Raw genomic sequence first — 288,358 nt, 5'->3', positions numbered from 1 at the left:
CTTGCCTGCAGTGTTTGCAAACGGTCCAGGTTCCTTAACAAGCTAATTCCCGTTTACCCTCGGGGAATTCTTGCTGAAGCCCTGGACTACATTATAACTGCTCCTGCCACAAGCCATTTCTAAAGACAATCTTTCCCTTCATAATACTGTGGGGAAATAAAATGTCCCTGGATTTCTCTGTGCTCTGATCAAAAGTTGTAGAGCATATCACAATAATTAAAATTTTCATCTTTCTCTGATCTCAAAGAATAATAAGTATTTTCTCTCCCAGCAGAGTCTGAAAATGTCTATCTTGGAGTAGGAAAGTCATTTTAAGAGCAAACTAAGAGCCATCCAGCTCACTGTAGCGTCTGCTGCCCTGAGTTGCTATACCCTGAGTTCTGCCTTCTTGCTTTAGATGAGCTTCAGTAGCCCACTTAGGAAGCCATTAAAGGGCCTGGAGAGATGACCTGGGGTTAAGAGCACTGGCTGCTCTTGCAGAGGCAAGGACCAGGGTTCAGTTCCCAGCACCCACATGGTGCCTCACAAGTACCTGTAATTCCAGTTCCAGGGACTGAGCATCCTCTTCTGGTCTCTACGGTCACTGTACACATATCAGGTACTTACATTCATGTAAGCATATACATAAAACAAAGCGAGATGGCTCAGTGGATAAAACTGCTTGCTATACAAGGCCTACACTGACCTAGAACCCTTGGTGGGAGGGCAGAACTGACTCCAAAAGAAGTCTTCTGCCCTTCATACCATGGCTGTGCATTAACACATCTGCTATACAAAACACATACGCACACACTCAAGAGCACACACGCACACCACCGACAATAAATTAAAATTTTTGTTAATTAAGAAATATTTCTACTTCACAAATATGTCTGCCAGATATACTAGGCCAGAAAGCTGAAGACGATGCTCCAACATTATAGAGAGTTTTGGGTGACTGTCTAGGCAGCAAACTGTCTCTGTCATTTTTTTATTTTAGAAGCTTCTAACTTGTTCTTCTTGATTACTCAGATAATTAATTTTATTCCTTCTCAAGTCTCTGATGGGATTGAAGACCAGATAGTTTAGTTTTACAATTAAGCTTAGTTGTTTAGGGGCTAAGATGTTTTTAGGTCTAGTAGAAGTTTTTAGGTTGATAGAGATGAGACATTAGATAATGATTTACATTCAGAGTTGTAGACTCACCAAGAAAGGAAAGATGTTTTCTCCAAGGTTGCCAAATACAAATAGGCAAAACACTATGAATGTAACATTTATATAATTTCTAATTGTTTCGAGGTCCTTCTTGCTGTATGTAGTTTATTGTATATATGTGTAATAATATAAATGTATATAAAAAGGTAAGAAAATAATTTTAAAAATTAAAAAAAGAGAAATACTGAAAATATTCTCCATTTAGGTTCCAAGGCTGCAGATATCATTTATGTAAAAAAAAAATTTAATTTACTTTTATTTTATGTGCATTAGTGTGAAGGTATCAGAGCCTCTGGAACTGGAGGACAATTGTAAGCTGCCATGTGGGTGCTGGGAACTGAACCTGGGTCCTCTGGAAGAGCAGACAGTGCTCTTAACCATTGGGCCATCTCTCCAGCCCCATAAAATTTATTCTTTAAATGTATAACTCATTTCAATCCTTTACAATTTCTAGAGTTACTTAAAGAATATATATATATATCTCCAGAGATAAAGAATGTACTATGAATTGGGCGTGGCCTTTAATCTCAGCACTTGGGAGGCAGAGGCAGGAGGATCTCTGTGAGTTGGAGGCCAGCCTGGTCTACAAAGAGAGTCCAGGACAGCCAGGGCTACACATTAAAGCCCTGTCTCTAAAAGCAAAGCAAACAAAACACAAAAGAATGCACTATAGACGGCATAGTTTAATGAACGGAGGTGGCTGTGGAATGCTGAGATCCTGCTCTGCCAGTGTACCAACAGGTCCCTTCTGTTCTCAGACTTTAGTTTCTGTTTGTAAAATGAAGCCGTGACTGTGACTAACTCCCGAGAGGTTGTCCCAAGTACGTAACAGGGAAGCATGCGGTGAGCCTGTGCAGAGCTGGAGCAAGGGGTATGTACACCCCTTCCTAGCTCCTACCTTAGGACCAGCAAGCACAGTGATGCTCTTTAAAACTCAACAGGCCCTGCTCTCATAAGTGACAATTGTTATCAGAGTTCAAGGAGTAACTATCCAGGCAAAAGCAAAGGCATGTGTGCCTCCTCCCTTCAGTTATCAGACTCTTGAGACAATGGACCCCAAGGAATTGGAATTTCCCAGGAATCCTGGTGCCAGCAGCAAGAGATACTAATCAGAGAGATTCCACACAATGCTAACTTCTTGCAAGACAGGAGCCAGCGATGGACAGGGTTACACCATGACTCAGCTGTTTAGTTATGCACACCTCTTGCCCTCTATTTAAACCTAAGCCTGGTGTCTAGACCCTGAAGACGGGCTTGGAACCAGTGGGTCACTGGGCCGTTTCATTTGTTCCTCATCCCAGTGGCCACACTGAATAAACCCCTTTTCTGCTTTTCACTGTTATTTGTTGCTTTAATTGGCCCATTGAGGGCAAGTGAACTGAGTATAGCTTGTCAGTGCTCCGGGACACAGATTCTGACCCCAATAACTCTAGTAACAAGAACAAACACTCTCAAATATGACGCCTTAACACCTACAGCCTAAGAACAGCCTGAAGGTCTCTCTCGAGTCTTCAAACACCTGGGTGGTTTGTTGAAAATATAAATTTCCAGGAGCCTCCCTTTACACATCTTATTTTAAAGTAAGATTCTAGGGTCTTTAGTTTTGAACAGAACCTCTAGTTGATTGTGTTATGCAGACAAGTTGGTAGCACTGCAGGAAGACTCTATGATCCGTGCAGGATCTTAGGGATCCCAATCTTACTGCCAGAGACACTGGGCAGACCTAGTTTGGGAACCTTGTAAGGTGTCAGGCCTAGCAATTTTGTTTTCTGGTGCTAGGGATTGAGTTCCATGCTTGGAAGTGATCTGAATGCACTCCACCACCACGCCACGTCACCAGTCACTTCAGAGATTAAGCTAACGTTTTTTTGTACTTTATCAAGGCCACACATGGATGGTGAACCTGTCGGCAACATTTTAACTTTGTCAGTTTCAAAGCACACCACTAGATGGCGCACTTGCCCTGAGGAAGCAGTGATGGTGCCGGGGTCCAATCTTCCACTTCACCCATGTTTTATCCAAAAGCAAAATACTAACATTTTAAAGAAGTATCTGAAAAAAAAAAAAAAAAGTTAAATAACAGCATTAAAAAGGCATGTGAGGGCTGGAGAGATGGCTCAGAGGTTAGAAGCACTGACTGTTTTTCCAAAGGTCATGAGTTCAAATCCCAGCAACCACATGTTGGCTCACAACCATCTATAATGAGATCTGTATACACAATAAATAAATCTTTTTTAAAAAGGCATGTGATGTAGAGCAAGAGCATGACATCTGTGTAATAAAGGTTAAGAATGAATTCTGCCTTTTAACTAGACTTATGAATCGAGCCAACTCTTTCCACTCATTTTTGAGCTCTTAAAACAACAACAAAGCAAAACAAGACTGGTTATCATTGTTCGCTCACAGACTTGTCAGCATCAAATTTGTTAATATATTTGAAAGTAGTAGAGATGGAACCTATGTCTTAGATCCTAGACGAGCAGTCCACCATTGAGCGGTATTCCCAGCCCCCTTTTAACTTTGTAAGGCCGGGGCTTACCAATCGATGCCCAAGATGACCTTGAACTTGTGGTTCTCCACCTCAGTCTCCTGAGTAGCTGAGATCACAGGCCTGGGCTGCTGGGTAACAAGTACTCTTGATGCAGGTGAACCTGCGTTCTGACATTCTGAAGAGGCGTGGGGATCACCAGAGTGGGACGGATTACAAGTGTGTTATGTGCTTAATAATGAAGCAGTATACAGTTCTTCTTTGTATGTCTATGTGGTTTGCATGTGTGATCTCATGTATGCATGTATATGTGTTGGGCGGGGGTGCATGTACATCTGTACATGGAGGCCGGAGGGTGACATCTTTCTCAGTTGCTCTCCACCTCACTGGCTAAGGCAGGGTTGCTCCAGCAGACTCTGAGCTTGCTGTGAGAGTCCACTTGATCCAGCTACAAAAAGAGTCCAGGACAGCCAAAGCTGCACAGAGAAACCCTGTCTCAAAAAATAAAACAAACAAATGACAAAAAAAGAGTGCATACTGTTTTTCAGAGGACTTGAGTTTAATTCATAGTTCCCCTGTCAGGTGGCCCACAGGGCCTATAACCCCAGCTCCAGGGTATCTAACACCTTTTGGCATCTGTGGGCACCTTTACATATGAACAGAGACATACATGTATACATGTAAATAAAAATAAATCTTAAAAGTAAGTGGGGCTGGATGTGGTAGCACATGCCTTTAAACCAGCATTTGGGAGGCAGAGGCAAGTGGATCTCTGCTTTTGAGGCCAGCCTAGTCTACTAAGGGAGTTACAGGTCAACCAGGGATCCACAGTAAGACCCTGCCTCAAAAACAACAGCGGCAAATCGAATATGAGATCAATGTGCAAAAACTAATAATGTTCCTTAATAATTTCCATAATCAATTAGAAAAGGAGTTAAAGAACTGTATTTCTAATAATAGATAGAACTCATCTAGGAATATGTTTTAAAAGGTAAATGCATTTAAATTTTTTTATTTGTATTTTATGTACATTGTTATTTTGCCTGCATGTGTGTCTGTGTGAGGGTGTTGGATCCCCTGGAACAGGAGTTAGATAACTGTGAGCTGCCCTGTGGATGCTGGGAATTAAACCCAGGTCCTCTAGAAGGGCAGCCAATGCTCTTAACTGCTGAGCTGTCTCTCCAGCCTGATAAATACCTTCTTTTAAAGCAGAAAAGTTATAAGCCCTTGTGAAAAACCTTAGGGGGACCCAAATAACAGCAAAATTATTACCACAACCAAAGAGAAAAAGGCATGAGGGAAAATGTAAGGCAAATGACAAGGGATTAATACCAAAAAGTATATAAAAAACTACACATATACGGCAGCAGCAACAGATAACCTCAAGAATGCATAAAGTCATTAAGGAAACACAAAAGTATACTCAAAAATGAAATGTATATTTAACTCATATAAGAGTGAAATCGGGGGCTGGAGAGATGGCTCAGAGGTTAGGAGCACTTACTGCTCTTCCAGAGGTCTTGAGTTCAATTCCCCGCAACCATATGGTGCTCACAACCATCTATAGTGAGATCTGGTGCCATCTTCTGGCCTGCAGGCGTACATGCAGGCAGAGCACTGTATATATAGTAAGTAAGTCTTAAAAAACAAACAACAACAAAACCCAAAAGAGTGAAATAGGAGGGTAAAATAGGTATGTTCTTAGCATGGACAGTATGTGTAGCATCTCAGTGTGGAAGGGGTGTGTGTGTGTGTGTGTGTGTGTTTATTTTCAATAAACAAATGATGAGCTTTTTTAAAAAGTTGCTTTGTCTTTTAGTGAAGCCTAAAACTATGCCTAGAAAAGCTCAGTACTTGTTGAGTGAATGAATGAATGAATGGTGCTCCAGCAGGCCCTTCATGCAGCTCCTCTGTGAGCAGGTGGAATGCAAGCATTCTTGCTTCCCTTTACACATTGACTTTTTTCTTGTCTGTTACATGTTCCTCCAGGGCTCATTTATACTTTATTTCTTTTATATTCCTAGTTAGTGTTGCTGGCCCAGAATAGGTATTCAGTTTCAGTGCTGAAGTAATTATCATTAGCAAATATTGCTTTGGATCGGGAGTTGCTTGAGACAGGGTTTCTCCATTTAGCCTTGGCTATCCTGGGATTAACTCTGTAGACCAGGCTGGCCTTGAACTCACAAAGCTAGGCCCACCTCTGCCTCCTAAGTACTAGATTACAGCTTGAGACTTCTGCCTTTTAATTATTATCAGTTATTCACCATAAATCTCAGCAAGCATGTTTAAAGAGCATGTTTATATGAATGCAGAATAAAGTTCCACTGTCATTTCTACAGGGAGAGACAGTGTGTGGTCAGTGTATGGTAGGAATAGCTGTTCTGTGTCTGCCTAACACCAGCCGCCTCCCTTTTATGAGGCAGGTGAGCAGTTTATGCTCTGGAGGAGTCATCATTGTTTTATTATCTTTGGAATCAGTTTACCAACCTACTTTTCTTTCTTTCTTTCTTTCTTTCTTTTTTTTTTTTTTTTTTTTTTTTTTTTTTTTTTTTTGCAAAAACAAACAACTCCTGCAAAATGGCTAGAATCTTGTCTTGATTGCTTTGTTTTTCCTGAATCATTAAGACAAACTGTTTCTATCTTAGGCTTAGGTAGGAGATGAGTCTAGAGAGGGAGGTCAGCGCCTTGGGGCTAGGCTTTGGTGGAGCGGAGTCATCTCTGAAACCTGGACAGTCTGGACAGTGAAAAGGGAAGTTCTTCGTTATCATGCCAGGATAACAGGAAAAATCCAGGATTGTTCCAGGCAAGCCAGGTCATACGGTCACCTTATGTGAGATGAAGAAGAGCAGGTGACATGGCTATATTCAAAGAACGGAAGGATGGGATGAATTCCAGGCAAGAGGCTTAGATGGCTGGGTAACCTTGCCTGGGAGGGGATTAGAGGGACAGTGTAAAGCTAGAGTGGATGCAGACTCAGAGTCCTGGCTGTTGTCACGTGTGGGCAGCTGGGGCTGGTGAGGAGGAGAAAATATGCAGAGCAAGAGATCTGAGAAAGGGAGATGGGGAAGGAATAAGTGGAAAGATAATGACTGAAAAGGATGGGTGAAAATCTCTCCCCAGAAAATCATTAAGCATTGTTGAAGTTGAAGCTGTCAAGCAGTGGCCTTCCCAGTCAGTGTGTTGCTGTTTACTTGACTTAACATTTTTAAAAAAGATTTATTTCGTTATTACATATGCATGTATGCCTGCACACCAAAAGAGGGCACCAGACCTCATTATAGATGGCTATGAGCCTCCATGTGGTTGCTGGGAATTGAACTCAGGACCTCTGGAAGAGCAGTCAGTGCTCTTAATCACTGAGCTATCTCTCTGGCCCCTGCCTTAACATTTTTAAAGGGTCAAGAATACCACTCCTGAGCTGGGCGAGGTGGTGTACACTTGTAGTCCCAGTACCTGGGAGGCAGAGGCAGGCAGATTCCTTGAGTTCCAGGACAGCCAGGGCTATTGCACAGAGAAACTTTGTCTGGAAAAACCAAACCAAAAACAAATAAACAAAAGCCAGGCATGGTGGCACACACCTTTAATCCCTACATTTGGGGAGGCAGAGGCAGGTGGATTGCTGTGAGTTTGAGGCCAGGCTGGTCTACAAAGCGAGTCCAGGACAGCCAAGGTTACATAGAGAAGCCCTGTCTTGAAATAAAAACAAAATCAAACAAACACACCCACAAAAACCAAGCAAGCAAACACAGAAAAACTCCACTCCTGATTGCAGCTTTCTCAGCCACTTACATAGACCTTAGGAGATAGGTTATAGGTTCTTGCCTACCCCTCTGTGGATGGCCAGCTATGACTATGGTGGTGGTGTTGATTTAGAACATAAAAAGGCCAGAAAAGTGGGAGGACTTATTTTCTCTAATATTGAAATGTAAAAGCTTCTAGAAGACAATGCAGGAAAATGTTACCTAGGCCTCAGGACTGAAAAAGATTCTTGAAGAACACACAGAAAGCACAGCTGTATACTCGGTACATTGTAGGGAAGGAATTAAAGTTAGGAACTGTCCTTCAGAAGATGGAAGATGCAAAATGCAGGTGACATACTGTAAACAATAGAAAGAAAACTGCAAATAGTAAGAAAAAGATGGGCTTTTGTTTTGTTGCGTATTGACAACATTGAACCATCCCACCGAGTTGTTCAAGCTGCAATGAACATGAAAAGATACCGCATCATGGGGGCTGGAGAGATGGCTCAGCAGTTAAGAGCACCATCTGCTCTTCCACAGGTCCTGAGTTCAATTCCCAGCAACCACATGGTGGGTCATAACCATCTATCATGAGATCTGGTTCCCTCTTCTGGTGTGCAGGTGTACATGCAGGCAGAGTACTGTATATGTAATAAATAAATAAATCTTAAAAAAAAAAAAAATAGAAGATACCACATCAGTTACCAGGGAAGTGAAAAATTAAAACCACTGTGAGACCGAGTGCTTCACCATGTGCCCGTGAGGGGGAGTGCAACCAGCACTGCTGCTCTCAGAACCCTTGACAGTGCAGACCAACACGCGTGTGCCCCATCTAGTAAAGCCACCCCCAGGTTTCTATCTCTGCCTGAGAAAAGAGCAGCAGTATCCATCGCAGCGTTGTCTGCGTGCAGAGCTGGAGCGGGATGAATGTCCGTCCCCAGGGGGACTGAGACGTTGTGAATAGCCATATGGAATCATACCTGTAGCAGCAAATAAACGCCCTCAAACTGTCCTGCCTGCAGCATGGGTGAAAGCAGATGAAGGACACACGAGTCCATTCTTATAAAACTCGAGATAGAGGGGCTTCGTAATACCGAAGAGCAATGTTTACCCCACTGTGTGGAAGGGCGATCTCTTTGCAGCATCTGTCACCCACATTGTCTGGCTACATCTGTCACCCCATGGATGCTCCAGGTGATTGGCCAAGCTCCTCCCTTCCTCCCTCACAGTACTCTGTGTCCCTTCCAAAGCTGAGATCTGCATCATCTTGTCTGGTAGGGGGAGGACTGGCCTTGGGTCAGGGTCTATGAGTAGCTGCTACAACCTCCAAATAAATTCTTAGTGTTAGTGTTTGCCTTTGGGATAGAGCGGTGGGTAAAAGATTAGGAGGGGTAATACAGTGGGGCTGCTCTTCACTGACCTTGGGCACAGGACTTGTGTATGGCACATTTCAAAATGATGTCTTCCCAAGGGAGTGTGTGTAAAATGCTTTGCACAATGCCCTATCTATTCATTGCAGATGTTCAGTTGGTGGCAGTAGCTTTTTGCTATGGTTTTCTTCTCAGTGGCCAGACTGCATTGCCCTCTACCTTGTGGTGCTGCAGTGTTTGTGCCTTCCACAGTGATTAGAATGGTCTGCATTTGTGCCATCCATTTGCAAGCGTACCTGCTTTCTGGGCCTACTGAGCCTTTGGATTACCAGTATGTTTTTTCTGGGGCTGGAGACTGGACCCAGGGCCTTATTGGCGCTAAGCATTGCTTTGCTGAAGAGCTCTACTTTTTGCTCCAGTTATTTCTAAATTTTGCTTAATTATAATTATAATTAAATTTAAATGGTCACACAGGACTGAACAGCTATAGCAGTGAACAATGTAGAGCTAGGTTTTTGTTTTTTGTTTTTTTTTTTTATGGGAAATTAAGATTGTTTTTGAATAGTCAAAAGGAGAGGTCAGAGTGTCGAGAGCAGTGTCTTTATATATTCTGTAGGACCCCAGGTAGTGGCAAGCCCTGCCTGGAGCAGGAGACTGCCCAACTAGGTTCCAAAGCCTTCAAGGAAGTGCAGTGGACCCCAAAGGAATGCCTTCTCCCATATTAGAGTAGGAATGCCTTCTCCCATATTAGAGTAGGAATCCTTTCTTCCATATTGGATTAGGAATGCCTTCTCCCATATTAGATTACCAGAGGTTCTTGGGGCAGGGCTTTCTGAAGTGCAGCTGAGGCACAAAGGCTGTTAAGGAGGACCAGGTAACAGCTGTACATGCTACTGGAGTTCTGTCTCAAGAGTACTGAGGTGGCCACAGGATGCAGTGAGAGGGAGGAGGCACGGATGCAAGGAAGGAGAAAGGGTTAAGAGCTGGACAGATTTTACAGAGCTGCTCTCAGGGAGGGGAGGGGAGTTAGAGGGAGATGGTGAGCGGAAGAAATGTTGAGACTGAGAACATATAGAGTCTCTCTCTGAGGGAGGTGGGAGGGGCAGGAGTGATGACAGTAGGAAGGTTAGCTGAGCCAAATTTGAACAGTCTTGAATGGCATTAAGAAGTAATGTTGAAGCCAGGCACAGTGGCACACGCCTGTAATCCCAGCACTCGGAGGCGGAGGCAGAGGCAGGCGGGTCTCTGAGTTCAAGGCCAGCCTGGTCTACAAAGCAAGTCCAGCTCAGCCAAGGCTACACAGAGAAACCCTGTCTCGAAAAAACCAAAACATAAAAAATTTTAAAAAAGAAGTAATGTTGACTTTATTAGTTTATGGAAGCTAAAGAAGGTTTTTAAAATCTGTGTCTCCTAGAGTTTGCATCTTAACTTCTGGCAGTAAGAAAGACTGGCTTAGAAGGTGTCCACACTGAAGGCAGATTTCGTTAGTGAGCAAGGAATTGGTGGGAGCTTCCATTCTACCAGTGGCTGTGGAGATGGTGAACGTAGGAAACCAGCTCCAGGCTGGAGACAGCTCTGTGCAAGTGCCTGCCTAGCAGGTGTGAGGCCCTCGCCTCTCTCCCTGGCTCCAAAGGAGAAAAAAGCAAAAGTGATAGTTCCACATTTGGAGCACAGTTGGGCCTCGTGAGGTCTGTCTTGGGTGATTAGATGACGGGCAAACTTGGAGTAAGAAACCCAAAAGAAAGACCGAGCAGGCATTTGGAGGTGGTTGAGACACCTCAGCTTGGTTGAGTTACAGTCTACCTGCTGGGCCTGGGGATGTTGCTCAGTGGGTGGGTGCTTGTCTAGCATGTGTGAAGCCCTGGACTAGATCCCCTGCATCGCATAAAACTGGCAATGATGATCCATATCATTGATCCCAGCACTCGGGAGGCGGAGGCAGGAAGATCAGGAGTTCAGGGTCATCCTTAGCTACGTAGAATTAGAGGCCAACTTGGGCTGTATGAGACCCTGTATTAAAAAAAGAAAATTCGCTTTTCTGGTGGTGACAACCTCCCTACGAGAACATGCCTCTCACAAAGGCTCTCCATCATCCCTCTGCAGAAGAGGAAACAAAAGAGCCAGCTCCTGGTGCAGAGCCCCAACTCCTACTCTGTGCACAAGAAGTGCACAGGATGATTTAAATCATCATGGTCTTTAGTTATGCACAAGCGGTAGTCTTCGTGTGTTGGCTGCTCCACTGTTCTGTCAGCCTACAGATGGAAAAGCAAGGCTGACAGAAGGATGCTCCTTCAGGAGGAAGCAGCACTGATAGTGCTGAGTCAAGAACCATCCCAGTAAATACATTTTGGATATATATATATCCATATCCAAAAAGAAAAAGAAAAAGAAAAAAAAATTACACACACTGCAGCATACTGATTTAGTGTATGTGTGTAATGTTTTTGGTAAATTAATAAGATTGCTCAACCACCACAGTGGTATGGTCAATTTCTGAGAAGAAATGCAGTGCCAGCCAGGTATGCACCTGTAATTCCAGTGGAAGAAATTACTTTGAGCCCAGGAGTTTGAGGTCTTCTGGGCAAGACAGCAGCACCTTGTCTCCAAAACAGCCTCCCCCGCCCCTACTTACTATAGCTTTCAGTCCCTGTTCACTCTACCCTCAGGAGACTGCTAAACTTCTTTCCATCTGTGTGTTTGTCCATGTGGCTATTTCCTTAGTGACAAGCTTCTTGGATACTGTTTCCAAGGTTCATCCAGGTAGCGAGCACTGTTGGTAGTGTGCTGCGCTCTTCTCTTTATCTGCGCTTCTGGAACAGAAGGGCCTTAAAGGCAAGGATCGTGGTTACATGCACCTGAGCTACACCCAGCACACATTCTTGTCCATGGGTATTGAGTTTTTAGACCGAGGGAATGTTTGCCCAGATAACCACAAAGTGAAGTTAACCGAAACGTACGCTCCGGCATATGATGTCGGGGTCCGTGCTCATCATGCTGGGCCAGGAGGTTCCATGCCAGTGGCATCCAGTCCTGGTCCTGCTGTGAGCTCCTTGTTGGGTTTAGACTAAGTCTCTAGACCTTTCCTTATTTGAGAATGGGAACAAATTAATTTTTTAAAAAGATTTACTTATTTATTATGTATACAATGTTTTGCCTGCATATACACCTGCAGGCCAGAAGAAGGCACCAGATTTCATTACAGATGGTTGTGAGCCACCATGTGCTTCCTGGGAATTGAACTCAGGACCTTTGGAAGAACAGGCAGTGCTCTCAACTGCTGAGCCATCTCTCCAGCCCAAGGGAACAAAATTCTTCATCCAACCTAAAACCAAGCCAGGTGTATAGAACTTAGATCAAGGTGAGATTTGTCTGTATGGTCTCTTGGAAGAAATGAATACATCTTGGTTCTTTTACTTAATATTTTTAGGAGAAGAGTAGTCCCCCTACATAACACCTTTTTCATGTGATAATGTTTTTGGTTTTTTTCTCCAGTCTTTTAACTTTGCATCTCAAGGCATCTTATTAATGGGCTGTGTGAGAGTAATGTGCTCCCATGGTGTGGTGTGTGAATAGGATCCACATAACTGTGTATAAAAATGTCAAACGTGCCAGACACAGTGGTACACGCCTGTAATTCAGGCACTGCAAAGGCAAGCCGATCTCTGTGACTTCGAAGCCAGCCTAGTCTACAGAGGGAGTCCAAGATAGCCAGGGCTGCACAGAGAAGCCAAACCAAACCAAGCCAGGCGCGGTAGCCCACGCCTTAAATCCCAGCACTTGGGAGGCAGAGGCAGGCGGATCATTGTGAGTTCAAGGCCAGCCTGGTCTACAAAGTGAGTCCGTACTTGGCTGTACTAGCCAAGACTACACAGAGAAACCCTGTCTTGAAAAACAAAAAAAAAAAAAAAAAAAAAAAAAAAAAAAAAAGGAAAAAAGAAAAGCTAAAACAAACAAACAACCAAACGTCACAAGTTCCCAAACAGCCCCAGTGTAGCTCCTTGCCCTCCTGCTGCGCGCTGAGTCGTGTTTTCCATCAGAACCCAAGCACTTCATACACTTGAGTGCCTTGTGGGAACCGTCCGGGTTCCCAAAACCTCACAGCAGTTCAGTGGGAGGAGGCAGACATAGTTGCAAACAGTAACAGTGTGAAAACTGCGGCGCCCACAAAAGCACAAGTGGTTATGGGAGCATCTGGTTGTTGGACAGTGTTTTGGAGCGGTGTCAGCTGGTGTTTCTGCACTAACAAGCGCAGTACAGAAGCAGCCCAGCGCAGAGCACCTGCTGTCTTGGAGCCACACAACAACCTGGGGCGGTGTAGGTTACTGATTCCCGTTTTAGAGAGCAGTTTAAAGCTCGAAGGGCTCAGAAGGGCTGGGTGCCCGGCTGGCTGTTAAACAGATTCCAGATTCAGCTTGTGTGTTTGTCCCCTCCCACTGCATCCGTGTCCCCTTCGCAAAGCATGGAAAGTCTTGGAGCCAGGGACTGCTGAGATGCCCTGTCAGCCCTTCTCCTCCAGTTCTTCCTCCCTAACAAAACAAGGTTCTCGGGTTTCTCCTGTCTGTCTCGCCGGCTTCCAGTGTCCTCAGCGCATCATCCATCGGGCACTCCAGGGCTGTAGCAGTGGTGACTATTGCTGATGTCATTGTTTGCCTTACTGGGGTTTTGCTCTTTGTTTCACAGGGAGCTGTGATTGGTATAGACGACGAGGACGACAGCACCTTCACAATAACTGTTGATCAGAAAACCTTCCACTTCCAGGGTGAGCTGCACCGAGAGAGTCTCTCTCTTCATAGTCCCACCTGCTTTCTCCTTTCTCTCGTGGCTTGTTTGCTGAGTGACTTGAATGGCTTTGCAGCCGATCCTGCATGAACGAGTGCAGAGGAACCTTCTGGATGAAGTGGTGCCGCAGGTTAGGCAGGGATTTGTGTCTGCCGCGGATGCACATTAATTTGAAGCGACTGTGGATCTGGCCGCAATTGGAGATTAAAAATTTAAAGGCTAAGGATCAGTGAAAAGCAGGCGTAATGGGCTGCTGCTGCTGGCTTGTGCTTACAGAAGGTTGCTCATGTTCTTTCTCGAGGAGTGTGGCTCTGCTTCTGCATGAAGAGTCTGGAGACTGACTGTGAAGGCTGCAGTGTTTGTCCGTGTGAAGCTCAAAATGTAAATTCAACTGAAGCCAGAGGCAACCTTTGCCTGAAAGGTTTTGCTCTGCTTCAAGAACTCCAAGTTTGCATTCATTCCATCTGCCTTTCTGTGTCTTGTCTGCCAGCCATCCTTCCTCTGCTGTTATCCTTTCTGTAGTTAATAACTCCAATGCCATCTGTCACTGCTATGTTTCGGCATTGCATGCTATGGCTCACCGGTAGAAAGGGTAAGGCACTGTATGATCCTTCGCGTTTCATCTCGCTTTGAATGCTTTAAACTGGCAAATAAAAGCCGACGGTAGTGATCTGGTCCTAATGACCTGTCTGTTAGAGTGCCTATTAGTGCTGGTCCTGGTGTTTTCGTTGTTTTTCCTTATCCAGAGTAACCTCTGTTTTATGTTTAAATCAACCCAGGAAACTTAGAAATGAGACTGTTTGGAAGTGTTAGCACTTTGTCTGAACCTGTGAGTGCGAGCGCCGTTACACTTGCCAGGTATTTCAAGGTGAATGAATACCAAGTAGTTACAGCTTAAATGTTTTGGTTATGAAGTCTGCTGGTGGCCATATATGTCATGCAGAGGCGTTTAGGTCACTGTCGTCCTAAACTAGGACAGTATATCGCAGCTGTTTTTCTTCATTGTCTTGTTTAAGAGACTAATGTGTAGCAATGGAAGATGCCACCTATGAACGCTAAAGACAGGCCAGTGTGTTCAACAGCGGCATTTCTACTGTGTCGTCATGCTCATCCGTAAGATGTAACTGTGCTTGCGAGCATTGTTTGTTTAGAACTGCTTAAGTAATCGTGCTGCCCTGGAAATTTCCACTCCATAAAACCTTTTCATCATATTATAAAACGGCCCTGATTTAGGTTAAATATGCACTGCTGCTTGCAAGCCAGAGCAGGGAGCTGGGACTCTTCACCCGAATGAAGTTGAATCCTTCATTGCAGTTAGGAGGAGCTGCTGGGTGCAGGGCTGCAGCGCAGTGTGGTGCCGTGCCTGGGCTGGCCCCTCTAGGCTCGGGAAGCTTTGTTTGCTTGGTGGAAGGACAGACTTAGGCCTCTGAGCAAAGGCAGCTCTACCTTACCTTAAATTACTTATGTCAGACTGATCTCTTTAGCGGTTTGTGTTTATGGGGCTTGCTGATTAAAAACAAGACATTATTTAAATGATAAAGATAAATAAAAATTTAAAAAATGAACTCTACGTTTCTAGAACGTAAGGCAGTTTGCTTTCTACTGTAGCATTTGTGGGGTGTTATGCAGCACAGGATTATACAAAGCGCTTAGACTGTGCATTTATTTCAGCAAATAGAAAAATTACTTCAGACTTAGAAGAAGATCTGAAAATTTGATACAAAATGTTTTCAATGTCTGATAGAGCTTACACTTTATGGTATTCTTTTTTATCTTAAATTGCTGATGAGAATTGAAAGCAAATCTAGGTTGATATATATTGTCCTATCATGTTTGAGCGTTACCTTTCTCCTGTCTGAGATAGAATCCTTGGTCTACACAGTAAGTTTCAGGCCTGCATGAGCTACAGAGTGAGATCCTATTGCCAAAATAAGTGAATGAATGAATGAATTGCATGGCCATGAAAGGCCATTAGGACGTTTTGATCAGAGAGTGACATGATAAGATCCATATTTTATGGGGTTTCTCTGGCCACTGTGTTGAGAACAATGTGCAGAGGACACAGACCCGGGAGGCTATTGTAGTCGAGAGAGAGCAGTAGCCTCCACACTGCACCAGTGGGGAGGGAGGTGGCAAAAAGTGGTCGGATTGTGTGCATGCTTAGTCAACTTCAGTGGAGTACAATTACATGAGATCACATGTGTGCATGCAGGGCTGCTGACGTGATGGCTCAGCACGTAAAGGCTCTTGCTGCAACAGCGTGATGTCTTCGGGCCCTGGGACCCAGGTAAAGGTCGGAGGAGAGAACCAACTCCATAAAGATGTCCTCTCGTCTCCTTACAAGTGCTGTGGCAAACATGAACTCCTCCATCATATGTGCATGCATATTTCATATACACTGAAACACAAAATAATATAATAATAATAATAATAATAGCAACAACCACAAAACAAAAAATTTAAAGGACATTCAGATAAAACCATTTAAAAATATTTCTCTTATAATTCAGTAGGTTTTGGTCAGTTAGTTTATTTACGTATAGCTGCTACCACAGTCAATTTATAGAACATTTCCACCAGTCCAAAAGATTGCTTCCCCTTGAGGTGCGCCCTCCTAAGCCCTGGGCCATGCGACCATCTGCTCTCTGTAGTGGAGGTGAACATGGCCGTCAGGGAGCACCACACAAAAGGGCTTATTTTATCATGCGTATTCTTGTCTCTCTTCCTTTAGCTCAGAACAGTGTTTCAAAGTCCATCCTTATCGTTGCATAGCGTAGTTACTTTCTACTGCTTCGGCACAATCTGTTCAATGATGCTGTATTTGTTTTGAAGGTAGAGTCGTAGCCTATGACAGAAAGCCAAGTTCAGGTTGACACTGGAGAGCTCTGATTGGAATAGGAAGAGTGGAGTTGCCATTAACTGAAGTGGATGCTTCCAGGAAGAAGCAGGTTGGAGGAAAGGAGAACTCAGTGGGGATGCTGACTGTGTAGTTTGGCTATGGAATGCAGAGGAAATTATCAGGATAGGAAAATAAATATGGGGATTCATTGGCACAGAGACAGTTTTTATGGCCTCCAGCATTTGGGAATAAGAGTAGAAAGAAGAATGTCCAAACGCTGAGCTGGGGACAGAAGCAGGTGGAGCTGGAGACAGTGCTTCCGCGAGGGAGATGAGGGAGGCGAGTGCTTTCAAATTCTCCTGAGCAGGTAGCAGGAGCAGAAGAAGGGATCCGGCCATGGGAGTTTGGGGAGATTTTAATTATGTTTGGAGACAAAAAGAAACAGCAATGGTGTGTTTCTGTGTTGACAGCAGTAATTCCATGAAGAGCTGATAGTGCTAGAAATAGGGGTGGGTGTGGGGGGGGGGGGTTGGATCAGCGGTTTGGAGAGTCAAGAGCAGATGGGACCTGAGCCAGTGGGCCCTATGGCACAGCTTGCAGACATTGCTTTTTGGCCAGAGGATGGACAGCTTATCTTTGGCGAAACAGCTGTAGGTGGTGATGGACCCTGAACAGATCAAAGCCATGATGATGGGGAAAGCAAAGAGGAATAGACTAGACATTTGTAGGGTAAATCAGTGGGAGCTGGCGACTAAGGGGAGGAGAATTTAGTAGTAATGATGTTCTTGGCTTGGTTTGTGTTGTCACATCAGGAACCGCCTTGAACAGGCGTCTTGAGGAATTTAGTTTGGAGACACAGAGATTATGGGACCTGCACCTGAGCTTAGGTGCGAGTGAAGAGCATTATTAGCACACTGCTGCTTAGTAGAAGTAGAGGTTAGAGTCTGAATGACAAGCAGGGTTAAAGCCAGCCAGACTAGGAGTTTGGGCTACACATGTCTGACGGCCAGAGTTAAACTGCTGGAGCCTACATGATGGAGGGCAAGAGCAGACTCCCAAAACTTGCCTTCTGACCTCTGCATGTGTGCTGTGGCACATGTATGCACACACACACACACTGTACACATACAACATGAAATAAAATGTAAGGATAATAATAATAAAGACTAGCAGTGTGGAGCCAGGAAGCTACTGTACTTGTTCCAGTTGGTTAAGGCTTGCTTAAAACATTGGCAGATTTTCCACTTCTTTTGTTTCTTTGTTTCCTTTTTTTTCTTTTCTTTTTTTTTTTGTGTGTGTGTGTGTGTGTGTGTGTGTTTGTTTTTTTGAGGCAGGGTTTCTCTGTGTAGCCTTGCTGAACTCACTTTGTAGACCAGGCTGGCCTCGAACACACAGTGATCCGCCAGCCTCTGCCTCCCGAGTGCTGGGATTGAAGGTGTGTACCACCATGCCTGGCTCCACTTCTTTCCAAGAGGAGTCAGCTTTAGTTTTTTTACTCAATGGGAAATGAGTATGTGAAATTTCCAAATCTTTAAACATTTTTTTCTAAATGTTGGCCAAATAATATAACTTTGTGAGTTAAATAAAGCTTTTGGATTGTCAATCTTTGGTTAGAACCATGGCAGAGGCTGGAGTGCCAGGAGGCAGAGAAGATAGGATGGAGATATGTGTGTGTGCATGCGTGCGTGAGTGCATGTGTGGCAGGTTCTTCACTGAACTTGGCGCTCACACATTGGCTAGTCTGGTGGCCTGGTCTGCGAGCCCAGAGGGACTGCCTACCTCAGCTTCCGTAGTGTTGGGGTTACAGGAACCCATGACTTTTCCTCTGAGTGTTGTAGAGCTGAACTCAGGTCTCCCTGCTTGTGCAGCAAATGCTAACCTTACTGTGGCATCGTCACAGCCAGAAACTAATCATTTGAAATTGTTGTTATAGATCAGAAGCCGTCTCACATCAGCATTAAATGTGGCTCAGGCTGATGGAAGACAAGATGCTCTGGCCCTCACCTTAATGACTGGGAAAAGTCCAGTTGTTTGAGTTTTACTTTGAAATAAAGTTATACCTTTTTTTTTCTTTCTGTCTTTATTTTGAAACAAGGCTGGCTTCAGAATGAGGCTGAGATGACCTTGAAAGACAATCTTTCTTCCTGTGCTTCCCAGGTGCTGGGGTTTCAAGGGTGAGCTACCATCCCTGGCTTTTGAAGTTGTAGCTTTGATGATGTAATATTTGTAATGATTTAATAACATTATAGATATTGAGATAAATACTAAACATTTGTTGAATGTTCATTTTATATGAAGCACTATTCAGAATTCTACCTTTATTAAATCATGCAGCTCACTAGCTGGGCATGGTGGCACACACCTTTTTAGTCTTAGCACTCAGGGAGGCAGAGGCAGACAGATCTCTGAGTTCGAGGCTAGCCTGGTCTACAAAGCAAGTCCAGGAGAGCCAAAGCTACACAGAGAAGCCCAGTCTTGAAAACAAACAAACAAAAAATCCTGCAGTTCATAACTTTACAAAGTAAATGCTAGAGCCATTTATATTTTATACGTAAGGAAACTAGGGGCCACCCACAGCTAACAATAAAGCAGAATTGAAAACTGAACACAATAATTAATACCTATCGTTTGAGACAAGGTTCTTATAAATTCATGGCTGGCCTAGAACTTGATCTGTGGCCAGAGGGGGTGACCTTGAACTTCTGACTCTCCTGCCCCTACATCCCGAGTGCTGGGACGGCAGGTGTGCATCACCTTGTCTGCTGTATGAGCTGCTGAGGATCAAACCTAGGGCTTCATGGATACTAGGCTGTCTACCAACTGAGCGAAGGCCCCAGCCTTGGGGCTGTAAGTCACCTAGATATAGTGAACTACCATTTTATCAAGAAAGAATCCATGTAAAATAGGAGGGCCTTTAACCAGCAATGCAGTTTAATGCAATTATAAAATGCCCTCAATGGCTCCCATGTTCCATTACTTAGAAGCAACAGTAGCCTTGTGGTGGTAAGGCAGCTCTCAGATTGCTGCGAAGAGATAGGAACCAGACACTGCCCCACAGACTCCGGACATTACTTATGTAATTGTTAAACCCACAGTTGCTGATAGCTTTGGTCCTAGTTTTAGAGTTGGAGAAACTGAGTTTTAGGAAGCCCAAGTGGTAGGGCCTGGACTTGTGCTCAGATTCCATCTAGGTCAGTGGTTCTTAAAGTTGTAGATGGAGCCAGGTATGGTGGTGCACGCCTTTAATCCCAGCACTTGAGAGGCAGAGGCAAGCGGATTGCTGTGAGTTCGGGGCCAGCCTGGTCTACAAAGTTAGTTCAGGACAGCCAAGGCTACACAGAGAAACCCTGTCTCAAAAAAACCAAACCAAAAAAAAAAAAAAGTTGTAGACGGAGCTTCAGCACCACTGGGGAGTGTTCTAGGGATGCATCGCTTGCCCTTAAGAGCCAGCAGCTCTGGAATGGGTCCTCTCCATTGATTATAATGCACTTGAAAGCTTGAGATCCAGAGTCTGTTTACTCTTGCTGCAACCTAGAATCACCGTCCATGTACAGAGAGTGAAATGTGGAGTGTCAAGTGACTTGGCCTTAATGCTTACAGTCTAATTTATATTTGGAGAGGTCTCTTGGCTTCAACAAACTTGATATGTAAAAAACAAAACAAAACAAAAACAAAAACAAAAAACCTCATTTTTTAAAAGATGAAAACTATGTATCTGTGCATGGTGGCAGGAGGATCATTAAGTTTGAAGCCAGCCTAGGTTACATAGTGAGGCCCTGTCTCAAAAAGTTGTGTGTGTGTGTGGGACGGAGTTTTACTGAGGACATCTATGGAATAGTCCAAATTTTAAACAGTATAAATTTATCTGGACATATTTTAGAGTGATACAAGTTTTCTGAGATAAAATACAACACTTGGTTTTTTGTTTTTGTTTTTGTTTTTTTGAGACAGCGTTTCTCTGTGTAACAGATCTGGCTATGCTTTGTAGACCAGGCTGGTCTCAAACTCTCAAAGATGCACCTGCCTCTGCCTCCTGAGTGCTGGGATTAAAGGCATGCAACACTCCGCCTGATCTTGGTTTTTGTTTTTATTTTTCAGGACAGGGTTTCTCTTTGTAGCCATGACTGCTCTAGACTCACTTTGTAGACTAGGCTGATCTTAAATTCACAGAGATTCCCCCAGCCTGCCTCCTGAGTACCAGGATTAAGGGCATGCCACCACCACCTGGTGAAATACAACCTTTTTACGCATAGAAAATAAGCTTAAGTTAGAGCTCTGTGAGTTTCAGTGGAAGAAGTTGTCTCTGGTCTGATGACCACTGTTTCCAACTCAGTCCATAAAAGCTTGATTATTTACTAAAATGCAGAATTATTATACAACCTAGTAGTCAATACTGAAACAGAAAGTACTTAATTTAAAAAGTCCTATGGGATTCGCTTAGCACACACCTTGCAGGTCAGATGCTTAGAATAGGCAGTAAGTCACTAGACTATAGGTCTGTCCTCTGCCTGAGGGCAGGCACCTCAGCATTATCACCAGTGAGCAGATGCCACTGTTTTCTGATTTTTATGTGGTCACCTTCCCAAAACAGTAAATCAGCTGTAATTAATTCTGGAATTAGCTGTTATCATTTCAGTGGTGTTCGGGGTGTTTGGAAGGGGCGGGCAGGGCTGGATTCGTGTGTTGGGAGTTTGTTGTGCTACTGTGGGAGGGTTAGAGCTCACTAGTGTACCTGTGTTCTTGATCCTCCCTAAATATTTGAAATTATAATCTTCCCAAGTTTAATTATGGACCCTGGTGAGTGTGTAGCTAGTTACGCCTCTCTAATTTGTTTTTATTTTTGTTAGTAATTTACATTTTATTCCACAATTCATTTTTCTTAATTGCTAATGTAAAATTTCAATGTGACAGTCTAGGGGGAATATTGTAAAGATGATGCTAATTACCACTCCAGTCCTACTTCCTGAAGGGGAGAAAGATGTCACTTCGTTGGCCCTTCAGTCCTGCGTATATGTCAGAAAAAGTGGCTAGTAGAAACTTCTGTAGCCGTGACCAGATACCTGGGGGAAATAACTTATAGGAAGAATTCTTACTTCAGCTCATGATTTCAAAGACATTAGTGCATCATGCTGTGGAGGGGGGGGCAGAGCAATGAGTGATCCAGAGTTTGTTTGCATTACAGCTTTCGTTTGTTCTGGGAGCCCAGGCAACTGAAGGGCAGCAGTGTTAGGAAAGCCCCACCCAGCATGGCGGCTGCCTGGTGAACTCTTGGAAGCTGCATTTCTAGAGCGCCTTGTAGTGGTCATCAGCCTTCTGTGCCAAGCAACTGTTCTTACTTATATAACCTTGAGAGGAGACCTTGTGAATCACAAGAAGCAATCGTTTTAGTGTGGGGCACATTGCTTGGTGTAAAGAGTGAGTAAAGATACATATTGAAAGGAATTTTTCTACTTTCTACAAGTACTTAGACAATTGTAGAACATTTTAGTGTTCAGTTTACTTCATCCAGTGTTGTTTTGGTTTGGTTTTGGTTTTTCAAGACAGGGTTTCTCTGTGTAGCTCTGGCTGTCCTGGAACCACTCTATAGACCAGGCTGGCCTCAGAGATCTGCCTGCCTCTGACACCCCAGCTCTGGGGTTAAAGGTGTGCATCACCACCTGGCTCATCCACTCATTTTTACAATTAGTTTGTTTTTGTGAAGTCAAGTACATGAGTATGCATTCTAACAGAAGGATTTCAAATCTTCGTTCCAGCAACAATCTCCTGGTTGCACAGTTTCTGTACTTTTCTTTCTTTTTTCTTTTTATTCTTTTTTTTTTTTTCGAGACAGGGCTGTCTTGGAACTCTGTAGACCAGGCTGGCCTCGAACTCACAGAGATCCCCTGCCTGGCTTATAGATCCTTTTTTTCTTTTTTATTCAACCGAGGCTCATTTCTGTATATTATAATCACCTTCTCTACGAAAAAACAAAACCACCACCAACAACAAAAACCTCCAATCATCTTCTACAAAGGAAAACCCCACACATCTCATCCCTGCTGCCGCCCCCCCTCCCCCCCCCACGTGCAGGTGCTCAGTTCAATGCCCTTTTACACGATAAAACACCCCCAACTAGCCAGTGGCCTAAAGAGGTCCTCACTGCAGCCAGCGGCCAGGCAAGACAGAGCTTTTTTATAGTTTATTTACATTTGAGCTTTTGTCTTAAGGTCGTCTTCCTTTAATATTAAGAAAATGGGGGCTGATGTAGCGCAGTTGGCAGAGTGCTTGCCTAACATGCAGAAAGCCATGGGGTCGATCCCCAGCGATGCCTGAGCCAGGTATGTGGTGACACTCTAGTCCCACCACGAGGAAGTGGCAGAGGATCTGAAATTCAGGATCATCCTTAGCAGCAGGCTTGGGGCCAGCATGGGATACGCAGGAACCCGCCACACACACACACACAGCAAGGACAGAAACTAAGCAGTTCACGTGATACACAGATGTTGCGTGTGGAGAGTATTAGTAAGGCTGTCATGGTCATGAAAAGGAATGCTTATTCCTTGCATGAGTAAAAGCTCTTAAAAGGGCTGAAAAGAAACCTTGGCAGAACTTGGCAGTCCAAAATTTAAAAGCAATCCAGGCATTATCAAAAGTACCAAAGTTTTAACTCATTTAATATGAAAAGTACAAGCCAGGCGGTGGTGGCGCACGTCTTTAGTCTCAGCACTTGGGAGGCAGACACAGGTGGATATCTGTGAGTTCAAGGCCAGCCTGGTCTACAAAGCTAGTCCAGGGCAGTCAAGGCTACACAGAGAAACCCTGTCTTAAAAACAAAAAACAAAACAAAACAAAACAAAACAAACAAACAAAAAAAGACTTATGGAAAGGAGCAGCCACTGAGGGCCAGCTTAGTATTCTGCTGGGCCCCAGAGTCCTTGCAGGGACCATACCCACACTAATGTGGTAGATAGTTTTGTCCTTACTTTACAGAGAAGACCTTGAGGCTTGTATGAATTTTTTAGTCATGGTCACACATGTAGGAAGTAACAGGGCCTACATTTATATTTACAGCTCCCATTTTACAGTGCCGCCCATTCCCAACTTGCTCCCTTGTGACTCTTGGTCGCTCTGACTTTCTTTTTATCATGTGTAGTGCCTTTGTATCTGCATCACTGCTGCTGCCGCTTTGTAAACAAGAGCTCCCTACTACTGCAGTGTGAGCAGTGTTTCCAGGCAGCAGGTGGGCTTTGCTGTCAGGGTTCTCCTGTGCTTAGTGCATGTCTAAGCTTGCCACTGTGCCTAGGCCCACTGAGGCAAGGTAACCTGGGACACTGGTCAGAAGAGATGGTAGTGAATCAGGTCACAGGGCATGTGCAGGTCTCTCCCCAGATGTTAGGGAGGCTTGGCCTGGCCACAGGAGGCGTGGGGGTGCTCCTTGAATCCAGTTAACTAGCAGGGTCAGGCGTGGTTGACCTTTCAGCTCTGTTCATACTGCACAGTTCTCCTCTTACGCCAACAGGGGGAGCAGTTCAAAGTTTTTGAGGGAAACAACCCAAGGCGCATATTGTCTCTTAGTTATTTGTTCTAACCAGAACCCGGTTTTCCTAAGAAACAAAAGTGGAGCATGAGATGTTTGTATTGGTTTAAACATAGTGATTTGGCATAAACACAAAGGCTGTGTTGTAATGAGTGTGCATCAGCGACATCTTGCTGTTTGGATTGGTTTCTGCAGGACAGGGCTGAAGCTGCCGGCTGGGGCAGGGTTATAACTACAGTCTGGATCTAGTGTATCCTTTCTGAAGGAAAGGCAAAGATATTGTGTTAACAGCTCAGCACTAAATATAGAAGAGAGAGGAAGTGGCTTGGAGCCCTTTGTCCTGAGCAGAATTCCTTGGAGAAACTGGAGCCAGAGTGAAACCTTCAGAAGGAATATTGTACATGACAGTGCAGAAAAGCCTTCCCACCGCTCTACTCCAAAGGAACATGTGCACACTTCCCTTTCTGTGTGCAAGAAGCTTCTCTACCACAGTATGTAAAGGATATATCTATTGTCTCTAAGCACTTTATTATTTAAAGTGGCATACATCCATTATAATTTCTTTTTCTTTCTTTTCTTAGGAGGATGGGAGGAGCTTTTCAAGACAGGATTTCTCTGTCCTAGATTCACTTTGTAGACCAGGTTGGCCTCAAACTCATAGAGATCTGCCTGCCTCTGCCTCCCAAGTGCTGGGGTTACAGGCGTGTGCCACCACCATCCGGTTTTAATTATAATTTCTTGATAGGATTCTGTTACTTTGTTAGGCCTCGTCTAGTTGACTTGGTTTACTTCAAAAGCAAACAAAAGACCTAGTAGCTAATTCTTTTTTCATGTGTTACTTGCTTTGTTTTAGTCTATCTACCAAATTTTATTTACTTATTGGCTTATTTATTTAATTGGCATGCCTCCCTCTGTAGCCTGGCTGACCTGAACTCTCTTTAGATCAAACTGACCTTGAACTTAGAGGCAGACCAAGTGCTGAGTACAGAGGCACAAGCCACCACACCCAGCTCCTTCCTGTATTTTTTATTAAATAGGCATTGAGGCATTGATTTCCCCCTTCCTTTTCTTTGAGTTATTAATCCCAGTAAGATGATTGTGTAACACTTTTCTTTCTTTCTGACATTCTGTGTGTCTCTGTGAGCTGAGACTTGGTTTAGACGCTAAAGCTGACCTTCCTTTGCCCCATTCTCCCTTTCCTTCCCCAGAGTGCATTAAAGATAAATCCTCATTTTTCATCAAACCTACCCCCCCCCCCGGGTTATTTTCTTTTCTTTTTTAGTTTATTTTTTCCTGCATATTTTGCCTGCATATAATACCTGCACACCAGAATTGGGCACCAGATCTCATTGTAGATGGCTGTGAGTTGCTGGAAATTGAACTCAGGACCTTTGGAAGAACAGCCAGTGCTTCCCCCCCACCCCCATCAATCGACTTTTAATGTCCCTGCACCAGAAATGAAAGATGAACAAAACTAGACACTTCCAACTCAACTCAGCCAGTGCTCTTTACCTCTGAGCCATCTCTCCAGTCCCTGGGATTTTTTTTTTTTTTTTCTAATAACATGTGTTGAGAACTTCTTATTCATAAATTCAGTAAAACTTTATTTTCTTAAAAATAAGACAAGCAATATGCCTTTGGCATACTTGGTACTGTTATGTTTCCCAAGCTGGCCTTGAACTCACAGAAATCCTCATGCTTCATCTTCCAGCGTGCTGGGATTGCAGGTGTGCACCAAGCTTAACCTTCTGGGCTGGAGAGATGGCTCAGCAGGTAAAGCATACAAGAATGAGACCCCACTTTAGTTCAATTTCTAGAACCCAGGGGGAAAGCTGGGTGTCGAGGTCTGGGTCAGTGAGAGACCTTGTCTGAAAGAGTAAGGTAGAGAGTGATTGAGGAAGATGCCTGACTTCTCATACACACACGCACGCACGCACTCACGCACGCACGCACGCACGCACACGGACACACAGACACACTTTACGCAGAAAACAAACCACTTCTGAGGGTAAGGCTTATCAGGTTTCAGGATTGTTTACTTCAGAGGCTTTTCAAACCCTAAATAAAAATTTTGGAGCCATCTTGTTTTTCATCTTGTACATTCTTTGTTTTTGTTTTTGTTTTTGTTTCATTTTGTTTTTCGAGACAGGGTTTCTCTGTGTAGCCTTGGCTGTCCTGGGCTCACTCTGTAGACCAGGCTGTCCTGGAACTCAGCGATTTGCCTGCCTCTGTCTCCCGAGTGTTTAGATTAAAGGCGTGCACCACCAGGCCCAGCTCTCATCTTGTATTTTCTTTTGTTGTGTTTTGTTTGTTTATGGTCTTGCTGGGCTGGCCTGGGACTGGCGGTCCTGATTCCTGAGTGCCATCACTGTGTGCAAGCACCACAGCACTTGGGGCTTGCCAGCTCTAGTCTCTGGGTTGTGGAACAGCCTCTCCATTTCCCAGCTGAGTCTGAAGCCTTCTCTTCCTCCACATCTGCATCTCCTTGTATTTGTTGCATCCTTTTGCCCGTTGGTGCTCCTTTTCTGTCTCCTAAGTCTGTAATTTGGCTCAAGTCTTTATCCTTATGGTCACACTTAATGCTGCCCCACTAACTCCCTTTCTGGTTTTCATGCTGTCAAAATGTTTCCCTGATTATGCGTGTGAACTCTCGTAAAACCACAGCCTTCCTAAATTTTCCTACATTCCCATGTCTTAGTCTTGCTTTTCTAAAGTTAAGGAATAATGACTTTTAGTCATTCACTAAAACCCGAAAACCTGACGTTGATGCAGTATAGAAAGCCGCGAAGGAGCTAACGGTGTCAGCATGTATTTGCATATTAATCTATCAAGGATTTTCATTGAGTAGGAATAATTTGACTGACAAGTATGTGATTGAATGAATGAAAAGGAATGCATGTGGTTTCCGTTGTCTTCGGCTGAATGAACACACAGTTGTCTAACACAATGCCAACTCTGTCTCAGAGATTCACAATATTGCTTTAGATAGTCAAAACAGAAGTTGTGGAGGAGAAACACATTTGTAAATATTTGCATGCATTTTGACAGCTTAGAGATTTCAGCTATAACTATTAATAAATCTTTGAAGGAGCCAATTATGGAAGATTTAATAAAATACCAAGCAAAAATAATTTCTTAGGAACTATAACTTGCTTGGTGTAATTGAACCCATCCCAGCACTCAGGAGACAGAGACAGGCGCATCTCTGTGAGTTTGAGGGCAGCTTGAGCTACATCGTGAGTTCCAGGACAGCCAGAGCCACACAGTGAGACCTTGCCTCAGTAAATAAATAGATAAACAAATGAGTGGATGGATGGATGGATGGATGGATAGATGAAAAGACCAGAAGCTCTAACTTAACTTTAGATAACAAACAGAAAATGGAGCACTGTACCCAATAATAAGACTAGTGATCCTTCAGTTCTCGCTCAGCAAATATTGTGTTGCACAATCGTTTCCCTGATGAGATTCGAGGCATACAGAAAGGAGTTTCCATACCCTGAGGCGAAGTCTGAGGAGTAGTCTTTGATATCTCACCAATACTCAAGTGATAGTTTCTAAGCATGGGATGCATTTGGAGTCTGCTGTATTACTGAAACTGATGTATGTGGATACTTATACTAAAATCCATGCATTTGGCATGTAGAATGCCTCCTTTACCCATCAAAACATCATGTAAGATCACACACTGATCGTTAGGGGAACTACTTTACCTAACTCTGCAATTTCTACACCGATGTTGACACCTTTCATTGTATGACATGGAAAATTCACATTTGTTGAAAACCCAAACTCAGTAGGAAAGGCTTTAGAATTTTAGGACTTGGTCAGGGTGGTGGAGGAAAAGGAACATACATTTCCCAAAGTTCCATTGTTAATTTGAAAGCTCTAATTCTTTAATTGGCAACAAACTATAAAATGTCCCTGGAATACAGACTGTCATTTTGAGGATAGCACCTGCCACCTCAAGTGTGAATAAGATAGGTTTTCAGTTTGGGTTTTGTTTGTTTGTTTGTTTGTTTGTTGGGACAGGGTCTCCCTGTGTAGCCCAGGTTGGTGTGGAACTCACTAGGTAGCCCAGGCTGGCTTTGAACTTGTGTTCATCTTCCTGCCTCTCAGCCTCTCAAGTCCATTACCCACACGCACCATTGTGCCTGGCTATCAGGTTTTTTGTTTTTGTTTTTTAAATAAAAATGATGCCCTGTGAGTGTTAGGCAGTTCACCACTCAGACCCTTACTTGGGTTCTTTTCCTTGCGGTGACTGTTGGCTTTGAAACGCACACCAGTGTTTTGTGCACACCTCCCATTTGTCCTTAGAGCTGTTTAATAAATGGGCACTGATGAATTAATTCCCCTCCTGCCTTGACTCCTGCACAAGTGGTTTCCTCACTGCTGTGCTTGCGACATCAGGAGAGCAACACAGTTAAAACTCCTGAAGCTTCAGTGAAAAGTGCTTTTGCCCTGAGAGCCCTTGAACTACTTGGATCTCCACTGTGCTTGTTTCTCTTATTTTTCCAGATTTCACTCTGGGCCTGTGAGATGCGAAATAGGTGGATATGATTCAGAGTTACTTAACATCTGCCCTCCTCAGGTCACTCTAAACGGTGGAGTTGGGCCTTGAACCCAGTCCCATGCTGGAGTTTTGGGCTCACTCTCTCCTGTGAGTTTGAAAAGGAGGCTCTCCTCCCTCGTGGCAGGCTTTGTCTAGCAAAAAGAGGACGATGGGAATTTACTTAACGGTCGTGGTTTCCTGCTTTCCCTGGTGCTGTTGTTGAAAATCACTGAACTTCGGTTTCTGGTCTTATGTTACTGTTTAGACAGAGATTTAATATGTAGTCCCTAGGCCGCATAATAGTTCTCCCTCCCTTCCTTCCTTCCCTCCTTCCCATCCTCCCTCCCCTTCCTTCCTTTCTTGAGACAGGGTTTCTCTGTGTAGCCTTGACTCTGTAGACCCAGCTGGCCTCAGATTTACAGAGTCCACCCACCTCTGCATCCCAAGTACTGGGATGAAAGACATTCGCTACCACACCCAGCTGAAGTTGAATTTTAATCCCCCTCCTTCAGCCTTCCGAGTGCTGGAGTTATAGGTATGTTCTAGCATGTACCAGCATGTACTACTAGTATGTTCAAGGTAAAGTTCCTGGAATTTTTTTTATGCTGGAAAATAAATGTAATGCTTATTTCATGTCGTTGCTGTGTGGATTTGATTAATGTTTTTAGAACTCCTTACATCATATATTAAGGCTTGGCAGATTTAGCTTTTGTTATTTACATTAACAGGGCTCAGGTACTTCAACTGAGGGAGCAAAAGCTGAGACTTAGGGTGCACAAGGACAGTAAGATGTAACCAGGGTTATTGCTTCATGGAAGAGCATCCTGGGAAGGGAGACTGATGTGTAGACTTGACCCCTAGTTATTTGTGGGCAAGAGCTATAAACTGCTGTGCAGACAGCTTAGAGCAATGGCTGGCATGTGGCACTTGGATTTATATAGTACCTGAGTAGAGGAATATTGACTCTAAGGAAGGAGAAAGCACATCCCCTTATCATGGGCAGCATATGTGGAAGAAATGGCATTTCAGCGTAGCCTAGGAGGAGGACTAGAATTCTAATAAGCGCAGGTAACAGAGGCTTGAGTGGATGGCTTGAAGACCTCAGCACCCTAATGGGCAACAATGTATTTGCTACTTTTCTCATCATTGTCAAAAATATCTCTGAGATCAGCAGCTTAACCTGGAGATAAAATCCACTGTGGCAGGGAAGGCACTTGGCTGGAACGTCTGGGCATCCTGGGGCGGGGCTGGATGCAGAGAACAGGGAGGGTTGTAACCTTCAAATCTTCCCCTGGTGGCCTTCCTCTGCCACCTAGGCCCTACATCCTGAAGAGTCCACAGTCTTCCAAAATGGTGCTACAGCTGGGGATGGAAGGTTGAAACATATGAGATTGGGGGACAGTTCAGCCTATAATCAAGCCAAGTGATTGTATTTTCCAGGAAATGCTAAGCTACTGGAGATTATGGGTTGTTTTATGCTTGCTTATGTCCCAAACATTGCACTTATGCATTTGGGGACTCAGACATTTGGGTAGTGCCCGAGCAGTTAATCTTGTAAACATGGTTTTTGGGTAATTTTTGATTTCGCAATAATTGTCAGAAAGAGTCCTTCCTGTAAAGGTTAGTTCTTCTATTTACTTCAGTTGCAAAGCAGGCAGATTCCCACTTCTTTCTCAAACAGGCAGTTGTCTGTTCATAGTAGTCATGTGTCTTAAAGGAGAAGAAAACACATTATGGGAACAGATGCCTAAGCAGAGGAGCGGAATGGTAATGGATGGGGGTTTCACGTTTTGTATTCAGATCTGCTTTCTGGGTTTGATTTGTATACTTTTGGAAGTGCTGTCTTTTCAGTGATTTGGGGTTCTTTTTAAAAATATGTTTAGTTTAGGAACTATGATAATAACTGTGATAAAGAAGCTAAGATCTGGAGCTAGAGAGATGGCTCGGTGGTTGAGAGTTCTTGCTGCTCTTGCAGAGAACCCAGGGTTCAGTTCCCAGCACCCAAATTGTGACTCACAACTGTCTTAGTCTCTACTTCTAGGAGTCCAACAACCTTTCTGGCTTCCTTAGGCACCAGGCACAGATGTGATGCACAAACATACACAAACAGAACACCCATACACATTAAAAAATGCCCTTTTAAAAGAAAGCTCTTGGGGCTGGAGAGATGGCTCAGTGGTTAAGAGCACCACCTGCTCTTCCAGAGGTCCTGAGTTCAATTCCCAGAAACCACATCATGGCTCACAGCCATCTATAATGTGATCTGATGCCCTCTTCTGCAGATAAAGCACTTGTATCAATAAATAAAATAAATAAATCTTAAAAAAAAAATAAGAAAGAAAGCTCCCCCTCTCCCTCTCTGAGATAGCGCTTCTAATAGCCTTGTCTGTCCTGGACTGGATTTGTAGATCAGGCTGACCTGGAACTCAGAGATCTGCCTCCCTCTGCCTTCCCGAGTGCTGGGATTTACAGGCGTGCACCACCACCACACCCAGCTAAAAGAAAGCTTCCAAACTCTTGAAAATCCAGATAATAGTGGACAAATACTGTCTTTCCTCTGCGTTAGATAAACTAGGCTTTACTGGGAATTAGAATTTACAAACTGTTCTTAATGTGTGTGTGTGTGTTTTTTTTTTTTTTCTGGCTGTTTGTTTAATTAGTAATCATATCTTTTCTTTAGGCCATGTATCTAACAGTACTATCTTGATATTTTAGCCTGCTTCACAGACTGGTGTGACTCTGTTGTGCAGCTCTTGTAAACTTCACAACCACCCGTGAGGTCTAGGTAGTGTCATCCTCACAGGCGACACTATCATCCCCTTCACAGATGAGACACTTACAGGCCCAGAGGGCGTAACATGTGAAGGTCCAGGCGAGTAAGGGCAAAGCTGGGAATCAAACCGGAGTTTGGACCCAGGAGGCAGCCCTCTTGGCCTTTACCCCATAGATCATAAGGGATAATGATAAGCAGTGGTTTTGTGGGGAATTGAAATGGCTTATAGTAACCTTGGCCAAACAGTTGACTTAACAGTCTATGAATTCTATTTATTTTTTGTGTGTGGACACACTAGATCTCCACATGTGTAGACGGAGGACAACTTGTAGGAGGAGTCAGTTCTCTCCTTCCGTTGTGTGGGTGTTGAACATTCAACCCAGGTCTTCACACATAGCTGCAAGCACCTCTACCACCCTTTGAATTCCATTAAGTTCAAATCAATATTCACGTAGCAGGGAAGGGGAAGAGAGGGGTGTGTGTGTCCCTGTGCTGTGGAGACTAGAAGGCAACTGTTGGATGGCCCCCTCGGCCATTCGCCTTGTTATTTTTTGAGAAGAGATTTCTCTCTGAACAGGGAGGTCCTGGAATCCCCCTGTCTCCGTTTTCCAGGGCTGGGATCACTTACTGGTTGGGTGCTAGGATGCCAACTCAGGTCCTCAGGTCTGTGTGGCGAGCAGTTCACCCACTGAGGCCATCTCCGCAGCCTTGCTCCCTGCCATCACTTTCCTTCAAAAGTGAAATAGAGACAGACAGTATGCTGGGCTTTGTGCTACACACCTTTAATCTCAGTACTTGGGGGAGGCAGGAAGGGGGCAGGTGGAGTCCCACCAGTTCCAAGCCAGCCTGGTCTATAAAGTGAATTCAGGCCAGCCAGAGCTATAGAGTCCTGAGGGAGAGAGAGAAAAGAGGGAGGAGGGGGAGGGTAAGAGGGGGTGGGAGATTGAATATCAATAATATATTGTAAAACCAAGTATTGTTTTGTGAATCTAATGTTCTGGTTTTATATGTACATATGTATTCATACACTTGCATATGCTAACCAGGCCATGTTATAAATATGTCCTTCAATGTGAACCGGAGACGAAAATTGGAACTTACAGGCTTCGTCATGTATGAAGAGGAGTGGTGGATGCTAGAGAAGAGCATTCTGAGATGAACTGAATGTCTAAAAACATCTTCACAGCTGAGTGCAGTGGCGCACGCCTTTAATCCCAGCACTTGGGAGGCAGAGGCAAGTGGATCACTGTAAGTTTGAGGCCAGCCTGGTCTACAAAGCAAGTCTAGGACAGCCAAGGCTACACTGGGAAATCCTGTCTTAAAAAACTAAAAAACAAAAACAAAAACAACAAAATCTTTGCTTTTAACTCTTATTCAATCTGTAAAATTCACCTCTCATCTTATTTTAAGAGCCATTCTTGAGTTCACTCCTTTATACACAACACACACACACACACACACACACACACCCCTCATTCCTTGGGGTGGGTTTATGCCATTTTTTTTGTTTGTTTGTTTGTTTGTTTTGCCTTTTCAAGACAGGATTTCTCTGTGTAGCCATGGCTGTCCTGGATTCACTTTGTAAACAGGCTGACCTTGAACTTAGTGATCCACCCGCCTCTGCCTCCAGAGTGTGGGGATTACAGATGTGCGACACTGTGCCCAGCTATGCCATTTTTCTTAACAATTAGGGCCTTTGTGTCCCCCTTAGGAGCCTTTTTTTTTTTAAATATCAAAATTACAAAGATACTCTCTTTCATTTCAAATTTAGTTTTTTCTTTCAAATTAGGAACTAAGGAGAGTATTTGGATTTGATTTGTGTACAGTACAATGTAGGGTCAGGTTTGATTTTTCTTCATAATTATTCTAGTGCCATTTACTAAAGAGTTGTTCCTTACTGCACACTAGTGCACACGTGTCTCAAATCAAGTATCTGCATATACAACAGAACCTATTTCTGGTCTCTAATCTGTCTCAATTTATTCTTCCTCCAATAGCCAAGGATAGCCTTGACCTTGAATCCTCTTGACCCCTACCTCCTGTATACTGGAATTGCTGGGCTCAGGGCCTCTTTGGAAAACGGTCAACTGAACTACACTCCTACCTCATATTTTCTCCTTTCTTTTTCTTTTTGAAACTCGAGGATGGTTTTATTGGAGCTTGAGGGCAAAATACCACAGGGCAGGCAAGCAAGCAAGCAGATCTCTGTGGCCTCCTGGAGGGAGCGGAATAAGATGAGGGCAAGTGAGAGGTGCGGGAAGTCAGTAGGCTCAGCTGTGAAGTCTGTGAGCGGTTGTGGGGAGGAACAGCTCTTCAGGGAGGGTGAGCATGCCCAGGCTACAGCCAAGCTTAGGAAGCGGCAGGCTTAGCAGGGAGGCTTGGTAAGTAACTGCCCTTCTTCTCTCACCACCACTTCTTACGACTTCACATTTGGCACAGACTCTCTCCAACAAGGCTTCTCTCTCTTCACAAAGGTCTGTGTTATTCTATATACTCTCCATTTCTAGAAAATTTTTAGAACCAGCAAATATCAAAAAATGCCTTTTGAATTTTAATTAGTATTTTCTTTAATCTAGAAATGGAATTAAGATTGGATATTAAGAATGGAATTTCTTCATGAATGTTGTTTCCATTTACTTAGGTTATTATCATAATATTTGCTTTAACTTTTAAAAATTATATTTAAGAATCTCAGCCTTGGGCTGGTGAGAAGTTTCAGTGGGTAAAGCCACTTGCCACCAAGTCTGATGGCCGTGACCTGAGTTTGATCCTGGGACCTCCATGGTAGGCAGAGAAGAGCCACTCCTGCAAGTTGTCCTGCAAGTGGAGAATTTCCCTCATATGTGCAATGCAGTCAGTAGCATTAAAAATGTAAGGGTGGGCTGGGGAGATGGCTCAGAGGTTAAGAGCACTCGTTGCTCTTCCAAGGGTCCTGAGTTCAATTCCCAGCACCTACATGATCGCTCACAACCATCTATAATGTGATCTGGTGTCCTCTTCTGGTGTGCAGGGGTACATACAGGCAGAACACTATACATGATAAATAAATGAGTCTTTAAAAAAATAAGGAAATTGGCATTGATATAGTAATATTATCTGAGTCACTGACTTTCAAGTTTCTTTCACCAGTTGACCCAGTGTTGTCCTTTATACGAAGAGAAGTTAACATCACATGGTTTATATGCGCACGCACGTGCACACACACACATACACGTGTATGCACCTTAATCATGCACAGCATTAGGCTTCATTATGGCATTTTCATTAGAATGTGTTTTTGTTGACTCTCCCCTCTTCTCCCTCATCCTACTGGTGCACCCCCTCCCCCATGTGTGAGTGCAGTCAGGAGTGTGCCACGCATGCAGGTTGCAGTCATCAGCCAGCTTGCAGCAGTCAGGAGTGTGCCACGCATGCAGGTTGCAGTCATCAGCCAGCTTGCAGCAGTCAGGAGTGTGCCACGCATGCAGGTTGCAGTCATCAGCCAGCTTGCAGCAGTCAGGAGTGTGCCACGCATGCAGGTTGCAGTCATCAGCCAGCTTGCAGCAGTCAGGAGTGTGCCACGCATGCAGGTTGCAGTCATCAGCCAGCTTGCAGCAGTCAGGAGTGTGCCACGCATGCAGGTTGCAGTCATCAGCCAGCTTGCAGCAGTCAGGAGTGTGCCACGCATGCAGGTTGCAGTCATCAGCCAGCTTGCAGCAGTCAGGAGTGTGCCACGGCATGCAGGTTGCAGTCATCAGCCAGCTTGCAGCAGTCAGGAGTGTGCCACGCATGCAGGTTGCAGTCATCAGCCAGCTTGCAGCAGTCAGGAGTGTGCCACGCATGCAGGTTGCAGTCATCAGCCAGCTTGCAGCAGTCAGGAGTGTGCCACGCATGCAGGTTGCAGTCATCAGCCAGCTTGCAGCAGTCAGGAGTGTGCCACGCATGCAGGTTGCAGTCATCAGCCAGCTTGCAGCAGTCAGGAGTGTGCCACGCATGCAGGTTGCAGTCATCAGCCAGCTTGCAGCAGTCAGGAGTGTGCCACGCATGCAGGTTGCAGTCATCAGCCAGCTTGCAGCAGTCAGGAGTGTGCCACGCATGCAGGTTGCAGTCATCAGCCAGCTTGCAGCAGTCAGGAGTGTGCCACGCATGCAGGTTGCAGTCATCAGCCAGCTTGCAGCAGTCAGGAGTGTGCCACGCATGCAGGTTGCAGTCATCAGCCAGCTTGCAGCAGTCAGGAGTGTGCCACGCATGCAGGTTGCAGTCATCAGCCAGCTTGCAGCAGTCAGGAGTGTGCCACGGCATGCAGGTTGCAGTCATCAGCCAGCTTGTAGAAGTCGGTTCTCTCTTATCACAGGCTCCAGGGATGAAACCAGGTCACCAGGCTGGCATGACAAGCGCTTTTCTTCATGAGGCGTTCATGGCCACTTAATTTTAAGCAAAAGTGTCAAAAACATACACTGGAAGAATGACAGCCTGTTCAATAAATGGTGACAAAAGGGGAAATCCACGGTAGAAGAATGAAACTAGGTCCACATCTCCCAAACTAGACACACACACACACACACACAAACTTCAGTGTGAATCAGAGACCTTAATTTTAAAACTTGGCTGGACATCTGGACATCTCTCTAAAGAAATCATTCCTTGTCTTTTTTTATTTTTTATTTTTTTTTTAATGTATCCCTTACATAGTCCCCTGAGTTTACGCAGCCACTTTACTCTGGAGTGTTGAAAATGCCTTCAGTATGTGCTCATGCATTTGGTTCTATAATGAATAAACCTGCCTAGGATTCTGAGGGCTTCTGAATTCTGTGCCATTCAATTTTTGAAAAATTTCACCCAGGTAGTGTCACCAGGTGCAACTTGAACTTGCCAGCCGAGACCCCTGGGGTGTCCTTTAAGAACCTCTATTCAAGAGAAGTCAAGATCTTGATTCAAGTCAGCGTGAGGCAAGGCTGGGGTTTATTATAAACAGGCAGCATGCTTCTGTGGGGTGGGGGGAGGGGGGAGGGCGGGTACCACACACATTTAAGAGGAAGTACAGACTTCTTGAGAGAGGTGAACTGAAGTTTCGTAGCAGCAGCTGTACACATGACATCTGAGGGTTCTGTACTGTAGCTGTTTAAAAGATTGAACTCTTTTGGTGTATTTTTATTTATGGTAAATGAAAGTGTGTAATGTGATTTTTGAGGTGTATTGTAGGGGCCTACAGATAAGGCATGGTGATTATATAAAAGGATAGGTCAGGATAGGTCAGGAATTCTTGCGACATATGGGTCATAGGTGATAAGACATCCTGAGTGTCAGCATGATTCATAGTCGTGGTAAGATTTCTTCAGAAAAACTCGTACCCAGTGTGCTTACTAAGAGGTCATGACGTTTGTTTTGACTGTAAACATGTTTCATAATCTTGTTCATGAGATTTTTCTTAGCAAAGGGGATATCAGGTCCTTTGCAGGTACTGTCAAGACTCTTGACACCCAGCCAGCTAGGAATGCACTCAAGAGCCAGGGGAGTGACGGGCTCACTTCCTGTCTCATGTCTCTGGTTTTATTCTTGTTTTTCTCTTTCCTCAGTGAGGTTTCACATCTCTTCTCTGTCTCCCTTGATATTCCAGTCACAGCATATTACATTTTCTTACCTTTTTTTTTTCTTTTTTAACTCTTTTATCTGTACTTTAAAGGTAGGGTGTGTGTGTGTGTGTGTGTGTGTGTGTGTGTGTGTGTGTGTGTGTGTGTGTGTGTGTGTGTGTGTTTTACACTTGTGTGCTTATAGGTGCCCACAGAGGCCAGAAGAGGGTGTCAGATATTCTTGGAGTTGCAGGTGGTTGTGAGTTGCCCAGTATGGGTACTGCGAGCAGAACTTGGGTGCTCTGGAAGAGCAGCAAGCCCTGTTAACTTCTGACTGATCGCTCCAGCTCACTGACTGCCTACTGCTGCTGCTGCTGCTGTTGTTTCTTATAATCTCTTCCAGGTCTCTAGTTGTCTTGGTAATTGTACTTAATCTGCTGTTAAACTCACCCATTGAGTTCTCAATTTTTATTATTATAGATATTTAAAATATTGTAATTTGAGAATTCATGTTTGGTTATTTGAAAGATAAAATGAGGAGTCAAGTAGATGGCTCAGCATGACCTGAGTTTAACTCTCTCATCACAGGAAAAGATAGAGAGGGCTGACTCTGCAAAATTGTCCTCTGACCTCCATCCATGCAGGTGCCCACACATCACGTACAGTAACAATTAAGATTTAAAAATACCACTTGGTTACTTATAAAGTAATCTGGAGTCTCTATTGGCCTTGCTGTTCAGTTGTATGTGGCTTTATCTGCAGAAGCTCCTCCATATATGTGAATTTGATAGTATTTGATTGTGTACTGGACTATATTTGAAAATTTGTTTGTAGAAATAAATATCAGTGCTGGGCGGTGCTGGTACACACCCTTAATCCCAGCACTCAGGACGCAGAGGCAGGCGGATCTCTAAGTTCAAAGCCAGCCTCAACTACAGAGGGAGTTACAGGATGTCTAGGGCTACACAGAGAAACCCTGTCTCAGGCAGGAAGGGAAAGAGGAGAGAAAGAGAGAAAGAGGAAGAGGGCGGGAGGGAGGGAGGGAGGGAGGGAGGAAAAAAATCAGCAACTAAGATGAGGTTGTCATCCTGTAGAGTCGATTTTTTACCAGTCATTAATAATATGGAGCTCTTTAGTCTATTTCAGGTATCAAGATCTTCCAGGACTACACAGATGACCAAGCAGTTTTTTAAAAATAAAATCATTCATATTACATCTCAATTGCTATCCCATCCCATGCATCCTCCCGTTCCTCCCTCCCTCCTGCTTTCACCCCATTCCCCTCCCCTATGACTGTGCCTGAGGGGACCCCCTCCTCCTGAATATGATGCTAAGGTATCAAGTTTCCAAGCAGTTGTTTTAATTCTGCTTTATCCTTAGTTCCATAGTGAAGCCATCTTGGGAGCCCAATCAAGATGTGGCCTAGTTTACCAGAGTCCCTTTCGCTAGGGCAGTGGTCCTCAATCTCCCTAATGATGAGACCCTTTAATGCAGTTCCTAATGTTGTGGTAACCCCCCAACTATAAAATTACTTTTGTTCCTACTTTAAAACTGTAATTTTGCTACTGTTATCAATTGTAATGTAAATGTCGGTGTTTTCAAATGGTCTTAGGTGACCCCTGTGAAAGAGTCACTCAACCCCTAAAAGTGTCACAATCCACAGGTCGAGAACCACTGTGCTAGTGGACCCTGGTCTTCAGCTTTGCTCTTTCAAAGACTTTTAGGTTCAGTCTCAAAATTGACCAGAAAAGAGAGTCCCCAGACAGCCTCGGCACACACACTGACAGATCTTAAGCGCATCACGTAGGACACAATTCTTCCTTAAGAACTTAGAGTGCTGCCAGGCAAAGAGCATTTCTTTTTCTTTTTGGGGGGCTGGGGGGAGGGAGGGGGTTTCAAGACAGGGTCTCTCTGTGTAGCCTTGGCTGTCCTCCACTCTCTCTGTAGACCTGGCTGGCCTTGAACTCACAGAGATCCGCCTGCCTCTGCCTCTCGAGTGCTGGAATTAAAGGCGTGCGCCACCACCGCTCAGCACAAAGAGCATTTCTAACTACCAGGATCCTTTTTCTTTTTCTTTTTAAAGTCTATCTAAGTTAAATTTATTTTTTAAGCTGATACATAAAAACATGTGGGCAAATGTTATGCCTTGATGCATATATACACTATCTTATTTTAAAGATTTATTTATTTAACACCTGCATGCCAGAAGAGGGTACCAGATCTCATTATAGATGGTTGTGAGCCATCATGTGGTTGCTGGGAATTGAACTCAGGACCTCTGCAAGAGCAGCCAGTGCTCTTAACCTCTGAGCCATCTCTCCAGCCCTACATTGTGTTATTTTAAATCAGGCTAAACATACCTATTTCTGCAAACATAAATCAATAATTTATGGCTTAAAAACTTTTTTTGGAAATCCTTTGTTTTAACTATTGATATTGACAGTCACCCAACAGTAGGATATCTTGTGAGAGCTGCTTGCTTCTGGCTAACGTACCTTAGTATCTACCAATCAATCTCCCCTTTGCATCCCTCCCTTCCCGCCCTCTACTCCCCTCCCCATAGCCTGCATCCTGCTGTCAACTGCTGTGAGCTCCACTGTGTCAGGATAATGTGAGATTCTTATGGTGCCTGTGTGTCTGTGCTGCATTATTTCACTTATTCCATCTGTGTTGCCACAGGTAACAGCTTTGTTCATGACTGAATGGCACGCCACTGTGTGTATATGTGCCTCATTAAAACCTGCTAATAACGCAGTTAAAAATAATAATCAGTCCAGCGTTTTTGGTTGCTGTCTGTGGTGGTCTGAGGCACAAGTAACCTTTTATTAGTCCTTTTGTAGTTTGTAGTTTATAACTGGATCTGTGTGAGAAATCAGCTGTGTCCTTAAGATGAGCTTGGAGAGGAAGTGACACAGTGACCTCTAATCTTTTGTTCTAGCTCGAGATGCCGATGAACGAGAGAAGTGGATCCACGCCTTAGAAGAGACCATTCTTCGCCACACTCTCCAGCTTCAGGTAAGAGGCTTTCCATGGTGTTTGGGTAGTTTTGTGTGGTTTTCTTTTTGGAGGAAAGAGTTTTTTGGTTTTTTACTTTTTTGAATAACTGATGTAATACTATGAGGACTTTTAATTTGAGTTGATTATTCTTGCCTTTTAGTGTTTCATAGTAAAGTTATAGGCTTTTATTTTTTTGTTTTCTGTAGGGCAAAATACTGATTTTTTTTTTTTATAAAATCAAGAATGAAGACTGTGTAAGGGTAGTTTTGAATGTGAAATGCTATGTTAAAATGCGCCAGATTAATTTTTAAATATTTTGTATCAACTGATAAAAAACCAAATTATAAAGTTAGACATTATAATTGACAAGTGCTGACAAGCTTACCTCATCTTCTTGTTAATAGAGTCTGGTTGTTACCATGTGCACCTGATTAGGAAGGAAGTGGAAGCAAACTAAGCACAAGCCAAGAAAACAAAAGTGGAGCTCGGTGTGAAGTCTGTACTTACTGTTAGTGGGCCTCAGAGCCCTCTCTTTCTGGATCTGCTTATTCTGAGGAGGGCTTGTTTTTCAGGAGGACTCTTTCCTCTGAGCTACTGAGAGTGGCTGCAGCAGTTTTCAGCCTCATACTATAAAAAGTCTAGATCTACAGTTAATAAGATTAACAGGTGCAGTGGCTGAGTGGTGACAGCCACTCAGGAGGCTGCGCCAGGAGGGTCACTGAGAGTTTAAGGCCGGCCTGGGCTAAAGTCTAAGATCCTGACTTTTCAAAAACAAAAACAAACAAAAAAAAGAGCCGGGGCTGGAGAGATGGCTCAGAGGTTAAGAGCACTGGCTGCTCTTGCAGAGGTCTTGAGTTCAATTCCCAGCAACCACATGGTGGGTTACAACCATCTATAATGTGATCTGATGCCCTCTTCTGGCCTGCAGGTGTACATGCAGGCAGAGTACTGTATACACAATAATAAATAAATAAATCTTAAAAAAAAAAAAAAAGAAGAGCTGGGCGTGGTGGCGCACACCTTTAATCCCAGCACAGGCAGGTGGATCTCTGTGAGTTTAAGGCCAGCCTAGTCTACAAAGTGAGTTCCAGGGCAGCCAGGGCTACATGCAGATACACTCTGTCTCAAAAAAACAACAAACAAACAAACAAAAACCAGGATTAATAGAACGCTTTTTCACTTTAGTTGCAGTCATGTGTCTGACCCTAGTCAACCAGAATTTCTTAGTCCTGTTCCAGCCTGCAGCTGAGATGTATTGGAGAAACACATTGCTAATAGGGCAGAAGGTGTTTCCACCCCACCCAGCCCTGCACTAGCAGCTTCAGAACAGCAAACAGAACAGGGAGAGTAACAGAGCGTGGAGAAAAGGTGTGCCTATGCCTAGCCTCTAAGGAGCTTACATTTGTGGCAGATGGAGGATTTTGTTTTATTTTTAGTCTCGAATGGTAGAAAAACTGGCACCTGGTAACCCCCTTTCTCTTTCTTTGTCTTACGGCAGAAATTGCCTTGGTTTGGTAAGGTCATCTCAGGTCTTACGACACACTGCACTCCCGCCCTTCAAAAACAGGCTTAGAAAAGCAGCGTTCAGGGATGGGAACAACGAATATGAAGTTGAAGGGTCGTAGACTACTCTGAGTACCCTTTTAAAAAGCAGTGTCACCATTGCTATCAGTTTCTTTTTAGTTTAGGTAGTTCCATAAATTATATAGCATATTTTGGACAGATTTGAGGTCCATTTAGAAGGTAGTTGTTTTACATTTAATTGCATTGAATGAGACAGAAGAGATTTCTCTCTTGACTGGCTTAACTGACACTCGAGTCTCTGGTGTCCTCAGCCTGCCCTTAGATGCCTCTGCTGTGGACCCATGGAAACCCCTCGAGTGCTCTTACTCGCTTCTTCTCCTCGACACATGTGAAAGCTTTCTGGCCTTTACATTCTTCTGAATGATGTTCTCTCTCTCAAATGGCATTTGCCTTTTTCCACAGCTTAGTTCCAAGCTGACCTTTTGGCAGAGCATACAAATACAGGCCCTCACCCTCTGAGCTGGCGACCTTCCTGTGCATCCCCATGGCCATCGCACAGTTCACAAGTATTTCTGATTGGCTGGTGGTGGCAGCATCTTGCTGTGTAGCCCATGGTGGCCTGGAACTCAAGGTCCTCCTGCCTCTATTTTCTGGGTCCTGTGCCTTATTTATTTATTTATTTTTCTTCTCTACTTAGAACATAGTAAGTTCCAGTCCAGCCAGGATTACATAGAGAGACTCTGTCTTAAAAACACCAATAGACTCCCTCTGCTCAGCAAAATAACTGCTCTCCATGTAGGAAGGTTTTTCTCTTTTAACAGTTCTTGAGACTTAACTTTTTTTCCCTCTGTTTTACATATTTCATAGGACAAGTACTTCTCCCCTTTTCAAGAATCAGTAACCTTGATTTCTTTGAGACTGGGGCCTCCTCCCTTTACTCTGTAGCTGCCTCTGTCATTTTCATAGATTCAGCTAAGCTCTCTGTAGGTGACTCTTGCCTCCTGTCGTCATAAAGCCGTAGGGATTGGCCTCCCTAGAGTTCCCTCAGCATGGCTGAGACTGAACCTCCATCCCGTTCTTTCTCAAGCCCTCTTGCCTCTCATGATGCTGGCCTTGTTCTCTGAGGGATGGGATGTGAAAGCTGCCGTCAGGCCCTTAGTCTTCTGTGACTGGCCAGAGCTGGGCTCTTCTCACAGAGACACACGTGCATCGCTCCCTTCTCTGGGTGTCAGCGCAGTCACGCTCACGTTAGGGTTCCACTGTATCTTGCACTGTCCCAACCACTATGCCTTAATTTACTTCCCTTTTCATCCTTTAAATGAACAACCATCATTGATGATTCTGAGACATTAATAAGTGAGGAAAAAAAACCACTTTAGAGCAGCGGTTGGGGGTTGAATGGCCCTTTCATAGGGGTCACTTAAGACCATCACAAAATACAGATTTACATTCATAACAGTAGCAAAAGTACAGGTATGAAGTAGGAATGAAATAATTTTATGGTTGGGGGTCACAGCAACCTGAGGAACTGTATTAAAGAGTCGTAGCCTTAGGAAGGTTTTAAACCATTCTCTAGTGGGTTGCATAGACTTGTAGGATAAAGTCAAACTTTTGTTTTATTTTTGGGTTTTCGAGACAGAGTTCTTCTGTTTAGCTGTGGCTGTCCTGGACTTGCTTTGTAGAACAGGCTGGCCTATAACTCACAGTGATCCATTTGCCTTTGCTTCCCGAGTGCTGGGATTAAAGGCGTGCACCACCACACCTGGCTAAGTCAAACCTGCTGCTGCTCCTCCTCCTCCTCCTCCTCCCTTTCTTCCTCCTCTTCCCTCCCTCCTCCTTCTTCTCCTTCTTCTTCTTTTTTTGTGGTATTTTGAGACAAGATCTCTCTGTGTATCCTTAACTGTCCTGGAGTCTATTTGCAGACCAGGCTGGCCTCGAACTCACAGAGATCTGTTTGCCTCTGCCTCCCAAGTGCTGGGATTAAAGGCGTGCACCACCATGCCTGGCTAAGTCAAACTTCTTACTAGATGATTTGAGGTTCCTTAATTTGACTTTAGTTTACCTTTCTATTTTCTGTCCTATTTGCATCTGACTCTCCATATGTCTTTATAGTTGCATGCTTTGTTTTGCACTGGTCTTCAGTCACCATCCCCCACATATCCCCACCCTCCTATCCGCCCCCCCCCCCCATGTGCTTTAGTCATCCGAAGCCCAGCCCAGCATGGCCTTCAGTTCTCTTGCTGTCATTACAGTAAAATGGAATCTCTTCCTAAGTTTCTTGCAGCCCTAGAACACTGCTGTGTAATCCTAACAGTGAAGTTTGAACATGTATTTTTCCTAGGAGCAATGTGCGCTTCACGATCATCTCCTCTCTTGCTCATATGTCTGCCTCTTAAGATTACGAAGCTCATGAGATTAGAGAGAAAGCCCTTTTGCTGATAATGTGCTCATGGCACGTATGCAGAAGGCCACCACTGGACAGGCTTTCATGTGTGGTTTGAGGGGTGCTATGGACCTAGGAGGACCATGGCTTGGGTCTGGCTCTGCCATTTTACTAGCTATAGAATCTTTGGTGACACTTAATTGCTTTTCAACCTCACTTTTTCTTTCTTTCATTCTTTCTTTTCTTCCTTCTTTATTTCTTTTCTATCTTTCTTCCTTCTTTTCCTTCCTTCCTTCCTTTCTTTTTTGAGTGGGATTTGAGACAAGGTTTATTCCCTATTTAGACTGGGCTAGCCTCGAACTTGCAGAGGTCCCGGTGCCTCTGCCTCCTGAGTTGCTGGAATTAAAGGTGTGCGCCACCACACCAGGCTTTGCCTTTAGCTTCTTCATCTTTAAAATAGCTATAAAGCCCCAGCCAAGCAGCCATGTCATGGTAATTCAGTGTCTCTAACCTGTGGTGTCTGTACACAGAAGAATGGTATTCAACAAGTAGTATTCCCTTCCATGTTCGATTCCAGCTGTCATTTCACCTGAAGCTCTCCTCATCTTTCTTCTCCTCGTTCTTTCCCCGTGTTGCCCCTGCTTCTTTGTGGGTCCCAGCAAATTGTAGCGTTGTCCTGAGATGGGAAGTACAGCTGAAAATCTGACTGTTCAGATCTGTGGAGCTGAGCGTTAACCTGGAGGCTCTTCTCTCTTGCTTCCTTTCCTTTCTCCCAGCCTCTCCCCTCTTCCTCTATTTCTTTTTCAGAAATCCTTCTTATTGGTCTTTATTAAATTTGTTCTCTGACATTTCCACACACACGATACCCCTGCGGTCACCTCTCTCCCTCTAAGGTTCTCTGGCCACAGTCAGGTCTTCATGTTTTGTTTTGTGACTCGATGTCCCGTTTTAATGTCTTCATAGCCCGCTAAGTTAGGGAGCTCCCTGTAAAGAGCCAGAGAGCCACTCAGCCTCCTAAGCCCCTCTTCTTAGCCCATGAGCAGCTTACCTGGCTGCTGCACAAGAATAAAAAGCAATTTTACAAACTTGAGGAAGCTTTGGGCTCTAATATTAGAGAAAATTCTGCAGGCCTCAAAGGGTAGTATACAAATTTTATATTGTAATCTTATTTAATATGGGCAAGTATGAAGCAAAGTGTAAATGTCTCAGATTTAAACTTTTATAAGAAAAACATTCAAAAAGAACTTCCAAATTAAGTGCAAATATAACACAAAGCAACAGAATCTGAGCTAAAGATTCATTTCAGCTGAGTTCAGTAGCAAAAGCCTATACTTGCGGCATTCAGGAAGCTAAGGCAGGAGGAGGTGCTGCAAGTTGAAGGCCAGTCTGGACAGGAGTTCGAGGACAGCCAGAGCCACAGAGCGAAACCCTGTCTCAGAAAGAAAAAATAAAAATAAATTTAAAAATAAAGCAATTAATATAACTTGCTGTGCTACTTACAATGTAGAAGGCAGGCATGCTAGGCACTGCATGCTAGCCCACCTGGGCTGGCTACTTCCAGGGAGAAAGCTGTTAACTGTTAAGCATAGATTCTTTGTCAATCTGACCACACATGCACTTCAGCGTAGAGAATGATGACTTAGTTATCTCAATCACTTTTCTCTGTTCTGACTGCTGGGAAAGCTTCACTTATGTAACACATGGCATGAGGCCATGTGACCTTCACGTGGCTATGTCATGACATGGTCAAGTACAAGTGCTGGCCTCATTATAAACACAAAGGTAGGCAGCAGCATATCTTGGAAGCCTTGATTTTAATGTTGCTACTAAGCTGATTTAATAGAAGATCCTGGGGCTGGGAAGATGGCTCAGTGCGTCAGAGCCCTTGCTGTGCAAGCATGTGGGCCTGGGTTTGAATCCCCAGCACTCACATAAAGAAAATGCTGGACATGGCTCTGTATGTACACCTGGAGCTCCAGTGCTGGAGGGGTGCTGAGACAGGCAGGCTACTGGGATGTGCTGTCCCACTACCAGCCTAGTTTAGTCCAGTGCATCTTGAGAGACTTACGGTCAATCTGCCACAATGTAGAATCACCTGGGGAGGGACTCAATGAGGGACGGTCTCCTAGTAGCCTGGGCATGTTCTGGAAGGACTGTCTTTATTAAGTTAATTGATGTGAGAAAACTTAGCTCACTGTGAACAGCAAGATTCCCTAGGTGCGGGGCTGGAGAAATGGCTCAGCGGTTAAGAGCGCTGTTTGCTCTTCCAGAGGTCCTGAGTTCAATTCCCAGAAACCACGTGGTGGCCCATAGCCATCTATAATGTGATCTGATGCCCTCTTCCAGCCTGCAGGTGTACATGCAGGCAGAGCACTGTATAAATAATGATAAATAAATATTTAAAAAAGAAAAAGAAAAAAAGATTCCCTAGGTGCAGGGAGTCCTGAACCGTATAAGAATGGACAAAAACCAAGCTGAGCACAAACAAGGAAGCCAGTGAGCAGGCTTGTGTTTAGTTCTCTCCGCTCTTGACTGTGGACGTGGTATGACCTGCTGCTTGAAGGTCCTGCTTTGACTCCCCATAATAATAGACTTCAACCTAGAAACGGAAGCCAAAATAAACCCCATTTCCCCTAAGTTGCTTTTTCTCAGAGCGTTTTATCACAGTAAAAGAAATGAAATTAGAGCACTTCAGTTGCTTTGTGTTGATCTCAAACTCCTAGAAAGAAAAGAAAGAATAGCTTTTATAAGAACTAGGCTGAGTGAATAAGGAAGGCTTGTAGCTTGTACCCAGAAGCATCATTTAACCTCTGACTAAAGTATCAGCATACAGAGTGAGATGCTGTGGCAGTTACTGTCAAGACTGGAAAGCAATGGAGTCCACGTGAAGCCTTTTTAAAGATGAGGTACCAACTAGCCAGCATTACACAGCTGCTAAGCTTGTTATAGATAAAAACAGACTCAGTGTTGAGGGTGTGTGTGTGTGTGTGTGTGTGTGTGTGTGTGTGTTGTAGGTCAGAACACAACTTGTGGGCGTCAGTTCTCTCCTTCTACTATGTGGGTTTTGGGGATCAAACTCAGGTTGTCAGGCTTGGTATCAAAGAGCTTTACCCATTGGCCGATCTCACTAGCTTCATGTGGCCTCCCAGGCTGACTTTACACTTGATATTTAGCTGAGGATGACCTTGAACTCCTGAGTCTCCTGCCTATACCCACCAAGTACAGGTTACAGGTGTTGCTGCCATGCCCAGCCAATGCAGGACTATTCTGAGGACTCTTCTGGAGTGTTGAATTACTACACCAAGTACTTTTTGGGTACACAGTCCAAAGATCTGTTTACTACAACTGTGTCATTTCACTTGGCCTTGTTAGACTTTTCTAGTGTTACATAGAAAAACGGGCATGTTTTACTTTTCCTCCTCAAGCCCTCTCCCCTTGATTCCCCAAAGGAATGCCTGTAGTTTAAATGTGGCACCTCTTCCATAGGTAACAGAGTGGACAAGAAGCCACTTCCTTGGGCCTCCTCTGACTTCCCCGTGAGCTCTCGGCAGGGCCACTGCTCTTTCTAAGGAAAATTTTTGTCTCCTAAATTAGAACTTAGGATTATCTAGGATTTTTCTGATGAATTCTCTTCTTCTCCTTCTTCTTTCTTCTTTTTTTTCAAGACAGGGTTTCTCTGTGTAGCCTTGGCTGTCCTGGATTCACTTTGTAGACAAGGCTGGCCTCGAACTCACAACTATCCACCTGCCTCTGCCTCCCAAGTGCTGGGATTAAAGGCGTGTGCCACCACGCCCAGCTCTGATGAATTCTCTTGATCAAGTTATAGCGTGTCTATTCTGAACTCTGGGAAGCAACTAAGAACAGATGGTCCATTTTTACAGATAGCTAAAGGTTATTCCTTTTACCAGAAATAGGTGTGTGTGTGTGTGTGTGTGTGTGTGTGTGTGTGTGTGTGTGTGTGTGTGTTCGAAGCAGAGTTTCTCTGTGTATCCTTGGCTGTCCTGGACTCCTTTTGTAGACCAGGCTGGCCTCAAACTCACAGAGACCCACCTGTCTCTGCCTCCAAGTGCTAGAATTACAAGTGTGCACCACCATGCTTGGCCAAGCTGAATATTTCTTACTAAATTTAGTAATGTAAGTTTTTTTTTTTTTAAAGGAAGTCTAGAAGATCTTTCAGAGTAAAGTGAAGTGACCAATGCAGAGAGCCTTACCTATGACAATGAGGGCAGTAGTATACATCAAATGTAATATTAAAAATTATGGCACTACAGACTCATAGAGGAAAGACTGCTCTCTTGTCCTCTGTCTTCCCTGCTGTGTCCCCTAGACTGGCTCTTTTCAACTCTGCTCCCCACAGTGTATTGAGGTTGTTTCAGCACGGTACCTGGCATCTCATAGGCATGGTGGGCCTGTGGCGAGGCTGCTAATTCTAATTCTGAACACACTGCTTGACAGTGTGTTAACTGCAGTTTCCCTTGGTGAAACATGGCAGCTTTGATCGTAAGATAGCTATTGCGTCTCCCATATGTCAAGTGATATATGTGCTCCATCTGGCCTATGTAGGAACTGACTGGCTTACTTCAGCTTTGAAATTTCTGAATACTTAGGCAAAAATGTTGAGGCTGCATAGACAGCTTCTGAAAGTTGAGCTGTTTTTTATCTGCTTTATTCGTTTGGCTTCTGTTGTAAGGTCAGTGCCTAGAGAACAGTTGGTTTGGCTTGAAACACAACAAAGCACCATATATTTTAGAGCAGTTTTAGATTCGGAGCAAAAGTCCCCAGAATCAGAAGGTTCAGTGATTTCCTGTTTATTATATCCTTGTCCCACACATATGGCTTCCCCTCTTATCAGCATTTCTAGTGACACATTGTTGATTACCTAACACATAGTTTTTGTTGTGTTGAGGTTATTTTTTGAGGCAAGGTCATTTGACCTCAAACTCACTATTTAGCCAATGATGATCTAGCCTCTAACTCCTAAATGCTGTGGTTGCAGGCATGTCCTACCACCCGTAGCTGAAAAAAAAAAAAAAAAAAAAAAAAAAAAGAAGAAGAAGAAGAAGAAAGAAAAAAGTTGAAGATTATTATTTATGTTGCTTATGAATTTGGACAAATTTCTGTCATACAACTTTATAGTATCATACACAGTAGTTTTCCTACCTTAAAACTGTTCTGGAAGCCAGAGAAATGACTCAGCAGTTAGGAGCACTGGGTACTCTTTCCAGAGGATCCAGGTCTGATTCCCAGCACCCATAGAGCAGCTTATAACTCTCAGTAGCTCCAGTTCCAGGGAATCCAATGTGCCCTCTTCTGGCCTTGGTGAGTACCAGGCTTGCGTGTGACATACACACACTTGCAGATAAAAATCTCAGTCACAGACTTTTTTTTTTTTACAGTCTCCAGAGTTTTGCCTTTTCCCAAAATGTTATATGTAGCATTTAGAATTGTACAGTCCTTTGGGATAGGCTTCTTTATTTAGGAAAATGTACTTTGGTTTCCTCTTGATCATTACATGTGTGCTGGTTAGACTTTTTGAGAGTAACTTGACCCAAGCTACAGTCACTTGGAAAAGGGAATCTTGAGAGAATGCCTTCACCAGCTTGCTGGTAGGCAGCTCTGTGGGGGCATTCTCTGGACCGCCAGTTGATTTGCGGGGTGGGGCCGGTGGCAGCCTACTGTAGATGGTACTGCACTTGAACAGTTATGTAATCATAGTTTGTCTGTAGGTCTCTGCTTCAAGTTTCTTCCTTGAGTTCCCTGGCCTCCCTTGATAATGGACTATAACTTGTCAACTCAACTAAAATTAACCCTTTCCATTCTGGGCTGCTTTTCGGTCAGTGTTTTATCACAGCAGCAGAGAAGTAAATTATGATAGCATGACTTGATAATTTTATCTTTGATTTATTACTGAGGATTAAATCCAGGGCATCATGGGCAAGCACACACCACTGAGCTACATTCCCAGCAAGGACACACCTGCAGTCCTTCCCAAACAGTTCATACTAGAAACCAAGCATTCATGTACATGAACTATTTTTTCTTTCCTGACACAGGGTTTCTCTGTGTAGCTTTGGCTGTCCTGGAAATCTCTTTGTAGGCCAGGATGGCCTCTAACTCACAGAGATCCACCTTCCTCTGCCTCCAGAGTGCGGGGATCATAGGCGTGCACCATTGTGCCCAGCTGAGGGCCATTCTCATCCAAACCACAATAGTCACATTTTATCACATATGAATTAAGACTCAAAACAGTTGGTAGGCGGATGGTGGCACATGCCTTTAATCCCAGCACTTGGGAGAGGCAGGCAGATCTGTATAAATTTGAGGCCAGGCTGGTCTACAGAGCAAGTTCCTGGAAACCAAAGGCTATACTGAGAAACACGGTCTTGAAAAGTCAAACAAAACAACCTCAAAACAGTTAGTAAATAACACAACAATGCAAAATTATAGCTGTGGTAAATTCCACAAAAAATTTTATGGGCTAATGATGACCAAAAATAGGAAGAATTTACATTATCTGTGTAGAAATGATGATAAGTAAATTAACAGTCAAAAGCTGTCAAGGACCTGGCCGTGGTGGCGCACGCCTTTAATCCAGCACTCGGGAGGCAGAGGCAGGCGGATCGCTGTGAGTTCGAGGCCAGCCTGGTCTACAAAGCAGTCTAGGACAGCCAACGCTACACAGAGAAACCCTGTCTCAAGAAACAAAACAAACAACAAAACAACACACACATTTAGGAGATCAGAATTATAGAACTTGGCTGATAGATTTGAGTATGGACTAGGGGAGGCCCCTAAGAACTGTTAAATGTTTGGTTTGCATTTTAGAATGGATGATAATGGTTTCATTTATGGAGATAGCTATCATGGGAGAATTCCATGCTTATAAAAGGGGAAGCAGAATGAACTTTGTGTTGGACATTTCAAAACAATTTACCTCAACTAAAAATATCATAAACAGTGAGTACAGCAGTGTAGTTTGATTATAGGGAATATTTCTTGAACTCTATGCGCCATAAAATTACAGCGAATAATTCGATGCTTTGAAGAGTCTTAAGAAGAAGGTTCCAGATACCAAGGAGAAAAAGAACAGAAAAGGAGATTCTCTCCAGATCGGTAAGGCAATCCTTGGGGCCTGTGGTTTTCTACATTTTGGGCCTCTGCCCAGGTCCTCCAACTCTGGACTTCACAGTTACTCCATTTGGAGTCTTGATGTCCTTCACAAGCCTCCTGCACTCCTCACCGTGCTGTCAAAACAGCAAGCCCACAGACGCTGCAACCGACAAGTCAAACAAGACACCCAAGCTCTTGTTTACTGCTAGGCTGTAGTTGTTTCTTCCTCTCCCGCCTTCCTCGAGCGTCAGAAACAACTTTCTGGAGGCAAAATAAGTTACCAAGATGGAACTTTTGAGCTTAGGAGCTGCCAAAATACAGTGAGGGTGAACTAGAAGGTACTGGCGCAGGTGAGGCGAGTTCCCCGGCTGGGGCGGACTTAGGAGTCCTGCGCTGCCTCGGCTCCCTCCTTCGGCCTTGACGCCTTAAACGGGGCTAACCGCCAATCGCCAGCCGCTCGCCTCGCATGCAGGTGACCTGTGGCCAATCGCCAGGGGCCTCTTTGCCAGGGCCAGCCAATCGGGGCGGCGCCTGGGCCGCGGCGCAGGGGGCGGCGGGGGAGGGCGTTCTCCCGCAGCTCCTGGGCTAGGGTGCCGGCCGCGGAGGGGCATCCGGGGCGGTCCCCCTCCTCTGCCTCTGAGACTGCGGCCGGCCACAGCGAATGGCTCTCCTGCTGGCCGCTTGCGAAGTGAGTAGACCCCTCGGGTCCCGGGCGGGGGCCGCCTCCCCTCAGCCCACGCCCCCAAGCTCCCCTCGCAGGGCACCGCTGTCCTGCTTTGGGGGTTTCTGTGGAACCCCGTTCTCCTGTGGAAGGCTGACTCACAATGACTTCAACACAGTTGAGCTCTGTACCTGAACGCTCAACTCTGACCTGTTAGTAGACTTCACTTGCAGGCCAAGTAGAATTTGGGATGTTTGGGCTTGGGCTTGGCTTCGTATTTGTGTGTTATTTATGGATGCTGCTGCTGGTGGGTGGGGAAGGAGTTGGTTTTGTTTTTAAGTAGCTGCTGCAAATATTTTGAAAACTTCAGTATGGTTTTATGAGGTTCACGGAACAACTGTAGGAAAGGTTTTAAGGCTGTCAGCCTTAGCTCAGTTGTGGAAAGTTGCCTGTGATTAATGTAGCAGGAAGGCCAGCAGAGGCCTTCCTGCTGTACTTAATTTTTGTTTTTTTGTTTTTTTAAATCATGAAAGATTGGAAGTTAGGCTGAACAAGAACATTTTTGAAGACTTGTTAGCGCGAGACTAAATTGTTTTACTTTTAGCTGTATTCAAGAAATAGAAAGCCAAGTAACTATTTCCATGTTTCTCAGTGGGAAAGCTGAGTTAGTTGCAGTTTAAAGGCCTTCGCAGAGACTTTAAAACGGGAACTCTTGGTGAAATTACTCACAAGTCATCTCTCAGAACACTACGTGTGTTGGAACAAGCACTAGGGCCCTGGAGTTACTAGTGCTAACATTTCTTGTCCTTTACTCTTACTCGGGGGATTTTTTAAAAACGTTTTTTTTTTTTTTTTTTTTTGGTGCATCTCTACAAGAGATTTTTAAATAAAAGCCAGATTGTTTTATGTGTTCCAGGGCAGACATACATCATTAAAAATGGAATTTAAGTTTTAATAGTTTAAACAAGAAACGTTTTTTCTTTAAGTAGGGTATTCCCTGAGGGCCCTGAGTTTGCCTTGAAGAGGGATGGCACCGTACCAAGACAGTAAAATAAGAGGCTGAAAAATATATTGAGCACAGCCGTGTTGAAGATCAGCAGGAAGTTTAGTTCCGTGCAGATTTGTTTGCTGTGATCTCACCATGCTCTGGTCATTAGAAGGTCAGTTGTGTGGTTTGCACTTTTTGAAACAGGGTGTTGGTGCTTGAGCTCTTGATCGTCATGCAGGCTTTACACACCCATGTTTCGCAGTGATGATGGTAAGGTAAACCACCGTCATGCGTTTATACTAAAGTATGCTAGGATGGCCTCTGGGATGTGTCAAGTTCTGCCACAAACTGCTGTACTCTGGAAAAGTATCTGGTGTTTGCAGTAATTCTTACACTACAAGGAACAGTTTTTATGGTTACTGTAATGATTTTTTTTTTTTTTTTTTTTTAGTGTTTTTCAATAAAGATGTAAACAGTTACTGCTGTTCTTGATGCTGGCCCTCCTATTTAAATAATTTAGCTGAGTCTACCACTCGGCCACTTAAAGCTGTCTCCCTCTCTACCTTACTCCCCATGCCTAAAGCTGTGCTGGCTTTAGTGACACCTCTAGGATTTGACACCTTTTCTTGAATGATGGTGCTTTGAGTCCTTTACCATCTCTCAGCTGGACTTTTGGGAAATATGACCAAAGTGCGTGAAAGGCAAGCCCCACCCATCCTCTTCACTCAAAACCAGATCGACTGAGTTGCCGCCTTGCTTCTGTGTTGCGTGCCTTTCCAAGACCAGTTGCTGCCATGCCTTTAGGGCCCCTCAGGGTGGGTGCTAGCTCATCTCACGGCTGTCTAGAACCAGTTGTAGGTGCTTCCCTCAGGCATTTCCTGTGCACGGCTCCTCCTAGAACATGCCCAGCCTCTCAGAGTTCTTTCCCCTTTGCTTAGACTGCCATCTGCATTTCAGGTGGTTAAGCCTTGGGTTGGCCCCTAGTGCATGGCCCCTGTTACCTGCCCCTCACTGCCTAAAGGAAGAAGGTGAGTTACTTTGTGTGCCATTAGAGAATTCGTTCATCTCTCTCATGGCTTTTGCTAAATTGTAGATTTTTTGTTCACTCGCCTGATTCTTGTTAGGTTGTAATTTGCTAGAAAAAAATTTTGTACTCATCTTCATATCTACAGAGCCTTTGTCACTAATGGAATGTCTAGCCATGTAGGCTGATCTCTTTCATGTTTCCTTACTCATAAGGATCACAGTTCGTAAACCCTATGAGCAAGACAGGTTAGCAAGAGAAATTCATAAACAGATTTATCCGGTCAGAGTTTTGCGTGACAGAGGGTCCTCACAATGAACACCCAAAGGCCCAGGAAAAACTGGCTTGTTGCTGTAGGTTGGGTGAAGAATGAGCAGCTGGGGAGCGTGTGATTGGATAAAGAGCCGTGATGTAATGCAGGGGACGGAAAGAGAGACCAGTCTGGAGTCGTGTCGGTCAGTGTTGATCAGGACTCCTTCCAAAATGGAAGAGTGTGACTCACTGTCAAGCAAGCCTCTCAGAGGTTTTTGTTGTGTTGTGTTTTGTTTTGAAGTTTTTGTCTTTTTGAGACACTCTTGCCATGTAGTCCAGGCTTTCTTGAATTCATGATTTTTTGTCTTTGCCTCCCAAATGCTGGGATTATAGGCACATGCCATTATACCCTGTCCTGATCAGAAGATTTCTTTAATGCCAAAAAAAGCTGGAAGCAGCATTTTGTGTTTCATGGGAGAGAAGGGTTCTGGCTCGTAAGGCTAGCTGTGGGTAAAGGAATTCCAGTTTCTCTAGCTGCTTTGGAAGAAAAGGGGAACATGAGAAATTTAGAGACTATTTCTGAGGCCCTCCAGTTTCCTTCAGTTCAAGAGTTCATAGCTGGGGATTGACTTTCTGAGCCCCAGGAGAACATTGTAGGTGTTTAGCAGATGGGTAAGTTGTATAAACTGACAACGTGACCGCTCCATGGTATGCTTATGGGGAAGATTTTTATTGTAGATATGAAGGATAGAACAGCCAGAGGCGTCTGGAAGAGTCCAGAGCAGAGAGAGAAAGTAGTAGACTGAACATGGTAGACTGAGAAGGGCAGGGCGGTCAAGCGGGAGAGGGAGGAAGACAGAGAGGGACAGCAGAGTGCATGACGGACATAGCAGGACTATAGGAAGAATAAGGGAGAGGGGCTTCTGAGCTGAAGGAAGTTTGGGGGGAGAGGTGTGTGTGAAAAGAGCTAGGGTGCTAGGTTAGCATGGACTCTGATATGTGGAACAGTTACTTGTGATACTGAGAGAGCCTGAAACCAGCAGGTACTTCGGTATGCTAATAGGCACCACAGATAACATTTGTCCCTCCCGTCAGTGATAAGAGAAATGTCTCCTTTGGTATTAGCTTCACAAATTCCTGAGCAATGTTGGCTTTTGGCTGACTGCCAGAATTTGGGCACAGGAGGTTTCTTTTGGACCTGACATAAATGATCAAAATATGACCGATTATAATAACATACAGGCCTTTTGTTTGGTCGTACTGGATCTAGATTTCTCTCCCCTGTGAACTAAAATATCTCGTAGGTCACTAAGCCGACTGGCTTCTTACAAGTGACACAGGGAATTGGAGAGACTGTTTGGAAACAGTGCTGTGATGGTGGGCGGATTTTAGGTTCCTCTCACCCCCGCATACCTACAAGACTTGTGATATAGTTGAAATAATGCTGATAGCAAACCAGCACAGGTTGGTTTGGGTATCATGGCGAGAAGCATGTTACTCGCTAGAGCAGTCAAGGGAATTTAGGAAGGTAGGAAAGTTCAGTTTCTTAAGATTGGGTGCCATAGTCAGGTGGTGGTGATGCACACCTGTGATCCCAGCAGAGGCAGGTGGATCTGTGAGTTCGAGGCCAGTCTGGTCTACAGAGAGAGTTCCAGGACAGCCAAGGCTACACAGAGAAACCCTGTCTTGGAAGAATAAAACACAAAAACCAACCAAAAAACAAACAACAAAAAAATGGGTGCCAGGCTTAGTGGCTTGCACCTTAAATCCCAAGACTCAGGAGGCAGAGGCAGGTGAATCTCTGAGTTTGAAGCCAAGCCTGGTTTACTGAGTGAATTCCAGGATAGCCAGGGCTACTTAAAGAAATCCTGTCTCTCAAGAAACAAACAAACAAACAAAAATTGGTAATGTTTGATTATATAAATGTCCTTTGGAAATTCTAATATGCACCTTGCCATAACAGAAAGTCAGCACATGTTTTGTTTTGGTTTTTTTGTCATGAATGAATAGTAACTGTTGTTTTGGTGGTGGTGGTGGGGGGGGGGGAGTATGAATGAATGGACGAATGAAGTTTTATCATGACTGAATAGTAATTGTGGTGGTGGTGACAGTGGTGTGTGTGTGTGTGTGTGTGTGTGTGTGTGAGAGAGAGAGAGAAAGAGAGAAAGAGGAGAGAGAAAATGAATGAATGAATGAATGAATGAATGAATGAACAAATGAACAAACAAATGACAGTCCTGACATTGAAGTTCTTTTATTTCTGGAGACACTTTTTTTTTTTTTTTTTTTTTTTTTTTGAGACAGGGTTTCTCTGTGTATCCTGGACTCACTTTGTAGACCAGGTTGGCCTCGAACTCACAGAGATCCACCTGCCTCTGCCTCCCGAGTGCTGGGATTAAAGGCGTGTGCCACCACACCTGGCCTTATTTCTGGAGACACTTTAAAGAACTTGGCTTTATTATATTGACTACAGCTTATTTTGTTTTTCTGAAATATGCATCTTCAACTGAGCTGCTGTTTCTTTCCATTCTTGGCATTCTAGAGCTTGTTTTAGGCTTTGGTGGCATTAGTCTGTATAAGTTTAGAGGTTACAGGGGATGAACAGTAGTTCACTTGAGTCTTAGCATTCTTTATCATATCGAAGACCTTGTGTCTTTGGAATCTACAGTTTCCTGTTTTTATTTAAATGAGATCAGCTGTAGGCCCTCTCAGTGTAATGTCGTGTTTACTGTCTGAATGAGCAGTCATTAACCTGGAGGCGTTTATTTCAGGGGATCCTAGAATAGGAAGGAAGGAAGCCTAAAATCTAATTTATCTCCACCTCTCACTCAATCCTTTATAAGTAGTGGAAGAAGAGTCTCCCAGAAATGGAATGATTTTTTTCAGAGTCTGGAATTTGCTATTTGTTTAGCCCTCGGATGTCCCACAGTGCCCTTGGTGCATGTCCACTCAGTGCTCACCTTGCCTCTCAAGCTGTAGGGCTTTTCCTGATTCAGCTGCTAGTTTTGGTTTCCTTTAAGTCAGCATCTAGATCTGAAAAAACACTCTTCAGGAGACCAGTCTTCCTTGTCCTTTAGTCTGGGTCTGTACCCTGTGCGCCTCCTTTCAGAAGCATTCTCTCTTGTCTCTGTGTGCCTCCGGAGACCTTATGCCTGCTCTGCAGCCTCATTATTCTTGGGCTTTTGTTTGGCTTTAGCCTGTGGAAGGCAGTACCAGAAGGCCGAAGACAGAGAGCAAGGGAACGTTAGAGTATTACTTACTGCTCCTGCCTGCTGCTCTCTGCCTTGTAGCCAATTGTCCTACAGTCCTTGCTCTTCCTTCAGTCTCCAAGGAATAAAGCTTTCCTTGCTGTTCTAATTCCTGGAGTTTCACAGAATCTTTTGTTGTCTTGCTTAGCCCTGAATGATGGTCTTGAAAGAAAACATCAAACACTGCATCTCACAAGCCAGAACCCATTGCTCTAACACAGAGGCTGGATTCTAAAGGCTACCTCTTAAAGTCTCTCTTACCCTCTTTTCCTTCGAGTCTTCTGGTGCCTTTCCCATCACACTTCTCTACCCATTTAAGATACTGTAGCCCAGGAGCTCTCAACCTTCCTTATGCTTCCTTTCCTCCCGTTAATACAGTCCCTTGTGCTGTGGTGACGCCCAACCATAGCATTACCTTCCTTGATACTTGATAGTTGTAGCTTTGCTACTGTTGTGAATCCTAGTGTAAACACCTGATATGTGACCCTGTGAAGGGGTCTTTTGGCTCACTTGCGTCTCACAGGTTGAAAACCACTGCTCTAGATCAACGTTGATTTCTTCAAATAGATAGAAACTCTTAGATCAGGATCTGTATCTGCTTCGCCTTGGCATCCCCAGGGTGTCCAGTGCAGAGTTAGTCACAGGAGATAGCCAATGAATAAATAATTACTGTGACATAGTATTGTAAAGCCCAGAGCAGTACATGTAAACATGTGTTCATGACAAGACTTGGCATGAGAAAATGAAATTTAGAGGGGGCAAGACAGTTGACACTGGCTGATCTTCTGTGTTACACTGACATTTCTATCCTTTATTGTAATAGCTTTTTCTCTTGTCACTTCTTTTTGTATTAAAAATTCTCGTCAGCAGGCTGGGCGGTGGTGGTGGCGCACGCCTATAAACCCAGCACTTAGGAGGCAGAAGCAGATGGGTCTCTGTGAGTTTGAGGCCAGCCTGGGCTATGAAGAGATATGCAGAACAGTCAAGGCTATACAGAGAAACCCTGTCTTGAGAAACAAAAAACAAAAACAAATAATTCTCATTAATGTCAGATCTCATCTCAGCATCCATGTAGTCTTTAATAACTGAGTAAGGCACCATTTCAAGGACCGCTGACGTAGAGCTTGCAGGTACTTCTTAATGTTTAAGTGCTCTGCAGGACTCAGTCTTCATCTTTTTTTCCTCCTTCAACATTTGCCACAAACCAAGCACTAGCTTATGACCACAGTAAAGAAAAAATTAATTCAGATCGTCTTGGTAGACTTCCAACCATTTAAATCGAATACTTTCATGTGTACTTTGAGCAACTTTTGCAGAACCGAGCCTTTGTTTCCTCCTACCAGCCAGAGAAATCAGTTATCTAAGGGCAGCTTTGGCAAAGGCAGTTTTAAGGGATATGGCGAGACTGTGAAAGCTATAGCTTTTAAAGGTGTTTTGGTTTTGTTTGGTGTGAGGTACAAACCTTTACTGTGCAGGTCGTCTGGCATGTTAATTTGTCAGTTTGCTGTCTGCTGTATAGAGTTCAGTGTGTGTGATCATTTAGAAAGCCTCGCCAAGTCACAAGTTGTCAGGAAAATGCTTGGCGCTTATGGACTGACATGGCTAATAGCAATTTCTCCTGCTTACACACAGAGCTTACATGCAGGAAATTTACCTAAAATAGCTGCATTTGGTAGATCTTTAAGAAGAGATGGAATAAAAATGATGCCCATCTGCGGCTGGCGAAGGGAAGGATGCTTGTTCCCCTGCTTCATGGTTCAGATAATTTAACCTGATTGAAAACCGAGAAATGGCTCAGAGCGTAACATCCTGCCATGCAGGTCTGATGACTTGCGTGCTGTCGCTGGCACCCACATAGTTGTCCTCTGACTTCCACATACATTCTATGGCATACTCCTACCCCAAGAATAATAAATAAAATAAATAAAACCTGCAAAGTTAATAAAGATGATGATGATGATGATAATAATAATAATAATAATAATAATACCAGCTAACTCAGTTGTCTGTAAAGAAAAATGTTTGCAGTCACCTCATATGATATATTTTCTCCTCCTCCTCTTCCTCTTTCTCCTCCTCCCCCTCCTCCTCCTCCTCCTCCCTCCTCCTCATTTGTTTTTCGAGACAGGGTTTCTCTATGTAGCCCTGGCTATCCTGGACTCACTTTGTAGACCAGGTTGGCCTCAAACTCACAGCGATCCACCTGCCCCTGCCTCCCCAGTGCTGAGATTAAAGGGTGCACCATTATCACCCTGCTTATTTTGTTCTTTACGAGTTTGCTTCTTAGATGTTGAGTCATGAGCATGTTGGCAGGAAGGGCATGGAAACCCCTCAGTGTTTTGCTTTGTTTTTCATTAAGGGGTTCATTTTTTCCAGTATGATGGCAGTGGCTATTTTCAGGGCTCTTTTGCTGCCTGGTGCTTTACTTTTAAATTATGTTGCAAATTTGTCTATGATTCATTTTGCTTGGAATGGTGTATGAGTGCCTAGTTTTGTTTTGTTTTGTTATATTTTAGGATTTCATAGATAATCTTTTTTTTTTTTCCCCCTTCTGAGACAGACTTTCGCTGTATAGCCTTGGGTGTCCTAGACTCAATTTGTAGACCAGGCTGACCTCGAATTCACAGCGATCTGCCTGCCTCTGCCTCCCAGAGTGTTGGAATTACAGTTAAGTACCACTGTCCCTGGCTAGGATTTTATAGATATTATTAAAAGAATACTGGTGACTTTGCATATAAAACTTTTTGGAAAATATGTATAACTTGTGATTTCTGAATATTTTTACGTGAAATTTTGATCTTTTATAAAAGAAATGATTAGAAAAATTAATTATTTGAAGCAAAACCTGTGAGAATGTCTCTTGATTTCCCTCAGTCCTACCCTAAAAGTAACATAAATTCATGGCTTTCCCCTTGTGTTTGATTTCAGAGGCAGGGAGGGGAGAGAGGAGAGACAAAGGGAGGGAGGGAGAGAGAAGAGAAAGGAGAGAAACTTTTTAAAACACAGTTTACAGCCGGGTGGTGATGGTACACACCTTTATTTCCAGCACTTGGGAGGCAGGGGCAGGCAGTGATTTGAGGCCAGCCTGGTCTACAGAGCAAGTTCCACAACAGCCAGGGTTACCCAGTTGAGACCTTGTGTCCAAAACGAAACAAAAACAGCTTTCAATGTGAAACTAAAATGACTTCTAAAATGTCCAGTTTCAGTACCATTCATGTCTGAGATAAGCATCAGTTAATGTTAACTATTTTATGAAGGCCTGGAAACTCATGTTTACATAATTTTAAAAAATTTTTTAAAGGTAAATTGGTACATCTTCTGAGGCAACTTTACACATCTTTGATAAGTTACATAATAGTGAAAATGCTAGTTCCAAAAGCGCAATGAAGAGAAGCATATGGACTACCCCAGCACACCTCCGAGAGCCGCCTGCCTCTGCCTCGCAAGTGCTGCGATTCTAGGCCTGAGCCTACAATTATTTCACAATGTTATAATGATGAAATGAGAAAGAATAAATGTATAACAAACTTTTTAGTGCTCTGAAAAAATTTCAATATGTCTAATTCGTGGTGAGTCTATAGTATTAGTATTGTTCACTCAGAATTATGAGAAAAAGACTTTTTAGGGTATTCATGGGATAACCAGAAGTTTTTGGTAACAAACTAACAGCTACTATGATGATAAAAGAAACTAATTTGAATCAGCCATACGAAGCCATGGAAAAATGCCTTCCAGAAACTAAGGTAGAGTAAGCAGTTCAGCTCTATGCACAGTGTTATAGGCATTTAAAAATTGATAATCTTGACTCCAAAGGAGTGAATAGTTGAGTATTATGTCTTTAGGGTTGAAAATACATAAAGATGCTTATCTTGAGGACTCCTCAGTAGCTCCAAGGCTTGTTTGTACCTGAAGTGAATGGTCCATGGGTGCTGTAAGTGTTTAAGGATATTCACTGAGCCAAGGATGTCATTAGTACTCTTCACGTGGGATCGTGGGCACATGAAAATTACTAAGTTCTTTCTTTGGTATACTTTTAGCTATTAAATGAACTTTTAATTCATCTGATAGGAAGACAAAATGGTGTCATTTCTCTAAGAGCTTAATATGCTAAGTTAATTTTCTAAGAAGCAGAAGAGCCAGTAATTTTGGCATCCCGTTTTGTTTTTAACTGTCACTTGCTCACATCCTTATTTTCCTCTGTATAGTTACAGGTTCTCTCTTAGTCCTTTGCTTGATTATTGATGTCAGACTTGCAACATGGTAACTTTCTACTCTCTCTCTCCTTACCTTTATGGAAGATCAGTACCACACTTGCTTTTTTCCAGTCTTCTGGTATCTCTCCAGTTCTTGAATTTTCAAAAATAATTGTAAGTGGTTGAATCGTAAGTATGCCCTCTGCTTCTTTGATTGGGTGAGAGGTCATCTCAAACATGTCGTTAACATAGACTTAGCAGGTGCTCTTATTTTAATTTAAATGGCATTTATATAAAATGTCATTAACTTTAGGGTATTTGTTTTGCTAATTAAAATGGCCTATGTTTGTCCATATTCTTACTTAGTTTTCATTAAGTGGATTTTTCTTTGTTAAAATTTTAAGCTGTTTTCCCCTTTTGTAGTCCTACTGCTAATGACTTACTCTTTATTATTTTAAACTTTCTATAACACTTGTATGAACAATTTATTTCAAATATATTTTTCTTTTTAAACAAATTGTTTTTGAGGCAGGAGCTAGTGTATCTCAAGCTAGCTTCAGACTTGGGCCTTCTGCCTTCACCTACCAGATGCTGGGATTCTAGGCATGTGCCCCCACACGTGGCTTCCCTTTCTATTTTTGGGGCCTGGGGGAGAAAATATTTTTAATTACATGCTATTTTGGCCTATTTAGGAAAAATTCTAATTTAGCAACTCAGTCCTTCAAGTTTTCATTAAGAAATTAGACTGAATGAACGTTTCTCATTTTTCAAGTTCTTTCATGCAACTACTGTCTTCCTGTTTGGTGTTATTCTTGGCTCCTCAAGTTATCCATAAGTATAAGTTTGTTTTTCCTTTTCCTTTTGTTTAGGGAAGGGCAGTGTTGATTTTATTTATTTTGACTTTTTTTTTTTTTTTTTTTTTCTGAGACATGGTTTCTCTGTGTAGCCCTGGTTGTCCTGGAGCCAGCTTTGTAAAGTGAATTCCTGTACAAACTAACCAGTAGTAGAACTGAGGTGCATCAGTGTTGTAAGCCAGAGAGCCAGCACTGCAATATGGTCACTTCAGTTACTGCTGAAGGACATGAGCAAGAGAAGAAAGGAAAGCAGGAGCAGAGAAATCCAGAAGGAGCATGGGCCGCTGCAGGTGACATTCCTGCAGTTGGTGCCACTGGTGTTCATCGAGCGCTGAGACAGCCCTGGGCGCTGCTGATGACTGGACGGCACAGCTCCTGTCTGCTGTGTCTCACTGCACTCAGGGTTAGATAGGGCGAGTGCAGAGTCCTGCAAATGCACCTGCTCGACTACAGACTGCTCTAGAAGTGTGAAGCCACAGTTTTTAAGGGTCTTCCCTGCTTGTAGTTCTCTCCAAAGGAAGGCAGGCCATCCTCAGCCTGGGAACGGTATATGTTCTTAGTTCCAGGGCAATGATGGTTGGCTGGGGAAAGGCCCCTGATGCAGAACCTGATGATCCAATTTAAGTTCCCAGAATCCACGTGAAGGAGGAACAGAACGGACTCCTGCAGGCTGTGTGTGTGTGTGTGTGGTGTGTGTGTGTGTGTGTGTGGTGTGTGTACACACACGTGTATGAGTTTATGTGCATGCAGTGCCTGTGGAGGCCAGAAGAGGGCACTAGACCAAAAGGAACTGGAGTTACATGAAGTTATAAGCCACTGTGTGGGCACTGGGAACTGAACTCAGGTCTTTGGGTCAGAGCAGCAAGTACTCTGATCCACTAAGCCATCTCTAAAGCCCCCCCCCCTTTTTTTTTTTAAGAAAATTTAACAGTTCTTTTTCTAAAAAATAAAATAGTCTCTTGTTGTTCATGACCTACTCGGGGAATGACAAGATGAATCAGACATATCATATCTAATGTCTATGAGTGGTAATACAGAGTTGGTGACTGATAGTGAAACTGGTGGTAATTTTAGTGTATTCTTACTCAGTTTAAGAACAGTGTCATTACTACTACCTGCCCGTCCATGCTACTGATAAATTTGTACACATTACTTCATTGGTTGTAGATGAGTTGACTGTAGCATTCCTTTGAAAGCACACCTACAGTTTTTGGGTTGCTGTTGTAGGGAAACTTGGCCAGTCTGTGACTTCAGGCTGATGGCCACTGTTACCAGCCTCCCCATAAGCATTCCATCTTTGATGTGAGGTTATGCAGTTGGGGTTTATTCTACTGGTGAAGGGAAGTCAGGAGAGTATCCAGGGGGGCTGAGAGGAGAGCCCAATCGGACTCAGATCTGAGAGACAGTAGAGGGTTATTTCTGAAGAATCAATGACATAGGGTTCCAACCTGAAGTTTAAACAATGTGTTTCTCTTCTGTAGCATGTTACTGATTTGTCTAAAGGCTCTATTAATTGACTTGTTGACAGTAATAGCTCTAAATGAATTGAGAAGAAGAAATTTTTTAAAGATCACTTTTCTTCTCTTGTAGATGATTCTCCTATTTAGTCTTGATTGTGTCCTTGCTCCTTATAACTATTTAGTAAGAATAGTGTGTTTAACTGATGTCAACTGGGTCTTGACAGTTAAAATCATTGCTAATTATGCTGCTATATTCTTGAAATGAAACAAAACAGAAACCAAGTCAAGCACCCTCCTCAATTTCCCCTGGTATTGTAGCAGTAGAAGGGACCGCTGCTTCTGTGAAGCATGCGTATGAACGCCACTCTGCTCATCAAACATTTCAGGTATAAGTTCCCTGGATAGCTTCAAAAAGGCAAGTGTTCAGCCAGGGGGTTGGTGGTCCAGCATATGTAATCCCAGCACTTCAGAGGCAGGTGCAAGCAGATCTCTATGAGTTCAAAGCCAGTCTGGTCTACATAGCTAGTTCTGGGATTGCCTGGGCTACATAGTGAGATCTTGTCTCAAAACAAACAAAAACACACACAAAAAAATGTGTTTAACCATAATTTTATTATTATCTGTATTGTGAGCACATTTATTATAGTTTTTCTTAAATGTTGTTTTCACATAAATCTCTTACTAGGAAGGGATTTTTTTTACATGCATGTAAAAGAGCAAATAAGGCAAGATTTATCTGCCTCAAATTTGAAAAAGAAAATAATTAAAATACAAATTGGTTTTTTTCATGGTTATAACAGGCTATAAGTTTTAATGTTTTTAACATTTGGTGTCAGAATTTTTATTTTACTTTGAGAAGAGCAGCAGTAAATAGGAGTAATGGGGTTGCCTCTTCAGTAGATGGAATAGCAGGAGGAGGTAAGGAGACAGGATCTGAGCTGCACTAGAAACTAGGAACTAGTTTGCCAGCCCAGGCTTGTCGTCATCTGCGTGCAGTGTTGAATTGGGTTGTGTCATGCTTTAACAGTAAGAAGTGTTGTGTGACATGCCCATTGTGATGTTGCTGTGATATCAAGGAAGCTCCGTGTGTGTCAGCTCAGTAGATGGAGAATATGAAAATAAGCCGTGTGTGTTGGCCAAAGACAGAGGCGGCAAGGCACAGCTGAGCTTGTCAAGCTGTACCCTCTGTCACCCCTTAGTGCAGTCTTGTGGTTGGGTGAGAAGTCTGAAGGTGGCAGTTCTCAGGACAGCTGGGTGTGCAGGTGGACCCCACAGCGGGGAGTGTGCTTTTCTCCAAGCGCTTCATCTTTTACAACGAAGACTTGTTCTTTTAGTAGAGATGATTGAAAACTCAATATTTGTTTTGAAGTCAAACAAGAGGGTTTTGGTGTTTTGGGGAACTTGAGGTGTAGGTGTGCAAAAAGTAGGGTATACCATTGCTGGACTTCTAAACTGAGACAGAAACGGGGCCTGTAAATAAATAAACATTCACACCCTGTCCTGGGTGTAGTGTTCATGCCAAGGATGAAAGTGAGTAGGAAACTTAATGAGGTGAGAAGGAACTTGATGCTGCCGCACTTAGAAAGGCCTGTGAGGATGGTTAGTTAACCCAGGCTAGTTGTGAGTTCATAATTCTCCTCCTGTCTCAGCCTCCCTGGTGCTAGGACTGTTGATATGTGCCACCATGCTCAGCTCCCTTTTAAAAGATTTTTTTCTTTTAAATAAGGAAAAAAGAGGTTGGAAAACTTGTGAACTGATGGAGTGGGTGAAGACTGTAAGGCTGATGGAGCCCGAGTTAGCTCGCGCCTGAAGGCAGTTGTTGGCAAGCCTGAGTTCACTCCCCAGGACCTGCCTGGTGGAAGGGGAGAACTGACTCGCACAACTACCCCCTGCCCTCCACATGCCCTGGGCCCCACCCCTACCATAAACAAATATAATTAAAGAACATGAAATTAAGATTCTGGGCACAGGAAGGATTGGAGGAACATAGGAAATGTCTAGGATCTCTGTTTCTTAGCTAAATAACTAAGGCTTTGCTGGAGCCAGTTGTTAGGGGTTTGGGGAAATAGTTTTGAGGCCTTTTCTTGGAAAGTTCAGTTAAAGAAACCTGCTTGTGTACATAGACTCTGTTTTGAAAGTTGAAATTAATCATTTGTGAAGGATGAAAGAGGTTTATGTAATAGCAAGTGTTGCTTGCACTGGGAGACTGTTCGCTTTCTTTTTCTCTAGGGTTTGGATTCAGGATTTGTTCCTAGTGTCCAAGACTTCGATAAGAAACTTACAGAGGCCGACGCTTACCTGCAGATCTTGATTGAGCAATTAAAGGTATGCCATGCCGTTCTGACGTAAAGTGGTAAATGCTGCTACACTGGACTAGAAGTAATTACTTGATGGAAACTTACACCCCTCATGTGCTTTTCAGCAGCTTCAAAGCTGACTCCCTAAAAGATCTTTTTATCTAATTGCATTGATAACATTTATGTTCTCTACTTTTTGATTATGAGGAAAAAGCTAAATAGGATATTGTAGGAGCTTGGATTTCCACTCCCTTTCATTTTGGGGAGATGACTGTATTTCCCTTTGAATTAAAATGATAGGTCATATAATGAAAAGGAAATCTCCATTAACATAGACGACAAAGCAGAAACCCATTGAGTTGAAATAGGTATTTAAGTTAGTAGCCGTCTTGTGTGGCTAGTGTCTATAATCCCAGCCCACAGGAGGATACAGGAGGATTACCTTTTGGAGGATGTGTAGTATACTACAGAGTTTCCAGCCAGCCTAGACTACAGATTAGGTAGACCCTACTTTCAAAACAGAAAATAAAAGGTCTTATAGAGGCTCTGGGGACAATGCTCAGTGCTTGATGTGCGAACATGAGGATCCGAGCTGGTTTCCCAGCACATGTCAAAGCTGGGCACAGCAGTACATGTCTGTAATCACAGCATGGATGACAGCATGAGCTTTCTGGGCACCGTCAGGTCAAGTGGGCGAGCTCCAGATTCAATGAAGCCCTGTCCCCAGAAATCAGCTAGAGAACGATAAAAGAAGACACCAGTGTTCTCTGGCTACGCATAGAATGTGCGTACACACAAACATGTGCACACACACTACACACATTTTTTAAAAAGTTCAAAAAGTCATGGCTTTGGAGGTAGATGGCTCTGTCAGTAAAAGTACTTGCTAAGAAAGCAAGAGGCCCTAGTTCAAATCCTAGCACCTACATAAAAAGCCAAGCACTGCCACCCGTGCTTATAGCCACCCCACTGCAGGATGGAGACCGGCAGGCCCTGGGAGCCTACTGGCCAGCCTTCCATAACGGGTTCAGTGAGAGTTCCTGTCTCAGAGCAAAGTGGAGAGTGCCAGAAGACGACACTGGACATCCTCCTCCGACCTCCACATGTTCATACATGTGCACATGAGTTGCAAACACAGATAACAACCACTTTTTTGGACTGTAATTTTACTATAGCATTTGACCGTAGCAGTTCATAGTCATTCACACAGAAGAATGTGTTTGATACAAAGCCTTGATAAATTTTGTGTGTGTTAAAAATGCATACGTTGGCCACCAAGGTTTATTTTCTGTTTAGTGAGTATACACAGTGGATTAAAATATCTTGATACTAAAATTGTCTTTTTCATATCCTGTAGCTTTTTGACGACAAGCTTCAAAATTGTAAAGATGATGAACAGAGAAAGGTAACTTCTACAGCCATAATTTTACTTACTTTTTACATATGTTTAATATTTAGACGTTTTCTTGAAAAGTAATAGAAGTACATCAATATTTTATTATAAAAATGTTCTTGAAGCCAGGGGAACTAAAACTGAGGCTTGCTTAGAATCCCAGCACTGGGAAGACATGAGATCAGGAGTTCATGACCAGTTTGCAGGACCTAGCAAGAGTCTATGTAAGATGAAACAAAAATGGATGAGGCGTGGTGGCACATGTCTTTAATCCCAGCATGTGAAGCTTTGTGAGTTTGAGGCCAGCTAGGACTACATAGTGAGACCCCCATCTCAAAACAGCAACCACAAAAAAACCAAACCACCAAAAACAGTATTACTGGTCTACTATTTACTATTGTAATGTGCCCTCAAGTGGTGTTTTCTGGCAACTTTTCAGTTACAATGTAATATTAAATAAAAGGATAATATGCAGATTTTAATATAATTCTGTTTTTAAATGTGTGAGACCTCTGGGAGGAAGTTTTTCTATATATATAGTGTGTTAAAGGTAGAAAGTTTTTAAATTTCCAAGGCTCATGCCAGTAATCTCAGGACTCAAGAGGCAGAATTAGGGTAATCTCTGTGAGTTCCAGGGCAGCCTGGTCTACATTGTTTGTTCCACCCAGAGCTACACAGGGAAACCCTGTCCCAAAAAACAAAAAGAAAGTTATTAAGTGTGCATGTGGTCACTTCAGCTGCAGAGGCCTGCTGGGGATGAGCAGGTGCAGGGAGAGCCCAGTGGCCTTCTGCTTGGTTTCCCTTGGGTAGTTGTGGGTATTTATAGGTGCCATGTCTTCTCTTTTCTTGCCTAATTCCTGGTGTAGCTTTTTTTTTTTTTTTTTTTTAACTTTTTTACTTTCCTGCTGACAGTAGTTTGTTCTGCTGCACTTAATATTAATTCATGTTCTAACTCACCTTCCATTAACTTTTATTTTTGGAATTTAGTTCTAGATCATTAAAACACATTAGGGAAGGTTTTTTGTTTGTTTGTTTTTAATCATGAAATATGTAATAAACATAAAATCTGTTTTCAAGAAAGGTGTAAAAATGTTTTATACTTTATTACAAGTCTTGAATCTTAGGAGTGCTTGTCCATAAACTGTTTGGAATTTTAAATTTAAATATTGGATTTAGATTTTAAAATACAGCAAAAAAGTATTTCCTTCCCAACTTGATTAAACTGCCTTAGAATAGTTTAAGTAAAATAATTTTTATATTGCCTGATTTCCTAAAAAAAAAAGCAGTACCTCTGTGGTTCTTACTGTTTATTTAAAACTTATTTTTACAGAAAGTTGAAACTCTCAAAGATACAACAAATGTAAGTTATGTATTAAACTTTGACTTCAGATTAGAAGCTGCTTTTAAATGTCTCTTTAAACCTGCTGCTCTATTTAGAACAACCAATGTCTTAAATTTTAATGAAGGTATTTAAGAATTGTGTCATGGCCAAGGTTTTAGTCTCCCTGTGGTGGAAATTGACCCCACATACGATATTGTTTCTGGTTACTTCTATAGTATCTTGGGATAAAAGTGTCTTCTGTGCATAGGTATAGGGTGTGTTAATCAGGATAAAACATACCGGTAGTTGAGCAACGGGGAGGTGGAGGCAGAAGGATTAGGAGGTAAAGGCCAGCTTCAGCCACAGAGCGAGTGTCAAGCCAGCCAGTCTCAAGCTGGGGCATTTTTGAGATCCTGTCTCGACAACAGCAACAACGGCACAGGTTCACTGTCCCATATCGGAGATACTTGGCACTAGAAGTATCTCTAATAGATCATTTACACATTCATAATATAAGCTACATGGAGGCAGTGGCTGTGGTGGCGCACACCTTTATTCCCAGGATTTAGGGAAACAGAGGCAGGTGGATCACTGGGTTCCAGGCCAGCCTGGTCTACAAAGCGAATCTAGGACAGCCAAGGCTACACACAGAAATCTTGTCTCAAAAAATGAAAAAAAAAGAAAGAGAAAAGAAAAGAAACATGGAGGAGGGCACTGAATTTTGAATGCAAAATCCATAATCTATTTATGCTTCTTAGATGTCTTGCCATGCCTGCGTTTTGATCCCCTGACATGTGAAATCAGGACTTTGAGGGTTAGGGACACTCAACCTCTACATGCTCTCTGCAGTAAAATACAATATGAGTTTCCTAATGCACTGCCCGTTGGTGCTATCTAATAGACTACTAATGGTATGTGGGTCTTGGCAAAAGTGTTTTTAAATAGGCAAAATAATACTTCAGAACTGAGTGGTCTGACCAGACCCCTTACTGTCTTTCCTGATCTTACCGTAGGAATTGGCTGCTGTTAGTCTAAAGGGTTGAAGACTTGTCAGACTCATGTACCTTTCTCTATTTGTGAGAAAGATAGTAGATGGTGTTTGCTATAAATCATAGTGTAGTGTTCCTTAACAAATCATAGAATTGCCAATAAATAACTTTTTGTCACACTGCCAGCAACAGAACTTACCAGATACACAGCAGAGAATATTTGATGTGTAGCCTTCATTGCTTGTATATTTGAACTGATTTTTTAAATTATTTTAAGCTCTAATATATGACTATTGTATTTGCAGTAAGATCCTAAAATCAGTGTTTTGTCTTTATAGAGCATGGTAGAATCAATTAAACATTGCATTGTGTTGCTACAGATTGCTAAAGTAAGTAAATTTTACTTTTTATTACCTTGCAAAGCTTATAATTTTAAAAAGCTGTTGGAATTTTCTTTAGTAGGCACCAAACTCAGTTCTGAAACATTACCTTTCAACAGTAAACTGAACTGTGGGACTCCTTTTATTGAAGAGCAGCTCCGTTCGCATGTTCTCACACACATTTGTCTGTGTTCTGGTAGTACTCTCCTCCAGTAGTGGCCAGGCATGCAGGGAACATGTTTAAAGAACTCACCCTTTCCTTTCAACCATGGCTGCAGCCTGGAATGGGAGGCTATCTTTTGTTAAATCTTTTACACTTTTTCTTAGAAATCAGGAATTAAATAGTAGAGGTATGTTTTTGGAATCTGTGTTTGACATGGGGTTTTTGTTTGTTTGTTTTTGAGGAGGAGAGGGTACTGAGCAACATAGGTGAACCATTCATTATTGTTATCCATGGGACAGAATGGGTAGTGAGTTACCACGGGTTCAAGTCCTAAGTGTATCTACTTTACGGAGGCTTTTGGTACTCAGACACATGCCTGGAATCATCAGAAAGAGAAATACATTTGAGAGTAAGCACTTGGTAAAAAGCCTTTTGCTCACCATTATACTTGGCATCCGCGCACCTGTCTTGGCTAGTAGGTAGAAGCAGACAGGCTTTAGGACAGTTGGCGGTCTGTTTTACTCCTGTGTTCTTGTTTGCCCAGTTATAGAGTCTCTTTTTAAACCTCACATTGTTAGTGACACAGCTTAGGACATGCTTGGAGGCATGAAACTTAGGCTAAGTTTTTTATTTGACTTTTCTTGGATCTAAATGTACATGATTGCATGGACAGCCCCAGGTATTGAGGGAGGGGTTACACACTCACCAGAAATCACACCTAGTGTGTAATGGAGGAGACACAGTTAGACTGCTGGGCCAGGTGGGTGGTCTCTAACGGCCATGCAGATAGCTGGGCTGTCTGTAGCCTTCTCTTGGCTCAGTGCCTCACTTCTGAGCTCCTCTTCAAGGAACGTGTTTCAAGTTTGTTACGTGCACATGCTTGTTGTGTGGGTAGCATCAGGCCAGCCTGAAGGATCTGGTTCTTCTTGCATTCAGCCTTCAGCCTCAGCACCTTTACCTGCTGAACCATCCTGCTGTCCCTCATCAAGAATATTTTTGACATCTGTCTTTGAACTGTATTACAGTTCAAATTATTCAATTTCTTTTTTGTTTTGTTTGTTTGTTTTGTTTTGTTTTTCAGACAGAGTCTCTCTGTGTAACCCTGGCTGTCCTGGACTCGCTTTGTAGACCAGGCTGGCCTCGAACTCACAGCGATCCTCCTGCCTCTGCCTCCCAAGTGCTGGGATTAAAGGCGTGCGCCAACCACACGCCCAGCTTCAATTTCTGCAAGTTAATGTTTTAGTCTGATTGGCAGGTGTGCTTTTCAGGATATTTCAGAATGAGTAGTGGTATTCTGAAGTTACTTAAAGTTTGGCTCTTTCTCAGTTCCAGAAGGAAGTTTTATGTTAAGGCTTTTTATTTTTTGTACAAGTAGAACTTCCAAACCTGTTGCCACCCCATATGAACTCTGCAGCCTTTAAGCTTAATTTCAGTGTAAATCCCACCAGTTGTCCTCTCACATCTCCTGCTTTCCTTTCTCACTTGGAGAGCACTGCTTGGCATTTGAGCCATCACTTTCTTTCATCCCCTGCCTCTGCCTGATCACACCCTGATATCAGGAGCCTGGTCTGCCTTTGTTCTTCAGAGGAGGCAGCTTTCTTCTCAGTTTCAGGGAACTTTGCTTCTGTTGGGAGGCTCATCTCACAGATGTCCCCCAGGCTAGTCTCTTACTTCACATCATTGAGATTTCTGCCACACTGTGTAAAATAATTTCTGCACCATTCTACTTTCTCTTTCTTCATAACCTTGCGTCACTGGCTAACACGTGATGTACTGTACTTACTCACATTTATTGTCTGTGTCAGAGTCTCCTTGGACTCACTTGGCACTTGCCTTTATCGACTCAGACTTTCATTAACAGAATACCACAGAAACTGGAAGGCTTCACCAAAGTGTATTTTCTTACAGTTTTGGATGTTCAAGAATATGGCTCTATCCTTTTCAGTTTCTGGTGAGAGATCCCTTCTCAGCTTGGAGGCACTCGCCCTCTGTCTTTGTCCTCTCATAGCCTGTGGGTGTGTGTACAGAGGAAAAGACTCTCTAGCACCCACGATCATAAAGACTTTGCTCATGTGGGGTTTGTGTTTTGTTTGTCTCTTACATTTTTTTGTCAGTGTTGCACTTTGATTTTTATTACAGTAGGAGTAAAGAGTCCAAATTCATTATTTTTTACCTGAATTTTCTGTCATCACAGCCTCATTTTTTGAATTTTAAAAAACCTGGATTATATATTAGATTTATGTGGGTATATGGTTAAGACATTGCCTCTTCAGAGCAGTGCAGTCTTTAATCTTTTTAAAAGTATGAGTGGTTTAAAAATACTGGAGTTTATAATTCTAGTAAAAAGTTCCCCCAATTTTGGGCTGGAGAGATGGCTCAGAGGCTAAGAGCACTGAATGCTCTTCCTGAAAACCCTAGTTCAGTTCCCTGCAACCACATGACAGCTCACAACTGTTTATAACTCCAGTTCTAGGGGTCTGACACCCTCACAGAGACATACATGCAGGCAAAACACCATTGCACATAAACATAAATAAGTAGGAATCGTTAAAAGTTTAAAAAAATGTTCCCCCAAATCATGAGGTGCCCATGCTTGTTTCTTGACCATGCTTTTGTGTTTAAGTGGCTTCCTTGATAGTTTGCTTTAGCTAATCCTGATCGGCATCTCCAGGACAATAGACCAGATAGCTGTAGCTGATTGTGGGTGATAAAGCATTTAAGACGCTGCAAACAAATGAGCTCTGACTTAGAATATCCCATAAAATAGCAAATATGAGCCGGCTATGGTGGCACAGGTCTTTAATCCTAGCACTTGGGAGGCAGAGGCAGAGGCAGGGGGATATCTGTGAGTTCGAGAACAGCCAAGGCTACACAGAGAAACTCTATCCCAAAACACATGCACGCACGCACGCACGCGCGTGCGCGCGCACACACACACACACACAGATAGCCTATATGAAAAAAACATTTTGAGAGAAAATTGTCAAATGTATTTTACTGGTTTATTTTATCGTATAAAAACTAGAAGTGCTAGGTGGTAGATTTATTTTGTTTGTTTGTTTGTTTTTGTTTTGTTTTGAGTTAGGGTCACATGCAGTCCCAGCTATTCTCAAACTCAGTGAGCTGAGGGTGAATTTTGTGACTCGTGCTCTACTTTGCCAGTGTTGGGGCTACAAGAAATATGCAGACACACCCAGTTTGTGCAGTGCTGGGAACCAAACCAGGGTTTCCTATTTCAAACTCATAGAGATCTGTGTTCCCAACCTCTAGTTGTTATAGATGAACATTTATCAGTGATGTCAGAAATCTGTAACAAACCACCTTAAAACTGTGTCTTAAAACAGCTCATGGCTTGTTCCTTACTCACTCACCCGTTCCTGTGTTGGCTTCACTGGGGGCTAGAGGACCTGCTCTTCTTTATTTAAAGATTTATATGTCCCGCCCCCGTGTGTGTGTGTGTGTGTGTGTGTGTGTGTGTGTGTGTGTGTGTGTGTGTGTACACCATATGCATGCAAGAGCCCACTGAGGTCAGAAGAGAGCATCAGATTCCCCCAAAACTAGAGTTTAGTGGGTTCTTGGAACTAAAGCTGGGTCCTGTGGAAGAGCGGCAGCAAGTGCTCTTAAGTTGAGCCAGCTCTTCAGCCCTGAATGACCTGCTTTAAAGATGGCTCACTCACTCACTTACATAGCTGTGAAGTTGTTGGGCAGTAGAGTTCAGTTCCTGTCTGCATTGTTGCCTTTGTGGCTGCGTCGGCTTCCTCATTGTCTTGTAGGCTGCAAGAGAACAAGGCAGGTTACTTATATGGAAGTCACATATAACTTAGTGGGTATAGTCACAAAGACCCACATTTGTTCAGCAGTGGAGAGGATATGATATTTGCCTAACAACAGGCCCACTTTGGCACATTTGGCCTTCTAGATTTCATATTCTTAAGGTCTTAGGGGAAAAATCAGTGTAATGTTTAGAAACGAGAAGAGGAAAACTAAATGTCAAAAGTTTATAATCTGAGCAGAAACTTGATTTTTCCTTCTGTATTCTAAATGATTTATATTTTTAATTTTCTGCATCAGCATTACTGAGACTTTAGAATGTCAACTGTGTAGTTAACTCAGTTGTTGACATAAAGAAGAAAATATCAATTTAAATTGTGTAGATATTAAATGCAGTTACTTTCAGGGATATGTAACGAATGTGTATCCTAGGCCAAGAGTTACTAGAGCACAGCTGGTTGGCTGGACCAAAGACACAGCATTTGGTCACAGAGTTACAGCAGCAAAGCCAGCAAAGAAAAGGCACAGAAGCAGCTGGCAGCACACCAGACACATTTTAAAGAGTGTTCTCCAGTGAGATCCTGTAGGGTGTGCTCGGCTCCTCTAGGGACACGTCATCACCACACGTGAGGGACTCAGTGCCCTGTGTTTTCCTAGAGGCTTGTCAGTAGACATTTCCTACCATTCGAGACTATGAGTGAGACCACACTGTTTACACAAGCAGCTTAGTAAGCCACCCTTTCCTGTTTGGTGCTTTGAGCCCTCTTCAGACCTGAGTTCTGAGTTAACAGTGAGCTGCTTGTTTCTGATATCTGTCTCGGGTCTGCTGCAGTAGGATTTTTCTGCACATGCACTTAAAGAAAAATGATGTCAGAACTTCAAATTCTTCCTGACTGACACTTTGATGTATAGATTTCTGAAAGTCCATATTAATGGGTAAATATTTGGGATATAATTTGACCATTGTGTTTAAAACAAAACAAACAAAAAACCCTAAGATAGGCTTCTACTGAGTCTTGAAATTTGCAGGGAGGACTGTTTAAAATGCTAACATTTTATTTACATGTAACATCTGATAACACTAGAGGATGACTGTGACTGTGCATGCTGCTGTGGAGTTATTCGTGTTCTCTCTCACACTGCTGTGCACCTGGTTTATCTTTATGCCGTTGTATTGGAATGTTTCCCAAGTGTCTAGTGGAAAAAGCAAAGACTGTAGCTGCTATTCTAGTCCACCAGAGTCTCTCTGATGTCTTCCTTTGGTACTGCGTGTCCTAGTTACAGTTTCTACTGCTGTGACAGACACCATGACCAAAGGCACCTTGGAAAGGAAAGGGTTTGTTTTGTCTTACAACTCTCTGGTTACACTCCAACACTGAAAAATGTCAGGGAGGGAGCCTGGAGGCAGAACTGAAGTAAAGCCACGGAATACCGCTGTGCACTGACTGGCCTGCTCTCCATGGCCTGCTCAGCCCGCCTACTTATTACCACCCAGGACCAGCAGGTGGCACCCCCACCGAGGACTACTTCTCTCAGCCCTCATCAATCATTAACCAGGAAAGTGCTTGACAGGCTTGTCCCCAGGCAGTCTGATGAAGACAGTTTCTCAGTTGAAGCTCCTCTTCCCAGATATGTCTAGGTTTGTGTCAAGTTGACCAAAACCGTCTAGGACACTGCATTTTTACTGTATAAATGAGACAAGACTTGCATTAGTTCCCTTGAATTTAAAAACTTGGTTTTATGTCTAACTTTTCTCCCTTAAATGCTTTCCTGTATTTTCTCATTCTATCTTCATAAAAATGCTAAAATAGAAATAGCTACAATTTCCCATGTGTAAACATGCAGAAACCTAAGAAACATAGTTTTCTGAGGTTGTAGTATTCTAAAAGTACATGAATCATACTGCATAATCTTTGTTTTGGTCTTTTTGTTGTTGTCTTTTTGTTTTTCAAGACAGGGTTTCTCTGTGTAGCCTTGGCTGTCCTGGACTGGCTTTGTAGACCAGGGTGGCCTCGAACTCACAGCGATCCACCTGCCTCTGCCTCTCGAGTGCTGGGATTAAAGGTGTGCGCCACCACCACCTGGCTATACTACATAATCTTACCTTTGAGCCTTTTTAGAGGTTTTTTGCCTCCTCAGAATTTTCTCAGGTTTTTGATAACTTTCTAGCCATCCCAGAAGATACTAACTCCTTCTGTTCACACCTGTGTTGGGCAGAGTCTGTTAGACAAGTGGGAAGAGTAAGGGTCCACATGACAGAGTCCCTAAGTTCTTTTACATGCAGTTATAAGGAAGGATTTTGTGTCACCAACTTCCCACCACTTTATTCACACTGTGAGGCACAAGCTTAGAGAGGCATGGCAAAATGAGTGAATTCTGCAGTGAGACAGCCTGTATTGGGAGCTCACCTCTATCTCAGTATCAGTCCAGTGGTGACAGTGATACTGCCTGTAGGGACGTGGACATAATTCACTTAGTAAAGTGTCTGCCTAGCATGCACAGAATCCTGGCTTCCATCCTCAGGCCCTTGTCAACCAGGTTTGGTCACCTAAGCCTGTAATTGGAGGCAGGAAGATCAAGAATTCAGGATCATCCAGCCTAGGGCAGACATGAGACCAAACAAATAGGCCAAAACCCTAAACCTGTTACAGGGTTATTGATGGAATTACTGTACATGAAATACCTGCCAGGTAGCAATAGCGGTTACGTCATCATTCTGTAGCTGTAGCTGTTAACAAAACAGCTGAAGCAAAAGTCTAGAAACATATTGGTGTAATTCTGGTCATAACCAGGTATGTGAAATCATTCCTGTCTTTGATTTTTCAGATAATATTTCACACACTGTCATGCCTGTAAAGTCAGCAGAAGTTTAGGACTTGTGAGGAGTTGGCATAACTTACTCTAAAGCTGAAACTTAGAAATTTTGGGGGTCTTCATCTTTGTATCAGAACATCTGCTTTAACTACTGCTGTGAGTGTGAGTGAGCTTTGGTAGGGCACGTCACTGAGCTCTGGCCACTGCCTCCACAGACAGTTGTCGTGTTCCTGCTCTTCCGTCCTGCTGGTTGGCTTGCCAGTAAGAGACTCGTGTCTGGTTAAGAATGAGTACCACATGAAATGGAAGTCTGTCTGCTTACCTAGTAAAAGACGCTTTCTTATCAGGAGAAGTATACACGGCATTGCCTAATGTGAGAATGAAGTTAATATCTTTGACATTTTTCCTTAAGGACCAGAATAATGTGGAGCAGCACGCAGATGGAATGATAGTAAGTCTAATGCGGCCTGTGTCCCTTTGCTCTTGCAGAGCTTATAACCATCGTGTCAGGAGAGGCCTCCGTTTCTGTTCACTTTTCAACGCAAACTCCTCTCTTCACTTACTCACTGCTTTTTGTTTTTAACTCTTGCAATTTTCCTTGAGCTCCTATAGTTGGGCATCTTTCAACAATCATTTGGAGGGGAAATGGCAATCTTACAATTGTTCTAAGTATTGGTTCTGTGAATGAATCACTTTGCATGTGTCAACAGGACGGGTTAATTAGCTTTCATGCGGCATCACCCACTCAGCTACATGTCCTGTCCAACATTTTCTCAGATGACAGCAGAGGGAGGGAGGGCTGTGCAGTACTGAGACACACCGCCATCTGGTAAAGGATGTTTATACTTATCTGTTTCTCTTCTGGTTCCTTTTAGATTTTGTATTTGTTTTATTTGTCATCAGTGCTGTGTTGCATAGTGTAGAGCAAGTAACATGGATTCTTTGACATAGCTGTTCTTTCTTTCTCAGTGTTCTTTACTCGTCTGTTACTCTTGACATTTCCTTTGTAAATAATACAAACTCATAGCTGGTAAGAAAAGATTTTAATGACTTGAGTTGAAAGCTGCAGAGATGGTTCAGTTGATAAAAGCCTGCAATGAAAGCCTGCGGACCAGAGTTTGGATCCACTGTACCCACAGAAAAGCCAGACATGGTGGCATGCATCTATAGCCATAGCACTGGGGGCAGGGGAGGGACCTGTGGATCCTGTCTCAAAATATAAGGTACAGAGTGAAAAAGGAAGGCAACCAATGTTGACCTCTGACCTCTGTGGGCGAACACACAGACACAAACACACACACACACACACACACACACACACACACACACACACAATAAGTTAAGACCTGCAGTTTTGTAGTTTGAGTGGTTTCTCAAAGCTGTAGCTGAAGCTCAGTTGAGAGCTGTTGCTAAGTGTGCACAGAACCCTGGCTTTGATTCCCCAGCACCACATCAACTGGCTGTAATAGTGACACCTGTAATTCTTGAACTCAGGAAGTGGAGGCAGGAGCATCAGGAGTTTAAGGTCATCCCTAGCTATATAGGGAGTCTGAGGCCAGCTTGGGCTACAGGAGACCTTATCTCAAGAGAGAAGCACAGTTGTTCTTAAAACAGCTCACAACTGTCTATACCTTCTGCTCTAGGGATCTGACTCCCTCACATTTGCCACCAAAACACCATTGTACATAAAATAAAAATAAATAAGAAATTTAAACCTTTTTTTAAAAATCAGGAGTGTTTTTTAAAGGAATATATATGAATTACATCTATTGGGCTTTTTAAAAATAATTTTTTAGATTTATTTATTGTATTTATTGTATATGAGTGCTTTACAGAAGAGGGCAGCAGACCTCATTATAGATGGTTGTGAGCCACCATGTGGTTGCTGGGAATTGAACTCAGGACCTCTTGAAGAGCAGGTAGCACTCTTAAGCACTGAGCCATCTCTCCAGCCCCTCTATTGGGCTTTTTATTTCTCTATTCAAAGTATAAGCCTTGGTGATCTGATATGCTACAAGTGCGTGGCATAAGTGATGCAATGTAATGCCTCTCTTCCTGAGGTAGCCCTGTGGGGGGGCGGGCAGGAGAATGTGTTCATGGGTTCTGAGGAACATGCCTATGCAAAACACAAATTTCAGTTATTTTTTAGAAAGCACACCACACCTGTTTGATCCTTTGCAATTTAAGAACATTGGGGGGGTTCATACATAGAAAATTTAAACTTGTAAGAAATGGTTTTGAATAATTTGCTCTGAAACTGTAGGGTTTTGTTTTGTTTGTGTTTTGTTTTTGCATAAATGTTTTATAAGATGGGAGTTGGATAGGGGTGAGAGCTAGAATGCCAGGGCGTGTGTATAGTCCTGCCTCTCACCGTCTGAGAGCCTAGGCAAGTCTGAGGGTTAGCATTTATAAGAAACCTCAGCTGGTGAGGTGCCACACGCCTGTGATCCCAGCACTCGGGAGGCAGAGGCAGGCGGATCTCTGTGAGTTTGAGGCCAGCCTGGTCTACAAAGTGAGTCCAGGACAGCCAAGGCTACCCAGAGAAACTCTGTTAGAGAAGTCCGAGGGACTAGTTTATTCTCAGAGCAGGGTCAAGGCTAGCTTCCCTGGTTCATAGGACTTATCCCAGATTCGAAGATAGAATCATAAAGTAACAGTCAGAAACCCATTAGGGCAGTGGCTCTCAGCCTTTCGAATGCTGTGGCCTTTAGTACTTTCCTCATGTTGTGGCAACCCATCCATAAAACTATTCCGTTGCTACTTTATAACTGTAATTTTGCTGCTGTTTTAAATCGTAATGTAAGTATTTTTGGAGATAGAAATTTACCAAGGGGGTTGCAACCCACAGATTGAAAACTGCTGTGTTAGAGGCTGGAAAATCCAGGCTCTTGTTCCATTTTATTCACTGGGGGAAACTGAGGCCCAGAGAGGATGAGAGGCTTAAGGAGTTTCTGTTTCAATGCATTCCTTACCTGACTTTACTAAATGCTTGATCATTAAGAGCTATTTTCATGTTGTCATCTGTCACTACCCTCTGGTTTTCCAGTTAATATCTGGTAACTAGAATAGAATTCGCATGCTCAAATTATTTAATTTAAGAAAATCAGATTGAATTGCTTTTTAGAATTGAGAAGGGTTTTGATAGTCTGAAATATAATTTAGACATTAAATGACAATACTGGGCAGAAAATCCCTTTACTGCTGTCTCAGTTCATGTTACTATTTTCAAGGGTTTATGGGTACATGTGAGGAACACTTAGTAGCAAAGCTCTTGTTTAAACAAACCATGCATAGTAGCAAACCTCTATATTCACAGCACGAAGGAAGCTGAGGCCAGCCTGGTCTACATGCTGAGTTCCAGGCCAGCCTAGGGTATGAAGCAACACTCTGTCTCAAAATCAGTCATTTTAATTAGTTACATTAAATTCTTCCAGATGACCTTCCTCTTTATTTTTTTTTACACTTTTTTTTATTAATTCATTCATTTTACATCTCAGTAATTATCCCATCCCTTGTATCCTCCCGTTCCTCCCTCCCACTTTCCCCCTATTCCTCTCCCCTATGACTGTGACTGAGGGGGACCTCCTCCCCCTGAATATGCTCATAGGATATCAAGTCTCTTCTTGGTAGCCTGCTATCCTTCCTCTGAGTACCACCAGGTCTCCCCATCCAGGGGACGTGGTCAAATATGGGGCACCAGAGTTCGTGTGAAAGTCAGTCCCCACTCTCCACTCAACTGTGGAGAATGTCCTGTCCATTGGCTAGATCTGGGTCAGGGTTCTATGTTTACTGCACGTATTGTCTTTGGCTGGTGCCATAGTTTGAGCAGGACCCCTGGGCCCAGATCCGCCTGTCATAATGTTCTTCTTGTAGGTTTCTAGGACCCTGGCTCTTTCTGTTTCCTCATTCTCCCATGCTTCACTCGCCTAAAGTCCTCTTTAAAAGACAAAGTGAGTAAGCTATGGAGTTTTGGTTTAAATTGCACCCTGCTATCAGAATACTTTTTTTGTTTTGGAATCAGAGAAATCTAGATTTTTGTCCTTACCCTAACATTGTCACTACATGTTTGAAACACCTACCCCCGAAAAGTCCTCAAGGAAGACTTCGTCACATGCCGGTACACGGCAGCACATGGTGAAGTGTATATCAGATGCCGTAATCAGCCATTATGTGTGGTGCACCCTGCTGGGGAAGGAGATGGGGTCGCAGCGGTGCAGACTGATGCTCTAGTGACTGGTGAGGCAGCGTTAGTAACAGCCGCAGTGCTGTGCAGAGGTAAGCGTTGGCAGCACTGAGCCGAGCTGAGGTTGTTGTTTGGCTTTCTTGCCTCGCAGGTTTTTCCATTGAGCTTTTTTCTGTGACCGTGATTCACTCCTATTTCTTCCTTTCTGTGCTTTACTGGGAGAGACTTACTCCTCTGTATAAAAAGATAATTTTCTACTTTGCGTTTTGACCAACTTACCTACACTATCCTGTGGATTTTGCTTTTAGAAATGTGGCATTTTACTTGTTTGGGTGGGTCAGCATGAATGAAGAGGACATTTAATTAAAAATAACTCTGCTGTGTTTCTTATCTCAGAGCACTATTAACCCTGTAGATGCAATATACCAGCCTAGCCCCTTGGAACCCGTGATCAGCACAATGCCCTCCCAGACTGCCTTACCTCCAGGTACAGTATTTGGAACCATGTGTCATGGTGCAGTAGATATGAAACATTTAACATGGTAATTATAGTAATCCTAGATTTTCTGTATATTTTGAAAATAATAGCAGTCACAAAATAATATAGCCAAAAATGAACTGGAAAAAGAAGATAGTATCTTGGGTAGTGGTATCTTTGAAGTAGTTGGAAGGAGTTTTGGTTTTCAGAGGGGTGGTGGACAACAGCAGTGCGGGTGCAGATTTGCTGGAAGGACTGAATTCTGTGACTTAGAACTCATAGCCACCAAGAAAACTCCTGACCCAGTTGAGTATAACCCAGGAGTATGTAAACGTGGCATGTTCTTTATAATTCTCAACAATGTATTTTACACCATGGTGGACATTAATGAGAAGGGGATGTATGTGGCGCACATGATGCCTACTAGTTGAGAGGACAATAATCAATATTGCTTCAAGACTAACAAAAGCCAGACGTGATGGCTTACACCTGTGACCTCACCACGTAGGAGGTAAGAGGATCCCCAAGAGTTGAGGCTAGCCTGAGCTGAGGGAGCTTTTTTGTAAAAACCCCATTTGTTGTGCCATACAGTTCTGTGCTCTCACAGTGACATAGTAAAGGCAGAGATTAAGCTGTGTAAAGGGAAGGCCCTCAGACAGACAGTATGAGAAGCCTCTTCAGAGAATGAACTTGCTCTCACTTAGCACTAGTGAGAAGGAGCGGACTCAGTTTCTGACCTTGCATAGTTGGAGTTTTAGAAGCATTGCTGGTTTCACAGGGCAGCTGTGCTTAGCCACCCTGGCTGGCTGGGCTGCTGCTGAAAGTGTCAGGGGCTCTGAGAGCCTAGGCGGTCATAAGGAGAAATAGCATGAATTTGACTTACTGTAGAAAAATTCAGGTCTAGGAGTTTTGTATTCTAAACAGTTGCAGTTTTTGAGTATATGTTGGACTGTTTTTCTAACTTATTTCACATATTCAATCTAGAACCTGCTCAGTTGTGTAAGGCAGAGCAGCGCCCATCTTCCTTACCTGTTGGACCTGTACTAGCTGCCTTGGGACATCATCAGACTCCAACACCAAATAGTACAGGTACAGATTCATGGAACCTTTGCTTCTTGTAACTTTCCACTAACACATGACATTTGTGTTTGGCTCCTGATGGGGAAGAGGAGGAAGAAATGTAATAGCTACTGACACTAGCAATAGCTTAGTTTTAAATTATAGTTCCTACTTGAAGTGGCTAGCTTTGTAATTGAACCAAGAACAGTAGTAATTATTTACTTTTTATTTATTTATTTATTTATTTTGTCATTTTTTGGTTTTTAGAGACAGGGTTTCTCTGTATAGCTATGGCTGTCCTAGACTTGCCTTGTAGCCCAGGCTGGCCTCGAACTCAAAGTGATCCGCCTGCCTCTGCCTCCCAAGTGCTGGGATTAAAGGTGTGTGCTGCCACGTCCGGCCTTATTTAATTTTTTAAATATAGGCCTTTGCTGTACTCTCTACTCATGATTGGATCTTTAAAGAAAAACAAAAAAACTACTCCCTTTAGACTTGGACACTTTCTCACTCGGAAGGAGTCCAGCAGTGTAGGAGTACACAGCCTAGAGCCTGTGTGTGCCTCCAGTGTGCAGTTTCACTCTCACTCTGTTCTGGCCTCAGTGAAGTTGTGTGTCTGTGCCTGGCTCTTACAGCAGAGGTGACGCAGCGCTCCCCAAGCTTATGTAGTTAGGTCAGCAGCGCTCTTGCTTAGCCGCCTGTGTGGTTGTTAGGGTTTGCCCAGACGATTAGGTGACGCCAGTATTTCTTAGTAGGGTGATGAGTCAGTGATTCACTATGACATGTACTTTTTAGGAAACATCAGTCACATTTTTGTTAATTTTGTAGGATTAAATATGTCATTTTAATTTATATTTTATTTGTAATCATCTTTATCCTTTCTCTGATGTATAGGGATACAACCATGATAGATACTAGATTTTTTTCTTGTTTCAAAGTTAATTATATTTGTATTGTATTACCTATAGAACCAGACTCAAAGAAATGCAGTTACAACTGTAGACTCTCTTAAATAAGGTTTAAACACTATAGGTCCTGGTAAGCAGGTGGGCTCTGGATGTCTCTTAACATTCCTTGGTAGAACTTTCTCTTTTTAACAGTGAAAAATTATCATGTGACTTTAGCCCATATTAAATTTTGGGGCAGTGAGCGATGCTGTACTTGGGTCTCATGTTTAACAGCATGAATGCCTTCTAAATTTTGAAAGAAAAAATATGTCAAGAGTAGTTCCTTTACTTGGGAAATGCTAATAAGCGATTTCAGTTATGAGTTAACTTTTTTGGCTTTGGTATTTCGTGATCTATGTTGTATCTTAACTTAGAAAGAGAACCTGTAGCTATGTGTGCTATTATGTAGCATTGGGAGGCCGGAGCAGGAGGATTGCTGCAAATTTGAGGCCAGCTGGATGGATCCATATAATGAGTTGCAGGCCAGCCAGAGCTGTCATAGCAGGAGGTTCTGTGTCACAAAACCAAAAGGGGGAAGATAACCTGTGAGATTTGCTTGGTTTTGTTTAATATGATGTGAATATGTTCAAATTATAAAGTGGTCAAATTCCTCCACTTGGAAATATATAAAACTAGTTAGTAAATGAAAATTTTAATATAAATTATTTTCAGATGGTGAGTGTTACCTTCTGAGAGTTATTTCTGAAGAGAATAAAGTATCTTAACGTCTTAGAGATGAATTTAAGGACGTTAAAATTTTGGTTAGCATGTGATTTTGGTCTTGGTCTCCATCTTTTCTTTCTTCTCTGGCATAAAGAAAAATACTTCTTCAATGATGAGCGGTGTTGAAATCTTAATACTCGGCTCACAATCCCTTCAAATTCATTGTCTTATGTTTTCCACTATGTGGTCATAAACACAATCTTCCTGTTAATTGTTGTGATTCATGGTCTGTTTCTCCTGTTCCAACAAGAGTTTCTTTGGTCCCTTATTTTTGTTATTGGAAAACAAAGAATTTAGTTATTTGGTAAGGCAACTTACCTTGGGATTTCTACAAGCCATTGTGTCTAGCAAAGAGATCTTTGTGAACATGGTCGATAGGATAGCTAGTTGGTTTGTTTTACTAACTAAACCAAGAGGCAAGAACAGGCTGAAAGGCAAGGGCTAGATCTTCATCCGCCTCTGTCACCACTGTCTTTGTTTTCCTTGTTAGCTTAGCCCTGGCTGGCTCATAGCTAGCTATGTAGACTGGCCGTGAGTTCAGAGACATGTAGCCTCATGCCTGGGTTCCCTTGGCTTTTGGTTGCCAGCAATAGCAGTAACTGAACTTCAGTCTCCACCAGGCATCTGAACTAGATTAGTCACAAGTAACCTGACAGCCCCGGTCAGCCAGTAAACTAGTCTCAATGTTGCTGCTGCTGCTTTGTTCTCGCTCTGTTACTGAACAGCGTACCTAAAAGTCATTTCAGAGATTTGATGGTAGTCTTTCTGTTAGTTCTGCCTTCTTCAGTTAGCCTCCATCATTAGAAAGGTGTTCTTGTAGTCTTTCTTTTCCGCATGCTTCCCTCAGTAGCTCTGCTTTATCTCTGCTCTGAGCCACAGGCCCCTGACGTAGGTTAAGACAGAAGGACCTGGGTGGTATGTACCCAGGGCTTTATGGAGCAGTATCTAACAGTCACACGAGCTTGCGTTTCCAGTGGAGTTAGTGTCTGAGTCAGTGGCATACAGAGCCACTGCTCCCATTGGTTCTGTTGTGTGGTGCCAAACACCAGCACGTGTACAGTCAAAAGAACACCCTTTCTGATGCAGAACACAAGTTAATCTTGAATTACAGAGTGAAGGTATAGACATTTTCCATTTGTTTAAAAGGCTATATCCAGTCTGGGGTGTTACTGCTCAGTGGGAGAACATTTTTCTAGTACGTGTGAACCCCTAGAGTAAGTCTTCAGTACCATAAGATGAATAAAGATAAAAGGCTGTGTCCACTTCCTTTATCACAATCTGCCTTCTTATTTTCATTGTATAATTTAACTGTTGATTTAAAAAGATAATGTGAGAAATTTATCAATAGCAAACTCAGTCTTGACATTAGAAAGGCGTGTTGTGGGCCTGTCTCCCTCATGGCCATCGTTTTCCCTAACTGAGAACTTTTGACTCCTAGGCAGTGGGAATTCACCACCTAGCAGCAGTCTCACTCCTCCCAGCCATGTCAACTTGTCTCCAAATACAGTCCCAGAGTTCTCTTACTCTAGCAGTGAAGACGAGTTCTATGATGCTGATGAATTCCATCAAAGTGGCTCATCCCCAAAGCGCTTAATAGAGTAAGTATGTGAGTGATGTCTCTATTTAAATGACTCCTGGATTTTAAGTGATGTGGTCTTGAGACTGCTATTAGTGACAGACTTGCCTTAGAAAGGCTTTCTGAGCAAGGCCAGTTCTGTGACAGTTTTGACTTGTACTCCTGACTTAGTAATACAGATTGAATAAATAGCATCCGCTATGGTAATATGCCAGTAATGTTGGGTGGGCTCTGTATTTTTCTGTGGCAACACTGCCATTAGGAAAAGGATCCAGTGAGAAGTCACTGTTACATGTGTTTGTATTAGAATGGGGATATTTAACAACTATACACAGGAATTTTACAGGGTGGAGGAATGATAGAAAATAGCTTAGTTTGTTGGGGGAAATAGACATATGTATATAAAATCCATGGTCCATGGTGTGGTGTCCTAGTCTATTTGGATGATTATAAACTTGAAGCTTAGAAATAATAGGATTTTGTTTCCCACAGTTTAGTCCAAAACCTAGGTGCTCGCAGATGTGTTTGTGGTGGGAGGCTTGCTTTCTGGCTGTAGTGTTCTCATGTGGTAGAAAGCAAAGCAGCTCTGGGGTCTGGCCTCCAGTCTGTGTGCGCGAGTTAGTACCCCTGACCCGATTGCCACTCAGAGGCTGCACCTTGTCATACTGCCACATTGGCAATTCAAGTCTCAACGTAAGAGTTTAGGAACAGGGCTGGAGCAATAGCTCAAGGGATGCGAGTACTGCTCTTCCAGAGGACCCAGGTTCAATTGCTAGTACTCACGTGGCAGCTTGCATCCGCCTATAACTCAGTTCCAGGGCATGCAGTGCCCTCTTCTGCTCAGTAGGACCATGCATTTATGTGGGACACATTAAGCTCACACAACCACATGTACATACACAAATGTCCACACCATAGCATGCATTGTGTTTATGCATAGGAAGCCATGGGGCAGTTTGAGGTCTTGAGCTAAGGAAGGTTCCCAGAGAAGACAGAAAATGCGATTCTAAGGGGCAGGAGAAGAGGAAGGAATGGACAAATTGAACCCCCTTAGAAAGGTGTGTGGAGCTGGGTTGGCTTCTCCTCAGAGGGAGAACCTGCTTCTGGCAAATTGACAAGCCGCCCTGGGAGCACTCAGCAGCGCTGCCTCTCTTCAGTTGGTGTTAGAAAGCCCTGGGGCCGGGAGCCTGCGCTCACCATTGCCCAGAGTGTCTTAAGTCTGTGTGATGGAATATGCAGTGTTAAGTGATGGACTCTGCAAGTCAGACCACGACATGGGCAAACCAGTTACTACGTTAGGAAAGCTGTGAAGGCGTCAACAAACAGGAATCACCATCGGTTTGAATCTCGTTGCACAGGTTTCTCTGTTTTGGGGGGGATATTTAAAATATTATAGGGAATCTGAAACAACCACCTGAGGATGTACCTCATCACCCCCATGCAGTGAAGTCTAGAAATATAGAAGGAACATGAGCTCAGCCACACCAGCAAAGACCGGAGCCTGCAGCCGAAGATAGGCAGTCAGCTTTAACTGAAGAAAGAACAGCGTAAACATTTCAAAAGATGGTGACAAACTGGTAAAAATACTTGTGCTTCATATGGACAAAAGTCTAAGTTTCTGCAACACACAATGATCATCTAGAGACCAAGACTTTACATAAGAGGAAAAAAACAGGCAAATATCCATATTTGGATATGGATAAATAAATATCCATATTTAACATGCAAAGTAGGTGGTCACCTCAATAATTATCCACCGAGAGTCCATTGAGGTACTGTTTTTTAACTATAGACAGACACACACCAGCCCTGCTGGTGAGGAGTGACCCTGCTCATTCTGTGGAGAAGGCGTGAAACAGAGTGCATACAGGGTGGGGGTTGCCTCTGTCAGGATTACAGGTGCCTGACAGTTCCACTCGTGGGCATGGTCCCATAGCTAATCTATACCTGTGACGTGTGTGCACACGGCTGCGGAATGCAGTACAGTTTGTGACACTTGAAACAACCTGACTTTAGGAGGCCGCTGAGGAATGACAACATGACTAGAACACCACCAGCCATGCCTGCTCAGCAGGATTCTCTGCAGCCTGTTCATTCTACCAAGTGCTAACACAGCCTTTACTCCCAGCACTGAGGAAGCAGATGCAGGCGGATGTCTGAACTCCAGGCCAGCCTGGTCTACGCAGCAAGCTCCAGGCTATCCAGGGCTACCTAATGACAACCCTTCTTAGTGGGGGGGGGGGGGAACAATGACAGAACCTCCACACTGAACCTAAGCGACACATAAGTGCAGAAGCTGTGTTTAGTTTATTACCATCTCTAGAAAGAGGGAAAAAACACATTTTTCTGGTTTATACTTAAAAACTGGAAGAAAAATATAAGAAACTAATAATTACCTAGTTGGGGAAATAGGTTTTTAAAACAAATAGCATGTTGTGACTGTTCACAGGTCAGTTCTTGTTTTGGTTGGGGTTCGTTGTTACCATCTGGTGCTGGAAAGTGGCCCCCGGGCTTTGTGGGTGGGACACATTTTCTTGACTTCTGAGTGTGTTGTTACTGTCCCAGGACACAAGTACAATACGGCAAAGGCAAAAGCTGCAGCCGAGACCAAAGTTTTCCCAGTGGCGGGGTCAGGGTAGGGAAGGCCAGGAATTGAAAGTGACAGTTGCCTTCAGATGTTTGTTTTCAGTTTAAGAAGCAGTAGTGAGAAACCCTGCTTTGTGCGTGGTGTCCTGTGTGCTCATCATGTGTTTATGGATCGAGACAGTTGCACCAACGATTGTATCTGCCCTGAGCACAGCCATTTCAAAGTCCTGTTTGTCCCTTTGTCCTTTCTCCCACAAATCTTCTCATCCACGAGCAACCACTGATTTATTTATTCTGTTTTTTCGTGACAGGGTCTCTCTGTGTAGCCTTGGCTGTCCTGGACTCACTTTGTAGACCAGGCTGGCCTTGAACTCATAGCAATCCACCTGCCTCTGCCTCCCAAGTGCTGGGATTAAATGTGTATGCCACCACTGCCCTGCTAAGGGTTTGGTTGGTTGGTGGGTTGGGTTGGGTTGGTTTGGGTTTGACTGATCTCTTTTCTGTCACTGGATACTTTTTTTTTTTTTTAAGAATGTTGTGTGGCTGAAGTGTAATTCAGTGGTTAAGTGAACTAGGGAGCATTAAGCCCAGCTGTGGGGCGGGGCAGGCAGCAGTAACAACAAAAAGGACTAAAAGACTGCTGTGTTAGTGGGGAGCTTTGGCTTCCCTTTACTTAACGTTTTCCTTTGCCGTTCCCTCATGTTATCCCTGTGCTATTATGTCACTAGCTCATTCCTTTTATTGCTGGGCGTTTTTCTTTTGTAGGGCTGTCTACTGCTCTGGTTTGTTCATTTACTGACAGGCTCTCAAGCTGTTGTTAGATTTTAGTTGTTACAAATAAAACTGTTACATCTTTTGTGCCCCCACCTCCGCCCCCACCCCAAGGCATAGAGGGCAGAGTGCTTGATTTATTTGTAAGTAGTTTGGTGTGACTGAAGTATAAGGCATGCTGTTTTATTTGTTAAACTTGTAGGAATTTTGAACATCTTACCATGAATGTTGGCAGTTGGTGGCCAAGTGTGCACTTCAGGATAGGTTATGTAGTGTGGAGGGCGTGCTGGACTGAAGGTAGAAAGAGAAGACAGAAGCTGGTGGTTGATTAGGAAGCTCAGGTGACCTGTGCTGTGCTGGGTCCTGGGGGTGGAGGCATCTCTGTGAATATTTAAATGAGATAAGCATGCGTAACTGTGCATAATGTGGCTGTGCTCATAGAAAACACTATTTGCTTTCGATTTGCCTCTGTTTGTTGTTTTGCTGGACATTTTTTCCCTGCTCTCTTGGAAGTTGGTGGAAATGATGTAGTTTGGTTTTGTTTTGTGTGGCAAGGTAAATTTAGGACTGATTATATGTGAATTACAAGCTGTATATCAGCCAGGCCTTAGGCATTGAAAGTAAGTTTGTTTGTTCTTTCTTTTTTTTTTTCTTTACTTCCTTCCTTTCTTACTTTCTCCCTTTCTTTTTCTTTCCTTCTTGGTTTTTCAAGACAAGGTTTCTCTGTGTAGCTCTGGCTGTGCTGAAACTCTTTGTAGACCAGGGCCTGGCCTGGAACTCACAAAGCTCTACCTGCCTCTGCCTCCCAAGCGCTGGGGTTAAAGGCATGCACTGCCACAACCAGCTGAAAGCACATTCTTTCAATAAAAAATGTAGTGCCAGGCAGTGGTGGCACACACTTTTAATCCTAGCACTCAGGAGGCAGAGGCAGGCGGATCTCTGTGAATCCAAGCCCAGCCTGGTCTACATTGTGAGTTCCAACACAGCTAGAACTACACAGAGAAACCCTGCCCCCAAAAGAAAAAGGAAAAAAAAAAAAAAACACCAATTGTGTGTGGGACTCTGAGTTGTTGCTGCTGCTGTTGTTTTTTTAAGTATGCACATTTTAAAGAATGCACTGGCATTCATCTGTAATAATGACTCACAGGAGAACAACTGTTAGCTTGTGAAGTTCATCGTAGTAAGGGGAATTCAGCTTTTAAATTTGAGGAAAAGTAAATGATATGTGGTCTGGATGAACACCTGGAGTGTAAGCCGGGGAAGCAAGGGGCAAAGGCCAGATGAGCAGAAAGGGTTGGGTTTCCATGTTGGGTCCTCTTCTTTCTCTCTTTCTCCTGCTCTTTGTCTCTTCTGATGCTTACTTCCCTCTTACCGTTACATTTTCATATGCTTACTCTTTACACTTCCTCCTCCTCCAGTTCATGACACCTTCATTTCCATTACCTATATATTATATGTAGTTAAACATATGTGTGTACATATGAATAAATATGTAAATACAACCTGCTGTGTCTATTTGGTGTTGCTTGTGTATGTTTAAGGCTGATAATGGTATTGGATAAGCAGGTAGGGGGCGCTCTCTGGAGAAGGTTTGAATCCCCCTCTCTCAGTAACTGTTAATCATTGTGTCTCTTCATCTAGGGGTGGCCCTGTGAGATTTCCTCCATCCACGTTGGCATGTCAGCTAGTGTTTACTACTGTTAATTCTGTTAGGTAGCCATACTGTTGCGGTATTACAGGTGTATCTTCCCTGTTACACATAGAAGACACAATTTTGCAGCACATATCTGGACCTCTGGCTCTTCAAGTCTTTCCATCCCTTCCCCCGATGTGGGCACTCTGCAGTTTGGTAGTTGTGGCTTTCTGTCATGTTCACTGTCTGCTACAAACTGAAGATTTTATGATGTGAGGTGGGAGCTACACTTACCTGTACTCACAAGGGTATGTATTCCGAATGCTCTTAGAGAGTGTAGTGGCTTGGGAGAGTAGTGGCCGTAGGGTCTCCTCTAGGTTCCATGGCAGACATGTAGCAGACATGAATTCCTGTTGAATGGGTGTTATGTCCGATCAGACAGCACTTGGTTTCCACCAGGCTTTATACCTGGGTGGGACTATAGATTGCTTTTCTCCATTGTCAGCTTGCATATCACTTCTGGTATTATGAAAGCTAGTCCTCAGAGGAAGCTTCTGGGTCAGACCCAGCTCAGTACCTCCAAGTCCTGTGTCCAAAGTGTTTTCCAGCACTAGGGACTCTGTCACACCCTGGAGGGTAATAGCAGCCTGGGATGATTTGCTTGGGCTCTCCTGACAACTCAGAGGGCTGCTCAGGCCTCTTCCTGGAGTTTTTGTTAGTCCAGGCTCAGGGAGGCGGTACCACCCCTGGTGCCTGTCATAACTTCAGTTTACTATACACATACACGTACCGCATTATATGTAATTTGAGGTAAGTATAAAACACTGTGATTGCCTATGGCCTTTCCAAAATCTCCCCTCCCTCTCCCTCTGTGCTGCCTTCCTTCCCCCTAACTAGTTAAAGCTCCTCCCCACTGCTTTCCCGGTTCTACCTTTACAGCATGAGATGCTGGTGTTGTGGCTGTGCTCGTCCTCTGGCCAGCCTGGAGTCTTCCCTCCAGTGTTCTTTGCAGGGTTGGCTGAAGGGCATGGGTTCTTTCATCCTGCTTAGATTATGGGAAATTTTCCCTTTTCCTTTAACTGGCAGATAGTTTTGCTGGATACCATAGTCTAGGTTGTTGTACGTTGCTCCAACTTCTGGCTTTTCAAATTTCCATTGGAAAGTCAGCTGTTATTGTGGTGGGCTTTCCCTTTTTTGTGATTGGGGGGAGGGGAGGCCAGTTGTGCAATCTGTGCTATCAAAAGCTATGTCTGGGAGTGTGGGAATAGTGTGGGTGGGAAAAGGGTCATAAACTATTGAGGAATCAGTAACAGTTTTCCAAAAGAAAATTTGAGAATTAAAAAAAAGTTTAGCATAATGTTCATTTTTGCCTAGAGATAGAGAAGTCGATCACTCAACAGAAACAAACAGTAAAAATGTGTGTGTGGGTCTTATGTACAATTTTTTTTTCTGAGACAGGGTTTCTCTGTGTAGCCCTGGCTGTCCTGGAATACACTCTGTGGACCAGCCTGGCCTCACACTCAGAGATCCGCCTGCCTCTGTCTTCCAAGTGCTGGGATTAAAGGCGTGCACCAACACCTCTCAGCTATGTACAACTTTTTAAACTATAGTAATGATATATCTTAACTGCTGCATACATAACATTACAGGTCTGGCAAATAACAATTTAGAAAAAGAAATCCAAAGTAAAAGCTTGATTTTCTTTCTTAAAGGTTCAACCGTTGTTTTATATTTAAACAGAATTTAATGAATCTCTTAAACACTAGTGTTTTCTTTTTAATTTGTTACTACATTTTTCTGTGGGAGTCAATGTGTCTATACCACAGTCACTTGTGAAAGACAGAGGACAACTTGCAGGAGTCATTTTTCTCTTTTCACTGTGCATGTTCTAGCATTGAGCTCAGGTTGTCAGGCTTGGTGGCAAATGTCTGAACCACTCTGCCCACCCAGCATTAGCTATCACTCTAGACTTAACAGGACTGAAGGGTTTTTTCCAATCAGTGGATTCACCTGTCCATTTGCTAAAGTCTTCTCACGTGAATTTAGTGACACAGGATGGGTCCCTGATGACACACTTTTTTTTTTACAAGATTATTTATTTAGTGTACAGTGTTCTGTCTGCATGTACACCTGCAGACCAGAAGAAGGCAGCAAGTTTCATTGTAGCCTGTGCTCTTAACCTCTGAACCATCTCTCCAGCCCCGCCTGTTGACACGCTTAACTCCATCATAGCATGTCTACAAAACCATCTGCACAATTTTGGCCTCTCTCACTCTTCCCTCTTTCTGGTTCCCTTCTCTCTCTTCTCTGTCTCCTGCCTCCTAATACACAGTGCATGAACCTACCATTTGAAATGACCCAAATGTGAACCCTGTGTCCTGTCTGGTGTCTCAGGCTCCTCTCCTCTCTTGGTCTTACACTCTCCTTGGGTATCCTCGAGTCTCAAACGCATGAAGAATATAGATATTTTGGGCCAACTTAGGTTCTTTGGGTTTTTGTTTGTTTGTTTTGATTCTTTCACTTGTTTTCTGTTTGTTTGTAATGAGGCTTTACATACTCTCAAACTGGGTATGTTGGCTAGCATTGCATATTGTCTCATGACCTGGCCCTGTTATGTTCATGTTCTCTGTTACTACCATCTGAGCTTTAAGTTGTGACACCTGTCACTGACTACTACCTGAAGTTTTCTAACTTAGGTCAAGTTCTCATTCTTATGTGTGTTTCTCTGTGTATCTCTGATGGAAGAGCATTCAGAGGCTGCACATAGACTGTGTAACTGGCCAGTGTGGTTCCAAGTCTGTACATCAGATGAGAGTTTACATCGGAAAGAACTTGTGCCAAGTGTGCATGCAAATAACCCCCTCCGCTTTGCCACATGTTTTGCCATATGGGACATCAGGCCTTCATTGATCTCTTGTGCATCTCTGTGTTCTCAGATTGATCATGCTTCTGGGCAGGTTGTTCTAAATAATCCATAATTATACTGATTTCCTTATGATCTTGGTTATACAAGCTAACTGTGCATGATCCTGTCCTTTGCTCTGAGTGAGGTGAGCTGTGGCATGGCTGGGAATTTATCCCATGCTTTTGTTTGTTTCCATCTTGAGACTGTTTGACGTGCTAAAGCTAGGCTGCTGCAGCCATTGGTAAAGAGAAAAGGCACAACATACACTACGGGCCTTGGAATTTTATGAAAATAAAATTGATGTTTTATAGGGGTTGAGGTTTAAAGATTGATTTGGTATAAAGTGTAAAGTTGAGTTGGCCTAAAAGATTGATTTCGTTTTGATGATCTGTCGAAGAACCACATGTTTTGACAAGAATTCTCATGCTGTTCTGTCATGTAAAATTAGTTACCTGCATCTTTCACTCATCCCATTGCTTCTTAAAACTAGTGCGGTACATTTCCTAGCCCCTTATGATGTATACTAATACTAAATTAGCAAAGAGGCAGTGAGTGTTTACCTAAGGAGTTTTACAAAATAGATCAAAACAAGGTAACCGAGGCAGCTATACTTAAAGCAGGATCATGCGTACTGTAAATTTTTAATACATTAGTGTAAGCAGATCCCAAAGGATTTTTAGGGTGGGGAAAGCGTTCTGTACATAGCATTCTTCATTTGTCCAACATACTTCCTAGAAGGTATATAATAATGGGGTGAGGCCTGAGCTGTGTGCTCAGGGCGGCCCTATAGAGCCAGCAGTTGGAGCCACGGCACTGCTGTAGTGCCAGCTAGTGGTGGGAGGCAGTGTGCCGTGCGGGGCCAGCAGTGCTGAGCACTCTGCATTTGCTGCTTATTTCTGCTGTGAAATAGTTTGTTACTTTTTGTAAAGATCAAAAAAAGACAGTAGAGTAAATTGTTTAACTAGAGTATATAATGTACAATGTTCACTAAGACTTGTAAAATGACTAGTTATTCTATAGCATTTTTAAGTGTCTATATTATGACTAATTTGGTTTATGTTTTTATATTTTATATAATTTCTTGCCTTTATGATTATATTTTTTGAGACAAGGTCTTACTCTCATTTGCTGGCCTGGCTGGCCTGGAATTCTCAATGTAGACTCCCCTGGACATGAACTTACAGGGAATGCCTGCCTCTGTCTCCCAAGTATTAGTATTAAAGGCGTGTGCCACCACTCATGGCTAGCTACTTAATTTCTATATGATTTCCTAGGTAAATTTTGGTAATTTTTAGGGGAGGCTCTCTTTACATTTCTTAAACCTGCTCATGAAGTCAGTTGCCATAAATTTATTTGGAAAGATAATATACTTTAAAGTGTTCACTTTTTAAATGCTGAGGAAAAGCATTACTCCTGTGTGGTCTTTGCTCAAGGATCTCAGAAAATAAAGACAAGGAACCTGAGACTTAGGATGGATTATGTTGCCAATTTTGCAGAGTCGCACTCTGTAACTCAGATCTCTAACTCAAAGTTATTCTCCTACCTCAGCATCCCAAATGCTGGAGGTCATAGGCGTGATCCACAGCCCCAGCTTGACTGTTGCCATATTTTGAGGAACTTGCCAGTCACTGGCACATCTCCATGTGCACAAAAATGTGAGAAAGTGAACTCAAGTTTCACATTTAGACACAGAGGCAGAAATCTCACTGACTTGGCCACTGCCTTCAGCCAGGCTTAGTTGAACACACCCTGTGCACAGAACACAGACCTCAGTGTGGAATCGGGGTAGCTGCTTGTAGGAGGGAGCCTGGCCGTTTCTGCCATCTGTCTGTGGATTGACTTAAAGTGACTGTGGCTCAACATCTGCATGCCATGTTGCTTTCTTTAGCTCAAAGGCTGACCCATTTCACTGTTGTTGTTTTGTTTTTGTTTTTAATTCAGTTCTTCTGGATCTGCCTCAGTCTTGACACACAGCAGCTCTGGAAATAGCCTAAAACGCCCAGACACCACAGAATCACTGAATTCCTCCATGTCCAATGGCACAAGCGATGCTGGTGAGGGGCCTCTGAGAACTTCGTTCCTTAGAAATGTTCGCAGTACTGTCAGGTCCCCACCAGCCGTTCTAAAGCCAGCCTAAGGTGTCCTGTTCTGTTGTAGATCTTTTTGACTCTCATGACGACAGAGATGATGATGGGGAGGCGGGGTCGATGGAGGAGCACAAGAGCGTTATCATGCACCTCTTATCACAAGTGAGGCTCGGAATGGACCTCACAAAGGTAGGAACCACATCTGCAGCCTTGACTGGGTGGGTGAGTGCTCACAAAATGAGCACAGTGATCCAGTGTGTGTTTTGTCTCCTGTTTAATGTGATCGTAGATGAGTAGATGAGTTGTCAGAGGTGACAGTTGGGTGGGTTATACAGATTAAGAATTGAGATTGACCTGCAGCAAATGAGAACTCCTTGCAGCCTCACCATGTTCAGATTCATGCTCTGTAGCATGAGTCGGCCTCTTTAAAATGAAAACACTGGAGTCTGATAGAGTCCATCCTCCTTTAGGCTAGCGCCTGTCACACTCTGGTTTGTGTTTCCATCCACTGTGTCTATGGGAGGAGGTTGCAGTCCCTACCACCATCCTCATGTTTTGCATACAGTCTCAGTGGCCTCTGCGGAGCAATTTGAGTTGTTTCTTCGCTCTGCCGCCTTCCTGGTTCCCCAAGCAAAGCATAATTCCCTCAACTGTGCCCCAAAGTGGTGTGTGTCCAACTCAGGGACAGCAGAGGCTTGCCCTCTCAGTTCCACTTCTGCTGGGCAGGGCAGTGGGCATTCTGAACCGGGACGGCGTGGGAGGTGGCTTTGTAAAGAATACTGGGCCCTGTGGTGGGTATGGCAGGATGGGGGAGTGCCGTTCAGCAGTGCAGAAATGTTTTTCATGGAATTTGGTCTTCAGGAGTCAACTGTGTGTTTTACAGGTAGTTCTTCCAACATTTATTCTTGAGAGAAGATCGCTTTTAGAAATGTATGCAGACTTTTTCGCACATCCGGACCTGTTTGTGAGGTAACTGACTGAGCACAGTAGTTTACGCTAAGTGTTACTGCTCGGTAGCCTTGCGCCCGGCTAGCATAGCGGGCACTCTCCCTGTCCTCTCAGGCCTTAGGGTAGAAGGTGAGTCTTATGAGGGTGTGCTGCTTAGCTTATGTGGTAGAGGGTTACTACCAGGCACTTTCAAAGTATATTTAAAAGTCTCATAAGCAGGCAGCTGGAATTTAAAAGGCGAAGACTATAAAGTTACTTGGAATTTAGTTCTGCTTACCAGACCTCTCTAAAGCACCTGTCATAAGGTGCTTTGTTACAGCTTGAAGAAAGAGCCCAGTCACACCCGAGTCATAAACTGCAGCATCAAGCCCGCAGGCTGCTGCATGCACAGGGAAAGAAGTCACGTCAGGGTGCGATTGACAGTGGCAGACTTTCTCAGCAGGAAATATTCTAGACCATGCTCTCTGACTGCATCCCTTGTTCTGAGGGGTTGAGGCCTCCTGGAGCCAGGTTTAAGAGAACCATGTAACCAGTTCTCAAAGTGCAGCCATTTAAAAACTCTATGGTAGTGTTAAACTTAATTCATAACTGACAGATGAGGTCCATTGGTAATGTTGTCAGGGGCATCAGGTACTTATGACAGTGGCTTTTATTTAGGAAATTTAAAGTTTGTTTTCCTCAGAGGAACTACGGTAGAATTTTAAGACTACAGGAATAAATCAGATAAAACAGAATACTAGAAATGCACGATTAACTCCCCCCCCCCAAAAAAAAGAGTTAATAATGAAGGAGAAAGGGGCCAGGTAGGAGACAATCCCAGTTAACCTATCGGTATCAGCAAACGTCTATGTAGGTAGCACACATGCTCTGCCAGAGAAGACAGCAGTTGTTGAACTAGATAAAAATGGCAGAATGTATTCTTGTGCTATTTGAAAGGGGAAGGCTTTAAGGATAGTAATACTGCTTGCTTCAAAGTAAAAGGCTAGGATTGAAGATGTTGCAAGTATAAGGCCCTGGCTTCGATCTCTAGTATTGCAAACAATAAAAATTAAAATGATAGTATGGCCCTCCAAGGGGGGGGGTGCTCCGAGAGCACACACAAGCCAGGGCATGCTCACACTTGCCTCAGCCTGAGTGCTGTGGGGCCAGAGAAGGGAGTTACTAGGGCTCCCTGCCTATGTCCAGTCCACTAGAGACACTTTCTCCAGTGAGCCAGAGAATAATAGACAAGGACATCTGACACCCTCCTCTGGCCTGTGAGACAGCTCCTGGGATCACATACCTGCACACTTGTCTGTCTGCACCAAATAAACACCCCAAAAAAGAAAACACAAATTTACCATCTGTCTCAGTGTGGGTGTGGTGGCAGGCAGCGGGAAGGCATGGTGCTGGAGAAGGAGCTAAGAGCTGTACATCTCAGTCTGCAGGCAGAGAGAGGCCTGGTGTGGATGTTTGAAAGTTCCAAACCCACCCCTTGTGACCCGCCTCCTCCAGCAAGGCCGCACCTCCTAACCCTTCTGAACAGTTCCCGACTAGGGCCAAGCATGCGAACACATGAGCCTGTGGGGCCATTCTCCTTCACACCACCACAGCATCTGACACTGAACAGAGCAAAGTTGCTGTAGCTAATTTAGTGTCAAAGGAGCAAAGAAGATGAGTGTCCTATAGTCCCAGCATTTGGAACACAGAGACAGGAGCATTGCTCTAAGTTAGAGAGTAGCTAGCATACAAAGTAACCACCAGGCCCACTTGGGCTAAAGAGTGAGACCCTGTCTCAAAGCAAGCAGATGGGTAAGAAATATAACCAGAGACAAATAGAGACAGTTTGTAATGATAAAAGAATGAACTTCTCAAGAAAAAAATAGACACTCACGCACGCATACACACACGCACACACACATACACACAGCCTGGAGTATAGGCCAGGAGTCAGGTAGCCCCCTAGCATGTGTGAAACCCTCACATGATGATCAGCACCAACCCCAATACCAGACTAACCACAGGGAGAAGAAAGTTAGCCAGCCTCTCCAGAAACGACTGGAAAGTCAGCCTAAGCAGTCGGCAAGGGCTGGAGAGATGTTCTGGGACTGAGAGTCCTGGCTGCTCTTCAAGAGGCCCCAGGTTAGGTTCCCAGAACCCAGACATGTGTGGCTCAGTCATCTGTAGCTGCAGTCCCGGGGGTCCCTCCTCTGGCCTCCACAGGCACCAGGCACGCATGGAGTACACAGACATGCATGCAGTGAGTACACCAGTACACATAAAACATAATACACTTTTAAAAAGAAATTTGGTAAGCCCATAGAATATCTGAACAAATTAAAAATAATTATAACCACATAATGTTTCTTGAACATAAAAGAATTAAACCAGCTTGGTGTGGTGGCACAAGTTACCTGTAATCCCAGGACTCAGAACTAGGCAGGAAAATGAACTCAGATTCAAAGCCAGAATGACCACAGACTGCAGCCCTCTCTCAAAACCAAGCCATGATTAAGTCAGCGGCTGCTAACCTGGGATATAGGAAGTCTCTGTGGCAGTGAGGCGGCACACTTGCATGAAGTTCTGGGACAAGCAAAACAAAGATGTGGGCCTGGAAACCAGCAAGAATACTTGCCTTGGGAGGGCACGGAGCTGCAGAGGGAGCATGAGGGAGATGAACACTCTGTGTTCTGACTGGGTGATGATTAACTAAGTGGATAGAAACATTTGCTAGAGTCTTCTAACTAAACACTAAAGTGAACCCATTAGTTAGACATGTTTGCCTTGGTGTCAAACTGGAATTGGTATCCACTGTATGGTCCAGTGGCTCAAGGTAGAGCATGCTGGACATGCTACACCAGCATGCAACCTGCCCAAAAGCGGACCATCACATTTGTCCTTGTCTCTTCCAGCATTAGTGATCAGAAGGACCCCAGGGACCGAATGGTTCAGGTCGTGAAATGGTACCTCTCGGCCTTCCATGCAGGAAGGAGAGGATCAGTGGCCAAAAAGCCGTACAATCCTATCTTGGGTGAGATCTTTCAGTGTCACTGGACGTTGCCGAATGATACAGAAGAGAACCCAGTGAGTTTCTGGGGGGGTGGGGGCAGAAGGAGGAGAGGAGAGTGTGTCTGTGGATGTGAATGAGTCTGTGCCGTAAGCACGTGTGGTCAAGAGGACGGCTTTTAGCAGGCAGTTCTGTGTGGGGAGAGGAGAGTGGACTCAGGTCCTTAGACTTGGCAGCAGACACCTTTACCAACTGAACCTTCTGGGTGGCCCAGTTATTTCACACTGTGTAAAATAATTTAAAAGATTCACTATCAGGATGAGATAGCGGTGAAGGCAGTGATCTCAGATGCTCACTGGGCAAAGAATAGTTTCTTTGCATTTTCTATAAGCAATGGAAGGGTGAAAGAGTAATAGCTTGTCTTGGGGATGGGCATTAAGTCAGGTCATGAGGGCCTTGTCACCATAATGGTAAATTTGTGCTGTATTGGGATCTCAGTTTTGTTTTGAGAAAAGATCATTATAATGGTATATGAAAACTAAATTTGGAAACAGAATGCTTTTTTAAAAAAGTTGGAACTAGAATGCTTTAGAACAAATGGCTGGTTCCAGCTACATTTGTGAGGTGGAATTGTCAGTGGAGCTCTGGAAGAGGAGACAGTCAAGAGCTGTGTCCCTGTTCCCACTCAATACCTGTGACTGGAGCTTCCGGAGTGAAGTTTGAGAATGGCACGTGCTAGAGAGGCCAGACGGTGGGGGACGTGTTAGGGCCCAGACGGTGGAGGGACATGTTAGGACCCAGATGGTGGGGGACATGTTAGGGCCCAGACGGTGGGGGACATGTTAGGACCCCTGGTGCTTTGGATAAAACTGTGTGAGGAGCTCTGGAACTGAGCCTGGCGCCTCATGCTTGTGTGTTGTTTACTCACTGGTTATAGGTGGCATGGCAGATGTGGAGGTCAAAGGCAACTGGATGGGTTCTCTCCATTTTCACATGAATATTAGAGCTTGAACTCAGGTCTCTGATGGCAAGTGTCTTTACCTGTTGAGCCATTTCGCTGGCCTGGGCTCTATTTAGAATTGTTTTGCAAACACAGACCCACAGCAAAGAATGTAGACTATGTAGCTTCTAGGAAAGAAAAAGGAAAAGTCCTCACTCTGCAGTGCCTGACTCATAATAATCTCATGGGAATATGTGGCTGCCTGTATCTATTTCCAAGGACACATTAATGTGCAGTCCTAACTGAAGACAGAGGCAGGCGGTGTTCAGTGTGTACAAGGACGGCTGGCCAGGCCTGGCTTTATAGCCTGTCTCACGTGAGGCAGGTAAAGCCCTCAAGAGTTTCAGTGCAGCTAAGTGCTGTGGTGGAAGTGTGTGTGTCCAGAGGGACCAGGGTTGCTGCTTATTAGATTCTGCATTGTCATGTTTTACCTCAAAAGTTTTTAAATTGATGTTACGATTACTTCCAGGAGCTGGTTTCAGAAGGGCCGCTTCCCTGGGCTTCTAAGAGCAGTGTGACATTTGTGGCTGAGCAAGTGTCCCATCATCCGCCCAGTAAGTTACAGGGGTTGGTTTGTTTTGTTTTGTTTCCTACAACCTTCAGTCTCACACTGTTCTAAAGCCTGTCATCCAGTGCTGGACAGCCAGGTCAGATGACCTGTCACTTGAGTGCTGTTCTTCTTCTGTTACCTGAACTGGACACTAGTTCCAAAGACTCAGCGTCACTGATTGATTGTGGACAAGATGCGGGGCTTTGAGGACTAATGTTTAGTACTCCTGAAGTCACCTTACCCATGGCAACTTGGAGACCAGTATTTTATAGTTTTTGCAGTGTATTCCAGACATGGTGGAGAGAATACTTCAACATCTTTGTCCAGTGTGGTATTAAGAGTGGAATACTGAGCCGGGCAGTGGTGGCTCACACCTTTAACCTCAGGAGGCAGAGGCGGGTGGATCACTCTGTGAGTTTGAGGCTAGCCTTGTCTACAAAGGGCCAGAACAGCCAGAACTATATAATAAGAGACCCTGTTTCAAGAAACAAAAAGAGTGGCAATATTGGAGGGGCCCAGACTAGGGGGAGGGGAGCATGCGCACCCTTAGCAAGCAGTGCAGATGGCCCTTTACATTCTAAACTGCTGGAGTGGCCATGGCCTCCTGCACACTTGCTTTGAGAAAAGGAGGCATACATTCCTAGCATGGCATGAGGCTCTTCTCTGTGAGCAGGGTCGTCTGCAGAGCCAGTCAGTTTGAAACAGTGACTACGACTATATTATGAAAAAACACTTTCTTTTTCAGTTTCAGCCTTTTATGCTGAGTGTTTTAACAAGAAGATGCAATTCAATGCTCATATCTGGACTAAATCAAAATTCCTTGGGATGTCAGTTGGGGTGCACAACATAGGTCAGGGTAAGTGTGTGATAGTGGGGATTCTAACATGTACGAGAACTGGACATTCAAGGAAAAATGTCCCCTTAAAGTCGGGCTGGGTGCCATAACTTACATGTAAACGTGAATTTGGAGGAACAGGGACGGGGCCCCTCCCATCACCCAGATGTCAGGCCTGTGGCTGCCGCCCTAGCAGAGGCTGTTTTTCTCTCCGCAGGCTGTGTCTCATGTCTGGAATACGATGAGCACTACATTCTCACATTCCCCAATGGCTACGGGAGGCAAGTAGACTGTTTCCTCCATCAGCTGCAACCCTACTGGCTGTAAGCCGCACCCCTCCTCTCTCTCCTAACCGCCAGTTTTACCTGAGACCCTTTGATTTTGCAGGTCTATCCTGACAGTGCCTTGGGTGGAATTAGGAGGAGAATGCAGTATTAGCTGCTCCAAAACGGGTTACAGTGCAAATATCATCTTCCACACTAAACCTTTCTATGGTGGCAAGAAGCACAGAATTACTGCAGAGATTTTGTAGGTATTTTGTTTTTCTGCCTCAGTGTTCCACTTTTCTGAAGTACTTTTCTCTCTTGAACTTCTGTTAGGCACTAACCATCAGCTGACTTTGTAAGCAGGTCTCCATCTTAGGTGTCAGTCTCTTCCTAAAATCTCATGTCAGAAGGAGTTGGAGGTGGTGGGTGGGACCTCCTGCTGAGAACTCCCCCCCCCAGCCCCCAACCCCCCTACTCCATGGGCTCCATCCTCTTGTCAGATTGGACCATGAGCTCATCCTGAAAGTATGGCGTCTACAAGCCTTCACAAAGCCCTTCATTTTTCTGTTCCTTTGCTAGAAAAAAAACAGTAAACATCACACATAGGTATCTGGCAAGATTTCCTTCATCAGGACCTGGGAGGAAGCTGTATGTATGAGTAACAGGAGTTTATGGACTCAGAAATTGGAAGTCTGTCCTGTTTCGCCCTAAGGCTTTTTCTCTCCCTGAAAACGTGTCCTTGTGGAGTCATGCTTGACTACACGGTTAATCAGTTTTCCGAGAATAAAAGAATCAGCTGCCAAACCATAAAAAATAAATTATAAATAAATAAAACCCAAAACCACAAGCAGGATGGGACACCAAACAGAAAAGTTTACTTTTGCTTTTCAGAAAAAAATGGGCACAGTTCACACTGTCATCCTGCTGCCCAGTGACAGTGGACAAAAGGACGACATATTTAGGATTGTCCTAACTGGTCCTGAGCTTTGATGTAGCTTATAGGAAACAGATGGATCTTCCTATATGGCATTTGTGTTCAGTCCATTGCTGTATACCATAGATTCTCTGGAGAACACTGTGCTGAGTAAGGAATGATGGGAAAATCCGTGTTTCACTGTGAAATGGGTTTGACCTTCTGGATCTGCTCAGCTGCTTTGACCCCACAGTTGCTTTCCCATCTTCTACTGACCTCTTGTTTGAGTAGAACAGTTTTCAACTTGAAACTAATTGAAATTGTTTCTTTTCTGTTTAGTTCTCCAAATGACAAGAAATCTTTCTGCTCAATAGAAGGGGAATGGAATGGTATCATGTATGCAAAATACGCAACAGGGGTAAGAACTGTGTTTTGCATTGGTCTAAGCTGCATTGTATATAGCCGCCCTTGGTGCTTGCTCGCTTCATCTGGAACTTTAACCAAGAGCAGCCAGCACCTCTTCAGGGTGAGCCTTGCCTCCCTCCCCACACACTTTACTACAGCATAGGCAACAGAATGGCCTTTTCTTTTTTCTGTTCTCAAAACACTTGAGAATAATTTGTTTGAAGCAATGTTTGGCAGTCACCTTGTAAGCATTTGGTCCATTGTCAAAAGGTTTGTAAGATGAAATGTGTCTTAGTTAGGGTCACTATCACTGTGCTGAAACACCATGACCAGGAAGGAGCAAATTAGGGATGGAAGGGTTTATTTCACTCACAGTTACACATAACAGTTTGTCCTAGAAAATCAGGGCTGGAACCTGGAGGCAGGTGCTGCTGCAGAGCCCATGGAGAAGTGCTGCTCAGCCTGCTTTCATAGAGAACTCAGGACCACCAGCCCAGGATGGCACCACCCACAATGGCTGCACCCACTACGCCCTCCCCCACCCTCTACAGATAGATCTTATGGGGGCATTTTCTCAACAGGGACTCCCTCTTCTCAGATGACTCGAGCCTGTGCTAAGTAGACATAAAGTTAATAGCACAGGGGCTGGAGAGATGGCTCGGCAGTTAAGAGCACTGGCTGTTCTTCCAAAGGACCCAAGTTTGATTCCCAGCTCTTAACTCCAGTCCTCACACAAACATACATGCAGGCAAACCACCCACACACACACAAGTGGGCGCACAGCTATGCTGAATCTGTTGAATTGAGCTCAATTCAAAACAATTATTTTAGACTTGGGCTGCATATAAAATCATTGTGCTAAGATCTATGGGATTTATGTGTTAAAGTCTCCTGAGAAGCTGACTCTGTAATAAAACTGAATAATAAAGCATCATTCTACCTCTTGCTGTCTAGGAAAATACTGTCTTTGTAGACACTAAGAAGTTGCCTATAATTAAGAAAAAAGTGAGGAAGTTGGAAGATCAGAATGAGTATGAGTCCCGCAGGTAAGGAACCTCAACTAGGGCCGCTGCCGGGGCCTCCTGCCCGCCAGGCCCTGCTGCAGGCAGCCCTGGGAGACAGAGCACTGAACATGCCAGCCGAGCTCCAGGGCACGGGTCCTTTGTCAGCGCCGCATTTGAGAGCTTTGTGACCACAGATACGTTTACTGACCTCTCTCTGCCTCTTTCCCTGCAGTTGAAATAGCAGTCAGTGTTGAGAAGGAGCCACTTCTTATGTCCTTAAGTCCCTGCAGTTGGCCTCTTGACTCTTTTGAGATCACATAGTTTTTCTGGAATGAAAATTATCCTATTCCCCCATCTAACCCTTTCAATTGATAATTAAATTTATTTGGCTTGAGTATCTTTGACTCCCCAGAGTTGTAGAGAACCAGAGGGTGAGGCAGAAGCAGTCTTAGCTGCTAGTGCTGTAGCTCATCCGCCATCCTCTCGGGTGTCAGCCTACCTATCCCCTGCTCCCTTTGTTGACAGTTAGCAGTGTCCTTTCCATGTCCTTCACTGCTCTAGTACCCTGACAGCAGCTCCAGGAGGTCTAGTTCACACTGTGGCAGTCAGAAGCCTTTGGGTGGGTGTAGGCTTGCATCCTCCAGCTCACAGGCTCCTTCCATCTCTTTAGCCTTTGGAAGGATGTCACTTTCAACTTAAAAATCAGAGACATTGATGCAGCAACCGAAGCAAAGCACAGACTTGAAGAAAGACAAAGAGCAGAAGCCCGAGAAAGGAAGGAGAAAGAAATTCAGTGGGAGACGAGGGTAAGTCCTGCTCCTGTTGCTCTGTAGCTTGAGCAGTAACTCCTTCCTGTCAACGATCGCTGCAGAGGTGAACCTCAAGAGTCCCTGGTCCTGCCTGACACTCATTGCACAGCTGGGAATGGACAGAGCACGGGATAAAGATGCGCACTGCCTAACCAGTCCTCTCTTCCTTTTGCAGCTGTTCCACGAAGATGGAGAATGCTGGGTTTATGATGAGCCGTTACTGAAGCGTCTTGGTGCTGTGAAGCATTAGGCTGGCAGCTCAGTCTACCCCTGGTGACCAGGGCAGTAGGCGTCATTAAGCAACAATCGGACTTCCTCCAGGAGAGCCTGTCACTTCCTTCTCATCGCAGTGGTTCCTATCTCAGGGATACTGGACTTGACGACACAGATGAACAATTAAAGTGGAAAACGCTTCCCTTTTCTCCTCTGTGGCAGTTACAATTTTGACTTCACTCCTGAGAAAAACTTCAGGTTTTGAAACAAGATGTCTCTTCCTTACCCAAATCCCATGCTTTGAAAAGCATTTGTAGACAGACCCAGGTCTCAGCTTCTTCTCCAGTTCTGCTGTTGAAGCATAAACCCTTGTCTCCTAGTTCATTTTCTCTTGAGTTCTAGATATACATATATACACACACACACACACCTCTGACAGTTTTTCACTAGTACACCCACCTGTAAATACTGTATCCTCGAGTTGTTTTAGAAAATTAGCGCAGTGTGTGAAAATCAAATGTTAAGGAAATTTCATGGTTTCACCTATAACCTTTATTTTAGAATTGATCTATTATTAGATTGTATCTAAACCTGAATTAGTATAATTATATGCAGTGCTTCTTAAGGCTTCATAAAATAATTTTCCAACCTTTTTAAAAATGTTTCTTTCATTGTTTTATGACTTAACCTGGAAACCACCAGCCTGGCAGCCTCTGACTGAAGAGAGGCTTCTCCCCAGCTCTAGCGCACACAGCTCACCCTGTAATGCCTCACCGCCTACAGGGCTGGAGGACTACCCTTTTTCCCACCCCAACCCCCAAAAAAGCCACAGCAGATGGCTTGATCGGAAGGGAAATACAGAACTATGTTTATTTAAAAATACATTAAAAAACAAAAACAGGGCAGTTTGGTGCTATAACAAATTAGTTACATATAGGCACACAAGAACTGAGTTCTCCTCAGAGGACACAGGGCAGGACCACCACCCCCCCCCCCCACGCTGCTGACGTAAGTGTCTGTGGGGGGGGAGGGGGGGTCACACTTGGATACTATTTCATTGCAATCCAGTATAGTAAGCCTGGGTTATACTGTTAGTCTTGTAGAGGAGAGATAAAAGTAAATCAAATCATAGGTTGCCATCGCAAAAATCCAGTGGAAGCCCGAAGGCAGTAGTGTAACTCCATAAAATGCACACACGTCTTTAAATACACGCTGCTTCAGGCCAATGAGACTGCAGTTTATTTGACTATTTTATGGTAGGGGAAGAGGCTGAGTGTTGATGTGAAGGCCCTGATGTCAGTAATGGGGATGGTGGAGTCTGCCAGGAGAGGAGAGGGTGGCAGGTAGGTTAGCTGCATCCCTTCACGGGAATCTGAATCCTCACCAGAAGGGGCGCCATCCTCTTCCAGTTCGTACTTCCCATAGCCAACAACCTAAAAGACACCAAAGGCGCAGGTGAGGCCTGTGCCAGCCGATGACACCAAGGCTTCAGATGGCTGGCGGCACTCACATGAACGCTGAGCATTTTACTTCCAGCTCCTCTATGAGCCTTGAACCAACTGACCAGTTCTGACTTTGAGAAAGACTTCAGTGCTTCAATCTTGCAGGGAAGAGAAAAGAGGCGTAAGAACATCATAGATGCTGAGGGGCACGGGAGGGGAGTAGACTGCTGCTGCCTGCGTTTGGCTTACTTGGCTTGTCTCAGCCTGCCCCTACCCTTCCACAGGACAAAGGTCCTCAGCCACCGGCCTTTGTTCCTCTAGCAACTGTCTACATTTGCACCACAGCTGGACCCGGAAACCCAGTCTAGCGTGACATCTCACAGGGCACTGCATACTCCAGCAGCTGTTGCCTCATAGAATGGGATGTGTGGTGCACATCAGCCGCCTGGGCAAGAGGATGAAAGTGCTTTTGTGATGGTCTCATTGATTTCAAATTTCAGCCAGAAGTTGCCAAAAGACCTAGAGGACTCCATAAAAACATGAGCAGTCTGTTTAGTAGAGCCCCATAAAATATCAGTAATAAGCCTCAAAGTGGAGCTGCTCTGGCCAAAACTGGTCCATGTAGAAAGGTAAAGGTTAGCAACGTATATAGCTACCATGGTGACTCTAAAAACTTTCAACCCAGTTCACATGGCCTAGGTCTCCTCCACATAATACTGTTGGACGTGAGACGCAACACACAGTCAAGGGCCTTCCCCAGTCCTTCAGGCTGTCTTGATCTGAAAAATAATTACCTCGTGGGCAAGGCGGTCAAAGAGATACTGCTGTGTCACCACTTCGTTCCAGTTCCTGTCCACCTCCTCCCCAAGGTGGGTGTCCTCACACTCTTTCAACTTGATCAGAGCTGTGACCTGTCAGAAACATGCTTAGCCATGACATCACATCCATTCAGAAAAAATGGGCTGTGACAGACATGTTGGTGTGTGTGCTTGTGTGCATGCATGTATCTGTGTATACTGCGGGGGTCTTAGAGGGACATTTGGTAAAATATATTGGGCTGTGATAGCAGATGTGGTATTCCGAAGGCTTACAAAGACTAAGCATTGGTCACCTGAGTATTAAACGCATCTTCAGTGAGGTTCTCAATCTTCTCCTCGAAGCTGGAAAGAAATTCTTCTATCTTCTTGTCAACAACTTCAGAGCTGAAACAGTTTGGGTAGAAGCCAAAGGAATTCAGGCTCACTAAGGCATAAAGGCTGCAGGCTTTCTATCCTAAGCTAGGAGAGCAAAGAACATGAAGTCCTGTCCCTCTAACCTTCAGCCTCATTTCCTAGCACCCACACTGTGGCACCATGACAGCCAGCTAGATGTGCCACACCTTAAATCATCGAGGCCTTACACCTCAGGCTCACAGTGTTTGTGTGGCTTTTTTTTTTTTTAATGTGTATGTTTTGCTCACGTGTGTGTTGGGTATCCAGAGGTCAGAAGAAAGCAATGTGTTTCTTGGAGTTAAGACACAGTTGTGAGCCACGGTGTGGGTGATGGAAATCTAACCCTAGTCCTCTATAAGAACAAATATGCCTAACTGCTGAGCCATCTGCTTGTTTGGAGGTTTAAGACAGTCATGAAGCCTGGGCTGGCCTTGACTGCCTCCCAAGTACTGGGATTACAAGAGGATGCTATTATGCCTGCCTTTATATGGTGCTGGAACTCCAGCCCAGGGCTTTGTGCATCCAGTGGAGAGCTACATCATCAGTCCAGCATTGTTTTTCTCTAGTCTCCCTGCAATCAAACATTGGCAAGCCCTGCCCTGTGACCTGTAAGATCTAAGCCACACCCTATGGAACCAGCAAAGCCTCATTAGTCCTAGATAGTTGTCCATTAGCCATCCCACCCCTTCCAGCCTAACAAAACAAACCATGTTTGGCCACAGTTGTACAAGAGTCAGGGAAGCACCTGTAGTACCCTCCCCCCCCCCCCCCCCCCCGCTCCTGCCCGCTACCCCACCCCTACTGTCTATAACGGTGTTCATTCACTCTTACTTGTATTTGGTTGCCTGAGTCCCAACAGTTACAGAGAATCCTAGAATCCCAGATGTATTCCTACAAGTCGGGTAGACATGGTACCTAAAGCCAGACAAAGAAGTTAGAGCTGTTCATGTGGTGACCTGGCTCCTGTCCAGAGAGGCCCTGAGCATGGGGGTGATGGGCTCTTGCCCATTTGGAAGTCCCAAAAGGAACATAAGCATATGTGCAGCTGCTCTGCTGTAGGCTCAAGTCAAGTGTCGCTGAACTGGGTACAGGCTAACTTCTGGCTTGTCCAGGTGCCTGAGCAAACTGAAAACATGATCACAGCCCAACACATTGCAGAAGGGCTGATGTGTAGGTACTAGACTGTAAGGTATGGGAGGGCCAAGGCAGACTGGCAAGCTTGCCTGCAAGGGGAGCCCTAGGCCATCAGTGCCCTTGCCAGCACTTACCCAAGGGTCTGCTTGGTTCGAAGGAAGTCAAAGCAGGGCTCTTCCATATGCATCTATAATTCAACATACTTTGTATCAGCCCAACTCCCAGAAGAGAAACCTCAATTTCTTACCTGAAAGTGTTCTCTAAGTTTCTAAAATCCAGCCTCCCTACAAGCTTTTCTCCTAAATGGTCCAGGCCCCTGACTGTTCATGCTGGATAAGAATAAGTTACCACCTGATCTTCCTCCGATGACAAGCTTCTGACTCCCACAGGCACACAGCCCTCAGACATAATGGCAAGCCTCCCGACAGACCAGGAGGAACTCTTGAGCCCCACCCTCCATGCACTTACCACAAGCAGCTCCATAAGAGTGTACTCTCTTAGAGTCCTGGTACCTGACTGAAGGGAAAACATGATCAGACAAGCAATGGCTTATGGGGTTCAGTGATCTTGGCCACTATTGTCTTAGGTTTCCTGCCCTAGCTCCTTTTTAGATTTATTATTTATACAGTATTTTGCCTGCATGTACACCTGTAAGCCAGAAGAGGGCACCAGATCTCATTATAGATGGTTGTGAACCACCATGTAGTTGCTGGGAATTGAACTCAGGACCTCTGGAAGAGCAGCCAGCGCTCTTAACCTCCGAGCCACAGCTCCAGCCCCACAATCCTGTTTATTATCTACCTTCCCACCAGCCTGAGACCCTGAGAGCAGCAGTCCTGCTAGAACACCTGTTGTGGACTAGTTGGCACTAGGGTGCACTTGCAGGTAGACACGGGTGAACCAACAATGCCTAGCCTGACAGCTTCTGCCTGCAAGGCGCAGGATATACTGTAAGACCAAACACCTGTAGCTCGAGGCCCTAAGGAAGACAGTAGGAAATGTTTAGTGGTTGTGGAGCAGCTGAATTGGTTTCTTGAACACTTAGGCACAAACCAAGTACTATGAAAGTACCCAAGAACCCTGGAGAATAACAAACTAACTGAGAATAAAAGCGGGGATGGAGGCCAAACAAGGGTGTTGCTGGTGCATGTTGGAGCAGGTCTCCTGCAGGCTCCTCTGACATCCCTTGTCTCTCCTACTTCACCAGAGAAAGAAGACAGCCTATTTGTCCCAACAGCTCTGATTGACAAGCACCAAGACTTCCTGTTCCCTTTTGAGAGGGCTACAACATAACCAGTCAACTCTGTTCTGTGGAGGGGAACAGTTTCCTAGAGGAAGCAGTTTTTATGAGACCACCATGGCATCCTTTCATGAGTTTGTTTCTGAGAACCAGGACGGGGACAGGAATGACTGGGGAGTCGGCTCAGCCAGCCAAGCGCTCACCTTACAAGCACAAGAAGAACCTGAGTTCAATCCCCAGAACCCACATTTAAGAAAAGCTAGAATTCCCAGCACACAAATGGTAGCTCACAACCATCTGTAACTACAGTTCCAAGGGTCCAACACCCTTTCCCTGCCTCTGCAAGTACCAGGCATATATGTGGTACACAGATATACATGCAGGCAAAACACTCATAAAATAAAAAATAAACTTTTAAAAAATCCTGATATGATGGCATATACTTGTAAATCATAGAGTAACTGACCACGAGCCCTGCCTACTTGGTACTACACTCCAAGCCAGTGAGGGACCTTGTCTCAATATTTTTAAAAAAGAGGAGGTAGGGGAATGGATGGTACTTGAGGAGTGACAGACAAGGTTGGCCTCTGACTTCTACATGCACCTGAATATACATACATATACATACAATAAAGGGGGGGGGTGACGCAGGCCCAGGATCAGCAACACAATAAAATGTCAAAAGGCAGTAAACAAGGCCATGTTACTCAAAGACCAAAGCACAGACTGGACAGGACAGGTTCAGAGAAGATGTTCACAAGTTAGGAGTGGGATTAGCCAAACACTAAAGCACGCTCTGAGCTGACTGAGGGCTGCTGAAAAGCACGTATTTACAGGCCTCCTCCTCCTCCTCCTCTCTATTGTGGAAAGCATACACACAAAAAGGCGATCTGAGTCCCAGAGGATAAGGAAGTCGGCCTTGGATTTACCATCCCAAAAAACAGGTGGTGGGTTTTTTCTTATGTAAGAGTCCTTGTTTGTTCTATGCTGACTGCAGAGCTGGGTTTATTTTCACTTTTTTCCAAGCTGTCCTTTAATACATATCCTCTTGCTGCTTGGGTTCTGTTAGGTAAAATCCCCACCACGCTTTGGTATGTAGGTCAACTCACCTGGTAGTACACAGTGACCTCAGAGTTAGCATCACCTTTATTCAAAGCTCTGACTTTGCATAAATGGTGGCCACCTGGCAGCTCCACCACCTGGAACTGCACAGGCAATTCCCGCTCCAGAGGCATGAAGTTCAGCTTGCTGCAAAACAGTCAGCACACATGGGTGAGAGGCAGGCCTACGTCCTCCCCAGTCCCAGACTGAAGAACTCGGGCTTCACCTCCCTTCTGCCCTGCTCTGTTCACACCAGGCTCAAGAAAAGCAAGCAAGCACAGGGAAGGCCTGACTTAAGCTGAGCAACAGCTACAGCTTACTGCTGCTTTCTGGGAAGGGGCATAGAGAACTCAAACCAATACTTACTCAACAACGTACTTCAGGAAATCCACAGACTCCTAAAAGAGAAGTAAATACCTACCTTAGAACTTGGTAATTCCCATTTTTTAATTCCCTGCAGCACTCTGGACAGCATTAGGAAAGCAGAGTCTGTCACCTAAATGCTGGACACGCATCAGGCCAGCTATGTTTACCAACACTAAACGACTCAGGCTGCCCCTCTGCTAACGTGCTTCCATTTCAGCAGTTCCCTGGCTCACATTAGTTTATCTAGCGAGGCCATGCGTATGGCCAGGGCTATATTTTGGAAGCCTAGCCATGTTTTGGAACTAGCCAGCTGACACAGCCTGGGCTAACTGACTACATGCCTTCTGTTCCACCTACAAGATGCTGACTGACGGCAAGCTCAACTCTGGAGTAATTTCGCCTGTGGCTACTTCTTAACACCGCATGTTCAGTCCACAGCCCAGCTGGCCCTCCCCTATGTGCGACTCAAGCAGCTAGTGAGACTCAGGAAGGTCTTTCTGTCAGAGAACAGAAACCAAGACTGATTTGGAGTTTGGAGCTCTAGTCTCCCCAGAAAGAAAGGGGCAAATGGAAGCCAGAGTTTAGGAGTGGCCATTTTTATAGGCCACTCCAGCACAGGCTCCTCCTCTCTCCATGCCTTACCAGCCAGCCAGGGAGTTTGGGCATCTCCTTCCTACTTGACTCCTAAGCACTTCTTTTCGTTTACTTCATAATTTTCAAGCATTGCCATTTTCATATAGCATAGCTTATCCCATAACCAGTTTTAAAGTATACACTCCCACTTGTAAGACTTACTTTCCTAACACCGCCACCTTGTGCCATCAAAATTATGTACCATTAGACAACCTCCTCCTCCCCCCTCCCCACCCCACTGGCCGCTGGAAACCATTTCACTTCTTAGCTTGGTCAAGCCTGGCGTGCAGGTTCCGGCTGTGCATGGGTGTGTACACACTTTATCTCTCCTTTCTCAATCTCTGCATTGATTTCCACATATGATCTTCAGCAAATTTAACCAAAACCAAATTAATAACAAACCCCTTTGATTCGAGCATAAACAGTCTTCTTCCTAGGAATGGCGCTGCCCAGCGTAAGGGGTCAGAAACTCCCGCCAGAGTTTGGCAGTGCCTTGAGGGGAGAATAAAGTAATTCCAAGCCCAAAGCACAGGGACAGGCGCCTACTGTGAGAGTGCCTCACTCACCATGCTGGTGACATTCCCTTGCACCAGGCCCTCCACGAAGAGCTGGGATTTAAAGTCCTTGACAAAGTTCAGCAGAGAATCAAGGGAAAAGCCGTCCATCAAAGCTCGGTACTTGTCAATCATAGACCAGCGGGAATATTCCAGGATTAAAAGTCGCACATCTCTACAAGGGACATTTTTTTTAAATGTTGCAAGAAATGTATCTTACAAAAAATTTTAGGTCAAGATTCTATTGAAGTGTTTTCAAAGACAGGCGAATCCCAGCAAGAGTTGGGAAAAATGCCTTAACAGCAAAAGCGGCAATTAAAACTGCATATAATTTTAGAGCCGAGTGTGGCAGTGCACACCTTTAATCCTAGCACTTGGGAGGCAGAGGCAGGTGGATCATTGTGAGTTGGAGGCCAGCCTGGTCTACAAAGCGAGTCCAGGACAGCCAAGGCTACACAGAGAAACCCTGTCTCGAAAAACAAAAACAACGCAAAAAACCAACAACAAAAACTGCATACAGTTTTAAAGGGACTTGCTGACAGGTACAATGCACCTTCCTGTCCCAGTTATAGAGTGAAATATTTCACATGAGTAAAATTTAATTTTAACATTTTTAAAAATTATTAATCAATTTTTACAAAATTTAACAAAATTTAAATTATCCCTATTTTTGTTAGAACTTTCACTAATTTGTATTACTAGAAATTAATACTACAGCATCTACGATTGTAATGACTTACAGTCTGAGTAATGACCCAGTTTATATTATCGGACTAACTTCACTGTCCATCTCCAATCTGCCTCCCTAACAGCTACTGGATTCCTCAAGTTCCTAGTATCTATCATTTAATTTGTCACTTATAAAACAGAAGCAAGGCCTGTCTTATGCTGTTACAGACACCCAAGCAATGAAGTCCTGCGGGGTTAAAGCCATGCAGGCAAAGGGCTCTGTCTACTCGCTGGGGCCTTTTCTGCCCTTGGCACAGGGTTCTCTGCCCTCTGATGAAGAGTGCCACAGAGAGCCTCTCTCCAGGTCACACAGAGATGCCCATGCAGCTTGTGATCAGCCCAGGGGGCTCGAGTCACAGGTGTGTAAGCTTCTGCTCCCTTCTATACTCTGCAACCTCAGTTAAATTCTCAGCAGTGAAGGTTGAAAGGTGAACAATTTAATTCAGCAACTCATTCGCCTCCTCCTAGCAAATCAACCATTTTAAGGTACTCAAAAGATAAGCACATCTCATGTACACCTACTTGGCCAGAGTCTCGGGCTTAATGAGGATGTTGAAGTAGGTCTTCTTCAGCTGCTCAGTTATCATTGTAAAGACAGCAGGTGTGGAACTGAACTCAGCCAGGTAGTCAATAATAAGCTGAAAGAGCAGCTAAAAGGAAAAAGCAATTTAAGCAGCAAAACATGGAACTACATTAAAGTTCAGGGAGGAACTGCTTTTCAGGGGCCAAGGAGGGGCCAGGCACTGCAGGGGACCTAAGGGAAGGGCTCATAGCTCAATCCCCAGTGGCCAAGGCCATAACACTCTTCAAAGTTAAAGCAATGTATCTTCAGTTTACATCATTTTCCTTCTAAACTACCTTTAAAATGTGCCTTTAACTGGAAGGGTATTTTATTTGCACATACATTTTGGAAGCAGTAATAATTGTTTAATATTGAACTGTCTTATCCAAGCCAGGCACAGCGGCGCACGCCTTTAATCCCGCAATTGGGAGAAAGAGGAAGGCAGATCTCTGAGTTCAAGGCTGGTCTGTCTACATAGTGAATTCTCGGACAGCCAGAGCTACATAGACCCTGTGTCAAAAAAAAAAAAAAACAAAAACAAAAACAAAAACAAAAAAGCTATCTTGTCCAGAAATGTGAAGTTTTTCTATTTTCTTTAGATAGAAATTAACCTATTTCATATTGCTAGGTATTTTACTGTTTTTCCCAACATGTAACTCAAATACTTGTTTCCAGTCATTTCTAAAGGGTAACAGGAAGGACCGTCAAATCAACCAGTATAGCTGTGTCGCTGACGGCCCAACACCGACCACATCTGCTGTTCAGGGACTTAGCCAAGGTGCATTATTTATTCTATTATGTTACGTCTTCATGTTTTAGAAAGCTTTATCTACACTCTGTAAATAAAATCAGTTTTCTATAAATATAGTATATATAATTTTTAAGTATTAAGGTGAGGTAAGCCTCAAAAAAATGAAGAGCATAAATATTCTTTCATATTTTTCGAGACAGGGCTTCCTCTGTGTAGCCTTGGCTGTACTGGACTCACTTTGTAGACCAGGCTGGCCTCGAACTCACAGTGATCTGACTGTCTCTGCTAGGATTAAGGCGTGTACCACTGCACCCAGCTGAACATCCCTTTTCTAAGGTTTGTATTTGTTTGTTTTTTCTTTTTTGGTTTTTCAATAAGGTTTGTATTTTTAAACAGCTTTCTAAACTTATTTCCCAAAATCCTGGGATTTACTCTGTTTGCATTTTAAAGCTGCACGTGAAGGTGCTTCCTTCAGGCGGGCAGTGGCCGAGGAAGAGTCACACGCTTCAGAGTTACTCTGCCAGCACAAAGTTGGGTTCTGCTGGGTTCTTTCCTGTGGTCCTGTGGACTCTTCTTACATGAACCCAGTTCCAAAAACTTAATGTCCTTCCTTAAATTTGTTATAGCTCTTTTGTGAGAATTTACCTCAAACCAAAGTGTTAGTAAGGGTTTCAGAGAAACAGAGAGCAAACAGAAGTGGGGTCATACGTAAAGCACAGGCTGTTTGTTTTCTGTGCATGGCCAGTAATATAAATTAATATACATATAATTCTTGGGGCTGGAGAGATGGCTCAGTCAGTAAAGTTCTACCCTAGCATCCATGTCAAAATAAGCCAGGCACCATGGCACCCAGAGAAAGGAAAATCCCTACAGTTGAGAATCCTAAGTCCCAGATTCAGGGATAGGCCTGTTCTAGGCTGCTTCTCTATTGCTGTGATAAAACACATCACAGTCCTGCACTTAGTGAAGTCAAGGTAGGAACCTTATGTAAGTTCAATGTCAGAACAGCAATCATACACAAGGAGAACCTGCGATACCGCCCATCACGCCGCCTCTCCCTCAGAGGACTTACACGGAGGCCTCTGCGTAGTGCTGTGGAGCAACAAAGATAAATACTGGATTTCAAACTGGGAAGACTAGCGTCGCATACTTACAGGTAGTTTGTGGTTGAATCCTTTCACTCGGATAATTAAACCATGTTCTCCAGCTACCAGTTTGTACTCCAGCTGTGCCACATCAGCTTCATAAGCTGGCTCAGCAAGGTTATGAGTAAGAATATTGACGAAGATTTCAAAGAGGACAACACTGGAAAGTACAAAATGTACATAGCATCATTAATTGGCAGGAAAGACGAGAATAAGAAGATTTGTTTCCGTCAGAGTAAGAAACTTCACCTTTCTTAGTAAGGTGTTAATTCTCTACCCCAGAATATAAAACCCCGAGGTCTGAAGGAAGCCTAGCTTACTCGGGACTCAACGTCAGAGGTCTATCACAGGACCCCCTCAGGAGCTTTCCACAAACAACATGCAAACACAGTGAAGGAATGAACCAGCATCAGAAACAACCAGCCCCAACCAGCCAGCAGCCCTGGCTATCCATTCAGACTTAGGCTTTTAGCCTCATAAATTTAAAATATAAGGAAACAGAGAAGAGTAATACATGTCGGGGGTGGATAGTGATGAGGCAAAGAAAAAGAAAAATAGTAACCCTGTCTGTGCCTTCCCTCTAACTCACTTTTGAGCCCTCTGATCTTCCACAGTGAGTTACCTATATAAATACACAAATAATTTATAAAGAACAAGGTATAATTAAAAGTCTGGAAGTTGGGGTTGGAGAAAGAGCTCAGTAGTTAAAAGCACACACACTGTTGCTTAGGGACTACAGTTCAATTCCCAGCACCCACAATAGGCAGTCCATAATACTTATAATTCCAGCTCAAAAGGATACAACGCCCTCTTCTGGACTGTTCCAGAACCAGCACCCACATGTACCACCACTACCTCCACCACCCTGCCCCAGACGCATACAAATACATGTAACTTTAAATCTTAAGGGGGGCTGGAGAGATGGCTCAGAGGTTAAGAGCATTGACTGCTCTTCCAGAGGTCCTGAGTTCAATTCCCAGCAACCACATGGTGGCTCACAACCATCTATTAAGAGATCTGGTGCCCTCTTCTGGCCTGCAGGCACACATACAGGCAGAACACTGTGTACATAATAAATAAATAAATCTTTAAAAAATAAATAAGTAAATAAATCTTAAAAGCCTGCAAATCATTAAGTACTAGATAACAGAAACTCAGCCAGTCTTCTCTGCAGACAAGGAGCCAGCCTACAACGCTCCAGTCCTAGTTCACAGTGAGACTTTCCCAACCCAGTAACTATGATAAGCTTATAAGTTATCCTAACTTGTTTAGAGCACAGAAAAATAAATAAATCAATAAACAGATAGCATAGCTCAAATACTGAAATAGAAAATAACCAGCTGTTCCGACTGAAATAAAACTGTTTTCCAGTAATAATTAAAAAAAAAAAAAAAAAAAAAAAAAAAAAAAGTCAATGTGTGCTGGCCCTGAGGAAATACTTGCCAGCAGAGTTGGCCTCTGTGGTGCTGATCTCTTCTTAATCACAGCTGATTCATCCTTCAGCTCCAGGTGACCAGACACCACAAATTCTTAATTTAAAATATCACACAAAAGGCCCAATAGAGTCTTCATCGTCTGCACCACTCTCAGCATTATCCCTCCAAGGTCCCAGAACAGCCCGCCAAACTGTGAACACTCAGTGTCTTCTCTAGCCCAAAACAGTCTTCCCCAAACAGTCTCTCACAGCAATACTCCACTCTTTGCACCAACTTCCTAGTTAGGGTCATCACTGCTGTGATAAGCACCAGAACCAAAAGCAACTTGGGAAGAAAAGGGTTTCTTCAGCTTACAAGTGCACATTACAGTCCATCATCAAAGGAAGTCAGGACAGGAACTCAAACAGGGCAGGAACCTGGAGGCAGGAGCTGATGCAGAGGCCTTTGAGGGGTGAACTGCTCAGCCTGCTTTCCTACAGCCCAGGGGGTGGCCCCACTGACACCAACTGTCAATAAGACAATGTGCCACAGGCTTTCCCACAGGTCAGTCTGGTGGGGGCATTTTCTTAATTGAGGCTCCCTCATTTGAAAAGCCTGGCTTGTGGCAACCTGACATAAAACAAGCCAGTACAATCAATAATTTAAAATTTTTTGAAAACAAATACTTACTTTGCTGCAGATTTCTGTATCAAAGGTGAGATCAGATGGAAACGTACATAGGCTGGAAGAACAAGACCATGAATAAATAAAAGGCCAGAGGCCGCAAATATTCTTAACAACCCACTCTTTTCTTTCAATGTGACTTTTAAGTTAAAAATAAACTACTAATCCTTACAGCCTTGTCACATGTCTAGTCTCTTTTATCCCTGCATACTTTATTTTTACTCTTAAAGCTTTTAAAGGTGTTTTGTTTTGTTTTGTTTTGTTTTGACCATTCCAAATTGAGTATCATGGAAGGCACACTTTAACCTACAGGAATATCAGACACATACAGAAAGGTCTATGAATAACCACATTTAGCCAGGCATAGTGACGCACGCCTATAATCCCAGCACTCAGGAAGCAGAGGCAGGCAGCTCAAGGTCAGCCTGGACTACAAAGTGAGTCCAGAACAGCCGGGAATACAAGAGAAATCCTGTCTCAAGAAAAAAAAAAAAACAAAAAACAAAAAACAAACAAAGCCCAAAACCAAAAACAACCCCACCATATTTATCGATAACTTCAAACAGGCAAAAATATTTACAGAAGTATACATGTTAGTATACATGTTAATTAATCAAACAACTCAATATTCACAAAAAGAATAAGAGCCTTTTTCTAAAGAAGCTGGATAAATGTCAATAACTATTTCTAAATTCTTATAATACGTTCAAGAAAAACTCTGATGATACAGCCTCAAGTTCCAAAGCCTGGGAGACTGAGGCAGGGGGATTGCCATTTGGAGGCCAACCTGGATTAGAGTGAGGTTTTACAGAAAGGGTGAAAGGAGACTATGTCAAGGCTCAGTACACTGACTAAATGGCCGCCTCAGACTATGATGCCAAGAGCAGCACGGCTTGGCTATGCCCTAAAAGACAAGGTGTTTAAAAGGCCTGTTTAGCCCACACTGTATATGCTTAATGATAAAAGCAAAAGGCAGAGATGAGCAATTGGGAAAGATTTCACTTTACAATTCTGGGTTAGGCTTTCTCTTGTATCTAGGAATGTTTTCCTCATATCTTATTCTGTTTTAAAAATAATGTTTAAATAGCACAATCAATCTTTTAAGATGGTCAAATACCTGGTTCTAATTTAATTTTTCTGAAAGGAAAAATACATAAAAAGTTTCTTTCTAGAACTGATATTTTTAAATTATGTATGTATGTGTGCAGTGTGTGTGTGAGAAAGAGACTGCACTCATGCACTAATGCATGCCACACTGTGTGTGGTGGGGGGGGGGGAGGTCAGAGGATAGTTCTTACAAGTTGGTTCTCTCCTTACACTATACAGATCCTGGGAATGAAAAGCCAGGGCATCAGGCTTGGTATCAAGCGCCTTCAGCTTTAGCCATCTCGCCTGAGAGCAGTGTCTACATAACTCCTATAAGCACAGGAGCACACTGCTGATCTGTAAGAGTAAAAAGGGGCTTCAAAGGGAAAGGAGGTAGGCAACACTCACACAGAGGGCATTACGTTAAGAGAAAGACTTTCCCTCCTTCATTCCTTTAGAGGGGCCGGATCTTACCTTTGGGGATTTTGAATTTGTTGTCTTTCTTATACCACAGGCAACCTTGTGGAGTATTTACAATTTTAGCAGGGTATTCCGTTTCAGGGCAATCAAAAGCCTTCAGTGTAAAGTCCGTGGCTAACAACAAGAACAAAAGAGTAATCATTTTTCAAATATTAGGATACAATGTTCACTTGGCCTCCCAATAGTAGATTATTATCTCTGTGTATTTAGCTTCATTCCCTCTCCTAGTAACTGTTACTAGGAGAGGACGGCCTTTGGGTCAGGGCACTTGTATAACTCAATTTATGAATGAATATATACTTCAACAGGAATGTCTTTTGCCAAGCTTAAGGACTTTGAAAAGTTAGCAAAGAGTTCTACTCAAATATAGACTAATTTGTTATTTCAAATGTATGGCTAGCTGTTTAATTAACATGCATGTAAGAGATAGTTACTTTAAGGCTGGAGAGATGGCTTAGTGATTAAGAGCACTGACTGCCCTTCCAGAGGACGCAGGTTCAAGTCTCAGCAACCACATGATAGCTCACAACTATCTGTAACTCAAGTTCCAGTGGGATCTGACTCTTTCACAGAGACATACACACAGGCCAAACACCAAATGTACATAAAAATAAGGAATAAATTATAGATTCATGAACCTTTAAAAAAAGGAGATAGTAAATTTTTTAAAAAGAGAGAATAAAAGATGAGGCCAAAGAGATGGTTCTAAGTCACCATGTGGGAGCTGGGAACTGAATCCTGGTCTTCTAGGAGAGCAGCCATTATTCTTAGCCCCACCAGTAATTTTTAATAAATATATTACATGCATCCTTTATGTGTACAGACATACACAGTGATTGCTATTTTACTGACCTATGTACTTGTTTTCAGCTGGAAGATGAAGATCTGGATTTAAGTCAAAATTACTCTTCCACAGTTCAGCCCAAGAGTTTTCAACATCTGTGGAGGGGAAAAACAGACAGAGCCAACAAATACTGCCATGTTCAGAATTCTCTTAACAAGCACTCCACACTCCTTTCTCCTCAGGCATAGCCATGCCACCTAAAATTCACTAGTCAAAGCAGGACCCAGCAGCGCTGCCATCATCTGAGACAGGGTGAGCAATGCAGACCCCAGGTCCTACCAAGGCCCTCTCTGGCATCTTTCCTCCTGTACCTCCCCCTCTTCACTTTTAGAGACAAGCACTCATTACGGATGCAGCCCACGTGCTTTCTCAGTTGAGTTCCTAGGTTTTCCTGCCTTGGTTTCTGGGTGCTGGGATTATAAGCATGTGTCACCACATCTGGCTAGAGCCTATTTTGTATCTCCAGGTGACACACATGCTCAGTGAAGTATGACAAGTGCTTTTTCCCTTTTTCTCCACCCCACCTCTCTTTTCTTTAAAAAAAAAAAAAAAAAAATAGTTTGGTATTCTGGACATTGAAGAGAACAGGTGCTAGGCAATTTCTAAAGAAGCATTTCTCAGCCAGGCGGTGGTGGCGCACACCCTTAATCCCAGCACTCAGGAGACAGAGGCAGGAGGATCTCTGTGAGTTCGAGGCCAGCCTGGTCTACAGAGTGACTCCAGGACAGCCAGGGATACACACAGAGAAACCCTGGTTTAGAAGAAGGAGGAGGGAGGAGGAGGAGGAGGAGGGAAGAGGAGGAGGAGGAGAAGCTGCCGCTGCAGCATTTCTCTCTAAAACAAGGGTAGCAGTGCACAGAAGCACAGGCAAATCAGCCAGGCCTACCCCGCAAGACTTTGCCTCAAAAACAGTAAATAAATAATATCAGTGAATAACAAGTTAAAAATCTGATCACCAAATAACCAATTAAGGAGGACATTTTCAGTAATTTGTAAATATAAAGAGAGCAGTAAAGAACAAAATATAAGTAAGTTTCATTTCAAATAAAAATTCTTCAAAACTTATACATTTTTCCAGGCATGCTTTAATACCAGCACTCAGGCAGCAAAGGCAGACAGAGATCTGTGAATTTGAGGCCAGTGGCCTGGTTATTTTTTGTCAACTTGACACGAACCTAGACAAACCAAGGAAGAGGTCATCGTAACTGAGAATATCCTCCATCCAGACTGCTAAAGGGAGGCCTGTAGGTATTTCAGGATTGACAAGGGAGGGTGGTGCGCCCCTGGAAGCTAGTCTTGGGTGCTGTAAGAAGGCAGACTAAGAAAGCCATGGAGAAAAGGCAATAAGCAGCCTACTCTCTGGTTTGTTTCAGTTGGGGCCTCAGGTTCCCAGGTTCCTTAAATACCTGCTCTGACCTCCCTTAATGATGGAGTGTGACTTGAGAGTTTAAGAAGAAATAAACCTTCTTCCTAAGTTGCTTTTGGTAATGATGTTTTATCACAACAGAAACCCTAACTATGGTGCAAGGAGTGCAGTATCACTGTGACAAAACAGGCCATGTTTGTTGGAGGATTGTGGAACTTGGGGCTAGAAAAGCCATTGTCCAGAACTTAGTGAGCTATTATAGGAAGTTTTTTTTTTTTTTTTAAATGCTAAGAACAGTGCAGACACAAGAACCTCATTATGATAGCCATCCCAAGCCTGGTATGGAGTGCATACCTATAACTGCAGCACTCTGAGGCAGAGGCAAGTAGATCTCTGTGAGTTTGAGGTCATCCTGGTCTACACACATAGTGAGTTCCAGGACAGTTAAGGCTATGCAGAAAGACTCTGTCTCAAAAAGGGGGCGGGGTAGCAATCCTGGTCTACATAGGAGTTTAAGGTCAACCAGGGCTACACAGTGAGACCCTGTCTAAAAATTTAATAAAATTTGCATATATACATATATATGCACACACATACACGTGTGCAAGCAAACACACTTTTTGTCATCAAATTGCCGGGTGTGGTGGCGCATGCCTTTAATCCCAGCACTCAGGAGGCAGAGGCAGGCAGATTTGAGTTCAAGGCCAGCCTGGTCTACAAAGCAAGTCCAGGATAGCCAAGGCTAACACAGAGAAACCGTCTCTCAAAAAACAAAACAAAACAAACAAACAAAAAGAACCATCAAATTATTAAAGGATAAAAACTTCCAGGTGATGGGGCTGGAAAGATGACTTAGCAGTTAAGAGTACTTGCTGCTCGTGCACACACACAGCAGCTCACAACTGCCTCTAACTCCAATTCCACAGACTCTGACACCTTCTGGCTTCTGCAGGTATCCACCCATATGTGGTTATACATAAAATCATACATGCACACATGCACACACATAAATATCTTTTAAAATTCTCCAAATGAGTCAGATGTTCGTAAATGAAGGAGAATCAGCACAGTATCTTACCTTCTATGCTATACTGAGTCCCAAACCACTTCTCCTTGAGGTCACATTTTCCCTCATTAGCACCAGACAGAAGAACAAGATTTGCCTTTTGAGGAACTAGCTGGTTAAGGGCTTCAGCAATGACCTAACAAAGGGAATGGGGAGACATGAGAGAGAGGAAGAGAAAAAAACACAGTAACAATTTAAGTAAATACACTCCTGCTTTTAAAAAGCAACAACAACAGGGCTGGAGAGATGGCTCAGTGGTTAAGAGCACTACCTGCTCTTCCAAAGGACCTGGGTTCAATTCCCAGCACCCACATGGCAGCTCACAACTGTCTGTAACTCCAAGATCTGACATCCTCACACCAATGAACATAAATTAAAATTAAATACTTTTTTTAAAAAAGCAACAACAACAATCAAAACAAAAGAAAAAACCAGTTGCACTGCTACTATGGTGTTCTCATGATCAGTGAACTGTTTCTAGTTCATGAATCTCCTAATTTATAAACTCTGTAAGTTTATACTATTTCAAAATTTTTCATTTTTATTCTATTGAGGTATAACTGACAAACATCAAATGTGTGGCCTCGGGGTGCTCACCGGGAACCTCACACTCTAACAGGACCAGCAATACGTAAGCAGGGGTCATTTACTACACTATCCCTAGGTGACACAAAGCAGTGTTTTTCATACGCTGTAACTTGGGCTAGTTCTTTACTGTTCAGTCTTTTCTTGTTCAGTAAAGATGGCTTGTACCATTTCGGACTTCTACCCATAGGTCCTAGGAACACCCTACACTGCATCCCTAACTGATAGACTCGTGTGTCTCTGTCCCTGTCTGCCTGTCTCTCTCCCTTCCCTCTCCCCCTGCCCCCCACCTCTCTTCAGGGTTTCTCTGTGTAGCCCTGGCTGTCCTGGAACTCACTCTGTAGACCAGCCTGATATTGAACTCACAGAGATCCACCTTCCTTGCCTGCAAGTGCTAGGAATAAATGTACGTGCCACCACCACCTGGCCTACAGCAGTTTTGAATTGGAGTGCTCCTTACTTCTGGCTTGTACTCAAACAGAAGTTGATCTCCGGTGAGAAAGTCCTGGAGGGGGTACAACTGCATGTTCTCACACATGTTCTCCACATACTCGACTGGATCTGTCTGAAAAGAACAACAGTCGTTTCACAGCGGAGCTGCCATGCTGTCCTTAGTCTGTCCCAGCACACATACTCAAGACCGAAGCAGCTGAACAGCTCCAGCAGGATGCAGTGTCACAGAAGAAGGTGCTCAGGATACCAAGAGAGCAAGCCCATGCTGTGGAGGCAGGGAGCTTCCCCTGCAAAGGGCCACCTTGAGCCTAAGACCAACCTACTCTGCTCCATTCACGCCAGCCTCTTCACTAGAGCAGTCCCACACTGAACTAGTGCCCAGCATGAATGCTATGTCGATAAAAATGGGGACCCACCACTAAAAACTACTTGTAAGATGAGTTGAATTGCAGTGTGTCACTAGATCAGAGTAGAAGACAAGTAGAAAGCAGAAAAGCAGGTATCACCAGTATGGGGCAAGAGCTGGAGAAATGGCCAACAACAGGTGCTGGCCCCGCAGGACACAGGCAGTAACAGTGCTCTTCAGGGTAGAAGGGTAACTACATATACTTCAAAATAGCGGGGGGGGGGGGGGGGGGGGGGGGGGGGGGGATCTGAGTATTCCCCAAATGTACACACATGTTTTTGTGACAGATGTGACTTTGTCTACAGAGCCAATTACTCTGATCTGAGCATTATACATTATATACATGTATTAAAATATCACACTGTACTAAAAAAAATGGACATTTATTATGATATATAAACATTTCCAGCCAGACGCAGTGGAGCATGGCTGCAATCCCAGCACTCAGGAGGCAGAAACAGGCAGAAAGCTCTGAGTTCTGAGGCCAGCCTGGTCTACAAAGTGAGTCCAGGCCAACCAAAGCTACACAAAGAAAACCTGTCTCGAAAAAACAAGAAACCATGTTATCTCAATTTAAAAGTCAAAGAATGACACATTCTCTGATTTATAAAATAGAAATAATTTACAAGGCTCACATGTTTCAATACTTTAGTTCCCATTGGAATTATGTGCGAAGGATTAGGAGGGTGGCCTGTTGGAAGAGGTGTGTTACTGAAGGTTGGCCTTAAACTCTCAAAAGCCTCCCACCACCCCCAGTGCAGTCTCTGCCTCCTGTACACTAGGGCTTGGTGGCACGTGCTCACCAGGTAAAAGCACATGCCACCAAGCCTAGTGACGCAATTTTAATGCCCACAAACTCACAAAATGTCCTCTGACTTCCATAAGTGTTGCATAGCATACAACAAACACACACACACACCCCTTCTCTAAATCCTTTGCCTTCAATATATACAGCATTTTCACTTATATGTCCTTATAGATATACAAGACCATTAACTTTTTTATAAAACCCCAAAGATTTTGTATGTATGCATGAGTGTACACGGGGGCGCGGCTCTCCCAAGTGTTTGCCAAAGGTCAAGGTTGAGCATCCTCTTCTATTCCTTTTTTTGAGGTAGAACTTACTACCAGGCCGGTCTCAAACTCAAAGAATCACCTGCTTCTGCCTCCCACGTGCAGGAATTAAAGGTGTGTGCGCCATACTCAGCTCGCCTCTCATTCCCTAGATTATAAACAAACCTTATGTGTTTGGCAAACTCAATTCAAATTTATCTTATCCATGAAGACCTTCAATTGAGGAAAAACTCCTCTCCCTTAAATTTCAAAAGCTCAAGTGTTCTTAATATTCTACATGGTAATTACTATTGATTACCATGTAGAATATCTTCACAATACTTGAATTCCCAAACTATCAAATTCCATGGCAAGCCTTCCCTCAAATGTTTATCAAAGGAGATAAACAAAGGAAGTGATTACATAGAAAAATGGTCACACATTATAAACTCTATCATGGGCCTACTCTTGTCCTGTAGCAATGTAAATGCTAAAAACAAAGTGTCAATGCCATCTTGAGATGCACGTGACAGTGGCACAACTAAAATTCCAGTGACACTTCCACAAAGTGCAACAACAGTCACACCAGTTCCCACTTGTTCACAGATAACATGCAAAGAGAATTAGGCTTCTAATACCTGTTCTTGGTAATGAAATTCATTGTCCTCAATTTTCTGAATCTCTTCAAAAACTCTGTGAAGAGAACATGGTGATTAGAAAACATGGTAAAATTTCTCACTGCAATAGATCACAAGAAAAAAGGCATTAACATACAAAAGACTAGAGACTCAGTGAGCAACATTATAGCCTACACTGAGATGTAGAGGGATCAGAATACAGAGCCAAGCAAGGAAACACTAAGAAATGACAGAACACTATTTTGTAAAACTAAAGCATGTCTTCTGGCAGTCTGAAGTCAGAATTGTACTAGGATCAGTTCTTAGTTTCATCCTAAGAAATATTTATTACCTTTTCTCTGGACCTAGCTTCTGCAGCATTTTTAAATACTGAAAGACAGTATGAGCAACCTAGAAGCAGAACATTGCATTAGTTTTTTGCACAAAGTATTATCTAAAGAAAAGAAAAATAACTCCATTTAGTTACTTACCTCATAAAAATGCTCATATCCCTCATCAGTCAATGTAATAGAAATGCTGAACACAGAGTAAGTAGAATTTTGCTCAAAACCTGTCTCACCATTTCCACCAAACAATGCAAGAGCCCAGCACCTATAGTTGGGAAAATTGATCAGTGAGCCTTTAAACTAACAAAGTTAACAACACTTCTATGTAAAATTTGTGAGCCTGAGCTTTTGATGTAAACATACACTTTTAAGTGTTAATGGAGTTTGGTTTGTTTGAGACCAGGGTTCACAACATAGCTCTTTTACAGGGTTGTGACACACACATCCCATCTGTAAGGTTTTGGGGGTTTTCTGTTTGTTTTTTTGAGACAGGGTTTCTCTATGTAACCTTGGCTATTCTGGACTCTCTTAGTAAACCAGGCTGTCTTTGAACTCACAAAGATCCACCTGCTTCTGCTTCCTCAAGTGCTGGGATTAAAGGCATGCACTACCACGCCTGGCAACAATAAGTTTTAAAGTTCAAATTTTAGGAGTACAAGGAATTATAGTACACTTAGAAGTCACCAGAACCAAACAATAATCACCATCTGTCTAATGGGAAGACTAACAGATATCATAATATTGTAAAACAGCTGTATTATGCCAATGTAATTATTAATGAAAAATAAAATAAAAACACACAGACTAACTGCATTACATAATTACTAGGTGAAATTTTACTTATCACCTTTGATCTTATCTCCTAGAAGTCTTAAAACATAACATATAACCCAACTGCAATGTCAAATGAGTTGGAGACGACAGATGCTACATGCTTTACCCAGTAAAGAAAGCAGAAATGAGAGTAGATCGTTCCGAAAATAACACCAAAAATTTAAATCAGAGGGCATACACCAAAATAAAGAGCTTGCAAGCCCAATAGAGTTCAGTAAGAACAGTCATTCATATCTCAAAACACATTGCCCATATTGTGAAAGGTTCAGATATCTACTCAATGTCGCTATCCTTTTATACTCAAATTAGTACACAGAGAGAGAGAGAGAAAGAGAGAGAGAGAAAGAGAAAGAAAGAAAGAAAGAAAGAAAGAAAGAAAGAAATTTTTATTGTTTGGTTAGAAATGAAGCAGTTGGGGGCTGGAGAGATGGCTCAGTGGTTAAGAGAGCCGCCTGCTCTTCTAAAGATCCTGAGTTCAATTCCCAGCAACCACATGGTGGCTCACAACCATCTATAATGTGATACGGCGCCCTCTTCTGGCTTGCAGGAGAACATGCAAGCAGAGCATTGTATACATAATAATAAATAAATAAATCTCTAAAAAAAAAAAAAGAAAAGAAATGAAGCAGTTGATTAAATGCATTAGGGCACTCTACTAACATACCTGCCTGCACTTTTATTTATTTATTTATTTATTTATTTATTTATTTTGGGTTTTTTTGCATGTACTTAACTCCACATATTCAGTATGATTTTTCTACAGATCATCTTTTGGGTTGGAAACCCTAAAGAACCAAAGCATTTAAATAATTGACTTATTCAAATTCCTTTATTAAAATTAACCTTTTTATAATTATGGAAACAACTGTTAATTTCATGTATAATTTTAATTTTGTAATTGTTTCCAACATAAGCTAAAAAGACAGCTTATAAGAAACCTCAAAACTATGGTCTTTAAGAAGACCTGGTTAGGTACTATTATTATTAGAATTAGCATTTTAATTCTAGACCCCATGGCAACTAAAGCAAAGGAATACACGGTAAAACCTACTGTTTATTACTTAGACATTGTTACAGAAAATGCTTAATAATTGAATACTTGCTTTTTTCTAAGGTAAGAAAGAATGCTGCCTTTGCCTTCATGTCCAACCAGCCAGGAAATATAATGAAGTGGTTTCACCCTTAAAAAGAAAAAAGGAAAAAAAAATTTAAAGGTGAGACGTCAAAAGAAGGTTTAAATATACAAGGTTTGAGTATCTAAGCTTACTCTTATAAATTCAGTAAACATGAAATTGTAATCAGTTAACAGCCACAACATAAAAACAGAAAATGGGAAGACACTCCATATAAAGTCATTAAAGAGCAGAATGTAAGGCTGCTGCTTTTTGTAGGAAAGGTTTTTTTTTAGGTTTTCTGCATATGCGTGCGTGCGTGTGTGTAGATGTGTGCACTTGCATGTAAGTGCATAGGTACAAAGGCACGTGTGTACATGTATAGGCCAGAGAAAAGTCTCCAGGGTCAGCTTATGATCTCTATCCTGTGAAGCGGCCTCTCAGGGGCCTGGGGTTCACCAGTTAGACTAGGCTGGTGGCCAGTGAACTCCACAGGTCCTCCTGTCCTCCGCTCCTTCTACCATAACACAGGTTATCATTTTAGAACACAATATGTGAGTCAGTGTCCAGAATCAGGTTTTTACAACAGCTTTCATTACTTTATCAAGGTCTAGGATAAAAAGGTGTTGTCCTAAAATTGCGAAATATAGAGTCTAGTTTCAGTTTCCTTTGGGATCTTGAGCCAAAGATACAATTCATTGTATTTTTCTTTTCCTCTTCATCAATCTGTAGCTCACAGAACCTCATGTAACACAGTCAGTCATTAACCAGATAACAGTCAACATAAAAATATGTTGCTGAAATTCTTTCAGCATTAGTTTCTACTACAATTTTAAAGTATGTTCCCCAAGATTATTCTCTCTCTCTCTCTCTCTCTCACACACACACACACACACACACACACACACACTCTCTCTCTATCTCTCTCTCTCTCTCTCTCTCTCTACCAAAAAGAGTATAAATTCACTTAAGTAGTAGTCTTATAACAATGAACAGAGACTTTCGGTACTGGCTACCACATGCACCAAAATTTAGTTAAGTTCTTGAAGATCAAAATAATATTTCAATTCTGCTAAGCAATTCTTAAAACCTCCACAGTATAGATTCAAATGTGAATTGAATTACATAAACACTAGACCGGCACAGAGTTGTTCAGAGCTGATTGAACACCTGCATCTGAACTAAACTAATGCCACTGCACTGGGTAACACTGAAGGGAAAACACTTTGCTTCTCTGTGAAAAACATCTCTTTGGCAAAGTGAATGTACTGAAAATTCACATATATGGGGCATAAGAATGACTGATAATGAAATGTTAAATAAAGCATCAGACCTTATAAAAAATATCTGGATGGCAACAAATATACAAAACCCTACAACTTGTTACTTTGTTACTTTTTATAATTTTCAATTTTTCATCAAATATTAGTGATTAAGAGGATAAAAAAGTCTTTGTTAATGGCATGTATTGAGATCTAATTCCTATAAGAGATATTTTATATTTGGTTCTTTTTTTAGTTTTTAGAAGATTTATCTATTTTTAAATTAAGTGTATGGGTATTTTGCTTGCATGTATGCCTGCATACCATATGCATGCAGCGTTTGGAGGCCAGAGGAGAGCATCATATCCTCTGGAGCTTGAGTGATTAAACAGTTGTGAGCTGCCCCAAGAGTACTGAGAATCAAACTCAGGTCCTCTGGAATGCAGGAGGTGCTCTTAACCACTAAGCAACTTCTCCAGCCCCAATATATTTAATATTTTAATGCCTGAAAGGATATAAAATCAGCTACTAATATTTGACACATCTTTGAGGACAAAGACAGAAGAACATCTGAATTTTAGATAATGCCCTTTAATATTAGTTTAATAATGTTAACATTTCTTCTTTTTTTTCTTTTTCTTTTCTTTTCTTTTCTTTTCTTTTTTTTTTTTTTTTGGTTTTTCGAGACAGGGTTTCTCTGTGCAGCCTTGGCTGTCCTGGATTAGCTTTGTGGACCAAGCTGGCCTCGAATCCACAGCGACCTGCCTGCCTCTGCCTCCCAAGTGCAGGGATTAAAGGCGTGCGTCACCACGCCCAGCTTTCAAATAGTCTAACATGTAACAAAACACATTTCTTACTGAGTTCAAGCAATGCACACTGCTTCCTTTCCTTCTACTCGGTTTGCTCTCACAGCTTTGCTTTGTTGGTAGCAGTATTAAAAAAAAAGAGAGAGAGAGAGAGAGAGATGCGCTGGTGACACAGTTCCATAGTTAAGACCCATACTGTTCTTGCATAGGACTGGACTTCTGTTCCCAGCACCCATGTTGAAAAGCTTATTACCACCAATAACTCCAGCTCCAGAGGATCCAACACCCTCTTCTGGGCTTCACATGCAGATGCACACATGCACATAATTTTAAAATGCATGTAAGGGTCAGTCAGCACTCAGAGGCAGAGGCAGGTGAATCTGTGAATTCAAGGCCAGCATGGTCTATATATTGAGAAACAGGTCAGCCAGGGCAATATAGAGAAACCATGTCTCAAAAAAAAAAAAAAAAAAGTATTTTTAATAGGCTAAATTTATACCAATTCATTTCCATTTATTTATTATAAAGTGTTTGTAGAACTGACTGCTCCTTATCTAAAAACAAAGCACTGCTTGGCCCAAGCTGTGCTACTTATACATAGAAAAACTGGTATTTTTATCCTACTTTATATAATCCCCTAACTCATACAAGTTAATCTTTAGAACTTAAAGCTATTTAACTTTCACTTTTGACAAATAAATAAAAAATACATACCATGGACAAATAAATCATAAATTAGTATTTTATTCTATAGCTACTAAAAAATAATTAGAAACATTAATACCAATGTCTAATTTCAAAGATTCAGGTTAAGTAACTCATTATAAGAAAAATCTAGGGGAAGCCGGGCAGTGGTTGGCCTTTAATCCCAGCACTCGGGAGGCAGAGGCAAGCGGATCTCTGAGACTTCAAGGCCATCCTGGTCTACAAAGCGAGTTCAGGAGAGCCAAGGCTACAGAGAAACCCTGTCTTGAAAGACCCTCCCCCCAAAAAAAACCCAACCCTGGAAATCTCTCTAGTACTAAGACTAAAGGAGTGCATCACCACGCCCAGCTTTGACACCCGAGCTTTAAATACAGAAACCCCAAACTTACACCACCCAGCCTTCTCTAAAACTATGACCCTGACTTCCGTATTTAAGGAAGCAAATCTCCCTTGAACCTTACCTGTAGTGTTGCTGTTGAGGAGGAAGTGCCCATGTGATAGTCAGAGCATGAATTTTTCTGATCGGAACAACTAAAGAAAAATGTCAGAAGAACTGTTGTAAGTATTTTTCCATAACATTTTCTGTCATAAGAATATATTATGTTGTTCAATATATTTCACCCTCCAGTAATCATAAAAAGGTTAAAGTGCAGCTGTTAATTCAAGTTGCCAATTTTCTAATCTGAATAATTCAGTTTAAAGCAAGAATAAAAAGGAACAAGGAGAATGTGGAATGTAACGAGGGAGGAGCCCCTTCTCCCAAGAAGCATACAGTCTACAGGAGTTAGGAAGGCCATGGCAAAGGCCGCTCTTCCACTTTCCCGGTGGCAGTGCGTGCAGGATGCTAAAGTGTGTGTACTGGCTAAAGCAGTTCTGGAGCTTTTGAGTCTATGAATAGAAAAGCTGATGCTAGAAACAAGAGAAAAAAATAGTCTCTTGAGTCGTCTGGCTTAGCAGGATGAAGCCTGCAACAGAAAGTGTGTGCTAACACAGCCACTACCCGAGGAAGGGAGGAGAGGCTGACACTGGGGTAGAGGAGAAGCAGAGAACACTGAAGGCAACCGGGAGACAGAAACAAAGAGAAGGGGAATGGGAAAAAAAAAAAATACCATGATTAAAAGAACAGAGAAAAAGAGACGACTCAACAATGTCTCTGTAACAATCACTATAAATTACAATGGGATCATGTAACAACTCATTGGGCAATTACTATAGACACCAAATTTTAAGATCAGTATATATTAAGTATGTATTATACAATCTTTAATATTTTTTATATTAATTTATCTATAAAGTAGCAGGAACTCTCTTCTAGTAAGAGTTAAAAGCCCCAGACACTGTTAAATTAAGGACCTCTTAATTTAACAAATACCATTCTGTATAATGAAACTTTAAAAAGTAACTATCAATGTATTTTCTCTCTTCTACCTTTACTTTGTTTTTGTTTTTTTTTTTTTTTGTTTTAGATTTTTGTTTTGTTTTGTTTTGTTTGTTTGTTTTTCGAGACAGGGTTTCTCTGTGTTGCCTTGGCTGTCCTGGACTCATTTTGTAGACCAGGCTGGCCTCAAACTCACAGAGATCCGCCTGCCTCTGCCTCCCGAGTGCTGGGATTAAAGGCGTGCGCCACCATGCCTGGCTCTACCTTTACTTTCTTAAGGGAAAAGTGAAAAGGGGGTGGGAGGAGACAAGAACAAAGGGAATATGGGAAAAACGGGGAAGCAGGAAACAGACCCAGCAGCAGCAGGGTACTACAGCTAGTCAGTAGCCTGCTATCTGCTCCAATTGGATCTCCATGGTCATGATTTCTGTTGTGTTTTGCATTTTCAAGAAAATTGACAGTTTTAAATTTTAGGAAATATGCTAAAGTTATTCTAGCAATTTTAAGCCTTAGGTTCACAAACCTCTGTAAAGCTTGTTAAATGCTGGTGTGTCAAAGGGATCCGTTAAATGGCCGAAGTTTGGTTTAGGTAACCCACTGAAATAAAACAAACACGTTAAAATGTAATTAGGAAAAGCCTGTGTGAGCAGTATCCTTAGGGATGCCTCACTGACTGACAGACGCTTATGAGCAATCCTCTCTGCACAGTGCTGGTCAAGAGCATCCTTGGCAGGAGCTCTGTTTCCTTCACTTCTGCATTGGAGGGACCCTGCCATATATATATATATATATGTGTGTATGTATGCATGGCTTTTTCCATGCCCATTTACTTCCAGCTCTCCTCCTATAAGATGTACTTTCAGTTAGTAAAGCTGTACTAGAAATAATATTTTTTAAAAATATTTATTTATTTACTATGTATAAAGTGCTCTGCCTGCATGTACACCTGCACGCCAGAAGGGGACACGAGATCTCATTATAGATGGTTGTGAGGCACCATGTGGGTGCTGGGAATTGAACTCAGGAACTCTGGAAGAGCAGTCAGTGCTCTTAACTTCCGAGCCATTTCTCCAGCCCGAAATAATATTTTTTTTAATGTAACAACTATATATGGAGTGGTAAGGTATAAATCACCATCATCTACAAGAAGACTTTATAATAGGGAACAATACTCTACATTCCAAACACTGACAAAAGAAAACAAAAATGAAAGAAAAAAATACCTTTGGGACTCATACAAAAAGATACACTCTTTAACTGTGGAGACACATAACTTACATAAAGTGACTGACTTACTTGTTCGGTATCTGCGAGAAGATCTCCGTCACCCACTTTTCCAAAGTGTCCAGTGTTTCTGGAAGGAGGATAGGAGGGAGAGGTGCAGGAGAACAAGGACACACAGCACTGTTAGTCAGAGCAGGAAACTACAGACACACTGCTGACTGTCTCTTATACACATCTGAATTAGGTTAATACTGACTGGTATTAGCCAGTCGTGAGTAACTGGAGGGATATCAACAGACAAGAACAGCGCACGACACCCACAGTCTTGTTAAACTATAATTGCTCACTGACAAAGTTAGAAAGGGCACACAAGTTCAAAAACACAAAAGAAGCTTTTGTTTATCACTAGGAAAGTGTGAAGGAACAAGAGACATGAATATGTCAATTGTCTTCCTGCACTCATCCTAAAACACATCTTTTAGGAAAGTTTTCGTGTTCCCCAGACTAACCTTTCTTTCTCTGGCACCTACAACTGTTTCCAGACCCCACCTGCATGTACACTTTGATACTGCTGTATTTGCTGAGACTTTACCCACAGCTCTTCTTAGGTTTTAGGTGTATGCCTCTTGGCTAATCTTCATCGTCAGCTTGGGGGTTTAGAATCAAAGGAGACACACCTCTGGATGTGTGCAAGGGCGTTCTCTGAGCTCTTTAATTTAAGAAGACCTACTCTGGATGTAGGCGGCACCATTCTGTGAACTAGAGGTCCATAAATAACAAAGTGAAAAAGAAGGAAGGCAGCTGGGCACCAGCCTCTGCCGAATCTCCTGGTCTGCAAGGGACTTGAGGACCAGTGACATGCGCCATTACAATGAATTCCACCCTCGCCATGAGCCTAAAAACTTTCTTTACATTGCTTTTGTCAATATTTTGTCACAGCAATGAAAAAAGAAACAAAAACTATATATGATTTCTAACTTTGATTCCTTTCCTAAATTGCATAAGTTGTCTTTTGAAATTTCTATTAGGGCTGGAGAGATGGCTCAGAGGTTAAGAGCAATGACAGGAGCCAGGCTCACAACCATCTACAATGAGATCTGGTGCCCCCTTTTGGCCTGCAGGTGTACATGCAGGCAGAGTACTGTATACATAATAAATCTTAAAATTTTCTAGTTAAACACAAGACGAAAAAGAAATCTTTTCCGATGTATGTAAGTATCTCATCACGGGACAGTATGTGTTAGTTTTAACCAGATACGTCAGTTTTAGTAACTCTCAATAAATGAGCCCATGGTTTTGCTCAGTGCCAGAGCCTGTGATATCAGTACTTCAAAGAAACTCAAAAAAGTTAAAAATACACACACACACACACACAATATATAACATATACACAAATTAGACTAGTTAAGTTTTGAATTTAACCTAAATGACTTCACTTAGAGATATTTGAATATTTTGTTAGATTTGTGTGTGTGTGCTCATGTATACCAAGCGCTGTGCAGTGAGGAGGTCAGAAGACAACATGTAGGAATTGGTTCTTTCATTCCACCATATTGGTCCCAAGGATTAAACTCAAAATCAGGCTTGGCAGCAAGTACCTTAATCTGTTAAACCATTTTGCTGGCTCTATATAAATACTTGATTTTGATTGTGATTGTGAGTGTGTGTGTGTGTGTGATTGTGTGTGTGTGTGTGTGTGTGTGTACAGAAGTAGAGACCCAAGGTTGACTGACATTCACTGTCTTCCTCAATTGTTCACCACCTTTTTTTCCCAATTCTTCTCTCATTTATTACATCGTAAACACCTTTTTTAAAAAAGTTACGCCTGCCTACCTTTAAAAAACTATTTTTAATAACATTTTTTATTTGGTATGTGTGAAGGTCTATCTATCACATGTAGGCTTTGCAGACTGATTCACACTTGGTGTTTTTACCCCATGAGCCATCTCACTAGCCCCTCAACCTTACTATGTTCAACATGGCCTCGTTGAACCTGGAGCTTCACCCTAGCCAGCAAGCCCCAGGGGTTCCCATCTCTGTCTCTGCAGTGAGGAGTGACAGGTGGGTGCTAGGGAATCCAAGCTCAGGTCCTCATGCCTATGAAACAGCTCTTCAGCAACCAAGCCATCCATCTCCCCAGCCCCAGAAATCTGACTTTTAAATAGTGTAATAAGTGAGAAATCCTCAAAAATCAATTGAAATAGATTATATGTGATTTTCATAAGAATTCTATTCTTTATTTTTTAAATTTACAATAAAACTTGGGAAGCTAAAGTAAGTAAATCTGTGAGTTTAAAGCAAGCCTGGTCTACACAGTGAGTTCAAGAACAACCAGGGCTACACAGAGATAGCCTGTCTCAAAAACAAACACAAAACCTGTAATAGGTATTAATCAGCACGTCAAACAGGGAAAAAAAAAAAAAAATCACAAAGAAACAAAACACCTGGTTGAATAAAAATTCATATGCATGAAATAATTTGCAACAATTTAAAATTAATCTCTAAATTAATTTTATATAATACTAAAAATAATGTTTGTTACATAATATAAAAGTAATATAGAATAATATTTATAGATTAATTTTTCAAAAATAAAAATGTTTCCTATGTAATTAGCTTTAATCTCAATTTTGAAGAAGTCTGGGCAAAATTTTATAAAAAGAGTCATATTTGGTTGACAGGATCAGTTATTCAAGAGAAGAAATGTGCAAACTATAAGAAATGTCAAAAGGAATGGTTTAGCAAGTGATTTTAAGAAACCTTAAAAAGGTTAAAGCCCCAAGAAAACAGAAGAACACTACTGAAGTTTCTTAAAAATGAGACATGGATCACTGAGGACAATCATAAGAGGAAAGGAGCAGAAGCGCCCTGCAGTCCTGCACATTTAAAACCCTTCTGTCACTGCTATGGGCTGCTCTTAATCATCTTACGGCACCTTATGTAAGAAAGAACAAACAACTTGCCCTGTAAGCTTATAATCAACATGGATTAAATATAAAGCCACAAATACTAATCAGCTGAAAAGAAAACACAACAGCTGAGCTAGGTGTGGTGGCACATGCCTGACGTCCCAGGAGGTCCAGTCTACATGTGACCCACATGACCTATGAGTACATCAGTATACTCACAGTATACTCACTTAAGATTAGTCTATGAACAGACCTATGTCTTCAAGAAATAATTTGTATGAGATGATCTTATATTTCTGTGAACTTTGCCATTGCTTTGTAGCACTGAGTGTTTGTGTGTTGTGTGTACTAGTGTGTGGGTATTGGTGGAGGCCAGAGGTAAGATGCCCTGAAGCTGTACTTACACGTGGTTGTTAGGTACCCATCACGGATGTTGAGAATCAGAGTCTAGCCCACGCCAAGCACAAGCACTCTTTGCCAAGCCATCTCTCTAGATCCAATTTTTTGTTTGTTTTCTGAGACAGGGTTTCTCTGTGTAGCCTTGGCTGTCCTGGACTTGCTCTGTAGACCAGGCTGGCCTTGAACTCACAGAGATCCACCTTCCTCTGCCTCTCCAGCATGCTATAGGCAACACACTGGTGCTTGGCTTTTCACATAGGAACTCAGATCCTCTTGCTTACAATGACAAGCAATGTGCCTACTGAACCATCTTTCTAAACCCTGATAAAAAACTATCCCCAAAATTCACTACTAACAGCCAGCTCTTGACAAAAGCTGCATCAATAACATAAACCTCCTATTAATACATATTTTAGATTTCACATGTATTATATACAGTGAAAACTATTCAATACCATGAGACCTTTTAAAAAAAAGAAAAAAGAAAAGAAAATGTTAAAACCCTATAATACAGTTTACTAGACCAGAACCTGTTCATATGGACATGATCAGCAGTGCTTTATGCAAATGTCACAACAATGGAGAAAAAGAAACTATTCCAAGAGTAATTTGCTACCACTAATTTCATGTAGTTATACTTTAACACAGCATTTTAACATCTGTTTACAATTCTCTTTGCTGGAAATGATGCAATGTGCTTGTCCAAATGTAGACTAATTTTATCTTTTTATAGATCTGTGTACATTTTATGATAGTAAATTAAACTATCTACGTGTATTTTATATATTCATGATATCTAACTTTTTCTTTAAAAAATTCTTTTTTGATATTTCTAGGTTATGTGTTTCACCTACAAGTTTTTCGAAAATGCTGCAAACCTTCAAAAATAAACCGCCTGTGAGCAGACTGCTAATTAAGGGCCAGAGACGCTTCAGAGTACTGCAAGAACACAACACATAACATACCTTTGGACTGAACAACTAAGGTCATGTAATGAGCAGAGTAGTAACGCATCCAGAATTCTCTCAGTCTGGCATGTGTGTCAATGTTATTCTTCTTTGGTTCATGCTTGAGTGTCTCAGCATTTCCTGTATAAAGATGAAAAAGATTGAAAATTATAGGACTAAATAAATGTACTTTATTAAGGTGGGAGCAGTGGTGCACACCTATAATCCCAGCCCTTGAAAAGGCAGAGGCAGGTGGATCTCTGTGAATGTGAAGCCAGCCTGGTCTACAAAGTGAGTCCAGGTCAGCCAAGGCTACACAGAGAAACCCTGTCTCAAAAAAAAAACCAAACAAATAAATACATAAATAAATAGTGCTTTATTAAAGGTCTTCTATACCAACAATGAATTTTCTACAAGGTTATAAAATCTATGATATTACCCAAGTGACCCAAGAATTCTGAGCTGGCACGTAATAATAGCACAAGCCAAGAGACAATTCTGAAACAGATACATAAGGAATTAATCAATGGTTAGAAAAACAGAAACTGCCTAAATTTCCTTGCTGGATAGTCTAGTATTGATTTAAGTTTTCCCCTCTAAATTATTTTACTAATATCCTATTTAATTCTTGAAGATTTTTTTAAACCATAAGTTTACACAACAGATACAGAAAGTATAATAAAACAGCCTTTGATTAGACCAGCTCATCCTGTCTCCATGCTGACAGGACAAATAGTTACAACTGACTTCTACCAACAACAAAAGGCCATCATGAAAACAGATACTAATTCAACAGCTTACCGGTTAAACAAAATTAGGCCACAGCTCAAAAACTATTAGAGAAACCATTGTGAGTGTCTGTTGATAAACAGAAACTCAGGCTGGGGTGCAGACTTTACAATCAGATAATCAGACCCTCAAACCCCCCCATCAAATACTTACTACTTACGCCAATTACACAGCTTCCCAAGCATGTTATCTTTAAATGGCACTTACCCCTCAACACTGTGACAAGGAACAAACACTGTGATGCATACAGAGCCAGCGCAGTGCTGGCACCTAGACAGCACACACAGGACGTCCGACTCTATTCTAGCAACACCCAGTATTAGAGAACCAAGCACAAGCATGCTCACACCTTATTATTTGAAGAATTTTCTAGCTGTACTCTCAGAAGATAAAGAGCACTTAGCTATTTTTAGCTAAGTCACAGCTTCATTAATTCTTCTTTCGTTTTGGGTGTTTTGGGTAGGTGGGGTTTGGTTTGGTTTCATCTTGTTGTTGTGCTTGCTTATTTATGACAGAGTCTCCTATAACTCAGGCTGGCCTGCAGGCCGAAGATGACAACGAACTTCTGATCCTCTTGTCTCTACTTCCGTGGTAAAGGAATAACAAGAAAGCACCTATCACACCCAATTTCATGCAGGTCTGGGGATCAAATCCAGAGCCTTGTCCTTTCAAGGCAAGCACTCTACCAACATTTCTAATCCTCTTTATCAGTTTGTTTTATTGTTTTCTTTACTTAATAATAGATAAATTAAAGTATCATACCCCAAAAGAATTTCCCCATAGGATGTCCAGGTCTAGCGAGGCTTCCAAACAGCATTTCTTTTCTGTTTGCATCAGAAGGTCTTGCAAGCTGATATTCTGTCAGTTTTAAAAATAAATATTTTCAGTAAGATGAAACTTCATTTTCTTTTTACAAATTTTTTACTAAATATTTTTACATATACATTTATATTATTACACAGATATACAATAAATACCTATAGCAAGTAGAACCACAAAACAATCAGGAATTATATAAATGTTACGTTCATAGTGTTTCGACTTTTTTCATTTGGCAGTCTTGAAGAAAACATCTTTCCTATCTTGGAGAGTTTAAAATTTGAATGTGAATCAATATCTATCATATCTCATCATTATCAACTTAAAACATCTATCTAGACCTAAAAACATCTTAACCCCTAAAAAACTAAGCTTAATTGTAAGACTAAACTATGGTATTTAACCCCATTAGAGACTTGAGAAGGAATTAATTAATTACTTGAGTATACAGGGAGTGCAGGTTATTGTCTGAAAATTTAAGCTTACAGAACTGAAATCAAGGCAGTAATAAAATTGACTTTAAAAACGTTATAAAACTGAAGTTGGTAAGTCAACTACCTAAACTTGATCCTATCACTTAATCAATCATTCTGAGTAAATTGATCACCTTTCTAGAGTTTTTCTCTTATTTTCAAACGAGGCAATGTAGTTAAGGATCTGAATGTTTCAGCTGCAGAGTGTTAGGTCTGATAACTCCCTGAGGGGAAGCACTAGTAAAGTGCCATGTCAGTCTTTGGACCTGAGGCCTTGGTTCATATATTTTATTTAAATATCATCCAAAGCAAGTATGTTAATAATTAAGTATGATAGTTAAGAATAATTACTTTGAAATCACAAGTATCTTTGCTAATGCTATAGTTTCAAGGCTTTTTGGTTTTGTTTTTGCTTTTGTTTTTCGAGACAGAGTTTCTCTGTGTAGGTTTAACTGTCCTGGACTCGTTTTGCAGACCAGGCTGGCCTCGAACTCACAGTGATCTGCCTGCCTCTGCCTCCTGAGTGCTAGGATTAAAGGCGCACACCACCACCCGGCTAGTTTCAATGCTTTTATCTCCCTAAAATTCATATGCTAAAACCTGATCTCCAACGTGACAGCTTTCAAAAATAATGACTGACCCAGGCACGGTGGCGCATGCCTTTAATCCTGATACTTGGGAGGCAGAGGCAGGTGGATCTCTATAAGTTTGAGGGCAGCCTGGTCTACAGAGGGAGTTCCAGGACAGCCAGGGATACACAGAGATACCCTGTCTTGAAAAAACAAAACAACAACAAATACATTTCTGTTAGTAAAGAAAGGCTTACGAAGCTATTTGAGCTGTGCTTAAAGAACAAATGAGAACTTTCTGAGTAAAGGAAGTATAAATGGGAATGGTGAGAACATTCTAAGGGAGGAAAGAGAATATAGCACCTCTGATGAACAGTCAGGTCAGTATGATTGAACAAAATTGAGAACTAAAAGGAAGACAAGAGTGGTCTTGTCTATACATGAGTATAGCTCCTGACTATACAGTCATAAGTGACTACAGATCTCTGGGGGAACCACTGGCTCCTGGGCTGAGTAACCAAGCCCTCTACAAGTAGCGTGAACAGGGACAATAACGCAAAGAAGTACTTAACAGATGCTAATTATTAGTTGCCAGGGGTAAAAGCACTGCAGACATTGGGCAGGGATTGGGGGATATGACACTATAGATTTGCATTTTAAGAAATCCATTCTTTATGCCAGTGTATAGAGCTGATTGATGAGAACCAGAATAAAGCCAGAAAAAATTGTTAAGAGGTACAACTGTTACAGTCGGTAAAAAACTAGAAAAAACAGAAACATTAGCAAAAGTCAGTATTCAGGACTATACTTCAGTTATAAATCATAAAAATGAGACACTAAAAATATAATATATTCCTTCTTTGAAGACAATAATTTTTTTCTTAAAAGTCTCTGTGAAACTATGCAGGAGTGGCTATAACATAAGAAAAACTATTTTTAAAAAACTGTGCATCTAGGCCGGGCGTGGTGCGCACGCCTTTAATCCCAGCACTCGGGAGGCAGAGGCAGGCGGATCGCTGTGAGTTCGAGGCCAGCCTGGTCTACAAAGTGAGTCCAGGACAGCCAAGGCTACACAGAGAAACCCTTAAAAAAAAAAACCTTAGACCAAAAACCCTTTAAAAATAAATAAATAAAACTATACATCTTGGCTGAGGTGTTTATATGCACATGCCTTCAGCACTAACAGGGACGGGTTCTGAGGGAAGTCCGTTTCTTGATCTTTGACATGTGTGAATATGTTAGGTGACACAGTAACAGGAACTTAGCAGATATGATAAAATCAGGAACCCTGAAAATGAGTGGGTATGCTGGATTACTTGAATGGACTCTATTACAGTGAGAGGCCGGAAGGATCAGAAAAAGACTGTCAGAAGCAGAGATGAGAAAGGAAAGAGTCAACACTGCTGACTTCAGCAGGGGTAGAAAAGGAAGAACAGATTCTCCCTTTAAGTCCAAAAAACCAGCATGCAGCCCTGAGGAGACATTTAGATTCTGGGACTCCTCAACAGGATAACTTGGGTTTTTTTTTTTAAGATTTATTTATTTATTTACTTATTTATTTATTATGTATCCCTTGCTCTGCCTGCTTGTACCCCTGAAGGCCAGAAGAGGGCATCAGATCGCATTGTAGATGGCTATGAGCCACCATGTGGTTGCTGGGAATTGAACTCAGGACCTCTGGAAGAACAGTCAGTGCTCTTAACCTCTGAGCCACCTCGCCAGCCCCCCAGGATAACTTGTTTTACTTTAAGCCACCAGGCTCCTGGTAATTTGTCCAACAGCAACAAGTAGTTAACACCCTAGACATGCTAGTGGCTCGCTGATAAAAAGTACAGTGTAACTATCTGAGCACTCAGAACACACCAGTTGATAAGTAAGTGGGGTTTGGACTTTCCCTTTATCCCAACCACTGAGATGCATAATGTAAATAAGTATATGTGCTTAAGTGAAAGTAAGAATTATCATTAAAATGGCTAGGCTTTTTTTTTTTAAACATGGTTTCATACTGTAGCCAAGCGCCTGCCCTGGAATTTAAGTCCAGCTTCTCCAGCACAGGGATTACAGGAATAATACCACCATAGCCAGCTTAAAAATAGCTGACGTTCAAGAATAATTTCTCCTACAATTTTCTTTTAGCAACAAATAAATTCCATTAAATGTCTCCTACTTGATTTTTAGCATTGCAAATAAATTCTCAAGTTTAAGAGAAACTGTCAGAGAGTAAAATGAAGATCACTTCCTGCCAGGGATTTGATTTATTCATCCACAAACATATCACAGTTATTTTTATATAAAATTCAAGCCACAAAGAATACATAGATATGGCTAACAGGTAACAAAGGACAAACTATAAATATGCATGCTTGAAACGGAGCCTCAGAGAAAGTGTGTCGTCTTCACACACAAAGTAACTGGACTTTTGACGCTCTAAGATCTAATATTTGCTTTAGGAACCCTGAATCCTTTTGGATTATGGCAGCTTAATCCTGAATGAAATATTTACCAACTGCAGGATTAAATATGATGCATCTACTTCAATATTTCCCTTTGAAATATACAAATAAAAGGACAGTTTGAAAAGAATGAAAAATGCTAAGCGTTTGAAGAAAAGAAACAAATTGTTAAAAGCATCTTTACCACTGTCGACCGCTTCAACTTCCCGGTCGATCGCGTCTCTGATCATTAGTGGGTGAATGAAGAACTGGGCCCATCTGAAAAGTAAGACAGGTCTTTCTAGGATTGTTCAGTTCATCAAACAATGTCTACTTTCATTAACTAGTTTTACTCAGTTAGAGGATTACCTCAAAATCTACAAGATCAGAATAACAACCCATGTTTCAATAGTTTAAAGTCCACAAACCACTTTGTTTCTTTGTGAAATAAAACACTCATTCAGAAAAAGTACTTAAAATATAAATACACACATTAAAGCATTTTCAAAAGTTTCCTATTATATATCCTGCCCTTTCTTTGAAGTGTTAAGGATCAAAACTCAACCTCCTATGTGGTAGGAAAGCACTCTGCTACTGAGCTACATCTCCATCTTAGAAGATGAAATATTGCTATGTCGCCCAGGCTGGCCCCGTTACTCATGACCCTTCTGCCTTAGCTGAAATTACAGACATCCAATGCCCCCAACTCTCTCCAATATACAATCTTTATACATGAAACTAAACAAAACTCACTCTATTCATTTAATGGTGTTATGAGTGATACTTTAAGCTACCAAATAAAAAATAGAATTTGAATTTTATTTAGATTTTATTTTATGTATATCAAGGTTTTGCCTACATGGCATGTATGTGCACCATGGTGCGTGCCTGGTTACCACATGGGTCAGAAAAAAGGGTTGGATCCCCTGGAACATGAGTTACAGATGGCTGTAAGCAACTGTGTGGGTGCTGGGAATCAAACCCAGGTCCTCTGCAAGAGCAATAAGACCTTAAAATCAGAATTTTAAAGGCTATTGATATCTAACTTCACCACAAAACTCTACTGGTATTTGTTTATTATGTGTGTATGTGTATGTATGTGAGAGAGATGGAGGAGGAGAGGGAGGGAGGGAAGGAGAGAGGGAAGGAGGGAGGGGAGAGAGAGAGTGTGAGAGAGAGAATATGAATGAATATGCAGATGCACATGTGGAAATCAGAGGACAACTTTTAAAAATCTACCCTGTCAGGGCAGGTCTCTCTGGTTCTCTAGTTGTTTCTGAGGTGCTGCACACACCAGGCCACCGATGGCTACCTCCCATCTCTCCTTATGAGTGCTAGGATTACAGATGTCCACAAACACATCTTATTTTTTTTTTTTTTAAATCGTGGTTCTAAGGACTGAACTGAGGTAATCAATCAGGCTTGAGTAGCAGACATTTTCATCCACTGAGCTATCTCCATGGCCCTGGTTTTCCTAATATTATATACTTACATGAACTATTATACAGCAAATTATATATGTAAATGCCATTTTTATATATGTATAATAATATAATCAAAATTGGTTTTGTTTAAGCATTTAAAACTATTTGCTTGTTGATACAGAGTCTCACACTACAGCCCAGTCTGGCCTCGTACTTTGGTAATCCTCCTGCCTCAGCCTACCAAGTACTAGGATTACAGGTGTAAGTCATCACACCAGGCTCTATTTTGGGTGTTTTGGTCACTGTGTTGCCCAATCTGACCTTGAACTTCTGAATTCAAGTGCCTCTTCTGCTTCAGCCTTCTGAGTAGCTGTGATTACACAGATGTGTGCCTGCACTCTTCTTCTCTAACTGTTCTTTTCCCAGTAAAAATAAAACTATTCAAAGACTAACTTGCTGAAATCTTTTGCTGTAACTCTGATCTGCTTTTACATATTAAAATATTCACATTCTTCCAAATATTTAGTATACCTTGAATAAAACAGGAAATATTTTTACCTACTTCTAAAAAACAAAGTTATATGCAAAATAGTTCAGATAAAACATAGGCAACACACAAAGCAACCAACAGGCACAATGACTCTGGCATTAAGTAAGCATTTCCGTCCTCCAGTCAGCTGCCCACTCCCCAATCTCATTGCACTAACCCTGCACATGTGTGCCTCCCATGAATCAGGTGTTGGATTAAATGGTGACCACCTGACACACAAGAAAAATAAACACAAAAGACAAATAAAAATAAAGGACACCAGAGAACCCCTGTCTCTAAAAACCAAAATAAATAAATAAATAAATGTTTTTAAAAAATAAGTAAATAAAGGAGACTGTTTAACACGTGGGATTAATCTTTTTAAATTTCTCAAGAACTACTTATTTTTGCCACCAAAGGGAACAAATACCATCAATTCCATTGAGAATGTATGTTTTAAGCAAAATTATTTTGTTCCTGAACATACAGAGTGTGTAATTGTTCATGTGTTGTTCAGTGTCAAGGAACTTTAATCTACCAAAGTAGCTGCTCTAGCAAAGGATCACATCTAAAGACCTAAGTCTATGTGATCTGGCTGGAATACAGACATGCCCTTAGTACACACCTTTAATGCCAAATAATAAAATATTAGTGTATAGAAGAAAGCAGCCATGTTTGAAAGTGATGTCTAACTGAGGGGCAGACAAAGCGAGGGATCAGAGAGAGATCTGGCAGAATGAGTCAGAGGTAGGACAGCCCAACTCTCATGAGAGCAGCACAGGAAAAGCGGCTTACAAGCAGCGCAGGGAGAGAGGGTAGCAGCAGGAGTACAAGCAGTGTGTGTGGCAGTTTTACTGGGACAGTTTTACAGAAACAGGTTGCAGAGAAAACAAACAGAGGGTGAGATGGAGCCAGAAGATGAGAACATACTGCTGGAGTCAGAGGCCAAGCAGAGCAATTCAGTCAGAAGAAAAGAGAGAGAAGCCAGATTGAATCGGTCAGCTTGGAGAGGAGTTTGGGCCAGAACAGCTGAGTTGAACCAGCCAGCAAGAGTTCAGAAGAGCTAGAATGGGTGAGTTTACTCAGCAGTAAGACTTGGAGGATGAAACATTCTAGGCCTAGCTCAGCAGATGAAGACTGGAATCTGACTCCTTCGGATTATACAGAGGCTAGAAGCTTCCGGGCCTAGAGATAATTAGGACAGAGAAATGCTCTGGGCTCAGCCCAAGCTGTATACTCGCACAGCTTGAGTAAGGCTCTCAACTCATCCCTTCCTCTGAGGAAATAAAAACATTTACAGTTCAACTTAATGCTACGATAGTCCATTCATATGGCAAATGTGACTAGTTTATTTTCGTTTTGACATGAAATGAATTTATGCATCTATTCCACTGCTATTTGGCAAATACCGGGGCTTTAGAACTGAAGTATTGCCAACACCATTACCGTAAGTTAGTTTTTATACTGTGTATTGAGTCATATGCAAATGTTTCTCTAGGTATTTAACCAGGAAAGAACTACAAAGGAATAGCACACCCATGCCATTACCAAATAATATCCAATTTTATTTTCTTTTCTTTTTTGGTTTTTCAAAACAGGGTCTCTCTGTGTTAGCTTTGGCTGTCCTGGACTCGCTTAGACCAGGCTATCCTCGGACACACAGAGATCCACCTGCCTCTGCCTCCCGAGTGCTGGGATTAAAGGCTTAAAGGATTGCACCACCACGCCCGGCTCCAATTTTCCTAAAGTGGTGGTACCAGCATACACTTGCCCAGGGTTCTGATCCCACCATTGCTCTACAGCTTTACTTTCCTTTAATATTATCAGAGTTTAAATTTTTTCTGTAATTTTTATGATAGTTAAATCTTCTAATAGTTTCCATTTACCGCCCTACCCCCACCCCCTGGTTTATAAGACAACTGGGTGTATAAGAAGACCCCAACTTTTCCAGTTAAAATATAGTTTGGAATATCCTCTCCGTATAAGACTACCCCTCTTCCAATGCATATCCCGTACAGCAGACATGTGTCTATTTGCAGACAGGGCACAGAGAGCCAGGAGCTTTATTAAAAGCCAGCAGACAGCCAGTGCCAGCCTACACTGTCCCTTAAGGTGCACTCCACACTCAATGCAAAGAGGTGCAGCCCTTCAAGTCGAATGGGCGGGCTCTGGTGGAGAGCCAATCCGTGTGCACATTCTCCTCCTCCAGGTACAGGAAGATGTGTGCAGCTTGCTCCTCCCTGCTTCATACCCCCCCACCCCGCACAGAACAGGGAATCGGCTACGGCAGCCCCCACTATATGTGCCAGACATATGAAGTAAAGGGAAGCAAGCTGCACGTAAGTACCTGGCTTATAAGACATGCATTTTTCAGGATTAAAAAGTCATCTTATACACCGGAAAATACGGTACCTTTCCCTGATTCCTAATAGGGGTGAATATTTTATATAGTTATATCAGGAATTAACTTTTTAAATATTTATTCAAATTCTTTGATTACATTGTATTTTTAATTCTAACAGTACATCTAATAATATTTATGTTTTATATATTATCAATTTAAATTATATTAGATACTTATATACAAAAGTCTAATAAGTTAAAAACCAGTTAACTATTCAAAATGTAAGTCCTTAGTTATTCATTGCAAAAATACTCTTCCATATATTTTGTTTACTTTGTGGGTTTGTTTTGTTTTTTTTTTAAACAGAGAACGGTGTGGGACCAAACCTGAGCCTAGTTATCATTGAGCCAGGTCCTCAGCTCCCCAGTGTCTTTTCAGGAATACCACTTTCTTTATGATGTTTGATTGGTTGGTTTGTTTTTTTATCTTATTTGACAAAGCTTACCTAAATTGTGCCTTTAAATACTAGCTGTTTTGTTCACTTTTTAGTCTATAATTTATCCAGAACATTCTTTGTGTGATTTTTTGAGTTAAGCAGTCAATTTTATTCCTATTTTATTCCTATATTTGAGTTCATGGAAACTCAATTGTCTTGGCATTATTTTTTTTTTCTTGGCATTATTTTAATAAAAATTTATTTTGCCACTTCCTTATAGTGTCTTTGCATAATTGTCCACATTTATCAATTCTGTGATTTATTATTCTATTTGTCTTTTTGCCAACACTACATGTCCTAACTATTGTCTCATAATTTTTGTTCTCACATTTAAGTCTGAGGCCCAATTAGAATTAAATTTGGTATATAGTTGAATAAAAAACTTTGGTTTATTCTTTTGCATTTGGATATCTGGCAGAGTGCTAAAAATCTTTTTTCTCCTACTAAGCTTCCTGGCACTGTACTACTGACAGCAAGTGTGGTGGTTTATTTCTAGAGTCCCAGTTCTAGTCCACTGAGCAGTGTCTATTCTTATGCCAGAAACACATTACTGGGATTTCTGCATCTCTCAGTCTTGGAGAAAAGAGAATCCAACTTGGACTTAAATATAACTTAGGCTACTTTTGCTTTTCCCATATGAATTATGAGAGCTCACTGGCTTCTTTAAAGGGGAAGCTAGAAGTATGAAGCAACTGGGATGAATCTATAAATTAGTTTGGAAACTGTTGTCACTCTTAAAGTCTCCTGGGAGGTCTGGAGAGATGGTTCAGGGGTTAAGAGCACTGGCTGCTCTTCTAAAGGACCTGGGTTCAATTCCCAGCACCCACATGGCAGCTTAAAACTCCAGTTTCAAGGGATCTGACACCCTTATACCAATGTACATAAAATGAAAAAATAATTTTTTTAAAAAAACCTAACTTGAAGAAGAAGAAGAAGGAGAAGGACAAGGAGGAGGAGAAGGAGGAGGAGAAGAAGTCGTCTCCTAGGCTCCCATTCCTAGCAATACTAAGTCAGGCTCATGGCGTAGCTTCTCATCCACTCTCTATTTACTTATTACATTATTTATTTTTTTGAATTTCCACTATTACAAGTCTTTTACTTCTCTTTAAGTTTATTCTGAAGTATTTTGTTCTTTTAGATGCCATTATTAAAGAAGCTATCTTAATTTCACTATTGGACTTTTCATTGCTAGTACAGGAAAAAATAAGGAAGCTGGAAAGGTTGCTGAGTGGTTAAGAGAATTTATTCTTCTACCAGAGGACCAGAGTTTGGATCCCAAAACCCATACCAGGTGGCTCACAAACACCACAAACACCAGTAACTCTGATGAGTAACACACCTGAGATTCCTTTTGATGTATGTTGGCATCCATCCACACTCTTGTGCATGCATGCATGCATGCATGTGCACGCGTGCACACACTAAATCTTTAAAAAAATAATGAGGAGGAGCTGGGAAGATAGCTCAAACAATAAGGTGCTTGTCACATAAGAATAAAGACTGGAGTTTATTCCCAGCACCACGTTAAAGCCTAGCATGGAACATACAACTGTAATTTCAGCACTAGGAAAGCAGAGACAGGAGGATCCCTGCAGCTTGCTGGCCAAACAAACACGTGAGCTCCAGGTTCCTGAGAGTTCAAATAAAATGAATGGAGCCAGGTGTGGTGGCACACGCCTCTAATCCCAGCACTCGGGAGGCAAGGGCAGGAGAATATCTGTGAGTTTAAAGGCCAGCCTAGTGTATATAGTGAGTTCCAGAACAGCCATGCACATATACTAAGACCTTATCTCGATAAGGAAGGAAGGAAGAACATTTAATAATTTGTTCTTTTTTTCTCCAACTATTCTGACAGTTCTAGAAAACTAGACTACTTCTTGACAATACAGTAGTGCGTGTCCGATGTGCTCATGTGTACAATGTTATTAAATAATAGTTACCTATCGAGGGCTTCCTTGAAATACTTTCTCTGGACATCAAACTGAAAGACTGTTCGTTCACAATCAGTTGAGGCGTTATCACTACCTCCATGTTTCTTGAGGAAGGCATCAAATCCATTCTCGTCTGGATATTTCAAACTACCCATGAATACCACTAAATGAAAAGAATAAAAAGTCACACAAAACAAAGAAATAGACAACATTATTATCAAAGATGAGGTTTTCTACGCATAAAAGATAAAGCAACACATTAAACAACTACTGTGTCTGACTAGCACTTGGTACACTGATACTGCACAACATTCTGCAATGCTCATGTTATTTCTATTCCAAGGAAACCCAAACATTTCATTTTTAAAAACAAATAATTTGTTTATAAAAAGGGTAAAAGTTAAACATAAGCTCATGTGCAGATTAATCACTACCATAAAAAGTTTGTCAGGTAGGAAGTTTATTTTCAAATAACTTAGAAACTAAAGACATTAAAAAAAAAAAAAAAGATTAATGCAGAAAAGCAAGTATGTGTGTAAACATCTGTAGCTATCTAATGTCCACATAGTTTTATTGAGGCATACTCATAGCTAAACTTATGGTTCCTTTCTGGGGTGTATTTATCATGTCTTTTTATTACTGTCTCCTACTCTGTTCACTGCACTGCACCACAGCAATGATGGCTCAGTGGTTAAAGCACTTGCTGAACAAATATGAGAACTGGGGTTCAGACCCCTAGAACCCATGTAATGTGCCAGGTGGATATGGCAGCCCACCTATAATTCATTACAGAAGGTAGAGATAAGAGGCTCCCCAGAGCAAGCTGGACAGGGGGACTAGCCATATTGGCCAGCTCTGGGCTTGACTGAAACCCTACCTCAATGAATAAAGAACAGAGTGAGGAAGATACCATTTTCATTCAAATCCTTAAAGTCAGTATACTTAGATGAAAAGTCTTTCCCTAGGATTATTCCTAAGTAAGCATTTTCCTCTTAGCTTTTTCCTTGTTTAAACGTGCTTCAGTTAACCAATATTAGTCTTTGAAATCAACTAACACAAATTTAATGAGAAAAAGGAAACCACACCCGGGAATGATAGTTTACAATATCTTACTGTGCTCCAAAAAGTGTGCCAGCCCAGGCAGGTCATCTGGATCAGCAAAGCTCCCAACTCCAACACACAGAGCCGCTGCAGACTGGGGTAAGTAGAACACATACAAATAGTGAGTCAATCCTAAATCAATACCAGTACTTCAAGGATTCATTTGGAGAAGTTTTCCAACAGAAAGAAACAGAATTCTTTCCCTGGGAATCAGGAGGAGCAGCAAAGTGAAACTCACCAGAACTGTGTCAGTTTCACCCTGCTGCTCCTCCACTTGCCATCCTGCCAAATGCTCAACAGGTGCAGACCTAAGGGAAAAAGCAGAAACAGACAGAGACAACGGGAGAGGCCGGCCACCAATTTCATGCTGCTGACTCAGGGCTCTGAACCAAGTGTTCCCTGAGTTACTAGATTTAGGAAGTTTGCAGAACAAGCATATCTAAGTACAATAAAGAGCTCTAGGCAATTTTAAATGTTTATGTTCAGTAACTCAGTTACAAAACATGGGCTTCTCAGTATGCTACTCAGAAAGTTTTATTACTAATATGGGGTAGAGGGTGGGTAAAATAACAATTTAGGAAAATATCTAGTAAAACAGTAAGTAAAATGGTTAAAAGAGAAAACTTTTGTTATTAAAAAGCTAAAAAAAAGGATTTAAGAGGCTTTTTGGTTCTTCCATTTGCTTTGAACACACACATAGAGATCATGTTATTTATCAATGTGCATTTGCCAAATTCCTTGGAAAACTTGTTTTGAACAAAATAAATGGCCAAAATGTACACAAAGCTCAGTTTAAAATGACAGACTATCGTCATTAGTTAAAGTTTGGTTTGTTTTGTTTTAGGTAGAAGAAAGTCAATTTGAAAATAGGGAAGTAACGTTAACTTTCCAGCTTTGTGTCAATATTCAGAACTACTCCATTTAGTGAAGCACTGTTCAATAAGGCTATCCCTATAAAAGAGCATGGCCCTGGCCTGTCAGCCAGCCCTGTGTTCTGAGAAGAACCAAACAGCCTCACTTGATACTTCAAGTCCCAAGTTTGAAGACTTTAGCACATAAGCTCACTTAAAACAGAAGAATATCCACTTCTTCAAACCACAGTCTAACCTGTTCTGTGATGTTTAATAGATGCCTAACCTGCTTTCAGCTCCAACTACCCCATAAAGATTTCTTGTATCGACCAGCAGGGTTGAAGACATTTTTGAATAAGTTGACTTAAACCACAGTCTATCAGTCAGCTTTGACCACAGCAAAAACAGGTTCTGCGATTGCTAGAAAAGAAATTCATACTTGAGAATTTTCTACCCAAGAAATTTATACTTGAGATTTGAGTTATAAAACTCAAATTATGAACAAATCATAATTCAAATATATCATATTTAAATTTCAATTTTGTTAGTTTATTAACTTTTCAGATCAAGAAAAACTTCTTTTCAAAGGACAGAAACAGGGATAATTTTTTTTAAATGTTTCAGGAAAGTAATTAGTTTCTAATTAGATAAGGTTCTCCTAAAGCTAACAGATTTTTTTCTTCCCATTTCATTTATTAATAAGAATTATTTACCTTAAAAATGAAGCTCATGTTTCTCAAATAAAAATTTAAATTCTAAAATGGCTTCAGAATCAGGGCAATTCTGAAGCCACCTCTCACCTAAATTAACTTGTTCTTTTCCCTTCCAGATGCTTCCACACCCACTAAGTAGAAACCATTTCCCACTGTTAGAATCATGGAATCTCTTCTTCTAGGAGGGTACCCACTGCTTCATAGCCAAAACGATTTGATCCCTTCAAACCTAATTATTTCATCAAAAGAAGTCTATAGCACAGGAAAAGCTATTGCAGTTTTTAACATACAGAAAGACAGATACAGAAACTTAAGAGGTAAGAATCTAAAATTTAGTAATTCTGTCATTTTTGGAGCTAAGCTAGAGCTCAAAAAATTATGCGAACTTGAAAGTGGGTGTGAAAAAAAGAGAGCCAGTCAGCATTAGGTCACCCAAGAAGTCAGGGACAGACCTAGAGCTAGAACTCAGGCTCCTCTTATGGCTGCTATAGCTTCTCCATTCCACAAGTGTTCTATTAAAAACCAAAAATAAGCCAATTAATTCCACATTTGCCTATTAAAAAAAACTTTAGAATGGTCTACCACGTGGCATACATACAAATGTTATTCAGTGTTTTGAGTTTCACCTCTAAAGTGCTCCAAGCTAACACAACCTGGCCCTACTATGTGACACACAAAAAGCTTCTTAAAAACATAACTCAATCTACCAAAAAATGTTGGCAAAATTTTGGTACAATCTTTTTTCTGGGGGGGCAGGGGTGTTGAGACAGGGTTTCTCTGTGTAGTCTTGACTGTCCTAGACTTACTTTATAGACCAGGCTGGCCTCAAACTCATAGCGATTCCCCAGCCTCTGCCTCTGCCTCCCAAGTGCTGGGATTAAAGGCGTGTGCCACCATGCCCGCCTTAACAATCTTTCTTAAAAGAGAGAGAGAAAAAAAAAAAAATAGGATCTGGGAGTGGAGGTGCATGCCTTTAATCCTAGCACTTTGGAGGCAGAGGTGGATGGTTCTCTGAGAGTTCAAGGCCAGCCTGGTCTACTTAGCAAATATCAGGCCAGCCAGGGCCACAGAGTAACATTGCCTCAAAAAAAAAAAACTTTTAAAAAAGAGGAAGAGGAGGAGAAAGGAGGAGGGAGGAGGAGGAGGGAGGAGGAGAAGAAAGGAGAAGGGGGAGGGAGAAGGAGGAGGAGAAGGGGGGATTCTCAAAGAATTCGTTTAAGAGAACTGTTGAGCTCAAAAGCAGTGGGGAATGTCTATAGTCCCAGGGCCTGGCAGTACCACTTGAATCTAAGAGTGAGACTACCCTGAACTACCAAGTGAGATTCACATCTCTAAGGAGGGGGGGGTGGGGTGTGCAGGAATGATACAGCATGTCTGTGATTATAACACTCTAAGATTCTAGCTCTCAGGAGGCTGAAGCAGATAGAGCATTCAAGGCTAACCTAAGCTAAACAAGAACTAGTCTCAAACACCACCACTACCAACAATCATTACTACTTATAACTTACACCTTCAAATCTTTGAGTGCTAACCACTTTTTTAAAAACTAGGAACTGAGTTTTGATGATGATGGTGATGTGTGTAAGCATGGTATGTGTTGAGTACACGTGTACATATGGAGGTCAGAGGACTTCCACAGGTTGCTTCCCTCCTCTGCCCTGTGAGTTCTAAACATCAAACTCAGGTCATTGAACTTGCATAACAATTACCTCTACCCACTGAGCTATTTTGTCAGTCTCACAGGCTAACAACTTTTTAGGTATTCTTTTAAGATCTAAACTAATAGCCTAGCTATAAATCCTGTATATAAGACTATACCATGCTGATGTACTGATATTCAACTATAAGCTGAGCGTGGCAGTGCATGCTTATAATCCCAGCACTTGGGAAGTAAGAGTCTAGAACAGTGCTTCTCAACCTGTGGGTCACAACCTTTTTGGCAAACCTCTATCTCCAAAAATTTACATTACAATTCATCACAGTAGCAAAATAAGTTATAAAGTAGCAACAAAAATATTTTTATGGCTGAGGTTACCACAACATGAGAGACTGTATTAAAAGCTCACAGCATTAGGAAGGTTGGGAAACACCGGTCTAGAGGATCAGGAGTTCTAAGTCATCCCATCTACACTAAGTTCAAGGGCAGCCTGGGCTACATCACACCCTATCTCAAAAAATAAAACAAGGAAGAAATTAACTTAATAATAATATCTGCAAAATGTTACCTACCCTCTGATCTAGGAATTCCCTCCTGCAAAATGGAAGCATTCTTCAAAAGATGTTGAGGAAAATCTCCCTATCAAGACCCATATAACAATTCACTGATGATTAAAGTAAGGCCAACTCTCTCACTTAAACTTTCCTGATGTACTACTTATTCCAACTGTCCAAATTCAATTACCCTCAAAGGAATTACCCACATGGTAACTTAGGACATTAGGGCCAGGTGAAGGTGTTGCACTAGCCTTGTTCTTCTTTCTCCAGTCTTTGCAAGGATTATACACTCCTTATTCCTCTTCAACTAAGAATTGTACAGATTCTCACCTCCTGGCATTTTTTAAAGCATATAATGTACATAACATATATAAATTCAATTATTGCCATTTTTTTTTACCTCTGATGAGTAATTTTTACATTTTTGTTTTAACTTCTACAGTAAGCATTTATTATTTTTATAACCAGAGCAAACTGTTTTCAAAATGTAATCTTTATATAGAATAGAACTTTGCTTTAAAGAAGTTTGATAGTGCATACTTTCTTTTTGCTACTAAAAAATAAGGCACAAGTTCAGTCATTATCCCAGGGAATTCCCAAGTGAGGAAGAGGATATAGACATGACTCCTACCTGTTTCTCAGTGGCTTTCTTCCTGGCTTCTACCCTCTCTTCCAGTTCTTCCAGTTCATTTTCCTCATTATCAAGATCATCATCATCATGGTCATCATCATCAAATTCATCTTCATCATCCAAACCTTCTTCTTCATCATCCTCTATCTCAGCTCCAGAGTCTTCATCATCGTCGTCGTCGTCGTCATCACCATCATCATCGTCCTCTTCCTCCTCTTCCTCTTCTTCCTCCTCCTCTTCATCTGTTGCATTTCCTGTTTTGCCCTCCATATTACTTAGATCTGAAATCAAAAGTGCCTGCAAGCCATTCTGTAATTTGATGTATCTGGGGGAGGGGGGAAACAAAACATTTTGATTCAACTATTCAGTAAGAACCACCCCTATTACATGTAATACATATACTGAATACCCACACTTGCCCCAAGTTTCAGTTACTCATCAACCATGATCCAAATAGACTAATTAGTACATTTTTAAAATTGTGTACCACTCTGTCCAGTCAGAGCATGAATAAAGATTTCATAAAAATAATGATTTTTTTGTCCTGATATATGAATATGCTTATATACTTACACACACACACACACACACACACACACACACACACACAATCTTAGCCATTTAATAGCTGTCAATCAGGTTTTTGTTCTTCTTTTTGCTTTAGTTTAGTTTGATTTGGATTTTTGAAACCAGGATTTATCTACATAGCACTGGCTGTCCTGGAACTCATTTTGTAGGCTAGGCTGGCCTTGAACTCACATATGAGATCTGCCTCCTCTGCTTCTGAGTGCCAAGATTAAAGGCGTATACCACCACACACAGTAATAACTGTCAGTTTTGGGGGAGGGGTTGTTTTGGTTTTGTTTTTGTTTTTCGAGATAGGGGTTCTCTGTGTAGCCTTGGCTGTCCTGCATTCGCTTTGTAGACCAGGCTAGCCTTGAACTCACAGTGATCCACCTGCCTCTGCCTCCCAAGTGCTGGGATTAAAGGTGTGCGCCACCACTGCCCAGCTAATAGCTGTTAGTTTTAGCAGATAGACATTAATGGTATCCCAGTGCTTGTGTTCAAAAGTAACCTTTAATTACTTAATAGTGGCCTCCAACGCTCAAGGAAGGTAATGTTAGTATCTGGCACACCAAAGAGAAGCTGTAAGTGTCTCTTTTAAGGGGCAAAAATAGCCAAGTGGTAGTGGTTCATGCTTTTAATCCCAGCACTCAGGAGGCAAAGGCAGGAATATCTTTAAGTTTGAGGCCAGTCTGGTCTACAGAATGACTTCCAGGGCAGCCAAGGTTACACAGAGAAACCCTGTCTCAAAAAAACCCAGAAGGGCTGGAGAGATGGCTCAGTGGTTAAGAGCACTAACTGCTCTTTTAGAGGACCAGGGTTCAATTCCCAGTGCCCATGTGGCAGTTCACAACTGTCTGTAACTCCAGTTTCAGGGAATCTGGAACCCTCACCCACAGACATACATGCATGCAAAAAATCAAAGCACATAAAATAAAAACAAACAAACCTTAAAAGAAAAAGAGAGAGAAGTATGCTGAAGTAGCCCAAAAAACCTACAGTAAGAGCAAATCTTCTAGCCATGATATTATGACCTCAAACTGTAAAAGCTACTCTTATTTACTAGGAGTAAAGATAGAAGAGGCATTAGATGTGTGTATATACATATGGCATAAATAGGCTTGGTGCTATTCATGGTTCTAAGCATGCAGTGAGGGTCTTAGACGGAATCCTCCACAAATCAGGATACATTATCACAATTGTAATCAATCAAATTGGTCCACTTGGGGAAGAAACTCTGAAAGCAAAGTTAGTTTTAGCTGGAAAGAAATGAAGAAACACATTTTATTGTCTTGTTTATGTTCTTTGAATTCTTAATCATAAATATATTTAGATATTAAAAATACAGGTTTTTAGGGCTGGAGATGGCATTCAGAGTAGCACTATAGGCATTTGCTTAGTAAAAATAAAACCCAGGCATAACGGTTCATGCCTGCTAGCCTAGTACTGGGAAGACTGAGGCAGAAGGATGTTGAGTTCCTGAGACTCAGAACAGCCTTGACTACACAGCATAGAAAGCACCTGTCTCAATCAACAAATAATCACTTTTTAAAAATTTAGAAGCATATGACCAACCACCTCTTCCAGTCCTCTGCTCTCCACAGCATGTGCATCCACACAGATAGAAGAGGAAAAATATAGATCTGTCTCTCTACCATATCAAAGTCATATTTAAACAATAAAATTATTGTTTAATTTTATGAAAACCTGATCAGATTAGTGAAGAAAATAATTGACAAGAACCACAGACGTACATACACAATAGTGTGTTAATCCCCATCCCCACCAGCAAAAAAAAAAAAAAAGTCTAAATTTCAGATCAATAAATAAAAAGTACAGAAAGGCTCAGGATAAGCTCCAATTATTAATTTTGGTGGCTGAATGAGAATGACCCATCTCCCAATAGGCTCATAGGTTTAAATACTTGGTCACTAAAGAGTGGTACTATTTGAGAGGATGGGGAGGTGTAGCCTTGTGGAAGAAGTATATCACTGCAGATGGGCTTGGAAGTTTTCAGAAGCCAGAGCCAGCCCAATGGCTCTCTCTCTCCTTGCTACCTGTGGGTCTGGATGTAGAACTTTCAGCTACCTCTGTAGCTAGCATCGCAACTATCTGTGTGCTGCCATGCTCCTCACTATGACTATAATGGACTAAACCTCCAAAAACGAAAGCAAGACCCAATCAACTGTTTTCTTTTTTAAAAGTTGCTGTGGTCTTGCTGTCTCATCACAGCAATAGAACACTGACTCAGAAGTTAATCAACCTAGAAAAAATTCAAAGTCTACTGACAACAGAAAAATAAATTGTGATTGCGTCACATAGTAGCTGTCCTCCCTACGATAAAACAGGAAAACTTATTTAGCAACAAGCTACGAAAGCAATTAATCTTCAGGACATAGTAAGGAAAAGGAGCAAGTCACAAAAGACAACATACCACATGAATATTACTCAAATAAAGCCAAAAAGCAAGCAAAATAAATAAACATTGTTTATGCTTTATATGTGATGAAACTTAAAAAGATAGATAGATAGATAGATAGATAGTTAAAGGTTTGCCAAGCAAAGCAATGGAATAATATACTAAACATTTTAAAATAGTTTGGGGAAAGAAAGGCAATATACAAGAAAAACAGAAACCAAAGAGGAGGAGGAGGAAGAGGAGGAAGAGAAGATCCTAGTTCTTGAGCTCAGAGGAAAAGATCTGATGAGAAGATTCCATGCCAAAGATAGCCATCTGTGCTGCAAAGTACCACTTTAAAAACTGTGCCTCCTGACCACTCTATAGCATACCAGCCAATCTCTATTCTCTTTAATCCTACTTTAAATGTGTAACATTTGTCACTACTTTTAAAAACATTTTTTGTCTGTCTCATTAGAATGTTACAAAGTTTTTTTTTTCTCCCATATATGTCATCATCTGGCAAACAACAAATATTTGCTGAATAGATAAAACAATGTTAATAGATGAGTGTGTTGGTACGTGTCTGGTAATCCTAGCCTTATGGAGGGAAAGGCAGGAGGATCCTAATTCAAGTCCAGTCTGGGTACATAATGAAACAATGTCTCAAAAGCAAATCAAAACAGAAAATGTTGAAGTTGCCAAAATGGCGCTGTGGGTATGTGCTTGCCACCAAGCCTGACAACCTAAAGATCAGTCTCCAGGACCTACACCCTGAAAGGAAAGCACTGACTCCCATAAACTGTCCTCTGACCTCCAACCACATGCTGTGCCACACGTGCATGTGCATGCATGTATGCATGCATACATACACACACACACACACACACACAGACACACACACACACACACACACACACACACACACACACACAAATATGCTTTTAAATTACTTCCAGAGAGGTCTGACAATTGAATAACACAGATAAGTGCAACTGGAGCGTAACTAGAGCCTTTGCCCCTACTGACTAGTGTTCACAGTATTGGAAGTTACTCTCCATACGACCAGAGGAGAAAGATAACCAACCACCAACTCATCTATAGATGCTGTAATCTACAACAGTGACCTGCCTGTATGCTATGCTGGTGCAACAGTGGCACAAATGTGAGAGACCCAACCACTATCTGATTGCACTTAAGGCTAGACACTGTTATCTATTCCATGCCAGACACTGCTTATGTGGCCAAGAACCTGAGACTAGATAGACCATGGGCCTAGGAGAAGACCAAACACTATTTTCTTGCTAAAGGAACACAGCAATAAAATGACTCCTAGAGACACTGTTACACCCACAGATCAGCGTCTCACTCAGCCATCATCGGAGAAGCTTCCTCTGGCAGTAGATGGGAACTATACAGAGACCCACAACTGGCCAAAGTGCAGAGTGAGAGACTTTGAAACACTCAGCTCTAAATGGAGGATCTTCATCAAACCCCTCCCTCAGGGATCTTGGAACTATGTGGAAGAGAAAACAAGTAAGATTATAAGAGCCAGCGAGGATGGAAGACACCATGAAACAGTGTCATCTAGACACAAGAGGAATGAAGCACATTGTGAACTCACGAGGGACTGGTGCATACACAGGGCCTGCACAGGTTCAAACCAGATGGGATCCCAGTGCTGAAAAGAGGAAGTGAACACTATTTCCCATCCCTAACCAAGAAGTTATCACCAACTGTTTACAAAGGAAAAATCAGCTTTCTCCAACAGATACATACAGGGTATATAAACTACACTTAAGGGTAGGCCCTATGCCCAGCAGTAGATGGCCAACACAAAAAGAACTCAGTGGGTTTTTGTTGTTGTTGTTTTTTAGGGGTTTGTTTTGTTTTGTTGGTTTTTGGTTTTTCGAGACAAGGTTTCTCTGTGTAGCCATGGTTGGCCTGGACTCTTTTGGCCTGGACTCTTGTAGACAAGGCTGACCTCGAACTCATCCTCTCAAGTCCAGAGTTACAAGCATGAGCCACCATGCCCAGCTCAATGTTTTTTGTTTTTTGGGTTTTTTGTTTGTCTTTCTTTTGGGAGGTGTCTCATATTGCTTTATTTGGGCCTTTTTTTCAATCTTACCTGTCATCTACTTGTATATTATGGTTTCCGATTCTGTGTTCTTATGTGTTGTATGTGTCTATGTGTGTATTTCTTGTGCTTTGTTGTTGCTGTTGTTGTTTTAATTCTGGCCTGTTTGTTTTTTATTTGCCTGTTTATTTTCTAAAGAGAAAAATAAAGAAGACATTGAGTTAGATAGGCGAGGAGATGGAAAAGGATCTGCAAAATGGGGAGGGGAAACCATGACCAGAATATTGTAAGAATGTTCAATTTAAAAAGGGACCTGATATATCGTAGATACTTGATCTGTCACATGAAACAGACTATCAAATAAAATCTAATAACTCATTTTATTAAAAAAAATCAATGTGTCTCAAAAAAAAAACAAAAAAAAAATCAATGAATAGTAATTTCTGTACATATAAAATACACAGATTAAATTCATCTAAAAAGTATACCAAAAACCTAAAAGTCTTAAATGAAGCAATCATCTGTATCTGATGAGACAAAAAGTGGAGAAAAATACAGATGTCCATGCACTTTGTGCTAAGATAGGTATGTCTTATAAAGAGCTAAAAAGAATGTTTTTAAATTATTTAAAAAAAAACAATTTATAGTATGAGTGAAGATATTTTACACTCAACAACACACCAAAACCAGAAGCTATAAAGAAAACAAGGGGCCAGTGAACTCACTCAGAGGATAAAGGTGCTTACTGCCAAAGCCTGATGACCTCAATTCCAGCCACATGGTAGAAGGAAAGAATTGAACCCCACATGCATACCAAAGCACACTGTACCCCACCCATCCCCCAACACACACAATAAATACATGTTTTTTGGTTTGTTTTTGTTTAAAGATAAAGAAAAGACTGTACTATACAGTGATGCCCTTATCCAAGGTTTGGTATCAACTCTACATATCTGATAACTGAGACAAAAGGAGAGATCCACATTTTAGGTAGAATACAATACTACCTAAATGGCATACAACTTTAAGACAAATTATTTCTATAAATTCTACTTAATATTTTTGGAATTCAGCTAACAAATGTAACTGAAACTTCAGAAAGCAAAAAAGGAAGGAAAAGAAAAAGGATAAAAAGATTATTAAATATTAATTTAAGATGTTCGTAAAGCATCATAAACAAACTAAGCAGTACGTTGAATACTGGCAGAAAACATTAGCAACATAAGATTGTTCTTTTAGCTGGGCAAGCAGATTGCTGTGAATTCGAGACCAGCCTGGTCTACAAAGTGAGTCCAGGACAGCCAAGATAACAGAGAAACCCTGTCTAGGAAAAAAAAAAAAAAAAAGATTGTTGTTCTGCTGTTGGAGCGATGGCTCAGTGGATAAGAGTACTTCCTGTACAAGCATGAGGCTGTGTGTTCAAATCCCCAGCACATATATGAAAAGCTAGGAATGCTGACACATGCCTGTAACCTCAACAACGGAGGGCGGAGACAAACAGTTGCTAGAAACTTCAACAGTTAGCCAACCTAACCAAATGGTCCACCTTCTGACTCAGTGAGATACTGTCTCAAGATAAAACCCATGATGCTTAGACTTAGGTACATTCTCCAGCCCAAAAGATGTTATAAATGCACAGAAAGTACACACAAAAGTTATTTAGTGGTTAATGATAGATATAATGATTATGGGAAACTTTAAACTTTTCTTTTTGTTATCTAAATTTCCTACAATGATCACATAATAACTACTAAAAAAAAAAAAATCAATGAAAACAAAAATTCTAGCTTTCTTTTCTATATACATTTTTAAAATTGTACTTTAGGTTAAGAATACAGGTGCTCAAAAAAAAAACCTAAAAAGCTAGGTGGTGGTGGCGCATACCTTTAATCCCAGCACTCAGGAGGCAGAGGCTGTGAGTTCAAGGCCAGCCTGGTCTACAAAGTGAGTCCAGGAAAGCCAAAACTACACAGAGAAACCCTGTCTTGAAAAACCAAAAAAAAAAAAGAGGTGCTGTTTTTAGTGGGGTTTTCCTCTTAAATTTTTAAAACAAAATTATGTAATATTTTGTTTGACCATTAGTTGTAACTCAACAATAAGTTATAAGACATTTTTCTATGCCAATACATAAAACACAACCTCCCTGGATGACTCACACATGTAACCCCAGCATTCTGGCATACTGGCATTACTTCAAAGCTAGCCTGGTTTACATAGCAACTCCAGACTCTGTCTCAAAACTTTAAAAAAGAAAAAAAGAAAAAAAAAAGGAAGGAAGGAAAAAAAAAACAAAAGAAAGGAGTACTTATCTTTTTGAATTATCTTAATTGTGGATTGTACCATAGTTTATATAATTGGTGATAAAAACTGTTGCTAACTTTCTGCTGCTACAAAAACCATGCTGCAAGCTGGACACGGTACCACAGCTGTAAACCCAGCAGGAGGAGAATCAAAAGTTCAAGACCAGCCTGGAATACTGGTTCCAGGTCAGCAAAGGCTACATAATGAAACCCTAGCTCAAAAGACAAAACAAAACAAAACAAAAAAATCAACCAAATGATAACTTCATACAAAATCATTTAGTAATTTTAAACATGAGTGGCTAATATTTAATTGCTTGCTATATGCTAAACACAAGCTTCCATAAATTAAATATACAATATCACCATGGGTGGTTATTTCTATAATCTGTACTTCTTGTTTTGTAACTTGCCTGTTTGTATTTGTTTTCTAGGAAAAAAGAAAGAAAGAAAGAAAGAAAGAAAGAAAGAAAGAAGACATTTTTAGAAATTGGCCAGCTATAAATTTAAGAAATTTTGGGGGAAAATATTACAAGAGTCTATAAAAATGCCTATTCCCACACTCTATAAATGGTATTAAAGAATCTACAATATGCTAGGCACAGAGCAACTAAAGCAGCGATGTTCTCCATATTCATGAGGTTTTAGTCTGCAAACACCTATTAAATTGAGAAAATAGGGAATCAGCTAAAAGAAAATAGAAAGGCTGCTCTTCCAGAGGACCTGGGTCAGATTCCCAGCACCCACATGGTAACTGACAACTGCCTAGAACTTCAGTTCCAGAAGATCCAACAATCTGGCCTCTGTGAGCACCAGATATGCACAGACATAGCACTCAAACACATAAAATAATTTTTAAAAATTTAAAAATCAAAAGAATCTAAGTTAACACCTTCAATCCCAGCACTCAAGAAACAAAGGCAGGAGGATCTCTGTGAGTTTGAGGCCAGCATGGTCTACAGAGCAAGGTCTAGGACAGCAAGGGCTACACAGGGAAACCTTGCCTCAAAAAAAGAAAGGGTTGTGGGGAGGACAACAAAAATAAAAGAGATGAGAGAGAGAGAGAAAGGAACACACACTTGAGAAAGACTAGTGCCATTTGTGTCAGTGTACAGACCACTCAACGCACAACTTTGACTGCCTCTCAAACCAGTCTTGACACATCCTAAGAATCTAAGCAGTAGCCTTCAGATTAATCTTAAAGCATCGTTTCGTGTTCCATTTTCACACAAAAAGTGCAGAAATTCTTACTTGGCATTAACCAACTGTCACCCAGTCTCTTCAGTGTTCCCTGCATTAGCTATCAAACTTCCACCAACGTCCTGCTTTTCTTTCTATTACTGTGACAAACACCACGACCAAAAGCAACTTGAAGAGGAAAGAGCATTTCATCTGACAACTTCTCATCATGAAGGGAAGACCCGGCAGGAACCTCAAGGTAAAAAATGAAGCAGAGACCATGGCAGGACACTGCTTACTGCCTTGCCCCCATGGCTTGCTCAGCCTACTTTCTTACACAAGCCAGGACTTCTTGCCTAGGGGTGGTGTTGCTTACAGTGGGCTAGATCCTCCCAAATTAATTATTAATCAAGAAAAAGCCCTACAAGTCGAGCAGTGGTGGCGCATGCCTTTAATCCCAGCACTTGGGAGGCAGAGGCAGGAGGATTGCTGTGAATTCGAGGCAAGCCAGGTCTACAAACTGAGTTAAAGACAGCCAAGGCTACACAGAGAAACCCTGTCTCAAAAAAACAAATAAACACACTATAATTTTCAAAATCCCATAGTCTTCACATTTTTTTCTCTTTAAAATATCCAACCTCTCTTTAAAAATCCAAAGTGTCTCAATTGTAGGCTTCTGTAAAATCAACAGTAAGATACATACATCTTACTCCAAGAAAGAAGAACCAGGGCAGTTACACTTAAAGCAACACCAACATCCACACTGTAAATAAATCCTGTGGCTACATGGCATGGTATTCAGTCATGATCACCTGGGCTCCAAAGAGCTCGGGCAGCCCACTTTTCTGACTGTCATTCACAGCACACAGAGCTCATTTCACAGGCTCAGGCTGGCTCCACTCCACAGCTCCTGCAGTTCCAGGCAATCACCCCATGCTCCTGGCATCTCCAATATCCTGGGGTCTCCACTGCATCTGAGGCAGAAACTTCATCCAATGACCTCCTGGTCCTCAGAAGGGACTCTGACCCCGCCACAGGGTGCCAAACCTCAGCAACTCCCCATTACCCTCATGCCCTCAAAGACAATACCAAGTTACTCAGTTTGGCCATGCAACCTTAACCACCCTCTGGACAACAGCTTCTGTGTGCTGGCCCTAAGGAAACACTTCCCAGAAGATTTCACCTCAGTGGCGCTGGGCTCATGTCAGCAATCATGGCTGATACGTCAGCACCAGCTAACTAGCAGCAACTGGCCATGAAAGCAATGGCTTTACTCTACTGGTACTAGTCTCTTGTTAATCAGAGCTGATTCATAAGCCCCAGCTGACCAAAACCACAGACTACTAGTTCAAACTATCACACAAAAGCTTCAATAGCATCTTTGAGAGACTCTCAAACTTCCCAAGCCAGGCCTCTATGGTCTGTACCTCTCTCAATATTTTTATCTTCCAAGACCCCCCCCAGAACAGGCCATTAATCTCCGAGCATTCAAGGGCTTTTCCAATCCAAGCTCCAAACACATCCACAATCCTCTCAAAACATGGTCAGGTCTCTCACAGCAACAGTCCACTCTCTGTGCCAATTTCTGTCCTCCTTTGCTTTCCATTGCTGTAATAAACAATATGACCAAAGCAACTTGAGGAAAGGATTTTTTTCATATCACAGCTTACATTCCATCTTGAAGGTATGTTTAAGTAGAAACCTGGAAGCAGGAACTAAAGCCAAGACAACAGAGAACCACTCCGAGGCTTGCTCATTTACACTGCCCAGGGTGTGACACTGCCCACAGCGGGCTGGATCCTCAGACATCAATCTAGAAAATGCCCCACGGACTTTCCTACAGACATTTTCTCAACAGCAATCTTCTCCAAGACTAGCCAGCACAAGCATAGCTTTCCTCATACCTGCCGCTGCTCCCCTCACTGCTTACACACCGCCATGCCTATGGGGAGTGTGAGTCAGTGCTCATCACCTTGTGAGCCTACTGGAGCTTTTCTTTCTCTATTTCCCCTCCTTCCTCCACTTCACAGAAGACTTTTCTTTTCTATTCTTTCAAAACCCAATCATTCCCTAGGTGTTATGGACCTTGTCACTTCCCAACCATCTGAGGACTACCTTCACCTTCAAATTCCTTAAGCACTAAGCATGTCTCTTCCACCTGCAAAAGCTCTCCCTCTACTCTAGGCAATGCATTATCCTAAAAGCTCTCTTCCCTTCCACTTTAAACAATCTTCTTGCACTAGAGATGACTCAGCAGTTTAGAGCACAGGTTGTTTATTCCAGAGATCCTAAATTCAATTCCCACCACCCTTACAGTAGCTCACAACTGTCAATAACTTAGTTCCAGGGGATCCGAAGCAGCCCTCTTTAGCCTTCCTCAAGTACCAGGGATACCGTGGTACACACACACATGCCAGTAAAACATCCATACACATAACATTTTTTTAAATAATTGTTTTAATCTTCTGGGAGGGGGGCTGGGAGGATAGCTCAGTTGCAAAGTGTTTGCCTGGCACTCACAGGGCCCTGGATTTGAGCCCCAGCACTGCATAAACCAGGTATTGGAGCATATGCCTATAATCCTGGCATGTGAAAGGTAGGGGTAAGAAGACCATAAATTCAAAGTCATCTTGGGTTACATATTGAGCTTAAGGCCAACTTGGAATATATGAAACTATATAGGTAAGTAGGTAGGTAGGTAGGAAAGTAGAGAGATAGATAGATAGACAGACAGACAGACTGACTTTTAAAAAAATTATCCTGAAGCCAGGTGTGGTGGCGCATGCCATTAATCCCAGCACTCTGGAGATAGAAGCAGGTGGATCGCTGTGAGTTCGAAGCCAGCCTGGTCTACAGCACAAGTCCAGGACAGCCAAGGCTACACAGAGAAACCCTGTCTCGAAAAACCAAATGCTAATCATCATCATCATCCAGAAAAAATTATCTCCCTGGTGACCTAAAATTTCATGCTTCCCATTCACTCTTTAAAGCAGTACAACATGGCTTCTGCCTCCTCATATTTCCTCTAAGGTATTTCCTCCAGGAATAATGTCTTAGGTCTCTAAGACTCCAATCTTCTGTTACTGCACAGTATCAAGTAGTCAGGAACACTGACTATCACCCCTTGCTAAAGTGTTCTTTTTCAAAGACTCTTCATTTGTGTTTTCCTTCTGTTCCTTCTGGACTGCTCAGTGTCTATTTCAGTTGTTTAGGGTTGTTCTGCTATGTCTTTTAAAGGTCCTGAGCCTTCTGAGAGATTAACTTGCTCAAGGTCACATAGCTTAGACTGGAAACTAATGACTGCAATTCACCATACTTTACACATAATACTGACTGCATTGTCAATATCTACCTCCTGGCTCTACAACTGCAGATAACACTGCCCCAAATTATGCCCTCTTCTGACTTCTAAGGGCATCAGGTACAACATTCATACACATAAAATTTTTAAATATAAAATAAACAAATATTTAAGAGGATTGGAGTTTGAATTCAAGTATCAGACCAAGAAATTAAGTGTTTCAAAGTTCCTAGAATTTAATACAAGTAAATACACAATGATTTACTTTATAACTCCAAAGACCTATGATAGCACCATTAATCTATATACATACAAAGGAAATTAATCCCTCACATATTCAATGAAGCACTTACTAGTTTTAGTAATAAATATCAACAAAAAAAAAACATTTTCTTACCACTCGATACAAAAGGGAATTTTCTCCTAATGTTTGATGTATGTCTGCCTTCTGATAACTTGGATTTTCTCGTAATGTTTGATGTATGTCCGCCTTCTGATAACTTGGATTTGTCTAAGGTTCTGCTCCAAAATTCACAGAATTTAACTTTAAAGATCTAATTCTGAAGTTTTCCACCTTTATTTTAAAGTAACAAGAAGAAAAAAACTTTTTCTTTGAAAGTCAAACTGGAAGACAATGTGGTGGTCATGCCTATAATCATAGCACTCAGAAAGCAGAGGCAGGAGCACTCTCCCAGGCTTGGATCAGCCTGGTCCACACAGTGAGTTCCAGCCTAGGCAGAGCTAGTGAGAGCCTGGCCAAAATAAAAAGTAAGTTTGAAACTTCAGTATGTAAAGTAAGGTAAAGATGGACAAGAAGGGAAGATGATGCTCTAAAAAAGGCCACAACCCATAAATGCAACAACTTACTCAGAGTAATTCTTTTTTTTTTACTCAGAGTAATTTTTAACCATTATCTTTTTTGTTGTTGGTTGTTGTTGTTGTTTTGTTTTTTGGGCTTTTTGTTGTTGTTGTTGTTTTTCGAGACAGGGTTTCTCTGTGTAGCCTTGGCTGTCCTGGACTCATTTTGTAGACCAGGCTGGCCTCGAACTCACAGCGATCCACCAGCCTCTGCCTCCCAAGTGCTGGGATTAAAGGCGTGCGCCACCATGCCCAGCTGTTGTGGTTTCTCTCTGTAGCCCTGGCTTTCCTGGAACTTGCTCTGCAGACCAGGCTGGGATGCACCTGCCTCCACCTCCTGAGTGCTAGGATTAAAGCTGGGCACCACCACATCCAGCTGCATTGTCTCTTTTTTTTTTTTTTTTTTTTTTTAAGTCTTCCTTTTCCTTGCACCACAAGCAAGCTCAGTTTGTTCAGGTGGGGTGTGAGTCACCATTCATGACAGATGATTGGACCACTGGATGATTAGAAGGGATCTTACAAGCTACCATTCAACCAACTGAGATCCAAGTCCTCTCATACATTTTTGGAAGAAGCCATCTAGCCATCCTGGTTTATCACTTCCTAGCTTATTATTTAATCCACTTCAACATGCATACTTCCACCAGGAATTCCTTAAACTTTAGTCCTTGACTTTGCTTCTCTCTCCCTAGTTTGTTTTTCGAGCCAGGGTCTTATGTAGCCCAAATTATATGACCAAAGATGACCTTCCTGACTTCTCCTTCCTCACCTCCCTGGTGCTGGGATCACAGGGGTATACACTACGATGCCCCACTCTCACTTTCCTTTTTGAAATGTCTGTATCCAACTACAATAAGTTTAATCATCTTTGTATACAACTCTGGATAAAATGTTACTTATTTGACCCCAAGGTATAGAAGTGCTAGTTTGGCACTTGATACTTAATAAGCATTTGTTAAAAACAATTTGCAGAAAATAAAGTCAAAGAATACATCTAAAGCAATCAGAACAGCATCTGACATTTACCTACTTTTAGGTAATTTTGTATGAACAGGGGAAAAAAAAAACATTAGAACCCGTACTGAAACTTTAATTTGAGAGGCAAAAATCAAGCAGTGTTACTGCTCACTTACAGGTTACAATTGCATCACTAACAAGAAAAGTTATCCCTAATGTATAAAGATATCTTGACCCTGATAACCTGACAAAAATTATTCAGAGAAATTAAGCTGGTCTTGAAGTTGGGTCCGTGTTACTGCTTTCTGGACCTGCGTTTCAGCTGTTTGTAAAACAGAAGTCCGAGAAAGCGGAAAGGATGATCTCTCGAGCTCTTTCCTACTCTTTAACACACTACAGGCTTATAATAAATTTGGACTCAGGCTTCTAACTCAGCACGAGTAAGGACCCCATAAAACACATAATACGGCGCATAAAAAATGCGCTTGGCTTTTGTGTCAGATGACCGCTTTCATACAAGCTCCGGTACTATTTAACTGTCTGATTCTGAGCGAGAAAACTTCTCCAGGTTCCAATGTCCTCTACCGGTAAAACGAAGCTGAGAGGTAATATGAACTATTTCAAATACAAGACAGCCAAACTAACTCTTAAGTTTACTCAGGTGGAGACTGAGTCACCATTCATTACAGATGATTGAAACGTTGGATTAGATGGGATTTTACAAACCTCCCATTCACCCAACTGAGGCCTAAGTTCTAGTACGTTTTTGGAAGAAGCCACCTAGCCATTCTCCTTAAGGGAAGGTACCCATGGTCACAAGCCACTCCATCTTAGGCCAGCTATGGTGTAAAGTTCTTTTATTAAAGCCGCACCATCTTCGTAATTTTTAATCCGTTCTACCTCTCTTGTACCGACGGGACACTGTATGTCTTTGGACTGAGACACATCTCAAATATCCTCGCCAGCAAAATTAACATCGCCAACTGTCAAGCTTTCCTTGTAACATATCAAACCGCCATACATCATCCATCCTGTCTTCCTCATGGAAACCTTAGTTCTTGCTTTAATGAAAGTCAAAATTAGGCGGGCGATGGTGGCGCACCATCTTTAATCCCAGCGCTTGAGAGGCATATGCAGGCGGATCTCTGAGTTAAATAAAGGCCAGCCTGGTCTATACAGTGAGTTTCAGTACAGCCATGGCTAACTACACTGACTCCTTTGGGGGCAACCCAAATTGCCCTTGCCTCCTCCCCCCCCCCCAAAAAAAAAAAAAAAACCACACATTTGGGATGGGAAGTAATAACGCCCTGTTGCTCCTCCGGGAAACACGGAGACCAGAAGTCAACTACGGCACCAACCGAAGCCCGCACCCTGTTCTCCCTAGGCCAAGCCTCGTCCCTCACCGGTACTGCTTGGGGTCGCTGGGAGACTTGATGATCTCAGGGTCGCCAGCATTACTGAGACACCCGCTGCGTCCCTCCTCCTCAGATTCATCCGCTCCGAGACGGGCAACCCGGCCGCTCTCGCCCAAGTCCTGTCCATTGGGCTGCAGGTCCGGGCAGCTGCAGGTGGACTTCGCCTTGTTTCTTCCCGGCATGGCCAGCGTAGGGAAAGGGTCTCTCGCAGATTCTTCGCACAGACCCCGCGCTTCGATTCGCCCCAAAGTCGTGAGCTCCCGCCCGGCCTCACACCACAACTTCCTCCCGGTGGCACCGACTGCAGCAACCGCGACTCTCCTCAGCATTCACCAGCAAGTCGTTGCGCTGGACATCCCGCTCCCCAGGCCCACCTCCTCCTCCTACTCCTCCAGCCACTCCTCCTCCCCCTTCTCCTCCTCCTCCTCCTCCTCCTCCGCGTCCCAGGGGCGGCGGCGGCGGCGGCGGTGGCGGTGGCGGCGGCCGGCGTTGTTGCTGCCGCAGCCGCTGGGGAGGACAGGCCTGAACCCCTCCTCCAACCCGGCCTCGCTCACACCGACTTCCTTCATCCCACCCCTCCTGACAGCCGGTGACGCATGATCTCTAGCCAATCACAAGGCAGGACCGCCGTCACGTTTTCAGAAACAGCCAATGGGATCAGGGAAGGCGAGGGGCCAATAGGAACTAGCCGGGTCCCCGACGCACCCAGAGAGCATTTCGAAACCTGAAGTGGGCGGGGCGAAGGAAAAGAGGCGGAAGACGGTGGGAGACGCTTTGCTGCGATTGTGACGCGTGCCGGTGGCTGTTTAGAGAGAGCCGCGTTACACCCCGCGCCTTGAGAAAATATGACCCAGCGGGACGACGCAGAAGTGAGCCGAGATAGTGGATGCTGATCTTCTTCACCCACTTGTGCTGTGTTTTTTGTGCTCTGCTCTCAGGGTGACTCAGCAAGTCTCTTTTTTTAAAAAGCGGAGCACCGGAAGTCTTTTCCTACCCTGTCCTGAGATGGACGCTGTTCTTGTGGGTCACTGAGCACCGGAAATAACAGTTGCACCTTTCCATCCTGTAGGCTGCCAAGCCATTGGTGCTTTTCATGCTCCCAAACCCGAAAGAGTGCCTAAGAGGCCGATTTCAGTGTGCTCACTCTTGTATGTGAAAGATTTCTTTAGCTTTCCCACAGACTGCCAATCCTCAGCCTACCATTTCAAGTTTAACCAACTTTTACTGAAAAGCAAAAAACATGTTAGGAGTTTTTTGTTCTGTTGTTTGCCAGAGCCTTTGCTGCAACTGGAACAAATAGAACATTAAAATAAAAAGGCATTTGGCCAGATACAATATGCTGATGCCTTGGATAGTAAAACCATTACCACTTGGAAGAAATAAACGTTTTCAACATGAATAAATGAAAAATGGCTTGAAGTTGGTAGATACATTAGCAATTATCTTCCCTGCCTCTAAACCTCAGGTGCGGACGATAACAGCCATGAACAAAACGCAAATCTTTGCTGGTGTGGTAGTCCATGCCCTGCATCTCAGCACTCAGGCAGAAGCAGGTGAATTTGAGTTCGAGGCCAGCCAGGTTTACATAGTTCCTGGCCACCCAGGGCTACCCACTAAGACTGTCTCAAAAGATAAAATAAATCTGTGCCTTCTTGAAGTTTATTTTCTTTCTTTCTTTTTCTTTTTCTTTTCTTTTTTTTTTTTTTAAGTTGGAAAATAACTTTATTTGTTCTGAGGAGTAGGCCAGAGAGTCCCCTCAGAACTTCTGAAACTGCTTCTCGGTGCTAGCAGCCTTGGTGACCCTGAGCACATTAAGTCGAACAGTTTTGCTCAGGGTCCTGTACTCTCCCATGGTGAGTACATCCCTGAAATAAGGAGACAGGTGCACAGACGTGTTCTTGTGGCGCTGCTCACAGCGATTGTACTTCCAGATGTAAGGGAGATGGTCTCGGCACATGATAAAGATGAAGTTCATTTTCTTATGGGAAGAAATAGACCATAAAATGATAAATTCAAAAAACAATAAATGCTAAGACTACATGCGCTACAGAATAGAAAGATAGTATTGAGGATAGGTGAATTGAGGCAGAAGTACTTGAAAGCATTGAGACGTCCTGGTTTCAGCACACTTTCAAAGGTTAGCAGGTTTTAAGCAACTCCACTGGACTCTCCTAAGCAGTTTCATCTGTGTCTCTCCAGTACTAGAATGGCTGCCCAGTCTATAAAAAAAAAAAAAAAAAAAATAGTAAATGCTGAATGGATCCTGAAGTGACATAGTCTATGCCTTTTGTGCGTGTGTGTGCGCGCGCGCGCGTGTGTGTGTGCGCGCACGCTTTTTTTTTTTTTTTTTTAGGTTTTTGGTTTTTGAAGACAGGGTTTCTCTGTGTAGCCTTGGCTGTCCTGGACTCCCTTTGTAGACCAGGCTGGCCTCGAATTCACAGCGATCCGCCTGCCTCTGCCTCCTGAGTGCTGGGATTAAAGGCATGCGCCATCACCACCCAGCTGCTTTTTTTTTTTTTAATCTCTCTCTCTCTCCAAAGCAATAATGCCAGAAATAAGAAATCTTCTGCTTCAACAATCAATTTCATTTTCCTAAGGAGAAAAATAATTTATATCCTTACTTGCCATTTGCTGCGTTTTCCCTATAGTGAAACATTCCATTATGCATTTTGCTAACCAAGTAAGCTGCTACTGTGTGCCTCAGTTGGAAGCAGAGTGCTCACAGAGAGCGCTGAGTTCGGCAGCACATACACTGAAGTTGGACCGGTACAGAGAAGACCAATGTGGCCCCTGCTGATGGGAGAGAGGCAAATTCATGAAGAGTTCCATACTTTTATGAAGCATCCTGGTACAGTGTCACATGCTTCCATGCTTTCCTGCCTGTTTCCCCATCTGGCCCCAAGAGTTGATATTAAGGGCAAAAATGGTGTCTCTGTAACTTATCATTTTTACCTTTCCTTTTCATTGTAGAAATTTAGCTATATGGTCCAAAAAAAAGAAGCATACAAATTTTAAGTCCACAATTACAAATAACTCTAGATGGAGATAAAAATACATCTTCCTCAGAGCGTTCTCCCAAAGAAGGGAACTTTAAGCTAACCTTTGGAAACTACAAGGATTGGTGTGGGGATGAACTCGGTGAAACGCTCTGAATGTGGTTACATTGGTGATATGGAAACAAGAGCCAAAGGGGTCAGTGGCAAAGATCACACGGAACATTCTAAAGAGTAAGACATTGCCCTGCCTGCTGAGTACCTCACCAGATTCCCAGATCTTAGAATGGTTTCCAACGAGCTGTCAGTCCTCACTAAGCGATGTGTGAACAAATGAGAAGGAACGGTCACGATCGTTTTCTAAGTAGTCATAAGTAAGTAAATCAAACCAACTGGACGCTGGGGAAATAACAAGCTTGAGGATCAGAGGTCTATTCCCCGGAACCCATGTTAGTCAGATGTGGTGGCCACCTACAAGCCTAGCACTTGGAAGCGGGATTCCCAGGAAGAGATAGACTGGCCAGAACTGGCAACCTCTGGATTCAGTGAGGGTCCCTACCTTCACTCATTAAGTGGAGAGTGATTGAGGCAGACACTTGCTATCAATTTCAGGCCTCCACAGGCCTCCACTTATACATACATGAACAAAAGAAAGAACAAAAATTTAAAAATAATGAAGTTAAGCAGGAAGGAGAGAAGGGGAAAACTAAGAATGAAAAAATAGAATAGACATGTCTGTAATCTGACCCGGGAATATTCAGGAGGCTGAGGCAGGAAGATCACTTGAGCCCAAGAATTGGGAGCTAGCCAGGGCAAAAATACTGAGATCTCCCAAAACCAAAAAGAATAATTTCTTTTTTTTTAATTAATTTATTTACGTATATGAGTGCTGTTCTCACGTATGCCTTCATGATAGAAGAGGGCATCAGATTTCATAATGCCTTGTTGGCTAATTTTCTGTGGGCTAAGCCCCATCTTGGCAGAAGAAAAGACATTCTAAAAAGAGACACTTGTGACCCTCCCTTTCCACAGTAGGCTCCAGGGAATTGGAATGTGTTGTTATTCTTAAAAAGAAGAGAAAAAAAAGGCCCCAGATGCGGGGGTGAAAACCTGCTAGCTCAGAAAGGCAGAGAAAGCACCCAGCTGGCCTTCCTACTCAGCTCATATCTACAGTAGGAAAAACAAAAACAAAACCAACCAACCAAACCAACTAAAAAAGTTCACTAACTCAGGTGACAGCACAGGAGGAAAAAAGCCAAGAGCTAAAAGCCAAAGAGCTTGCTAGCTCAAAGCTCAGAAAGCCTGTTTCTTCTTATCCACACTGTCTTAAATACCCTTCGACTCAAAGTGCCTCCTACTCTTTAATCCCTGTCAGCTGGTTTCTTGCTCTGCCTCTTGACCTAGGGCTAACTTTATTAAATCCTGTGTAGGGAAAGCTCTTAGACTAAAGGTGTGTGCTAGGCTAGATGAACCACACCATAATCACTTGTTCACGATAATCAGAAAGTTCTTGAGTTAAAGGTGTGTGTTACGGCTCAACCACAGCAAACAAGAAACAAGGTCTTACAGTTCACAATCCTGGGATTCACGTGGGATCAAATACCCTACAACAGGAGTGTCCCCAGTCATCTCAAGCTGGATGATCTGGTGCCAACCGGAGGAGGAACTTGTGTCCCAGGAAGAGCTTTGACAGGATTCTGAAAGCTTGTCAGGCCACTTTGCAGGAAAGTCTAGGGCCGGGCACCAATGGGTCAGGCCTGGATGGGACCACACCTCAACCAGGATTGCTGAGTTGCAATGTATGCAAGCTCAAACCTAGGTCAAGCCCCAGACGATGGGACTTGGGAAGTCACTTGTCTTTCCAGGAGTTTCTCTTCTCACCGTGGCCATATTGATTAAAGCTCTTGTCTCTACTTTACATTGTCATTTGTCTTTGTAAGTGGCCTGTTCAGGCCTGGTGGCTGAGCTGATCTTGTTAGACTTGTCCAGGTTTTGACCCTCCCAATTCTGCCAGTAACTTAGAGGAGAGGAATTTCTGGAAGAGAAACAGTTTGGAGAGGAGAAAACATTAACTCGGTTTGGGACAGATTGTTATTTGTGTGCCACACAAATGAAGTCAGCTCTGGAGTCAGAAAGGAAGCCTAGGTTGGGGGGTGGGAAATAAAACCGAGACTGGTCAGTTCCTAGGTGATAAACAAAACTCACAGAGCCAGATCACCCACTCTGAGATTGTGAAGGGAAACTAATAAAAGAGTAGAGCATGGTGACTTGCATTTGTAATCCCAACAGGCAGGAGAGTGGAGTCAGGAGAACGACTGTGAGTTTAAGGTAAGCCTTGACCACATAGTGAGTTCAAAGCCAGCCAGAGCTACAGGGTAAACTCTTACAAATGAACGAGAGAGAGAGAGAGAGAGAGAGAGAGAGAGAGAGAGAGAGAGAGAGAGAGAGAGAGAGAGATGATGGAGCAGATAAGATGGCTCAGTGGTTAAGAGCCCTTGTTGCTCTTGCAGAGGCCCTGGGTTCAGTTCCCAGGACCCCATGTCAGCTGCCTGTAACTTCAGTTCCAGGAAAGCTGACGTTCTCTTCTGGCATCCACAAGCTCTTGCATGCACGTGGTACACATAAACTCTTGCAAGCAAGCACACATACACATAAATAAATATCTTTTCAAAAAGAAAAGAAAAAAAAAAACAAGCAAAAAGAGTAAAGAACCTCATCCTTAAGAGCTTGAGGCAGAGAAAGCTCATCAGGAAGGAAAGAGAGTTAGAGAGATGAGACTTCCAGAGTTGTAATTGGAAAACCAGGATAATGAATGCAGTATCACATGAAAATTTCTCTTTAATGCTAAACCTAATACAATCCTGAGACCACAGCAGACGTCAAAATGTCAAATAGTTGTCATTAGGTGTCAACTTATGCATATAAAATATCCGAATTGGGGATTGATGAGATGGTTCAACGGGTAAAGGGCGATTGCTGCCAAGCCTGACAACCTGAGTTTATCCCTGGGAGCCATACAGTAGGAGAAAACCAACACTCACAATGCATCTTCTGACTTCCACATGGTGTGTGCTAACGTGAGTGTCCAAACACATAATAAATAAGTGTAATTAAAAGTTTTGGTTTAAAAAATAGAATTGACAAGAAGTCACAAAAACACTTTAATTTGGTTTCTTCAGATATGAAGATGATTACATACCCAAACAGTTAAAGGCCATAAGTGACCTATGGCTTAGCCATGGCTTCCAAACTAGAACCATTGGTTTCCTTTTGACAATACTTTTTTTTTAAATAATTTATTTATTTTTATGTACATTTGTGGTTTGCCTGCATGTATATCTGTGTGAGGGTGCCAGATCTTTAAGTTACAGACAGTCATGAACTGCCATGTGGGTGCTGGGAAATGAACCTGGATCCTCTGAAAGAGAAGTCAGTGCCATCTCTCCAGCCCCAACAATACTTTTAAGATTGGTGGTGTTTGTGGTGCATCCTCTTAATCCCAGCACTGGGGAAGCAGAATCAGGCAGATAGATCTCTTGAATTGGAGCCATCCTGACCAAGTTTCAGGACAGCCAGGGCAACACAGAGAAACTCAGTCTCAAAAGACACACACACACACACACACACACACACACACGAAAGAAAAGAAAATAGTTTTAAAAGTTGCCATACCTCATTTCAATATCCACAGTTACTGTAAAGAAACTGGCACATCTAAGCTGCATATACAACCACTTTATAAGAAATTGATATTTTCCAAAATTAAAAAGATTTTGAGATCAGCAAGAAAGTTACAGAGCACAAGATTATTACAAAGTATGTGTGTGTGTGTGTGTCTGTGTGTGTGTGTGTGTGTGTGTGCTCACATGCACAGAGGTGCATAGGTGGGGAGCATGCCTGTGGAGGGCAGAGGATAACCTCACGTGTTGTTCCTCAGGACCTGTCCACCTTGGTTTTTGAGACATCGGTCTAACTGGTCTAGTTGGACTAAACTGGCAGGTGAATCCTAAGCACCTGCTTTTCTCCTCCTCTCAGTGCTGAGATTAACAAGTGTGCAGCATCATAAGCAACTTTTTTATGTGAGATTAAGTATCAAACTCAGAACTTTATGCGTCCTTATTTTATATATATGAGTGCTCTATCTGCATGTACACCTGCATGTCAGAAGAGGACACTGGATCACATTGTAGATGGTTGTGAGCCACTATGTGATTGCTGGGAATTGAACTCAGGACTTCTGGAAGAGCAGTCAGTGCTCTTAACCACTGAACCATCTCTCCAGCCCAGCCAATACTTCAATACTTTCTTAGAGTATTACATTTTTTTTTTCTATTTTCACTCGATCTGTAGCCATCCTAGTCGCCCCACCCCCACCCCACCCCCTCTCCAGTTTTTACAAGACAGTTTTTCTGTGTAGCTTTTGCTGTCCTGGAACTCACTCTGTAAACCAGGCTGGCCTCAAACTCACAAAGATCCTCCTGCTTCTGCCTCCTCAGGGCTGGGATTGAAGGTGTGGGCCACCATGTCTGGCTATCTTTGTCATTTTTAACCTGAGGGCTACCTCCTAATGGACTTTGCAACCCTTCCTATTGTTCTGACAAGAGTTCAGAAATCATCAAAACTAAAAACGATCTCATTTCTGTGACCAATGGCTAGTTCTGAATGTCATTTTAGTGAGTCAGAGGCAGGCAGATTGCTGTGAGTTCAAGGCCAGCCTGGTCTACAAATTGAGTCAGGACAGCCAGGAATACACAGAGGAACCCTGTCTCAAAGAACAGGGTTGGGGGCGGCTGAGTGTCATTTTAGTAAAGCTGTCTGCCCACTCACCAAGGGACAGGTCTGAACCTTACTCTAAAAAGCCAAGGGTTAACTCTTTTTCTTTTTTAAATGTGTAAAAATTGATGAGCACTCTCAGAATTACCTTAAATGATAAAAACTAAAAGAAATCATGTAAAGTCCTATACTTGAGATATAGAAAAAATTTTCTCCTTTTGGAGGATAAAGAAGCCAAAGTTAAGGGAAAAAATAATGTTCCTCATACAGCACAGTTTCAAATGTCAAAACTGAAATTGGTTAAGAGATTTTAGGCTGTTAGGTAACTTATTTAATATATATTGTTTTGAATTTGTTTATTGCTTATCATAATTTTATCTTTGGATATATTTTAGTATGAAAATTTTAAGTGGGATATTTTCTATTACTTTCTCCTTTTTATAAGCATGTAAATTGTCAACAAAATAATGAGATTCACTATGACATTTTCATACCCATGTATGATATGTTTTGACCATATTTACTCTCTCTCTCCAGTCTCATTCCTCTTCCCAAATATTCACCCTTGTACTTTCATGTTTTCCCCCTTAATTCGAAGGTAACTTTTGTGAGAGTCAGGGTATCAGAAGCGTGGAGTGCGGATCCTGCATTGAGTAAATGTGGGATGGTGTGAGCCCATTAAAGTTTCAAGCCTCAAATTATCCCCTTTACTGTACAAAATTCCCTTGCTAGGCATTCATTATCCTTTCTATAACTCCTCCTAAGTGCCAGTCACACACTTGGGAATGTAAAACACCATCTTATGAATGGATTTCTTTTATTTCATCTCTCTCTCTCTCTCTCCCCTCCCTCCTACTCTCTCCCTTTCCGCCTCTGTAAGCATGCTTTGGGCAATCTGAGATTATCATAAACCTGAGGTGGGCAAGGGGGTGGCGAAATGTGAAAGGAAATGTACAGAGGGAAATACTATCTTCAGTCCTGCCCAAGGCCCATACTATAAGAAATTATATCTTTGAAGCTTTAATTAATGTGTCCACCCATTGATTGCTATTCCCAGGTAGCAGGTTTGTATCTATCTAGGTCAGGAAGTAGGTGTATTCTTATGGAGTCCTGTCTTAGGAGACTAATTATGTGTGGCACTAGACCAGGGAGTTCAAGTGATCATAAAAATTGCTTTTTCAGCTGGGTGTGGCGGCACTCGCCTTTAATCCCAGCAGAGTAAGTTCAAGGTCAGCCTGGTCTACAAAGCAAGTCCAAGGCAAAAAAAAGTTGCTTTTTCCTGTACCATTGTGACAGTCAGCTCTAATTGTTAACTTCAAAGGAAATAGAATCACATGGGAAGAGAGTCTCAATGAAAGATTGTCTACATTGGGTTTGCCTGGAGGCTCAGGGGGCACTTTCTTAATTAGGTTAATTGATCTGGAAAGACCCTATCCACTGTGAAGCACACCATCCGGTAGGCACAGTGTCCAGAACTAAGAATGGAAAAAAAATGTATGTATTTATTTTTTCTCATCTCTTGACTAATTATTATAAGTTCCTGCCTTGACTTCCAGACAATGATGGACTGTACCCTGGAACTATAAATAAAAATAAACTCCTTTCTCCCCGATAGTAACTCCTACCATAACGCCTTTTCCTCTGGGCGTAACATGACCACCTTCTCACCATCTGGAATAACTCTGGTCCCCGCAGTGAAGTAAACAGAACAACACAGTGATGGTAACAATGTGGTGTGGCCCGTGGTAACAGTGATGAAGCTTGTTATCGGGAGGAAGGACCACAGCACCCTGACCGGGGGTCCCAGCCCTCACTCTGCCCTTCTCTCTCAGCTACAAGGGATGCTGAGAGATGCTCAGATACATGGAGCACGGGAGGCTGGAGCCAGGAGGTGGTGACTGCATGCAGATACAGTCTGCTAGACTCTCCAAGGAATAAACTGGGAGAGGCTAGAGCTACCAAGGGAGGCGAGTGAAGGCTGAAAACTTCCCATTTAACAGCACAATAAATAGGAAATCATATAAAACAGAAAGTGGGGGGGGGGGTCCCAGATTCTGCTCTGGGGAGATGGATGGGTCTGGGGCTCTCCACTCTTAGTGAAAGGGGATAACTGGAGCTTAAGACAGAGACCCTCAAGAATCTGGCCCTGAGATGCCAATGACAGAGATTTTCTTTTAAAAAGACTTTTTAATTTATTTTGTGTATATGAATGTTCTGTCTGATTGTACCCCTGCATGCCAGAACAGGGCATCAGATCCTAGTATAGATTGTGAGCCACCATGTGGGAATTGAACTCAGGCCCTCTGGAAGAGCAGACAGTGACCTTAACTAGTGAGACATCTCTCCAGCCCCCAATGACGGACAATTTAAAGAGAGAAGAAATAAATAAATAAACAAGGAGGAAAGGGAAACAGAAATTGTGTGCGATCATTGAACAGCGGGAGAAATCAAAGTAAGCGCCACATACGTCCTCCTGAAAGCTGGCCATCAGAATACCTCCAAACTGCAGGGATAAAACTTTAAATCATAAACACGTAAGAATTCAGGAAGGTCTGACTGAGCCATGTCTGCCGGGAGACAAAGATACAAATTCTAAGGCGCTTGGCCAGTATTAAAAGCCTTGGGCTAGAGAGCCACAGGGCTAGAGAGCTGGCTCACTAGTTAAGAGCACTGGCTGCTTGCCGGGTGTAGTGGCGCACACCTTTAATCCCAGCACCTGGGAGGCAGAGGCTGGTGGAACACTGTGAGTTCGAGGCCAGCCAGGTCTACAAAGTGAGTCCAGGACTGCCAAGGCTACACAGAGAAACCTTGTCTCGAAAAACCAAAAAAAAAAAAAAAAAAAAAGAAAGAAAGAAAGAAAGAAAAAGCACTGGCTGCTCTTGCAGAGGGCCTAGATTGATTCTCAGCACGCACATGGTGACTCACAGCTATCTGTAACTCCAGCTCTAGGGAACCCAGTACCCTCTTCCGGCCTCCACAGGCACCAGGCTCTCAAGTAGTACACAGACACACGTGCAGACAACACACCTATACATATACGACGAAATAAATTTTAATTTGGGGGGAGGGCTGTTAAGACAAAGTTTCTTTGTGTAGCCTTGGCTGTCCTGGAACGCACAGACTAGGCTGTCCTTGAACTCACAGAGATCCACCTGCCTCTGCCTCTGCTGAGATTAAAGACATATGCCACCACTGCCTGGCTAAAAAGGGACCAACCAAGGGGACAGGGTCAGCATTTGCCACCTGAGTACTGAAGGGTTGCTCAGAGGTGTGCCCAGCATCTATGATGCATCCTGTAAAGAGCCATCTACTGACCTGTGACCTGTGACCTGTGACCTGTGACCTGTGACCTGACACCCAGGGCTGTGACAGGCATCTAGGAACCTAGGAAGGAATGCTGAGGGAGTTGAGACTAAAATCTTGAGAGCAGACTAGACTGAATTCAGGCTATCCTCCCTCCAGCCCTCTCCATATTTATTTCTCCTTTCTTTAACACCCAATGTCAATTTGCCAGGACAGTTCTGTTCTTGTGTGCATATTCTCCCTCCCTCCCTCCCTCCCTCCCTCCCTCCCTCCCTCCCTCTCTCTCTCTCTCTCTTTCATTTTTATTTTGATAGATTCTTTTTTTCAAAGAACATAGTCTGGCCTGATATGTGTTTAACTCTCTTGAGTGCTGGGGGTGTTTTAGATTGTCATAGTATTTCTCGCTCTGTGTGTGGCAGGGGAGACACAGAGGTACATACATGTGTGTGTGGCAGGGAAGACACAGAGGCACGTACATGTGTGTGTGGCAGGGGAGACACAGAGGCACATACATATGTGTGTGGCAGGGGAGACACAGAGGTACATACATGTGTGTGTGGCAGGGGAGACACAGAGGCACATACATGTGTGTGTGGCAGGGGAGACACAGAGGTACATACATGTGTGTGTGGCAGGGGAGACACAGAGGTACATACATGTACATGGTTGGGTGGAAGTCAAAGGGCAATCTCGGATATTGTTTCTCTGGAGCCTTCTATCTTGATTTTGGAGACAGGGTCTCTCATTGACCTGGAGCTTGCCAATCGGGCTAGGCTGGCAGGCCAGTTAGCCCTAGAGATCCACCCGCCTCTGCCCCCCCCCCCCCCAGCACTGGGATTACAAGCATAAACCAGTGAATTCGAGAAAGAGAAATGCTGAAAAAGAAAAAAGAACCTGAAATGCTGCAAGTGAAAAATTCAGTAACTCATACTGCGGAGTTGACTCAGTTGGTAAAGGCGCTGCCACCAAGTCTGATGGCCTGAGTTCAGGCTCCAGGATCTACACAGCAGCAAGAGAAAGCCAACTCCACGAAGTTGTCCTCTGACCTGTGTGTAAACATTATGGTACACACATGCACACGCATGTGCACGTGCACACATACCATATTTTTCAGACCATAAGATGCACTTTTCCCTCCCAAAAGTGAGGGGAAATTAGGGTGCGCCTTATGGTCCGGCTGCTGTCCATCAGGCATCAAGAAGGTGGTCACTTACTGCTGTCTTCAGTGTGGCAGCTGAGGAATGCAGGCAGGGTTCGGTATGTCCTTGCAGGGTTCAGTATGTCCTTGCAGGGTTCGGTATGTCCTTGCAGGGTTCGGTATGTCCTTGGGAACAAGAAGAGGCCTGGGTGGTGTCCCTGAATCCCTTCTCACACAGAGCTTGGCCTTCCCGCCACCCCCATTGCGCTGATCTGAGCTGAATGCTGATCGTAGCCTGCCAGGTAAGCAGGTGCATGTCAGCTTGCTGCAGGGAGCGCGGCAAGGAGAGTGCAGTAAAATGTGTAGCAATAAGGAAGCTCTAGCTACCATTTGTCCCTCCTTGACTCCAGTGGGACCACATCGCTATGCAGAAATTGTTATTGGTCATATGGGAGAAGACAGAATTGTTCGTTCTGCATATGTTTGAAGACGGATTGAAAAAATGTTGTCCAGGCCAGGCATGATGGCACACGCCTTTAATCCCAGCACTCGGGAGGCAGAGGCAGGTGGATCACTGTGAGTTCGAGGCCAGCCTGGTCTACAAAGTGAGTCCAGGACAGCCAAGGCTACACAGAGAAACCATGTCTAAAACCAAAAAAGAAAAGAAAAAAGAAAAAGTGTTGTCCTAATGTCTTGGAGGGCTTCTGAAAACATCTGCTTTATTAGTGCTTGATCAGTTCAAAGCACATATTAGCAAAACAACAACAACAACAACAAAAATGGATTTAAAGAGGTGAAGAGTCATCTAGCTGTGATTCCTGGGGGGGGGGGGGTCTTACCACCCAGTTGCAACCTCTCGATGTTTCACTCAACAAACCATTTAAAGTCTTTATGAGAGAAGAGTGGAATAGATGCATGGCTGCTGGGAACCATGATCTGACTCCAGCAGGACAAATGAAGAGGCCCGCTGTCACTCAAGTTTGTGAATGGGTTAAAACATCACGGCAGTCAGTGAAGAAAGAAGCCGTTGTACAATCATTCAAAAAATGTGGCATTAGCAATGCCTTAGATGGAACTGAAGATAATATCATATATTAAGATAGGAAAGAAAGTGATACAAGTGATTGTCAGCAACTGAGCTTCCTGAATTCTGACACCAACAATGATGAGTTTGGGGGATTTCCAGAAAACTAGAAAAATGCTTGAGCCTCTAAGGCTTTCTTCCTGTTGAATTAACACTACTTAATATTGCCGTATTTTGTTATATTTTAATAACTATTTTATTATGCTAGTACTAATTTGGTTTAGAATATTTTTTCTTGTTTTACTGCTCTAAAAACTAGCTGTGTCTTATGGTCAGGTACACCTCGTGGTCTGAAAAATACAGTAAATAAATAAATGTTAAAAATAAATAATTCAATAAGCAAATGAAAAGCTCTGTGGAAAACCTCACCAATAGAGTGGACCAAAGAGAAGACAAACATCAGAGCTGAAGATAAGATAGAGGACTTGGAGCTTTCAATAGCTAAATAAGAAGATACAACCAGACATGTAAGAGCTGTGGAACTCTTTGAAAAGATCAAATATACAAATCATGACAAAGGAGAAAAATTTCATTCCAAAAGCATAGGAAAACATTTTCAGTAAAAATCATAGGTGAAAATTCACCAACTCTAGGGAAATGGTATGCTTATTTAGGCATAGGAGGCACAGACAGAATCAAAGATCCTTCCTATGTCTTACTGTAAGATTTCAGGTGGCTTGGAAGTAGCCATCGCATTGTTAGCTGAGCAACGTGAAATAAACAGGGAAAGACAGGTTAAAAATTCTCCCTGCTCTCGGAATTTACTGCCCCTACCTCACCCTACTTAGAATTTACTGCCCTTACTTCACTTTACTTAGAATGTACTACCTCAGTCACCTATTGTTAGTCTATCACTTGTTAATTACCCTTTGTAGTTAAGTTCTGCTTCTGTATATGGTATATTAATCCCCAACTTTTGCAGAACAGGGTCTTCTGGCTCCTTGGAACTGGTGGACCCCGGCGCATTGGCGTAATAAATTCCTTTGCTTTTGCATCGACTCTGGACTCTGTCTCTCAATCGGGCTTTCAGGAATAGACTCAGACCACCTGAGTCTTGCAATATTACAGTTAAAACACTAAATATATAAAATAAACTATATTGGATGCTACAAGAGACAAACACACACACACACACACACACACACACACACACACAAAGGCAGGCCCATCAAAATGGTACCAGGTTTCTCTACAGAAACTGTTAAAAGCCAGGAAGACTTGAAATGATATATTTCAAACTCTGAAAGAAACCAAGTACCAACCCAGTCTAGATTATGCAGCAAAACTGTCATAAAGGAAGGAGAAGAATTAGAAAACACACACACACAAAAGGAACTCATGACCATTAAAGCAGCTCTGTAGACAATATTTAAAGGAACCGGTGACAGCTAATCTTGGTTGTCAACCTTACATACTTGGAAAGAGGAGTTGCCTCCACCAGATTGGCATGTGGCCATTTCCGTGGGGAGCATTTTCTTAATTGCTAATTGCTGTAGGAGGTCACCCTGTGGGCAGTGCCATCCCAGGGCTGATGAATACGAGCTTTGGAGCAAGCCAGTAAGCAGCATTACTTTGTGGGCTGTCAGGGGTTGGCCTGGTGCTATGTATTCTAATGCTGATTCGGTGCCCTGAGGTCTGGCTACCGCCCCACCACGGGCCTTGTTATGAATGTTGAACCATCTCCTGTAGTTGTTTGTCCAACTATAACTGAATCATAAGCGTTTGTTTCTATGTCTGCAGTACTTTTAACCCATTCATGAAGAGGTGCAGATCTTGCCCTCAAGGGTCTAATAGCCTTTTTGCATTCCGCATTAGCATTCTCAAATGCTAGAGAAATGGACTCAATGACAGGAATCACATGACATCTTTGTAGATACAGAAAAGGCCTTTACGTTGCAGGATATTTGATCACATTATGAACCCCAGATTGTGAACTGGAAAAGAACCTGTTTCTTGTTGTGGTGTGGCTCAGCCATAACACATGCCTTTAACCCAAAAGTTTTGTTTATTGTAAACAAGTACTTGTGGTGTGGCTTAGCCCTAGCATACGCCTTTAACCCAAGAGCTTTCTTTAAACAAGAGCTAAATAAAGCCAACCATAGGTCAAGAGGCAAAGCAAGCTACCAGTTGACAAGGAGTAAATATAGGAAAAAGCCATAGAGAGGAGAGAAAGTCCAGAGGACGCATAGAGAGACACATAGGAAGTAAAACAGGATTTGAAGGGTTTCATTCATTCATTCTTTCTTTCTTCCTTTCTTTTTGTTGTTGTTTTGTGGGGTTTTGTTGTTGTTTTGTTTTGTTGAGACAGAGTTTCTTTGTGTAGCCCTGGCTATACTGGAACTCACTTTGTAGACAAAGCTAACCACAAATTCACAGAGATCCATCTGCCTCTGCCTCCCGGGTGTTGGGATTAAAAGCGTGCACCACCATGCCCAGCCTTCACAGGTTTCTTAAAACAGTGTGGAGAAGGGCCTTTTTTTTCTTCTGGGATGTGTGTGAGCTGTGTAGGAAGGTCAATTGGGTGCTTTCTCTGCCTCTTGGGTTTTCATCCCAGCACCTGGCTCCTGAATTTTTATTGGTAAAATCAAATGTTTGAGATTTTGTATTTCCCAGGCACGGTGGCATACACCTTTAATCCTAGCACTTGGGAGGCAGAGGCAGGTGGATCTCTGTGAGTTCAAGGCCAGCCTGGTCTACAAAGTGAGAGCCAGGACAGCTAGGGCTACACACAGAGAAACCCTCTAAAAAATCACAAGAGAGAGAGAGAGAGAGAGAGAGAGAAAGGGGGGATTTTGTATTTAAAAACAACACCTTTCAACATTTTTGTTTTTATTTGTGTGTGTGCAAGCATGTATGCATGTGTGAGTGCATATGCATGTGTGAATATGCCGGACAGAGGACATCTTGTGGATATTTTTTGTCTTTTCACTGTATGGCCCTGGGGACCAAACTCAGGTTGTTAGGTTTAGCTGCAAGCACTGAGCTACACCTGCCCAGGAAAGACTTTTGTCAAAATCTAACATCCCTTCATAGTGAAAACCCTGAATAAATTAAGAACAGAAGGAGCATATCTCAATAAGTCTGTATACAACAAAGCTATATCCAACATTATACTAATTGGGGAAAGACTCAAACCATGTTCATTAAAATCAGGAACAAGACAAAGATGTGTGCTTTCTCCACTTTAATTAAAGTTAGTTAGAACAATAAGACCAAATAAGCAAATAAAGGAGCCTCAAATAGGAAAGAAATCAAAGTATCCTTATCTGCAGATTCTATGACTCTATACATAAGAAACCTAAAGACTCTACTTAGAAAACTCTCAGGCCGAGCATGGTGGCGCACGCCTTTAATTTCAGCACTTGGGAGGCAGAGGCAGGTGGATCGATGTGAGTTCGAGGCCAGCCTGGTCTACAAAGTAAGTCCAAGACAGCCAAGGCTACACAAAGAAACCCTGTCTTGAAAAACCAAAAAAAAAAAAAAAAGAAAAGAAAAGAAAAAGAAAAAAGAAAATGCTCAGATGTAAAAAACAAACAAACAACAACAGGAACAAACCTTTCAGCCAAGTAGCAGGGTACAAAATTAACACACAAAGCTATTAGCCTTGTGGGCATTGGAGAGATGGCTCAAAATTTTGAACACTCGCTGCTCTTGCAGAGGGCCAATAAGACTAGTTAGTACCAGCATCACCACCATAACGATTTCAAGTTATGCTACAGAGTCATAGTGACAAAAGTGCCATGACAGTAGCACAAAACTGACACATATATCAATAGATTAGAATAAAAGACTCAGATGTCACACAGCTACAGACACATGAGAAACAAAACTAAGACTACACTGAGATTCCATTTCACCCTAGTCAAACTGGCTGTCACTGAGAAAACAAATAAGGGCTGGGATGTGGCTCAGTTGCAGAGTGTTTGCCTAGCATGCCCAGCACCTCTAAACCTAGGTGTATGTATATACCCATAATCCCTCAGTATGCGGATGCAGGAAGCACAAAGAGTTCATGGTCATCCTTAGTGACTTAATGAGTTTGAAACCAGTCTGGGCTACATGAGACTGTGAAAAACAAAGAAAACAACACAACAACAACAAATGATATTGGTGATATGGACAAAAGAGAACCCTCATACGCTGCGAGTGGTAATGTAAGTTAATCTAATTACTATGGAAACCAGTATACACGGTACTGGTAGATACATGTATCTACCATGACCTAACTCCGTCATTCCTTGCTGTTTAATTTAGCCAAAGGATTCTAAGTTGATATGTCACTGAGATACTTGCCTACCAGTGTTTATTAAAGCACTAGACACAGTAGCCAGGTTACGGAACCAACCTAGGTACCCAGCGTTATAGGAACAGGTAAAAGGACTGTGACATATACATATGTATCTGACATAATGGAGTTTCCCAGATACAAAGAAGAATAAAATTAAGTCACCTGTAGGAAAATGGATGCGAATGGAAATAATTATATTAAGTGAATTAAACAACCATGGGAAGACAGATATCAGATGTTTTCTCTCGTGGTTCTTACGTTTTATGCAGGTACATAGATGCCTCATAATAATTATAATGCCAAAGTCCAACTGCAACCAGATCTCTGGGTACAGAAATCAGCATTTGAATACACAGCGCACTAAAACATCCTCCATCACCCCAGTGATGCACTGATTTGGAACTGGGCCTGTCTGTGAGTGGTAGAATACATGTTTAGCATATACAAAGGCCTAAATTTGATCCCTAGCATTAAAAAAAAAAAAAAGTAAAGAAGATGGGAAGTAAGGAAAGAAACCCCAGTTTTAACCATTTGCAGGCGAGAGAGTCTCAGATAGGCATTTACTCTCACAAGGTTCAAGGGAAAACAGCCTTTGTAACCTTGTAAGTTTGATATTGTTTTAAAAAAAAAAAAAAGGGAGGGCTGGAAAGATGGCTCAGAGGTTAGGAACACTCACTGACCTGCTCTTCCAAAGGTCCTCAGTTCAATTCCCAGCAACCACATGGTGGCTCACAACCATCTATAATGAGATTTGGTGCCCTCTTCTCACATGCAGGTGTACATGCAGGCAGAGCATTGTATATATAATAAATAAATAAATCTTTTTTTTAAAAAAAAAGGAAAGGAAAGGATGCATACCACTTGAAATAGTAGAACTGATTGTTAGTGTCTTAAATACACAGTGTGATCTCTGGAATTGTGGCGAGACGACTGTTTGTCGGGGAAAGAGCAGGGAATCTCCACCTAGCCACACCCTCCAAGAGCCTACCGAAGACTTTGCTCCCACAGGCCTTCATTGACTGTTCCTGTGCGTACTTAGCATCCCTTCCATGCCTGGGCTGGAGCTGCATATCCTTTGTGCTGTTTTCTCAGTAAGAAATCATATACACCCTTGGGACTTCTCCTGTCCCTGGTATGTCCTGTAATAATCTTACATAATTTATAATTCTCTGTTTAAATCTTCTCAAGAATGTTATCTTCCTAATTATATTGTAGCCAGTTTAGCAGTAGATCCCATGAACAGCATCTTTTTCTCCTCAGCGTGCCTAATATATATATATATATATATATATATATATATATATATATATATATATATATATATTGCAATCACATGTCTACATTCCAAGGATGGCCAAAGAATAATTATCAAGTATTTTTTTGCATATCACATATGAGGCACTGTAAACAATAATTTATTACAAACATAGGCTGCACTGCAGCTTTATAAAGCACCTACACACCCGTGATCTCATTTGTTTTCATAACAACTCTGTGAGGTAGGAGCTGCCCATGATTAGCTCACAGAAGAACTAATTGCTTGTAGTCACACAACTATTGAATGGCAGAGTTAGAATGTGGCCCTTGTTACTCAGGATTTCCAGCCCAGTGCTTTTTCTGTTCCACCACGAGAGACAGGTAATAAATCTGCACACAGCGATGGTCATAGATACTGCATTAATTTTCTGTTGCATATAAAGCAAATCAACACATTAGTGGCGGGGATAACATAGGCGTATTATCATCTAGTTTTATAGAGCGGAAGTTGGACACAAGTCACACTGGGCTAAAGTTAAAAGTTGAGCCAGGTTTAGTGGTTTTGGCGCCTGCCTACAGTCACAACAACAAGAGCCAGAGGCAGGAGGATTCCTACAAGTGTGAATCCAGCCTGGGTTACAGAGTAAGATTGCTATTTCAAAACAAAATCTAAAGAGAAGAAGGGAAGGCAAAGGCATTCCACTCTTTGTTTTTATTCTAGGTGCTAGGGAACACGGTAGGCAAATGCTCTACCCTGAGCTACATCCCTCCATTGTTTGCACTCCTTTCCTAAGGCTCTGGGAGAGCTATCCCTAGCTTTTAGATGCAGCTCGAATTCTTTGGCTTCCTCATCTTCAAAGCAAGAAACGTGGCATCTCTCTGTAGTTATGTTCTCCTCCCTCTGTTCCACTTTGAAGGGCCCCTGTGCTGAACCCAACCAGATAACCCAATATCATCTTCCTATTTCAGGATTAGCTACCTAATAATCAATCTTAATGCCCTCGGCAGTCTTAACTCACACCTGTCATTTATACTAATGTATCTGACGATTCAAGGGATGAGGATACGGACATCTTCAGGAGCTCATCATTCTGTCTGTTGTGTGTGGGCTCTTCCAACTAAGTCCCAAAGGCCCACTCGGCACATTCAGATCTTAACTCAAGTCCTGAATAGCTTTCCATCTACTAAGAAACCACTAATCCCAGTAAGACAAAAGGTTCACTAGAAGAGTAACATTCGATTACATAAAAATTAGTATAACCGCTGGGCATGGTGGCGCACGCCTTTAATCCCAGCACTCGGGAGGCAGAGGCAGGCGGATCGCTGTGAGTTCGAGGCCAGTCTGGTCTGCAAAGTGAGTCCAGGATGGCCAAGGCTACACAGAGAAACCCTGTCTCGAAAAACAAAAAAAAAAAAAAAAAAAAAAAAAAATTAGTATATCAGAGTCCACTCAAGTCATCCAAGATCATTCATTAAGATCAATGGCTTCATTGCCCAAGGATATGAAGCTAGTAGTAAAAAAAAAAAAAAAAAAAAAAAAGACTGGTGAGGTGGAGCAGGAACTCAAATTTAGATCCTAATGCTATGCTCACTTTTCCATTATTTTTTTGCATTGATATTAACTACCAAGGCTTACTTCTAATGCGTGTCATTTAAATTTTAATTTGTTCCTTTATCCACTTAATATAGACTACTTTAAAATGCAAGTCCACAGGGTAGACGCAATACTATTATGCCAGATATCTGGCATTTAATGGGTCCAATGTTCTTTCCATTAATCAGAGCGAACTCCAAGAGTCCATGACCTGGGATAATTTTTAAATTGCTAAAATTCACACATTCTAATGCTAGGATGTGAGGAAAAGCCCCTTGGTAAAGCAGCCTAGCCAATCTCTTTAGCTCCGTCTTGAGCTACACTAGACTGTTCCAGTACACACACACGCACACACACACACACACACACACACACACACGCACACACACACGCGCACACACACACGCGCACACACACACACCTACACGCACACACACACACCTACACAACCTTATTTGCAAAGTATAGTCTGTGATGATGTTCTTTATGGGTTTCAATTGCACTTAGGAATTTTATTTAAAGTGTTTCATACAGCCAGGCATGGTGGCCCACGCCTTTAATCCCAGCACTCGGGAGGCAAAGGCAGGTGGATCCCTGTGAGTTCGAGGCCAGCCTGGTCTACAAAGGGAGTCCAGGACAGCCAAGGCTAACACAGAGAAACCCTGTCTCAAAAACACAAAACAAAAACCAATAAAGTGTTTCATACAATACATTTTAAAATCATGTTTCCTCCTCCTGTCTCTCCCCGGTGCTCCCCACTTCCCTACCCTTCCAACTGTGTTCTCTCTTTCTCTTTCAAAAAAAAATCCCACAAACAAAAATCAAAACAAACAAACAAAACCCAATAAGACAAAAAAGTGCCCAAATGAAACAGAAAATCCTATAAAACAAACAAACATGGAGTTTGTGTTTTGTTGGCCAGTACTCCTGGGCTTGGGGCCTGATGACATTTTTAAGGCAAGGGTTGTTTGTAGTTGTTGGAGGTGGTGGGTTTTTTGTTTTTTGTTTGTTTGTTTGTTTGTTTGTTTTTGAGACAGGATTTCTCTATGTAATAGCCCCGGCACTCTCTTTGTAGACCAGGCTGGCCTCAAACTCAGAGATCCATCCACCTCTGCCTTCCAAGTGCTGGGATTAAAGGCATGCAGGTGGATCACTGTGAGTTCGAGGCCAGCCTGGTCTACAAAGCGGGTCCAGGACAGCCAAGGCTACACAGAGAAACCGTGTCTCAAAAAACAAAACAAAAAAAAAAACAAAACAACAACAACAACAAAAAAGGCATGCGCTATCACAGCCAGCTAAGGCAAGGGTTTTTTTTTTATTAATTTATTATTATTATTATTATTATTATTATTTTTTTTTTTTGGTTTTTTGAGACAGGGTTTTCTCTGTGTAGCCTTGGCCATCCTGGACTCCCTTTGTAGACCAGGCTGGCCTCGAACTCACAGTGATCCGCCTGCCTCTGCCTCCCGAGTGCTGGGATTAAAGGCGTGGGCCACCACGCCCTGCTAAGGCAAGGGTTTTTAATCAGGAGTCTTCAGGTAAATTCCTTGGTGACATCACAGATATATCATCGTGAGAAGCAGTCAGGGCTGTTCTCAAATCAGCTTAAGAAGCTCCATGGTAAAGACAGGTGCCTGGACAAAACACAACGCTTAAGCGCCATACCCAGGAAAAGGGATATTGAGTCTCTATAGAATTGTAGGGATTAGTTAAAATGGTGGATATGTAAGTGGGGTGGGTGTGTACTTGAGTATGTGAGCCGACAATTGTAGAAGAAAGGAAAAGGGCAAAAGGATTTGGGCTAAATCTTACCTGCTAAAATCACTTACAAGACCTTGGACAAGACTCTTTGGTTTTTGTTTGTTTGGTTGGTTTGTTTTGTTCTGTTTTGTTTTGAGTCAGGGTTTCTCTGTGTAGTCCTGGCTGCCCCGGCACTCTCTTTGTAGATCGGGGTGGCCTGGAACTCAGAGATCTGCCTGCCTCAGCCTCCTGAGTGCTGGGATATAAAGGACCTAGACATTGGACAAGTCTCTTAACCTCTTAACCTTGGTTATCTCATCTTCAAAACACACCTGCATAGGGATGTCGTGAGGATTTGCTGCCATTACACTCAGTGAGCATTTGTTACAGGTCCACTTACAGGTCCACGGCGTATTCAAGAACCTCAGTTCTTGAAGCCTTATGGACCTAATGGACTATTGGTGTTGGCAGAGGTAATTCCCTGATGAACCACAAGAGGGAGACAGATACACAGAAGTGGACTCTGGCTAGAAGGGAAAATTAAAGGTTGCAGCTTTCTCTATTGGTTTTGTCAGACTAGCCCCAAGCTTCTTTTTAACCACTATTCCTGCTCTTCTGCCGGGAAAGTCTTTAATTGGTGGTGGTGGTGGTGGTGGTGGTGGTGGTGGTGGTGGTCGTGGTGGGGTCTGTTGTTTTTATTGTTAAAATCCTTTCTCAAGGGAGACTAAAACAACGTCTACCCTTCTCCCCAAGACCCCACCTATACATGGAGCAAACGGAGATGTGATTCCTCCAAGACCGAAGTTCATTCTTAGGGAATCAATAGGCTTACAGAGCATAGGTAAGGGGGTACTTACCGGAGTGGGAGTACTCCCCCGCCAAGGGCCACACTGGAAAGTCCTTAGCCAGCAGAGATGGGGACTCTCCCACAGCTGCATAGAGGGAGGCCCTGGTCTTCTTCGGGGCATGTACTCTAGGCCCTCCCAGAGGTGACGAGCAGTTAGAACAAGCGAGGCGTACAGCCGGTGATTTGAAGAGTCTGGATGTTCAGGTGGTCTTCTTCGCCCGTCCTAAAAAAGGTGTAAAGAGCTAAGGAGCCCAGCTGTGATGATCTTTCCCAAGTGGGTACAGCTGATCTTCCAAATATGGCAGTGGTTTGGCTGGGGGGAGGGGTGGGAGGTGATAATCACGTGAAATGGTTGTTTTCAAAAAGAGAGTAGACCGAAGGACATCCGATGGATATTCTTTAATGGTGTGAATTTCACTTCCACTTGGAGACTCTATATTATTTGGTACATAGAATATGACTACTACTTTTTATTTATTTATTTATTTATTATATATACAATGTTGTGTCGGCATGTACAAATACATGCCAGTAGAGGGCACCAGATCTCATCGTAGATAGTTGTGAGCCGCCTTGTAGTTGCTGGGAATTGAACTCAGGACCTCTGGAAGAGTGGTCAGTGCTCTTAACCTCTGAGCCGTCTCTCCAGCCCTGAGAGAAACCATTGACACACTCACTTTCCTCCACCCCTCGTTCCAGAAGTCAGAGGCAGTTTTTGTCTACACTCTGTTCATATGACTGATATCTTGTCTCTCAAAGCCACCTGTCCAAAAAACATATTTGTGATTGTCCCCAAAGTAGTTCATGGGGTCCTGATGCAAGTAGGTCTCCTAAGAGTCTGACTCGCCATAATAGGATAACAAGAACTAGATAAGGTTTGTTCATCTAATTTTTTTTTTTCTTTTTTTCCCCCCAGAGCTGAGGACCAAAACCAGGGCCTTGTGCTTGCTGGACAAGCGCTCGACCACTGAGCTAAATTCCCAACCCTGGTTTGCTCATCCTCAAAGGGTCACTTTGAAGGTATATTTGGTAACCTCATTAAAAACTGAACTCTCGGGCCAGGCAATGGTGATGCCACTGCCTAGGACTCAAGAGGCAGAGACAGAGGATCTCTGCTAGTTCAAAGCCAGACTGGGCTACAGAACAAGTTCCAGATAGCTAGAGATGCACAGAAAAACCCTTTCTCAAAAAAGCCATTTATTTTAAATAAATGTTTATTTATTAAATAAACCTAGAGTTTTGGAATGTTGGTGCCAAACTGCCACCCTCTAGTGTCTGAGGATCCACTCTGAAAGCAAACCAGCCTTCTTCCCATTGGGAACCCACACCACTTCTGCTATTTTTATGGTGTATCTTTAACTCTGATACTGGATTTATTGGTTCTTCCCTTTCCCCTACCAGGATCCATGAGTCATGTCCTCATCCTGAGTTCCTCCCTGATATGGCACACACTAAACTTAATATGTGCTGAAGGACTGACCCAATAGTCCTAAGAAACCAGATGTAGTAGCACAGAAGGGTCAGAGTTCAAGGTCAACCCCAGCTATAGAAGATCTTGTTCCATAAATAAATAAACATCCCTAGGAATTATTGCATGAATTTTGTGTCAATCTACCCTGATAAAGCTTACGTTAGGAAATTATTCTGCTGAGCGAGGCAGCAGTGGTGCATGTCTTTAATCCCAGCACTCAGGAGGCAAAGGCGGGTGGATCTCTGAGTTTGAGGCCAACCTGGTCTACAGCATGAGTTCTAGTAGCCAGGGCTACCCAGAGAAACCTGGTCTCAAAAAACAGCAACAATAAAAGAAAAAGAGGAGGGTTAGGATTAGGATTAGAAAAGAAAAGAAGAAAAAGAATATTACTTTGCTGTTTTGATTTGATTTGATTTGGTTTTTCCAGACAGGGTCTCTCTGTGTAGCCTTGGCTGTCCTGGACTCACTTTGTAGACCAGGCTGGCCTCGAACTCACAGCGATCCGCCTGCCTCTGCCTCCCGAGTACTGGGATTAATGGCGTGCGCCACCACACCCCGCCTTACTCTGCTGTTTTATTGACCGCCTTATTCATTCACAGAGCCTAGTGTGGACTCTGTGCTTAGCAAATATCTTTGGATGAATGACACAACAGGTGAGCACACTCACAGGACCTTGGCAACCTGGCACAGCGGAGGAGGCTATAGAGTCAGGCAAGCTGAGTTCAAATCCCTGGCTTTAATGCTGTGAGACTATCATTCTCCACAAGTCTAAATTTCTTCTTGTGTAATCCAAGCGCAAACATTTCTCATAAACATATTGTGAGAACTAATGAGATAAACAATACCTGGCTCACAGTGAGGACTCAACAAGGTTATCTCCATAGTGCTAAGACAGTGGATGTTACCATACACTCATCATACACACACACAATGTGTGTGTGTGTGTGTGTGTGTGTGTGTGTGTGTGTGTGTGTGTGTATTTGTTTGTTGAGACAAAGTTTCTTTGTGTAGCCTTGGCTGTCCTGGACTCTCTTTGTAGACCAGGCTGGCCTCGAACTCACAATGATCTGCCTGCCTCTGCCTCCCGAGTGCTGGGATTACAGGTGTGTGCCACTATGCCCAGCTCATTCTATCTTTTTTTTTTTTTTTAAAGTGGGTATGTGTTGGGGTCTAGTGCTCAGACTTTCCCAACAGAGGCCAAGGAATAGGTCTTCAGCTTTAGAAGGCATAAGAAACTATTGTAGTTTCTAGAAGATAATTTACAATAAATGTAGCTGTGTAAGGTCACGTTCTGAGGAACATCAATGGCCACTTTTGGCACTGCAATCCTGTCCTTGATTTTGGGACAGGCCTTCTCCTATTTCCCAAGAACTGGCCCCACGTAGTCCACAGTTTCACACACTCATCATCTGATTCAGGTCATTGTCTAAACTTTTCAGAAGTTCCCTTAGGGCTCGCTGTCCCAGGTTACCATTCCTACACTCTCGCCCTCGTCCTGCCTATGTATCTTCTCAGCCTGAAATGCTTCCTAGTTTTCCTATTCACTCCTCCCCATCCGTCAACATTTGACTCCAGTCTATGCCCCTTTCATCCTCTCACAAGCATCTCCCTGGAAACTGTCTTAGCTTTTGAAATGGTACCTCTCCTCCCACCCTGAGGAAAGCAATTCTCTCAGCCCTGTTTCCCAGAAGGAATGACGCTTGTGAAAACAGAGGATCTTTGACAAGCTGATTTTCCCAAAAGACATCACCTAGGTAACCCCAAGGACTGAGGTCACCAACTTCCTGATTCTGGTTCCCAGTGGTCCATATTGAGAGCTTCTGGGGTCCATGGCACTGAGGACCTTATGCGATTTGGGGACTATAAACTAGTATATATATATGGCGTGAGGGTTTTGTGGGAGGTGAGGGTGCTTGAAGGGATTCATTCAGCCAAGAGACACAATTTGGACAGAGATTTATTTAGCAGAGCAGCAGAGATCTGTTTAGGAAAGAAGCAGAAATTTAGTCAGTTAGGCTAAGCAAAGCAGGCACTACAAAGAAGACTGAAGCGGCCGGCCCATGGGGAGAAGCAGCAGGGTGCCTTCAGCATTGTGGATTGTAAGGAAGTTGTATGGATACTTATGAAGTGGGTAGCGTAGTCCCGAGGTAAGGAGATGCCTAATAGACCAGATCTTTCTTTTAGATACTTACCCCCTTTGATTCTTACCAAGGGGCATAGCTGCAAAACCATACTGAAAGTGGTAGAAAGAGACCTTGGGTCTTTTGAGGATTCAGATTCGTTGCTAGCATACACATATGGATGGTGTCTTGGGTTCTGTGAGGAAAAAAAAAAAAACCAACTACCTTCAAGGATATTTGACAACAAAGGAGTAGGCATGTTACTTTGGTGGCCTCTTATCTTCCTTAACTCCTTGCCTAGTCAGACAGGAGTGGTTTCCTACCTGGAATGGGTGGAAGGCTTCTTGGAAGCTATTCTTGCAATTTCCTTGTGATTAGCTATAATAGATGCAAGGACTACATTCCTGGGCTGGGAGGAGGGAGGCTCTCTGGGGAGGCAGACAGGCGGAGCATTCCTCTTATCTGGTCAGCTTGGCTGTCTCACACCCATCTGTCTGCCCTTTTATTTCTCATCCCTAGTGTCCCTGCTTCACCCATTTTAACCCTAACATTCCTCTTAGCCATATTGTTTGTTTTCCTAGTGTCCTCTGGTTTCTGTTGTGAGGAAAGGGGAAAAACAGGTTTATTTAGCTTGACAGTTTACAGTCAATCATCAAGGCAGCCAAGGCAGGAGCCTGAAAACTTGAACTGAGGCCGAGACTGTCAAGGAAGACTTCTTACTGGCTTGCTTCCCATGACTGGCTCAGCTTGCAATTTTTTATACAACACAGGTCCACCTGCCCAGGGGTAGCACCACCCACAGAGGGCTGGGCCCTCCCAAACTAATAATTAATCAAGAAAATACTCCGTAGGTTTCCCTACAGGCCAGTCTGATGGGTGTAGCTCTTCAATGGAGGTTCCGCTCTCCCAGGTCACTGTAGATTGTATCAAGTGGGCAGAAACTGACAGAACATGCAGCAACAGTACAGTCTCAAGTGTGTGTGAACAAATAAGAAAAACATGGAACAGTCAGAAGTCAGAACAAATTTTTTTTATGTGTACAATGCTCTGCCTGCATATACACCTGCATGCCACAAGAGGGCATCAGATCACATTATAGATGGTTGTGAACCACCATGTGGTTGCTAGGAATTGAACTCAGGACCTTTGGAAGAACAGCCAGTGCTCTTAATCTCTGAGCCATCTCCCAGAACACTGTTTTATGAACAGTTTTAACTAAGTTTCATCTGGTTCCTTGAAGGGGAGCACATTTTTGAGTACTCTGAGATACCTGTCAAAAGGGCTTTTCATGGGGAACGCACTCAGTTTGTGTACCTTGTGAACCTTGGCCAGCTGATGCAGTCTGCATTTGCCTGCTGGCCGAGACCTGCTTCACTGTGATGACTCACCAAGTCTGAGGTAATAAGGAAAGAACAAAGGAGTGTGTGACCCTATTATGGACCAAACTGTGCCACCTACCAAATTCGTATGTACATATACTAAGTCCCAAAGCGACTAAAGTGACTGTGTTGGGAGGGAGGACCTTTATGGACGTAATCAGGTAACTGAGGCCGTTAGGATGAGGCGCCAATCCTGTATGGCCAATGTCCTTGCAAGAACAGACAGAAACAATTTTGGCACTAGAAACTGAGGCCAGGATAACCGCATGCTAATTATTGAAACACTTCTCTAGCTGCCCATTCTGGCGTCAGAGTGAGCTTTTCATAGGAAAGTGTTCGTGGGAAGCTGCTAGCAGATTCCCCCCTGCCCAGGCTTTTCTTTTTTGGCAACAGGGTCCCATGTATGCCATGTTGGCCTCAAACTCCCTCTACCTCCTAGCTTATAAAAGTGCTGGGGACCAAACCCAGGGCTTTATACATTCTAGGTACACACACTCTCCCAACTGAACTATACTCCCAGCCCCTTACCTAAAACATTTATTTTAAAATACATAAAAATGTTTCTGCAAAATATGAGGCCGTGTTAGGGAAAAAAAAAAAAAAAATCAGCACAAACTTGTAAACCCCGGCACCAGGGAGATAAAGACAGACGGTAAGGAGCTCAAGGCTAACCTCAGCTACATAGGGAGGCCCAGGCTAGCCTCAGCTACATTGAGACTGTCTCAGAGGGAAATTTTTTTTTTGGGGGGGGAATTTTTCATAAAGAGTGATCATAAAATAAATAATGCTTCTACCAACAGCTTTAGTTAAGAATGGGATATTATCATATGCTTGGAGTCTCCCATGGTGCTCGTTTTTCTGTGTCATGTTTCCCTCCCCACAGAGGCAATGCATGCCCTCAATTTTATAGTAATACTCTTCCTGCTTTTCTTTGCATGATCCATGCACCCCTAAACAATATTGTATTAGTCTGGATCCTGGCAGCAGACAGATGGAACACTCAAATTAGGGTAATTTTAGGAGAGTTAAAGAGACTATTTACAAGGGCGCTAGTCGGGTATGATAGGATCGTAAGAATAAGTATTATCCTGGAGCTGCCAGCCTTGTTCTTATCTCCAGGCGCAGGGGGAGAGAGTAGGGGAGGGGAGAGGAGGGGAGGGGAGGGGAGGGAGTGGGTACTGGAAACCAGAGACACAGCGGGCTGTGGTAGGAGGGACACATGATATGATAGGAACTGAGACTCGCAGAGAAGGGAAAGAGCCACACTACAGCAAAGCACAGGGTAAAGCATCAGGGAATAAATAGCTAACCCTGCCATCCGTTAGTACTCCAGCCTTCCTGGGTACCGCCCACGAGACAAACCTAACCAGAGTCAGAAATCAAAGGAAGCCATCGGTGTAAACCTCTGCCTCCTTGACACCAAAGAAATATGGGGAGTGAATCTGAAGAGATGGGTGAAGGACAACTAACAAATATATCTTGATTTCTTAGCCTTGTTGAAGTTTAGATAAATGGAATTATATATTATATATGCTTCTGTCACCTTCCTTTAGGGCACGCTCATTACAGGAGTTCAAGCAGATAGCTTTATAGCTTATACTCAGTTCTGTCTAATAGACCCCTAACTGCTCTATCACAAACTGCTTAGCCATTCTATAGCTGATGGACTTTCCAGCCCTTTCTAGCTTTTTAATATTTGGAACTAATGTTGCTATGAACATTCCAATGTAGATTTCTTAGTATAAGAGTATATGTTATGTGGGGGCTGGAGAGATGGCTCAGAGGTTAAGGGCACTGACTGCTCCTCCAGAGGTCCTGAGTTCAATTCCCAGCAACCACATAGTGGCTCACTGCCATCTATGATGTGATCTGATGCCCTCTTCTGGCCTGCAGGTGTACGTACATCAGAGCACTGTATACATAATAATAAATACATCTTTAAAAAAGAAGTATATGTTATGTATGCAATTGTTATGACTGCACAGACAGACTAAGACAAATCTTAAATATACTCATAACTGATATCTGTATATGGTTTAAAGTTGGAATGCAATTTAATATTTTCCAGACTGGCAATCAATTACTGACTAGCCTTATTGTTTCACAATTGACCTACAAATACTTTCTACAATATAAATTTTGATCTCATTTTGCATTAGGCTTTTCATAGATTCTTTGCATATTTTTTATATATTTGCCAAAGCATACAAAGTCTTAACTATTTAATTCTATAATAGCTTTGATATCTGAGAAGACAAGTTTCTTCCTGTTTCTTGGCTCTTCCAAGATGAAGCTAAGTTCCATGAAACAGTCTAATTGAATTTAGTGAGAACTGAGTTGGATCTAGGCATGAATTTGAGGGAGTTTGGTATTTCTAAAATATTTTTATTTTAAAAGTATATTAAATAAAAGTAAGAGGACAGGGCTGGAGAGATGGTTCAGAGATTAAGAGCATTGGCTGTTCTTCCAAAAGTCCTGAGTTCAGTTCCCAGCAACCACATGGTGGCTCACAACCATCTGTAATAGGATCTGATGCCCCCTGATGTGTGTTTTGCCTGCAAGAATGTTTGTGTACTGCATGCATGTTGCGCCCAAGGAGACCAGAAGAGGGCATCAGAGTCCTGAGACTGGAATGATTGACAATTATGAACCACTGTGTGAGTGCTGGGTCCTCTGGAAGAGCTGTTGTTGCTGCTAACTGCTGACCCATCTCAGTTGAAGTCCCAGGGCATGACAACCTTAATGCTGGGAAATGAATATTGCTCTTTAAGGTAGCATAAACATCAGTTATCTGAAAAGCGATGCTATTTGTGTGTGTGTGTGTGTGTGTGTGTGTGTGTGTGTGTGTGTGTGTGTGTTGCCATTGTAGGTATGTGGAGGTCAGAAGTTAACTTTTGAGACTTGGTCCTCACCTAGTTTTTTGAGATGGGGTCTTGCTACCTGAGTCATTCAGAGACAATCGGGCTGGAGACATGGCTCAGAGGTTAAGAGCACTGGCTGCTCTTCCAGAGGTCCTGAGTTCAATTCCCAGCAACCACATGGTGGCTCACAACCATCTATAATGAGATCTGGTGTCGTCTTCTGCTGTACAGGCACATGCGCAGGCAGAGCACTGTATACATAACAAATAAATCTTAAAAAACAAACAAACAAACAAACAAAAAAACCTAAAAAACCAAAACCAATGAGAATTCAGAGACAATTGAGTATTTACGTGCTTTCTTTCCACCCTCACCCACGTTCCTTCCCATCAGCTCTCTCTGTCATTCCTCAAGGTTTCATGTGGCCCATGATGGCCTTAAACTGATTGACATTCTTGCCTCAGCCTCCTTAGTGCTGAAATTGCAGGCGTATGCTGCCATATCTAGCTCTAAGAATGTAAAACATATGGTAATGCAACAGCACGGAACTATCTCTTAGATTTTAAGAGACTGGAACTTTTGCTGGATCTCACAGGCAGGGTTAATAGGACACCGTGAGGTCACTTAAGACTATCACTCTATTGTGTATTAAAACTGTTTGTCTAACCTGCCTTTAATCCCAGCACTTGGGAAGCAGAGGCCCGTGAATCTCTAAGTTTGAACCCAGCTTGGTCTACATAGTGAGTTCCAAGACTGCTAGAGCTCCATGGCGAGACATACACACACATACAGAGAGAGAGAGAGAGAGAGAGAGAGAGAGAGAGGAGAGAATATATATATACACATTTTTTTGTGCTTTCGTGTTTTTGCTATATGAAGGTATCAGCATGAAAGTGTCAGATATTGGAGCTACAGACAGTTGTGAGCTACCATGTGGGTTCTGGGAATCGAACCCGGGTACTCTGGAAGAACAGTCAGTGCTCTTAACCGCTAAGCCCTCTCTCCAGCCCCCAGTTGTAATCTTAAACCATGTGCTTTTCCATGCCTCTGACTCTGACCAGATAATGCGTATGAGTGATTTACCGAAAGCAGCAAATATAGAAGCTAAAAGCAAGCTTCCAAACTGAATCTCCACTACATGTAATTAAACACAACACTTGGATATTAGCAGATCAGCAATGATGTTTGGGGGCTCCAGTCTGGGGGCTGACCAAAAACTAATACTCACTTCCGGGACATCCAGGACCTCGCCACTACAGGTGCCAATGAAAAGCAAGGCTAACTGGCTGCAGCAGTTACTTGTCTGTTTCTGTGATAAAGCACCGTGACCCAGGGCAATGGATTTATTTGGGTTTACGGCTCCACAGGGGTCTGTAAGTCCATTGAGTAACAGGAAGCAGACAGCCAGAGACAAGCACAGCTGCAGGAACCAGTAGCTGAAAGATGGTCTCTTCAACCGGAACCAAAAAGTAGAGAGCAAACCAGACGTAGAGTGATGTCGTGAACTCTCAAAGCCCGCCTCTAGTGTGGTACTTCCTTCTGGAAGCCTCCACATCCCAAAGGGTCCACAGTCTTCTCACACAGCTCCTGGAACTGGAACTGGAGCACTCAAATATATATTTCATTCAAATCACAGCACTGGGCCAGAAAGGGGGCGGGGTGTGTGTGTGTGTGTGTGTGTGTGTGTGTGTGTGTGTGTGTGTGTGTAGAATTCTGCTCTGTTTTTCTTACTGCCAGGATTGCGATGCTTGGCCCTGGCTGTGTGTCCTAGGTACTGCGATGAGGGCTACGTCTCCAAGGGCAGCCAGGTGCTTATACAAGCCCCTGTCCATGCTTCTGCGGCTCTTCAAGATGGGGAGAGAAGACGGAGCCCGCCGCAGTGCCACACTAAGCCTTTGTCACTAACGCTTCCCCAGGCATGAGCCTCCTCACTGAGGGCTGAACAGATGCAGATCCCACTCTCTCTGCCTTATCGACTCTAAACCATGAATCACTCTTCAATACCCCCTTCAGTTCCTGACCCAATCAGGTGGAATAAATAAATACATTAATTAATTATTAATTGAGGATTTCTATTACTTAGTGCACTATACTGTACTGATTAAGGGAAAAGATTCCTGGGTGTCAACTTGAGTTCTGTATTTCCTATGTGACAGGACACATTACATATCCTCTCTGGGGCTGGGGCTATAGCTCAGTTGATAGAGGGTCTACAAAACATGAGCCCGGTGGTGCACATCTTTAATCCCAGCAATTGGGAGGCAGAGGCAGGTGGATCACTATGAGTTCCAGGCCAGCCTGGTCTACAAAATGAGTCCAGGACAGCTAAGGCTACACAGAGAAACCCCGTCTCGAAAAAACAAAACAAACAAAACAAAACCAAAAAACAAAGCATGCACAAAGCCCTGGGCTCAATGTCTAGCGCTGCATAAGCCAGACGCGGTGACACGGGCACGGATGTATGTAATTCCTGCATTTGGAAGGTGGAGGCAGGAGGATCAGACTTCCTTGGCTAGATAGGGACCTTCTCTGTTCAGCATAAATGAAGGTAATAATAGTACCTGTCTCATAAGGATAACAGTAGAGTTGACCTCACCCTGTTATTATGACCTTAAAATGATGTATAAATGAACAATTTATAACAGCCTGGAACCTAGAGGGCATAATAAAAGTGTTAGCTGGAGCTGACTGTGGAGTCTGCACCAGCCGCTAGTCTGAGTACTGGCATATCCTCACAAGTGCTCTATAAGATTGGCACATTTTTACAAATGAGAGAGTTGTAACAGAGGGATCATGTGAAACTGGGTGAGCGCCATGCCCAGGGCTCGGCGTAAACGGCATGAACGCACAAGGCAAGGCCACCACCACCTTTACAAAGCAAACAAAACTTTTCCTGCTGATTAATGCAATGCAACGGGTAGACTAAGACAAGGGGTGCAACGGAGACAAAGGATTCCCTGAGGACACCACACTGCAGTGTTGTTGCTCTTCCCGGGCGAGTGGCCCCGCGGTCAGAGCTGTCTTGGATTACCTCAGCACATGTCAATAGCACTCGATATTGTCAGGAGGACCAACAGGTCCTCCTCTCCTTCATTCCTGTGTCCCCCAGACCCCTTAAGCACATTTGCCTATTGCTTGCATGGCTTATCACAGGAGGAAAAATGTGTACCTCGCAGACATTAGAGAGTCTACTCCATAGTAGGCCAGCAGTCACAGTCTAGGACAGCAAGTTCTTTGACAAAGGGAAGCACGGCTGTGAGCTAGCGGGACAAAGGGGGATACAGAGGGCAACATATGCAGGGGCTCCAACCTTAAATTTGTCCTGTTTTCCCCTCTGATCAACAAGAGAGTTGCCCCCTCTCCCTCTAAGTGCCTCCTCTATCTACTACTGTTGTCTGAAAATATTGTCACTGGGCTTGGTGGAGCACACCTGTAATCCCATTAGTGAGTTTGAGGCCAGCCTGGGCTACAAAGTGACTCCAGGACAGCCAAGGATACACAAAGAAGCCCTGTCTTGAAGCATGTGCGCGCACGCACACACACACACACACACATAGAGACACAGACAGACAGACAGACAGCGAGCAAGCCAAATACATTTAAAAATAAATAAATAAAATATAATATTCTCTCCCTCTCTCTTTTCCTACAGAGGGTTTTCTGTATCTCAAGCTGGTCCCAAACTGATCCCTGGGGAGTATGACACATTTTGTCCAGGTTTTTAAGTATATTTTGTGGAATGATCTGGCTACACAGCCAAGAATGTTCTTGAATTTCTCATCCTTCTTCCTCACTTCCCAGATGTTAGGATTAAGGACATGCATCACCACCCAGATTATGGGATGCTGGGGATTGAACACAGGGCTCTGGGCATGCTAGGCAAGCACTCTGCCAACTGAGCTACAGTCTCCAACCCCAACACTCTTTACTTTCTGAAGACTGGGAGGCCAGGATCACGCTGTCCACAAGGTTGGCTCCACTGAAGGCTCCTGGCAGGGGGAGGGGTGGGGTGGGAGGTGTGTTCTGCACCACACACATCTCCTAGCTTCTGGTGTTGGCAACTGTGCTTTGTATTCTTTGGCTTTCCGCTCCATCACTTCAGTCTCTGCCTCCATCAATATATGCCAGCTTCTTTGTTGCTGTGTCCTTGTACAGGAAAAAAAAAAAAAAAAAAATCTTCCTTTGCTTAGTCTGATAAACACCCACGTCACCTAACCTCATGGCTATGTCCACAAACAACCTCTTTCCAAGTCAGGCTATGCTCTCCAGACCCAGGAATTAGGACTTAAACAGTCCTTATTTTCCTGGGTGGTGAGGGATATAATTCTGCCTGATAGCATCTTTGTGCAAAGTGGGGACAGATATCCCCTCTGGGTGGATGCTGTCCTTCTACGCATAGCTTATTGACCAGATAACACTTGTGTGTGAATTATACAATCATCCGTTCCCCTAACAGAGGCAGTCGCGCAGCAGAACATAGGCTTGGTGTTAAGAGCCTAGGCTGGGTTTCCATGCAGCCCCCTCCAACTTTCTTAACAAAACATAATCTATTCAGCCATATGTACCAGCCCTTGCCTGCTCTGCACTCAGATGGCTGCCTCTAGTTAGCACCTCCCTCCATCTCTCCTTCCATTCTCAGATAAAGGAGGGCATCAAAGCCATACCTGTTCTCCTCCGTCTAATCTTTGGCTATGTTTTGTGGAATGATCTGATTCTGTAACTCCTGTAACTCCTGGATATCTTTCTTGTCTGGTTAAGCGTTCCCTTCTCTTCTGGAAACCACACTCTGCTTTCCTCTGCAGCAACCACTCCTTTCCCATTTGTAATTCATTTGGTTTGGATGCAACTAAACTCTATTCCGGGCTTAGTCGATCAATCATAGCAGCCATCCTTCAGCGTAACGCTTGATCCTAGGCTAGTCATCCTAGACAATTGATCCCATTCTACCCATGATCCATGGCTTTTGGTCAAAATATGATGCAGAGGCACTCTGTCTCTGTCCAGATGGCTGTATTGGAAGGATGTGCCCAGAGCAGTCAGACAATAAAGCCACTCCAGAGAAGAGTGGAGTTAAGGCATAGATAATTGTTATAATAGAACTTAATCATTTGGTTCCAGCTATGCTAAAGCCCAATAAATATGTCTGCTGGGCTTTACATGAGTTAACAGATTCTCTTCCAGTTGTGATTGGTAAACATGTGTTTCTATCTCTTGTAATTAAAAGAATTATCTTCTTAAAATAAAAAAATTGTATTAAATTTGTTTGTGTGTGTGTGTGTGTGTGTGTGTGTGTGTGTGTGTGTGTGTGTGTACACATGCCGCGGTACACATGTAGAGGTCAAAGGACAAGTTTTAGGAGTTGGGTCTCCCCTTCCATCTTGTGCGTTTCAAGGATTGAACTCAGGTCATCAAGCTTGGCGGCACGAACCTTTAATCACTGAGGCATCTCCTGGGGCCCATCGTTGGAAGACTCGTGACTAAATACAGTATCCAGGGCTTCCATTGTCTCTACTCTGTCCTTCTAGAGCGCTGTGTCCATCTGGTCTACCAAGGTCTACATAGTGAGGAGGCATTAACCCGGTTAAGGAAATGGGTAGGGCTCCCCGCTACACCATGCCAGATTAGAATGAATCTGATGCCTTCTTAGAGGCGTCTCGTTATACAAGTGAGTGAGAAGCAGGTGGCTGTGGGGTGAGTAGAGCACCTTCCACATTTTTCTAGGGGTGACCAGTTCTGTGCTTTGGTGAGCGTCACCACTTTCCCGTTCAGAGTCCCCTCTGTGGGAGTTAATGCTGATCTAGGCTGCTGGAGGTGCACACACTGACCCTTGCCTTCTACCTCCTCTGGCCAGTGACACTGGACACTGGCCAGCAATCTGGCAGGTTCTCCAAGTGCTCTTGATCACGAAGGCTTCCCTAGTTGTTGCAGTCTGTCCTGACCGTCCATCAGCCCTGTCTGAGTCCTTCAAGATCTTCCAGTGCTGCGTCATGACTTCTGTCGCATTGTATGGTGCAATATCTTATTGTGTGTATTGTGCTGGACCATTTCCACACAATTCCCTTTTAGGGTCTCTGAAGATCCCCTAGCGCTAGAGTTGCATGTGGCTGTGAACTGTCCATCCCAGGTGCCGGGAACCAAACTCCAGTCCTCTGCCGGAGGAGCAGGTGCGGTGCCCTTAACTGCTGAGCCACCTCCCACCCACCCCCAAACAAATGGAGGTACCATCCACTGCTTCCATAGTGTGTCTGTCACTGTATGCCCATCCTCTCTTTATATTTGTACATTATATATTTCACATTCACTGAAGAGGGGTGCCAGTACACAGAACCCAGGATTTTAAATGCATTAAACATTTGCTTAGCTGAACATCTGATGCAGAGAGACATGAAGGCTAATATTCTTTTCTCTGGTCATTTCTATACAGGGACAACTCCAGTCTTTGCTAATTGTTCCTTCCGAGAAATTCTGCTCAGTTTGTTGTGGTGTGCCTCCTAAGCTGGCATGAGACTAGCCTGTGCAGGGGTCGGGGTGGGGAGTGTGGGATTAGGTGGGGTGGGTGGGCCTTGAGGTCTCCTATGCTCAAGCTCCACCCAGTGTGGAACACAGTCTCCTGCTGCCCGTGGATCAAGACATGGAACTCTCAGCTCAGCCAGGCATGGTGGCACACACCTTTAATCCCAGCACTCGAGAGGCAGAGACAGGCAGATCTCTGTGAATTAGAGGCCAGCCTGGTCTACAAATGGAGTCCAGGACTGTGGGAAGGAGTAAGCTTTGTCACAGGTGGGAGCAGTCTTGGCGGGCTTTACCCTTGGGGCACCCCATGAATACCTTGTGACAGACTGAATGGAGCCATCCTGGGTCTGGAAGTCAGGAAGCAGACCTGGGAACCCTACCTGGACTATTGTCTTTCTAATGGACCCTCACCGGGAGAAGGAGCCGGTCCTTCCCACGTGACTGAGGGAGTTGGGGGAGAGAGAATAACAAAGTCAGCTGCAGGGAGGGCGTGCGTGCGGGAGCAGCGGACAAGCTGGATCAGCACGCGGGCCAGAGAGACATCTAAGGATCCGTCCCGTGGAACGGCTACCGGAAGGTTCACTCTTTTGTCCCTTTAACCTTTTTCCTTCTTGTATAAGCTAGTTGGGTTGCATAATAAAGTTTAGTTGCTAAGAAACAGAGTCAACACAGGACAGCCAGGGCTACACAGAGAAGCCTTGTCTCAGAAAAGAAACAAGAACAAAAACAAACAAACAAACAAACAAACAAACAAACCTCTCAGCTCCTCTGGTTCCATGTCTGCCTGGGCACTGCCATGCTTCTCGCCATGATGATAATGGACTAAACCTCTGAACCTGTAAGCCAGCCCTAATTAAATGTTTTCCTTTATAAGAGTTGCCTTGGTCATGGTGTCTCTTCACAGCAATGGAAACCCTAAGGCATCATTCCACCACCCTGTGAGGTAGATATTATTTTCATATTACATATGAAGTAACTAAAACTCCAAAGTCACAAAAACTAGTGATTAAAAAAAAATCAAGAATTGAGCTTGGATCTGTCAGACTGCCAAAGCAGTTATATATAAGCCCTCTATACTTAACTTTTCTTCCACAGCCCCTCATTGGACCCCATCCTGAGGTCTCATGTTTCAAGAAATTTAAAGATGATTGGCTGCAGGCAAATATCTCAGCCCTTGGTTTTTCAGGCTAGCTGTATGGCAGATTTTGTTCTCAGAAAGATCTTTCTCCATTCTGCCTGCCACATGCGTTTTGCTCAATATATTAAGTCTTCCTTGAGCTGGGATGTATTTCTGGCTCTTAAACACAGCTGCTTGCTGCCTCTTCTTAAGTCTGTGCTCCAGATTCAACATCTCCTCAAAGATTTTTTTTCCCTCTTATTTTGCTACCCTTGAGGCACCTCCATCCTAGGTCAGTCAGGCATGAGTCAGACCCATCAGCCTGGCTGAGTGGGAGAGGGTCACACAGCCTCATATGTTTTTATCGTACCCTAGAAGGAGGAAGGCTTTTGTAAGGAAAGGATCCTGCCAAAATCCTGTTTTCTACTTGCAGCTCTTACAGAGAATGGGCATGGAATCAATGTGTGCATTGGTGCCAAGAGGGCCCAATAAAACCATCTGGTCCAAGCTCCTGAAGGCCTGAGATACGAAGTGACTTAACCAAGGTACCACAGCCTTCTTTATCCCAGTCCATTGTTGAACCAGGAAAGGATGCGTCAGAAACCAACGGGTGTCAGGAATCCCAACATACACCTCAGGGACTTGCTGATTGCTGGGCTCTCCATTGGCGTTTCCAAACAGGTCTCCTCTCTGAGAGTTTCTATTTAAGGATTTGCTATTTGGCCACTTCAAAATGATGGATGTAGGTTGGCAACATGACATATGCTACATACCCAGTCTGGTCAGTGATGGATTCTCATGAGGGTGGATATCGCTGAAAGGGCTAAGAAATACAAACAGATATGGAGAAAGGAGTACTGGGGGTATTAAAACAAGAATAGTGGAGAGATTTATTTATTACATATACAGTGTTTGGCTTGCATGTACACCTGAACACCGGAAGAGGGCATCAGATCTCATTATAAATGATTGTGAGCCACCATATGGTCACTGGGAATTGAACTCAGGACCTCTGGAAGAGCAGACAGTGCTCTTAGCCACTGAGCCATCTCTCCAGCCCAAGGGCCTCAGTTTCCTATTCAGATTATAGTCTCAATCAGAAAGTCAACACCAGTGGGATTTCTTGAAAGACCTAGGTTTGTTTTGTTGGAGACAGGTTCTCATGTATCAAAGGTTGGTTTCCAGTGCGACATATATTGGAGGATGACTTTGATCCTCCTGCCTCCACCTCTCTAGTGCTGGCATTATAGATGTGTGCTGGCACTACCAGTAATTTCTGCAGTGCTGTGGATGGAGGCTTCAGACCTGCCAGGAAAGTACTCTACCGACTAAACTACAAGCCCATCCTCATCCCCAAAACCTAGTCTGTAAAAATTAGAAATTCGTACCTTAGAGCTGGAAGGATGTATGGAAAGGAAAAAAAAACTGAGAGCCAGAGAAGAAACAATCTATTTTTGGCCATAAGTTAATAAGAACCTAATGCAGGACACAGCTGAGGCCCGAGGAGGTTGCTCAGTCGGCAAAGCGTCTGACACATAAGCGTGAGAACCTGAGTTTCCAGCACTCACGTAAAAGCTGGGCACGGTGGCGCATGCCTGGAATCCCAGAGCTGCAAGGTTTGCTGGGGCTCATTGGTCAGCTAGTCTCACCACAGGTGAGCTAGGTCAGTGAGAGGTTCGAAAAATAAAGAGGAGAGTGATGGAAGAAGACACCTGGCACCAACCATTGGCCTCTATATGTATGTGGACACATAGCACGCGCGTATACACACACATACACACACACACACACACATACACACACACACACACACACACACACACACACACACACACACACAAAGGGTCTGAGATGTCTGCTAGAATCAGAGGATGAGATGATGACCAAAGCTCAAGAAGCCTAAACCAGACTGGCTTTCTTCTCCTTTATATAGACCAGATTTTATACATAAGCTGAGGGCAGGCCACCACGGTCTAAGACTTAGTCCTCATATGGTTGCCACTTGGAAAGTAAGGAAGCAGCTTTAACTTAAAAACAACCTTAAGAAAGTATTCTGATTAGCTTTGCCTTCATCCCATGATCCATTTACTGGCAGTTTTTTTTGCTAGAATCACCTAGTTTGGGCGAGAGAACAATATTACTTCCAAAGACTAGACTTCCCTTTCAGAACCGCTGAGAGAAGTTTAGGTTGGCTATTACAGAAAGTTATGTACTAGAGGTCCTGTATCAAGCATAGATTCAGGACTAGAAATAGAGTCAATTATAAAATATACTGTATGGCCGGGCGTGGTGGCGCACGCCTTTAATCCCAGCACTCGGGAGGCAGAGGGAGGCGGATCGCTGTGAGTTCGAGGCCAGCCTGGTCTACAAAGTGAGTCCAGGATGGCCAAGGCTACACAGAGAAACCCTGTCTCGAAAAACCAAAAAAAAAAAACCAAAAAAAAAAAAAAAAAATACTGTATGTAATGATGGGAATCGCTAGGTTGCTTTTTTGTGTAATATAGGAGCCTGAATATATGCACCTATGTTCATTTGGTTGGTTGGTTGGTTGGTTTGTTTCTTGAGACAGGGTTTCTCTATGTACCCTTGGCTGTCCTGGAATTCACTCTGTAGACCAGGCTGGCTCCCAATTCAGAGATCCACCTGCCTCTGCCTCCCAAGTTCTGGGACTAAAGGCATGTGCCTCTACTACCTAGCTTAGAAGCTTTAATGCAATTGAACTTTTCACTCGTTTATGTTTTTGGGTTGATTTTTTAAAAAGATTTATTTAGTTAGTTAGTTTTATTTTTTTGTTTTTTGAGACAGGGTTTCTCTGTGTAATAAGCCTGGCTGTCCTGGACTCACTTTGTAGACCAGGCTGGTTTCCAACTCATAGAGATCCACCTGCCTCTGCCTCCTGAGTGCTGGGACTAAAGGCGTGCACCACCATGCCCGGCCTGATTTATTTAATTTTTAAAATTACGTGTATATGTGCATCAGGGAGTGGGGTGTGCACATATAAGTGCAGTTGTCCTCAGGGGCCAAAAGAGGATATCAGATCCCCTGGAAATGAAGTTACAAGAAACTAAACTGCCCAACATGAGTGTTGGAAACTGAATTTGGGGGGCTGGAGAGATGGCTCAGCAGTTAAGAGCACTGACTGCTCTTCCAGAGGTCCTGAGTTCAAGTCCTAGCAACCACATGGTGGCTCACAACCATCTGTAATGTGATCGATGCAGGCATACATGCAGACAGAGCACTCATATACATAAAAATAAATAAATATTTTTTAAAAATTTTAAATTACATCTGAACTTGGGTCCTCTGGAAGACTCTTACTGGAACACACTTTTAACCACTGAATCATCTCTTCAGATCATCTTTATCTCTGTAAAAGTTTGCTGTTGTGTGAAAATGGACTGGAGTGGGGCAGCTGTGTGTACAAAAGACTGGCTTTGAACTGTGTGGGAGTTCTATGGGGGCAAAAAAAAAATGCTGGCACCAAATCCAATAGAAAGATATGGACAGATAAGATATATTTAGTAGGACTCAGTACTGGATTAAATATTGAGATTATGAAAAGAGAGAAATCAAGAAATTAAGGATGACCCTTGATATTCTGTGAATATTGGGATGAAAACGCATATGGGGCAGAGTCTAAATCCAATCTGGATATGTTAAGTTTGAGACACAGAAATGCATGCACTTGGCATGTACACTCTTACCAAAGCTTGGCATTTAGCCCTTAAACTAGATGAGTTCCCCAAGAGAGAGAGACTCTAGCTGGAGCAGAGAGCCCGGCTCTCCGTGAGCCATCTTGTCTGTATATCCTGGCCAGGCTTTTCATCAGGAATGACAAGCACTCTACAGTGAGCCCCATGGAACTGCTCGGTCTCCAGGGACAGTGAAGCAGTGACCTGCTTGACAAGGGTCAAGACTTCTCTATCCAGATGTGTTCTCCTTTACAGGAGACTATTTGGACAACTAGCATATGATGCCTGTCCCGTTCTGAGCCTTTGTGACATTTCTCTTTGGATAGCGGATAGCTATAGAGAGCCAGGGTTTAAGATCCTTAGCTGGGCGTGGTGGCGCACGCCTTTAATCTCAGCACTCAGGCGGCAGAGGCAGGTTGATCGCTGTGAGTTCGACACCAGCCTGGTCTACAAGTGAGTCCAGGACAGCAAGGCTATACAGAGAACCCCTATCTCAAAAAAACCAAATAAATAAATAAATAAAATGTAAAAAGATCCCAGGAAATTCACTGGTCTTAGTTTGGGGCAGAAAAATGTGTTAGGTTGAAAATTTTCTGGCACTATTCTATAACTCTTCCCAACAGGGGTTCTCACTCCTTTAAATGCTGAGACCCTTTACTATAGTTCCTCATGCTGTGGTGATCCCCCAACCATAAGATTATTCTTGTTGCTACTTTATAACTATAATTTTGCTATTGTTATCAATTGTAATGTAAATATCTGATATGGGACGCCTACATTAAGAGATGGCATCTATCTCTCTGCCTCTTAAAACTGAGCTTAGCCATGTGGGTGGCACTGATCACTGGGATACTAGCCAGTGGAAGCAAAAAGGCTTGAAAGATGTTTCTGCGTTAGAATGTGACCGAGAAAGCTTCCGCTCACCCACGGACAAGTCTGGGTGGCCTTGTAGATGATGAGAGCACACTGAGAGGCGCATCAGCTGACTACTCTAGTCACCTGTGCTGGGACCCTAGACATATGGGAAAAAAAAAAAAATCAGAGACCATCCAGCTTCACCTAACACCGTGAGTCACACACACACACACACACACACACACACACACACACACACACACACACACTGTGCTCTCTTAAGCCATGAGAGAGACAGAGACAGAGACAGAGACAGAGAAAAAGAGAGGGGGTGGGCAGGGATCAAACATAGGACCTTGATATCACTGTAACAACTATAACCCTGAACTTGCCCTAGCCAAAGCCATTAAGTGTTTGTTTTGTTTTTTGTTGGAGACAGGTTTTATTCTATAGCTCCAACTGACCTGGAATTCACTGTGTAGCAATCCTCCTGCCTCAGCTCCCAGTTGCTGAGATTATAGGAGTAAGCTACTCTTCCGAGATGCCAGTAAGTCCTGAAGTGACTTGCTGTTTCTCAAAAGCAAACAACAAGAAGAAGAAGAAAATAATGAACTATGAATCACTCTGGGACGGATACTCATCACACTTCTAATTTTTGTTTGTTTGGTTTGTTTTTTTTGAGACAGGGTTTCTCTGTGTACTCTTGGCTGTCCTAGACCCCCCCCTCTGTAGACCAGGCTGGCCTTGAACTCACAGCAATCCTCCTGCTTCTGCCTCCCGAGTGCTGGGATTACAGGCGTGCGCCGCCGCCACCACCACCTGGCTACACTCTTAATTTTTGAAATACTTGTGTTTGATCAGCTAGCAACGGTTGTAACTAAAAGATGAAAACTAAATTGATGATTGTAAAAGCAGCAGCCCATGAGTAGTGGAGGGCTTTGTGGACACTTTCTTGAAACAGCTTTACAATGGTGATTTGGGTTTCCCAATTACCTGTGTCTTTCATTCACAGTGCTTCATTTTATATAAATAAATAAATATATATACATATATATATGTATATATACATACAGAGACACACATACACACACACACACACACATATATGCATATTTTTTCATTGAGACAGGATCTCTTGTAGCTCAGCACAGCCTTCCATTGCCCATGTAGCTGAGGACAGCATGACCTTCTGATCCTCCTGCCATCACCTCCTAGAGCTAAGATGATAGTCATGTGCCATCATGCTCACTTTATACAGTGCTAGGAACCCTGTGCTTCATGCATGCCAGGCAAGCACCCTGCCAACTGATCTACAGCCCTATAATTATATGTGAGTGATGGTTTGACAGTGTCTAGACAACCATGAAGCTACACACTACACGAAGGCAGGGACTGTGTCTACTTTGCCAAGGACATATTAGACACCAAGTTGCTGAATGAATACTTTATATAATAGATTTAAGTCTTTAAAAAAGAAAGGAACAACATTTATCTCACGGCCCAGTCTTTTGTATATACTAACAAACCATGTGATGTGATTTGATTCTTCAGCGGTGGCAGGTAGTTGGGCTTAGGCTTGGAATGAGAAATCTGAAGTCAGTGGATACTGGGGCATTCGTTGCTGTGTTTCCTTTCCTCTCTTCCAAACCATTGGCAAAGTCAAGCAAACATTTCTCAGCTACCCCATGAAGCCCAAGATCCAGGGGAGGAGCTTTGGAGCAGATCATTGGTTTTTATTTGTGATATTTGTCCAGTGTTTAGTATTACTGGGCCCTTAGTAGGTACTTTTCTTCCCCCTCCCCCCTCCCCCCCTTTTTTCAAGACAGGGTTTCTCTGTGTAGCCTTGACTATCCTGGACTTGCTCTTGTAGACCAGGCTGGCCTCGAACTCAGGTACTTGGAATAGGTGAATTTCTTCTTTGAGCTGATCCAAGACCTAGCCCCGGCTCCGTGGCTCAAGGGCTCGCTGGGTGTTTAGGGGATTTCCTCCCACCACTTGAACCTTAATCTTCTGGCCTGTGAAATAGTAGGTGGGAGAAGAATCTCCTCTAAGCCACTTTCCCTATCTAGTATTTGATGGGTCTGCGTGCCCTAGGTGCACTGGATCCCACTGCTGTTAGTATACATGACAAATACCACAGACCAGTGGAAGCAGCTGGAAGTCACAAATCAGACTTGCAGACACACATGCATTTAAGACAGATTCTACGCACTCCTGGCCTACTTTCACCTCTTTAAAGGTCAATGTGTGTGTGTGTGTGTGTTTTAAACCTTCTTTTATTCAGTTTGTTTAGGACGATGAAATCTGGGACAAGTTGCCACTAACACATTTTATGCGGCTCCTACCTCGGTGGCTAATTGTGCTATTACTGTGATTGATGAACGCTGTGCTACAATCAGCGGGAAGTGGCTGCCTTCCACGCAACAGAAATGAGGTCATGGGGCAGGGCTGTGGGATTTCCATCTGGAAAGCAGGTCCGTTTGTTGCCTCTAGAAGAGCTTGCACAATAATGCTTGACTCTTGACTCTGTTGCTCATGAAGATTCTTGCTCTCCTGAACTTAGAAGAGTCAGCCTTTCCCTGGACATGCGATATTATTCAATATAGGTGCTAAAATGCCCAGGCATTATGAAGACCCTGGTGTGAAACTTTAGTACCAAGGCAGATGGGTGCTATTGTATACTCTTGCTGCCTTATAACGTACAAATTACACGGGACCACAGCCCTGAGAAGGAAATGCGGTGTTCCGTTGTTTTTTTGTTTCCCATTGTCAAAGATGCCATTGTTTGGAGCATGGAGACTGCTCAGATCACCGCCTGGGAGCCAGACAGGTATTCAGGTATTAATCAATTGAGGCAGGTACAGACAAAGTCAGCACTTGGCCTTACGGAACGACGGGCATTTCTTACCTACGTCCATGGGATCTGGTTGCCTCAGATCTCCTGCACACAGGATACCCGTCACCTCAGGTTAGCCCAAGGAGCCGAGCAATTTGTTAACATACCACCGGCAATACTTCTTTTCTCAAGTGGACTTGGACCTGACAACCTTGGCAGGATTCCAAGCGTCGGGATTGCATCCTCGCCTTTAAATGAGGTTGACTAAAGTGCCTCCCTCGCAAAAATGTTAGGAAGACAAATGAGTTAACGCAGGGACATTGTTGGGAACAACGCGCCGCCCTGCAATGTAAGCGCAATGCCCGACAACACCACTGATTAAAAGCAAGGTCCAGCCGGTGGTGGCGGCACACGCCTTTAATCCCAGCACTCGGGAGGCAGAGGAGGTGGATCGCTGTGAATTCGAGGCCAGCCTAGTCTACAAAGTGAGTCTGGGTCAGCCAAGGCTACACAGAGAAACCCTGCTCGAAAAACCAACCAACCAAACAAACACAAGGTCTAGACGTCCTAAACTCCAACCCTACACTGTCTTCCACAGAACATTGAAGAACGCAGCACGTCCAGGGAGCTCACGCTATCTGGCCCTTTCATTCGATCACTGGACCTGATGGCAGCTGGTTGTGCCTCTCTAGTACAATGAGCTGATTTGGAAATACAGAAAACGGAGAGATTTCCCCCTCAAACACTCTAATTGCTGAGGTAACATATTAGCACAGGAGGCTGTGGAAATGGGCTGTGGTTGGGAAGAAAGACCTTCAGGAATTATTGACGACTCCATGTCATTATTTCAGGCAAAATACAGATATGTTCCCGTGTGCATAGCAAGCTAGAACCAAGAGCTAACCAACACTGGCCTCAGATTAATTTTACCACCTCCCCCCACCCCTGGTTTTTGATGAAGGGGTTTTAACGAGCTGTTGCCTATCTCTCTGATTAATGCTAGGCACAGGCACAGAGGACAGAGGTGTAGCACCCAGGGATACAATTTTCCTCATCTCCCCGTCCCCCCTTTCTCCTTAGGTTTACTCTGCTTTGTTTCACCTTTCCCACTTGGGCAGCTCAGGAGAGTCTGACAGGTTAGAAGAAGTGGGCCAGATGGGAAGAAGACCCTCAGCAGAGCAGATTTACAGGGAGGTCTGACCCGGGAAAGAGTAGGTCACGAATCTTGCTCTTAAATCAGGGAGACTCAGAATAGAGATGGAAAGACTGCTGACAGGCAGCAAAACCAGGACAAATGGAGGGCAAGATGAGGGGTTTCCATGAGTCGATTTTCAGTGTGAAGCAAAGCTAGGTTCTGACTGTGAGAGCTCCGGTGCCTGCCCGAAAAAACATGCTTGCCTTAAAAGAAAAATTGGCGGGGGTGGGGGGGGTGGGGGGGGGTGGGGGGGGGGGGGGGGGCGGGGGCGGGAGATGGCTCAGTGGTTAAGAGCACTGTCTGTTCTACCAGAGGTCCTGAGTTCAATTCCCAGCAACCACATGGTAGCTCACAACCACCTATAATGAGATCTGATGCCATCTTCTGGTAGGCAGGTGACCTCCAGATAGAGTGTTCATATATGTAAAATAAATAAATAAAATTTTTTTAAATGTTTTTTTTTTTGGTTTAGACAGGGATCTGCAGGCCAGGCTGGTTTGGAACACTTGATCCTTCTGCCTCAACCTTCCATATGCTAGGATTACAGGCTCGCATCTGATGGAAGGTGTTTTAAGATTTATTTATTTATTATGTATACAGTGTTCTGCCTGCATGTACACTTGATGGCCAGAAGAGGGCACCAGATTTCATTATAGATGGCTGTAAGTCATCATGTGGTTGCTGCCAGTGCCCTTAACCTGTGAGCCATCTCTCCAGCCCCAGAAGGTGTGTTTTAAAATAGAGATATTTGTGGAGTGAATGAAGTCCAGAGTAAATGTCTATAGTTGACACTAGCACAGCCATGTCAAAGACCACAATGCCTGGGCACTACGGAAACAGCAAGGTGGTCCACGAAGGAGCGTGTGCAGAAAGTATCAGCCACAGCTTCCTGTTCCTGGTGACCACAGCCTGAGCCTGCTCCTCTATAGGAAGCGCCCCGTTCCTCTCCGCGCCCCCCCCCCCCCCCGCCCATTAGCCAACCTGCCTCCTCATTTGGCTGAGCATAATAACACGGGGTTCTCAGGCTGCTGGCGGCAGTCTCCATCGGTGCCCACAGCCCACTGTATCCCAGCGTTTTTTTTACCGGTGTCCGTGGGCTCTCCATGCCTCGCCGCTGTAGGCAGGTCAATGCCAAAGCCACGCAGGTCACAGCAGACCTTTCTTTGGCTGTGAGGCCTGACAGCCACTTGTCAGAATCAGAAACTTTGGAACCGACAAGTCAAACTAGGTAAGTTTGGGGATGAGATCGTCAGCTTCAAACTTTTCAGATTCTGGGAGCCCAAAAATAAATGAGAAATTGTATGGCATTTCCGCAGTCAAGAACCAGCTGGAGAAACTGGGTGTGACGTAGACACCTGTATTCCCAGCACTGGGGGTGCCCGAGGCTTGAGGATTAGGTTCAAGACCAGCCTGAATCAAATAGTAAGTTTGAGTCCTGCCCGAGGCTACCTCGTGAGACAAAGAGCCGCTAAAAAAGGTGAGACCTGTGCCTGTCTGTGTTGCTCTTTTTTCTCCTTCTCCTTCTAGTGCTTTCAGATGAGAGGGACCTTTGACATTTTGCAGCCGATAATCCTTTTCTTTTAAGTGTGTTTCTGACTCAGCCTTTGCTCCTTCAGCATCGCCAGCGCCAGAGCTCTCCAGAGATTAGCACTGTCCTGTCACCACAGCAACTGCCCAGGCCCTGTGGGCATCCGTGGTAACAAGCTCAGGGCTTTGCAAACCAAAGCTTGGCTTTATAGTGAGATTAGCCCCGCAGGGAGCGGGATAGGAAACAAGCTGGTTGTACTTTGAGACATTTTCTTTAATAGGATTAGCTGAGCAGGTGGGCCTCACCTTACACACTGGCCACCCTCTGAGGCGTGTGGGGGGGGGGGGGGGGGGGGAGGGGTATCTTGGTAAATGAAGGAAACTTTATTTTAAGGGCAGAAAAGATTCTTTCCAAGTCTCTATATTGAGTATCCTTCATAAAAGGGAGTTTCCTGTCGTGAAAGGAATCTTTATCCACCCTGTAACCTGCACTGTTATTATCTGTCATTGGGCCCCTCTGCAGAGAACCATAGGGGCTGGCAAAGAACTCAGCTTGCTTTGGGTTGGCAGTGAGCTACAAGTAACAGAGAGGAGCAAAGTGTAAGTGGGCACGACACAGGGAGGCAGGAGCCTAGCAGGAGCAGTTCTGTTGCAGCAGTGGAGGGGTATCTGAGAGACGCGTGGTCTTGGAGGCGCCAAGCACGGAGGGGTCTGTGTCCAGCGAGTCAGACATCTTATCACAAATGGCATCCACCAGACGCTCGAAAGCCTGCCTCACACTGATGTTCTCCTTGGCACTGGCTTCAAAGAAGTCAAACCCTAGAGAGAGAAAAGAGATATAAATACAGACCCCTTCCCATCCCTTCCGCTGGAACCATTTTGTACCCCTCCCGCCCCGCCAGCCGAGTTCTCCAGATCAACATAGGCCAAGCTCAGACCTGAAACCACACACACAGGAGTCTGCCCCAAGAGACGGTAGAGGCCAAGGGTTGCACGCACACGTTTTAAAACCAGATAGATCTTGGCTCTACCAGTGACTATTTAATCCTGGGCAAATCATTTATTCTGCTTACAGGTTAACTTTCCTAGTTTGTTAAATAGGAATAATTTTATCTACCGTATAGAATTACTTCAGTGTGAACTGGGCTGAAACGCCTGTGACTTTTATAGCCCGAGGAGGAGCGTGGAGGGTGTCAGGTGTTAGCGGAAAGAGTGAACGCATGTGTACGGAATTAGAGCACTTCACAGGTTCCAAAGCGTTTAGCTAATCCATTATCTCACTCCCTACTCAGGTGGTGCCTGGGGGAAGGAAAGAAGGGAGGGGTGCCAGCCACGTGATGCGCACATCACCTGTGCTGACACTGTGGCTTGGGGAAGTAAACTGGCGTGCCCACAATAAGTAAAAAGCCCCAGTGTGAAAGCCCAGGTTTTGTCCTGCTGGGGATAGAACGCAGGGCCCTACACATAACAGGCAAGTACTCTACCACCAACTCCACTACGTGCCGGGGACCCCTTTGGGGACCTTTTCTTCTTTCTTCACCTCCCTCTTCCTCCATCCTGCCAAACTCTAGTCCAGTCTCTGGAGGAGAGGTACCTCAAGAGTCACAGTGAATAAGTGAAGTTTTATTTGCTTTTCACTTTTGGTAGCATCACACTCTCTCTTTTTGGCATCCTTAGCATCTACCGAGCATCTCTTCTATGCCGTACACCAAGCTAGAAACTTCACAGATATCACCCCGTTTGACCCACACAGCAGCCTGGTGGGTGAATATCAGTATTCCTAATCTAAAATGGGGAAGATGGACATTCCAGGAGATGGCAGAGCTCACACAAGTCACAAAGCTGTTTTGGGGAACCGAGTTTGGTCTCTGGTTTGCCTGGCTCCAAAGCCTGTACACAGCCCTGCCCCTCCCCCCCCCCTTTTCTTTATTCTCCATAACTCAATTCCATCCATTACTGCAACTGTGGGTGTCTCCCACACCACCCCCACCCCCCAGCCCCGCCCCATTTCTTTGTATGAGACCGAGTCTCTGTATATAGCTCAAACTGGCCTGGAACTCACTATGTAGCTCAGGCTAGCCTGGAACTCGTGGTCCTCCTCCTTCTCCTCCTCAGTCTCCCAGGTAACTGCCGTCCCAGGCCTGTGCCACTACACCAAGCTTTCATTTGCTTTCTTTACACAACTGTTTGCTTTTATCTGACTGCCACGGAGTCTGGATCTGGGCAAGCGACCACACTTGTCTGAATCATTTAACCTCTCTGATTCTCAGACTTCCTCGTTTGTCGGGTGGGAATAATAACAGTCTCCCACAGAGAGCGATTGGGAGGATTGAGTGAGACAAAGGGTAAGTTGCTGTACAAAAGCTGTCTGTTACAATGACAGCTGCTTTCTGATGCTCTTTCATCCTTCACTTGGACCGCTCCATCTCTCTCCCCCAGGGTTATCATCTCCCACAAAGAAGAGGGTCTCTTTCCACCTCCCTGATTCCTCTTACAGCCTGCCATCATCCACAGAAGAGCTTGACGCCCCAGGTACAAACAAGGCTCCTTTTCCCTGGCCTCACAGCTTGAAGGCTCTCCCTCCTGCCAGCTCATCTCCAGCTGAAGCCCTCTCCTGCGGCCTATTTCCTGACCCGAGAAGACAAGTTAAAGAAGCACTTGCTAATTGCAGGCTTGTGATGAAGAAGGGGGGAGGCAGCAGCTGGCTCGTTAGCTTCAGGCCTCAGGAACCCAGCAGGTTCAGAGCCCCTTCAAGCATACAGCTCTTCCTTAATGAATATCACAGAAGCAGACTCCTTGGTCCTCTGACTGGCTTGCCTGGGAAGGGGGCTAACAGGTGACGCGGGAACTAGGCTTTCAGCATCAGTGTGGATGAAGATGAAGACCCAGGTCAGGGGCAGGCCACAGATCCTTTCTGAGGAATTAGCACTGGCTGGGGATGTGCCACATTACACAGGTGGGCAGTGGGAAGAGGCCTGGAAGCCAGCCCGAGTTTCAGTATATTTCTATCAGCATGGGCAAGTAGCCTAATTGCTTTCAGCCTCCACGTCTCCAATTGCAGGAGAGGGGGACTATCACCTGCCTCACAAGACATGTGACGCGCCTGTCATGTGGATGGGATGCATAGCAACCCACCTTTCCACCCGTTGGTTCCCCCACTCAGCCCTGCCACCATCTCCCAACTTTGGAGGTCTTTTTCTTTGGGGGTTCAGGGTGGATCAGCACAGCAGATTTTTACTGAGCACTGACATTTTGCCAAATCCTTTGCTGAGTGCTTGGGACCTGGGGAGATCAAACCTAGTTCTGGAGACTCATTAGGAAGAGTGTTGTCAATCAAGGATATCTGCATAGTTCTTAATGGCTCAAAAAAAAAAAAAAAAACGAAATCTTAAACAACCTGCTGAGGGAGGGAGGGAGGGAGGGATGGAGAGACGGATGGAGGGGGGATGGAGAGATGGATGAAGGGGGGATGGAGAGACGGATGGAGGGGGGATGGAGGAGGGATGGAGAGATGGATGGAGGAGGGATGGAGAGACGGATGGAGGGGGGATGGAGAGACGGATGGGGGGATGGAGGAGGGATGGAGAGACGATGGAGGGGGATGGAGAGACGGATGGAGGGGGGATGGAGAGACAGATGGAGGGAGGGATGGAGAGAGGGATGAAGGGAGGATGGAGGGCAAGGCAGGGCTTCTCACTTCTGCTTCATAGGTAGGGAAATAAAAGCTCAAAGGTGAGGGAGAAGCCAGGAATCTATCTCATGCCTCCTGGATTTGCCCTCACTTGGAGCAGTGACAGAACAAGCTGTGGCGTTCTGAGTCAAAAGGGGATGGAGGAGAGGGAAGACATGGCAAGGGAAACCAGGGCAGCTTCCTGAAGTTAGCGGGGAATATGAGCCCTTAATGTCAGAACTGAACAGAATTCATTTCACGTTCCATTCTGCGGAACCCAGAATTCCATTTCCCTCTGCCGGAACACCTGTCCCCACATGTGGTAGAAATCCATTGGACTGGGAGATCCCTGAGGAGGGTCTGGGCCATTCCCTGGAGTGCCAGCCCAAGTGGAGGACTAGGTGCTTGGTGACAGAAGTAGGAAGGAGTGGAGAAGATGTGGTGGGAGAGGTGTGACCCGCAGGGGTCATGACGGCTTGGCTCCGCAAGCATATAACAGCACAGGCAGAACCCGTGCTGTGCATCAGGGACACTGAGGTGAATCACATACAGTCCCCACACTTGGCGAGTGCCTAGTCTAGTGTAGAAGATGGGCATACGGATATAGTGGTGGGTGTTGGGACCATGGGAAGCCAAAGGGTACTGAGGGCACAGAAGAGGCACCTATCCATGTGTGAGGGACAAACTAGACTTCTCTGGGACAGCGATGCCGATGCAGACATCGGCTGGACAAAGACACAGGACTGTGAGTGTACATATGCATGTCTGACACGGCAGGCAGGAAAAACCCGCGTGACCATGGAAAGGGGGCTGAAAACACCTTTCTGTACACTAAAAGGACAGAGACAATTTGTTATCAATCACGGTGGGACACGGAGAATAAGAGATCGGACGACATGGGAGACCCGATGTGCCTCACCAAAGAATGTCTCTACTGTTATTTCAAAAGTACCCAAAGTCTGCAAATGCGAATTCAAGCTACCACCTCACAGGTCTAGTCAGCTCAGAACAATCTCCAGTGGACTTTCAATTACTGTCAGACTCCTGGAAGACTCTTTATTAGCAGGCCCAGGTGGTAACCTTTTCCTCCGGTTCATTAATAAAGTGTTTCAGGCGCAGAGAGTCTGGTGTGGCAAAGAAGATGACAACCAATTAAGTGGACCAGTCACCCCTAGTCCTTCCTTCCTCTAATTGGCTTTCAGAACAATGGAATTTCTTCTGTGCTTAATGGAGTCCAGTTCTCAACTGAACCTGAAACGCCTCCCCATTTCCAAAATGGTGGAGAGCTCCGCCTCTGAAGCCAGCTGCCGGACGTCCACAGACTAAGCCCACAACTGCTTCCGCACTTCACCTTGGATTCTATTTGGAAATAAGCAGCCAGCTAAACTCACTTCTTATGGCGACCCTGCTCCTGACTACTTCTTCACCTCTGCATCTCCATCATGTCTTAGCTCTCAACTTGTACCCTCTTGCTTCTTGATTTTGCCGAAACACTCGTTGTTTTCCTTCCCGGGCTTACTCTCTTTCTCAGGCATTTTGACAGTCACAGAATCAATCTACCCAACACCATGGCTTATTACTTTAGCCCAGGCTAGCCCCGAACTTGCAGTCCCCTTGGCTCAACCTCCCAAGTACTGAGACTGTAAGCATTAGACACCAAAGTTAGGAGCATGTTTTGCTTTTTTTTTTTTCTTTTTTAAATTTTGTGGTATTGAAAATTGAACTTAGGGCCTCACACTAGACACTGTACTGCTGAGCTAACTCCCTGGCCTGTTAATTTTTTTTTTTAACCATCTCTTCCCATTTTATTTCAACTATGCTCTTATATGAAACTTGAACTCTCTTGTCTTGGAAGTATGTCACAGGAGCTAAAAGAGGTCTGAGTAACTTCATATCAGCCTCAGTGCCTTGAAACACATGCCCTGTACTCTTTGACTTTTATCACTGTGTTAACATACCTGACGCCAACTACTTGTGAAGAAAATAATTTACGTTGTTCCTGATTCAGGAGATTCAAAGTTAGCAGAGCACAGTGCAGGCTCTGTGGTGATGGCTGCCCTTCAGCTTTGCCTGCATTATCTCATAACTAGTAACAGGAGGAAGAGCATGCCTTGGACCAGGAAGTAGAGAGCTCAGAAGGGACACAGTTAACACTGGTATATTAACCCTTTCAGTACAGGTATAGTGGTTAACATCTGTAATTCCTAGCACTCGAGAGGTGGATGAAGGAGGATCAGGAATTCAGGGCCAGCCTTGCCTAGATAGCAAGTTTGTGGCCAGCCTGGGCTATCTTAAAAAAAAAAAAAAGTTCTCATAAATGAGCTCAATGGGTATCACCATCTAAGAGTACAACCCAATGGCCCAAGTTCTTCCCAGTTGGCTACCTCATAACCGCTCTGCCATTTCCCCACACTAGCAGCCTGAGGGCAATGCTCTCGGTTAAGGCAAACATTCACACCACATCAAAACCACAGCAACCTGGCAGGGTGTGTATTCTTTTCCGGCTTCTTACTCAGGCTGCTGACATATCAATACTCTCCCATCTGCACCTCTGCTCCTGCTCTCACTCTCTCCGCCCCCCCCCCCACTTGTAACCTTCTCCGTTACTCTTCTGTAGAATTTCTGGCCCCAGTCAGCCTTCCCTATCCTATCTTACCACCCAGAACATACAACGTGCCTCTCCCCCGCAACACCGTGGACCTCAACAGAATTGTTTCAGCTAGATTCCAACCAAGAAAAGGGGGGAATGACTCTGCATTTAGATCAGGAGCAGTTTGGCTATATGGATGGTGAAGGAAGCGAGGAGAAAAACAGCATGGAGGAGACCTAGAACTCACCAGCGAATGAAAATGGTTATGAAATCACTAGAGGCAAAGGAAGCTTTGGCAAAGTCATGGGAGCAGGGATTAGGAGCAGCAGGCCGGATGGTGTAGCTTGCCAAGAGAAAAGATGGGATGCCCAGACTCCTCACTTTTCTCCCTCTTCCATCCTCTGGCCCACAGCTGGCTTAGTCAGAAGCCACACTCTGAGGAAACACATCCTGAAGTCATCAGTCCTCCCTCCCAGAGGGGGACACAGGAAATGATGAAAGTTAAGCTTGTTAAAGATGCTGAAAATGTCTTTTTACGGGTCATAAGCATCTTAAGAGCAGAGAGCTCATTCGCTTCTGTGCTCAGAATCTGTCAAGTGCTCAGGACTCAAGGCAGAGAACCCATGGCCCTCTCTGCCAGGGATTTTCCACACCCATTGCCCACTGGCCTGCAGAGCTTCTGGATCCTCCAATAGTGGCCTTGATCTTGTGACTTGCTTGAGCCAATGAAGATGGATAGGAGCAATGTGATCCAAGTCCCAAGAGACAATTTAAGAAGCTTGTTTTTGTTTAGCCATCTTGGACTGGATCCCGGAAGATGTGTTCAGACATGACATTGGTGTCTTTGCTAAGGATCATACTGAACTAGCACGGCTCGGGGGCAGTCTTTAGGAGTCAGCACTATGGCTGAAGAGGTCAACACTAACATCAAGACCCCGCTTCCCAAACCAGAGCCAGCCCAGGAACCGCTGGCAGAACTCTCTGGACTTCCATCTCTGTGAGAAGGCAATGAAACTATAGAGGACGACAGCTCCACGTGTGAGTGGCGCTGGCGTGTGTAACAGTCCCTCTGCCTGGGATGACCAAAGAGCTGAAGTCACATTTCCTGGGAAGATCTGACCTGGCTCCACCCACCTCTCCCTCTGCCCTTCTCCCCAGATAGTAAAAGGGTACCTATGCCTATGGTGGGACCCTGAATCATAGTGCACCCACTAATAAAAATTCACAGCCAGGCGTGGTGCCTCCAGCACGCGGGAGGCAGAGACTGGTGGACTGCTGTGAGTTCGAGGCCAGCCTGGTCTACAAAGTGAGTCTAGGACAGCCAAGGCTACATAGAGAAACCCTGTCTTGAAAAACAAACAAACAAACAAAACAACAAAAAAATTCACTGGGATAGTTAAAAAAAAAATTTTTTTTTTTGAGTCCAAAGGCTGTTTGAGTACAGAACCTGCTGCCATTACTTTATGACTTAGGAAGGTTTTTATTGTCTTGGGCAGGGGATGGAATTCAGGTTCTAAATGTGCTTGTCCAGCATGCATGAACTCCTGGGCTCTGCCCCAGCATTGACTAAATCCAGGCAGAGCGGTGCATATCTGTGGTCCTAGCACTTGGGGAGTAGAGGCAGGATCCTGGGCTCCATAGCAAGTTCAGGACTTTCTTGGATTTATGGGACCCTATCTTAAAACAAAAACAAATGAAACTCTCCCTTTGTAGGCATGTTTCTCTCTTATCTGCCTCTTCCAATTCTAACAAGCATCATCCTAAACCAGAAACAGAAAGGGACTGAGAAGCCCTTTTCTGAGGAGTACACAGAGACAAACATCCACTCCATACTTTCTGGGTGGAGGAAAAGTTCTCTGTACTCCCAAAGATCCACCTTCCACAGTGTCTCTTAACCTCACCCGGGTCCTAGGGACTCGGAGAGCACAGAGGCTATACACAGCTTCAAGTACTAGCTGCTGGCCACGTCAATATCCTTGCCTGAGTGAGCTAAGACAAGAGAAAGGCAGTCCTATAAGGTGGAGAGCAGTGCTGCCAGCGGCCAGCAGACCGCTGAATCGCGTGACTGGGAAGTCCACTAGACCCAGGATGCCACTGCACTCTAGATTTCTCTGATTGACATATCCTGTAGCCTCCTTTTATAACCAGATGCTGTGTGGGGAATCAGATAGACCAGAGAAGCTCCAGATTCATAGCTCCCCAACTCCCACCAAAAGACACTTCTACCCCTTGGGTGCATATGCTCTTACCAAAGCTTGGCGTTTAGCCCTTAAAGTACATGAGTTCCCCAAGAGAGAGAGACTCTAGCTGGAGCAGAGGGCCTGGCTCTCCGTGAGCCATCTTGTCTGTATATCCTGGCCAGGATATACAGAAATGACAAGCACTCTACAGTGAGCCCCATGGAACTGCTCGGTCTCCAGGGACAGTGAAGCAGTGACCTGCTTGACAAGGGTCAAGACTTCTCTATCCAGATGTGTTCTCCTCCAAAGGAAACTATTTGGACAACTAGCATATGATGCCTGTCCCGTTCTGAGCCTTTGTGACATTTCTCTTTGTGGATAGCTATAGAGAGCCAGGGTTTAAGATCCCAGGAAATTCACCAGGCTTAGTTTTTGGGTAACTTAGAAAAAATTAATTTGATTTAAGAAGCTCACAGGGCCTCAGCTCGAGACAAAGAACTACAGGTAACTAAGGAAAGTGAGAGCCGGAGAAAATCGCCTTCCTCAAGGAAGAGTGCTCCAACTGGTTATTAATATCAAGTAGCCATCTGTAAAACATGCATCCACAAGCAACATTGCGTGGACTCGGCAGGAGAAGCAAAGGGAAGGGCAAGATGTAATTATATTTTAATTTCAAAAACTTATTCTAAAATTTCTATTTTTTAAAATAAAACTAGTTTGATTGAGGACTTTTATTACTAATAGTAAGATTATTAATCAGAATAATCACAAACAATAGCTCTCTTGGGGTATAATTTACATACTGTATAATTTGCCCACTTATATGATTTGTATAATTATTTGTTTAGCATCTCTGTTTAGCCCAGGAGTTCCCTGACAGTGGAAATTACATATGCTCCCATTAATTATATCCTTAGGGCCAAGGTGGAACATGGCTCAGAGTATATGCTCTCTGTATATTATTATTTTTAAAAATATTTATGTACTGTACATGTGCATGTGCATGCTTGTCCGTGTGTGTGTGTGCATGTGTGTGTGCTTGCGTGTGTGTGTGCTTGCATGTGTGTATGTGCGCATCTGTGCACGTGTGTGCGTGTGTGTGTGTGTGTGTGTGTGTGTGTGTGTGTGTGTGTGTGTGTGTTGAACTCCAGCTTTCAGGGTTGATGGCAGGAGCTTTTACCTGGTATGCCATCTCCCTGGCTCCCAATACATATTTTTCAATGGATAGATGGAATATGTAGATATTTACCCTGAGCGAGATCCTTGGGAGGAAGCACACACATTTCCTGTTCTCAAGGACCAGGAAGAGAGGTTAGTCTGTAAGCAGACAGGCTTACATGGGCTACCTTGGTCTGTCTAATTCACTACGGCTCTCTTCAGTGCATGCTTACTCTCACTGCCATCTGTGTTCTCCTAAGGGGTCGCAGGTTGGAAGCATGAAGAGATGGCCTGAGGGAGGCCGAGTGTGGGCCTCACCATGTGCTTATTGTTCTGGGAGCAAAGTGGAAACGCTTTCCACATGGAGACCCTCTCTGATAAAGGAACATGAGACCCCCACATGAGCTAGCCCTCCTGCTGAGCACTTCGGGCTTTCTCATCTCTAGCCAAAGTCATCTTGATTAACAGGGATGGAGAAGAAATACAAGTAGAACCCATGCCCATCTTTGCTGGGAAAGGTCAGTTTTTATTACACACACACATGCAGGCACACACACGCACACGCACACACACACACACACATGTGCGCATGCACACACAGAGGCATGCATGTGTGACACAAATACAACACACAGTTCACACTAGCCTATCATAGAGTTTACCCAGCTATAAACCTCAGTGTCTGCGCTCTAGAATGTCAGAGTCTAACTTTAAACTCTCTACTTCTCAACAACAATTAGAGTGACAAATTTGTAGGAAAATCTAGTCTCTAGAGGAACACTAAACATTCGGCAGACATGGAAGGAACTATTCCTCCAGGGGGGTCATTTTTTTTTTTTTTAGGATTTAATTTATTTTATGTATATGACTGCTCTATCTGCATGTACATCTGCATGCCAGAAGAGGGTGTTAGAGGGTATAGATGGTTGTGAGGCATCTTGTGGGTGCTGGGAATTGAACTCAGGACCTCTGGAAGAGCAGACAATGCTCTTAACCACTGAGCTATATGATGTCCAGTCCCGCTTCATGGCAATCTTACATCAAACCCAGTGTGTGTGTGTGTGTGTGTGTGTGTGTGTGTGTGTGTGTATGGTGGGTTCTGCTATGGGGCACCAAGACAGGCCTGGGCATCTGGGCCTCAGTGGAACACAGGGACGAAATGCTTCCAAGTTGGGAAGAGAGCAAGCAGCACTGAGCTACAAACCAGCTGCATGGCTTTGCCTTTTCATATATGTTGGCTTTTGCTGCGCATTGTGTTTTGGTGAGAGGCATCCATTTACATAAGGGGGAAAAATGGCAAGAAAAGGTTTATTATGCTCAGCACGGCGGTTTCTGGATGAACGCGTCCCGCACAGAGTCTGCTCTACAGCTGCGAGCGTCCCTGGAACAATGGGCGTGGTTTTTATAGTGAGGACACCCTGAACCACATAACAGATTGTGTTTCACTCTTTGTAGTGGTTGCTAGGAAGCCCAAAGGCAATATTTTGGTCTACCTCTTGCTGGTTCCGGGGCCACAGAACTTGTGCCATCCATACCTACCTGACTCTGGTTTTCTCTTATCTTCCTCTTACCCTTGCTAAAACTTTCTCTTTTTTTTTTCTTTTTTCTTTCTTTCTTTCTTTTTTTTTTGTTTTTTGTTTTTTTGTTTTTGTTTTTTCGAGACAGGGTTTCTCTGTGTATCCTTGGCTGTCCTAGACTCGCTTTGTAGACCAAGCTGGCCTCGAACTCACAGTGATCCTCCTGGCTCTGCCTCCCAACTGCTGGGATTAAAGGTATGCTCCGCCACCGCCCAGCTATTACATTTATTTTTAGTAAACTATCTCAGCTCCTTTCTGGATGGATCCAGTTTTAAAACAGTGTTCACATATTTAAATTTTATTCATATATTCACTATAGGAGAAAACACAAATGAATCTAGAATCTTGAATCACAGAGTCCATATGTACATGACTTAAATATAGAACAATAAACACAGGCACATAGGAACATTATTTATCATCACAATCTACCTTAACATCATAAATAAAAGCCCAATCTTGTTCCCTATTTATTCTCTTCCACGCAGTCGCACACACGCACGCACACACACACACACACACACACACACACACACACACGCTGACATGTACACACAGAAACACAAGTATATACACATGCACATACAGGCATATATACGTGTTGTATACATACCAAGCTGCTCTGCAAGGAGCCGGCCCTTCTCAGCTGGGACCACCCTCTCTTCCTCCATGTCACACTTGTTTCCCACCAGAATGACCTGTGCATTGTCCCAGGAGTAGGTCTTAATCTGAGTAGCCCTAAGGAGAGACAGAAATAGAATAAGAATTCCTTACCTTTCCAAGTCGCATGCTGGTGGGTGTTTGGAATGCTGCTGTCTGGCAGGCACAGCACGGCTAACCCACCCTGAAACAAGAGCCCCTTTGACTAGCTACACCTCACTCTCAGAAGAAGACTAGACCTGCTAGCATTCATCCCCTGTACAGGTCTTAAACTTAGCTGTTTATGACTCGTTTCACCCAAGAAACTTTTAAGTGATCTCAGGTTACAGGCATTTAAAACAGATAGGCACATCAGTCATTTTGGCGTATATAGGATGTATAATTTTTTAAATAAATGATTTATTTATTTATTTTTATTTTTATGTGCATTGGTGTTTTGCCTGCATATATGTCTGTGTGAGGGTGTCAGATCTTAGAGTTATAGACAGTTGTGAGCTGCCATGTGGTGCTGGGAATCAAACCTGGGTCCTTTGGACGAGCAGTCAGTGCTCCTAACCACTGAGCCATCCATCTCTCCAGCCCCCTAGATGTATAATTTTACCATTAATTAATGACTAAAGGAAAGTGCACACCGGGATGGATTTGTTTGCTTATTTTTACATAAACGATTAAATCTTGGCTGAATATTTGATACTGAGTGACAGTGTTTTTAACATTTTTTTAAAAAACTGAGCAGTGTGTGGTGGCTCATGGCGTGAGCCCAGCACTCAGGAGACAGAGGCAGGCAGATCTCGGTGAGCTAGAGGCCAGCCTGCTCTACAGAGTGAGTTCCAGGACAGCCAGGGCTACATTGAGAGACCTTGCCTCAAAACAAACAAACAAAAAACCCAAAGCTGAAAAATAAAAAAACAAACAAACAAAAAATTTAAAATGGAAGCTGGGGCTAGAGCAGGGGCTCATCGGCTAGGTTTGGTCCTCAGGGCCTACAAGGTGGCTCACAAGCCTTCATAATCCCAGTTCCAGGTGATCTGCTGCCCTCTTCTGGCCTCCCCAGGAGCTGCATACATGTGGAGCATAAACATGCATGCAGGCAAAACACTCGAGCACATCAAATGAAAATATATAAATATTTTTAAAGAGTGATTAAAAAGATGGGATAGTGGTTCAGTATGTTGACCTAGCTGGCTTGGAACTTACTTTGCAGCCCAAACTAGCCTCAGACTTCTGGAAATGCCCCTACATTCACTACATGCCCAGAGCACTCTGTGTGTGTGTGTGTGTGTGTGTGTGTGTGTGTGTGTGTGTGTTGTATGTTTAGACTGAGGCTGTACTGAATGAAACTGTGTGATACACTCTAGGAAACATCTTGGACTCACAATATGTCTGGCTTTGAATTAAGCTTTGGTTACTGTGTGTTCAGACGTCTTTTTTCTGTTTTCAGTTTTTTCAAGATCCCTATGTTCAGTTATGTGCGTCCATATAGAGAAAGCACTGGTTTCTCTTGGAGAGGACCCAAATTTGGTTCTCATGGCCTGTGAGGTGGCTCGCAACCATTCATAATTCCAGTTCATAATTGTAAGTCTCTTTTAAGAGGATTTACCCTTGGAAGAGTAGAGACAAGGTCATCAGATCTGACCTGAGATTATAGTCACTCCTTCCTCCTGCTCCTTAGCACACTCATGCCCCCTCTCTCTCCTCTCTCTGCTCTGTCTCTGTTTCTCTCTGTGTCTCTGTCTCTGTCTCTCTGTCTCTCTGTCACACACACTTACCTACCAGCTGTATATGCCCTTACTAAGTGCTAAGGCTTGTTTTTTTTTAATGACTTGACTTTGAGATACAGTCTCACTGTAGCCCAGGCTAGCTTGGAACTCAGTATGTAGCACAGGTTGGCCTCAAACTCAGTGATCGTCCTGTTTCAGCTTTCCCACTGCTAGAATTTCAAACATGAGCTCTCAGCTCAATGATGAGATGTTTGTTTGTTGAGACAGGGTCTCTCTGTGTAAATCAGTCTGGCCCCTAACTCATAGATTCTGCTGCTTTAACCTCTCAAATGCTGGGGTTTGGGGTGTGGGCTACCACTGTCCAGCTCAATCATGAGACCTTTAAAAATATTTTTCAAATATTTGTTCTTTGCATTTTTTAAAGTGGACAGGTATGATTTCTATAATTAGAAACGTTTTAGAAGAATAAAATAGGACTCTACACTGTAGACACTGGGGTGGGGGGGATGAGCCTAAATTCTCTCTCCAACTCTCCCAATAGGTAAGATGATCCCCTTTTGGTCCCCTGTACCTCCACCATGGTATCGCTTCTACTTGGCTAAATTCTTTCCCTTGGGGGGCAGGGACAGGCCTCTTCATCTTTGGGATGCCAGTGTCCAGTGGTGAACATAGAGGAGGGCGGCAGTGAATGTCTGATGAATGACTGGTCTGCGAATGGCGAATCCTGAGACACAGCTTGAGGCTGGCCCTACCTGACATCAGCACTCATTCCAGCTGAATCTAGCTCCAGCTTGGACCTGGTTCTGATTCTGTTCCTCAGATCAACCTCACCACTGGCTTCATCAGGTAAAAAGCCGATCGTCCCCTTTAAGGGACAGAATTCACTCAGCCAGCAATTGCTGCGGGCCCACGAAAGAGCCAGGCTCCACTCTGGGGACTAGGGCTTGTGTGCCTCGCTGCTTGGAAGGCAAGCTCAAAGGTACCTGGGAGAGGTAGACACTTAGTGTTGAGACTCAAGCCGAGCCCTGATCTGTCTTCTGCTGGTCCTTTCATCTTCCCCCCACTCCTTTCATCCCAGCCTCTCTCAGCTCCCAGATTAGCAACGAGCTCAGGTTATTCTTAGAAAACCATGCAGGTGTTGAAATTACTGTGTTCCTGAGGCAGAATGAGCAGAGACTGATGGTGAGGAGGAGAAGAGTCATGGCCGACAGGAAGGAAGCCGTGTGGTGACAAAGAAAGAGCCGGTTGCTCCACGGGAGGTGTGGTGAGACACGGAGAAGGTGGGCAAAGGTGGGCAGAAGGGAGGTTATAACTGGAACACAGTGGGAGGAAGGGCCGAGAGGGAAGCCAGTAACGCAGAGGTGCATAGTGGTCCCCTATCTCAAAACCACTAAAACAAGCCAAAGATACAGGACCCGGTGGGAAGGAATTTGGTCATGAAGGGTGCTGCCTTATGAAGGGTTGGGTCTTCAGCCCTGAGGGGCCCAAAATAGTTCTTGGGGGAATTATAAAAGAATAAGCCTGCCCCCACCTCCTTCTGCTTGCTGTATTCCCCTTTGATCTTTCTTCTTGCTTATACTCTCAGGATGATGCCATCTGCCATGTTAATGAGACAGCCAGGCGGCCCTTGCCCAGCCTGTTAGTTAGACTGCAAAACTGTGAGCTAAGCAATTGTGTTTGCTTTATAAAGTTCCCCACCCCCGAGTATTTTGCTAGAGTAACAGAAAAAGAAAAAAAAAAAAAAAAAAAAAAAAAAAAAAAAAAAAAAAGACTAATAGAGTAGTTATGAGCAAAAAAGAGGCAAGATTGGTGCTGGTCAACACTCGCTGGCTACCTGGCTCACTCAAGCTCCTCTGTTGTCAAAGAACAGGCACCCCGTCTTCTCCTGTTCTCTACTGACTAGGGACACTGCGCGTCAGCACCTCCTCTTCATATGTCTCTCCTTTCCCTGTGATTGATGCCCCAAGAAGAAAGATATCTGTGGCTCAGAGGTTGTGTCTCGTCAGCACCTCCTCTTCATATGTCTCTCCTTTCCCTGTGATTGATGCCCCAAGAAGAAAGATATCTGTGGCTCAGAGGTTGTGTCTTTGGAACTTCTTATCCACTTGCCCCTCAGGCTAACTCCTGTTTACTTCTCAGAACTTAGCATACATGTCCTCAGACCCTGACTCCAGCAGCTGGAGAGAAGTCCCCTTCCGGCTCCCACATCCTGAATGCCTCTCTTCATCAATACAGTGCTGTCGCTGGCTAGTTTTCATCAACTTGACACAAACTAGAATTATCATCAGGGAAGAGGGAGCCTCAGCTGAGGAACCGCCTCCATCGGATTGGATTGTAAGCAAGTCTAGGGGAGGTATTCCCTTGGTTAATGATGGATGTGGGAGGGGGGAGGGCCCAGCCCATTGTGGGCGGTGCTACCCCCGGGGCGGGGAGGGGGGCGGGGAGCAGGCTGAGCGAGCCTTGGGGAGCTAGCCAGTAAGCAGCGGTCCTCTGTGGTCTCTGCAGCCTGTCCTACATCCGGGTTCCTGCCTCAGGTTTCCCTCAGTGATAGCTGTGACCTGGGAGCTGGAAGATGAAATAAGCCCTCACCTCCCCAAGTTACTTTTGGTTCCTTGCAGCAACAAAGAGCAAAGTAGGACAACACCTATCACCTGCCATTTTCGTGGTCTGCCTCCTGGTTTGATTTCTCCTATCCTGTGAGAACAACTTAAAAATCAGGAGTCACAACTGGTTTACCTGGGTTTCCTTAACATACAGCACAGGCTTAGCACATGCTAGGTTTTCATGAACAGTTTGGCGAAGGAGTTAATGAATGAAGTTGGTATGTACCAGTCCTGGACAGCATTGAAGGACTCCTCATTGGTGATGTCATACATCAGAATGAAGCCCATGGCCCCACGGTAGTAGGCTGTGGTGATGGTCCGGTACCGTTCTTGCCCAGCTGTGTCCTGGATGAGAAAAGGAAAGAATCAGACTCCCAGTAAGTCTATTGGTGTCCTGAAAAGTCCCCAAGGCAATTAGCTGACAATCCAAGGCACATTTAAGGAACATTCGTTGTGGTCTTAACTAGAAGAACATATTACCTCACAGATATTACTAAGAAAATAATTATCATCTCAATGGAAAAAGATGGGCAAGAGGCAGAAAAATAACATGAGTGGATAATAATTATGCTTTTTTAAAACCCGTATAGTCTCACTTTAATTAGCAATATAGTGACTGTACATAACAGACTTCAATGTGGCATTTTCATATATACATGTATTTTTATTATATGCATCCCCGTTATCTTTCCTGTCCCCTTTGCCTGTTCTTGCCACTTTCTTCTCTCCTCCCACCTAGTCCCATACACCACCCACCCACCCCACCCACCATATATATATATATATATGTGTGTGTGTGTATATGTGTGTGTATGTATGTATGTATGTATGGGCTCTTATATTGGTTACTATGTCACTAAAGCAATTGTCTCTCCTCCCCTCAGCAGCCATCAAGTCCCTGTGTGTGGACACTCAGGGAGGAGTGGGGCCTCATGCCCTACACACACACACACACACACACACTTAGATACCATTGTCTGTCCATAGGTCCCAGTCAAGGGAAGCTCAAGAGCTCTTTTTTCTCTTTCGACAGGATGCTGACCGACTATTCTTGTACAAGTCTTACATTGCTCATCTCAGCTCATGTGAGATCAAAATTGCAACAGCAGGGCTGATGAGATGGCTCAGTGAGTCGGGGCATCCATCATTGAGGCTGATGACCCAAGTTCAGTTATCTGGACCCACACGGTATGAGGAAATAATTGACTCACACAAGTTGTTCCCAGACCTCCACACATGAATAAGAGAGAGAGAACACACTCATGCTTACCCATGAATTAATTAAAAACAAAAGTGCGACAGCAATGTCATATTCCAAAGATTACATTCTGCCCCAGTTTACTCGTCCCTCAAAATATAAGTCCCATTCAGCAGTTCCTTATTCTCAGTACTTTTGCCAGTTATGAGTCTTTGCAGTTACCACTACTCACCCAGCAAAAAGCTGGGTGGCAGCTGCGCATTCCTTTCATCCCAGAACTCGGGAGGCAGAGGCAGGCGGATCGCTGTGAGTTCGAGACCAGCCTGGTCTACAAAGCGAGTCCCGGACAGCCAGGGCTACACAGAAAAACCCTGTCTTGAAAAACAACAACACCAACCACAACAAATGTGGACTCCCTCCTATGAAGTGAGCCTCAAATCTGATCAAAGAGCAGTTGGTGACTCCTGTTACCGACTTGCCGCTATTGTACCAGAGAACATTTCTTTCCTAGCTGGTTGGTTGGTGATGCAGGTCACAGTTCCACACCTGAAGAAGAGTTTCGATGGTGATTCTTGCCTAGCAGTCTGGCACTTATGAGAGCTAGGTGTCAGGAAAGAAACTTCCCTCTCAGTTCTAGCTTGATTTTTAACTCTCGACACCAAAGTGTAAAGAGAGCAATAGGGTCTAGTTCTGGTGAAAAAACAATGCCTGTGGCAAATACTTGCATTGTTTTGGGGACCCTAAGACTTCTTCCTGACCAATTACTCATAGGGAAGGGATACTCTGGCCCTGCTACAGGATTTTCATGTGATAAACTTGTAGTTTCTGGGACCAGTTTTATTCATGTTATATAAGTAAGTATATAGCATACTTATATTTCAAGTCTTTAAAATTTTAAATTTAATTTTTATAGGCTTTTAAATTTTGTTTTGTTTTATGTGTATGGTTGTTTTGCCTGCATGTATATCTATGCACCATGTGCATGTTGGTGCCTATAGAGGTCAGGAAAGAGTGCCTGAGGCCGGAGGAGAGTGCTAGATCCTCTGGGGCCATCGCTACAGACAGGTGTGAGCTGACATGTGGGTGCTGAGACTCAAACCCAGGTCCTCTGGAAGAGCAACCAGAGCTCTGAACTGCTGAGCCGTCTCTCTAGCCCCTGGATTCGCTATTTATTAGCTTATGTGTTATCAGTTGTCCTTCTGGGATTCTCACCTGTCCTTAGTTTAGGTTGGTCCTCTCCTCTTCCCTATCTCTCTGTCCCCACTTCGCTCTGGCCACTGGTCTCCACTTCTGCTAATGTTTCACATGTGTCCTACCCTCTCTCCTTCTCATGAGCCTCTTCTAGTTTCCAGGCCTTCTGCGCATCCCCACTTAAATTCACATCATAACACTAGCAGGTAGTATACACATACGGGAAAATATGTGTCAATTTCTTTCTGGCCTTGGGATACCTCTCTCAGTATGATATTTTCCAGTTTTATTCATTTACTACAGATTTTATAATTTTACTCTTCTTTGTGGCCAAGCAAAATTTCTTTCTTCTTATTTTCTCTTTTTTCTTTTTTTCTTTTCTTTTTTTTAAGATTTATTTATTGGGCTGGGCGTGGTGACACATGCCTTTAATCCCAGCACTTGGGAGGCAGATGCAGGCAGACTGCTGTGAGTTCAAGGCCAACCTGGTCTACAAAGGGAGTCCAGGACAGCCAAGGCTACACAGAGAAACCCTGTCTCGAAAAACAAAAAAACAAACAAACAAAAAAAGACAGGCTATTAAGGCTTTCAGTTAGCAGCCCATGTGACTGAAGGTGACCTTGAACTTCCGGACTGTGCTGCCTGTCCCTCCCAATTGCATGAAGTACAGGTCTGTGCCACCATGACTCCACACAGCCTTTTCTTTTCCAACAGTGGCTTCCAGTCTTGACCCGGTTTCCAAATCCATACCCAGCTCATCTTACACTCCTAGGTAGCCTGGAAACTGGTTGCATCCAATGTGTCATCCAGAGGAGACAGGAATTAGAGATGGGGTGACAACAGGAGTTCACTCATGCCCCTCCCTGGGGGCATTGATTGGGGATTTCTGATACGTGGTCTCAGTTTGAGAATTTGGTAAAGGAAAGGCATGCCTGGGCTCGATGACGTCATTTTCAAAAAACTAATTGTTTTATTTTATTTTATTTTATTTTAGGCTGAAAAGCAAGATTAGTAGCAGCAATAGTCTGAGAGAGATGCTCAATGTTTCAGATCTTGGGTCTTCAGCCTGAGGGGATCTTCCCTCAGGGACACTCAGACCACCCTCCCCAACTAAGACCACAGTTAGCTTGACTAGCCTAGCTCCATGACAGGGTTCTTGATTTCACTCTACCCTACAAGGCTGAGTTTCTCTCTTTGTTTGTTTCTTTCTTTAAAAATTTCTTTATTTATTATGTATACAGTATTCTACCTGTGTGCCACCTGCCTGGCAGAAGAGGGCACCAGATCTCATTACAGATGGTTGTGAGCCACTATGTGGTGGCCAAGAATTGAACTCAGGACCTCTGGAAGAGCAGTCGGTGCTCTTAACCTCCAAGCTTTCTCTCCATCCCATTTCTTCTTATTTTCAATAATAATTTCCAGGTCAGGTATGATGACTTAACAGGTAAAGGTGCCTGCTGCCAAGTCTGACAACCAGAGTTCGATCTCAAGAACCCACACGGTGGAAGAAAAGAACCAAAGCATTGTCCTCTGGCCTGTACACTCTCACTGTGGCCACACAATCAATGCAACATAAAAATAAACAACAATATAATGTAAATTAAAAAAAAAAAATATTGAGAGGGTAAGTGACTTCCCCAAAGTCATAACAGTGGTGACAAAAGTACAACCCTGAGCCCAGGACTTCTAAGTCCAGTGCACATGCCACAACACCTCAATCAATGCAAGCCTACTGTATCTAAAAGCATTTACTGAGTACTATCTATGGCAATGATGAAAATAAACAATAAAGGCAATATGAATTCTAAGATGGCACTATTGCATCAAGTAACTTGAAATTTAAAGCCCTGTGGAATACCTGTTGGTACTCTGGTTTGACAGGTGGGAAAACCATAATTTGGAGAAATTGTCTAATAAATGTTAGAACCAAGAAATGATTCAAGAGGCTGGAGAGATGGCTCAGAGGTTAAGAGCACTGGCTGTTCTTCCAGAGGTCCTGAGTTCATTTCCCAGCAACCACATGGTGGCTCCCAACCATCTACAATATGATCTGATGCCCTCTGATTTACTCTGATACATAAAATAAATAACTCTTTAAAAAAAAATGATTCAAGTCAATCTGACTTTACACCTATATAACATTTTCTCACAACCACTAACCATACTTTACGTGATATATATTAAAAAAAAAAAAAAATGGAGTAAACACGGTCCCTGTCCTCAGAAAACCTCAGTAGAGCTTCATAGAGAGGCTAAGGCTATCACGAACTAGTAATTAACAATAGGAGACAATATGTCACCAGATCTGCAGAAGTGGATCAGAGAAAAGGTGACCTGAAGTCAGCTGAGGGAGAAATAGTGTTGGGGAAGTTACAGGACAGGTCAGAAAGCAGAGGCCATTTTATCTGGATAGGCTCTTCCATAACTGAGGATCCCTAAATCTTAGCAGCTTCAACAGTGTTGTTGTTTGATTCCATATTTGTCACTTTCCCATCACGACTGGGTGCTCTGCTTCATGTCATCTTTCTTTGTTCAAGATAAAGATGGACAGAGCAGCTGCTGGAGGGAAGACAGGGCAGGAATAACACACCAACTATCCAGATACAACTTTCACAGGGGAAGGAAATACAATTCTATCAGAATCTCAGTAGAATAACAAGAAATGCATAGTAAATGGCATCCCTCAGGAGGAGTCTGCACAAATCCCAGGAGCCCCACCTAAAAACATGCACAACAAGGGTACCAGGGCTAAGGAGGTACTAAGGTACTAAGGAGGGTTTTCCAGGAGAGAAGTGAAGTAGTCATGAGCAACAGAAAGATGTTTTTATTCTTGTGGGAAAGAATAAGCCTTGTCACAGGTGGGAGCAGTCTTGGCGGGCTTTACCCTTGGGGCACCCCATGAATACCTTGTGACAGACTGAGTGGAGCCATCCTGGGTCTGGAATTCAGGAAGCAGACCTGGGAACTCCACCTGGACTATTGTCTTTCTAATGGACCCTCACCGGGAGAAGGAGCCGGTCCTTCCCACGTGACTCAGGCAGTTGGGGAAGAGAGAATAACAAAGTCTGCTGCAGAGAGAGCGAGCAGAGCAGCGGACCAGCTGGACCAGCACGCGGGCCAGAGAGACACCTAGGGACCCGTCCCGTGGAATGGCTACCGGAAGGTTCACTCTTTTGTCCCTTTAACCTTTTTCCTTCTTGTATAAGCTAGTTGGGTTGTATAATAAAGTTTAGTTGCTAAGAAACAGAGTCAACATATTCTTTCTTTCTATCTATCCATCTATCTATCTCTATCATCTATCTGTATCTATCTATATCTATCCATCTCTATCTGTATCTACTATCTATCTATCTATCTATCTATCAATCATTATCATCCATTGTGTCTGTGTGTGACGGCGAGGGGCATGTGCATGCCACAGCATATGTGTGGAGGTCACAGGACAACTTTGTTTGAGTTGGTTGTCTCCTTCCAACTGCAGGTTCTAGAGATGGAACTGGGAGTGGTCAGGCTTGCATAAGAAGAGCTTTTACGCACAAAGCCATCTCGCTGGCCTGTTGGGGAGCTTTGGCCTCTGAGTGCTCAGGCATGTAAAGAATGGGGGGAAATGGGAAATGAGCGGATGGCGAAGCTATTAGAACTCTGTATGTTGTGCTATGGAGTAGGGACTTTATCTTGTAAGGCCAATGTTTTGAGGCAGGAGATTGACATAATTAGATCAATGCTGTGGCACTGGGACTGGCTAGAGGATTTTGTAGTGGTCCAGGTAAGATCTGATAAAGCTATTTAAAAAAAAAAATTACTAGGGGCTAGAGAGTTGGGTCCGCAGCTAAGAGCACTGACTGCTTTTCTAGAGGACCTAGTCCAGGCACCTACATGACAGCTCCCAACATGTAACTCCACTTCCAGGGAATCAGATGCCCTCTTCTGACCTCAACATACACATGTAGGTAAAATACCCATACACATTGAAAAAATTAAAAATAATAATAATAATAATAAAAGAAATTACAAGGTACAGTGACAAATCAGATGCAAATATATGAAAAATGAAGAATGACAAGGCAGGTGTGATCATCAGGCCTATAACCTCAACACATGGGAAGCTGGGGCAGGAGGAGCAGGAGTCCAAGTCCCTCCTGGACTACACACATAGTGAGTTCAAGACCAGTCTTGACTGTGTCACAAGATCCTGTCTTAAAGGAAGCAAGGAGTGGAGAAGGAGGAGGGGGAGAGGAGGTGGAGTGGGAGAGGAGGGGAAGGGGAGAGGAGGAGGAGGGGGAGAGGGAGAGGAGGGGAAGGGGAGAGGAGGAGGAGGGGGAGAGGGAGAGGAGAGGAGGGGAGAGGAGAGGAGAGGGAGGGGAAGAGGAGAGGGAGAGGAGGGGAAGGGGAGAGGAGGAGGAGGGGGAGAGGGAGAGGAGAGGAGAGGAAGGGGAAGAGGAGGGGGAGAGGGAGGGGAGGGGAGAGGAGAGGAGGGGGAGGGGAAGGGGAGAGGAGAGGAGAGGAGAGGAGAGGGAGGGGGAGAGGAGGTGGAGAGGGAGAGGAGAGGAGGGGAGAGGGAAAGGAGAGAGAGAGAGATCTGTACAAAGCCTGCTTCTCCCCGCTGCCCTCTCTCCCTCCCTCCCTTCCCCCTTCTCTTTCCTCCCTCCCCCTCTCTGTGTATGCCTATCTAATAAACACTGTTTCAATATTTGATCAGCTTCTCTCATGTTCTTGCCTTCACTTCCTGTTTTGAGTCAGCTCTACGGGCTCCCAGTGGGCTCAAGTTCAGTCCGTGAATCCGGTCTTAGAGGATTAGAACAAAGCTGCCCTTCCTGATCATGGGTCCAACCAGCTCTGGGCCCCAGAGCTGCCCCTAAGTTATGTCTGTGAAGGTGTCCAGTTTCATGTCTCTGCCCAGGCCTATGCCCTAACTCTTGCCATGCGGTTGATGCCCAACTAATTGGAAATCTTATTATGTAGCCATAGATAAGCACAGGGCTACAGACACAGCAGAGGTTCAACTTTTGCTCCTTAAACAAAAAGCACAGAGGTGGGGCAGGACAGATGGCTCTGTAGTTAAGAGTACTCGCTGTTATTGTAGAGCTCTGGCTCAGTTCTCAGCTTACAATTGTTCATAACTCTAGTGCCAGGGCATCCAACCCTCCTTCCTGCCCTGGCCTCTGTGGCACATATGTGGTACACAAACATACATGGAAAACACGCATACACATGAAATGAAAATAAATAAAATCTTTTTTTTTTTAAGCATGGGGTTTTTGTTGTGTATTTGTTTGTTTTGGGACAGTGTCTTATGTAGCCCAAAATGATTTCAAATTTGTGGTGTACCCGAGGCTGATTCAAACATAAACCACAATGCTTGGTTTTATGCAGTTCCTGGTATAACCCAGAGATTTCTGAATCCTTTTTTTGTTTTGTTTTGTTGGTTTTTTTCAAGACAGGGTTTCTCTGTGTATCCTTGACTGTCCTGGACTTGCTTTGTAGACCAGGTTGGCCTCGAACTTACAGAGGTGTGCCTGCCTCTGCCTCCTTGAGTGCTGGGATTAAAGGTGTGTGCCACATGCCCAGCTGGATTTCTACATTCCAGGCAAACACTATCAAGTGAACCGTATCCCTGACCTTTGGAGTTAGATCTCTGCTCTCCGATTTAGCATATTACCATAAGGCAGCCCTTTAGATGGCTTCCAATAATTGCTGTCAGCCTCCTGGTATTTGTGTTCTTTCATACTCCTCTTCTTGGGCAAACATGGCCTTAGCGTCTTCTACTATAAAACAGGAATAATAACAATACCTAACTCATAGGACTTTTTTTAAAAAATGAAGATTAAGAAAGTCACACACAAGCCAGGTGCACCTGTAATCCCAGCACTCAGGAGGCAGAGGCAGGCAGAACACTGTAAATTTGAGGCCAGCCTGGTCTACAAAACAAGTCCAGGACAGTCAAGGCTACACACAGAGAAACCCTGTCTTGAAAAACCAAAAAGGAAAAAAGAAAAGAAAGAAGGTCACACACAAAGGGGCTATAGACGAAGTTCAGTTGCTAGAATTCTTGCCTTGCATATGTGAAAGCCGTGAGTTTAGTCCTCAACTCAACACAACCAGCATGGTGGTGCACATCTGGTAATCTCAGCACTTGGGAAGTGAAGGCAGGAGTTTAAGGTCATCCTCAGTTGCAGGACTAGTCCAAGGCAAGCCTGGGCTACACGAAACCCTGCCTCAGAAGGAAAATAATACTGGAAATAGTTCTTGGTACATACTAAGAACCAGCTATTACTTCTCCAGCCCAACCTCCCCAGGTCCGTCCAGCTCCAGTGGGCATGTCTCCTGGCCTCTGTCACTTCCCTCTCCGTTCAAACTTATCAGGGCTGACTCCAGCCAAAAGCCTCAGTTTGAAAGAGAATGGATGACAGGCCTCGGTCTGACTCCTGGCTCTGCCATCCATTATCCATGTAATTGTAGATAGAGCAATTATTTTATTTCCTGGAGACATAGTTCCTCACATATGGAATAGGGCTTTGGTAATTAAATAAAATGTCTGGCCCATGATAAGCAACTGAATAGATGAGTGTTCATCATTATTATCTAACTTTTAAGTCATTTCTATAAATAATTAGTCTTTAATTTCTTCATCTGTTTAGGCTGGAGAGAGAAATGGAGCGATTTAAGAGCACTTGTTTCTCTTCCGGAGGACCAGGGTTCAATTCCCAGCACCCACATGGTGGCTCATGCCCATCCATTACTCCAGTTCCAGGAAATCCAATGCCCTCTTCTGACCTCCTCAGGCACCAGACACACACATGGCGCACATAAATCCATGGATATTTTGCACATTCATATATACCAAATAAAATAATGAATAAATCTAAAAGCCAACTTCCTCAACTGTAAAGCGATGGCAACAGCACAAACTTAAGGTGATTATGCGAAGATTAAAAAGAATAGAGAGAGAGAGCCTGGCAGAGCACAGAATGTGTGGAGGGAGTTCAAAATAGCTCAGAGCAACAGCTGCTAATATTGACAGTGCTGTTGTTATTTCACGTAAAGAAAAACAAGGTTGGGAACAACTAGGCAGCTCTCACGGTTCAGTGCTAAATGGAAAGCCGCCCAGAGAAGCACTCCTAAATCTCCATCTTTTATTTTTTTTTAAAAAAAAATCACATTGACAAACATTGATTTCGTTTCCAGCGATGAGAGTCAAAAATAGAACCAAAAGGACACAGGAAGGAACAGAAAGAAAAATGAGTGATTCACTGGCTACTTGAGGGAAGAGACCATGTCATCAAGAACTATCAAGTCACTTTTAGGCAAAACGTTATGCCAGAGCAGACCCCAGAGTGAGCAAGCTACTGCTCTGGCCCTAGTGTCCCTGCCACTGTGAAGACAGACACACACAAGGGCAATGTCAAGGAAACACCTACATGGGTCAGGCGTTCTCATAAGGCTCTATTCTGGGTATGGAGGCTTTCCAGTGGCCAACATGTCTATCTTCTTGGGCACCAGGTTAGAAGTCACTATCATGCCAGGCATGGTGGCGCATGCCTTTAATCCCAGCACTTGGGAGGCAGAGGCAGGTGGATCTCTGTGAGTTGGAGGCCAGCCTGGTCTACAGAGTAAGTCCAGGACTACACAGAGAAACCCTGTCTTGAAAAACCAAAAAAAAAAAAAAAAAAAAAAGAAAAAGAAAAGAAAGAAAGAAAGAAAAAAAGAAACTTCCAAATTATTTATACCATCACTCAAAAATAATAACTTTACAAGCCAGGTATGGTGGTGCATGCCTTTAATCCCAGCACTCAGGAGGCAGAGGCAGGCAGATCACTGTGAGTTCGAGGCCAGCCTGGCCTACAAAGTGAGTCCAGGACAGCCAAGGCTACACAGAGAAATCCTGTCTCAAACAAAACAAAACAGTAATAATAACAATAACAACAACAACAACTTTACTGGTATATTTACATTGAGTATTTCCAATGGTGGACTCCACCATCTCTCAGGACAGACATTTCTTTCTTTCTTTTTTTTTTAAGTTTATTTATTATTATGTATACAATGCTCTGCCTGCATGTACTCCTGCAGGCCAGAAAAGGGTGCCATATCCCATTACAGATGATTGTGAGCCACCATGTGGTTGCTGGAATTGAACTCAGGACCTCTGGAAGAGCAGTCAGTGCTCTTAACCACTGAGCCATCTCTCCAGCCCAGGACAGACATTTCTGATCATTAAAACACATCCTCCATTTGCTGAGCTGAAATCTATGTGTATTACTCTGTTCTCTGGAGACACAGAATAAATATAATGCTTCACTCAGGTAGCATTTCTCCAAATGTTCAGAGCCTTGTGTTTGTTTACCTCTTCGGTGTTATAGGATTTTTCCTCCATTACCTCAGGTAAATCCCTGTGAGAAAAGGATAGTATCTCCATTCCTCTAGAGCAGGGGTCCTTAACCTTCCTAATGCTGTGACCCTTTAATACAGCTCGTCACATTGGTTGTGGTGACCCCCAAACCATAAAGTTATTTTTGTTGATACCTCATAACTGTAACTTTGCTACAGTTATGAATTGTTAAGCAAATACCTGTATTTTCTGATGGCTCCTGTGAAAGGGTTGTTTGACCCCCAGGTTGAGAACAGCTGCTCTTGTTGTAACCTGCATAGACTCTATAGCCCTTCTGTTGAGACCTACTTTAGTTCCTAGCATAAGTGTGGCTTCTCTGGTAACACCTGCTGTCGCTTTTAGCAAATCAGAAGCTATTTTGTCTCCATTTTGATCATAACGTAGGATTGAGTTCAGGCTCTCAGGCGCTACCTGCCTGGGAGCTTGAAAAGCCTTTTACTTACAATTCAATACTTGCTGAACATTCTGCTTGAATTAATGATTTATGCTCTACTTAACAAAACCGCAGTACCCTGCTAGGTTTCTTTCTCCCAGAATGGTGAACTGAAAAGTCCCAAAGCCTATGTTGTAGCCAATCAGTTTAAAATGCTTTGTCTAGCTACCTGGACATTGTGCTTAGAACAAAATCGATTCTTCTTGTGTTTAGCTAATCAAAATGATAGAACGGTGCCCTCCCCCTTGCTTCCCACCTGGCTACCTGGTTACAGCTTTTCTTATAAAAAACCTGCCTTAGAAACAGACTGGGGTCACAGTTTGGCTCCCAAGTTCATCGTGTCCTGGCCATGGACAGTCTTGGGGTATGGCATCCTAATAAACCATCGATATCTCATTGAGATTGGTCAGTTTGTATGGCAACCCTTGTATACTCTAAAGAGGCAGCTGAAGCCTGTCGCAGCAAAAGACAGGCAATTGTGAAGGCAGGTTGTTTTAGGTTATTTTTCCTGCTGTCGTTACAAAACATTCTGACAAAAGCAGTTTAAGGAAGAGTTTATTCTAGGTCACTTCCTCAGGGGTTTGGGCCACCATTCTAGATAACTAACTGCTTGGGGGTTTGGGCTACCGTCCTAGATAACTGCTGTACAGAACAGTCCACCATGACAGAGGAGTCAAGACAGCAGGCGCTTGAAGACAGCTGGTCACATCGTGTTCTGCTCAGCTCTTTTTCTCCACGTACACAGTCCAGGATCATAGCCAGTGAACACCATTAAGAAGATGATCCCCTACGGGCACAGCCAGAGGCCTGCTCCTTAGATGGTTTTAGGATCTTTAGATGCTGCCAGCTGGCAACACATCACAGGGGCTTAGGTAACACTAGGTTTTGTCTCTAAGACACCAGTGCTCTTTTCACAAGGCGACATCGGTGACCTTTTAGTCACCTGAAACAGGACCTTAACAGTGACCAGAATGACCAGAACCATGTTGGGTTGTTTTCTTGTTTGTTTGTTTTTGTTTTTGCTTTTCAAGACAAGGTTTCTCTATATTATCTTGGCTGTCCTGGACTCACTTTGTAGAACAAGTTGGCCTCGAACTCACAGCAATCTGCCTGCCTCTGGCGCCACCATGCCCGGCTATGAAGGGAACTTGAAACCCACTAAGATGCCCAGTTTGACCCTGAAGGAATAGTACTTCTATCTTCAAATAATCTAAAGGGTCAAAGGAGTTTAATTTCTCCCTTTCAATTTTAAATCTTTGCTGGGCATTGTTCAGTGACAGGAGACCTAAACGGTGCGTACCATGGGTGATCCGTGTCAGTTTGCCGTGGGAGATCAGTCTGTATGTGGGTTCTGAAGCGAGAGAGGCCAAGAAGGCCCATGCAACTGGAACCTTCCTTTGGAGCTTGCACAGCTCAGTAGAGGAGCTGTCCGTGAACATCCTGGGCAGTCAAATGCTCCTGTGGCATCATTTCTTGGGACCATGAGCATCTCCTGTGTAGCATTCACTCCCACTGTAATTTCATATTTATTTGTGTAATTATTTGATTAGTGTCTGTCTTCCTTGCCAAGCTGCAAGTGCCATAAGAACAGGATGTCTGGTTTTGCTTACTGCTGTGTCTCCAGTGTCTGGCCTAGCACCTGCCCAGGGGCCTGGCGGGTTCTGACAGATCCTGCTGGAAGGAGGGATTTCTTGGATGCCCTCAGCATTCTGGAACTCATGAGTGCCAGATGGAATTCTAAAATTCAAATCTCATCACCTTTCTCTGTGTCTAAGGCCTTTCCTGGCTTCTGGAAGCCCACAGCGTCTCACAGGGTACAGCTCCTCCATGAGCTAGCTCACACTTCCCCTCTAGTTAGTTCCTTTTGCCTCATTCCTTGACAGAACAATAGACTGTATTCTGGGAATTTGCTGGTGGTTGCCTGATTGGTTCCTTTCCCCTTTCTTTCTTTCTTTCTTTCTTTCTTTTTTTTTTTTTTTTTTTTTTTGTGGTAAAGCACCAGGGTTTGAACTCAAGATCTAGTTCGTGTACGCTAGCCAAGTGCTCTCCTACTGAGCCCTATATTTCCCCAGCCCTAAGCCTCTTCCCTTCTATATACAACCTTCTGCAAAAGTTTTCTCTGATGCCAGGCATGGTGATGCACACCGGCACTCGGGAGGCAGAGGAAGGAGGATCTCTGAGTTCAAGGCCAGCCTGCTCTGCAGAGTGAGTTTCAGGACAGCCAGGGCTACCCATAGAAACCCTATCTTGGGAAAAACAACAACAATAAAGTTTTCTCTGGATCATTCACCAAGTTACACACACACACACACACACACACACACACACACACACACACACACAGGCGGGGAGGGAGAGGAGACAGACAGACAGACAGACAGACAGACAGACAGACAGTTCCCGGCCTACCTACAGTTTGGTGCCATATCATTACATATATTAGATTTACTGGAGTTACTGTATCTGTCTTCTGTTTCAAATCTGAGTTCAAATCAAATATAACTAAACGCCAGGCCCTTAACTATAGCACATGGCACATAGTAGGCATTTAATAAGGATGTCAGTGAGTGAACTTGAAAGGCTGGCTAGGTACTGAATTAAGAGAACTAACTTAGAACACATCTGAAAGAGGGTGTGATATTACGCATGCTACCGCCTTCTATTGGTCCCACTTAGTGTTACAGACAGAGGCAGCAAAGAGGCTGGCCATGCAGTGGCAGAAGTGCCTCCTTAAGGAGCTAGTGAGAGGATGCCTCTGGGGTCCCCACTCCTGCAGAAGCTCTCTGTCTCTCTGTCTCTGTCTCTGTCTCTGTCTCTCTCTCTCTCTCTCTCTCTCTCTCTGTGTCTTTCTGTCTCTCTCATGACCCTCTCAAAGCACGTATAGTGGGCAGAGATGTCCTGTGGGAATTGGAGGAAACAGAGAGAGGTTTAATAGAGCCCTGAAGAGACACAGGGCTGAGGAGCAGTGGAGGAGGCCCTTTGGAGCTGGTTTGGTGTTGTGTGCATCTGGCCTTGGCAGCATGGACTACACTCTAGTGAACCCTCCAGGTTATATGAGCCTCTGTTGCTTCATCTCACTGAACTCTGACATTGACCCATGACACAGACTTTTTTTGGCTCAGGAGATGCCAATCCTGGAACACACTCAGGCTCTTTTTTTATACACATAGAGACACCGAGACTCAGATATTTAGTAACTTTCTCAGGACTCTATAGCTACTAAGCACTTTTTTTTTAGATTTTATTTTTACTTTATGTGTATGAGTGTTTGCCTGAATGTCTGTCTGTGCACCATGTGCCTTCAGTGACCTCAAAGGCCAGAAGATGACATCAGATTCCTTAGGATTGGAATTACAGATCGTTGTTAGCCACCATGTGGGTGCTGATAATTGAACTCAGGTCCTCTGGAAAAGCAGCCAGTGTTCTTTTTTTTTTTTTTTTTTTAAGATTTTTATTTATTTATTATTATGTATACAGAGATCTGCCTGCATGTACACCTGCAGGCCAGAGGAGGATATCAGATCACATTATAGATGGTTGTGAGCCACCATGTGGTTGCTGGGAATTGAACTCATGACCTCTGGAAGAGCAGTCAGTGCTCTTAACCGCTGAGCCATCTCTCCAGCCCCTCAGCCAGTGTTCTTAACCACTGACCCTCATGCTAAGTGCTTTCTGATTTGGCTGGTACTCATATTCAAATGTTCTGACTCTGCACTGGTTAGTTTTTGTCAACTCAGCACAAACTGGATTTCCCTTGGAAGAGGGCACCTCATTTAACAAATAGTCTCCATCACATTGGCCTGTAGGCAAGCCTGTGGGATGCCTTTTCTTGATTGATAATTGAGGTGTGAGGGCCCAGCCCACTATGATCAGTTCCATTCTTGGTCAGATGGTCCTGGGTTTTGTAAGAAAGCAGGCTGAGCAAGCCATGGGAACAAGGCAGTAAGCAGCACCCTTCCATGGTCTGGCTTCAGTTCCTGCCTCCAGGTTCCTGCCCTGACTTGAGTTCCTGCCCTGGCTTCCCTCAATGATGGACCGAACTGTTGCAGGATATATGATCCCATTTTGAACCTCGGGGATTGTGAACTGTAAAAACCCGTTTCTAGCTGTGGAATGGCTCATCCTTACCACACACATTTAATCCAAGAACTTTCTGTTTATAATAAACAAGTAGTTGTGGTGTGGCTCAGCCCCAGGACACACCTTTAGTCCAAGAGTTTTCTGTACACGGGATTGAATAAAGTTAACCCTAGGTCAAGAGGCAGAGCAAGTAACCAGCCGACAGGGATTAAACAGAAAGGAGGGGCATTGAGTTGAAGGGTGTTTAAGACAGCGTGGAGAAGAAGAAAGGGCTTTGGACTTTTGGCTTCTTCCGTCTGGGACCTGAGCTGAGTAAGAAGGGCTTTTCCTTCTGGTACATCGGCTGAGGAGAAAGGTCAGCTGGGAACTTTCTCTGCCTCTCTGAGCTAGCAGGTTTTCACCCCAGCATCTGGCTCTTGCATCTTTACTGGTAAAAATCAAATGGTTTGGATTTTCTTTCTTTAAAACAACACTGGACCTGTAAGACAAAAAAAAAACAAAAAACACCCCCTCCCAAGTTGCTTTGGGTCATGGTGTTCACCATGGCAACTCCACAGCAGTGTTCTTTCTAGCACCGCATTCTATTGTCACTACTGAGTTACAGGGAAGGAAGTTGGGTTCCAAGGACACATAGGTAGTAATAGTTAGATCCTTGAGGGCAGAGAGCAGGAAAGAGGATCACTGCAATCCAGGACTGAGCATTAGAAAGTGCTGCCCTGGTCTCTGTGGACAAGCAGGATTCTATCTAGGGTTTGAGGTTCAGGGCAGGGGGTATCCATCCTGGAAAGACCTTCAGGATCTAATTTCAAACTCCATCATTGTTCTTGTTTTGGGGGCGTGGGGTAGTTTCAAGACAGGGTCTCTCTGTGTAGCCCTGGCTGTCCTGGACTCACTTTGTAGACCAGGCTGTCCTCGAACTCACAGAGATCCGCCTGCCTCTGCCTCCCTGAGTGCTGGGATTACAGGCATGTGCCACCACACCTGGCCCTACTGTTCTTTTTTTTTTAACATATTTTTCCTTTTTCCTGTTTTGGTTTTTCAAGACTGGGTTTCTTTGTGTAGCTCTGGCTGTCCTGGAACTCACTATGTAGACCAGGCTGGTCTTGAACTCACAGAAGTCTGCTTGCCTCTGCCTCCTGAGCATTGGGATTAAAGTTGTGCGCCACCACGCCCAGCTCCACCACCATCATTCTTGTTTTTTAGTTTACATTTGTGTGTGTGTATCTGTGTGTGTGTATCTGTGTGTGTGTGTCTGTGTGTGTGTGTCTGTGTGTGTGTATCTGTGTGTGTGTGTCTGTGTCTGTGTGTGTGTATCTGTGTGTGTGTCTGTGTGTGTGTATGTGTGTGTGTGTGTATGTGTGTGTGTATCTGTGTGTGTGTCTGTGTTTGTGTGTGTGTATCTGTGTGTGTGTCTGTGTTTGTGTGTGTGTATCTGTGTGTGTGTGCACACGCTAATACATACAAGGTCTAGGCGGAAGTCAGCAGAGAACAGCCTGTAGAAATCAGTTCTTCCTTGCCCCACGTAGGGCCCAAGAGTCAAATTCAGGCCTTCAGTCTTGGCAGCAAAGTGCCTTAACCCATTTGCCAGACCTCATCACCACAGAATGCATGTGGGTCTTTATTTTAGCAACAGCAGAGCACAGACTGTCAGAGATAGGAGATCCCTATGAGAACATCAACCCTCTATGCATTTACTGAGTTTACACTAGTGGAGAAGACCTGTGTGTCTCTGCTATCAGAACCTGCACGGCACAGTAGAGGGACACGGCACAGTAGAGGGACTCACCACGCACAGGGAAACCCTGTGATAGGTACACATGAGGTCAACTCCATCATTTCTTTAGATGAAAAACAAAACTTCAGCGAGAAAAGTGCCTTGCATTAATTTTAGCCTTGGTCTCTCATACAAAGTCCTCTCAACTCAAAAACACTGGCAGATGTGCCTGCTGATTTCCATTAAGATATAGGCACCAAATATTACCTGAAGCAGGTGAACCGAACTAAATGCCCAGGCTTCCATTCACCACCATCAAAGCATCTGACATGTCTTAGATGGTCAGTAAATGCATGTAGAATGAACCAATCAGGCAGGGCACCTATGTCAGAGCTTTGTCTCCACTTCCACCTCTACTCATTTAGACTGGCAGTGGGGCTGTGCTGTGTTGTTTCCGTACCTCCAAGGCCAACAGCAATGCATGGCACCTGGCAGCAAAAGTATGAATCCACAAAGAAACAGATGTGAGAAGGAAGAAGGTACGATGGTTCCGTTACCACCAGTAGCATCCCCAGATCCTAACCCCTTTATTGAAACCCTTCCACTTGGTTTCTGTGATACACAGGTTGCTGGTCCTTCCCTTCTATCTGCCCTCCTACCCCTTCCCCATGCTGGCTCTGTGTCCTATATTGGCCCCTTATTTTTTCCAGTCCATCACTTTCCAGATGGGAAGTTTCAACTGGACAGCTGGAACATCTCCACTTAGTCTGAACGCTTTCCGACAGGTATGCGGTTAACTGACTAATCATTATCGTCTGTTTCATTTGTAGTTTCTTCATCAAAGAAGTCCGTATGAGCACTGACATATATCTGGGCACAAAGCATGGAATCTAGAGATGTGTGTTGAATAAACCATCACCCGTATGGAACTCCTGTTGTCTCGCTTGGTCACGTTTAGCCTCAGGCCTGCCAGCCAACTTCCTCCTTTGGTGACATGGACATCACTCACGGTATTCTGGGAAGTCTCTCTGAGGAATTCACTTGATTTGCCACCTGCTGTAGCCTCTACATGACTCACCCAACTCCCATTCAAGACAGGAAGGTGCAGGAAGAAAAGTGAGGCGGAAGAGGGGCCCAGGAGGAAAAAGTCAAACCTGGAACAAGATTATACTTAATGTCTCCCAAGGTCATAGGCAGTACAAGGAAATGAAGAAAGTCAGGCCTGGTGCTGAGAAATTACAGGTGATAAAAATAGCACTCTCTGTCAAACAGACGTTCGCAGAAAAAAAAAAATGGTTAATAAAGAGAGGGTGCGTGTTCGATATGTAATCAGATGAGTGCAATTTGAAATGAGGGTTTTTGATTGTTTTAATCTACTGAGTTCACTAAACTAAAAATAAGATAATATTAGCTGCCCACAAAGGTAAAGTAAATTAGGAGTTTCATTACTGAGAATCTGACTAAAGGAAGTAAAGGCAGCAAAGGTTTTGCATGCTGGGATGATCACTGCAACATGACTCACAACAGCTCCAAGTTGGGAAGTAGCTGAAAGGATCAAAGACCGACAAATGCTAAGCTTCGTGAGCCAGAGGGTGGGGCTCACTCTTTGACTAGTTCAGAGTGCCGGGCATGAGGGAAGAGCAGCAAATACTGTCGAAGGACGGATTAATGAATGACTATGGCGCATCCTTCTCATAAAGCATAGTGAAATTATTAAATGAATATTCATTAAGACTTTCTGTAATACCAGCACTTGGGAGGCCAAGGCAGGCAGATTTCTGTGAATTTGAGGCCAGCATGGTCTACAAAACAAGTCCAGGACAGCCAACGCTACGTAGAGATACCCTAGCTCAAAAAAAAAAAAAAAAAAAAAAAAAAAAAAAAGATTTTCTATTAATATTAGCTATGCTTATAATATCAGATAAAAGGCAGAGTATAAAGTTGAATAGACAGTATGACCTCAACCTGTTAAAAATCCATAGGAAGGATACAGGAGTCTATCAAAATACTAATAATAAGCCAATGAGATGGCTCAGCAGGAAAAGGTGCTTGCCACCAACTCTTAACAACTTGAGTTTAATCCCAGGGACCTACACAGTGAGTGGAGGGAGCAAGTCAACTTCTGCAGGTTGCCTGCTGTCCTCCACAAGTGTGCCACGGCATGTGTCTTCTCACAAAATAAGTAAATAGAAATTCAATAAGATATCAATAATATTTTCTTTATGGTTGGCCGTAATTTAAAAATATTTTGGGAGCTGGAGAGATGGCTCAGCGGTTAAGAGTACTGTCTGTTCTTCTAGAGGTCCTGAGTTCAATTCCCAGCAACCACATGGTGGCTCATGACCATCTGTAATGGGATTTGATGCCCTCTTCTGTCACACATGCAAATAGAACTTTCATATAAATAAATAAATATTTTTTAAAAATATTTTGTATGTATATAATGTGTGTATGTGCATGTCTGATGTGTAACTGTGGGGTATAGGTGTGCCACAGCGTGTTTATGATGGTCAGAAGACAATCTTAGATGTGAGTCCTTTGGCTTCTGCCTTGTTTGGCAAAGGGCCCCTATGTAGTTTTTCCACAACATACTCCAGGCTAGCTGGCCCTTTGGTTTCCAGGGGCTCTATCTCCCGTCTCCCAGTAAGAGCACTGGGATTACATGACTGGTTTTCACATGGGTTCTGAGGATTTGAACTTTTGTCTTCACACTTGCCTGACAAGTGTATCCCTCAAAATATTTTTAGAGAGCATGTATTACTTTTATAAATAAGAAAAAATGTCCCCAGCAAGTACTGGCAGTTGCTACTGTTATTAGGGATCCAGAGAGAAGGAACTTGGAGAAAACATGCATGAGCTACTAATCATTGTAGTGAACGGCGGGTAAATCTATATTCTTATTATTATGGTCATGTACTATTTATTCTCCCTACCCGAGTATATGTTTGAATTTTTTCCACAATAAACGGCTAAAAAAGAAACACAACAAAAATAGGTAGGCCTGAAATAGCACATCTGTGCGGGGAGGGGGCGGCACCGGCAGTTCCATTTTTTATGGGGCTATAAAACACAATTGTATCGATTTTCAGATGCTCATTTTTCCCACACTGAAGTACTCAGTTGCTAGGGTCTCATGTTCTCTGAAGCATGTGACTTAAAGGAGCGGAGGAAGTGGCAAGTGATGCCGGAGCTAGGGCTCCAAGGCCTTAAGCATCAGGCCAAGGCACTTGGACATTTCCCTGAAGAGAACACAACACCGGATGACTTTGGTGACACCCAACCTAGGGCTATCACTTGGAGGACATTTGGTGACCGTGTGCTAGCTAATAAGGTTGTAATTGGAATGCTGTTGCTTAGATCAAGGACCAGGGGACATGGACTTGTGGGGGAAGCATTTGAGCCCTTCCTCCACCTCTTGTCATCCCAGGTGTCCCCCTCCTCTACTACCTCAAATCTTTCACCCCACTCCTATTTTCCTGAAAGCAATGATCACTCCCCCAACAACCCAAGCCAGTGCCATGGCTGATACCCTCTCCTGTGATATTCTAAAGACAGCCACTCAGCTTGAGGTCAGGCCCAGGAGCCCTAACAAAATTCATTTCAAACGGAGACACAAAGAGTTATGTACACACAGTAGACGAGAGCGTCAAGCGATCTGCCCTGGATCTCTGGGATTTAACTAGAAAGAGAAATCAGGAGTCCAAGATCTGCAGCCTACCCTGAGCTGTGCTTTCTTTGGGGAGTTGGCCAGAGTCACCATAGTAGACAAATCCACTGAGGATCATTTGCATACAGGTGCCAGAGCGATCTAAAAATAGGATCAACACAGCTCCAGGAAGCAAAAGCCTTGAAATGTCTTTACAAGGGAAGGGAGACAACTGTCTCAGGAGGGAGGGAGGGAGGGAGGGAGGGAGGGAGGAGCCTGTCGGAGGAAGCCGGAGAAAGGCTGGGAAACCACAAGGTGCAGACTGGATCCAGGAGACAGAGTATGATTTAATCCCATTGCACATCTGCTTGGTGTGCTTAAGACCAACAGGCACTTCACTGGACTTTGGGTTCTCCATCTTTAAAATAGGGATATTAGACCCGAGGGTAAATGTTAGCACCGATTCTGGCTCCGAGGAATTGCATGTTATTACCACGTATCCCAAGTCAGGACATAGTGATTATTACAATCAAATAATAATTGCCAGCATGGCCTGAGTCCACACTACCAGGAACTATGGCAGGCAGTTTCCAGAGATTGTTGCTGCAACAATCCTCATAAAGAGACTTTGAGTCAAGCAGTAAATCAAAGAGGAAATTCGAGAGTGCTTGCAAGAAGTTGACAGGTGTTGGGACTCAGTGTGTAAGCTGTGTTACACTGCCTTCCCGGATGTTACGCTGCTCCACGTCTACCTGGCTTTCTAACTTCAGGGCCCAGGGATTGTGCCACCCCTCTCAGAATCTTCCTCCTAGCTTTTTGCTGCCCTCCCTAAGTCCCCAACAGCCTGTTCATTTTGTAATTGTTATTGTTGTCATTGTTTTTCCAGACAGGGTTTCTCTGTGTAGCCCTGGCTGTCCTAGAACTCACTCCATAGATCAGGTTGGCCTCAAAATCACAGCCTCCTGAGTGCTGGGATTAAAGGCATGCACCACCATGCCCAATCCCAATAGCTTGTTTTTTTTTTTTGTTTGTTTGTTTGTTTTTTGTTTTGTTTTGTTTTGTTTTTAACTATTTTAAAAATTCCCCCTTCTTTTGTTTGCTTGTTTTATTTACTTTTGTAATTCAAGACAGGTTTCTCTGTGTAGCCTTGACTGTCCTTGAATTCACTTTGTAGATCAGGCTGGCCTCAAACTCAGAGAGGTCTGCATGCCTCAGCCTCCCTGAGTGCTGGGCCACCACATTTGGCTTCTTTCCTTCCTTCTTTCCTTCCTTCATTTATTTATTCACCTGATCCCAGTCTGATCCTTCCTCCTCTCCTCCCAGTTCCACCTTCATGCCCCCTCCTGCCTTCTCAGAGAAGGGGAGGCCCCCAAGGGGTACCAATCTGCCCTGGCATCAGGACTAGCTAGGGGGAAGGGATTCAAAGGCAGACAACAGAGTCAGAGACAGCCTCTACTCCCATTGTTAGGGGACCCACATGTTGACCAGGCTGCACATCTGCTACATATGTGTAGGGGGCCTAGGTCCAGCCCATGTATGCTCTTTGGTTGGTGGTTCAGTCTCTGTGAGCCCCCATGGGCCCAGCTTAGTTTACTCTGTAGGTCTTCCTGTGGTGTCCTTGACCCCTCAATCTTCTATCCTTCTATCCCACTCTTCCACAAGACTCCCCAAACTTGGCCTATTGTTTGCCTGTGGGTCTCTGCATCTGTTTCCATCAGCTGCTGAATGTGGCTTCTCAGAAGACAGTTACACTAGGCTCCTGTCTGCAAGCATAGCAGAGTATCACTAATAATGATGGGTTGGCTCTCTCCCATGGGGTAGGTCTCAAGTTGGACCAGTCACGGGGAGTGGGGGTGGGGGTGGGGGCCTTTCCATCAATCTCTGCTCCATCTTCATCCCTACACTTGTAGGCAAGACAAGCTTTGGGTCAAAGGTTTTATGGGTGGGTAGGTGTCCCCCTTCCTCATTAGAAGTCCCACCTGGCTACAGGAGGTGGTGACTTCAGGCTCCTTAACCCTCGCTGCTAGGATCACCCACATAGACTCCCTGGAGCCTCCTCTATCCCAGAGATCTCCTTCTCACCAATTTCCTTTCTCTTTTCCAGTTGTCTCTACCCCCACCTCCTCCCACACCCATTCTCCCCACACCTGATCCTCACCCCAGTTACTTTCCCCAACCCCTCTTCCACCCACTCCTGGCCATATACCCAAAAGTTGCTCCACCACACCACAAGGAGACTTGCTCAACTATGTTCATAGCATCCTTATTTGTAATAGACAGAATCTGGAAACAACCTAGATGCCCCTCTATCAAAGAATGGATAAAGAAACTGTGGTACATTCACAAAACGGAATACTACTCATCTATTAAAAACAAAGACATCGTGCAATTTGCAGTCAGGTGGATGGGACTAGAAAAGATCATGCTGAGTGAGGTAACCCAGACCCCAAAAGACACGCATGGTATGTACTCACTTATAAATGAATGTTAGCCAGAAAGTACAGGATAACCATGCTACAATCCGCAGACCCAAAAAAGCCAAGGAGGACCCAAGGGAGGATGCTTGAATCCACTCAGAAGAGGAAATAAAATAGAAGTAGCTTGTTGTTAAAAGTCTGTTTCCTTTGCGGGGAGCAGCTGTAGCCCCAGCCCTTGCTTGTCATTCAGAATTCAGCTTACCCACTTCCTCCTCCTCAACTCCACTTCTCTCTAATACCCACAGGCTGAAGTTATGACTGACAGAAGCTAGTGATAACGGGGTGTGTCCGGCACTGTACTGATTCCTACAACTTCCTGAGAGAGGTTCCCTTTTCACACTGGTTATACAGATGACTCAGAGGTTAAATACCCTGCCTATGGCCACACAGCAGGTAAAGACCCCAAGCAGAGGTTCTGACCTCACAGCCCTCTTAACCCATCTTCTATCTGCTCCATGACTTGCCAAGGTGCACAGTAAGCAGTTCACACACTGGGCCAGCTCCTCAGCTCCTCCTTATCACTTAATTGACCACTGTAAGCCCTTATTGGGGAAGGATACCGTGAGGGGCAGCAGGAAGGCGAGGGATTTGAGGATCTAGTGCACGTAAGTTCAAACTCCACCTCTGCCACTTCCTGGCATGTGACCTTGGACCAGTTATTTGGCTCCCTGAGAACTAGACATAACTGCAAAATAGAGCTGTCAATAATATTCTTTTCTGGGCACTTCTGAGAGGGTAAAACGTGCACCGTGACGGTGCTCTGGCAGCTGGGAAGTTCTGTATAAACATGAGTCACGTTCATTCAACTTACAGTTTGCCCTCAATCTGCTGTTCTTTCCTTTGGAGCCCGTAAGGCTCAGATTCCCTAAGAGCGGGAGGTGCAGGGAAGTGTGTAGAGGGCAGAGCCTGAGAGCGCCAGGCCAGAAACTGCAGAAGGACATTTAAAGGCTAATTGTGCCTCTGCTGGTGGGTGATTTCCAGGCCAGGCTTTGGGCTTCCTCACTTGACGCGCCACACACACCGGTGAGGGAGAACTGCATCCAATGGGGACAGCTGTCTCTTCTTAGGCACCTCATGGCAGCTCTGTTCACTCACTCTTCTCTCTCTTCTTCCTTATCTCTTCCTTCCCAAGGCTGGTAAAAGAACTAGAAAGTTCACCCTAGAGACCCTATTAACTGTCAGTTTGGGGGCTGGGGAGTGGACTCACTGGTTAAGGACACAGGCTGTTCTTCCAGAGGATCTGGGTTCAATTCCTAGCATGCACATGGTAGTTTAACAACCATCTGTAACTACAGTTTCAGAGGATCTGATGCCCTCCTCTGGCCTCCATGAGCACCAGTTAAGCACATGGTGTATGGACATATATGCAGGTAAAACATCCACACACATAAGATAGTAATAACAGAGTGCCAGCATGGCCCAGCATGGTAGCACAATGGCTCCAGATACTTTAGAGGCTAAGGTGACAAGATGAACCCAGGAGTTCAAGGCCAACCTGGGCAACACAGCCAAGACTTCATCTTAAAAACAAATAAAGCAACCGTTTCTGCAGAGGCGGCTGGAGTGAAGGAGATAGAGACAGAGCTGGCCTCTTCGGAGTGCTCTCCACCGAGACGGGCTCTCTCCCAGAATATGCTGGTGCCCTTAGTTTTTGTTTTGTTTTTGAGGCAGGGTTTCTCTGTGGAACCGCTCTGGCTGTCCTAGAACTCTCCTTGTAGACCAAGCTGGCTTCAAACTCACAGATATCTGCCTCCTGAGCACTGAGAAGAAAGGCTTGGTGACCGGGCTTGCACTTAGCTTTTTATGTGGAATGCTGGGAACCGTCTCGTGCCTGCATAGCTGCTCCTTTACCCACTGAGCCATCCCTCAAGTCCCCACAACTCATATTCTTGATGAGGCTGGATGTTTGGTGCCAAAGAGACAGACTTGGGTGGGACCCACCCACCACCCCAGGGAACTGGGGGAAGATAGGTGTGTCCCAGAGGCTAGCAGTACAGTTGACAGCTATGGAAAGTTAAGAAGGCTTTAACCCAAGATGGGGGACAGGACCTCCAAAGGTCCCAGAAGAGATGAGGCTTGGACAGAGTCTTTAAAGTCAAACGAGGACTTTCACATACAGAATAAGAGAAGAGGGGTGATCATGAGAGAGGAGGGGATGGCCTGGGCAGAACATGAAGGAAAAAAGTACATCATCACAGCCAAGCCAAGCCAAAGAGGATGGGGCAATTAAGTATAAGTGACATTCTGGATGAGATCCTGGGGTAGAAAAAAGACACTGGGTAAAAATGTAAGGAAAATTATACAGGGTCAGTGAGATGACTCAGTGGGTAAAAGTGCTAGCTGTGCAAGCCGCACAGCCTTAGTTTGGTTCCCAGAACTCACAAGGAGGTTTAAGAAAAAAACAAAAATACAGGTAGGCTGCTGGAGTCTGGAGTCCTGAGACTCCTACCGTGAAAGGAGAGGCAGAGATAGGAGGTTCACACCGTAAGCAGCCTGGGGCCAGAAATGGCCAGTCAGAGAGTCGCTGCCTCTACAGGATGAGAGGGGAGAAGCAACTCCTGAAAATTGTCTTCTGGTCATGTGTGCACCCACACACAGAGACACAAAGAAAGAAGAGGGGGAGGGAAAGGGGAGGAGATGGAGGGAAAGAGAGAGAGAGAGATGACAGAAAATGATGTGAATTATGAACTTAGTCTAAATGGGTTGATATTATAGCAATGTGTCATATTAATGTAAAACAGCACTAATAGGGCAAAGTGAATGTAGGGCAGTCTGCATTTTTGCAGGTTTTTTTGGGGGGGGGCGGGTTGTTGGTGTTTTGTTTTGTTTTCAAGTCAGGATTTCTCTGTGTAGCCCTAGCTATCCTGAAACTCACATCGTAGACCAGCTGGCCTCAAAACTCAGACCCACTTGCCTCTGCCTATCAAGTGCTGGGATTAAAGGGATGCGCCACCACTGCCCGGTTTATTTTTGCAATTTTTATGTAACTCTAAGTCTGCATTTTGGTTTTGAAGAGACAGTCTCATGTAGCCCAGAGTGGCCTCTTTGTGTAGTTCCAGATGACCTTGAACTCCTGACACTTTCTCCTCCCACATGCTGGGATTACAGGGGTATACTGTCGTGCCCAATTTAAGACTGCTTTATTTATTTATATATAATTTAAGTACCTTGTGTATTGGGACTGGAGGTGTAGCTGGTAGGCTGCCAGAAGGATAAGTAACTGATGATGATGATGATGATGATGGGACAGAAGAATTTTTCTGTGTATTGATGAACAATCATGCCTTTTCTTTTTATTTTATTTTATTTTATTTTATTTTATTTTATTTTTTAGTGCTGGCATGATTGTGATCAGAGAGCAATTAGAAAGAATACTCAGAGTAGGGCTCAGTTCTGGCTTCTTCTGTAATCTAAGGGTGAAATACCAGGGATCTGGCAAGGAAAGGGAAAGGTGGGACAGCCCTCGGTTGGCCCTCAGAAGAGAGCTTTGGATAGGGGTGGAGCAGCAGACATGTGGGAGGCTGAGGCAGGAGAGTCCATCCTCAGTTATATGGAGAGTTCAAAGCCAGCCTGTGGTACATGAGGCCCTAGCTCAAGGAGGGGGGAAAAAGGATTCTGGAACAAAACTGAAGAAGACTGAAATCTGAATGACAAAATTAACTGGATGAGGGGAATGCATGTCTTCATTCTGAGCTGGAGCAAAACTGTCACCCAAGGGGAGGAGAGAAATCCCTTTGGATTGACCTCCTACCCATCTGGGCCTGAGCTCGGGAAGGTGGGGTGGGGGTGGGGGGCTTTGCGTCATTCAGAGTCAGCAGACTTCACAGAGGAAGGTGAGAAGTGCAGGAGTACAGTGTTCCCAGCAGTTTCCAGTGGTCACCTGGCAACCCAAGTGTGGGGCGATGGCGTGGGGAAAGGAGCCGAATTTGCCTCCAGTACTCCCACTCCTTCGCTTAGCAACACATCAGGCATGATCCGGGGAAGCTTGAGCACCCCAGCCTCCCGAGGCAACTGGACAGGGCACCGCGGCTGTCTCCGGTCTCCCATTTCGCACGGAGGAAAAGCAGTTAGACTCCTGTCACATTTCTAATTTCTCTGCTGATGACTCCACCTCGTCAAACCCATGGATTGAGATCCTCAAAGTGACAGTGGCCGCCTAAGACCAGCCAGCCACACGTCTCAACATAATAGAACAGTCAACTCTAATTCTGGCTTCTTCCCTCAGTGTGTAACTTTGTGCTTGATTACTGAGCACCTGTTACAGACAGGCCTTTCCCTGGAGTGTCTCATTTGGCCCTTACTACATGCTAAGCAGTTGCCATTAGTGTCTATCCTGCCTTCTGGCTGAAGTAACTAGAGTTCAGGCAATGCTGGTGCCAGGGGCACATTCTGCTTAGACAGCTCTTATAACTGGACAGTGTCTTATACCGGACAGCTGAACCAACTGAGCCCCATCTCTCTCTTATGACAAATATTCAGCAACCACCTCAGAGCAGTGTTTCTCAACCTGTGGGTTGCAACCCCCTTTGGGGATCGAATGACCCTTTCACAGGGGTCACATATCAGATAAATTATGATTCGTAACAGTAGCAAAATTACAGTTATGAAGTAGCAATGAAAATATTGTTATGAGTCTGGGGGGTGGGGGGTGGCCGCGCATGCCTTTAATCCTAGCACTGAGGAGGCAGAGGCAGGTGGATCCCTGTGAGTTCGAGGCCAGCCTGGTCTACAATTCTAGTCCAGGACAGCCAAGGCTACACAGAGAAACCGTGTCTCAGAAGAGGGGGAGAGAGAGAGAGAGAGAGAGAGAGAGAGAGAGAGAGAGAGAGAGAGAGAGAGAGAGACAGACAGACAGACAGACAGACAGACAGACAGACAGACAGAGAACTGTTATGGGGGGGCGGAGGATGGTCACAACAGGAGTGACTGAATTAAAGGGTCTCAGCATTAGGGAGGCTGAGAACCACTGTCTTGGAAGCCACTGCATCAAGCGCTAACTTGATTATATACCCACACACCAGGGTTGCTCGCCCTGTGGTACTCAGCAGGATCACTTGGGAAACCGTAGAAGCGCAGAGAGGCTGACAGACAGGGGCGCTGAAAAGCTAACAGATGATAAGACAGGATGGGTGAGGTGTCTTCTCCTGGGAGCACTTTCCTGGAGGTCCCAAATTTAGCCAAGTCAGTGTCCCTCGATTGCCTGTGACATCCCTGAAGCATCACTAGGCAGTGAAGAAAGCACAGGCGTTTGGTGTAGACAGCTCTAACTTTGAACCCCAGCTGTGTCATTTATTAATTTCTGTAAGGTCTGGCAAAACTCCTTCTCTGCTTTTTTCCCCCTTTTGAAACAAGGACTAAAGCTGTGTACCACCAAGCCTGGCCCTTCTCTGTTTCTTTTCTTTCTTTCTTTTTTTTTTTTTTTAATTTTTGAGACAGGGTTCTCTGTGTAGCCTTGGCTCTCCTGGATTCAGGCTGGCCCCAAACTCACAGCAATCCTCCTGCCTCTGCCTCTCGAGTGCTGGGATTAAAGGTGTGCGCCACCACATCTGGCTCCTTCTCTGTTTCTTTATCCGTCTTGTGCGTCATTCATGAGAAGATTATGTAGGGAATAAAAAAGCCAGAGAAGAACCTTCGAAATAGACAGTGGCTGCACAATAAATAAAATCGTTTAAAATTTGTTTTTATTTTTAACTATGTGCATATGTGAGTGCAGATGTCCAGAGTCCAGGGATCCCCTAAGAGCTAGAGTTAAAGGCTAATGTGAGCTGCTGGATGTGTGTGCTGGGAACTGAACTCAGGTCTTCTGAAACAAGAGCAGATGCTGAGCAATCTCTCCACCCCCAATAAATGTAATTCTTAATATTTACTGAGTGCTTTACTAAAGCCATTAGCTTAAAAATAAATAAATAAAAGTGTGTGCGTGCGTGCGTGTGTATCCCAGGCATGTGTGTGGAGGTCAGAGGGGAGCTTCTGCAGTGATCTGAATAAAGATAGGCTCAATTGTTAAACTGCTTGGTCAGCAATTGGAAGACCTGTTTGGGAGAGATTGAAACCTGGGGCCTTGTTGGAGCAGGTACGTCACTAGGAATGGGCTATGAGGTTTCAAAAGCCCGAGCCAGGCCCAGAGTGTGTCTCTCTCTTTCTCCTTGTGTTTATGTCTCTGTCTGCCTCTCTGCTTCTCTCTCTCTGCCTGCAACTCGCAGATCAGATGTGAGCTCTCAGCTGCTGCTCCAGTGCTATGCCTGTCTGCTTCCTGCTGTGATGATAATGAACTCATCCGCTGAAACTATAAGCAAACCTCAATTAAACGCTTTCTTTTCTAAGAGCCGCCTCGGTCATGTGGTCTCGTCACAGCACTAGGACAGGGACAAAGACAGCTTTGGTGTTGGTCTTGCTTTTCACTTGATTTCTGCTTCACACTCCTGGCCAGCTGGCTTCTGTGAGTTCTCCTGTCTCCTCCACCCTCCCATCTCACCATAGGTATGCTGACTGCATGCACACACTCCGTTTCCGAAGCTGGCTTTTTGAAGGTTCTGGGGATTCGATTTCAAGTCCTTGTGCTTGTACAGCAGGCACTTTACACCCTGAGCCGTTCTCCTCAGTAATCAGGCAGCCACACAGTCACTCCTAAAGGTCCTGATGACGGCGGGAAAACAGGCTACACGTCACCACCACCCGGCCTGCAGGACTCAAGCCCCCTAAGCCACCTATGCACTTTCTGCGCATGCGTATGTACCCCCCCCCATGCAATAGATAGTTTATAAAGAGAACTCTCCCATCTCTCTCTCACATGTGTGTCTCCAGAAACGGTCTCTATATCTCCTTATTAAACCTCTTAAATGGATCTACTGCACGGTGTGATCCCATCCCTCTGTACAGCTCCACCGGTCACTTCTAACATTTGGTGCCCAAAGTGGGGCTCAAACCCATGACCCTGAGATTAAGAGTCTCATGTTCTACTGACTGAGCCAGCCAGGAGAGAGCAAAGAAATTTATCTCAGCTTAGAATCGCGGTCTGAAGGCAGTGATGGGTTTAGATGGGAACAAATATAGAGTGCAGTTTGGGCCAAGAGGAAACGAATTCAGTACAAAGAACCCAGACTTAAGACAGTTCTGGAAGTGCCTTCCCAGCACGGGCCACCAATTTTATATTTAATAATTAAAGCAATGATAGATAGAAGGTACCAGGCAACAGATATTATGTTATACAGAGTTTATTAAATGAACATGCAGGGAGAAGGAAAGGGGCAAAGGGGTACCCCAGAGAGAGAAAAAAAGAAGGAGAGAGAGAGAGAGAAGAAAAAGTAGAGATAGAGAGTGAGAGGAGAGAGAGAGAGAAAGAGAGAGGTCGGGGGGACAGAGAGAGAGCCACATGGAGGTCTGTCCTTTTATCCGGCCCTGGGCAGGGCCACGCCCCCTTGGCAGGTAGGCAGCCTGAAGCAGAATCTTAACAGCCATTCCCTATAATATGTAAAGCTCTGAAACAGCAAGACAGCAAATGTAGCATAGGGCACAATAAATTTTGTTTTGGTTTGTTTGTTTGTTTGTTTGTTTGTTTTTCAAGACAGGGTTTCTCTGTGTAGCCCTGGCTGTCCTGGAACTTGCTCTGTAGACCACACTGGCCTCATCTCAAGAGATCCACCTGTCTCTGCCCCTCCCCCACCCCAAGTGCTGGGACTCCCACCACCGCCGCTGCTGCCACCACTGCTTTGCTTTTGAAGTGTGACAGACAGTGGTTCCAATTTGGTCTCTGAAACTTACTCTTCTGTGAGCTTGGGTAAGCAACCTATCTCCTGAGGTCCTCCATCTACTTGGGCAATAACAGCATCTGCCTCCAGAGACTGAGGATGAGAAGAGTAACAGGATCACTGAGTGCTGGCAACCAGCCAACTGTCTGCCCACCGCAGCTTGGTGGGAGGTGCCACCGACCCCATTTCCAGGTGAGGGTATTTTACATAAACAGCATCTGCTGCGTATCGCCACAATAATTATGGATGTGCTGCATGGAGAGGGGACCGGCAGGCGATTAGAACAAGGATAACACTTCTACTGCCTCTAGGGCTCCAAACCCTCCTGTGGCTCACACACAAGCACCGGCAGTCCAGGGCATCTGTCTGCACTGTAATTGGTTCTGTTTGGCCATTTATCTGTCTGTCCACATCAGTCATGGCAAGAAGCCCAAGTGTCCCAGACCACCCCTTATCACTGGCCTCTCTCACCCAGCCCATAATAGTCTCGTAAACTCCTCCATTCTAGCCTTATCTCCTCACCCACCCTCTCCTTTTGTGCACAGCTTCATCTAAGTGCTTCCTTCACCTCCTTGCTGCAGTCGTAACCCAGCTCTCTCTAAGGACATGCAAAGCCTCCATGGTGCGGATCGCTCTCCTCCTCATCCCCTTTCCCGGCTAAGTCAAGAGGTGGGCTACGAGCTGCTCCTCACTCCTGCTTGCAGATCGGTCTGCTTCCCTCCTTCACAAGGCAAAACAACACACCCCCAGCTTTGATTCTCATACCACGAGGTCATGCCCCCCCACTCATGGCTCTGCGGGGCAGCAAACAGCTTCGGCTTCACCTGGCTACCTCCGTGGTTAAGAGACTCCGTGGTTAAGAGCACTTGTTGCTCTTGCAGATAGCCTTGGTCTCAGTTCCCAGCACCCACATGGCGCCTCACAACTACCCTAACTCCAGTTCCAGATGCCCTGATGCTCTCTTCTGACCTCCGCGGGCACCGGACATGCACATGGTACACATATACACGCGAAACCAAAACACTCATACACAGAAAATAAAATAAATAAATCTTTTTTTTTTTTAATTAACCTTTAAAAAGGAAAGCTTTTGCAAATGTTCTTTCTTCTGCCTCTAAGTCCTTTCTCTGACACAATCCCGAGGTTCTTGTATTCATTTGTCAAGATGGGGTACAAATGAACCCCAACTGTGACGCCTACAACGACTTTGCCAAGAAGAAATAGGTCTTCGTGTATGCGTGTACTTGTCCATGTGTGTGTGCACACAGGCGGATTTTGTATGTGGGAGCCAGATGTCAATGCTGTGTGACTTCTTCTGTCATCCCTTTTCACCTTTTTATTCCAGCCTGAGTCCCTTACAGAAGCCTGAGCTCGTGAGTTCGGGCTAGACTAACTGGCCAGCCAGCTACGGACGCCTCTCTGGGGAGACGTGTTACCAAGCGCAGCTTTTACATGGGTATATAAATTCCAGTTCTCATGCACAGCAGTCACTTTACCCAGGGGGTCTTCATCACTTTCCTCATCTTTGTTTGTAATAGGACATATTATATTTATATTTATATTGCTTGTTTGCCTTCTGTGGCCATGCTTAGTACACAGAGATACATAGAACACATATTTATTGAATGAACAAATATTCAAAGGAAGTTTAGCTTATTCCCCTCCCCACCCCCCCGACACACACACACACACACACACACACACACACACACTGGTCAGGATAGATGAAAGACGGTCAAAGCCCCCCCCTCCATCCCCTCCCTGTCTTGGGGACTATCTCAAATACTCAAGTGGGATTGCTGGTTAATTTGTTTACAGATTCCAAAAGTAAACGTTGCCTGCAATTCTGACCCGACTCCCCACAGTCTTTGCTGTGATTGCAAAATGAGATTAAACCTCCTCCAGCAGCTGGCTCCTACAGGCTTTGGGGAGATGAAAGTGTCAGCATGTCTCTGTAGACACACTGAGAAACTTGCTGCCTAGAAAAATCAATTTTGATTATCACAAGAGCTGAGTACAGGACAGTACACTCAGCAACTGGCGCGCATTACTAGAGCCATAGGGGCTTGTGTGAGCCCAGTCACCCTGCTCAGCCTCCTGACTCCTCCTCCTTCTGTGCTGCCCACCGATCTCCTTCTGTGCTGCCCACCGATCTCCTTCTGTGCTGCCCACCGATCTCCTTCTAGGGCACCAGATCAGGATCAGAAGCCTCCTGGAGGTGGCAGAGAGAGCCATGTGGTCTTGTGGCTGTGTGTGTGAGTGAGTGTGTGTGTGTGTGTGTGTGTGTGTGTGCGCGCGCGCGCGCGCACATGCGCGCACACGTGCACGTGCAATCTCTGTCTGATTCCACAGTAAGGTTTTAGTTTTAGCAAGGCTGACTTTGCTAAACCCCCTAAGCACGTGCTTCATCTTAGCTTTTACAAGTAATAAGGTTTTGCACAATCCCCATCCCTCTGGCTCCTACATCTGTCTCTAAATGGTTTCCAAACTTAGGTTAAGAAGAAAAGGAGGACCAGTTATTGATCTCCCTTGAATCTTTTTTTTTTCCTCCCTTGAATCTTAATAAGAACTATTTGTTGAGTATTTACTCTGAAGCCAGCATTATCTCTTTGAAAATGTCATCAACAGAGCAAAACAAGTGAAGTAACGGAGACACACACACACACGTGCCGTGGTCACTGAGCACTCTGAGGAATGGGCCGAAAAGAAAGACAGAACAGGGCTGGAGAGATAGCACAGAGGTTAAAGGCACCAGCTGTTCCTCCAGAGGTCCTGAGTTCAATTCCTAGCAATCACAATGTGGCTCACAACCATCTATAATGTGATCTGATGCCCTCATCGGGCTTGCAGGTGTACATGCAGGCAGAGCACATAATAATAAATAAATAAATATTTTTTTAAAAGAAAGACAGAACAGCAGGCCTGGGAGTCGGGACAGCAAGTGTCTGCATCCGTCAAGCGTGCTGGAGAGGTCGTGATAATAAATAGACAGATGAGACGGTCCTGTTTATAAAGTCTTGACATGAAAGAGTCACTGGTGGGAGCAGCAGAGGAGCAATTTCTGTGTTTCCACAATGGAAGCCCCTATCACTGCATCCCATAGCATGGACCAAGGCTGGAATGATGGGGTGTGATGAAGGTCATCAGCCAAGCTAGCTTCTAAAGGCGGATAGAGTCAAGGCTGACTCCCACCTCCAAGCCTAGGAATGAAGCTTAAATCACAGCTCGGCACTTGCCAGCTCTGAGAGTCTGACGCCTGACGTTGAAACAGGCCTATTCTTTTCTTCAGAACTCATAGGACAGAGGAAAGGGACCTCTTCATCCTGTGTTTAGTTTATCTCTCCCCAACTACCGGTGCAAGTTCTAGTGATAGGAAGGGCACATCCTCAGCCCAGCACAACGCCCTGCATAGAGTCTGCTGAATGAGTTAGACATGGAAGTTTGTCACCGAGGCCTGCACCACAGGGAACCTGACATCTCTGACCTCAACCATCCCTTCTCTTCTTTCTCTCCCCCCACCCCCCCCACCCTCGCCCCTGCTTCATTTATTTTGTTGTTTGTTTGTTTTTTTGTCTTGTTTATTTGTTTTGTTTTGTTTTGTTTTTAATGAGACAGGGTTTCTCTGTGTAGCGCTGGCTGTCCTGGAACTCACTTTGTAGACCAGGCTGGCCTCGAGCTCAGAGATCTGTCTGCCTCTGCTCCCCCCAATGCTGGAATTAAAGGCATGCACCACCATGCACAGCCCTCTTTTTAAAAATAATTTATTATTGTTGTTTGTATTAGAGAGGGGGCAGGTTTACATGTGCCACTGAACACACATGAAGGCCGGAGGACAGCTCTGTGGGCTTCAGTCTCTCCTTCCTCCCTTACCCGGGCTCTGGAGATGGAACTCAGATCAGCAGAATTCGTGGTAAGCACTTTCACTCACTGAGCCAACTTGCCAGCTCCAACAATGCCTTCTTTCCAAGGGAAAGTGTGCAAGATACAAAGAATGCTTTAAAGCCAACACGGGGAGCAGAGGCGTGGCTCTGTGGGTAAAGGCACCTGCTGCGCAAGCCTGAGGACCTCAGGTCCATCCCTGGAGCCCACAAAGAGGCGAAGGGAGAGAACCAGCTGCACAAAGCTGTCCTCTGACCTCCACACACACTATACCATGCGTGTTTACACCTGTATCATACAGACACATCCACAAATAATAAAGAAGTAGCTACAAACCTCAAGCACATACAAAACGAACTTCCACGGCTGACAATGTCCACAGTTCTCCCTAAAGGCTTTCCCTTCCATTTCCCGACTTGCTCTTCACAATATCCCAGGAAGCAAGTACTTCTCCAGAATTGAGGAAACAAGTGCAGAGAAGGGAAGGGGTCACTCCTGTCACACAACAAGTAAGGGCAGAGACAGGACTAGCACCTAGGACTCTAGTGTCCTAGATTAACTTGGTTCTCCTCAGACCTGTGTATTCTCCCCCTGATCAGCAGCAGACCAAACAAACAGGCCACACAGAGATGGTGGGAGTCCTTGCTCTCCTCTTCCCACAGGTCTCCCGGGGTTGCTTGGCAACCAGAACCAGCAATAAATGGGCTCTCTCTACTTGGGTCTGTTGCCATGAAGGTACCAGTCACATTTGTGTATAGTCTCGCTCCCTAGTAATAAGGCTTCACCCCTAAGCCTACCCCTCAGTAAGATTTTCTTCTCTGATCCTCATTTACTGGCCTCTCGAGAAACAGAGGAGACACTCAAGGACCTATGTGACAAGAAAACCAAGAGAGCAAGGTGCCCAGAGCAACCATCATCCACTATCCGCAGAGATAACAGAAACTCCAGTTGTGGGCAGTCCTCCTGAGTGAAGCTCCTACGCTACTCTCTCCTCCCTCCATGTTGCACAGAGGACAGCTCCTAAAATGCCCTAGGAGGGCTCAAAGGGCTGGAGAAGCTAAGTAAACACCTCAAGGTGCAAATGAGTCACCAAATGCTGCCTTAGCATCCCTGCGATGGGATGGGAAGTCTTGGGAGGGGACCCACGAGCCCTTTATATGTGGATCAGGAGCCAGAACCTAAGATAGAACCTAACACGCCCATATGTGCCAGACACTATGTTCTACAGTTGTATTGACACCCTCCCCGCCAAAAAACAAAAAACAAAACAAAAAACAAACAAACAAACAAACAAACAAAAACCCCAAACCAAAAAACTGTGAAGTGTTACAATAGGAAATACTAGGTATTCACAGACACAAAGTGACCTACTGGAAGTCACACAGCTTTTTAAAAAAAAGTAATCAGAATTTTTAATGTAAAAAATATAGAATATATGTGTGTGTTCCCCCATATCTTTATAATAAATTGCTCATCAAATCTAGTAGATTTCTAAGTTTCTGTCATTGCTAGTCTCTATGTCACTTTGTCACTATCTCAGTGTTATAGACGGAATGTCTGTGTCCTTCTGAAATTCGTATGTTGAAACACTAACTCGAAATATATCTGTATTTGGAAATGGGACTTCTAAGATGTTATTGTTGCTAAGGCATAAGGGTGAGACCTTGATTCAACACAATTAGTGTCCTAGGAGACACCAAGAACCTTAATACTGTTTCTCCTGCATGGCCCTGAACATAGAAGGGCTTATGGGTCTTCAGGGAAAAGGTGTCCTTTGAACCCTGCCTGTACCCTTGATCTTGGACTTGCCTCTAGAACTGTGAGAAAACCATTTCTTCTGCTTAAGCCACCTAGTCTATGGTACTTGGTACTGCAGGCCCAAGCCGACTAACACACTTGCTGCCTTGGCAACTTTTTAGTTGCTGTGAAAAACAAAAAACAACAACAAAAAAAACCATGACCATGGCAACTTATGTTAAAAAGTGTTTAGTTCGGGGCTCACAGTTCCAGAGAGGTAGAGTTCATTGCCATCATGGCGGAGAACACGGCAGCAAGCAGGAGGACACTGTGCTGGAGCAGTAGCTAAGGGCGCTAGACTTCATCCACAAGTACAAGATAAAGATAATGTGATGAGCTTAGAAATTTCAAAGCCCAGGAGGAGGGAGAGTGGGACTGGGAGCAGAGGAGGGGGCTATGACTGGGATGTAAAGTTAATTCATTCATTCATAAAAATCCTAAAGCCCACTCCTACTGACACACCTCTTACAGCAAGGCCACACCTCCTAATCCTTCACAAACAGTTCCACCAACTGGGGACCAAGTATTCAAACATATGAGTCCATGGGGCCCATTCTCACTCAAACTAACACACTGGCTTTGAAACTTATTATTGTTACTAGTATTTAAACTTCATTGTAAATAATTCATTTATAAAAAAAATCACGCTGGGCGTGGTGGCACATGCCTGTAATCCCAGCACTTGGGAGGCAGAGGCTGGCGGGTCGCTGTGAGTTCGAGGCCAGCCTGGTCTACAAAGTGAGTCCAGGACAGCCAAGGCTACACAGAGAAACCCTGTCTCAAAAAACCAAAAAAAAAAAAAAAAAAAAAAAAATCACACAGTAAGATTGTCCATACCCAAAGTTTATACATCCCAATGACTTTGATACAATCAGAACAGCCATTTTGAAACTATTGAGTTTTGTACTTTAACTATCACTTGTATTTTTATGCCCTTATTCAACACACACACACACACACATACAACCTGAAAGATTCACAACATAGTGAAAACTAAAAAATTTTTAGTTTTGTGTCTTTTTTTTTTTTTTGGAGACAGGGTCCCTCTGCGTACCCCTGGATGTCCTGGACTCACTTTGTAGACCATGCTGGCCTTGAACTCACAGAGATCCACCTGCCTCTGCCTCCTAAGTCCTGGGATTAAAGGCGTGCCCTACCACACCTAGATTTTGTCTTTTTTATGACTCCTATGTTCCTTTTTTTTTTTTTGGTTTTTCAAGACAAAGTTTCTCTGTGTAGCCTGACTGTCCTGGATTTGCTTTGTAGACCAGGCTGGCCTTGAACTCACAGCGATCCACTTGCCTCTGCCTCCCGAGTGCTGGGATTAAAGGCGTGAGCCACCTCCCCGAGCTCCCCACGCCCGCCAAAAAAAAAGTTTAGGTACAGCATACACATAGATTATATATGCATACTCTTATGCACAAAATATGTTAAGATATGTAAAAATGAAATAGGAGCTAGGGAGATGACTCAGTCTATAAAGTGTTTGCTATGCAAGCCTGAGAAACTGAGGTTAGATTCCCAGAACTAGGTGTGGTTGTACATCCTAGCCTTGGGAACGTAGAGGCAGGGTCCCTGGTGCTGGCTGGCTAGCTAATCTTGCCAAATTGGTGAGCTCCAGGTTTAGTGCAAGATCCTGTTTCAAAAAATGAGGTGGAGAGCAATGGAGGACGAAGCCCAGGGGTAGCAGTACGGGTCAGTGGGTAAAGACGTTTACCATCTAATGATTCGATGCTCGGGGCTGGAGAGAGGGATGACATACTACCCTTTCAAGAAGACCCAAGTTTGGTTCCCAGAACCCACCTAGGATGTCTCAGACTCCCTTTAACTCCAGCTACAGGGGATCTGACACCCTCTTTTGGCTTTCTCAGGCACTGCACTCACATGAACAAACACATAGACATATATATATGCATATAATTAAAAATAGTTTTTGAAAATTATTTCTGGTCTCTACATGTATGAACACATAAACACACACACACACACACACACACGGGTAGGCACACATTCCAACCACACAAATACAGACACAGTAAAAAATGAAACTTCAAATTTTAGTGTGAGTAGCAGTATAGAAGTTACTATTTTGCTATGTAGAAATCCTTGGGGAAAAAAATAAGCAAAGCAATGAGATTGACTAAGTCAGATCAAATCAGTCCTCACTGATTTTTATCTGGAAACAGAGCTGACAATGAATTTGTGCCAAGACGTTGGAGACAGATCCATCAACCACTTTCTTATAGTCACTTGGAGTCACTATCCTTAGCATTGTCTCCAATAGGAGACTTTAAAAGCTGCACACTTGTTGTGGGGTTCTGTGTTGTTAAAATTGAACAGCATAACTGATAAATCTACTTAAGCCAGGCACATCGAAACTGCGAAAGCTCTCAATACACCAAGGCGTGAGGAAGCCGCTACTGCCAAGGCTGAGAAGGGCAGACTGCCTCCTGCCCCAAGATTCCCAGCAGTAGGATATGTGACCATCTGATATAGGAATCATGGAAGGAAATCTATGCCAATCTACGTAGTAAACACTAGTTAAAACAAATTTATTTTATATTAATAGATTTTTAAAACAAGTTCTAGTATTTTCTTCAGTTCCCTAGGGAGTCATCAAACATGTAGCTTCTGGCTGATGGCAAGAGTGTCTGTGTCTCTCTCACAGAGTTGATCCAGTTTCAAAGTGTTGATCACCATACCCTACATGCGTGTGCTCTCATGCTCTCCTGTGCTAAGGTTGACCTAAGATGATACAAGTGAAAGCACCCAGCACATAGTAGGTGCTTAGCCCCAGACACACAGTAGGCGATTTCATACATCCATCAACTCTCACCAGAAGGCAGGTAGACAATATCAGTGGTTCTCCCGTTCTAGTGTGCCTTAAAACCACCCGCTAGCACAGACTTTGGGGCCCTACCTCCAGTATTTTGGATTTGTTATGTCTGTGGTGAGGCCCAAGAATGAGTTTCTAACAAATCTCCAAGTGTTGCTGGGGTGGTTGCGCCACAATTGGAGAACCAATAAATTAGACAGCCTTCATAGCTTCTCTTCTTTCTAATGGCTTATGATGTTCCACTGGCTTTAGTGGGGAGTCAGTGGATACTCACCTCTCTAGAAATTAATATTTAACATTACTTTAAATGGACATGTGGTCTGTCTAAGATCGCAGATGCACAATATAGAGAAAACAGCACGTAATTCACAATTTGTAGATCTGAGTTCAAATGCCACTTTGTAGCTGTGTGACTGACCTAAGACAAGTTAATTTATAAGTTTTTATTTCTTTGGAAAACAGGGCTGCTATACTAAAATACTATGTGCCAATGGGTTTCCCAAGCCTTTAATCCCAAGAATCAAGGGGCAGAAACAGGTGACTCTCCATAGTGAGTTCCAGGCCAGCCAAGACTACAAAATGAGACCCTCTCTCAAAAAACCATGCTATGTGCTTCATAATATTTATGTATATTAATATATAAGGAACGGTTTGTAAAAATAGACGTAGACTCTTCCAATAAGATACACATACAATATATTATTATACACTTAGTAAGTATAACAGACAATAGCACATTGCATGCCTTGAAGACTTTCAAAGATTTCAAGATTTCCAACGGTAGTACTGAGTTATTGCTAAGTACTTTAACGGGCTTCTGGAATAGATGTGTGTTTTCTTAGTACTATTAGTAGATAACAATAGTAATCGAGTCTCCAGCTTCCAAGACTGTCAGTCCCCATAATCCTTTTCTCCCAGTATCTGGACCTCGCTGTAGTTTCTTCCCATATTGAATCAGTGACCAAGGGAATGCTGTAAGGCTATATGACAGACATTGCCGTTTCTTCTTCGCTCCCTTAGACCTCAGACTGGGGGAAACCAGCTGTCAAACAATGAAGATGCTAAAAAAGCCAGGTGGGAAGGAAGGAAGGAAGGCCTCCTGCCAACAGCCAGCACCAGACCTGTGCGTAAGGCATCTTGGAAGTGGATCCTCCTGCCCCAGTCAGCCCTTCAGCGGACTGCACCTCAAGCCAGTACCTGGCTATATTTCATGAAAGACCCCAAGTAACCCCTACTGTTAGACTCACTGAAACTGTGAGCTGGTCAATTACTGCTCTTGTTTTATACCACAGAGTAACTTGTTATGCAACAATAGATAACTGATCCGTAAATAACGTCTATGGTGCATGTGCTGTGTCCCAGGAACTACTCAAAGTAATTAGATGGGATCGTAGTCCCCCATGAAGGACAGGGTGGCCCACTGGGTTAAACAACTTAGTCACCAGGGACATATGCTCAACCATGTTCATAGTGGCCTTATTCATAATAGCCAGAACATGGAAACAGCCTAAGTGTCCCTCAGTAGAAGAATGGATAAAGAAACTGTGGTATATTTACACTATGGAATACTACTCAGCTATAAAAAAAAAACAAAAAAAAAAAACAAGGAATTCCCGAAATCTGTGGACAAATGGATTGAACTAGAAATGATCATAATGAGTGAGTTCACCCAGAAGCAGAAAGAGTCAAATGGTATATATACTCACTTATATCTGGACACTAGCCCAAGAGGCATGTCCCATGAAAGTCTTCACTTACCAGGAAAGTGGGACAGAGGGGAGGACATCCTATTGGGAGTCTAGGTGAGAGAAGCATGGGAGAATGGGGAAATAGAAGGATCCAGATGGTCCTAGAAACCTACAAGAAGAACATTGTGATGGGCGGATCTGGGCCCAGGGGTTCTGCTCAAACTATGGCACCAGCCAAGGACAATACATGCAGTAAACTTCGAACCCCTACCCAGATCTAGCCAATGGACAGGACATTCTCCACAGTTGAGTGGAGAGTAGGGACTGACTTTCACATGAACTCTGGTGCCCTATATTTAACCACGTCCCCTGGAAGGGGAGGCCTGGTGGCACTTAGGGAGGATAGCAGGCTACCAAGAAGAGCATATACAGGGGGAGGAGGTCCCCCTCAGTCACAGTCATAGGGAAGGGGAGTAAGGGGAAAGTGGGAGGGAGGGAGGAATGGGAGGATACAAGGGATGGGATAACAATTGAGATGTAATATGAATAAATTAATAAAATATTTTTAAATGAACAATTAAAAAAAATAACTTAGTCACGTTTCCATGGCTTGTAAGTAGGAGAAATAGAATTAGGATCTGTAACTCCAATGCCTGGTTTCTTGGTCACTTCTCTATAAAAGCCAGAATAAAGTCTTTTGGACAGTTAAGCAGCAGCAACTGAACTGCCCTGCCCCCTGCCCAGGAGAAAAAAGATGTAAGACAAACATGGGCCAATGAAAGCCCAGACCTGAAACAGCACTGATAGCCGATGCTGTGGGACCCAGAGGTCACAAACCAGCCTCACCTCCTAGCTAACTATGCCTCGCTCTGCCCACAGTGCCCAGCACTCACCCATATCTGCAGCTTTACACGCTTCTCATGGCGGTAGACTGTCTTTACTTTGAAGTCAATGCCCACAGTGCTGACAAAGGCAGGGGTGAAGGTGTCATCAGCGTATCGGAAGAGGAAGGAGGTCTTCCCGACGCTGCTGTTGCCAATGATGAGCAGTTTGAACATGTAGTCAAAATTCTGGTCAGAGGCATCTTTGATCCCAGTTTTACCATTGGTTACTGAAGCCATCTGTAGGAGAGACCTCTGGTCACTTTGAGTCACCAACCTTGTAATGGTCACCTGCCACCCCAGAAGAGATAGCTTCCCCACCACTGCTCCTGCCCCAAATGTTGTCTCAGGATCGGGGTGGAACCCAGCCTCTCCCATTCATTTTTTTCAACAAATATTTACTGAGCCCTTTGCTCTGGGGTGAGCCCTGTGCTGAGCACCAGGGAGGGAGTTGGTGTTCAAATATGTATCAGACATGGTGACTGATCTCAAGGTTGCCACAGAGAATAATACAAGACTCAGAAAAAATGACTAGCACAACTGCCGATAAGTGACAAGTCAGGTGAGAGCCGGTGACCACGGAGAGTCTTGTGATCACAGGAGACAGGGTTTCTCTGTGTGGCCTTGACTGTCCTGGACTCTCTTTGTAGACCAGGCTGGCCTTGAACTCACAGTGATCCACCTGCCTCTGCCTCCCAAGTGCTGGGATTAAAGGTGTGCGCCACCACTCCTGCTTAGACTCTTTAAGTCTCTCTTCTCCCTGGACACTAGATATGGGGAGGTGAGTGGTCAGAGGAGGGTGGGGTTACCCTCTGTGAGCTAATCTTCAGGTTCTTACTCTCTTTGGGAATTCCTGGGGGCATCTGTTTTGTTCCTTAATGAGGAAAGGAGGGTTAGAAAGGAGATAAAAGCACTTGATGGTGCCAAATGACTGGGGTTTAATCCCTGGAAGCCCACATGATGAAGGAGAGAACCGACCCCCTGAAAATTGTCTTCTGATCCACACATGTGCTGTGGCACACAGGTAAGAGCACAAACACACACAGAATTTTAAATAATGTTTTAAAAAAAAAAAAAAAAAAAGAAGGAGTGAGCCTAGTAAATTTGGTTTTATAAACTTCCTGGATGAACTACAAAGACAAGAAGCTGGTAAATATGAAAAAAAAAAAAAAATCAAGATGAGATAAATACATGACAAAACTCCTTTGACTCTATCCCTGCTTGCCTCCTGTGGGCACTGTTCTCCCTGCTCTGAGCTCCCAGCTTAACTTTTTAACCAATCTGCTCCCAGAAAAAGGCTCCCTAGGTGAGTATGGAACATGCTGTGGATAGCATTTACATGGAGGAAGACAGTGATGCTGGAAGGGACAGATGGGCGCCATCGTCCTCTTAAACCGTCACATAAACCTTCACTTTCAGCTTGCACATCCTACCTCATGCACTGGTGACTCACGGCTGGAGAAATGACTCAGCGGTTGAGAACACTTGCTGTGTAAACATGACATGAGTTTGGACCCAGCACCCACACAACAAGCTGGGCACAGTCCCATAACCCTGACCTTACGGGAGACAAGAGGATCGCTGGACCTAGCTGCTTGCCAGCCTAGACAAAAATGAAGGCAAGTTGCAGTTTCAGTGACATCCACTAGCTCAGAAGGATAAAGTGGCCAGGCGTGGTGGCGCACGCCTTTAATCCCAGCACTCGGGAGGCAGAGGCAGGCGGATCGCTGTGAGTTCGAGGCCAGCCTGGTCTACAAAGTGAGTCCAGGATGGCCAAGGCTACACAGAGAAACCCTGTCTTGAAAAACCAAAAAAAAAAAAAAAAAAAAAAAAAAAAAAAAGGATAAGGTGAAGACACTGGGTGCCCTTCTCTGGCCCTGTGCACACTTGCCTGTGCCCATGTCTCTCTCTCTCTCTCTCTCTCTCTCTCTCTCTCTCTCTCTCTCTCTCTCTCTCTCTCTCTCTCTCTCACACACACACACACACAAAGATAAGCTGTTTTAAAGTACATTTTAAAAGTACTGATACCTTAAAAATTCTTGATAAATATTATTTCAATACATTTATAGCTATATCCTACCCTGTGCTATATGACCGATCCCTTAATATTATCTTTCTATTTAGGAAGAGGGGTGTTTTTAAAAATATTTATTTATTTATTTATTTATTTATTTTATATGAGTGCTTTATCTGCAGAAGAGGGCATCAGATCACATTATAGATGGTTTTGAGCCACCATGTGGTTGCTGGGAATTGAACTCAGGACCTCTGGAAAAGCAGGCGGTGCTCTTAACCACTGAGCCATCTCTCCAGCCCCAAGAGGGGTGTTTTTAATTTTAAGTGTTCCTGGTTTGTTGTTTTCTGCTTGGTTTTGTTGTTGCTGTTTTGTGTGGTTTTTTGAGACAGAGTGCCTGTCCGTGTGTGCGTGCGTGTGTGTGTGTGTGTGTGTATGTGTGTGTGTGTGTGTGTTTAAGACAGATAGCTTTTGATGGCCTGGAACTCACAAAAACCCACCTGCCTCCACCTCCCAAGTGGTGGGATTACAGGCATATGCCCCTACATTGACTAATCTTGTTTTAAAAGTTGTTTTTCTAGTCTTTTAAAAATTAAATTATATTGCCGGGTGTGGTGGCGCACGCCTTTAATCCCAGCACTCGGGAGGCAGAGGCAGGCAGATCGCTGTGAGTTCGAGGCCAGCCGGGTCTACAAAGTGAGTCCAGGACAGCCAAGGCTAACACAGAGAGACCCTGTCTCAAAAAACAAAAAAACAAAAAATTAAATTACATTTATTTATTTATTGTGTGTGTGTTTGAGTGTACATATACCATGGCACACGTGGAGGTCTGAGGCAGTTTTCAGGAATCTGCTAGCTCTCTTCTCGTACCACGTGGATTCCAGGTCAGTAAGCTAGAAAAGTACCTTCACCTGCTGAGTCGTGGCCCGGGCCCTCTTGTTTTACCACAAATTACACTGCAGTGACAATCTCCACATAGACCTTTATTCATTGCCCTAATGATTTCCTGGGGATGGAGTCTGAGAAATAGAATTTCTAATCAGACAGCAACTTTACTAAAACATAGATTTGATTCTTAACTTCAGGTTTTTTAAGTTTAACCTTTAGGTGAATCTGAGCAAGACAGCTAGGTGGATGGGAGTCATTGATCCCATCTGAGTTAAGGGGACTTGGCAAAGCCTCCAAGCTAACAGCAGAGACTAGATGCGGTGCCCCTGCAGTGCTAGGGGAGGCTTAGACCTGCCATTCTAGCCACTGGCTGAAGGCCTTGGGCAAGTCACACAGACTCTGCAAACCAGAGTGTATGCCCTAAAATAGGGAAATAGCACCTACTTCACAGAGCTATGGCATAAATAGAGTCAGCAGGACTGTATATAAACAGCCTGGGGCTGATTTCTGGTTTGTGGAAGCTCTGCAGTACTTATTATTTTATTGACCTCTTTAATCTTCTTCTTCTTCTTCTTTTTCCTCCTCTTCTTCTTCTTCTCATTCTCCTTCTTTTTGGTTTTTCGAGACAGGGTTGCTCTGTGTAGCTCTGGCTGTCCTGGAACTCATTCTGTAGACCAGGTTGGCCTCAAATTCAAAGATTTGCCTGTCTCTACTTCCCAAGCCCTGGGATTACAGGTGTGCACCACTGTGCCCAGCTGTATCCTGCCTTTTAAGTAAGGGATTTAGACCTGGTTCTGTAGGCATGTTTGAGTTCATGGTAGTTGATGTGTATTATGTAGAGACGATAGAGAGCGGTGAGTGCAGGACAGCCAGACAGGAGAACTGGCTGAGGGCTGGGGTTGTAGGTCAGTTGGTAGAGTGCTCACCTAGTGTACGTGAGGCCCCGAGTTCAATTCCTGGCTTAAACTGGGTGTGGCTGCCCACGCTTGGGGTATAATCCTAGCACTCAAGGACGTAGGCAGGAGAATCAGGGACATCCTCAGCTACATAGCTAGCTTTTAATTCACTTCTGCAGTCTTTTCAACTGTGTTTCCCGTCAATTGGGCTCTATTATTTGGCCTGCTTTACTGTTTTTTGTTTTTTCGAGACAGGGTTTCTCTGTGTAACCTTGGCCATCATGGACTCACTTTGTAGACCAGGCTGGCCTTGAACTCACAGCGATCCGCCTGCCTCTGCCTCCCAAGTGCTGGGATTAAAGGCGTGTGCCACCACACCTGGCTTGGCCTGCTTTATAATGAACTGGCTGCCTCCCTTTCTGAACTCAGGACAGCTCTAGCCATCACTCACCTGCCAACTTTCATAGCGATTCCTTAGGGGATGTTGCTTCTTTCAATAAACATTTATCTTTTTCCTCGTATACAAGACTAGCAAGTGAATTCCTATTACTTTTTTCACATTATAAACCACTTCATCACTTTAAAAATATTTTTAAATTATCATTTATGTGTAGGTATGTGAACTGCTTAAATTTATGTGCACCATATGCTTGCAGGACTCCTTGACACTAGAAGAAGGTATTGGGTCCCCTAGAACTGAAGTTACAGGCAGATGTGAGCCACTCAGTGTGGGTGCTGGGAGCCAAATCCAGGTCCTCTGCAAGGGTAGTAAGTGTTTTTAACCTCTGAGCTATCCCTCTAGCACTACACATTTGGAGGTGTTAGGGAGTGGAGCAGGATATTATTACTTTAGAACTCACTATATAGCTGGTCTTGAACCTTTGATTCTTCTGCTTCTGCCTGCCAAATGCTCAAATTACAAATATGTCCCACCAAGTCTAGCAATTTCACATTTTTAAACTTCTAGGATTAAAAGTCTCTTGAGCCGGGCAGTGGTGGCACATGCCTTTAACCCCAGCATTTAGGAGGCAGAGGCAGGTGGATCTCCGTGAGTTCGAGGCCAGCCTGGACTACAGAATTAGTTTCAGGACAGCCAGAGCTGTTACACAGAGAAACTCTGTCTCAATAAATAAATAAATGGCTCTTTAAGCCAGGCATGGTGGTGCATGCCTTTAATCCAGGTACTCAGCAGGCAGAGGGAGGAGGATCTCTGTGAGTTCAAGGCCAGCCTGGTCTACAAAGACAGTCTAGGACAGTCAAGGCTGTCTCGGGGGGGTGGGGGGGAAACAGATCCTATCCTCACAGAACTTAGATACTGGTGAGGCAATTAGAGAAACACTCACACCGACAATGAATTGTCTCTTTGAAAGTTACTTTGGCCAAGCAGTGGTGGCACACACCTTTAATCCTAGCACTTGGGAGGCGGAGACAGAAGGATCTCTGTGCCTGCATGCCAGAAGAGGGTACCAGACCTCATTATAGATGGTTGTGAACCACCATGTGGTTGCTGGGAATTGAACTCAGAACCTTTGGAAGAGCAGCCAGTACTCTTAACCTCTGAGCCATCTCTCCAGCCCTCATTTTGGTTTTTTTTTTGAAGATTTTTTTTTTAATTTTATGTGTATGGGTGTCTTGCTTGCATGTATGTCTGTGTACCACCTGTATACAGTGTCTACAGAGGCCAGAAGAGGGTGTTGGATCTTCTGAAACTAGAGTTACAGATGGTTGTAAGCCACCATGTGGGTGCTGGGAATCGAACCCAGGTCCCCTGCGAGAGCAACAAGGCCTTAACCACTGAAGAGCATATGTTTTAAATGCTGGCCTTGTTTATCTGGTCTGGCCACTCCCTTACTTGACAGGTAAGAAGCACTGAGGCTCCATAAAGAACAGTGATTTGTCCAAGGTCACATGACAAGCCAATGGGTGACCAGGACATCTGTTACTTCATGGCTCCCAGAGTAGGCTGGGCCTATGGAAAATAAAACAATACCAAGTTTCAGGTAAGCGAAACCCAGGCAGGAGCATCAAGTCACCACACCGCACTTGCCACGCTGTACGGTCAAGTCTGCTCATCTGGATGCAGTACAGCTATCCCAGGAGGTTCAGCAGGTGGCCAGACAGGTCACTGAACAGTGGTGCACACAGAACTGCATCTGTCCGATAAGCATCGATCAAATCTTTCCTCTCTTTTGTGACAGTCACATAAAGTGACAAAGCTGGGTGGCTCACTGTCTCCATGACAAGTAATACAGATGAAAGCCCAGGAATCATCTGGGGAGCCATTCTTGGTTCCAGACGTGTGTGTATGTGTGTGTGTGTGTGTCCCTCTCCTTAAAGAGCTGTTGTGAAAACAACCCTTTCAGTCTCGCGGGCAGCAAGAAATACACGCCTAAAGAAGAAGCTAACTTCTGTTAAGAAAGGGGCGAGTGAGAAGGAAAGAGCCCTGAATCCCATCGGGAAGAGATCAACTCAGTGACCGTAGTGGAGAGGGAACGGAGGATGTGCTTTTCTCCTGGAGTCAGAACCTGACCACACCTGACCTTGACTTTAAGACTGAGAGACCTGGGTTGAGCCCAGCAATTATGCAACTACAGGCAAATAAACCCTGAGCCTTAGTTTCCTCTCTATAAAGTGAGGGAATAAGGGCTGGAGAGATGGCTGAGCGGTTAAGAGCACTGGCTGCTCTTCCAGAGGTCCTGAGTTCAATTCCCAGCAACCACACGGTGGCTCCCAACCATGTATAACATAATCCTCTGATATTCAGCTGTATATACAGATACAGCACTCATATAAATAAAAATGAATAAATAAAGTGAGTGAATAAAATGGCTTTCTGGAACAGCTGTTGTGACAGTAATGTCAGTATGTGAATGGATGCTGAGGACTGAGGAGGATGTGCTCAGACAGTAGAACACTTGTCATGGAAACACTCAGACCTGAGTTCAATATCAGGAATCCAAGTTAAAATGCTGGACACAGTGACAAGTGCTTGCAATCCCAGCATGGGCGGCAGGGTTGGGGGAGGGCAGAGACAGATTCTGCAGAGCTGGCTAGCCTGCCAATCTAGCTTTATAAACCTCTTAATTAAAAGGTATTTATTTGGGGACTGGAGAGATGGTTTAGTGGTTAAGAGCATTGGCTGCCCTTCCAGAGGACCAGGGTTCAATTCCCAGCGCCCACAGAGCCGCTCACAACTGTCTGTAACTCCAGTTCCGGAGACTGGACACCCTCACACAAAGGCCAGGCGCTGGTGGCACATGCCTTTAATCCCAGCACCTGGGAGGTAGAGGCAGGCAGATCTTTGTGAGTTTGAGACCAGTCTGGTCTACAGAGCAAGTTCTAGGACAGCAAGAGCTGTTACACAGAGAAACTCTGTCTCTGTTTGTTTGTTTGTTTGTTTTTCGAGACAGGGTTTCTCTGTGTAGCCTTGGCTATCCTGGACTCGCTATGTAGACCAGGCTGGCCTTGAACACACAGCGATCTGCCTGCCTCTGCCTCCCAAGTGCTGGGATTAAAGGCGTGCGCCACCACTCCCAGCTTTTATTTTCTGTGTATGTGTGTAAATGCATGTGTGTCACTGTGTTTATGTGGAAGAGGTCAGAGGTCAGCTTATAGGAGTTGGTTCTCTCCTTCTCTCAGGGGCATGGCAGCAGTCACCTTTACCCCTGAGCCTTTTTTTTTTTTTTTTTTTTTTTTTAGCCCTAAAACCTATATATGTACAGTTTCCAAACTTAATTTTTTTCTATCAAGTCATTCTAAGTGATGAAAGCAGTTTGGGGGGCAGTGGTGGCACATGCCTTTAATACCAGCACTTCAGAGGCAGTGGCAGTCAGATCTCTGTGAGTTTGAAGCCAGTCAGAGCTATACAAAGAAACCCTGTCTTGAAAAACAAACAAAGAGCCGGGCGTGGTGGCGCACGCCTTTAATCCCAGCACTTGGGAGGCAGAGGCAGGCGGATCGCTGTGAGTTCGAGGCCAGCCTGGTCTACAAAGTGAGCCCAGGATGGCCAAGGCTACACAGAGAAAGAAAAACAAACAAAAACAAAACAAAAAATTCTTTCTAGCCTGGCACAGTGGCACATGTCTATAATCCCAGCACTCAGGAAGCAGAGGCAGGCAGATCTCTGTGAGTTCAAGGCCAGCCTGGTCTACAAAGTGAGTACAGTACAGCCAGGGCCACACAGAGAAACTCTGTCTCGGAAAGAAAAAAGTAGTTTGGGGATCAAAAATCAAACAAATTGCAGAAGCAGGCAGATTGATGTGAGTTTGAGGCCAGCCTAATCTACAAAGCAAGTCCAGGACAGCCAAGGCTACACAGGGAAACCCTGTCTCAAAAAAAAAAAAATCAGATACATTAGATTCAGTTTCCTGTTCTATCATTTATTATTACCTAGATAAGGAAATTTACACAACTAAGGTAGAGTTTTCCTCCCGTGTAAAATACACTTTTTTGGGAAGATTGTAGGTAGATGTGGAAGGTGCACTTAATGTAGCACCCAACAGACATTCAATGACTCTGTCCTCTTCAGGGAACATTTATTAATGGAGTAAGGAGGGAGTTGGAAGCCATTAAGATCAAGGCTCCATAAAGTGGGTGTCCTTCATTCTGGTTGGAAGGAGCTGGCCAGAGGTGCATTACACAGGCACAGCTGTATAGGAACAGTGGCTCTCTGAACGGTGCTTTATGGTTTACAAAACTCTTGCCAACCTACATTATTCTCCTTGGTCCTTACAAGCACAGCTCAATTACTCACTCAGTCCACAGTCGCTGCACACCTACGGCATGCCAGGCCCTCTATGAACTCGGCAGAGATGGAGCAGGGACTTCACCAGCTCATTCTCAGTTACCGATGTTTCATTTTCTATCACAATCCTTCACCTTTTCCCAGGCTATGTCTTCTGACAGGAGCATACTTTACTCCACTGTTGGCTAAATCTTTCATATCCAAGAGACTTCACTGACCCCTCTGCCTCCCTCAAGCCCCCCTCTCCTTCACTCCCAAGACACCATGGCTTCTGACTCCTACAGGAGGCCTTTCCCAACTTCCACGGCCTTCCTCTCTTTTGTTTTTACTTCTTTTTCTTTTGCGTGGTGTGTATGCATATGTTTGTGTGTGTGGTGTATGTTAACCTTTACCCCATGTGCTCTTGTGCACATGCAGAGGCTAACGGGGGGGGGGGGGGGGGGGGGGAAACGACACTGGGTACCTACTTCTGTTGCTCTTTACCTCGTGTTTTTATTCTTTTAGATTTATTTAAATTTTTATGTGTATGAATGTCTTTGTACACATCTGTATGTGCACCACGCTAGTACCTGGTGTCTGTTGAGGTCAGAAGAGGATGTCAGACTCCCCTGGGACTGGAGTTAGGATGGGTTAAGCTACATGCTGTTCCTGAGAACTGAGTCCCTGTCTCCTCTACAAGAGCAACAAGTGCTCCTAACTGATGAGCCATCTCTCCAGCTTTGCCCCGCCCCCCCCTTTTTTTGAGATGGTCAAATTTCAAGTTCTGAGGATCCATCCTGTCTCTGTCCCTACAGCTGGGGTTACAGGCACAGAGATGGTGCCAGGCTCTTATAAGCGGAGTATTTGAACTTAGTTCCTATTATTTGCATAGCGAGTGCTCTCTTCTTCTGTCTTGGGGTGCAGAAACGGTGTGCTCCATCTGCTTGCATGAGGGTACGTACACACGTACACACACACACACACACACAGACTCATTCCGTTTACAGTCTACAGCGTTTCATCTGGGTTCTGGGAAGGTGGGCTGGAGAAACCCACTCCACTCCACAGCTCTGTTGGCTTCTAGAGACTGCCATCCTGCCCTCTCAAAACCCCCCTGCTTGACTCTGGGATAGAGCTGCAGGTGGATGAATTTTTCTGTCCACTAGTCTCTTCTTGCCCGTGACTCCAATTGTCTGTCATTGCAGTCTGGTCCAGCGCCTGCTGCCCTCATGCTAGGAGAAGCCAAGACACAGCTGGTGCCAAGGCTATAATCGATCCTTATAACATTTCCCACCTCACACCCACATTTGGCCTCCCCCGCTAACCTGACCCACCACCTCACTCTCCAAGTTACCTCAAGATTCTTCTGCTTCCAGCCGCAAGACCCAGCGCCGGCTCCTTTCTCCTGACCAGAACTCAAGTGTCCCTCGCCCCTACGCAAGGCCACGACCCTCTCCCCTACCTAGTTCCTGCCCCTCCCTCTGAGGGCGGGGTAGACCCAGCTTGGCTTCCCACATTTCCCTTTTTCCTGCCTTGTCCCCTCCAAACCCCACCCCTATGTCTCCATCCACCGAGACCCCCTCACGGGTACCAGCTGGGCTTGGTTCTGCACCCTTTCACTCCCAGCTAACCACACTCAACGTCCCGGAAGCCCTGATCCTCAACCCGACCGGACACTCGCTCTTGCCCTGCGCCCCTTCCTTTCGGCCCTTACTCATCTGTTCGTCTCAAATCCCCCACTCCCCCAGGTCCACCCCGGATCTCCACCTGCACGCCCCTCCTCTCGCCTGCCTCCTCTCCATCCTTTCGGCAACCCTCCGCTTGCCCTCAGCAGCCTGGTACCCTCCCGCTGCCAGACGTCCCCAGCCACCACTCTCTGCCTGCAGTTACTGCTCATCTGCTCCAGTCTCAGCGGTCGCTGCTTCCCAGCGGACCTGGGAATCCCGGGGTGCGAGGCCAGCGCTCCTTCTCTGCTGCGGTGCGGGTTCCTGGCGGCCTCCCGCAGCCCCTCTGCAAGTCTCCTAGGCTGCCTTGCACTCGGTTCCCGTGCTCCCAAGCAAGCTAGAGCAGAATCAGGACCGCGCCCCTTACCTCGGACAAGAGCTAGCTCCCGGAAAACGCAGCTGGGCTGTTGCACCTGGTAGTGGGAGGTGGGAGGCGAGCGGGGCGGGTCTGGTTCCCACCTCGGCTACAGAGGGCTGAGGCTCTGGCTGGAGATGGGTTGTGTTCCCGCTGGGTTCAGGCCCCGCCCCTGGGCGGAGCTCATGTAAGATTCGTCCAGCCCCTCCGTTCCCGGCAGGTGTAGGGACTCCACAATTTCTTGGGAGCACCAGACCATCTGGGTGACTATTATGACCTGCCCTAATTCTTAGCCCACATTCCGTAGTCTGCACTTAGATGGTATTCAGAGAGCTTTGATAATGTAGATGAT

At 43.8% G+C, this 288,358-nt stretch overlaps 3 protein-coding genes and 1 non-coding gene across 8 annotated transcripts; 2 read left to right on the top strand and 2 right to left on the bottom strand.

Moving 5' to 3' along the window:
* Positions 1-51,439: 51,439 nt before the first annotated feature.
* Positions 51,440-105,886, top strand: Osbpl9 (oxysterol binding protein like 9). Of its 3 annotated transcripts, none has more exons than XM_051171968.1 (21): positions 51,440-51,502; positions 65,724-65,819; positions 67,149-67,196; positions 68,515-68,544; positions 69,833-69,883; positions 77,035-77,073; positions 81,202-81,292; positions 82,268-82,372; positions 85,448-85,607; positions 95,422-95,534; positions 95,638-95,756; positions 96,451-96,536; positions 99,407-99,578; positions 100,971-101,055; positions 101,797-101,907; positions 102,104-102,167; positions 102,274-102,414; positions 103,405-103,483; positions 104,425-104,516; positions 105,145-105,280; positions 105,459-105,886. In XM_051171968.1, the coding sequence occupies exons 1-21, from the start codon at positions 51,476-51,478 to the stop codon at positions 105,531-105,533; spliced, it is 1,920 nt and encodes a 639-aa protein (XP_051027925.1). In that variant the 5' UTR covers positions 51,440-51,475; the 3' UTR covers positions 105,534-105,886. The 3 variants fall into 3 exon arrangements, with proteins under 3 accessions (XP_051027925.1, XP_051027924.1, XP_051027923.1); XM_051171966.1 differs by lacking the exon at positions 51,440-51,502 and adding an exon at positions 61,234-61,354; XM_051171967.1 differs by lacking the exons at positions 51,440-51,502; positions 77,035-77,073 and adding an exon at positions 61,233-61,354.
* A 642-nt stretch (positions 105,887-106,528) lies between these two features.
* On the bottom strand, positions 106,529-171,097 carry Nrdc (nardilysin convertase). Of its 2 annotated transcripts, XM_051170959.1 has the most exons (33): positions 170,696-171,097; positions 155,659-155,983; positions 152,387-152,520; positions 151,488-151,557; positions 151,262-151,343; positions 150,158-150,311; positions 143,630-143,703; positions 139,894-139,989; positions 138,361-138,483; positions 134,160-134,217; positions 133,387-133,460; positions 131,947-132,016; positions 128,704-128,781; positions 126,911-127,031; positions 126,772-126,830; positions 126,441-126,495; positions 124,351-124,455; positions 123,318-123,441; positions 120,882-120,968; positions 120,024-120,143; positions 118,470-118,521; positions 116,374-116,524; positions 114,429-114,556; positions 113,190-113,352; positions 111,991-112,022; positions 111,633-111,771; positions 109,752-109,799; positions 109,418-109,470; positions 108,981-109,064; positions 108,050-108,140; positions 107,733-107,849; positions 107,007-107,096; positions 106,529-106,929 (listed from the first exon to the last, which is right to left on the bottom strand). In XM_051170959.1, exons 1-33 carry the CDS (start codon positions 171,034-171,036, stop codon positions 106,735-106,737), a joined length of 3,693 nt encoding a protein of 1,230 aa, XP_051026916.1. In that variant the 5' UTR covers positions 171,037-171,097; the 3' UTR covers positions 106,529-106,734. The 2 variants fall into 2 exon arrangements, with proteins under 2 accessions (XP_051026916.1, XP_051026917.1); XM_051170960.1 differs by lacking the exons at positions 151,488-151,557; positions 152,387-152,520 and having other exon boundaries at positions 170,696-171,096.
* Positions 171,098-173,435: 2,338 nt separating this feature from the next.
* On the top strand, positions 173,436-173,542 carry LOC127212149 (U6 spliceosomal RNA). Its single transcript, XR_007833523.1, has one exon. It is a non-coding gene; the product is annotated as a U6 spliceosomal RNA (small nuclear RNA).
* A 46,174-nt stretch (positions 173,543-219,716) lies between these two features.
* Positions 219,717-288,154, bottom strand: Rab3b (RAB3B, member RAS oncogene family). 2 transcript variants are annotated; one of them, XM_051170964.1, is made up of 5 exons: positions 288,019-288,154; positions 277,419-277,646; positions 235,676-235,794; positions 231,079-231,203; positions 219,717-220,109 (listed from the first exon to the last, which is right to left on the bottom strand). In XM_051170964.1, the coding sequence occupies exons 2-5, from the start codon at positions 277,644-277,646 to the stop codon at positions 219,922-219,924; spliced, it is 660 nt and encodes a 219-aa protein (XP_051026921.1). In that variant the 5' UTR covers positions 288,019-288,154; the 3' UTR covers positions 219,717-219,921. The 2 variants fall into 2 exon arrangements, with proteins under 2 accessions (XP_051026921.1, XP_051026922.1); XM_051170965.1 differs by lacking the exon at positions 288,019-288,154 and adding an exon at positions 287,282-287,302.
* Positions 288,155-288,358: the final 204 nt, after the last annotated feature.

The sequence above is a fragment of the Acomys russatus genome, chromosome 29 (assembly GCF_903995435.1).
Source record: "Acomys russatus chromosome 29, mAcoRus1.1, whole genome shotgun sequence".
NCBI classification, from domain to species: domain Eukaryota; kingdom Metazoa; phylum Chordata; class Mammalia; order Rodentia; family Muridae; genus Acomys; species Acomys russatus.
Note: the sequence above shows the minus strand (reverse complement) of the source record. Positions and strands in the feature narration are given on the sequence as shown.

What these genes read in the sequence shown, in the direction of transcription:
- Nrdc (XM_051170959.1), bottom strand. Translation starts at nt 171,036, where the DNA reads ATGCTGAGGAGAGTCGCGGTTGCTGCAGTCGGTGCCACCGGGAGGAAG. An exon ending in TGTTTGAGTACAAGCCAGAA is followed by an intron (nt 123,442 to 124,350) that starts GTAAGGAGCACT and finishes TCCCTTTGTTAG; the next exon opens with GTCATTGCTGAAGCCCTTAA. An exon ending in ACTCAGGCAACCAAATACAA is followed by an intron (nt 108,141 to 108,980) that starts GTAAGAGTGAAT and finishes AAACTGTTTCAG; the next exon opens with CTCTGAAGTTGTTGACAAGA.
- Rab3b (XM_051170964.1), bottom strand. Translation starts at nt 277,646, where the DNA reads ATGGCTTCAGTAACCAATGGTAAAACTGGGATCAAAGATGCCTCTGAC. An exon ending in TTCAATGCTGTCCAGGACTG is followed by an intron (nt 231,204 to 235,675) that starts GTACATACCAAC and finishes GTCTCTCCTTAG; the next exon opens with GGCTACTCAGATTAAGACCT. An exon ending in GCTCCTTGCAGAGCAGCTTG is followed by an intron (nt 220,110 to 231,078) that starts GTATGTATACAA and finishes TTCTCTCTCTAG; the next exon opens with GGTTTGACTTCTTTGAAGCC.
- Osbpl9 (XM_051171968.1), top strand. Translation starts at nt 51,476, where the DNA reads ATGGCTCTCCTGCTGGCCGCTTGCGAA. An exon ending in CTCTCAAAGATACAACAAAT is followed by an intron (nt 68,545 to 69,832) that starts GTAAGTTATGTA and finishes TTGTCTTTATAG; the next exon opens with AGCATGGTAGAATCAATTAA. An exon ending in TTCCCCAATGGCTACGGGAG is followed by an intron (nt 102,168 to 102,273) that starts GCAAGTAGACTG and finishes TTGATTTTGCAG; the next exon opens with GTCTATCCTGACAGTGCCTT.